General features: G+C 41.8%; 5 protein-coding genes and 1 long non-coding RNA gene across 15 annotated transcripts; 5 read left to right on the top strand and 1 right to left on the bottom strand.

Annotated features, from left to right (window-relative positions):
* Positions 1-14,027: 14,027 nt before the first annotated feature.
* On the top strand, positions 14,028-19,469 carry LOC100721110 (alpha-1-antitrypsin-like). Its single transcript, XM_003462658.2, has 4 exons — positions 14,028-14,667; positions 17,050-17,158; positions 18,280-18,427; positions 19,278-19,469. Exons 1-4 carry the CDS (start codon positions 14,028-14,030, stop codon positions 19,467-19,469), a joined length of 1,089 nt encoding a protein of 362 aa, XP_003462706.2.
* Positions 19,470-72,681: 53,212 nt separating this feature from the next.
* On the top strand, positions 72,682-85,190 carry Serpina6 (serpin family A member 6). Its single transcript, XM_013144386.3, has 5 exons — positions 72,682-72,779; positions 76,656-77,283; positions 80,187-80,457; positions 83,397-83,544; positions 84,877-85,190. The coding sequence occupies exons 2-5, from the start codon at positions 76,674-76,676 to the stop codon at positions 85,063-85,065; spliced, it is 1,218 nt and encodes a 405-aa protein (XP_012999840.3). The 5' UTR covers positions 72,682-72,779; positions 76,656-76,673; the 3' UTR covers positions 85,066-85,190.
* A 21,777-nt stretch (positions 85,191-106,967) lies between these two features.
* Positions 106,968-116,413, top strand: Serpina10 (serpin family A member 10). 2 transcript variants are annotated; one of them, XM_013144385.3, is made up of 6 exons: positions 106,968-107,058; positions 109,716-110,475; positions 111,708-111,981; positions 113,625-113,695; positions 114,147-114,297; positions 116,039-116,226. In XM_013144385.3, exons 2-5 carry the CDS (start codon positions 109,764-109,766, stop codon positions 114,275-114,277), a joined length of 1,188 nt encoding a protein of 395 aa, XP_012999839.1. In that variant the 5' UTR covers positions 106,968-107,058; positions 109,716-109,763; the 3' UTR covers positions 114,278-114,297; positions 116,039-116,226. The 2 variants fall into 2 exon arrangements, with proteins under 2 accessions (XP_012999839.1, XP_012999838.1); XM_013144384.3 differs by lacking the exon at positions 113,625-113,695 and having other exon boundaries at positions 116,039-116,413.
* Positions 116,414-119,040: 2,627 nt separating this feature from the next.
* Ppp4r4 (protein phosphatase 4 regulatory subunit 4) lies at positions 119,041-220,676 on the bottom strand. Of its 6 annotated transcripts, none has more exons than XM_063241433.1 (25): positions 220,337-220,650; positions 219,026-219,099; positions 188,229-188,331; positions 168,611-168,758; positions 168,047-168,120; positions 166,547-166,653; positions 165,708-165,815; positions 163,003-163,124; positions 156,537-156,659; positions 155,194-155,363; positions 154,761-154,880; positions 152,540-152,617; positions 151,473-151,556; positions 149,217-149,399; positions 145,842-145,947; positions 144,171-144,318; positions 137,571-137,715; positions 134,570-134,611; positions 134,402-134,476; positions 130,793-130,862; positions 130,316-130,402; positions 129,943-130,036; positions 128,146-128,210; positions 122,302-122,449; positions 119,041-120,160 (listed from the first exon to the last, which is right to left on the bottom strand). In XM_063241433.1, the coding sequence occupies exons 1-25, from the start codon at positions 220,457-220,459 to the stop codon at positions 120,136-120,138; spliced, it is 2,622 nt and encodes an 873-aa protein (XP_063097503.1). In that variant the 5' UTR covers positions 220,460-220,650; the 3' UTR covers positions 119,041-120,135. The 6 variants fall into 6 exon arrangements, with proteins under 6 accessions (XP_063097503.1, XP_063097504.1, XP_023417648.1 ...); XM_063241434.1 differs by lacking the exon at positions 188,229-188,331 and adding an exon at positions 171,894-171,997 and having other exon boundaries at positions 220,337-220,395; XM_023561880.2 differs by lacking the exons at positions 219,026-219,099; positions 220,337-220,650 and having other exon boundaries at positions 188,221-188,333.
* An 87-nt stretch (positions 220,677-220,763) lies between these two features.
* On the top strand, positions 220,764-233,902 carry LOC134474241 (uncharacterized). Of its 4 annotated transcripts, XR_010044964.1 has the most exons (7): positions 220,764-221,106; positions 221,524-221,598; positions 224,680-224,766; positions 225,482-225,525; positions 225,613-225,699; positions 228,285-228,385; positions 229,624-233,902. It is a non-coding gene; the product is annotated as an uncharacterized LOC134474241 (long non-coding RNA). The 4 variants fall into 4 exon arrangements; XR_010044965.1 differs by lacking the exon at positions 228,285-228,385; XR_010044962.1 differs by having other exon boundaries at positions 228,285-233,902.
* Positions 233,903-284,330: 50,428 nt separating this feature from the next.
* LOC100714076 (interferon alpha-inducible protein 27-like protein 2) lies at positions 284,331-285,717 on the top strand. The gene is made up of 4 exons (XM_003462638.5): positions 284,331-284,463; positions 284,549-284,575; positions 284,918-285,079; positions 285,528-285,717. Exons 1-4 carry the CDS (start codon positions 284,457-284,459, stop codon positions 285,617-285,619), a joined length of 288 nt encoding a protein of 95 aa, XP_003462686.4. The 5' UTR covers positions 284,331-284,456; the 3' UTR covers positions 285,620-285,717.
* Positions 285,718-288,358: the final 2,641 nt, after the last annotated feature.

Raw genomic sequence — 288,358 nt, 5'->3', positions numbered from 1 at the left:
AACACCTCGGGTTCTGTCACTTTCACCTGCACCAAAAACTGTGTAAAAGTCCCCGGAGCTAACCGGCCACGACATCCGTCCTTCTAGCCTCTTCTAGCCTCTTCCTCACGTTTCTTTTTATCCTGTCTAATAAAACACCCCGCTACTCCCATTATTTCCTTGCTGTCATCCCTGGGCACCACCTCAAAACCAAACCCAAAGGGAACTGGCCATCTCTGGGGGGCGCTTGCCTGCTCTGCACACTCTTTCTCCATCATCGGAGCCTAAGAAGTGGTGGCTTCTCCGCCAGGAGGGGAGCTCTCAGAGCTGCTGCGACCCTCACAGTGGAGGGTGGGTTCCTCACACCTCCTGCCCAATCCCCTCCTGAAGCCCCAGGGGGCCTTAGCCAGACCCGGAGCTGCAGTCCTGTCTGGAGACAGCTCTCTGGCTGCGGGGAGATGGTGGCAGCTGAGACAGAACTGAGAGGCCCTGGACCGGGCTACTCCCTGGCGGTACTCAAGGCTCCCCCAGTGGAAGTGAGTCCCAACACTGACCCAGTAACCCCCAGGTAAATCTCCCCTTCCCTATTGTCCCCAGCTGCACTCCTCCCTGCGGGGATGGGCAGACTCCCCGGAGCTCCAGGTATCCCGTTTCCCTGGATGGCCTGAGGTGACTGACCCTGTGCGAACCCTCTCCTAAGCCTCCATTAGGAGCTGAGCTACAGGTCGGATTTTCTCTCTGCACTGTGGCTGACCCCTTCCTCTCTTCAAGCACGTACTGATAGACTTGCGGGGGGAGCAAGCTAAGCTCCCCTTCCCCATTGTCCCAGGCGCCTGGTCAACTCCCATGAGGAGATTGTAGGTCCCCCTCCTTAGGAAAGAGGTTACCCCCTGGGTTTCTTGCACCAGAAACTTCTCACCTTTTACTTGGACCAAAAGGTTTGCTGACAGACAAGGAAAGCACCCACCCAGCATCCAGGCAGGGTTTCTCTAGCTGGGCCAACATATATTACAACGTGCGGGAGACACAAATCTTGACCAAGAATGGTTGATGTGTATCTCCTGAGCCATTTCACAGACTGGGTGCACCTGTTAATCTACACTTAAGTGGGGTTCTGTAAGGACCCCTGTTATTTTGACCTTGGTAGTTTTTCCCTAGGAAAAAGCCAGCCTAGATAATTCCACCTCTTAAAGTGGCCAGACAGGGTCACTGTCCTATATTAACTAAGACACATCTGCAGGCATTTTCCAGTTTCCACTGCTCCTGGGAAGTCCTCACAATTCATCGCCTCCAAGTCTACGTATCCACCAGGGGAGCAGGCCCTGGGTGCGCCTTCCTGGGCTCATCGGCTCCCAGCGTAACTACCGCTGAGAGTCCTGAGGAGGCTTCCCCTGCCCTGCCATCCCAGGCAAAGGGAGGCGGGGAAGAGATGCAGCAGGACGCATAGAGGAGAGAGGCCCTGGCTGCAGGAGACCAGCTTCCGATCACACCCGCACAGGCTGTAAGCAGCGCAGGCTGTGAAGAGTCCATGCCACAGCAGGCTTGCTTCAGGCAGTGAGCCTGGCTGAAGCCATGTGGCTCATGAGAGCACTGCGGATGGCAGGTAGGTTCCCATTGTCTCCTCACCAATGGCCTCAGCAGGGACCAGAGATGTGGGCTGTGAAGCTGTGGGGCTCCGATATAACATGGCAGCTGAGGACAAGTGACTCTTCCCAAAGTCCTCTCCCAGAACTGTGGCTTATTTTACTTGAAACTGAGTTATTCATTGACCAGTACCTGTTTTGGTCTCTTTCGTCCTCAGTGCTAAGATGTTTTGTTCCCTTCTTTACGGCCTTGCCTGTATCAGCATCTTATCCCCAGAACCACACATGGCCTCCTCACCCCTTTCTATACATTGTACAAAAAATAAATACCATAAATCTGGCTGTTTTGGGTCTTTGCTCAGAACTGAGTGCTGACAAGCCCAGCTCCTAATTTCATTTTTATCTTGTCTGGGTTTTTTGAGTTTTGTTGTTGTTGTTGGTGGTGGTGGTTGTTTTTTTGTTTGTTGAACACCTTGGTTCATAGCATCAAAAAGGAGAGTAGGGTCCTTACCCAGGTCCCTGATATCTGGCCAGATACTCCCTAATCACTACTCAAAGGCCCCCAAGTTCAAGCAGAGTCCTGACCTGTTTTAAGGTGGGGAACCCTGAAATTGGTAGCTTTCTAATCATCTCCTCTGCAGTCTGTATTCTAAGGAAGAGGGACTTGTTTGACCTTGTGGATTTGAAGAAAAATAATCTAACCCTCCTATGTATGATTGCATGGCCTGGCTATCCTTTGGAAGAAAACTGGCCAATAGAAGACAGCACTGATTACAATACATCCTCCAACTAAACCTATTTTGCAAAAAGTAGGGTAAATGGCCTGAAGAACACTCTGTGCAAGCTTCCTTTGCTTTGAGAGACAATACTGACCTCTGCATAGACTTGACCCTATTAACAGCCCTTACCCCTCTATCCCTTTCTTACCTCCCCTGCCTAGGAAAAGTTTCCTAAAGGACCTTCCAGCCTTCATCCTCTCCCTTGCCACTGCGACCCTCCTAAAGAGCCCTCCGTCCACCCTATCCTGGACCCTCAATCAGGAACTGGGTCAAGGACCCTCCACTTTCTTTCTTTCCATGTAATAGGGACAGAGTCAGAGGGGACCCCACATGAACACATGTCCCTTTCCCAGTGGGAGACCTTCAAAAGATCAAAGCAGACCTGGGAAAGTTCTCAGAGGATACTGACAAATATGTAGGGTGTTCAGGGAACTGTCCTGTAACTGTGAGCTTTCATGGAGATATGCAAGGCTCCTTTTAAATCACACCCTCTCCCACCCGAGAGACAGGCAGCTCTGAGAGCCGCACAGATACAAGAGGATGAACCAGGCCTGGGCTGATGAACTGAAGCTTGCATCCAGCTGATGCTCATATCAGTTCCCATGAGGAGCCCCAGTGGGACCCCTATAACGGTGAGATGAGGGTTCTGGAAACACAGAAATGTCCTGACCTGTATATTAGAGCGCCCCCAAGTCAAACCTCAACTATTCCAAACTGTCTATGGTGATGCAGGGAAATAAACGGAGTCCCTCAGCTGTCCTTGAGTGACTTGAGGAAGTCCTAACCAAACATACCTCCTGCAACCCTCACTACTTGAGGGACAGCTTATTCTGAGAGATAAGTGTATTACTCAGTCCACCCCTGACCTTTGGAGAAAGCTATAGAAGTTAGCTATGAAACCAGATTAAATGCTAGATAATCTACTGAGAATAGCTACCATGGTCCTTTTTAATCAAAATCAGTGATGGTGAAGGAACAGGACCTAAAAGATAAAAGGAAAGCCGCCTTAATAATAACTTCCCTACAGGCCCACCCAGGAGTCTTCCACGGGGAAATGTTATAAAAATGAAAAGCCAGTAGACTTCAAAAGAAAGTACAGTCAGCCTCTGCCAGGGCCCTGTCCTAAGTGCCAAGGGGACCATTAAAAGTCTCCAGGGACAAAGGTCTCTGGGACCAAACCAGTCTGACAATGGTCCAGCAGGACTGGCAGACTGCAGGGGCCCAGGCCTTCCCTTGTGGCTGTGGGGATTCAGACCATCACCCTTCAGTGGAGGAACAAGTGACAGCCTCCCTGCTCAACATTGGCTCTGTGTGCTGGGTCCTTTGCTCCAGTGCCAGCTCCCTGTCTTTGACCACAAAACCATGAAGAGACGGTCAAAGAAGTCACTCAATTTCACATTTCCCCCAAGCTGCAGCTGAGAACCCTCCTATTCACCATTTTTTCATGGTTATGCCAGAGTCATGGAGATCACTATGAGGTGGCTCTGAGCAGGTCTTAAAATTAACCAATTGGCTTTCTATGTTTACCTGTGAATCTGTCCTAGACCTAGTCCCCTTGTCTGGAGATGGGCAGCAGATTCATAGTAAGTGAACGTCTATGAGTCACTGGTCTTGGCTGAGACTTGTAGAGGTTTGTGATGCCAGAGACATCTCAGAGGTCAAAGTAAGTCCATAGCTGAGGATGCCTGGATACAACCCCGATTCAATAGATAGAGGCTGCAGCTACAGGCATCTCACTCCTGCTGTCTCACTCCAACCACAAATGTCACCATGGAGATAAGATGGTTCTTCTTGCCTCCTTGGCATAATTTACTCCTTGGAGAAATCTTTGAAGTGACTCCCAAGGTCCTGCTCAGTTGTTACACTTTTCTCAGTATCCCCTTTCTTTGATTGAAAACGTAATAAATATGGGTCACCCAGAGAAGCTCTTTGTCTCAACCCCCAGAGTCTGGAACTCTCCAAAAGGTTTTTGATCCTTCTGTAGCCCTAAAATCATACCACTTGTCTCATTATTTAAGCCTTTGCCATACACTCATTTGGGAGATTGGGCATCTTGGCCAGGGCCCTGATACCAAAGAGCCTCATCCAGCTGCTGGGATGAGATTTCCTGGCTGGGATGGGCACATCTATCCTAAAGCACCAGTACAGTCTCTCATCCTGCCCCAGGAAGAGAGTGGGGTTAACCCCAAAGTGTGGGCCTCATCTGGAAAACTTGGTTGGGCTTTAGCAGCTGAGCCAGAACAAATCCAGGCTGAAGATCTACAGTCTGTAGATGATCTCCTAGCATGTGCTCCAAGGAAGGAAGAGCTCCAAAAGGAGATTAAGGTCCTTTCACAACTTTCTAACAGAGGGGAGATACAAAGTCTAACAGAGGGGAGATATGCTGACATCTAAAAATATGACTCAGCTATGTCCATCCTCGGTACAATATATGGGCCTCACTAAATCAGAGGACTGTGGGGTTTTGAATAAAAATTGAATTGGGCCCATCTTATCCTTCCCCCTCCCCAAAACCTTAAGACAGCTAAGAGGATTCCTGAGAACCTTGGCTTCTGTAGGCTACAGATCCCAGGCTATGGGGAAATAACCCATCCATGTTACTGAATGATTAAAGATACACAGGCACAAAACCCCACATCCTGACAAGGCAGGCCTTTAAAACATCTGAAAAGGCTCCCCCCAGGGCCCCAGCCTCGAGCCTTCCACAGGAAGAGCCTTTAATTGATAGGTGGTGGGAAAACAGGGTGTAACTCTGGGATCATCAGCCTATGCTAAAGGGCCATCCCAACAGCCGGTCAGCTGCTAAACAAAAAACCTGATGTGGTCACCAAAGGCTGGCTGACCTGTCTTCTGACAGGTGTTGCTCTTGCCCTGCTGATTCCAGACACTACCAAGCTGACCTGAGGTAATAGCCTGACTGTGGGCTCCGCTCACCGTATCTCAGGGCTGCTGTCCTCCAGGAAGCCTGTGGCTCTCAGACAGCTGACTTTGAGAGACTGGTCTATGCTATGGGAGGGACCTGACATCCAAATGAAAGCCTGTCCTCGCCTGAAGCCTGCCACCCTTTCCTTTCCCTTTCCCCTAACCAAGAGTGCCTCACAGTTTGATCCAGCCCCTCTGCCCATTCTTACTCCTATTTTGAGTCAGGTCATGTTCCTTCTGAGCCAGGGATATGGTCTGTTTCTGGACAAATGCACAGACTGAGGTCCGAGCTCGGACAGGGATGACAGAGTAATATTTCCATCCCTTGGCATTTGTGATGGGAAAGATTGGGTCACCTAAGAACTGCCCAACCTGGTAGGAGCACCATCTGAGCCCCGTGTGTGAAGTGAGGACAAGAGCTAGGGCCTGGGGGAACAGTGATGGAAACTGAGGCAGAAGTGGTTACACACTAGACTCCCCTCCCCAGGAACCCACTTGGTATGGTCAAGAGACAAACTGCAACACATATGGCCATAGATTGGCTTGGGTTCGCTTTGCAATGTGTGTGAATCAGAGCAACCTCTACCCACAAAGCAGAGCAAGAGCTCCCACTCGGCAAAGGCAAGATAGAGGGTTTTACACACCAGGAACAAGGAGATGGAAGAGTGAGGAGAAACCAGATTGGTTAATCTCAGTAAGACTTACAGGAGATAAAGTTCCTTTATTACGTCAGATCAGGTAGACTGGGATCTTCTAATCTCAAGAAAAGACTATTCTGCTTTGGGTTCTTCTGTCCCCAGGCTGGCAGTGGCCCCTGACTGTCCCACATGGGCCCATGGAGGGAGCTGGAAATCAGCCTTGGTTGCATTAAGCCTTGAGGCTTGGGGTTTTGTGGTTGCAGCCCGTCCTGAGGGGTGCAGCAGAGCCCCTGAAAGCCACTCAAAGACGTCCTCCTTCGGTCAGGCTCTAGGAAGCACAGGGAGGGCAAGAGGGAGCCACAGAGGGAACCCGGAGAAAGCTGTGCTAGGAGGAGCTCAGCGAGCTGCCTGGGAAGTCAGCGCAGGGGCGAGCAGGGCTGGGAATTCGGGGACAGGGGTGTGGAGTCCACTGCAGAGGATGGGAGCAGGGCAGGGCCGCGTGGGGCAGCTGCATCCATGTGTCCTGGACCAGTAGCTGCCACGGGCCCTCTCTGCCTTGGGAGTCAGAGCCGCATTTCCAAAAACAAAGCTCTTATCATAAGGGAAGCTGATGTGATGAGATAATCTCCTTTCTAATGTTTTAAATTCCATCGCACCACTGTAACAGAGAGCACAGGGAACAGTAAGAAATGTGTGAAGTCACATCAGTCTGAACCGCAGTGCACTCAAAATAAGTGTAAAGACTTATTAATGTGCTTCCCTTTATTCCTAGGGCAACTGTCAGCGTGAAATTTTTAGATGAAAATGCAACGAGCAGCACAGCAAAGTGGCAAGAAAGAGGTCAGAAGTCCTCTTTCTTAGATACTGGCTGCCTCAACATCCTAAATTCAAAACATTCCGCTTTTATGGTCATTTTGACTTTGGGCAAGAGCTGGAATTCACAAAGGCACTCAGTCCAGTGAATAAGTTGCATGACGACACAGTGTTAAGTTTTACAGACCGCCTTTCTGTTGGATGACACTGGACATGTTCTTTGTATTAGGATCCACCTTGTAAAGACCCTCATGAAAGAGGACTTCCAGAGCTGCTCCAGAGAGTGGCAGGAACAATGGGGAAAACGTGTTTGAAGATGAGGACTATTCTGAATGGGATTAATGGCAATGTGTCTTTTACTATAATACATTTTAAAATGTGACCTGTCATCATGTATACTGATCACCCCTAGGCTGGGTCTCTATAACTACATATATACATGTGTATTTGTATAGCTGTGAATCTATGCCTGTGTGCCTGTATGTGTGTATGTACACTTGTGTGTGCATGTGTCTGAGAAGTGTGAAAATGGCTAGAATCATGAAGAGTCCCTTGTGTCAAACCCAACAAAATGGATTGAGGAGGCCGAGTGGGGAGGTCTCTTGGGCGCTCTGCCTGGTGACAGGAAATATCACAAGAAACGGTCAGCAGCTCCTTACATGAGCTGGCACACACACCTGACACCCTGGCCATCAGGGACCAACATCGCCCTACCCAGTGAGGTTCAGGGGATGCTGATGCACATGCCTCCTTTCCAGCCCTCAGCCTCCCTGGACTGACCCCTAGACAGTGCTCGAAGCTGCAGGGAACACAGGCTCCCCGTGGCAAAGCCCCACTCATTCCCACATAAACTCATTTTTCCTGCGAGCCTCTGAGTAGGCAGTGTAGGCTGACCAAAAGGACCGGTGTGGTCAGTGATGAGGATGGGGCTCAGGGCTCTGCTCGTGTTTCAGGAAAGCTCCTCCTCGTGGGACTGTGGATTACTGATCCTTCCCAAGCAGAGCAAGGACCTGGTAGGTGACACCGGTGCTTGGCTTTCATCTCCCTTCCATATCAGTGCAAACTGGCTCCAGAGACTGAGTGCCATCCCCTGCAGCTCCTGGCAGGAGACTTCCCAGGGCAGATCCGTGGCAGAAACTTGTCCCTGATGCAGGCAGGTGACAATTCTTATTGGCCACTGTGGAGCAGGGACAGCGCTGGGCTCCTCATTGCCTTCTCTCAGCAGCTCTCTGGGGTGGCCCAGGGCTCCCTCTCACCCACTCTCCAGGTGGCCCAACACCAACCATCCACAGGCGGCCTGTCCGCACAGCTGCGTCACGGCTGAAGAGCAAGAGCCTCGGCCAGAGTGGGGAGGCATCGCACAGACTCCACCCAGGGCTGGGAGGTGCCCCAGGCTCCCTCCCAGCACAGATGGTCCCTGATCACACAGGAACTGAGTGTCCCTGTGACCCTCATGTCCTGTGAGTCCCGAAGGGGAGAAAGTGTGGAAGGGGCAGTTGGCACTCTGTGGACAGCCAAGCCTCCCTGCAGCCTCCACGCCCTGGCCGGTAAGTCCTGCTCCACAAGCCTCCTGCTGGCCTTCCAGGATGGGCACTGTGTCCCCTCCCATCTGGCTCAGTGTCCCTCTCCCCACAGGGAAACTGAGGCAAATTGTCCCTTGTTGGCAGAGTCAGGATCTGAATCCAGGAAGCCATCCTTCTGGGCAGAGCCAGAGGGACGAACAGCCTGACTGCCTCTCACAGCACACAGTGGGCCCTCAGGGTGAGCACTGGGTAGGGCTGCGTGGTGCTTCTTCCTCTCGGGTCAGGACAGCTCCAGAGCCACTGATGCCCCCTGGCCTCAACCTGCAGAGGGGCCAGCTGGGCAGTGCCAGCCTCGCCCCAGCACATTCTCTGCCTCTGTCTTTGCACCCTGCTCATCCTGTGGAACCCAGCCTGAGCCAGGATCCAGACCTTGGCTGGGGGGGTTCCCCTCCCCAATTTCCTTAGAGCAGAAAGGGAGCCTGTTATCTCCAGTGCATCAGAGCTTGTTTCCCAGGATTCCAGAGGACAGTCCCAGGGCCCCCAGCACCCACCCTGCACTCCCACCCCAGGGAGCCTGTGTCTCCGGTCTCTTGTTGGGAAGTGCTGGCTCCAGAGATGCGTAGGTCCATTAGCTCCTCAGATAACCTCTGTCCCCTCTCTCCCTGCCCTCTCTCACCTGACTCAAGGCCCTGGTTTCCATCTGTGTGCCCTCCTCTGGCTTGAAGGCTGGAGTTTGCCAAACCCACCACTCTCAGTCCCTCAGGTCTTGGCTGGGTCTAAGTTCTGAGGACTGCATACATTTCACTTAGACCCCCTCCGTCCTGCCTTAAAGATGAGGTCAGAGAAGTTCCACTGTTGGGTGTGGGTACACAGCTGCTATGGTCAGAGTATAGAGCCCAGGTCCGTTCCTGCCTTCCTGCCACAAACACTGCTTCTTGAAGGACCTGACACATCTGTATTGCCATCAGCACTGGGACAGTGGCAACCCGAGCCTTGTTCCATGTGTGTGCAGGGATTGAGCGGCTGGGTGCGGCCAGCAGAGGGTCTGGGGCTGGAGCCTGGGGTGGCTCAAAATCCACAGCTCTGACAGCAGCATGAGAAGAGGTTGGCTGTGGGCTCCTGAGGACCGGGCACAGCTGGCCACAAGGGGACCCTGGGGAAGAACAGAAACAGGGGTCCAGGAAACACTTTGGTTCCTCAGTGACGAAGTCAGTCCATGTCATTTGACACAACCCATTCTGCAAGGAGAGAAGCTTCTGTTTGAGCAGGACAGAAGGCAAACCAGCCAGGGTGGCCCGAGCCCCTGCAGGACTGCTCCGCGAGGGAGACAGGCAGTTCCAGAGGCAGTTTTCCGGTCACCCTAGTGGCCACGGGCAGCCAGTGCTCCTGAGAAGCTGCTGAGCACCCCGCTAGTTCAGAGCCCCCAGCCAAGCATCCCCTGGCCCCAGGCATCTATACTGGACAAGGACACTGCTATCCTCTGACCCCAGCCCTGAGCAGCAGCCAGGTCTCACCCTCAGAGCGGGCCACACACGCCTGACCAGAGCTGGAGGCCTGACTGCGTCCAGCTCAGCTTGCCCTGCTGCATGGGCCTGAGCCCCGCTTTTCCCAGCCTGTAAGACAGGGGACAGGACACACTCTGGGACCAAAGGCAGAGTCTGTGAAGTCCTCAGACACAAAGACTGTCTCATGACCTTCACCAGCAGCAGCCCAGGTCCAGATGTCGTGGGATGCAAGCAGTCACTAAACTCCTGCTCCAAGGTTCGAAGTCAGGAGGAGAGATGCAGAGTGGGTGGGGAGCTGGGCAGGAGTCAGCCAGCCTGGGGTCATCACCCTGCTCTGCATTCTGGCTATGTGTCCTTGTCACAAGCCCCTGCCCTCTCTGGGCGGCAGCCTCTCTGTGTGTTAAGTAATGGTGATCAACAGAAACCACCCAAGAACTTTCTTCTCTTCTTTACCCCTCCTACTAAGTGGATACTGTACTTATTTTTTATTGGTTTATGATTGTGATATGTAATAATTACACCGATTTGGGGGTGATCATAACAGAGTGTAAATGTTTACATTTTTTCAAAGACATTACAGTAAAAAGCACATTGTCACCAGCCCCCTCAGGATACACCCCCCCACACACTTTAAACCCTCCTCTGGCCACTTTCTGAAGCAGCTCTGGAGTCCTCTTTCCGCCGCGTCTCTAGGAGTTGTGTCAAAGCCCGGTGTGTGCTGCTGCCCGTCCTGTCCAGCGGAAAGGCAGGCTGGCAAACACACTGCCGGGCGTCCTCACCCCTCATTCACGCATCTGTGACCCTGGCTCCTCCCCAAAGCCAAAATGATCAGTAAAGGGACATGTTCGGAGCAGTTCCATCAAGGCAACTGCAAGAGCACAGCTAAGGGCAGGACAGAGGACTCCAGCACTGCTTCGGGAATGGTGGGGACGACGGGATGAGCGCGTGCAGAGCCAGGGAAGTACTCTGAGAGAGATTAATGCCCTTGTGTCTTTTGCTGTAGTACATTTGAAAAATTTAAACACATGTCCCAAACGCACCTCAGATATCCCGTATGAATTCCTCCATCCCTTCCCTGCCCTCTCACCACCACCTCCCTCCTCCTGGCCCCCTTCCATGTTTCCTTCCACCTCATCTTGATTTTATGCCTCAATTTATTTGCGTATTTTATGTTTCTTATGTAAAAGAAACCATACAATATTTAACTCCGTGAATCTGGCTTCTTAGAATGAATTGTCTCAAGATCCACCCATTTTTTTTTTGCAAATGACATCATTTCATTCTTTTTATGGCTGAATAATATTTTACTGCTTATATGCAGCACTTTTAAAAAATCTTGGTTGCTTTTGTTTTTTCTAGAGCCTTCAGATGCAGTGGTTGGTCATTGATTTGGGGTTACTCTGTGTTCCTAATGTAGGCAGTTACAGCTACAAATCCCTTAGAACAGCTTTCTTTGTGCACTATGAAGTCTGATATGTTGTATTTCTGTGGTCATTTTATTTTGGGAATTCTTAAATTTATTCTGTGACTCACTGGTCATTTACAAGTATATTCTTCAATCTCTATGCATTTGTGTGGTTTCTACGGTTTCTTTTTGCTGTTGATTCCTAGTTTCATTTCATTAGAATCTGACAGAGTTTAACAAATTATTTCAATTCTTTTGTATTCACTGAGACATTTTATGGTTTAAAATGTAGTATCTTTTGGAGAAAGTTCTGTGTTTTACTGAGAAAAATGTGCATTCTGTTGTTAGGTGAAACACTGTAAATATGTGTTAAATCCATCATCCTATGGTGTAGTATAACTCTGATATTTCTTTGTTGATTATTTGTCCAGTTCAGCTATTTGTGACAATGGTGTACTGTGACTGTGTTATTGCCTATCTGTTCTTTTATGTTCTGTAGGTTTTATGTTATGGATTTGGGTGTACTAGTATTGAATGCATGTGTATTTACAATTATTGTATCTTGTTGCTTAATTGGTCTCCTTGTCAATATGTGGTGACCGTCTTGATCTTCTTTATCTCTTCTGACCAGACTGAAGTCAACTTTACCAGACATCAGCAGAGCTACCCCTGCTCACATTCATGCTGTAGCTGCTGTAGCTGACCTTGCATCTTCCATTGTGTATTCTATGGGTGAGGCGCATTTCTTGTAGGCAGCATATATTGAGTTTTGTTTTTTGAACTGATCTGTTAGTTTGTGCTTTTGATCAGAGAGTTAAGACCATTTGCATTGAATGTTGTTATTGAAAGCTATGAATGGATTCTTGCTACTATATTTATTTTCTAGTACTTGATGCCTTTTTTATTTTCCTTTTTGTTTAATTTCTCTCCCTGTGAGACTAATTCTTTCAGACTCTTGGTGCTATTAACTTTGTTTCTGTTAGGATACCTTAGCCTATGTCCTGCAGTGCTCTTTCTGTGGTCATGAATTTAGCTTATCCTTATCACGAAAGGCTTTTATTTTTCTATTAATTTTGTTCCTCAATTTACTTTTTTAATTTACTTACTTTTTGGTACTGGGGAATTGAACTAATCCCCTCACACTTGTCAGGTAGGTGCTTGTGCCACTGAGCTAAATCCCTAACCTTATTTTTCTATTAATTTTGAATGATAATTTTTGTAGAATATAGTTACCTGGATTGGCAAATTTTTTAGAGCCTGAAAAATCTCACTCCAAGCTTTCCTGCTCTTTACAGATTGTGTTATTCTGAAATTTGCTGTTATTCCAATGTGTTTGCCCTTATATAATTTGGCTTCTTTCATTAATAGCTTTGAGTATTCTTTCCTCTTTATGGATATCTAGAATTTTTACTATGATATGTCAAGAAAAGCTTCTTTTTCTGGTCACACCCATTTGGGGTTCCAGGTGCCTCATTTACCTGGTGTCCATCTCTTTCTCTAGCTTTGGAAGATCTCCTATCATAACTTCAGTGAATAATTTTGTTTTACCCTCAGTCTCTGCCTCGACCCTTTCTTCAAAAGCAACCGTTCTTAAGTTTGTTCTTTTAAAGTCATCTAGAAGTTTTGCATGTTTTACTGTCTCCTGGTGATTTTTCAGTGTCACTGAGTAAATGTTACTTCCTCAAGATTGTTCTCAGGTCCTGACAGTCTGTCTTCTGGCTGACCTTGACTATGGCCAAAACACTGGATTTGGCCAAAATCCTGGATTTTCATTCCAGGATTTCTGCTGATCTCTTATCAAAGCTTCTAATTCTTTACTGAAGTGCTCTTTTATATCCTGCATTGTCTCCCTTAACTCATTCGATTGCTTATTAGTACCTTCTTTAAGATCTTGATGATCACAGAGATCTATACTATTTACATCTTTAAATTATTGATCATCTTAGTAATTGAGCCTTCAGCTATGGATTTATCCTTCTTTGAGCTCATCAGTCACTTTATTCATCTCTCAAGTTCTTTGTCTGGCCATTTATCCTCTTCAGTGCCTGTGAGATCTGCTTTGGCAGAGTTAGAAATTTTTGGAGTGTCATGTTGCATTGTTTTCTCATGATTGCTGTGATTTTATGTTGAATATTGCAGACCATTTATTCCAGATTCTCTAATTTATTGGAATATAAATTTTCAAAATAATTTCTTATAATCCTCTCAGGTGTGGCTCTACCCTGCTGCTCCAGAGACTCTCTGCCCTTGATTTCTCCCCACCTTTAAGAGGGACCTGGGTTCCTTAGCACCTCAGATAACCTCCTGCCCCAGGTGTTCCCTCCACCTTCTCTCATTCAGGGTTCACGATCTTCAGTCTCATCTGTCTTTGCCTCACTGGTCTTGATGCCCAGGAGGTGGCAATAGCCACCACTGTTTTCCCCCAGAAGAGTCATCCAAGGCCGTGTCTGGGTTGGGTTTTGGAAGCTACATTTGTTCTATTAGTTTCTCCAACCTTCCTAGATTGTTGTATTTTGTTATTTTGTTTGTCTGGGTGCCGAGAATGGAATCAGAATGTTGCAAGATTAAGCATGTGCTGCTCCACTGTGTTACACCTACAGCCACACGACACCCACAAATGTCCCACCTATAAACACCGTCAGATTAGCTTTCTGCTGTCCTAATACTGCACACTGGGGAGTGAACTCCAGCGAGTTTTAGAGAGAATGCGCCATATTTATCAGGAAAGAGGACAGTGTGGACAGTGCAATGTGCAGGCTGGGCACATTGTGATGGTTAAGGAACTGAGGATGCTTTTACGTGACATCAGGCATCAGGCATTTGACATGGTCATGGGTCCTGTCTCAGAGTTTGGCTTTCCCTTCTCTGTCTTGCAGGACAATGTCATCTTCCATCTCGAGGGCCCTCCTCTTATTGGCTGGCTTATGCTCCCTTGTTCCTGGCTCCTGGGCTGAAGATCTTAACCACAAGGATGGAGCATTTCATGACCATGATCATCATGAATTTGTGATCTGCTACAATGTCTTCTACAATGTTTTCGACTTGGCCTTTGCCTTTTACCGGGAACCGGCCAGTTGGTCGAAAACCACCAATACCTTACTGTCTCCAATCAGTATTGTGACTGCTTTTGCCATGCTTTCTCTGGGGGCCCGAGGGAGTACTCTCATACAGATCCTGGAGGGCCTAAATTTCAACCTGGGAGTGGTTTCTGAGGCTCACATTCACCAGTGCTTCCAGGTTCTCCTCCACATCTTCCAGCATCCGGACCACCAGCTCCAGATGACCATAGGCAGCAGCCTCTTTGTCAGTGACGATCTGGTGCTCATGGATCAGTTTGTGCAGAATGTCAAGGAGCTATACCATACAAGAGTCATCTCTATCAACTTTAAGAACACAAAACATGCCAAGAAACAGATCAACAATCATGTGGAGAAGGAATCCCATGGAGAAATAGTGAATTTAGTCAAAAATCTGGAGAAAGACACAGCTCTGGCCCTGGTGAATTATATTTCCTTCCTTGGTAAGGAGGGAGCTGCAGCCTTAGGTGGTTTCTGTGAAATAATCCAACATGTGCTTAAATGCCCACTGTTTATACGTCCTTGACAGCTCAGTGTGGAACAGGGCAAGGCATCCCAACTTGGGCTCTTTACTGTTCAATTCAGAAACAATTTCCACACACCAAGAAGACTGGAGAAAAATGAATTAACACCAGTCACATCTGCATCTTCTTTGTAGGATCTGTGAGCATCTTTATGATCCTAATATTCAATGGAAATGCCAGTAAAGACAGAGGCATTGGAAATGCAGTGTTTCCCTAACTAGAAAACCAGAGATACAAATTGGAACAGGTGATGGAGAGAATAGTATTTCATGGAATGTAATTTAGACAACTTTAGAGCCATAGGAGAGTGTCAGCTTTGGAGTGTGCCTTAGTTACTTTTCTTATTGCTGAGACAAAAAAAAAACTTACACCCCAAGGTAAGGGAGGAAAGGTTTATGTGGCCCACAGTTCATAGAGGTTTCAGCCCATAGCTGGCATGGCAGAGGGTTGTTGCAGAGGAGAAACAGTTCATGGCATGCAGAGGGAAGCAAAGTAGCGCGGTAGGAAGGAGTAAGCAACCACAGCAGCCCTCTTTCTGTCTCTTATATTTTATCCAGGTTACACGCCCTTAGGGTGGGCAGATCTCATGTCCACACAGGATCTTCCTTTATGCACTCCCAGAACTATGCCAATCAGTGGACTAATGTACTCTTGTTCCCAATGTCACACACTTAATCCCAGCATCACAAACTCGAGGTCCAGTCATCTCTGAAAAGCCTAGTCTACAACCTTATGAGGCTTTGGGGGGTTATCTACACACAAGCCATAACAGAGGTTAAAAGACTGGTGTTCAAATCCTTCCTTGACCACTCATTAGTCATATTGAACAAATCATTTTTTGGGCAGAAAAACTAATATTAACCTTAATGAAAGACTCTTTCTTTGCATGGAGGAATCTAAAGGCAACTTTACTGATTTCATGCCAGCAGCATGGGGGACTGTAACAGAGCCCAAATCACCAGCAAAGAGCCAGCGGTGAGCCCAATTTAAATATAGTTTACAAACAGGAAGTACAAGGCAGGTGACAGGTTTGGTTACATGACTGGTTACGTGAATTAAGTATTGTCATATTGTCAGGCAAGTTAATGAAATAGGTTTACTTAAAAGAAATTGTTTAGCATAATATCCTGGGGATGAGGGAAAGGAGTTCAAGCAGAACAAGCAAAGTTCTTAACTGGGTCACTTCACCCCAGTCAAAGACCTTGAAGCAAATTGGAACAGTCAAATTGGCCCATCGCGTTATCAGAAAAAAAGCAAAAATGGACCATCAAGGCTGACTAGATCCAGCAGGGTGTTGACATAACAGGCAGCAGGAGCGCGGGCAGAGGTCACTATTTGATTTTTAACTTACTATAACACATCTATTAGTTTGCTATTCTGTAACTGTGCCTGTACCATTTATACAATTGTGTCCTTGCATACATATAATGATGCCTTACGATGTTAATTCTTGGAGGCAGCACTTCCTTATCATGGACTAAGAGAGAGAGAGAGAGAATATTGTTTTCAGTTTTTAAAAGTTACATAATACATGGGTTTGGGTGCAAATCTGTTCCCTTGTTATCAAGTGTTGGAAGGATTAATCCAGTTTTATAGTATGCAGGGGCACACAGAACTGGGCAATGAGCCTTGATGCTCAGCCTGCCTTCCTGGAAGCCAGGACGCACTAGTACAGCAAAGGGGAGACAGCCCGGGCCGGCCCGCTTCACACGCTGTCCAGGAGAAGGCCTCGGGGTGGAACCCAGAGTGTCTGCCCTCAGAGTGACTGAACCACCCATCTGTCAGGAACAGGAAGCCTCCAGGAAAGAGTGCCCAGGTGTGACTTAGAGACCTCTGTTCATGCCCGATAATTTCATTAGCATCCTTGGTCCTGTAGGAAACACATAGAAAATGTAAATAAAGATACTTCTTCTTTGGAGCCAGCTTGTCACAAATCAGCCTGAGTATATCCAAATTCCAGGTCCCCCTCCTGCTTCAGGGTATTCCGTGAAAGCCCATCAGCAAGTGCTTGTCTTTATCCCATTTGACAGATGACCAGGGTGAGTCTCAGGGGGCAGTGTCTCAGGAGGGACTTAGGGTTGCCTTCCTCTGACCCAGGTCCTAAACCTCAGTCCCTCCCCTGCCTGACTCTCTCTCCAGGAAAATGGACCGTTCAGCTTCAGGCTGAATACACTGTGGAAGAAGACTTCTATGTAGACGAGGACACAATTGTCAGAGTGACCATGTTCGATCGCCTGGGTGTATTTTTACTGAGCCGGAATGAGGAGCTGTCCAGCTGGGTGCTGGTCCAGCACGCTGTAGGTGACGTCATGGCCTTCTTCATCCTGCCCGACCCAGAGAAGATGCAGCAGCTGGAAGAAGGCCTGACGCAGGAACACTTTAATAAAATCCTCGGAACCATTGACCAAAAGTGAGTCCCCACTGCCAGAAACCTCCCAGGAGCTCTGAGCCATGTCTAGACAGAGGCCCTTTAGGACTGGCAGGGGCCTGGGGAGGGTGGACCCCACCCTTGGGTCACAGCTGCTGGGAACGACCTTGTGCTTCCATCCAGACCCAGTGTCAACTCCACTGCACTGGCCAGGCTCAGTGTAAGGGTCAGTAACCAGAGTACCACAGATCCTGGCCTTGGGACATCTCCTCCCACCATGGATAATGCCTCTTCGCACCCCACAGTTATGTCAGGATAAAGAACAGGGCGGGGGGCTTCCAGGCAGAGGTGGCTGCTGAGTGTGGTATGCACTGCCCCTGGGTGGAGAGCATGAGATCCCACATGGAAAGACCCAGAACAGGAATCAGTGAGCACTGGCAGGTCCAGGGCAGCTTCTTGAGGGTGCTAATGGGTCCCAGAAGCCAATAGTCCTCAAGCCGGCACCACAGTGCAGTCACACCTGGCATCAGAAATGAACCTGTGCCCAGAGGCACTATTTAATTATGTATCTTATGGAGCAAATGTAAAAGTGCACACAGGTTTGAAGTTGAACAGTGGCTAGAAGTGTCGCAGTGTTTTCCCCCAGGCTGCCTGCGGCCTGAGAAGAGAACAAAGGTCAGGCTGGGACCTGCTACCTCAGCACAGGCCACTCAGCTCACCTGTACCCCAGGGAAACCAGAGCAGGAGTCTTTCGCCTAGGGAGAGGGGTGCTCTTGTCTCCTAACTAATGGTTTCCACTCAGCCCCTGCTGTACTCAGCCACACCCCCCTAAGAGTTTGGGGACTCCTGGGAGAGAGGGGACCACACACTACAGGACAGGATGACATCACTTCCAAGAGGGCACCTTGCTTCTGCCCAAGGGCTCCTTCAAGGAGGTGGTATTTCCGGGGCTGTTGGGACAAGAAGGTCCCTGTGAGGTTGACATTCTCCACGCCTCGTACAGAGGGAGATGAAGCTCTGAGCAAGCAGCAGGGCAGCTTCTCATCCTGCTGTGGAGGGGACAGGGCACTGATACGAGACACAACCAGGAAGGACACAGGCTGGATCCCAGCAGAACTCGAGAAACACTGTAAATCTGCTGCCTTTTCCCTCATGCCTGCCAGGTCTGCCAGGATACACTTTCCCCGACTGACCATTTCTGCCACCTACGACCTGAGGAGCATTCTGAGCACACTGGGCATCACCAAGATCTTCAGCGATGAAGCTGACCTCTCAGGGGTCACGGAGGTGGCATCCATCAAACTCTCTGCGGTGAGGTCACCTCCTGACAGCATTGCCCTCAGTGTCTGAGGAGCAGAATGAGTGTTGGGAAGAGCTCGGGTGTGTGGGTGGGCAAGGAATCACGGGCAGCAGACAAGGTCCGGGCTGAGCTCATTCCCAGGACACATGGAATTAACTGGGACGGGAGGGCCCGGAGGAGGAGACAAAGGAAGCGGCTTCCTGTGCTGCTGGCACTGCAGGGATCTCCCTTGAAAGTCTCACTAAGCCTTGGTCTCATCTTTTTTTAGGACAGTTGGGTTTTTAGGCTTCAGTTGACCCACACTTACACAGAGAAGCTTAGACTCAGTGATTTCACAGAATATTCTGGAATCTTCCATCTATAAGATTTAGAGCTTTGGTGAAACACTAGGTGTGAATTAAGTGAGTTCAGCCACAGAGGTCAATGGCTCAGAGAAATTAAAGGGGACTATGATCAGATGCAGACCAGTGAGGGCTGTGCCCTTGGGGGGACTGGGCACTGAGAAGGTCACCAGCAGAGTCCTCATCCCAGGAGCACATCACTGATGCATAGGAAAGCAGAGGCTTGTGAGAGGACGTGGCCTCCACGTAGCTGTCCCTTCTCGATATAAAAGGTGTAGCCAGGGTGGGAGGATGGAGGTCAGGAAGGAAACAGAGGACACAGGAGGAGGCCAGGCAAAGGCTGAGATTGAGGGAAAGTCCTGGTGTGACCACGCGGGGCAGAGACCATGGACAGGGCAGGGCCACCAGGAGGAGAAAAGCCCTGTGAGGCTGCCCAGAAGAGGCTCCACTAGGGCCTTGCTTTGGCCAGTGGTGGGAACGGCCCATCCTCAGAGCCTGCCTCTGCCTCGCTCCCCTCCAGGCCGTGCATAAGGCAGTGCTGACCATCAGTGATGAACGGACAGAGACCCGATGGGCCACTGATTTGGATGACAGTGCCTGGGAAAACGTCCCTACTATCAAGTTCAACAGGCCCTTCCTCCTCTTCATCCGGGAGGAAAACACCAACATTCCGCTCTTTGTGGGGAAAGTGCTGAATCCCGAGCAGCACTGACCGCTTCAGCGCTTCCCTGACCAGGTCTCCTTCCCGGGTGACATTAAAGAGATGCTGATCTGGCCACTGCCTGCGTGTGACCCACCCCTTCTTCCTCCTGTGTCCGAGTCTCCCTGTGCATCCCCAGGTTACACACGGAGGTCGCAGTACCTCTCAGTGTCACTGCACCATTGTGTGTGGGGTCCCTGCTGTGTAGTCTGTGCTGGGAAGGACAACTGTGGCTGTGTCCTCATCCTACAGCCCTGGGCCCCTCTGCTCCTGAAATCTCCAGTCCTGCCTGGGTGACCTGAGGGGCCTGTGTGGCTCAGACACCAGCTCAAGGCCCCAGGATCCAAAAGCACCCTCTGTCCCACAGTGAGTCTACTCCCCCACACACGGACCCCACTGCACACACTGTGTCCCCCTGCAGGGCTGGCCATGGGCCCAGCCTGCTGCTCCCCGAGCTGCCAAGCTCTCCACTTGACTGGGAGCTGCCACCTCTCCAGCCACATATCTCTGACCCTTTCTATCTCACTTTGCCCCTCACCAGCACTGGCTTCTATGTCCACATGGATCTTCCTGAAAGCAGTAGAGCCGGTGGTCAGTGGGCCCCTTTCTGTGAGGAGCTGGACAGGACAGTGACCTCGGTTCTTGTCCCTCCATCACTTTCCCAGGACCCTTGCACGTCTCCTATTAGGAGCAACCCCTTCTCCCCAGTGCACAAGGGGTTCAGGGTGGAGCCTTTTGTCTCCTCTCAGACTCACCAGGACCACCAGGCACTTACTCTGTGTCCCCTTCTGCTCCCTGGACATGTCACCTGCAGGGGGAGGAAGGACAGTACCTGTCACTCCCGAGGCCTCTGCCTGCCTGCTGCTGGCCGGGTTCTTCCCCGGGCCATGTGGGCCTTGCTCCCCCTCCAAGGACTCAATTCCGCCTCAGACACCACCTCCCACCGGTTTGCACCCTGAGGCATCAAGGACACCTGAGACTTGGTTCCACCATGTGCACTGAGGTCTAAACTGACTTGTGTGAGGTCACCCCAGAGCCTGAGCCGCCCTTTTGGCCATGGCCCAGCATGCACCGGAGCAGCAACACTGTCTCTCTGCGTCAGAGCTGTCCCCGAGTCTCACAGAGGCCTCCAAGCAGCACTGGACACTGTGCCCGTGCCTGTTATGGTCTCAAGCCACCACGCTCAGATAAGGAAACTGAGGCACCGGGAAGTTGCTGTCTTGCTCAAGGTCACATAGGGGGTCACTGGTAAGGGACCCCAGTGTTCAGGGGCTCTTCCTGGTCCTTCAAAGCTCACCCTTCACTCCATGATGCCTCCCTGAGGGCTGTGCTGGGCCACGGCCTGCAGAGGGAGCCAGAAATCAGCCTTGTCTGGATTAAGCCTTGAGGTTTGGGTTTTAGGGGTGGCAACAAACCCTGCCTGCCCTGAGGGGTGCAGCCAGAGCCCCTGTAAACCATTCACAGATGTCCTCACCCGGTCAGGCTCTGGGGAGCACAGAGAGGGCGGGAGGGAGCCACAAAGGGAACCCGGAGGAAGCTGTGCTAGGAGGAGCTCAGTGAGCTGCCTGGTAAGTCAGCGCAAGGGTGAGCAGAGCTGGGGAATTCAGGGACAGGGGTGTGGAGTCCACTGCAGCGGACAGGATGCCAGGGGCCCAGGCCCTGAGGAATCCAAACTCTAGTGCTTGCCACTTGGGATTGTCTACAAACAAAGAGAAGACGGTATAATAAGAAACCAAGTGGGTGCATCTGCAGTCCTGGGGTCCACCCAGAACCGCGTGCCTCCTAGTGACCCCTCTACATGGAGCTACATGTCCAGCCCTCATCACAGTCTTTTAAATTATTTTCACACAGACACGATGAACAAGTCACATTAGAAATACATACTAAATTAAAATTTTTTTTCTTTAGTTAATAATTAGTAAGAGCCTCAAAGTATGTTCTGAGGTGCATCACTGTCATTGTCTTTTACTTCCAAGGTGACTTTCGGCATTCAGGCATTAGGATTAAAATGCTAAGGGAAGCATAACAAATCAGAATACAAGAATCCTTTTGCCCTCTACTTAAACAGGCCATGCAGTGTCTCTGATCTCATTTTCCCTAACTGCAAAATGGGACACTGTGCCTAATTCACATGTCTCCTTGGAGGAAAAAGATACCACTGTGTGCAAAGCCTCTCTGCGTGCTGGTACTTAGCGGATTTAATAAAGATTCTGGGTAACACAGATTTAGAGGCACAGGCTTCCTCTGTCTCCTCATAAACTCATGCAACAGTAAGTAAGAGGGGACAACTTTACTGACTTGTGCTTTTTGCAGCTGAGGACCACGGCATGCAGATGATCCATCAGAGCTGACTCCACTGATGAAGCCAGGCCAGGGAAGGTCACGCAGGCCTCAGCTGCCAGTAGCTGAAGTCCTGGAAGTGCCCAGCTCACATCCTGCACAGAGGGTGGCTGGTCCCACACCCCTCACACAGTCTATAAGTCCCCCAGGCTTGAGAGCACATGAGGGACAGGCGATACTGTGTCCTGCCTCAGCCTCCTGCAGCCTCAGCACCCTGGTCAGTAAGTCTCGCTCCAGCGGCCTCCTCCTGAGTGGCCAGGGTGGGTGCTATGAGCCTCCCTGCAGAGTTCTATGTCCCCGTTCCATACAGGGAAACTGAGGTACACTCAGTGCAGCCCCTGGATAGGACCTGAGTCCAGGCAGCTGTGCCTCTGTGTGCTCCACCAGGTGCTGCAGATCCCGCCTGAGCCAGGACCAGGACTGGTCTCTAACGTCCTTAGAGGGGAAGGGGCCCTTCCGGCTCTAGCCTGTCAGTGTTTCCCAGGACTCCCAAGGACAGTGGCGGGGGCCTCTACCTCTGCTCTCTGAACCCCTGCCCAGGGTCCCTCTGGGCTCAGTCTCCTGAGTCCCAGCCAACAAGGAAGCAGTGTGTTCATTAACTCCTCAGATAACCCAGCTGCCCCTTCGCCCCCTCCTCCTTTGTTCTTATCTGAGTTCATGGCCTCTTGCTTTATCTGTGGCGCCTTACTGATTCCCTGATCAGGCCCCACCTCTGTAGCTCACCTGATACGAAGTTGTTCGGATACGGAGAGCCAGCAGTGTGTACAGAGGGACTGCTCTAGAGGGGGTCTGGGACCTAACTCAGTGTTAGCGACCTGGGGGAGACAGACAGTCAGAAAGGACACTGGCAAGGTGAGGAAAAGCCCAGTGACCCAAACACGGGTGTCTGGAGAGTCCACACCTCACAGGGACCCACACAAAGTCACAGCACGATGCAAATGCTCAGACTTCTGGAAAACTAGAAAATCACAAATGTTCAAGAAATTGCGTGATTTCAAGTAGATAAAGCCTTTAAAAAGAAGACCAAAAAACAACCAGCAGTCACAAAAGAAAGCACTAATATAATTTACTTTACCAAATTTGAACAATGTTAGCAAAAAAGGAAAAGAAACAGAGGAACAAGCTTAACAGTACAATCTTTTTTTAACGGAAAAATAAAATTTTATAACAGTATAAGAATAACAATAGTTAATACATTGCATATTATTATGTTTAAAGTAGTTAATCAGAGAACAAGATATGGACCTAAAAATTCTCCAGTAGGGGAAAGGGAAAGGAAGAAAAGGAAAAGTTCAAAGACAGGTTTATATCAGACCCAACCTGAGAGGGACCACATATATATTAAAATTACCATATATGTATATATAGCATCAAACACTGGACCTCCTAAATATATAGAGTAAACATATGCTAAACAGAAAGGACTAATAGCAATGCAATAACACTAAGAGAAATCAATAACTAGCACAACCTTCAATAATTAACACAACAGTCAGACAGAAGATCAATAAGGAAGCTGAGACCTAAAGAACACCGTAGATCAATGGACCCTAAAAACATACCCAGAACACTCTACCAACTACAGCACAACACGCCTTTTCGCAAATACACAAGAACCCTTCTCAAGGACAGGTCACATACTAGACTATAAAATAAGTCTGAAAATTTAAAAAATGGAAGTAAAAAAAGACATCTCCTGGTCATGGTAGAATTAAAAAAGTTTAGCAGAAGAGAAACTAGAAAATCAACAAATGCATAGAAATTAAACAACAGTCTATTAAACAACCAACAGAGCAAAGAAAATACCACAAGGAAAATGTAAAAAGTTTTAGGACAAATTAACATGAAAATATAACAAACCAAGATTTATTGGATGTAACCAAAGCAGGATTCAAAAGAAAATTTGTACTGTGTCTTTAGATATTCTCAAATAAAAATCTAATGTTTACAGTTTTAGGAACTAGGAGAAAAGACAAGTGAACTTAAATATTAGAGCAGGGATCTACAAAATTATTTTTTTAGTAGGTAACAGGAATAATAGAGGATAAAACAAGAGAGTAATAGAGAAAAATCAATAAAACTACAAGTTGTACTTTAAAAAAAAATTGATAGATCCCCACCTGGAAACCAGCGCCATGTGCAGACCACTGCCAGAGTGGGGACAGCCAGACCCACACATCTCTCGCTGAGTCAGCACCATTTGTGAACTGTGGAGGTGAGGCTGGGGGGAGTGTTACCAGGTTTCCTGCCTGAAAACCGTATCATTTTCATTGTCTTGTTGGGTTGGGTTTTATTCTCTTTTGTTTTGTTTGATTACGTTAAATCTAATGGCATGAGCAGCTATTTAAAAGATAGCGAGATATATTATGGTAGCCATTTTGGATTTCTCTTGGCTTCTCTTGAAGTCTGTTATTGCATTCATTGTTTTGGTTTTATTGCTTCTATTCTATTCTGTTCTGTTTGATTTTTATTATGTCCAAAGGTATCTGCAGCTATTTTGAAGACCACAAAAGGCATTATGGTGACTTCTGGGAGAACATGGCGGACAGACAGCAGCAGCTACTGAGGCTCTCTGAAAGACCCAGCTTAGGATCCAGGATTGGTGCAGAGTAAGGAATCATAAGCAAGAGAGGAGATATGCCCTGCTGACCCAAGAACAAACTGGGCTGAGAGAAACCAACTGGGAATGCAATCCTGGTGCTATAACAGGAACAGATAAAGCCTCAGTGTGGAAGATGGAGCCCGCACCATTGGAAGCTGTGATTTGGGTTTCCTGCCACCACTGCTGCATCTGAATTGGCTTGGCAGGGAGAGAGATGTGCAAAAGCTCTGAGAGCAGGAATCGGTGAACAGAGTTGAGAGCGGGATGGGCGGGGAGCCATGCATCGACCTGCGGTGAGTGAGAGAAACTGGGACTCTTCCACGGTCTAGGAGGCGCCAACAGAGGACATTCTGGGACTGGGAAGACTTGCCAGAACAGGGAGCTGTAGTGACTTCAGTCACATATCCCCCTCTCAAGCAGGATTGGTGAGCAGTCCCTAGCCTACATGACGCTGCTGGCTGAGACCCAGTAGGCTAGCACAACCCAGGTCCCAGCGCTTGAAGGTGACTGGGAGGGGCAGGCCCCGCATAGGCTGCCTGGTCCCTAACTCCCTGGTGCGCTGCAGTGGGTGGGAACACCTAGCTGGCGCAATTCAGTCAGACTGTGGCCAACAGGGAAGGAAGCTGGGCCTCCTATATACGCTTGCATATATAAGGAACAAAGAATATGGGAAGAGGGAGCAACAAGAAAGGCCCCTCAACCCCCAATCCTGAGAAACAGGCAATAGCAGACACAGCACCAATAGACATAAAGTGCTATCTCCAGAGCCTCATAGACAAGTTCAGGAATGAAGTTATTAATAACCTGAAGCTAGACATAAGCAGAATAGTTAGAGAAATACTAAGCACCACCCAAGAAAAAACAGATGGTGGAATGGAAGAACAGAAAAAGAGGGGAGAATTGTTTGATGGAGAAAATAGAGAAAGCATAGAATATGTGAAGCAGGTTCAAAGAGATTACCAGGAAACTAAAAACTCTATCAAAAGCTGGCATAACAGCTTGAAAGAAACTAAGGATAGATTATCTGAACTGGAGGACAGATTTGTAATATGGGAGCATGAAATGAAAAACTTCTGAAAAATAACAAATAAACAAACAGCAATAATACAAAGACTAAAAGATGATAAGAGAATCTATAACTTAAGAATTAACATAAAAGAAGAGGTAGGGACACAAACAAATGAACTACAAAAGCTACTCACAGAAATAATCCAGGAGAATTTTCCTAATTTGGCAAAAGGTAAAGATACTCAGATGTATGAAGCATACAGGACCCCAGTCACCTACAACCCAAACAGAGCTACACCCAGGCATATAATAATCAAAATACCAGAAATCCAATATAAGAACAGAATATTAAAAGTCTTCAGAGACAAGAAACAGATCACTTACAAGGGAACACCCATCAGAATTACAGCAGACTTCTCAACACAAACTATCAAATCACGAAGAGTGTGGGGGGAAATAATTCAAGCTTTGAAAGATAATAACCTCCAGCCAAGATTGGTATATCCTGCACAACTATCCTTGGAAATTGATGGAAAAACAAGGTACTTCCAGGATAAAGAGGAACTAGGGGAATATGCAACCACCAATCCAACTCTACAGAGAATACTGCAGGATATTCTAAAAAAGAAAAATACGAAGAATCCAGAAATAGTGGCAGAGAGGCCACAATGAATGGAGCAGAAAACAAAATGAAGAAGATAAACTGACAACTAATGACAGAAAAAGAGCTCAACAGAAATGAGGCAGAGAAGATTGGATGATAAGAACAGCTATTTTGGAGACAACTACGTCATAATAGGTAATGCTGATTTAGTATCATCTTGTTTTGAAGTCTCAACAAGCTTTTGCTCTCTGTCTCCACGGGTCTTAGCATGTTGTATCTTATTGGATTTTATTACATGTGATAGTATAAACAAAAACTTTTATAGACAAGTAGATTATACAGAAACCACTGTTCATTTTCTGTTAGTTGATCCTAAATACCCTGTAATACTGTCATTCTCTTGAATGGTTTTACATTGTTTTGATATATTTGATGCTACAGTACATGAAGTTATACTCAAAGATTTCAAGGAAAGAAACAATATGGTAACTACTTTTATGTCGGGATTATCTTGTGGTGAAACATTATTTTGCTTAAATGGTTATGTTTTGATCTGCGCTGTTTTGTTTTTATGCCCTCTTTTATCTCAATCTCCATTTTATTATTTACTTTTTATTTTTATCCTTTTAATTAAGGGAAAAATAAATAAATAAATAATAGGATATATTATAGTAACCCACTTTGATTTACTATTAACTTGATTTGAAGCCCTGTATTGCTCTCACCATCTTGTTTTGACTGATGTTCCTCTATTCTGTTTTGCTTGATAGTACCAGGTTCAAAAGTATAGGCAACAGCTGTGAAGATAGTGGGATTCATTATGACGCCCATTCTGGTTAACTATTATCTACTTTTGAAGACCTGTAATGTCTCCAATGTTTTGGTTTTGTTGGTTTCGTTCTTTACTGTTTTGTTCAATTTTATTATAACTGATGATATAGGAAATTCTATTAGAGATAGCGGGAGGCATTATGGTAACCATTGTTGATCACCTTGTTTTATGTTTTTACATTATCTATTATGTCCACCCTTTTGATTTGACCGACTCTGTTCTGTTATGTCACATTTGGTTTTACTCTCTTCCAAAAAAATAATAAGAACTGTGGGAGCAATAAAACCCAAAGTGTGTAATAGTCATTGTACAAAAGAGAGGAAAAGAAAATGCTCTAAATGATATAACTGCGTGTATATTTAAGTGTATAAGATAGACAATGATATTACTGAGTTTTGTTGGGTCATTGAACAGAACTGTTTGGTCTCACTATTTGAATGTCCACTATATAAGCTTTAATTTTGTAACTTGAACAAATATTTCTAAGATGACAATATGTAATCCATTAACTAGTGATTTCCTACTGTTTATTTTTTTTCTGAAATTCTGTGTAACTTGTACCCTTTTTCTGCTTTTTTTTCTTTTTCTCCTTAAATAAAAATTTTTTTTAAAAAGGCATTATGGTAACTATTGTTGATTTCATAAGGTTTGAAGGCCTGTATCACTTATACTGGTTTATTTTGATTGGTTTCATTTTATTTTATTTTCCTTGGTTTTATCCTCTTTAAAATAAAAATAAAATAAAATTTTCTATGCACTATTTATAAGATACTATTTATAAAATATTAAGATACTATTTATAAAAAATCTTTTAATTAACAAGCCAATGTATTATGATACCAGTATCTTCTTGTTTTTAAAAAAAGTAAAACCAACAATGTTTCTGACACAATAAAATCATAAAATTCATTTAGGGGTTTCCATTCATGTAGAATGTTTTCATTAAAACATATCCCACATCATTTTTTGATATGTGAGAATACTGTTAATATCTCTGATTTTCGGCCAGCATTTTCATGTAGTGTATGTATGTGTTATTGCTGAATAAAGGAAAAGGTGATTATGTAAAAAAAAGACAGATTTTTGTTCAATCAAATAAGTAAACAAAAATTTATGTCAATTTTCTTCCTATTCTGAAGAGGAGGAAACACTTTCTAACAGTTTATGAAGCCATAATTATCCTGATAGCACAGCCAAACAGACACAATAAAAGAAAACTAGAAACTGATGTCCATCTGAGCTTTGATGCAAAAATCCTCAACAAAGAATTTGCAAATAGATTTCAGTTTAAAAACACCATGAGGAAGTGATATTTATCCCTAGAATGCAATCTTGGATTAATGTATAAAAATCAATCAGTATAAGATGCCATATTAACAGAATAAAGAAGAAAACACACCTGATTATCTCAATTGATGCCTCCCAAAATTTGACAAAATCCAATGCCATACCATGATTTTAAAAACACTCAACAAAATAGGAATAAAACCTGTCAGAATATTAAAAAGCCATAGATGAGAAGCCCACTGCAAATATTTACTCAGTCAGTGATGAAAGACCGAAAGCTTTTCTCCACGACAGGTGAATAAATAAACAAAATGTAGCATGTACAGTGCAGTATGACTCCACCTCACGGAAAGTAAACTCCAGCCCACGTTACAACACGGATGAGTCCTGTGGGCGTCACACTGAGTGAAGCAAGCCGGGCCCAAGGTGCACACTGCGCGGGTTCACGTCTGTGAGGTCCCTAAAGAGTCTAATCTGCAGAAACAAGAAGTACAACGGTGCCTGAGGTGGGGAGGGGCGGCACAGCAGGTCGGGAGTTGCTGAATGGGCAGAGAGTGCGAGTTCTGAAAGATGGAAACAGTTCTAGAGGTTGGTTGCACAATTACATGAAAGTACTTAACACCACCGAACCACATGCTTAAAAATGGCCAAGATTGTAAATTCCATGCTACATGTACTTTACCACAGCTAAAAACATAAAACTACGAATCACCTTTCAGTGGAATAACAATGATTAGATGACAAACATTTTCTAAATAAACTAATAAAGTCTCTGACATATTAAACTACTACACAGTCCTGAAGTGTGCATGTTATTTTTACATCAGTTCATTTAAAAACACACGTTCAACTGCGTAGTTGAATAGAGACAATAAAAAACATGGCCAATGGGAACGTTCAAGGATGTGAAAGGGGGAGGAGCTAAAGATGGCGAATCGGTAAGCAGCAAAATAGGGAGCATCCCTGAAATAGCTCAGATGCTGAAATAAGACATCCTGGAGAAGACTAGATGGAGGGAGAGCCTCTAGACCCACGAAGAAAGTAAAGGGAAAGGAGCCCATCAGACTTGGTCATGGCACTCCATCAGAGCCAGTCAAACTCGCAGACATGGCACTCTCGCTGGGGCCACTCAGACTTGCAGTTGCAGTGCTCTCTCCTTGGGAGCCGCAGTCATGCTGAAGTTGGGGACTGGCAAGCCCAACAGAGAACAGAGCCACCGTGGAGACCTGCACTAACCCACTTGCAGTGAGTGCTCTGAATTTGACCCTCCCGCAGGAAAGGAGTGACCAACAGGACAACATATTGGTATTAGGCAGGACAGGCCTGAACAAGGTATGGCAGTGACTTCAGTTGGTTGCTCCCTGCCCAGAGAAGATTGGTGGGATCTGCTTGGGCTGGGTCCTGCCCTTGGCTGGGACCCAATAGCCAGGGCAAAATTGTCCTCAAAGTTGCCCTGAACCTGTACTGTCTATGCGGCACACACCAACATGGTGAAGGCCCCAGCTGTTTGACTGGCTCAAAGGAGAGAGACCAGCCTACACCACCCCTGCTTACACCTCAATGACCAACAGCAAGCTGGAGAGGGCAGAAATCCCTAGCCAGCATGCTTCAGAAGAACCATAACCAACAAGAAAAGGGGCTGTGACCTCTACCATACACTTGTATGAAAGAAACAAGAAACATGACAACAGAAAGAAATAAGAAAAAGCCACCAGCCCCCATCCCAGAGAATATCCGTCCAGGAGAGGTAAATACAGAGAAATTGAGGGCAGCAAACATGAAATATCAGGCACGGCATCAGCTGACATAAAGAAATATCTTTGTGATATTATAGATGATCTCAAAACTGAAATATTAATACAAGTAAAGTGAGATATGAGAATAAATAAAAGAAGTGCTAAGCACCTCTCAAGAAGACAGAAATGGGAGAATGGAGGAACACACAAAAAAAGGAAAGAAATGTTCGATGAAGAATATAAAAAAAACCCTAGAATACATGAAACAGATTCAAAGAGATTACCAGGAAATTAAAAACTCCATTAAAAATGGCAAAATTGCCTGAATGAAATAATAGATTAACAAAACTTGAAGATAGGTTTGCATTTGTGATCTTGAAAGGAAAGATCTCTTAAAAATAACAAGGAAACAGGCAGCAACAATAAAAAAGCTAGAAGTCAACAAGAGGATCTATAACATAAGAATAAAAAATGTGAGTGAAGAAGCAGGGGTAAACACAAAAGAAATACAAAGGCTATTCACAGAAATAATTAAGGAAAACTTCCCGAGCATAGGAAAAGGAAATGATATTCAGATGTGTGAGGCATACAGAACTCCAGCCACCTACAACCAAAACAGAGCTACACCCAGACATATAATAATCAGGATCCCAGAAATTCATCACAAGAACAGAATATTAAAAGCTGTCAGAGAAAAGAAACAGATCACCTATAAAGGAAAACCCATCAAAATCATGAAAGATTCTCTACACAAACCATCAAATCAAGAAGAGCTTGGAGCAAAGTATTCCAAGCCCTGAAAGAAAATAACCTCCAACCCAGATTGATATACCCTGAAAAATTGTCTCTCAAAATTAATGGAGAAACAAGATGCTTTCATGACAAAGAAGAACTGCAGGAGTTCGTGACCACAAATCCAGTCCTACAAAAATACTGAAGGACATTCTAGAGAGAGAAAAAAACCACCAGGATTTCAGGAACGGTGGAAGAGAGGCCTCAATGAACAGGGTAGACAGTGGAATGAAGGAGAAAAGTACACATCCAATGGCAGAAAAATAGCATAGCAGAAATGAGGCAGAGAAGGTTGGCTATAATCTCTAACATAGACGGCTTGATACACTAACAAAAAGAAACACAGGCAGAGTAGATCAGGAGATAGAGTCCAACGAGATGTTCTGTGTAGGAAATATAATTAACCTGAAAGAGGGTTTATGGACTGAAAGTCAAATAGGAGAAAACAATGCTCTGTGTGACAGGGAACCAGAGAGAAATAGGGGCAACTCATCCAGCACCTACAGATAGGTTGGAAAGACATGATACTTTTGTGCAGTAGAGAACTACTCAGCTATAATGAGGAAAACTTGGAGGCTTTTGCAGGTAAAGGAATACAACTTGAGATCAAGCCCAGGAGTGAGAAGGTTTGGAACCAGTTAGGTAAATGGCAGGTTGCTCCCTCAATCTAAAAACTAAAGGAATTAGTGGGATCCAAAATGTACAATTCACCCTGTGAAAGTGAAAGGGGAAGAATTGTCTAAAAAAGGAAGGCAGAGGATATTGTTAATAGTGTATCAGGATTTAAAATCCAAATTATTGTCACTGCTCTGTTTAGTTTGATTATATTCTGTTCCAGTTTGTCTACTTGTGCTAGATTTGAGGACACAGACAGCTTTCCAAAAATAGCAGGATATATTATGGTAACCATCCTTAATTCCCTATTAACTTAATCTGAAGCCTTGTATCACTTACAGTCTTATTATGACTGATCTTATTTGAATCTGATTTGTCAGATTGCTGTTTTGTATTGACTGATTTTATTCAAATCTGTTATGATTGATAATATCAAGTCTGAGAGTATAGGCAACTACTCTGAAGATGACAAGACTTACTAGGATACCCACACTGGTTTGACTATTACCTGCTTTGGAAGTATCATAATGTCTCCAATGTTTTGCTTTTATTAATATTTTATTAATATTGTTATACACTACTATGTTCAATTATACTGATGATATAAACAATTCTATTGAAAGTAATAAAAGACATCATAGTAACCTTGTATTGTGGTTTTATATGAGTTTTTGTTTCATGTTTTCCTAGGAATTTGTTTTGTCTTGCTTTGTTTTGTTTTTACCTCTAATACAGAAAGGATAGATATACAGGTAGAGACTCATGCATGCATAGAACTTCTAAACAATTTATGAGAACTGATTATATAATGCATGATGAAATGAACAACTACTTTGAAGAAAAAGAGACCCCTCAGTACCCAGTGCTAATTCTGTAGCAATATGATGTGAAATCCAACAATACTATTATTCTTTGTTCAGAATGATTTTAGTCTTGTTCTGTTTTGTTTAATTTCAACAAATGTGGAAGTATGGACAGCTATTTTGAAGAGAATGAGAGACACTATGACAGCCATTGTTGACTCCCCTATTGTCTGATCTTGAAGACCAAAATGCCTTCTTCATCCTGTGCAGATCAGTTTTATACTATGTTGTTTTTTATGAATTCACTGTATGTGAAAACATGGACAACTATTTAGAAGAAAAGAAGAGACAATATGACAGTGAAGATCTCCGGTAGTCTAGCTTTGAAATTTGTGTCTCTTACATTGCTTTCTTATGGTCTGTTTTGTTGTGTTTAATTTTGCCCTCTTTAAAATAAAATAAATTTAAAAAGAATGCAAAACCTCAGCCATGGCTTGAAGTTGTAGTTACTCGGTGAACAGAGCACATTTCCAATCCTATTGGCACAGACAGCCACGGTAACACGGTTATGAGCACGTGAGAAAACAGATACTGTCATATACTTATCATATGAAGACGTGTAAACCCCATCAGAAGACAATTTGGTAACATTTATTAATTAAAGTTAAAAGAAAAGTGACTCTACTTTTCACTCAGGAAGCCCACTGCTAGGAATTTACCCCATGGAAATATTCACAAATGCTCTTTTTCACTGCGGCTCTGTTTGAAGAGGAAGATAAATGTACCTTGTAGGAGTCGTTTTTATGAATGTAAGTACATCTCTGCAGTAGGACATCATGCAGTCTGTAGACCGCGAGAGGCTGAGAGGAAAACAGCGGCAAAAGCAAAAATTTTATGCAGTAAAAAGCAAAATACAGAATATAATGAAGCATATGATTGCTGCTGTGAACATTTTCCCAACCAGTTTACTGAGCATGTACTATGGGGCAGGAACTGATGCACAGCTGTGAACAAAACAGACAAGACACCTGCGACGGGAACCCAGGAGGAGATGCAGCAATAAAGCAGGAAAGTCAACATGGGGCACAGAGAATGGTGATGCATCCTGCAGGGAACCATAATGTAAGGACAGGGTGAGCAGCGCTGGGGTGGGGGCACATGCAGATAGAGGGGGCCAGAGAGACCGCTTCTCTGCGCTCGCCTTACCCACCAAGAAGGTGGCACCTGAGCCCAAGGCAGGCAAGAAAATGAGCCAAGTGGGAAAAGAGCAGCCGGGGGAAGCGGGTAAGTGTGTGCAAAGGCCCTGGTAAACAGATGCGCCTGCAAGTTCAAGAGAAGCAAGAAGGCCGTGTGACTGGAGCAGTGGAGGTTATGAGAGACCAAGAGGAGCAGGAAGAGACCAGGGAGGTGACAGAAGTGTCCCGCAGGGGTGGGGCTCCTACAGCGCTCACCTGTAACGACTGTGACGTTTGCCTTGAGTGACCTGGACCCCCATAAAGGGCATTCAGCAGTGCCCTTTAGGAACAAAGTGACCTAGTTTTTGACAGAATCAGACAGACATAGGCGTTGTTTTTAAAGAACAAATGGAGGCTTTTGAGGTAGTGGAGTCATAGCCCATTTTATTTACATCTGCATGGTTTTATGTTTTTGAAAAGTGCTAAATACTGACTTAAAAATTAAATGGAGGGGTGCAGGAAGATGACAAGGGGCAGATGGCTCAGCAGACAGTTGCTCAGGAAAGCCATTCTTCCTGATAAGGGGCCTGGTCTGCAGGACAGTTTCCTCCAGGAAATGTTGCCAGGGGCTGGTTTCTGTTAATGGGAAGTCCTACAGCAGGACTTTTCTAACCCTTTATGCCCACCCCAGTGAGTGAAAGAGGATGCAGTGTTCCCCAAACTGATTTGACCACAGAGTCTTTGTGTTCCCAAAGCACCCCGATGTTCCACCAAATCCACTTTGCAAAACACTGCAGGACATTGCTGTGGAATCCAGGCCCCCGGCTGGATTTCCTAGGTCTTTCATGTTACAAACAGATTTCCTGCACTTTCTTGAATTTAACTCTGGGTGACCACCATAAAGTAATACTACACATTCTGTGTCCTGTATGCAGTTGTTCTTGCAACCCCTGACTACAACAAAGCTCTTCGAAGGGGACTGACAAGGGCTGATGTGCACAGAAGTGGCAGTGGCAAGGCCAATCTGCTGGAGACAACATCAGGGTAAAGAGACCCCAGACCTTACTTTCCCATCCTGCACACTGCATACCTGACACTCGCTTGTACTGACACCCAGTGGTGCAGATGGCTTCAGATGCCCCTTGACCTCCTGAAACTCAGTGGCACCCACTGAGAAGACACAGAAAGGCAGAGTTGAGTTGACATTCTTGGCTCAAAATGACTTCACCACGGCAGGTATTAGGATTCTGCTTCCCAGACTCCCAGCCCGCCTTCCTTCTTTCTGGGCATTACCTAGAGGGTACCTGAAGGCCAGGGGATGGGGTGAGTGATCACAGCTGTCTGCTGAGACTGGGCGGCCAGCCCCACGATTGCACAAGCCCACATCACCTTGGGCCTGTTAATATTAACTCAGGCTCCAGCTGGGAAAGCATGGCAAGCCTTGAAGTCACTGCTCTGATAAAAATTGTTTTGCTCATCCTTGTCAAAGCTTGTCACTTGGCTTCAGTGGCAACAAATACACAGCTTTAATCTCTGTGACTACATGTTGGGCAGGCCCCTCGCAGGTGCAGGGCAGAAACTAGTTTAAATCAAAGTGAGAGCAGAAATTCAGTAGAAACAACATGAAGCGTGGGCCAAAAGAATTATAGATAATAACCACCTTGGGTCATTTTAATAATTATGCCATCCTCTAAGAATATACGGCTCCAGGTAACCATTCCCTGTCAGTGTCGGTCAGTGTCTCGACATTTTTTAATCACTAGTCATTGTTCACCTAAACTAGGCTGATGACACCACTCCTTCACTCACTCAATCATCTTGTACTAGGTACCAGTTCTTGGCTATAGATTGTGTTATGTATGGGGTTTGAGCAATATAGTGAATAGCTTTAAATCCCAAACTTCTTTGTAAAATAAGCAAGAGCCTTGTAGATACTCAATTGCTCTGGTGCTGGTTTATTTTTTTTTTATTTTTATTTAAGGAGAAAAGAAGAGAAAGAAAAAAAACAGTGAAGGGGTACAAGTTATACAGATTTACAGAAGAAAAAAATGAACAGTAGGAAATCACTAGTTAATGGATTACATATTGCCATCTTAGAAATAATTGTTCAAGTCACAAAATTAAAGCTTGTAGAGTGGACATTCCAACAATGATACTGCAAACAGTTCTGTTCAATGATCCAATAAAACTCTGTGATATCATTTTCTATCTTATACATTTAAATATACATACGGTTATATAGTTTAGAGCACTTTCTTTTCCTCTCTTTTGTACCGTGACTATTACACATTTTGGGTTTCATTGCTCCCACGGTTCTTATTGCTTTTTTGGAAGAGAGTAAAACCAAATGTGACATAACAGAACAGAATCGGTCAAGTCAAAAGGGTGGACACAATAGATAATATAAAAACATAATACAAGGTGATCAACAATGGTTACCATAATGCCTCCCGCTATTTCTAATAGAATTGCCTATATCATTAGTTGTAATACAATTGAACAAAACCATAAAGAATAAAACCGACAAAACCAAAACATTAGAGATATTGTAGGTCTTCAAAAGTAGATAAAAGTCAACGAGAATGGGCGTTATAATGAATCTCATTATCTTCTCAGCTGATGCCTAAACTTTCGAACCTGATACTATCCAGCAAAACAGAAAAGAGGAACCTCAGTCAAAAACAAGATGGTGAGAGTAATACAGGGCTTCAAATTGAGATAATAGAAAGTCAAAGTGGGTTACTATATTATATCCTGCCATATTTTTCCCTTTAATTAAAAGGATAAAAATAAAAAAGTAAATAATGGAGTGGAGATTGAGAAAAAAGAGGGCATAACAGCGAAACAGGGCAGATCAAGACATAACCATTTAAGCAGGATAGTGTTTCACCACCAGATAATCCTGACCCCAAAATAGTTACCATATTGACTCCCTCCCTGAAGTCCTTGAGTACAACTTCATATACTGTAGCATTAAGTATATCAAAACAATGTAAAACCATTTAAGAGAATGACAGCATTATAGAGTATTTAGAATCGACTAACAGAAAATGAACAATGGTCTCTGTATAATCTCCTTGTCTTTAAAAGGTTTTTGCTTATACTATCGTACATAACAAAATCCAATAAGATACAACCTGTTTAGACCATTGGAGACAGAAGAACAAAAGCTAGATGAGACTTCAAAATAAGATGGTACTAAATCAGCATTACCTATTAAGATGTCATTTTCTCCAAAAAAAGCTGTTCCTATCATCCAGTCTTCTCTGTCTCATTTCTGTTGAGCTCTTTATCTGTCAGTAGCTGTCAGTTTGTCTTCTTCATTTTGTTCTCTGCTCCATTCGTTGTGGCCTCCCCACCACTATTTCTGGGTTCTTTGTATTTTTCTTTTTTTAGAATATCCTGCAATACTTTCTGTAGGGTTGAATTGGTGGTTGCAAATTTCCCCAGTTCCTCTTTATCCTGGAAGCACCTCGTTTTTCCATCAATTTACAGGGACAGTTGTGCAGGATATCTCAATCTTGGCTGGAGATTATTATCTTTCAAAGCTTGAATTATTTCTCCCCATGCTCTTTGTGATTTGATGGTTTGTGAAGAGAAATCTGCTGTAATTCTGATGGGTATTCCCTTGTAAGTGATCTGTTTCTTGTCTCTTACAGCTTTTAATATTCTGTTCTTGTATTGAATTTCTGGAATTTTTATTATTATATGCCTGGGTGTTTCTCTGTTAGGGTTGTAGGTAGCTGGGGTCCTGTATGCCTCATACATCTGAGTATCTTTACCTTTTGCTAAATTAGGAAAATTCTCCTGGATTATTTCTGTGAGTAGCTTTTGTAGTTCACTTGTTTGTGTCCCTACTTCTTCTTTTATGTTCTTAATCCTTAAGTTATGGCTCCTCTTATCATCTTCTTGTCTTTGTATTATTGCTGTGTGTTTCTTTGTTATTTTTAAGAAGTTTTTCATTTCATTCTCCCATGTTTCAAGTCTGCCCTCCAATTCAGATAGTCTGTCCTTAGTTTCTTTCAAGCTGTTATGCCAGTCTTGGATAGACTTCTTAATTTCTTGATAGTCCCTTTGAACCTGCTTCACATACTCAATGTTTTCTCTGTTTTCTCCATCAAGCAATTCTCCCCTCTTTTCCTGTTCTTCCAGTCCACCATCTGTTTTTTCCTGGGTGGTGCTTAGCATTTCTCTAACTATTCTGCATACTTCTAGCTTCAGGTCGTTGATAACTTCATTCCTGAATTGGTCTATGAGGCTCTCTAGATGGCGCTTAATGTATATTGGTGCGGTGTCCACTATTGCCTGTTTCTCAGGATTGGGGGCCGAGGAGCCTTTTTTGTTGCTTCCCTTCCCCATATTTTCTGTTCCGTATAAAATGCAAGCTTACATGGGAGGCCCGGCTTCCCTGCCTGTCAGCCACAGCCTGATCAAATTGCGCTGGCTAGTTGTTCCCGCCCACCGCTGCGCACCAGGGAGTCGCGGAGGAGGCAGCCTACGCGGGAGTCAGTTGCTCCTCCGGGCCACCGTCAGGCTCTGGGATCTGGGTTAGGCCAGCCTAGGGAGTCCGCCAGCAGCGTCACTCAGGCCAGGCACCTTTCACCAATCCCGTCCGAGAGGGGAATGTGTGGCTGGAGTTGCCACCGAGCCCAGAAAAACCTCCGCTGGAGTCAAACTGTGTTAGGGGGGCAGTTTCTCGCTCACCTCGCCACCAGTCAGTTTTCCTCCTTGTCCGTCCTGGTTCCGACTCCGTTCGCAGACTCCAGTTCCCAGAGCTTCTGCGCGTCTCTCCTTGCCGAGCCGCTGTGAAGGCAGCCAGCCGCGCAGACTCCCGTTCCCAGAGCTTCTGCGCGTCTCTCCTTGCCGAGCCGCTGTGGAGGCAGCCAGCCGCCGGGTGGCGGGAAACCCAAATCGCGGTTTCCAATGGCGCGCGGTCGAGCCTCCACACCGAGACTTCTCTGTTCCTATTTTAGCGCCAGGACCGCATTCTAAGTTGGATTCTCTCAGCCCAGTTCGTTCCTGAGTCAGCAGAGCACATCTCTACTGGTTCGTATCTCCTTAGTCCGCATCATTCCTGGCCTCTGAGCCGATCCTTTCAGAGAGCCTTCAGTAGCTGCTGCTGTCTGTCCGCCATGTTCTCCTCGTCCTCTGGTGCTGGTTTAGAGGATTGTCTTCAGGGTTGATGTGGACAGTGGTACAGACTGTATATTGCAGTCAGGTGGCTAGCAGAGAAAGTGTGACCTTGAAATCCAACCCATCCATTGAGTGGTGCTTTGTTCCATGGCAATATCCATACAGTAAAAAAATAAAGCATGTTTTTCTTGTGCCACCTCTTCAGAGTATACAATAAAACAGGCAGTGAAATGTGAACAGGTGATACACTTATGGTATCCACTGTAAAAGTCTTCCAACTGTTCTCTGTGTTTGAAATTTCTCATAATAAAATGTTGGAGTAGCCAACATTCCTTGCCATGTTATGCACAGATGCTCCTGTGGGTTGAACTACACTTTTCCCAAATTTATATATCAAAGTTCTAAGCCCTAGTAACTAGACTATGACTACATTTTGGATACAGGGTCTTTAGAGATTATTAAGTTAAAATGAGATTATTAGGGTGGACCTTAATAGAGTGTGACTGGTGTCCTCATACAAAGGGGGACTTGAACAGGAGCCAGGAGCACAGAGACAACACCATGTAAACATGAAGATGTGCATCAGGAAGCCAAGGAGAGAGGCCTGGACCAGACCCTTCAATGACTCCCAGAAGGAACCAACTCTAGCATCAGAACTTCTCGCCTCTAGATCTGTGAGATGCTAAATTTTAGTTGTTTATGCCATCCAGTTTGTGGCACTGGCAAACTAACAGAGCTGTTTTGCTTCTGCTCTAGGAAGTACCTTGGGTGCCAATCATGGTCTGATCACATCCTTGAAGCAGAACCAAAGTATAATGTCAAGAAGACTTTTGGCAAAAATTTAGTAGATTTCATGCCTGCTGTGGAGTTTGTGAACCTGGAAACTGAGTACAGGCTAATGTTTACTTTGGAAAGATGTGAATGAATATGGAGAAGTCATTGTCCAATGTGATCTAAAGGCCAGATAATGTCCAATAATGGGCTATAAGCAGAGTTTTTGTCACTGTTGACTTTTGACACCCAAGGCTGTTGCACAAATAAAGGTAGCAGATAAGGTTGTTTTAAAATCCACAAGAACCCATGCAATCTAGCATGGGTTGGAATATCACTCCATTCCTGGGACCGACCACTGTGCTACTCCAGCTTGGGCAAGCCACTCAAACTCCACTTGCTCAGTCACAAAGATGTGGGTGATCACAACTTCCTTCGAGGGTTAGAAGGAATTTTCTATCTAATCCTACAAGTTTCTATCGAATCTATCTAATCCTGGAAGGATTAAATTAAGTGTTATATTTAAAGCTCCAAGTACACAGTAGATGCTCAACAAATGGGAGCAAAACTTCTGAAACCAGATTGAGATAAGTCTCATGAAGATTAATAAACAGGATCAAAGGCTTATTTGCTTAATAAACAAATGGTTACAGTATAGCCAGTGGGAAGGTGAAGGTCACAATCAATATCAGCTGAAGTCAAGCGTTCAGTCCCTTTTGATGCTGTTAAATCGGTTACCATTTCCTCTGGTCTTGAGAGACTGCATGGATGAGTAGAAGAAATACTTGTTCCTGATGAGCAGGAGTCAGGGTTCTAATTCTCACTTTATCCCCACTTATGTAGTTTTGCTGTGCCTCTGTCACTTCTCCCAAACTTTACTTCCTCATCTATAGAAAGAACGTTGTTCTCTACTAAAAATTGCAAATCCGTGGCCTGTGTACTTTTCCGTTTGTTCTCACACCCATGACAGACATCACTAACCAGTCACAGTTCTATTTCCATCTTTGTTTATTCCTGGCTTCAGAATCCTGCTCAAGATAACACTCCAGGAACCAGTTGAGCCAATCCAAGATGGCAGCCTAGATGGAAACCATTTACCATCCGGTCCTATGTGAGCTCTGAAATGTCTCTCAGGTCCTAAGTGTTATGAGTCTGATATTTCTCTTGGCTAGAAACTAACTGCATTTTGCATCTTCCTAGGTTTTCATGTGGTAAATACTTGGGATCTTTTACTGTAAAGTGCTCCTATATCATGAGTTGTCCTGCTCTTCTGTATCCCTCTCCCCCATGCGGGACATCCATCATCCTTACTTCTGGTAGGACCAGGGTCCCGGACTTTACAAATGTCATTATTTTAAATAGCCTGGTTCTCACAATCTGCTCTTTGTTACTTTTTTGGATCTCCTAGATGTATGAAATGCTTTACATATGGTTTGTCTCTCAACACTCATGCAGGAGTTTAATTCCCAAATCAAATGTCAAAGGCATTAAGGGAGTGGAAACTAAATTCAATTCTGGTGTTTAGAGGTGGAGCCTTTGGGAAGTGACCAGGTTCAATAAAGTCATTAAGGTAGGGCCCCGTGAACGAATCCTGGTGGCTTTGTGAGAAGGAGAAAGACCAGACATACAGACATAGACGCATGAACTCCATGTCTTGCTATGTGATGCCATGGGTCACCTTAGGACTCTGCCAGCAAGCAGGGCATCATCAGAACTGAGTCAGCGCAGCAGCACCCTCTTAAGCCCCCAAAACTGTGTCTAAATAAGCCTTCTTTCCTCAGTCAGTGTGCCTGAGATATTTCACTGTGTGACGGAAAGCCAACTAAGGCAGCATCCCAGAACAGGATTAATTCAGACCACTTGTGAATCATTTCACCACTTGCTGGTGCCCTCCCAGGACAGTCACAGTTAACAGACTAAGGCACTGGCCCACAAGGAGATGGAGTCTCAAATGCCTCCTCAATCCCATCTCCAAGGCAGCCCCTACAATCAGATAAAAACTACTGGCTACCCCATCCCAAGAAAGTGTATCCAAAGAAACTGCACAGAAAAATATTAAGCCAAGAAAAATAACCAGATATGTGTTTGTGTGCATGCGTGTGAGCATGTGTATGCATATGTGTAGGTTTATGCACCTCAGCTTGAAACGGGTCCTGGATGAGTGACTCAGGACCTGAGAGTCTCACCATGTCTCACCCTCCTGGTCCTTTTCTCACCTCTGCAGCAACCTCCAAACGCATCACCAGTCATAGCAGGGTGGAGAGCTGTGTGTCGCACTGTTCAACATGCCAAGCCTGCCACCATCTCTACAAGCGGTTTCTTTGTTTGTTTTATGACACCGGAGACTGATGGGTAGTAAACCCAGGGAGTACTGAGCTACATCCCCAGGCCCCCACCTTTGCTTTCTGAGACAGAGTCTTTCTGTGTTGTTCAGGCAGGCCTTGAAGTTGCAGTTTGCCTTAGCCTCCCAAGTAGCTGTGTTACACACTACTTGTAGCTCACCCAGGTTTGGACCCACAAGAGGGTCACACTACTACAAGGGTCACACACTACAAGTAGCTCACCCAGGTTTGGACCCACAGGAGGTACTTCTGAAGTGCACAGATGGAGGGGTGGATGGAGTGGATGGGGGGGATAGGTATATCGATCACTTTTCCTGTTGCTGGAAAAAAATACCTGACACCCAAAACAATGGAGAAAAGGCTGAATTTGGCTCATCGATTCAGAGGTTTTAGTCCATGATCAGCTGGTTCCAAGGCAGAGAGATCACGGTGGAAGGGCACAGTGGAGCAAAGCTGCTTACTTGATGGCAGCCAGGAGCAGAGCCAGGACAGGCCAGGGACCATATAGAGTCCCCAAGGTCATGCCCTTGTGATCCTCTCAGAAATACCAGAAGTGTGCTTTACTCCTGAGATGTCAACCTAACCAAACTGACAGCCAGGCTTTACCATCAGGGGTGGGAGCGGAGGGGAGGGAGAGCCCTTTCCTGGCAAGGAGCGACATCCGTCCTTCCTCCTCAGCCTGACCTTGTGTGTTGCCTCCCACATCCAGGCCAGTTCAGCAGCTTCCGTCCCTTCAGCTCCCATGCACCAGTGACCACTGCGCACTGTAGCTGGAACATTCACCTGAGGAAGGTACAAGCTGACCTTCCTGTGTGACTATAACTGCCAGGATGAGCAGGTGACATGTGCCACCCTCAGCCCAGAACAGCTGCCCCGGAGGGCAGATTCCAGGGTGATGTGATACCTCAGTGTCCTTGGCTTGGCCCATAGGAAGCACTGCTCCCTCCCCAGGCTTCCGGCCTGGTCCCCAGGCTGTGCTGTGTGGGTCCCTGGGCAGACAGCTCTCTCTGTGTGGCCATGGACAACACAGAGGCAGCACTAAGACACTCAGCCTTGCAGAGGCCCTGAGGCTTGCTCAGGAGGACCCTCTGTGGAGGGGCCCCTCATTCTGAAATGGGGAGCCAGTGCAGCATTGCATAGAGCCCCAGTTTTGGAGGCAGCAGACCTGGCCAGGAATCCTGGCTCCCACACTGACTGGCTGTTGACCTAGAGGACGCTGCTTGGCCTCCCTGAGGCTGACGTCTGCAAGGCTGTGAGATTAAGCGGAGTAGTTAACAGAGCATCCACCATGGCTCAGAGAAGAGATTTTGGTAAAGTGACTGCATGGCGCAGGGTGGGAGGGTGAAAAGAAGAGCCCAGGAAGCAGCGGAGCTGGGCAAAAGCAGGGGCTGCCCCGAGCTGAAGGAGCACAGAGCCAGGGAGAGGGCGCTCGGAGGTGCTGCTGCTGCTGCTGCTGCTGCCAGAGGGGAGCTGGGGCAGCAAGGGAGGGAGTGGGAATAAATCTGGCCTCCCTCTCCTGCCAGGACACCACCACCAAACCCCAGGGGAAGCAGGGTGCAGGCGGCCCAGAGAGCCTCACAGCACACAGAGCAGGCACAGGAAGGGTCTCGGTAGGGTGGCAAATAGAGTTCAGGCAAGTAGAGCGGAACTTTTGCTTTCTATTACACGAATATCAGGACACACTACAAATGGTTTATTGTGGGTTTGGGGGAGTCTTTTTTTGTGGCACCAGCGATTTAACTCTGAGCTTTCACTCTAAGCAACATTCCCTAGCTCCTTTTTAAATTTTGACATAGGGTCTCACTGAATTGCCCGCACTTGGCTGGAACGTGCTGACCTCCTGCCTCAGCCTCCCTGAGTGCAGGTAGTGGTATTGTAACTGAATCTAAAGAAGCCCTCGGGTGCAGCGGGGGCTCCTTAAGTCTCTCCAGCAGTCTGTGCTGGCCTGCCAAGCCTTGCCCAGCGCCTATGGCGCCTCTCCCAGTTCTGCTTACCTCTAGGACTAGGCGGAAGGTGCTTGAGGTCGCTGAGAGGAGATATGCAGCCTCCAAAGCTCAGGCTGCACCCTGCCTCACCGTCCCTGTGAGCCCCCATGAAACTGACCTCCGGGCTCTGTGGAGGGGCAAGCGGTAGGGTAGGAAGCTGCTGGTGGCCAACCAGGGTGGCGGCTGTGTTTCTTTGTCTAGGGCGGTGCACCCGGTGCTTGCCCTCTGTCTGCTGGGGCCTAGCTAAGCTTCGTGCCGGTGGCCAAGGAGCAGCTGACCAGGAAAATCCCACACCAGCAGTGAGCCCGCCAGCCTCCTTGGGCTTCAACAACATTCCCACCCCACTTCAGCCCGTGCAAACCTCGGCCCGCCTCAGCCCAGGCAGGAACGCGCCCTTTCGGGCTGTGTGAGCTTCTCTGCTCCTGCTCCCGCTACTGGCACTGAGGGCCAGGCCGGAAGCTCTGTGTCCAGCTCCTCCAAGGCCTGAGTGGGGCCTCTGCAGGTCCTGCAGCCAGGGGCGCCAGCACCACAGCCAGCTCCCATGGGCACTCCCTTCTGCCCCCGGGTGCCACAGGACCTGCTCTTCCTGGGCCACATTGGAAAGCGGTGCAGAGGTTTGTCGATACAGCCCGGGGGTCCACCACACCGAAGTCCCCTGGTCACCTTCAGCAAAGCCAGGGATGAGCCCAACTGTGCCACGAAAGAGCAAACCCACGGCAGAGCCGCACGCCTTCTGCAGAGACAGTTTCAAGGCGATCCTGGCCAGTTGCATTTTCTTTAAAGGTTATGTCGTCCTCTAATGACTGTTAGGCTTACTGAAGCTAAGCCATCTGTTGTCTGAGATAAATAGTCCTCTGCCTCTGCAAGGCATCTTTCTAGAGGTTACTCCTTTCTCCCACACCTTCACCCTCCTCCTTCTGGAGCCTTCTCTGGGACCTCCATCACCTGTCTTCTCCTTGTCACTACCAAAGTTTTAGGAAGGATCGCCCCCACACAGGACTAGCCGTGCAGCCTGCAGAGCCCCAGTGGCAAATTCAAAGTGGCCCTTTGTACCCAAGTCATGTTTCAGGAGGTGTTAGCAGAGCATCAGGCCCTCAGGGCCCCGGTGACTGCCCAGGCCAGCCCTGCCCAGTGAGTTTTGCTGATGTGCTGCCCCTTCCAGCCGAAGGCCCAGCTTGGCCTCAGTGCACCGCCGTCTGCGTGGGGTCCAGTCCCATGCTGACACCCCACAGCACTCGCTCTTCCTCCATCATCTTCTTCTTTGGTTCCACAGCATCTCCCTGGCCCCTCCAGCAGCCCCAAGTGCCCTGTGCATCAAAGCTTCCAACTCCCCGTGTCCAGCTGTGTCCCGTTGGCCATCTGGTCCTCTCCTTCTGAGTGCAGCACCTCAGCTCAGCAAGTTCCAAACCCAAAACATTTCCTCCTGCCATCTCCTCAGCCCCGAAAGTCCCCCATTCCTGCCGCTGTCCTTTGGGTCCCACTAAATGACCTAACTGCAGCCCAAGCCTCAACCTTGAGGATCCCCCTCCACAGCTGCACAGGTCCTGGGTGTCTCTCTCCTCCCCCCAAGGGATTCCCTAAAGGAAACCACACACGGTGAACTTTATCTCCCTGATTTCTCTGCAGTCTGAACATTGGCTTTCCCCATAGCCACTAGGCTTGTCTAAGTCTCGCGATCTCTCACTAAAACCGTTGCCACTGCTTCTTAACTGGCCTTCCTGGCAACTTGCCGCCCTACCTGGCCCATGCCATAACCCACTCTTCACGTTGCAGATGAGATGTTTTGTTTTGTCTTTTCAGTTCTGGGGATTGACACCAGCGGCTCACGTGTGTAACTTTCCACCTCTGCATCTGAGAAGCACGCAGGGCACAGATCTCATTACCTGCAGAATCTATAACTTGGTTTCTCATAGAAGCAACGTGTAGAGGGTGGGGTCAGGGGCTGGGAGGAAGGGGAAACAGGGAGATGTTGTTCAAAGGGTGGGGCGAAGGTTCAGCCTGCAGGATGAGTATTAACACCATGTGGGCTACTTGAAATTTGCTGAAAGGACACAACATGGCCCTGTGTAAGGTGAGAGAGAGATTGTGGTATTTTACAGCGCGTATCCACTGAGTGCCAGCTGTGCCCATGCCATGGTCCCAGAGCTCAAGGGCACAGAGATGGAGGAGACGGTCCTTTCCTCGAGAGCCCACCACACAGGTGACACACTGCCATCCTCCAGCCACATAGCCTCCCTGGTCTTCCCAGCAGGGATGTGGGCTTCAGCTTTGAACTCAGGGGTCCCCAGCCCAGTGTCCCCAGAGTCTGGTTGTGGGGAGAGGGCGAGGGCACAGCCACTGCTCCTGCTGGCGCCACAGCAGCTGTGAGTGATGGGAGCTTTGGCTCCTCCCAGTCACTTACAGACACTGTCAGTGCCACAGCCAGACTCTCACTATCTCTGGTGTCCTCTCTCCAGCTGGGGGACAGGGAACTCGATAGCAGAGCCCTTGCTTAGCATGTATCGAATGCCACCTTTCTTTCAAGCTCATTTCCTTTGCACCTATGGGATTATCCAGTAGGCCGCAAAAGGGTTAAAGCCCTCAGCAGATGTGCGCCCAGCACTGTTAAGCAGTCAGAAGATGATGCACTAACACTGAGCCAAAACAGGTCCAGAAGATGAAGAGTTTTTCTCCCAGAGGAAAAGGACCCTCTGTAAGGTCGAAGTAAATGACCTCATCAGTTGACAACATTGATACATAACTTTAGCTACAATGAGTGCAGGCTTTCAGGGAGATAAACAGGGAACAAGGGGCCCAGGAAAATGCATTTCTTTAATCTCTGCATTTCCTGACTCAGACCTTTTTCCTCCTCTCCAGCTCCTTATAAAACCTCCAACCTCTCATTGGCAGTGCACCTGTTGTCCCTCTTGACTGTGTATTGAAATCAACTCTTGTCTTGATGTTTACTCTGACCCTGGTAAACTTTTTACCACCCCCCCAGAAGCCTTCTCGCACAGCTCAGTCCGACTCCACCAACCCTCCAGCACTATTGTGATGCATGGCCCAGCTGGAGCCCTTCGGTTCTCTTCCCCTCTTCTTTACGCAGCTCCTCCCTTCCTCCTTGACTGTCTTAGATGCCATAATCCTCCCACCTGCAGCTCCTTTGCTCATCTCTGTCTGTATCAGTTTCTAACCAGTCCTCAAAGTCTTATTTTAAGAGCAACTTGAGTTGCACTTTGCAGCTGCCTCCATGTTGTGAGCTGATTCCAAACATTTCCGTCTCACAGTCACTTTGACTTTGGAGAAGGCCAGAAGTCACAAGGTCCCTGGCCTGGTGAGTCCGGTAGATGAGCTCCCCCTCTAGTGTTTTTATCAGCCTGCCGTTCTGACAGGTGGCAGCAGCATTCACAGTATTTCCATGGCAAGCACTGCAGGTATTTCATAAAGATACCTACAAAAGAACACTTCCAGAACCGCTTTAGAAGGTGGCGAGAACAATGGGATAAGTGTATTTGAAGTGAGGGAGAGCATTTGGAGGGCGGTTAATCACACTGCATATTTTACTGTGATAGTTTTCTTTTATTTGAACACCCTATCATTTGGTTCCCCTTGTATTTATGACATGAAAACCACGAACAATAAATGCTCAAAAGCTGATAAACTGGACTTCACTAAAGTAAAATGTTTATACTTTAAGAGATACTATTCAGAAAATGACAGGAAGCAGGAGGTTGGGGCACACTCCTGTAATCCCAGCGCTTGGGAGGCAAAGGCAGGACGATCCTTTGCACGTTGGAGACCAGCAGGGCTGCAAAGTGAGCTCATATTCATAGTAATCTATTCATGATCCCTAAATACTGAAGACAGTGAAGATACCCTTTAATAAGATAAATGGATGTACAAATTGTGGTCTGTGCTTGCAATGAAACATTAGAAATAAAACATCAATTATTGAAATGACCACTCAAATCATAAAAAAACAAAACAAAACAGAGTAGCCTAAAACAAATACTGCTAAGTTACATAAGCTAGTTGAAACAGCTGCATACTATGTGATACCAATTATGTGACATTCCGGAAAAAGCAAAACCATAGCAACAGTGAAAATATCACTGGTTTCCAGGAGCTCTAGGATTAGATGGAATAGTTAAAACATAAGGTGGCAAAACAATTTGGTAGGATGCAGTAATAGTGGATTCATAATACAGTGCATTTGTCAAAACTCATAAAACTTTCCAGTGCAAATTATGAATGTGAAAAGTAAACTGATTTAAAAAAAAAAAATCACTTGGAAGATAGGGAATTTCAAGAGGGAAAGTAAACATATCACTTTTGAGATCGTATTACAAATGTATGAGGCAATTTCTCTGAAGGGATTGAGGGAAAGTCCCCTGCCCTAAGTAATTTTGAAAATGAGTAGAAGGTATAAGTCAACGGCAAAATAAATTATACATAAGCATTATATTCTGGTAACTAAAATTGTTTCCAGTGCGGTACAGCTTGACAATTCAGATAGCTCTGGAATCTGTATCCTGGAATTAAACCATTAGCCCAACAAAGCGCTTGGAGGGGAGGTGGTGGGAGCCAGGTTGGTGGTGGATGTTACACAGCAGCACAAGGAAACTAAAATGATCCATGTCAGAGACATCAATACAAACCCATGTTTACCTTAATACTGAGACACATAGCTACATATGTAAATGCTTCTAAATACGCATCTACTCACAGGTGTGTGTATATGCATGTATTTGCTGATTCTGTCAGCTGAGAGGGTCTAGAAGCAGCAATATCTCAGTAACAATGAGTCCACCTAGTACCAGTACTTTGTTTCTAGTACCACTCTCCAATAAAAGTAACCAGAACTCCTTGGAAAAATGGCTGATTCTAGAAAGAGGCCAGAAAATATACATGATCCTGGGGTTACTTATATTGCCAGAAAGTAAGGTAGTAATTTTAAAACCCCTAAAGTTCTGGGGGAGTATGACAATGGAATTCAAGAGTCCATGGAAAGAGCTCCCAATGGCCTAAGTTGGATCAATGGGAACCAAAATGATTAAAATAATATAGATTGTATTAGTGCATGCACACACACACAAAGGACTTCATAATCAAAAGTATTAAGTTAATATCTATGAGTCCATACTGATATAAATAAATCATTGCCTAGGCTGGAAAGAGGAGACAAGTGTTCTGTGTAGAATTCCAGAAAACCATGTAAATACTCAAATACCAATGGGATGGAGATTGACTGCCCATTCTTTACTATGGGCTACACATAGTGACCACCTCCAAAGAATACAGTATGGAAGAGAGGCAAAAGAAGGACTTTCAGGGGAGCAACTGGATAATCACCAGCTCAGCCGGGTGGTCAAGGTCAGCATCAAAGCGAAAGTCATGCTGCCAGTGAACCTTTGACAAGTGTAATGAGAATGGAACTTTGCCTCTATGAATGTCTTCTTAAAACCCCACAGTATTAGTTTAATCATGAAATAAACAGTCAAATTCCACAAGAGGGACATTTGGCAAGATCATTAAAATCAAGGCCAGTAATAACCTGTCACAGTCAAGAGAAACTGAAGGAGACATGCTAAGTATAATATGGAAATGGGTGAGATGCTGGGACAGAAAAAAGAACTTCAGGTTAAAAAGTCTTATATTTATAAAAGTCTTTATATTGAAATTTAAGTGTAGACTTTAGTTAATAATGCATTGATAATGCTACAAGGAATGTGACAAATGTGTCACACAAATATAAAGTATTAAGAATGTAAGTACCTCAGTGTGGGGTATATGGGACCTCTCAAATGTCTTTGAAGTTTTCCTTGCCAATTAAAAATTCTAAAATAGGGCCTGGGGATTTAGCTCAGCAGCGTAAGTGCCTGCCTGGCAAGCACAAGGCCATGAGTTCAAACCCCAGTACCAAAAAATAAATAAATAAATAAAATTCTAAAATAAAATAAAAAAATATGTTTTAAACAGTATGATAGAGAGAGAAAGGATAAAATATTTGTAATCATATATTTGGTCCAGAGTGTACAAAGAGTTCACATAACACTAATACAAATGACTTAATCTAATTTTAAAATGACCAAAACTTTGTATACATGGATTACTAATAAATGTGTGAAAATGTACTACAAATAGTTAAATGTTGTTAGAGAAATGCAAAGTAAAGCCACAATGAATTACAATTGCACACCCACTAGGATGACTCTAATAAAAAAGCAAGCAATACCCAGTGTTGGTGAAAATGTGAAACCTGAAGCTCTTAACATTGCTGGAGAGATTATGGTACTGCCAGTTTATGAAAAAGTTAGCACTTTCATAAAAAGTTGAGCATAAATTTACTATATAACTTAGCAATTCTACTCTGAGGAGTATACCAAAGAGAAATGAAAACAGAAGATCACGGAAAAACAGATATGCAAATAAGTGTAAGTTTATGCAAATTCACAATTAATATATATTAATGCAAGAGTATGCAAATAATATAAATCTATATATAGATAATAGCCTCAAAGTGGACACAGTCCAAGTATATATTAACTGGTAAACACAAGGAAATCCTATACAATGAAGTACTATTTAGCCATACAAAAGAATGATCTACTGCTAAATTTAACATGGATACACCTTGAAAACATTGTGCTACATGGTGAAAAAGCTGGACACACGCAAAATAACTACATGTTATATGAATTATCCAGAAACAGTAGATATGTAGAGCCAGCAGACAAATCAGCTGAGCTGGGGCAGTGCAGAGGAGTGTAACTGACTGCAAAAGGTCATGGGGAGCTTGGTAATAATAGCCATGTGGCTATAGTCATTGATTGACTGTGTCAACTTGAGACACTTAGAAGCTTAACTAAATTAACTTAGCAACTCTACACCCTAGGGTGTAGAAGACCCCCTAGGGTGGCTCTTCACCTGGAGGTATAAAAGGGAAAGAGGAAAGACGAATGTATTCCATTCTTGTGGAAAGCTCCAGTCTTCACCTTTGGTTTGGACGTCGTCTCCTGGCTTCCAATGTAGACTCTTCAGTTTTCCAGCATAAATTCTTCAGGCTTCTATCGTAGAGCCTTTGGCCTTCTGTGGCAGACCCATCAGCCTGCTAGTGTGGACTTGCATGACACACTAGGGTGAACTCCAGACTTTGGATTGAATCCTTCGGCCTCCAGCATGTAGACGCCCTCTGCATGCTTCCTCAATGGACTCTCTGGCTGACCACCATCAGCCAATCTTGTCATTTCTTATACATTTCTGTATCTCATGTTATATCTGTTTTCTCTAGTAAAATGCTAACACAGTGGCACAATTCTTTTTTATTACTTTAAAGAGAAAAAATAGAAATAAAAATAAAACAAGGTTTTTCAAGACAGGCTATTAGAAGAGCAAGAATAATTAGTACATTGCGTATTATCATCGTCATAGAAGTCACTCAGAGTACAAGATAGAGGTACAATTCTATAACTAAAAATTGCACTGTGAACTTTATGGTGAAGAAAATATTTATTAAAATGTAGAGTCACATCTAACACCATAGTTATAGAGGAATTTTACTTTTTCTAATGCATATATTAACACATAAAGTTGTTAAATCGATGGTATAATCATCATCTCAGGAGTTTAGAATGAGAAGCCCAAATCAAAGAGAAAAATGGAGAAGGAAAGAAATAATAAGCAGAAAAGGAATTAATAAATTGGAAAGTGTTAGCGTATTCTGGCACAATAGAGAAGCAAAAGTACACAATGAACAGATTTATTGGGTTGAGGACATGGAAAGGAGCACATAACCCATGGCAGCTGGGCTGTCTCCTTCAACCCGATTCAGAGAGAAGGAGGGGTATATGACCTCTGATTGACGTGGCTCATGGGGTGGATACTGATAATGTGTGATGTTGTAGTCAGGGAGTGTGAGGAGAACAATTAGAATCAGGACATAGAGTTTATAATATTGTTTTATGAGGGTCACCCAGAGTTAACACAAGATAGTGCAGGAAATATATCCACAACACTAAAGACATAGAATATTTAGCCAAGGGCCTGAATCCCACAGTAATGTCCCCACATGAGTCCAGATGAAGACCCAGAGCTTATGACAATGCCTCCTATGAATCCAACTGGAGGTCCAGAGCCCACAAGAAGGGCTAACGCCAGTCTCTTTTATAAATCCATGCCAGGAAGGCCCAAATGTCAGCAGTGGAAGCCAGGAAGCTATACCAGCAGGGTGATGGAGCTGTGCTGGTAGGTTGAGGGTTCTATGCTGGAGCTGAGAAGGCACACTCACAGCAAAGACCAGGGTTCTCCTGAAAGGCACCACAGCCATCCTCAGTGACACAGAGGCCCCGAGCTCCTCCAATGACAAGCACAGATGATCAAGTGCCAGGAAGCCAGCATGACGAGTTCATCCTGGAGACCAAGCAGCACACATCTTTCCCTCCAGAGCCAGAAAGCAACGCTCGATGTGAGGACCAGAGCTCCTCCAGGAGAACCAAAGGCTCAAATAGCAACTCGTAGGAGAACCCACAGTGCCTCAACGCCTCAACGCCTCAATGTTGAGTCAACTTTCCTCAGGTGGAGCATCTACACTCAGCACCATGATGACTTAATTCCACTGGTGTTAAGTTGACCACTAGTTTCCAATCCATAACATGTGAGGAACCGATGGGAATTCTCTGTGCATGCAAACAGGAAGGGAAGTTGCAATTAGGGCAGAAGAAGAAGCAGGAAGTGGTAAGTCTGCCACCATAACTGTACAGTGATTTATACTAGGACAAGAACCTTTCAGAAAGGAAGTATAAAATAAGACAGATTAAGAAACCCCAAAATAAATTATTTTAATAGACCTTTAAATACTCTTTAGTTGAATATAACTTTAATGAGATTCATCAGACAGAAAAAAGTAGGGCCTGGCATTTAGCTAAGCAGCATAAGCTCCTTCCTGGCAAGTACAAGGTCGTGAGTTGGATCCCCAGTACCAAAAAAAGAAAAAAGTACAAATAATACAGGTCAAAAATGAATAATGGACTATGTGCCTGGAACATGCCAAAGAGGTTCTAAAAGGATATCATGAACACTTTGTATAAGTAAACTTTCCAAATTAAATGAGAAAATTTCTTTTTAAAAAGTTATTACCCAAAAAGACATAGAATTAGAATAGTACTCTAACCATGAAAAAATAAATTCATAAAAGTTTCTCCCAGAAAAACTAAACCAAACAATTTCTCTAGCAAAATCTACCAAAATAGACAAACCCTTACTCCAATTTACCAAAGGGAGAAAAGACCCATATCTATGCAGTTAGTGATGGAAAAACTAAAAACCCCATGGAATTCAGACAAGTATGTGTAACTACCTTGAAAAATTATATTCCAAGGAATTGGAAAATCTAGAAAAAAATGAATAGGTTCCCAGACACATGTGAATTATCAAAACTGAATGAAAATGATAGCTAATTGTGGCATCAATTTGAATGGATTAAGAAACACATAGAGGATTAGTGAATGCTGTTCTGAGTCTATCTGAATAGCTTTTTTATAAGCTGTAGAATGAGGGAAGAAGACCCACCCTGGGCGCAGGTGGCACCAACCAATAGGCTTCTAGCCTGAAGGAAGTAAAAAGGGAAAGGAGGAAATCTGCCCTTTTGCTTCTACAGAGAAGCTCCAGTCTTCACCATCACCTTTGGATGTTCATTCATCTCCAGATAAACATTCCATGATCTCACTTATAGATAATATCAAAAATAGTTTGATTCATAGAATCACAGAGTCAAATGTTGATTGCTAGAGGCTTGAAATGGGATGAAAAATAGGAAGACACTGATAAAAGAGGCAAAATTTCAATTAGACAATATCTACTGTACTATATTGTATGACACAGTGACTATAGTTGATAATAAACCATCATACATTTTTAAATTGCTAAGAGAGTAAGTTTCAAGTATTTTCAAGTAAAAAAAATGATGTGTGAGGTGATAAACATGTTACCAAGCCCTATTGATGTACCCCATAATTTATACACATAGCATGACTTCACGTTGTATTGCCGCTAATATATACAATATAATCGACAAATTAAAAATAAAAATTAAATTTTGAAAAGCTGAGTGCTGTGGTGTGGATGTGGTTTGTTGCCCAAGATTTCTGGAAGAAAAGACTTGGGTCTGGTGTGGTTTTGAGAAAGTTGGACCTTTCAGAGCTGAGGCCTGGCCAGGGCCCTTAGGTAACTGGGGATGGGCCCTCAGAAGGAATGACCAGCTCTTCTGGGACCTCAGTTTTAGTCCTCAGTTGCCCTTTGGCTTTCTGTCTTGCCATGTGATCTGTCACTTCTAGACGTGCTCTCGCCACTGTGCTGCCATCCACCGTATGGTTCTCACCAGAGCTCTGTCAATGCCAGTGATATGCCCTTAGTTCTCCAGAACCATGAGCTAAGTACACCTCTTTTCTTTATTAAATTATCCACTCTCAAGTACTTCATTATAGTAAAGGAAAACAGATTAAGTACCCTGAGCCTCAGAGAAGTATTGCTCCATGACCTGGAGCAATAAGCATAGCCAGGACTCCGCTTGGCTTCTTCTATGGGAGATGGGCCCTGGAGACCTGGACTGGCCTGGGACATTTTCCAGGTTTCTGAAGACTTGTGAACACATGTGAACCAATGTTGAACAGGCATTCACACCACCACACCACACCCCAAGTCAGCACCTTGAGCTAGACCTACATCCTCACGATCAAGCCTGGGATGCCATAACTTTTGCCTGGATGTGGGACTACCCAGGGACTGAATGAACAAAGATGGAGACCGTGGAACTCTGGAAGATGTGATCTTTCATTTGGGTACCTGGATTCAAAGTCTGACCCTTGTATTTAATAAGGAGACCTAAAAAATTTCCTAAGCTCTCACTGTCAGTTTCCCAATCTGCCAAATGGAAACAAGAATCCTTAGCATTCATTGTAAGAGTACAGTGTGTCAGGCACTGTCACAGGTTCTTTGCATACATTATCTCATCTAATCTTCACAAGAGTCCCAAGGGACACTAGCTACCACAGTGGTTCAAGCACATGCCTCAGGGCATACAGCAGACAAAGAAATCTGGATATAAACCCGGAGCTCCTGCTCTCAGCTGCTGTGCTACCTGGATGGCCACAAACCTATCCTACAGGGCTCTTGTGAAGGACACACAGGTCAGTACACACCCTGCATCAGATTTGGCACCTCCAGTGTCAGTTAGCTTTCCATTAGGTTATAGGAATGATGCTCAGTGCTTACACACTGTTGTAGGACTGTGCAGAGAAATCGCCTAAGATAGAGATGGGAAATAGAAGAGATACAGAAGGGAAATAAAGGGGCATTCCAGCCAACAAAGACTCCTTGTCAGGAAATCCATGGAAGTTAAGTCCAAATTAATGGCACCTCTGGGTTATGCTCCTACCTGTTAAAGGGACGGAGAGGGCCTGGGATCTTGCTTGATTTTAGGAGCTGCTCAACACTTGAGCCTGAAGGAAGGACAGATGGCTCCAGAGGCAATGATCAGCAGCTATGAGATCCAGATATTTCCCTTGACCCAAAAGAACCCAAATGCAGTGCCCAGAACCAGTGCCAGCCCACCCAAATGCAGCCTCCATGTGCCAAGATTCAATAGACCTTAGAAGCCACGTGGAGCACGCCCAGCCTATGCACACCACCCACATGCAACCAGTACTGGTCAGCATCCTTCATTGCCAGCACAGCTCATGATTCTTGAGCAAACAGTCATTCAGGGCATAGAAGGCCAGCCAAGATCCAGCCTTGGAAATTCTGACTGTAGTCTCTGGTTTGGCATAACCCGTCCAACCCCAGGTAAGGTTAGGGTCCTGTTTTTCTGGATTTAAAGCCCCCAAAGAGCAAGCTTCATCCATACAGCTAGAGAAGTTCAGAGGCCCTGAGCAGTCTTTTGGTCCAGATTTTGTGACCAGCAAAATTTGGACAGTGAAATTCTGAGCAACATGTAAATAACAAGCTAAGAAGAGCCAGGGTCCTTCGTGGAGGGCTTTGTCTATACATGTCTTTTGGGATTAGAGTAACCCCTGAGAGATGAGAAAATCATTCTCAAAAGAAACCCAGAGGCAGCATCATCTGTTCCGGCATCTAAGATGGCTAAGGCCGGTGCATCCCTGCCTCCAACGGGATAACTGGGCAGGTCTCATTCATAGGAAGGCCACTAGCCAGGGCCTAATGAGAACAGATTGATGATTCAAGGAACATGTGTTAGATGGCTGTAAGGTGCTTGTGAAGCATGTCCTTTATATGACTTTTATTTTTAAGGGGCTAAGTGGTTGACGATTTAAAAGAAAGAAAAAAGACCTTATCTATCGCTGTCCATACAGAAGCTAGTGTTTGGTGGGTACAAGTTACCAAAAAGGATAAAAATAACCATTTTAACATTGGTTTTCTTGACGGGTGCCCTAAAATGTACTGACTACAGGGCCAGGCTCATGGTGCCACCTGGACTTCACAGCAATCCTGTGGTCAGGGTGAATTGTAATTCTGAGAGAAGTTTGTGGACACTCAAAGAGAAGGGAAATGACAAGACCTGAAGCGGGCAGTAGCAGAACAAGGAACCAGTATTTTTCAAAACTCCAATTTGGAAGTAATTCCTAAACCTCAGAAAAGTTGCAAGAATAAGGAATAAAAATGGTATAAAGAATTAAAATGGGATAAAGAATACCCATACACTTTCTTCTCTCCGTATATAGACACATGCACGCATGCATATGTATGTGTGTATCTTTCTCAGAATATTTTGAATAAATTTTATACATCATTCCCTTTACCTATAAGTACCAGTGCATAGTTCCTGTGACTGAGAAACTATTTTTCATTGAAGCTACCAGCTTCGGGAAATGTATCATATATAAAATATTTCATCAAATGTGCTGTCCATATTCTGATATTGTCAGCTGTCTCGATATTGACTTCCATAGCACATATCTCCTTGAATAACTCAGGCTGTGCATTTACAAGCTACTGGGGATGACTTCTTGGGCTTTCATGGGGTCACCCCAAATTCTAATAGATGCTTCTGTCTATAGGCCTCCAAGAGACAGATCGGATGGAACTGTGCCCTCTGAGGATTAGAAAGAGTCACATGTTGGCCCCTGATCAACTCCATGTCCATGAATGCTGCACCTGGCTACAACCACCTGGCAAGTCCAAGCTGGCTCTGCATTTTGTTTTCCTCTGTCATGGGGCAGGAAAGCTATTGACCAATCTATCAATCTGATTGTGGAAAAGACCAGCACCTAGAAAAATAAGGTAAGCCTAGAGAGTCAGCAGATAAGAAAAAAATTAGAGACTGGGCCAGCAGCACTATCTCTAAGAAAAGTCCACAGCTAATGTAAACTATAAAACAGGATGGGATTTTACCCTGAAATTGATTCATTCACAGCAAACTTGGAGGAATAAAAACCAGCACAGTACTTACCATGTTGCCAAAGAGAGTTTAATCAGCTGCCATTTTGGGAAGGGGTTGATTGTTTAAGATTGAACCACAGAATATTTACAGAAAAACTCCTCTTCAGGGTTTCCAATGTTACCCTCCCACAGTGACTGGGTGAGAGATAGCCATACAAGACAGTCATAGAGAGAGGCTACCCATAGACCTCCAAGAAGTTTAAACTCAGGTTTAAAAGGACATGGGCTCCACTTTCTATCATTAGAAATAAAGCCTAGTGAGTGTGTCTTTTGGAGATGGCTGGATCCAAAAGTGTTGGCATTAATCACTGCCCTACTGCCTATATCCAATAGAGACTAGTGCTCTTATTGGTCTCCCTATCTAACAATGTGAGCAAGGACATGCCTCAGCTTGGACAGTTGCCACAGTCTGGGATGTACAGAGGGTCTTCTGGAACAGTGGGGGATATGTCATAAACTCACAGGCTACAAAGCCAGGGGGGCAAGATCGTGACTTGTTAGGTTCCAAGACTGCAGATACTGAAAAGAAACCATTCATTAAAAAATAAAAATACAGAGCATTTTGCGGAGAAAGGGCTCAACTTTTTTCTTTTCCCTTCTTTGGCTTTAGGGGGACTGGGTTTTTTTTTTTTTCTTCACCTTTATTTGTTGCATTCCTCCTTTTTTTAAACTTTTATTTAAAGAGAAAGAAAAACAAAACAGAACAAGGGTACAAGTAATACAGAATTTCAAAAAATAAACAGTAAGAAATCACTAGTTAATAGATTACATATTGTCATCTTAGAAATAGTTGTTCAAGTTACAAAATTAAAGCACACAAAGTGGACACTCAAACAGTGAGACTGCAAACAGTTCTATTCAATGATCCAACAAAAACTTAGTAATATGGTTATCCATCTTACACACTTAAGTATATATGCAGTTAAATCCTTTAGAGCACTTTCTTTTCCTCTCTTTTTTACAATAACAATTACACATTTTGGGTTTTATTACTCCCACAGTTTTTATTAATTTTTTTGGAAGAGAATAAAACCAAAAGTGACAAAACAAAACAGAGTCAGTCAAAACAAAGCAAGGACATAGTATATGATGTAAAAACAGAATACAAGTGATCAAAAATGGTTACCATAATGCCTCTTTCTACCTTAAAAAGAATTGCCTGTATTGTCAGATAAAATAATAAGGTTGAACAAAACAGTACAGAGCAAAACCAATAAAATCAAAACATTGGAGACATTACAGGGCTTCAAAAAAAGGTAATAGTCAAACCAGAATGGGCATCATAGTGAATCTTCTTGCCTTCAAAGTAGTTGCCTAAAACTTGATACTATCAAACAAAACAGAATAGAGTAAAATCAGTCAAAACAAGATGGTGAGAGCAATACAGGGTTTCAAATCAAGTTAATAGGAAATCAAAAGAGTTACTATAATATATCCTGCTTTAAATTTATTTTTCCCTTAATTAAAAAATAATAAAAAATAAATAAAATTTTTAAAAAAGGAGATTGAGATAAAAGAGAACATAACAACATAACAACACAGGTCAGAACAGAACAATTTAAGCAACATAGTTTTTCACCACAAGATAACCCAACATAATAGTAGTTACCATAGTGTCTCTTTCCTTGAAATATTTGAGTATAACTTCGTGTACTATAGCATCAAATATATTAAGACAGTGTGAAACCATTCAAGAGAATGAAAGTATTACAGGATATTTAGAACCAGCTAACAGAAAACGAACAATGGTTTCTATATTATTTCTTTGCCTATAAAAATTTTGTTTATACTATTACATATAATAAAACCCAATAAGATACAACATGATAAAACCAATTGAGACAGAAGAACAACAGTTTGATGGGACTTCAAAACAAGATGATATTAAATCAGCACTACCTATTAGGATGTCTTGTTTTCTTCAAAATAGCTGTTCATACCATCACAGACAATAAAATCAAACACCCCAGAATAAAACTATTCCAATTAATCAGTGAAAACAATATAAGGCTTCAAAGCAATATAATGGGGAATCATGATTACCGCATACTTTTATGTATACTTATCATTTCTTACACTAGGGAAACTATTCAGTATTCATACATGTGAGTTTGATTTATTTCACTTATGAGTATGGTCTCAAGCTGCACCCATTTATTTATAAATACCTCAATGTGATCCTTCTTTATAACTGAGTAGTACTACATTGTATAAAAATACCACAACTTTTTATCCATTCCTCAGTTGATGGACACTTAGGTTGTTTCAAAGATCTGGCTATTACAAATTGTGCTGCTATAAACACGGGTGCACATATATCACTGTGGTGTGATGCTTTCAGTTCTTCTGGGAATATGCCTAGAAGTGGAATAGCTGGAACAAATGGGACTTCCAATCCCAGCTTTTTGAGAAATCTCCAGATTGACCTCCACAATGGTTGCACTAGTCTACACTCCCACCAACAGTGCAGGAGAGTTCCTTTTTCCCCAAAGCCTCTCCAGCATTTGTTATTGGTGGTTTTCTTGATCCTGGCCATTCTTTCTGGAATGAGATAGAATCCTAGTGTGGTTTTAATTTGCATTTCTCTAATGACTAATGATGATGAACATTTTTTCATGTATTTATTTGCCATTTGTATTTCTTCATCTGAGAATTGCATATTCATCTCAGATGCCCATTTTTGGACTGGGTCTTTGAATTTTGGGGGTCTGATTTTTAAAAATTCTTTATATGTTTTAGACAGAAGTCCTGTGTCTGAGAGACAGTTCACCAAGATTTTTTCCCAGTTTGTTGGTTTTCTTTTCACTATGCTGGAGATTTCTTTTAATGTTCAGAAACTTTTTAATAAGAGGTGATCCCAGGTATTGATTCTGAGAAGTAGTTCCCGTGCAGTTTGATTACTGTTCATGAATTCTCTACCTACCCCTATGTCTTCAAGGCTTTTACCCAATTTGTCTTCTGATAGATTTAGTGTTTCTGTTTTAATAGTCAGATATTTGATTCATTTAGATTTTATGTTAGTACTTGGTGATAGGCATGAGTCTAGTTTTAGTTTTTGGCAAATGGAGAGCCAGTTTTTCCAACACCATTTATTAAAGAGACTGTCGTTATTCCAGTGAACTTGTTTGGCCCTTTATCAAAGATAAGGTGGTTGAGTGTGTCTGTAGGTGTGGTTGCATCTTCTAATCTATTCCACTGATCTTCGGCTCTGTTTTGATTTCAGTGCCATGTTGATTTTACTACGGTTGCTTTGTAGTCTAACTTCAAGTCAGGGATTGTGATGCCTCCTGTCTTGCCTTTGCTGCTTAGAACTCTTTGCTATTCTAGGTCTTTTCTCACTCCAGATGAATTTTAGGAGTGATTTCTCGAGCCCTATGAGATATGTTGATGGTATTTTTATTTGGATTAAATTGAATCTGAATAACAGTTTTGGGAGAATGGCCATTTTCACAATATTTATTCTTCCTATCCATGAGCAAGGGATGTCTTTGCTTTCTGAGATCGTCAGCAATTTCTTTTTTCAGTGTATTATAATTTTCCCTGTATAGGTCTTTCACTTCTTTCGTGAGAGTAATTCCTAAATTTTTTTTTTTTGGTTGCTAAAATGAAGGGTGTGGCTTCTCTTATTTCTCTGTCAGTAATTTTGTTGTAAGTGTATAGGAATGCTATTGATTTTTGAGTATAGATTTTGTATTCAGCTACATTACTGAATTTATTTATTATATCTAAGAGTCTTTCACTGGAGTTTTGGGCGTCTTCTATGTAGAGTATCATGTCATCTGCAAATAATGATAATTTAACTTCTTCTTTTCCTATCTTTACCCTTTTTATTTCTCTCTCTTGTCTAGTTGCTCTAGCTAGTATTTCCAGTACTATATTAAGTAGGAGCAGTGATAAGGGACATCCTTGTCTTGTGCCTCATTTTAAAGTAAAGGCCTTCAATTTTTGGCCATTTAGTATGATACTGGCTGTTGGTTTGTCATAGATGGCCTTTATTATATTGAGGTAAAGACCATCTATTCCAATTCTCTGTAAGGTTCTTATCATGAATGAATGTTGGACCTTATCAAAAGCTTTTCCCTGCATCTATTGAAATGATCATGTGATGCTTACTTTTGGATTTATTTATATTGTGGATTACATTTATTGATTTATGTATGTTGAACCATCCCTGCATGCCTGGGATGAATCCCACTTGGTCATGGTGTATAATTTTCTTGATGATTTGCTGCATTCTATTTGCCAATATTTTATTGAGGATTTTTGCATCTGTGTTCATTAGTGACATTGGCCTGTAGTTCTCTTTTTCAGTTGGGTCTTTCTCAGGTTTTGGCACTAGAGTAATATTTGCTTCCAGGAATTACTTAGGAAAGATCGCTTCCCTTTCAATTTCATTGAAGAGTTTGAGGAGTGTTGGCAGTAAGTCTTGTTTTGTATTTCTTGTAGAACTCTGCAGTGAGTCCGTCTGGGCCTGGGCTCTTCTATGTAGGTAAGGACTTAATTACATTTTCAATTTCATTAGTAGAAATTGGGTTATTCAGCAGTTTTACATCTTCTTGACCTAGCTTTCATACTTCATATGTTTCAGGAATCTGTCTATTTCTTTTGTCATCAAACCTATGAGAGTAGAGGTTTTTGAAATAGGTGTTGATGATCTTCTGTATTTCCACAGAGTCTGTAGTGATTTAGCCTTTTTCATTCCTTATTACATGAATTTGAGCTTTTTCTTCCCCCTTTTAAATAAGGTTGGCTAGGGGCTTGTCAATTTTATATATTCTTTCAAAGAACCAACTCTTTGATTCACTGACTCTTTGGATTGTTTTCTTAGTCTCTATTGCTTTGATTTCTGCTCTGATTTTTATAATTTCCTCTCTTTTTTTGGCTTTGGGCTTAACTTGCTCTTCTTTTTCTAGATGTTTGAGGTGTAACATCAGGTTATTTATTTGTATTCATTCTGTTTTCCTCATGTGGGAACTCAGTGCAATAAATTTTCCTCTGAGGACAGCTTTCATTGCATCCACAGATTCCAGTAAATTGTATTTTCATTTGCTTGTGGGTGTTGATTAATTTCTTCTTTAATTTCCCCTGTGACTCACTGATTACTCAAGAGTGTGTTATTCAGTTTTCATGTGTTTGTGAGATTTTTGCAGTATCTTTTATCATTAATTTCTAATTCATGGCACTATGATCTGATAACATTCAAGGGATAATTTCAACTCTTTTGCCTTTATTTAAATATGTTCTGTGAGCTAATATATGGTCTGTTTTAGAGAATGACCCATGTACTGCTGAGAAGACTGTGTATTATGATGTTGTTGGATGGAACACTCTGTACATGTCTATTGTTCTCAGGTGTGATTCAGTTCTGTTATTTCTTTGCTGATTTTCTGTTTGGTTTCTATCCCTTAATGTCAATGGTGTGTTAAGGTCTCCTGTTATAATTGTGTTACTGCTAATTTGGTTTTTCATTTTTGTTAATACTTGTTTTATATAACTGCGTGCCCTGGAATTTGGTGCATATATATTTAAGATAGTTATCTCTTCCTCTTGAAGATTTTCCCTAACCAGTATGCAGTGACTTTCTGTATCTCTTCTGATCATTATTGGTTTAAAGTTCACATTATCTGTAAACAGAATAACTACCCCCACTTTTGCGGGGTTCCTGTTGCATAAAGTATTGTTTCCATCCTTTGACTTTCAGTCTGTGAGTATCCTTTTGGGTTAGATGGGTTTCTTGTAGAAAGCACATGGTTGGATTTTGTTTCTTGTTCCATTCTGCCAGTCTGTTTCTTTTAATTGATGCATTGAGACCATTTACATTAATGGTTATAACTGTTATATGTTGGTTTATTGTTGACATGTTATCTTTGTACTATTGCATCTTTATCTTTCTGTTCTGTTTAATTGTCTGCTTTGCTTAGTGGTTTTTTCCAAAGTGTATCTAAGCTGTCTTTCAGTATTCATTGCAAGGTTGGCTTGGTGATCACAAAATTCTTCAGCTGTTCTTTGTCATGGAAGTATCTTATTTCTCTATTGATTCTGAAGGACACTTTTGAAGTGTACATCAGTCTAGGTTAGAAATCATTTTCCTTTAGGATCTTTAATACTTCACTCCATGCTCTTCTTGACTTTATTGTTTGTGCTGAGAAGTCTGCTGTGATTCTGATAGGTTTTGCTTTATAAGTGATCTGTCTTTTCTCTCTAACAGCTTTTAATATTCTATTCTTATGTTAGATTTCTGGGATGGTGATTATTATATGTCTGGATATAGTTTTATTTTGATTTTGACTATTTGAAGTACTATACGCTTCACTGATCCTGATGTCGGTTTCCAAACTCATGTTTGGGAAATTTTCAGCTATTACTTCTCTAAATATCCTCTTGACATTCTTTATGTTGTCCCCTTCTTTTTCATTTATCCCTATCAATCTTATGTTGTTTTTCTTTGCATCATCTTGCAGTTGTTGACTTGTTATTTCCTGATTCCTTGTTATTTTTAAAAAATATTTCTTTTCCTGTTCACTAGCTGCAATCTTGTCTTCACGGTCTGAAATTCTATCTTCACTTTCATTGAGGCAGTTTTTACAACTTTCAATGGAATTTTTGATTTCCTGTATATCTCTTTGCATCTGCTTTATGTATTCTGTTTGTTTCTTATGTTGTTCATCCAGGGATTCTATCTTTTTGTTTAGTTCCTCCGATTTTTTAACTGTGTCTTCTTTACATATGTTCAGCATCTCCTTCATTTCTTTTATCATTTCTTCTTTTACTTGGGATATTATTTCTAGTTTGAATTCCTTTAAAGCTTCACGGAGTTGCTTCTTTATTTCAGTTACTATTATGTCCAATATTTCAGGTATATGGCATATATTTTCTTCTACATACATAGCTCCTAAGGTTTCTTGGGATGGGCTGGAGTTTTGAGATTGTAATTTGGTCTTTCATTTTGTCATTTTCCTATATTTCTGTGTTTCAAGTGTTATTCCAAAACTTCCCCAGGGTCTGTTGGAAATCCTCTTCTATGCCCTCAGCTCCTGGGACTCTGGCTGCCCAGTTCCCCAGATTGAGAGAGGGTCACTGTGGGTGGGGCAGGCTGGATCAAGACCCACTGCACTGATCCAGTGTAACAAGAAGCCATGAAGTTCCCTGTCCAGGGCCCAGCGAGGATCCTAAACTGGCTGGGCTTGGGGGATGGTACGGGACACTCACCCCAAGCCACCCAGCCTCTGGAATAGATGGAGGCCACTTGCTCAGAACTCCAGAGTCTGCCAAACATGGCAGGGAGCAGTGAGGCCAGTGCAGGTCTGCTCAGGACCTGCTGCGCTGGTCCAATGCGACAGGAAGCCAAGAAGTTCCCTGTCTGTGGCTGAGCGAAGGTCCCAAGATGGCTGGGCTCAGGAGATGGTGCAGAGGACACTCACCCCAGGCTGCCCAGCCTCTGAAATAGATGGCACCCACTCTTTCAGAACTCCAGAGTCCGCCAAGCATGGCAGGGAGCAGCGAGGCGAATGCAGGCCCACTCAGGACCCGCCACACTGGTCCAGTACAACTGGAAGCCATTGCATTTCTCCTTTTGACTTTTTTCCTTGCTTTTCTTTTTTCTTTATTGTTCTGTTTTTTCTTTTTTCTTCATTTTCTTTATTCTTTTCTATTACTTGTATTTAATACAATTAATTTCCTTTTAATCCTCAATAAGATCTTTTATCTTACTTTTTCCTCTTTGCATTTTTCATTAATGATTTTTCAGTTTTACTTTTTTCACTTTCTGGTTCCCTATCCCCTCTGTCTTTACTAATATAATAGCTAAGCTTTATGAATTTTGCAATAGTTTGTTAACTCTATATTCTTACTGTTAAATATTGTCCTATTGTTCATAGGGACAAAATTATCCTATTTAGTAGATACTTACTATATATTTGATTTGTATTAGTGTTTATAGTGTAATTTTGGACTCTTTTGTATGGTAATGTTAAAATATTATTGTTCTTAAGATAGTGTCCAGTTTATCTTTGATACTATTATTGCTGATTTTTATTGCAGCTGCCAAGGTGGCATGGTTGTTGCTATTAATTGGACTTATGCCTGTGTGGGGGTGTGGGGGTGTGAATATGTGAACTATCTTTCTACTGTTAACAATATTGTTACTCATTCATGGAGAACTGGATACTCCATACCACATAATTACAGAAGAAAACCCCAATACTCCACTGTCACAAATAGACAGATCAATTAGAAAAAAAAATCAACAAAGGAATATCAGAGTTACCAAAGATTTGAACAAATAGACTTCATAGATATCTACAGAGTATTCTACACAACAACAAGAGAATACAAATTATTCTCAGCAGGAACTTTCTCCAAAATAGACCACATACTAGCCTATAAGTCATTCTTAAGTAAATGCAAAAGAATTGAAATTGTCCCGTGCACAGTATCAGATTGTAGTACAATCAAACTAGAAATCAATGGCAAAAGTAAAAACAGAAAATATACAAACACAGGGAAATTAAACAATACATTCTTGAATAATCAATGAGTCACAGAAGAAATCAAGACAGAAATTAGACAATTCCTAGAGTCAAATAATAATGCCAGTGCAATATAACAGAATGTATGGAACATAATGAAAGCAGTCCTAAAAGGGAAGTTTACAACCATTAATGCCCAAATCATGAAAACAGAACAAGCCAAATAAATAACCTAATAATGCACCCAAAGTTATAGAAAAACAAGGATAATCCAAACCAAAAGCTGGTGGAGAAAGATAGTTATAAAGATCAGAACAGAAATTAATAAAATTGACAATAAAAAACAATACAAAGAACAATGAATTAAAGAGCAGATTCTTCAAAAGAATAAACAAAATAGACAAATCTTCAGTCAGTCTAACCAGAGAGAGAGAGAGAGAGAGAGAAAGAAAGACCCAAACCAATGCAACTAGAAATGAAAAAGGTGAAATCACAGTTCACATTGCTGAAATACAGATTGTTAGCAATTACATTGGAAACAAGTACTCTAGTAAATTGAAAAGTTCAAAACTGGATAGGTTCCTAGATACATGATACATCACTGCTGAATTCTATAAGAAATTCAGGGGAAATCTAGCATCAATTTTCCTCAGACTCTTTCATGAAATTGAGAGGAAAGAAGTACTAATGTCATTCCTGGAAGCTAGCATTACCCTGACTCAAAAATCAGACAAGGATTCAACCAAATAAGAAAAGTACAGGCCAATACCAAAGTGGAAAAGTCATCTACAAGGCAATGGCAACAAATCATCAGAAAATCATACATCACAACCAAATAGACTTCATAACAGGAAGGCAGGGATCATTCGGCATACACAAATCAACAAATATAATACATTACATAAACACAAGCAAGGACCAAAATATCACAAGACCATCTCAATAGATCAGAAAGTCCTTGACAAAATCCAGCATCCATTCATAATAAAATCCCTGAAGAAAGTAAGTGTAGAAGGATTTTACCTCAATCTTTTAAAAATACCATTTATGGCATACCAATGGTCAACATCATATTAAATTGAGAAAAGATGAAAACCTTCTCTTTAAAGTCAGGAATGAAACACCATTCCTGTTCAATATAGTCCTCAAAGCACTAGCCAGAGCAATCAGGCAAGAGAAAAAAAGAAAAAGGAATATGTATAGGAAAGGAAGTCAAATTATCATTATTTGCAGACAATATGACCCTCTAGAAGACCTGAAAAATTCCACCAAAACATTCCTAGAACTAATAGCCAAATTCAGCAGTGTATCAGGTTACCAAATCAACACACAAAAATCAATAGCATTCCTGTGACCTATAATGAACTCAATGAGAAAGAAAATAGAAAAACACTAACATTTATAATAGCATCAAAAATAAAAAATAAATACTTGAGAATTAACCCAAATAAGGAGCTAAAAAATCTCTACAACAAAAATTACACTACTCTGAAAAAGGAAATCAAGGAAGCCATCAGAAAATGGAAAAGTATCTCCTATTCCTTGGTGGCCAGAACCAATATTGTCAAATGGTTATAATTATAAAACTGATGCACAGATTTAACACAATCCTCATCAAAATATTGAGAGCATTGTTCACAAAACTAGAAGAAACAAGCCTAAAATACATATGGGACCAGAAATGACCCAGACAAGGACTGTGCAAGAGAAAAAAACACCCTAACAAAGCTATCCTGGAAGAGTTTACCATACTTATGAGTTTACCTTACTGCAGCCTGGGTGGAGATGGCCCAGCCTCAGAATTTGTCTCCACCTCTCTCCCCTCTTGGCCTTGCATAATGTGATGCTGACCATGGCCTAGGAAGGACAGAAGCCACTAGAGTCACATTTGGAAGACAGCTCCTCAACTCCATCAGTTTCAACAGGGAGGAACACATCAACTTCCCCATCTTGACAAGCAACAATAAATTCCACATAGCAGTAACAGTCCTCAGGCTTCAGTTCCCCTCCTAGTCCAGGGCTCCTTCTTGAGTGACAGTAAGTGCAGGCTGGACTGGTCACCACCTGCATGTGACCTGCCAATTCCTTGCCCTGTGTCTCAGTCTCCCTTTGCACCCTGAGGTTATGAGAGGACCAGGTCACAGTGTGTCTCAGTGTGCTGTACCCACAGGGGTGAGGTCCTGTGCAGGGAAGGGCGACTGTGGCTGAGGCCTCATTCATGGTCCCTGGGTCTCTCTGTGCCTGAAACTTCCAGCTCTGCTGGGGACAGGAAAGGCAATGGGACACAGGTCCCAACTGGGGCCCCAGGATCCGCTAAGCATCCCCATGTGAGAAAAGTTACTATGAAAATTTTGTGGGACATAGAAAAATCAGTATTATACTTAGAGGAAAACTTTCAACTTCAAAATACATTTATTCAGAGAATGGAAATGTTAAATATAAGGAAATTAAATCTTTATCTCAAGAAAATAGAAAACAGAAAAATAGATCAACAAAAAAATAGAAAACAGAAAAAAATAGATCAACACACAAAGAATTTTTAAAGATGGTTTAACAAATTAAAAACAGAAGTTGATAACATATTTTTTAAAACTAAGAACAAACTAAAAGTTAAATCTTTGAAAAAATCAATTAGCTACACAAATTTCTCAAGACTTTTTGGGGGGGTGTTTGTTTGTTTGTTTGTATCAGGAATCAAACTCAGGATCTTGTGCTTGCCAAGCAGGCATTAGTACCACTGAGCTACATCCTCAGCCCTCAGATAAGACTGTCTAAGGGGATAAAAGATGCAAAATATGTAGATAAAAAGTAGAACCAAAAGAAAAGAATTACTGGCTATTTACAGACTGCAGAGAGAGAGAACCAGGCCTCACCTGATTCCTACCTGGAAACCGTATCATTTTCATTGTTTTGTTGGGGTGGGTGTTATTCTTTTTTGTTTTGTTTGATTGTATCAAATCTGATGGCATGAGTAGCTATTTAAAAGATAGCAAGACATAGTATGGTAGCCATTTTGGGTTTACTATTGGCTTCTTATGAAGTCCTTCATTACATTCATTGTTTTGCTTTTATTGTTTCTGTTCCATTCTGTTCTGTTGGATTTGTACTGTGTCCAGAGGTATCTGCAGTTATTTTGAAGACAATAAAAGGCATTATGGTAACTATTGTTGATGTCATAAGGGTTTGAAGTCCTGTATCACTTATACTAGTTTATTTTGATTGGTTTTATTCTGTTTTATTTTCCTTGGTTTTACTCTCTTTAAAAATTTTTTTAAAAAAGAATACTGACATAAAATAATTTAAAAATAATAATGGGTGTTTATGGATGATAGACATTTATGAATACATATTCAGTATTTAATCCAAAAATCTAGAAGACATAATTCTTAGATATAAATTGAAAATCTGACTTATGGAAGCTCCTTCCTGTGGGCAGCCAGTGCAGGCAGAGAGAGCCAGCAGCTCTGCCTCCATTTGCTGGCGCTGCCACCAGAAGGCTCCTTCCTGCAGGCAGACAGCAGGAACAGGGACATGCAGCCAGATAAGCCCGATGCACCCATAGGCCACCATTGGAAGCCCTTGTTCTTTCAGCCAGCCATCACCCACTGGAAGAATCAAACAAACACATCCATGTGTCTGCCATCATCATGGTAGTCTCAGTGTAGACACACAGGCTGAGAGAAGCAGCCCCACCTCCACACACACCTGACCAATGGGGAAGCCCCAGGGTAGCTGCACAGGTCTGGAAAAAGCCATTCCACACTCTGCTGTCTCTGTGTAAATCTGGGGTCAAAGAAAACAAGGTGCCTGTCCCATTCTCCTACACCATGGAGGGGCAGCCAAAGAGGGAAGTGTCTGGGGTACCACAACCAGCTTGTTGGAAAGAACCCAGGAGAATGTCTAGACAAAGAAGTAAAAGGCAATCTCAGATCTCCAGCTCACACAGAACAAGTTTGAGAGATATAGTCATGAAAGAAAATGGAAATCACACACCTGAAATCTCTGAAAGGATAGCAATTCAAGTAAAACAACTTCATGAGATTTTAAAGTGCAATCAAATCAGAAATAATATCTCAGGTAAAAGAAGAAATCAAAAACATAATGAAAGAATTGTTCAACAGGTCTAAAGAAGACATGCATAAAAAGAGGAGCATAGGAAAATGATAGAAACCTTGAATGAACAACATAGAAAGGAATTACAATGCATGAAACAGATTCAAAGAGATATCCAAGAAATTAGAAAGTCAATCAAAAGCTGACAAAACCACTAAAAGAAAATGAAGATAGACTTTCAAACCTTGAAGATAAAATTGCAGCTAGCAATCGTGAAAGGAAAGATCTCTTAAAAATTAACAAGGAATAAGGAAATAACAATTCAGCGGCTGCAAGATGATGAAAAGAAGCATAATCTAAGAGTGATAGGTGTAGGTGAAGAAGCAGGGATCAATGCAAATGAAATTAAAAGGCCATTTATAGAAGTAATGGCAGAAAACTTCCTAAACATGGAAAAAGAACCTGTCAAACAGATAAGTGAGGCATATAAAACTCCAATTAGCCATAACCAAAGTAAATCTATACCCAGACATATAGTAATCAAGATCCCAGAGATTCAGCACAAATACAGAACATTAAAAGCTATTAGAGTAAAGAAACAGATTACTTATAAAAGAAAACCAATCAGAATCATGGAAGACTTCTCAACACAAATCATTAAGTCAGGAAGAGTTTGGAATGAAGTGTTTCAAATCCTGAAAGAAAACAGCTTCCAATCCAGATTGATATATCCTGAAAAACTATCTTTCAAAATTGATGGAACAATAAGATACTTTCATGTTGAAGAACAACTAAAGGAATTCATGACCACCAAACCAACCCTACAGAGAGTGCTAAAGGATATTCTAGAAAGAGAGAAAGATGACCATGATTCCAAGAACAGCAGCAGAGGAGGATCACCAAACAACACAGGCAATTGAATGAAGGGGAAAAGTAGAGGGTCAACAGCAGGATGATAGCATGGCAGAGACAAACCAATGCATGCTGGTTGTAACCATTAAGATACATGGCCTCAATTCAGCAATAAAAACAAACACAGGGAGAGTGGATTAAGAAAAATGATCCGGGAGCTGGGGGTTTAACTCAGCAGCATAAGCGCCTGCCTTGCAAGCACACAGTCATGAGTTCAATCCCTGGTACCGATTTAAAAAAAAAACATGATCCATTGATACACTGTACACAAGAAACACATTTAAGTGGACAGGAAATTCATAGACTGAAAATCAAAGGAGAGAAAACAATTGTTCCACGTGACAGGAAACCAGAAAAAAAGCAAAAGTAACTTGCCCATCAACTGCACAATGGATAAGAAAGATACGGTATTTTCATACAATGGAAAGCTACCCAGCTATAAAGTAGAATAATCTTGAGGCTCTTGTACGTAAATGGATGCAAGTGGAGATCATGTTCATGTGCAAAACTGTTTGAACTCAAACCCTAGCATAAATAAACAGAAATAATTAATGGGATCCAAAAAGCACAATAGATATTGTAAAAGTGTTAGAGGAGGAAACACCTAGGAGGGGAAGGTGGAAGCCACTGTTAATGTCTATTTTCTTGTCTTGAACTCTTGTATTGTTTTCACAATTTTGTTAGGATTGGTTCTGTTCCATCTTGTTTAGTTAGATTTACTGTGGCTGATGGTATGGGCAGCTATTTTGATTATAATGGGATGTATTATGGTAATCATGGTTGGTTTCCTATTATCTTGTTTTGAAGTCTTATAATGCTTTCATTCCTTTAATTGGTTTTATTCTGTTTTGATTAATTTTATTATGTGAGATGATATGAACACCTATTTTGAAGAAAATGAGACATTATGGTAGCTATTGCTGATTCACTATCATCTTGTTTTGAAGTCCTATCATGCTTTTATCTGTTTTGATTGGTTCTATTCTGCCATGTTTTATTTAATTTTATTATGTGTGATAGTCTGGACAATTTTTTGAAGAAAATGATATATTATAATAACCATTGTTCATTTCCTGCTATCTGGTTTTGAAGTCCTGTAATGCTTTCATCCTTTTAATTGGTTTTATACTAATTTGCTATGTTTGATACTATTGTGTGTGAAGGTCAACTATCTCAAAGAAAACAAGAACCATTATGGTAGCCACTATTGATACCCTGTTGTCTTGTGTTGAAGTCCTATGTTGCTTGCGTTGTTCTGTCTGATTTGCTTTGTTCTGTTTTGTTTTATTCACTTTAAAATTTAAAATTTTTAAAATTTGACTTATGGAATAGAAAATTTGAAAGGATCTAATTAATAGAATAGGGGTGCTTAGAAATAGCAGGTTTGGCTGTGGGACCCACTTTCCTCTTTTCCCATAGAAATAGCTTTCCTGACCACAAGTAATGTGCTATCACTCCAAAGACTTCAGGACTCTGGCTCACAACACCCCATCCTTCTGGACACTGTGATCAGTCCAAGGATGGCCAGTCACACCCAGTGTCCTTTGGAAGATGGCTATGAACACAAGAGAAAATTTCTCTCTTGCTATTAAAGTTAGAACCAAATAACCCAGAACCGCAGCAATCACTTTTGTTCCCAGTATAGACTAGTAAAGCAGAAAATAGAGGACAGCAGAGCAAAGAAAGGAGGAGATCAAATGCTGGGTTCCAGAGCCCTGAATCCACTCATGCCTGAAACTCTTCCTACCTTCTAGAATTCTTATTCAACAGAAAACCAATAAATACTTTTTTTAAAGTTTGAAATAGAGGTTGGCGTCTGTCTCCTGCAATCCCAGGAGAAATGGTCAACAGAACACTGTGGAGGAAGTGTTGGGTTTTAGAGTTCAAAGGTCTTGGATTTGAACCCAAGGGCAGCTTACTCACTCCTTGTGCCTCGGTTTCCTTATCTGAAGTGTGATAGTAATAAAGATCACCCATCGGATCATTGTGAAGAGTACATGAGATGACTTGCAAGAAGCACTTGGCTGGTAAAGACCTCAGCTGTCCCTCCCAGCTGACAGAGGCCTGACTCATCTCCACTGGAGCCCCGCAAGGGGCTTTCATAGACATCTGTGTCTGGCACTGGTGAGCTCTCTGCCCACTTCCACAGGGAAACCACAAACACTGGTGCAATTTCAGCCTCCTTTTTATATCAAATAATAAGGCCACAAAGTTAATTTGTGGCATTGCCATATTTACTCAAATTTCCTGGAAAAACTCTGATTGGCCAGTGGTTGGGGGTGGGAACCACTGCCTGATGAAGGCCACTGCCCCTCTCTAACTATTAACCAGCAGGGCAGCTGGCTAGCAAGATTTAGCGGGCAGTGTCTCCATTGGCTTACTGTACACGTACACAGCAGCAAGCCAGCTGAGCAACTCGAGCCCACGCTGACAGTGAGTGACTCCCTGCAAAACCTGGGGCTCACCTGCCTCTGCCTCTGCCTCTGCCTCTGCCTCTGCCTCTGCCTCTGCCTCTGCCTCTGCCTCTGCCTCTGCCTCTGCCCCTGCCCCTGCCCCTGCCCCTGCCCCTACCCCTGCTTCTGCACCTGCCCCTATGCCTGCCCCTGTGTCCTCCAGAACAAAACAATGGCTGCAGCTTTCCTGTTTGTTTGGATCCATTAGGGGAGCCAGCAGTGATACCAGGCCACTCTGGAGCACTTCCCAGGTCCCAGCATCTGGGAGTCACCCTGGGGTCTTGATTTCTCCTTGCAGAGGCTGAGGCTGAGGGCTGTAGCTAAGCTCCATTTCCATCCACTCCCAGCCTAGCAGCAGGCACAGCTGCAGAGAGAGGAAACAAGTGGCATCCCAGTGAAGGATTCCAGCCTGGGAGGGTGTGCAGAGCTGGCCCAGCACAAGGGACATCTTCCAACATCTCACACATGCATCTGCCACAACTCTCACCGAGTGACCTGGGGCAAGGACAGTGTAGATGGAGCTAACCCTCTCATTTTTTCTATGGCTGGGTACCTATGTGGGTTGTTTTGCAGTTCAATAGCTCTGAGGGAGGATCCAGGCTCAGAAGTCAGACTTCTGCTGGCCTTGGGGTCCCAGCCCTGTCCAGGCTGTTCGGCATCCTCGGCTCCCCCTTCTCAACTGTAAAATGGGCCCAGTGCCACACAACAGGAAGTCACCTAAGGCAATCGCGCATGTCAGCTGTGACTGGTATTCACAGATGTCTTATGAGGTGGGAGAGATCTGATCTCCTCAGGGACAGCAGGAAGGGAAGGGAGGTCAAGCCTGTTCCCGGTCTCATGCTGCCCAGGGTCCTTACCCAGGAGGAGATCACAGCCATAGACTGGGGTGGAAGTGACCAGCACCGAAGCAGATTTCTCTGCATGTGACATAGGAGAAGGGACAGAGAATAAGAAGAGGAAGGGTCCTCAGATATGGTGACCTAGCACATGAGTCTCAAAGGCCATGAAGGGGTGAGCCAGGCTAGGCGTAGAGGGGATGGGGCAGGGCCAGGACAGGGGCTCAGTCCTGCAAGGCTCAGCAAATATCAGGGGACCTATATGACCTGCACAGCATGACAGTGTGCTGTGTGCCAGGAGAAGCCTGCAGCTTGAACTTCCAGGGGCCAGATCAAGACTAGGGGCAGGACTGTCATCAGGGCCGGGCTCATGAAGGCCCCCAGGCCAACTCACAGTGGGGATCAGTTGCATCAGTCTCTGGGCAACAGCGAGCCAATGAAAGCTTTTCAGTGGAAATTTTAGAAAGAAGCAGCTGGCAGCAGAGGAGAGAGGGGTTGGAGGAAGCTGAGCGGAAGGTGAAGCCCAACCAGAGACCAGACAGAAGCAACTGCTGAGTCCAGCAAGGGGCACCGCACCCCAAACTTAGGCTGTGCCCCGGGACTGGAGGAAAGGAGACAACACCACAAAGCAGGCCAGCAGGCATGGGGACTGTTGTTGCCACTGTTTTACATGGAGAAACTGAGGCAGAGCTTAAACAACCTTTCCTGTGTTACTTAGTGATTAAACAGCAGTGCTCTAAATCCAGCCTGCCATGCCACAAAACCCAGGAAAAGGGAAGAATTGCACTTGAAACTTAGGAATCAAGGTCAGAATTCAGATCTGGGGGTGAAGACCCAGTAAAATCTGGAGTGGGGAGCAGGCCCCAACCATTATCTGTCATCAAGTAGAAAAGTGGGGGATTTCACTCTGCAGAGCTAAGGAGAGTCAGGCAGGGAGCTCTGAGAGAGGGACCAGGGACTTAGGGGTGCCTGCACCTGTTCTTTTGAGGTTTGGGTTTTGGAACATCCCAGGTAAGAAACCCCTGAGGGGTCCAGGGAGATGGGTGGTCTTGGAGCTTCCTTATTTAAACACTGGTTTAATAAGGGTGGGTAGGGAGAGATTTGTGAGAACAGGGCTATGTGGTTATAGAGGGAGGGAACCAGGGTGAGAACCAGGTGTAACCCCCAGACTCAACACAAGGCCTGAGAATAGAATGGGGCCTCTGGCAGGAGTCTGAGTCCAAAGCCTCAAAACCCACGAGCTCCAAGGTGCCCGGACAGAGCGTGATGTCTCAGCTCACAGACAAAGAGAATTTTCCCTCGCTCCACCCTTTGATTCTCTCTGCATCCTCAGTGGGAGGGCACCTGCTCCTGTTGCTGAGGTTGGCTCTCCTTTACACAGTTCACAGACACACCCTGAAACAACGTTCCACCAGATGCCATGGTATGAATGTCTGCAAATATTTACAAAGCCCATGTATTGAAATCTCCACTGTGGCAGTATCATGATGTGAAGTCCTGGGGAGGTGACTATTAGGAGCCGTGAGAGCTCGACCACTCCCTGCACTAAGTAAGGGGACAGTGAAAGAGTGCCTCCTATAAAGCTAAAAAGCTCTCTCCAAGCATCAGGTCTGCTGGTGCCTTGATTTTGGACTTCTCAGCCTCTAGGACTGCTCTAAAGAGCATCCTATAGTATTTTTCTCATAGCAACCTGAATGGACTAAGACGCCAGCAACCTGGGCTTCCCTGAACCCAGTCAAGTGAACCATGACGTCCCTTCTGCCAATCTCAGTCCTCTGTAGAATTTAACCCATTTATAGTAAAAGTACTGATAAGGAAGGGCTTACTTCCAACATTTTGCTATTTGTTTACTATGCATCATCTGGCTTTTTATTTTTTTTATTTATTTATTTTTGTGTCTTTTTGAGACAGGGTCTCCCTATGTGGCTCAGTCTGGCCTTTGTAGCCCAGGCTGGTGTCGAACTTGTAATGATCCACCTGCCTCAACCTCCCAAGTGCTGGATTCCAGAAGTGCACCACCACACCCAGCTCTCATCTGGTTTTTTAATTCCTCATTTCCTATATTATTATACTCTTTTTTATTTAGTTTACTTTTGAAGTGAAATGCTTTGGCTCTCACCCTCTTTTACACGCATACTTTAGCTATTTTTTGTAGTTGCCATAGCGATTATGGTTAACCCTGTGAAGTACCATACTCTAAATTTATGACATGTTAACCTAAATAACACATAAAACTGCTTCTCTGTAGCTTGATCCTTACTCTTGTTCAGTTATTGATGTCACAAATCATATCTTCATGCGTATGTCCCTCCAAAGTATACATTAATAATTGCTTTTACATATTATATTTAACAACATATAAAAAAGTTATATAAACTAAAATTACAACCATACTAACTTTGAAAACTTCCCAAGTACTTAACTTTACCAGAAATTTTTATTTGTTTAATCTAACTTTCAGGAAATATCCAGTGTCTCTTCTTTTCAACCTGAAAAGAGATGGATCTTTTAATTCTTTCTGGGCAGATTTTGAGCTCTCTCTGCTTTATCTAGGAAAGTCTTAATTTCTTCCTTGTGTTTTTAAAAAGATGATCTCACCAGCTATAAGATTCCTGATGGAAAACTTTATTGTTTTTCCTCCAGCATTTTAAGTGTATCAAAATAGATATGCAATATTCTGGGTGTCTAACCTCACTGAGTATCTTCTTGTGGGTGTCTAAACTCGGGTTAATAATATTTACTTTATGTTTTGGTGATAAATAGATGAGCAAAATTAAGCAAAATACCTAGATCAGTCTTGAGTGGCCAGAAGGCACTCCATCAGTCACAGTGCACAGAAGTCACCTCTTCAGCTAGGGAAGCTGAAGCCCAGAGCCCTGCCATGCCTTTCCTCAGGTCACACAGCCTGTGTGGAGGGAGGGACTGGGGACAGAACGGGGTCTTCACCTATCTCCTGTGGCATGGAGCTCCACTGACCAGGCCACCACCACAGCCTCTCATGAGCATTCTTGACTTGGCAGGGCCCAGCCATCCTGACCATGCTGCAGATCCTGTTCACCTGTCTCCTCTGCCTGTGCACCTGCGGCCTCTGGACCGCCCAGGCTGAGGACCCCGGTGCCATTTCCAGCACAGAGAGCCCTCACCGGGGCCTGGCACCCACCAACGTAGACTTTGCCTTCAGCCTGTATCAGCGTCTGGCGGCCTCGGCTACAAACAGTAACATCTTCATCTCCCCTGTAAGTATCTCCACGGCCTTGGCCATGCTGGCACTGGGTTCCTCTGGACACACTCGGACTCAGCTTCTCCAGGGCCTGGGCTTCAACCTCAGCACGACATCAGATACCGAGATCCACCAGAACTTCAGAGAGCTGCACCAGCTGCTCAGGGAGTCAAACATGGGCTTGGAAATGGCCACGGGCAACGGCTTATTCCTTGACCACAAGCTGCATCCACGGGAGTCCTTCTTAGCAGACATCAGACACTACTATGGGTCAGAGGCCCTCACAGCAGATCTTCAGGACTGGAGCAGGGCCAGCAAACAGATCAATGAGTACATCAACAATAAGACACAGGGCAAACTCGTGGATACCTTCTCAGAACTGGATGGTCCAGCCAGCCTTATCCTGGTCAACTACAACTTCTTCAGAGGTACCCACTCCCCACCCCATGCTGACAGGGCCCCGACACCACTGCTGGGAATAGCTACAGCTGTCAGAATCTAGGGCAAGCTTTGGGTATTTGATTTCACAAAACATTTAACCACAGCGTTGCTGGGAAAAGGGACTGTATCACTTTACCAAATGATACCTAGCAGGATAGAGCTACTCGACCAGGTTCCGAGTTTGGTTTGAGGCCCACGCATGTTACCACGGACAGACTGGCTGCTTCGTGGTCTACAAAGACTGACTGAATACTGACGTGAGACAGGCTGTGGATCAGGGACCACACATCTAGCTTTGAGCCAGACAGTGCCTGGCTCATGGTCTCCCTGACAGACACCCCCACAGCTGCCCTGTACCTACCACTGCAAAGGCCATGACCAGCTCCGACCAGGCCCACTTCCCTCAAATGCCAGCTCCCATCGGTTTGGAGGTAGTGCTGTTTCCAAAGTGCCGTTCATAAAACCCTCCAGGAGACTTGTTAATATTACAGACTCCAGAGCCCAGGCCAGATCTACTAAAGTAGAACCTCGGTCGGAAAGGCCTGTGGTGCGTGGTTTTATCAAGCGCTCCCTGTCTACCACCCTTAGGTCATTTATATGATCAGGCAAATTGGACACAAAACAAAACAAAACTGAATTCCTTTCTGTAGTGCCATGGTTCTTCAGACTCCTGCCCCAAGGACATTAGGCAAGGCCTGGGGGTGTTTTGGTTGTAACAACTGGAATAAGGTGAAGTGTGCTACTGACATTGGGTTAAGTAGAAGCCAGGGTGGCTTTGAAACATCCTCCTCACAGTGCACAGGATGCCACTCCCGAATGTCCAAGATGACGAGGTTAAGAAGCCCTGGGCTAGGGTCCTTTGGCTCTTCTGTATTCTCCAGCTTATCTCCACATTCTCTCTCTCTCTTTCTCTCTCTCTCACACACACATGCACACACACACACGCACATGCACATGCTCATTTTAGTCACACCAAATTCTTCTCCCATCTTGAACTACACCTGTCCCCCGGGAAGCCTGAGTGAACCTCCTAATGTGGTTGTAATGGGTCACTGCTGATTTCATGACTTAAAATAGCACACACTGTTATCTGGCCATGTTGGAGGGCAAAAGTCCAAAATGAACTACACTGGACTAAAATCAACATTTGACCCTGGCTGGTTCCTCCTGAGGTCTGGGAGAGAAGACATTTCCAAATCTTTTCTAGCTTCTGCAAGCTGTGTGTGATTCTTAACTGAGTCTCTTCTGCCTGCAAAGCCAGCTGCTCCCAACACCACATCTGCTGTGACCCTGGCTCTCCGCCCTTTTCTTCTGCTCGTAAGGACCCAGGGGTTTACACGGAGACACGTGGATCATCCAGGACACACTCCCACCTCAAGGCCAGCTGACTAGCAACCCTAATGCCATCTGCATCTTTATTCCCCCTTGACATGTAACCCAGAGTACTCAGAGGTTCTGCTAATTAGGATGGGGCAGTCATTATTCCTCCTGACTCAAATGCCACCCCCTTTTGTCTCACGGACACCTCTCAATTTATCCGACTCCCTAAACCATCTTCTATCCTTCAGGTCTTAGCTCAAAAGCTGCTTCCTCTGGGAAACTTTTGCTCTTCGTATGCAGTTGCCCAGACCTCATTATAGCAATAATGTTTCTCTGCTCTGTCACTGGGGCCCACAGGACTCAGCTTTAGTGCTGCAGTCGTATTCAAAGACATGCAGGAGAAACAGCTGAATCAGGAAGCACCATAGAGAAGCTCTGCTTCAGTTTCACACACAACAGACTTCCTTCCACTGCTGTGGGAGGACCCTCAACTTACCTTACTTCCTGTGATACTGAGTTAGTGTTTGCAGTGCTGGAACTTGGAGAGGTCACTTGGGATGGACCTGGCAGAGCTCCTGGCTCCCTAGGCTGTGTCATAGCTTGCTACCCTGCATCCTCCAGCCTTTCCCCATTGTCTCCACCAAGAACCAACAGCTGTGACCATATAATCCATGGGTCTGCAGGCACTGAAATAGAGAAGGGACTGCTTGGAGCTGTGTTCTGGCCACCTTGAAGCAAGGACATAGTGCTCCTGTGACACTGCAGCACTTGGGGTCAAGGGCCACCTGGGACCCACTGGAGTCCTCAGCCCTCTCCTGACACCCTGACATGGGAAACTTTAAGCTAGAAAAGAGACCCTGGTGAGATCCAGCCAGTGTCTTTAAACATTCTGCCACATCAGAGCCCAATTTGGGAGCAATATTCTACCCATCAGAGCTGACCAGTACTGCAAGGTAATGAGTTCCCCATCCTGAAGCACACAGGGTAGACAATGACATCATGGTATATGTGGTCCAGCCAGAAGTAAGAGGGGAGAGTCCATGACCCCGAAGGAGCCTTTCCACCCTAACTCTGCATTCAGGAAATGTGGTCTGGCATGAGGGGCCAGGTTGCAGGTCCAGGCTGCCAGGGCAGATGGAATGGATGGTTGGTTCATCACAAAGCCAAGGGCCCTTCCAGGGACACTGAATTTGCAGCTTGAGGTCTAGCATCACTTCCAGAACTCTAAGCCAGGGGGTCAAGACCAAGTCCAGTTTGGGTGAACCCTACCCCTAAACCCAAGGCCCAGCATCCTTGTGGTCTTCCTACCCTTTGCTGTGTTTAGGAGCCAGCCTTAGAAATGGACTTAACCCTCCATCCATTCCAAGAGGTAGGGGCTGGACAGGCTTTAAATATCTGGGAGGAGCAGCATCTTATTGGAAGTCTCTGGCAGTTATTGTAGGAACATTCTGCAGCAGGCTGCTGGGTAGCCTGGTCATGGGGACAGCTGGGCCTCCCAGGAGGCCACTCAGAGGGCATGTCCCACCCTTTAGGGCCTGACTGCTGCTTGCTCTCTGCTCCCTTTGCCCAGGCATATTGAAACACCCCTTCGACCCAGAAAACACCAGGAAGAAGGACTTCCATGTGAACGAGACGACAACGGTGACAGTGCCCATGATGTTCCGGTCAGGCACTATGAAATACCTGCTCGACCCAGTGCTCCCCTGCCGGCTGGTGCAGCTGGACTGCACGGGCAACGCGACCATCTTTCTCATCCTTCCGGACCAAGGGCAGATGGACGCAGTCATCAAGGGGCTGAGCCGGAAGACAATCCGCCGGTGGGAGATTTCCCTGACCAGTGGGTAAGCCCTCCGCCAGCCCTGCCAGTCGGTTTCTGTGGTGCGTCGCCATGGTGCATCTTCGTCTCCTTCCGCAACTGTGGGCGATGCTCACATTGCCTTCTCTGCTGGGGCCTCATAGCCTCTGAGGTTCCCCTATCTGGAGGTCATGCTTACTTCCTTGTGCATGGATCACAAGGAAGTGCATGTGAGGTCCCCCTGTCCTGTGAGTTTCATAGCCTCCCTCTCTGTGGTCACATTTTTGCTTCAGTTTCCTAAAGTGGCCTCGCCAGCCAAGCAGTTCCGTGCTATTCCATTTTGCTTACTGAAACCAACACTTGCTATAGCGTCCTGGGGGACTCTGTGAAGCACAGTGCAAATGATCATTGGATCTTAAGTCACCAGAGGCTTTGGGAGACCCCACCTCCCTCCTGCAAGCAAACATCTTCGGAGGGACAGAGTCCCTAGAGCCGTGGGGGGAGAGACAGTGTATGTGCTACAAGCGCCCAGCGGAGAAGGGTTGAGCCTGTGGCTGGCAACGTTAAGCATGTTTGTTTGTTTATTAAACACAGAGTCTAAGTCGCTAAACTGCCCAGTCGCTAAACTGCTAAACTGGGCGCGAATTTGTGATCCTCCTGACTCAGCCTCCCAGAGTGCTGGGATTACAGATTAGCGCCATCCCTCTGGGTTGCTTAAATCTTTGTTCCCAGTTTGCACCCCGTTCGCCCCCTCCCCTCCTGCAAAAGCAATCTGTAATCTAGGTATACTGTCACCAGGGGACGATAATGAACTATGATTCAAACAAATTCTGTACTTTACCAAAAGTTAAGGCGAGGGATAATCCGCCACCCTCAAAAAAAGAAATATACTCCAGGGTGGAGGACATCAGTCAGCAACTCACACCCTGCAGCCCCATGCCTCGCCTTCGGAGAGCGGCTCAGCGCGCAGGAAGGTGGGAGGGCCTGTCTTCCCGCCCACGGGGACCTTTGGGGGGGATCCCCATCCCGAGTTTCAGCCTCTCAATCTGGAAAACCAAGGCAGTGGTTCCGAAGGTGTGCTGAGGGCGCCCCCTGCTGGAGAGCATGGAGCCTCGGCCTGGGGCTCGCGGACACCTTCCTGTGACCGGCAGGGGAGGGAAGGGCAGGAGCAGCCAGGGCCTCCCTCCCTTCACACCCGCGCCAGCAAGTTCGTGCGAAGCTGCAGCGCTCCGGCACCCGGCCGCCGGCTCGGGCTTACCCACTAGCACGCAGCGGGCAGGGCGTAGATCCAGCCACACTGCATCGGAGGCATGGTTGGGGCCCCGAACCCCGGAGGTCCCTCCCAGCCTCTGTTTCAAGCTCGGGCTTTCTGGGAATGAGAAAGACTTTTGTTTTCCTTTATGACCCTGGGAGGTGAACCAAGACCTTCTCTTTGAACACCATACATCTACCATCACGCCCCTCTTTAAAAATTTCTGACGAGATGCTACAGTATACGAAGTTAGACTCAAATATTTCAAGGAAAGAGACACTATGGTAACTACTATTAATGTCAGGCTACCTGGTGGTGAACACAATGATGCTTAAATTGTTCGGTTCTGACCTGTGCTGTACTATTGATATGCTCTTTTTTTATTTCAATCTCCCCCCCCCCCCGCTTTTTTTCCTTTTTTAAAAATTAATTTATTTCTTAGTATCTTTTAATTAAGGGAAAACTAAAAATAGCGTGATATATTATAGTAACTTTTTTGTTTTCCTACTAACCTGATTTGAACCCTTGTATTATTCTCCACATCTTGTTCTGACTGATTTTATTATATTCTGTTTTGTTTAATAGTATCAAATTTGAGGGTATAGGTAACCACTTTGAAGGCAACCAGAAACTCTATGATGCCCATTATGGTTTAACTATTATCTTCTTTGGAACTCCTGGAAGGTCTCCAATCTGGGTTTTATTGGTCTCTTTCTGTACTGTTTTGTTCAATTCTCTTATACCAGCTGATATAGGCACCTCTTTATAGGATAAGAAGAGGCATAATGGTAACCATTGTTGATCACCTAGTAATCTCTTTTAGCACTATATACTATGTCCATGCTCCTGTTCCAACTGACTCTGTTTTGCTTTGTCACATTGGGGGTTTTTTTTGTTGTTGTTCTGTTTTGTTTTGTCCTGTTTCTTGTTTTATATATATATTTTTCTTTTCCTCTTTAAAGAAAAAGTTATAAGAACTGTGGGAGTAATGGAACCCAAAATGTGTGATTGTTAGCGTAAAATAGGGGGGAAAGAAAGTGATCTAAAGGATACAACTGCAAGAGTATTTAACAGTGTAGGATAGAAAACCATATTACTGAGTTTTTGTTGGATCATTGAACAAAACTGTCTGCAATCTCACTGTATTAATATCCACTTTGTATGCTTTAATTTTGTAACCTGGACAGCTGTTTCTGAGATGACAATATGTAATCTATTTACTAGTGAATTCTTACTGTATATTTTTTTCTCTTGAAACTCTGTATTACTTGTAGCCTTTTACTGTCTTGCTTTGTCTTGTTTTGTTTTTCTCTTTAAAGAAAAAAATTATGATGAGGTCTGGCTACATCACTAACTTGCCTAAACTGGCCTCAAACTTGGGCTTTCTCGGGCCTCAGCCTCCCAGAGTATTGGGATTAGAGGGGTGTCACTATGGTCAGAAGGTCTTCAGGGACCACTGTCTTCGATGCCCAGTGGTTGAGCTGTATCACAGGTGAAATCAGCTCAAAGGAACCACCCAGCAGGAAAGAGGGCAGCTCAGAGGCCTTAGAGGGCTCTGCCTCCCGGAGCAGGGCAGCAGGCCCTGCTCTCCTGCTTTCTCCCTGTCCCCAGTGAGCAGGTCAGACTGGGAAGCAGGAGCAGGAAGAAGTGGAGTCCGGCTGGGGAGGACAGCAGCGCCCACCCACCGGCAGGCCCAGCCCAGGCTTCTAACCTTGCCTGCTTGTCCCGAGCAGCCTGGTGAACCTGTACCTGCCGAAGTTCTCGATCTCCAGCACCAACGACCTCAGCGCCCTGCTGGCAGACCTGGACTTTGCAGCCCTGTTCTCTAACCAGGCCAACTTCTCAGCCATCACCCAGGAGTCTCCGCTGGAGCTAATAAAGGTAAGAAGCATCTTGGGGAACCCATCCTTTTATATTTTTCTTCCTCCAAAATCCACAATAAAAATAATAATGATTACCACTCATTCCCAGCCTTAGAACCCAAGTCTGGGTTCAATCCCCTCCACCTACAATGAGGTAAACTGAGGCTTGTGTAGAACACATGACATCCTCAAGACCAAACAGGGAGCTGGTAACAAGGATGGGCCATGTCCAAGGACCTAGACACCCCACTAGGCCACCCAGGGGGTGCTGTGCAGCGTGAAGCTATTGTGGTGGCTCTGTGAGCAGCCCGTGGCACAGAGGAACAGGAAATGGGGCCAACATCAGATGGAGACTACACTGCACTTGTACCCAGTCACACTCAGTGTTCTTCAGCCTAATCTTCTGCTGTCCTCTATGTGTTTAGAAAACTTTGAATTGAACCCCTACTGTATGCCCCAACTGTGCTAGGCTCTTGGCGGCGTACCTCGTCACTCTGATGTGGCCCCCATACTTTAAACACAAGGGCTTCGCAGGCACGATGGTTGCCACTTGGTGAATGCATGTTGTACAAGCAGACAAGTAGACTCAGACACATCAGCCATGCCTTTTAAGGTGGGGAGCACCCCGGTTTCTCAGAGGAGGAAGTCCTGACCTCAGGGAGGGTAAAGAGCTTGTTGTTGGTCACACAGCTCGTAAGAAAGTCTGGCCTCGGGCCTGCTGACTCAAACCTCATTTTCTCAAGACCTAGTGTGGGGCTTTTGGTCTTGGCCCCACCTAATCCAGCCACAGTGCCTGTCACAGCCACCCGGAACCTGGGAGCCTGGCTGTAAAGGCTTATCCCACAAGTGTTAGGAGCACACCAAATGTCACCTGTTGATTAGCCAGACCATGATCTGCCACAGGCTTTCCCTGCAAGGTAGCCCATCTTTCTCACTGCAGAATTCCTTCCCAAGGAACACAGCCACAGAGATTTGCATGTTTAGCTTCTGCCTGAGCTTCCCTGTCCAGAGTAGGTGTAGGCACTTTTCTTGAATTGAATGCGGTATTCCTCCAGCAGAATGGGCAGAAAGCAAGGTCTCCCTCGTCCCGGGCTGGACATGGGGAGGGGCACCCTGGGTGGCACCAAAGCCTGGTTCAGGATGTTACAGGTCCAAGGGGAAAGCACAGCTTGGACAGTGGCTAGAAGTAGAGGGTGCTGGATTCTTGTCCTGGGGCTGCTGCTCAGGCAAGAAGCCAACAAGTGACCAAGGCTCTGCCTCAGCTCCATGAAGTGGTGACCACACAACAAGGCATGGATAGTGCTGGGCGTATGTCAGGGACTCACCTCCTGCCCTCCATGACTGACCACAGGTGGTCCACACAGCCTTGCTGAGGATGGACGAGAGCAATGCAATGAAACCAGCAGACCCTGCGGTCATCATAAAGCAGGAGTATGAGGCAGCGGTCACGTTCGAATTCAACCATCCCTTCTTTGTCATGATCTTCGATCACCTCACATGGAGCAGCTTGCTCCTGGGCCAGATTATGCACCTGAGCTGACAGCACAGCCTCCTGGGAGCCGCTGCACCACCTGGCCTTGGGGGACAGCCCTCTTCTGTCTCCTCCACCAGGCCAGAGCCGTCCCTACCTTTACGCATCTTGTAATAAAAAACAATTGTTGCAGACCTCGGTGTAAGCATGTTTGAAAAGGGAGGCATCAGGATACAGAAGCGACACAGCCCTAAACCCCAGACTTGGGTATTTTCATTCATCAGGTTGCTATAACAAAGCACCACAGGCTGGGTGGCTTACAAACCACAGCAATTTGTTTTGCATAGCTCTAGATGTGGAAAGTCTGGGGTCAGGTGAAGTCAGCTATGAGGTCAGTTGTGAAGTCCAGCTCAGTGGGATCTTGCCACAACCCATGTGGCTCTCGAGGTTCTTGGAGTGAAGGACATGAGAGTGTGAAAAAAATAAAGAAGAGACAAAAGCTGGAGCCCTTATGCTCCTGATGGGAGAGAAGGAACTGCTCAATCACTGTAGCATCTTTATTTATATACCCCATGCACTGGGAGGAAGAATATCAATTTCAACCCCATTGCCTAGCAACTTGTTTGCCTGGCTGGCCTGGGGCTCTTGCCTTCTTGGTGCTGGAACAGCTGTTTTTGTGGCTTGTTTTGGGCTCTCTGTGTTTTCAGGACTGGCTTTGCTTTAGCCACCCCTCCCTCCCTCGTGTGATCAATCTCCAGCTTCAATGACTCCCTATAGGATCTCTTGCATAAGGGCTCTAATCCCATTCATGAGAATCCTACCTTCATGACCAAACACCTCCCCAAGGCCACATCTCCTCTGGGCCAATCACTTTCTTCTTTTTTTATTTTATTTAAGGAGAAAAAGAAAAAAAAAAACAGAAAAAGGGTACAAGGTATACAGAATTTCAGAAAGAATAAACAGTAGGAAATCGTTAGTTAATAGATTACATATTGTTATCTTAGAAATAGTTGTTCAAGTTACAAAATTAAAGTATATAAAGTGGACTTTCAAACAGTGAGACTGCAAACAGTTTTGTTCAGTGATCCAACAAAACTCAGTAATATGGTTATCTATCTTACACACTTAAATATATATGCGTTATATCCTTTAGAACACTTTCTTTTTTTTTCCTTTTGTACAATAACAATTACACATTTTGAGTTTTATTACTCCCACAGTTCTTATTACTTTTTTTTAAAGAGAGTAAAACCAAATGTGACATAACAGAACAGAGTCAGTCAAATCAAAACGATGGACATAATAGATAATGTAAAAACAAAATATAAGGTGATCAACAATGGTTACCATACTCTTGCTATCTTAAAAAGAATTGCTTATATCATCAGTTATAATAAAATTGAGCAAAACAATAAAGAATAAAACCAAAACATTGGAGACATTACAGGACTTTAAAAGAAGATAATAGTCAACCAGAATGGGCGTCATAATGAATCTTATTGTCTTCACAGTTGTTGCCTATACTTTTGAACTTGGTACTATCAAGCAAAGCAGAATAGGAGAAAATCAGTCAAAACAAGACGGTGAGGGCTATACAGGGTTTCAAATCAAGTTAATAGGAAATCTACGTGGGTTACTATAAAGTATCCTATTTTATTTTTCTCTTAATTAAAAATAAAAATAAAAAAGTAAATAATTTTAAAAAAGGAGATTGAGATAAAAGAGGGCATAACAACAAAACAGCTCAGGTCAAAGCATAACCATTTAAGCAAAATAGTGTTTCACCACAAGATATCCTGACAAAAAGTAGTTACCATAGTGTCTCTTTCCTTGAAATCTTTGAGTATAACTTCGTATACTGTAGCACCAAACGTATCAAGACAATGTAAAACCATTCAAGAGAATGACATTATTACAGGGTATTTAGAACCAACTATCAGAAAATGAACAATGGTTTCTGTATAATCTCCTTGTCTACAAAAGTTTTTGCTTATATTATCACATATAATAAAATCCAATAAGATACAACCTGTTAAGACTGATGGAGACAGAAGAATAAAAGTTTGATGGGACTTCAAAACAAGATGATACTAAGTCAGCACTAGCTATTATAATGTCTTGTTTTCTCCAAAATAGCTGTTCCTACCATCCAATCTTCTCTGCCTCATTTCTGTTGAGCTCTTTTTCTGTTGTTTGTTGTCAGTTTGTCTTCTTCATTTCACTTTCTGCTCCATTCATTGTGTCCTCTCTGCCACTGTTTCTGGAATCTTGCTATTTTCCTTTTTTAGAATATCCTGCAGTATTCTCTGTAGCCCTGAATTGGTGGTTGCAAATTCCCCTGTTTCCTCTTTATCTGGAAGCACCTTGTTTTTCCATCAATTTCTAGGGACAGTTGTGCATGATATATCAATCTTGGCTGGGGGTTATTATCTTTCAAATCAGATTTGAATTATTTCTCCCCACGCTCTTCGTGATTTGATGGTTTGTGCGGAGAAGTCTGCTGTAATTCTGATGGGTGTTCCCTTGTAAGCGATCTGTTTCTTGTCTCTGAAGACTTTTAATATTCTGTTCTTATATTGGATTTCTGGAATTTTGATTATTATATGCCTGGGTGTAGCTCTGTTTGGGTTGTAGGTGGCTGGGGTCTTGTATGCTTCATACATCTGAGTATCTTTACCTTTTGCTAAATTAGGGGAATTCTCCTGGATTATTTCTGTGAATAGCTTTTGTAATTCATTTGTTTGTGTCCCTACTTCTTCTTTTATGTTCTTAGTTCTTAAGTTATAGATCCTCTTATCATCTTCAAGCCTTTGTATTATTGCTATTTGTTTTCTGCTTTAAAGAAATTTTTCATTTCATGCTCCCACATTACAAATCTGTCCTCCAGTTCAGATAATCTATCCTTAGTTTCTTTCAAGCTGTTATGCCAGCTTTCAATAGAGTTTTTAGTTTCCTGGTAATCTCTTTGAACCTGCTTCACATATTCTATGTTTTTTTTTTATTTTCTCCATCAAATAATTCTCCCCTTTTTTCTGTTCTTCCACTCCACCATCTGTTTTTTCTTGGGTGGTGCTTAGCATTTCTCCAACTATTCTACTTATATCTTGCTTTATTTCATTAAATACTTCTCTTTTGAACTCGTCTATGAGGTCCCAGAGATATCGCTTTATGTCTATTGGTGCTGTGTCTGATACTGCATGTTTTCTGTCCTCATTCTCCTTTGCATTCATCTTTCCTGGATCAGTGTTCTCAGGATTGGGGACTGAGGACCCTTTCTTGTTGCTTCCTCTTCCCTACTTTTTGTTCCTTCCATACAAGTGTATATAGGAGGCCCAGTTTTTTTCTCTTTGTCTGTTACAGTTTGTTTGAATTGCACCGGCTAGGTGTTTCTGCCCACTGCAGTGCACTAGGGAGACACACAGCTGGGCAGCCTCTGCTGAGCCCACCCCTCCAGGTCAACCTACCAAAGGCTTCACTGCTAGGGTGCACCTCCAGGTGCTGGGACCTGGTTTGGGCTAGCCTACTGGGTCTTAGTCAGCAGCGTCACCTGGGCCAGGCACTCCCCACCAATCCCGCTTGAGAGGGGAATATGCGATTAAAGTTACTGCGGCGTCGCCTGGCCATCGGTGTGCGGAGGAGGAGCTGCGCGGATCCGGAGCGCCTGCAGAGGCCCCTTCCTTTGTCTGGAGGAGGAGGGGTCCCGGGTTCCTGAGGCACCTCGGCCTGTGCCCAGCCGCGCCTGGCCATCGGTGTGCAGAGGAGGAGCTGCGCGGATCCGGAGCACCTGCAGAAGCCCCTTCCTTTGTCTGGAGGAGGAGGGGTCCCGGGTTCCTGAGGCACCTCGGCCTGTGCCCAGCCGCGCCTGGCCATTGGTGTGCGGAGGAGGAGCTGCGCGGATCCGGAGCGCCTGCAGAGGCCCCTTCCTTTGTCTGGAGGAGGAGGGGTCCCGGGTTCCTGAGGCAACTCGGCCTGTGCCCAGCTGTGCATAGCCATCTGTGTGCAGAGGAGGAGCTGGGTAGATCTGGAGTGCCCGCAGGAGGCCCTTCCTTTGTCTGGAGGTCTGTGGATATCTCTGCAAGCAGGGGGGGATCACAGGCTCCTGAGGCACTGTGGTCTGTGGTGAGTACCCTAACCCGGCTGCGATCCAAGAGCTGTGGATCTACCAAGGGGCAGGTGGGCGCACAGTGTCCCTGAGGCCCAGCTTGTCTGGAACCGCGGAGTTCTGAACAAGCAGAGAAGGGCCATTGGTTCTGCAGGCCCAATGGCCTGGGGTACAGTGGTGCCAGAGTCTCAGTAGCTGCAAACATAGAAGGGGATTTTCAACAGATCCTGAGGAGGCATTCAAATAACACCTGAAACACAGAAATATAGGAAAATGACAAAACGAAAGACCAAACTACAACCTCAAACCTCCAGCCCATCTCAGGAAACCCTAGGAGAAGTGTATTTAGAAGAAAATATATCCCATCCTCCTCATATAACAGACACAATAGCTACTGAAGTTGACAAGCAACTCCAGGAAGCTTTAAAGAAATTCAAACTTGAAATAATATCCCAGATAAAAGAAGAAATGATAAAAGAAATGAAAGAGATTCTAAATATATCTAAAGAAAACACAGATAAAAAATTGGAGGAACTAAACAAAAAGATAGAATCCCTAGAAGAGCAATATAAGAAACAAACAGAATACATAATGCAGATGCACAGAGATATACAGGAAATAAAAAACTCCACTGAAAGCTGTAAAAACCGCCTTAATGAAAGTGAAGATAGAATTTCAGACCTTGAAGACAGGATTGCAGCTAGTGAACAGGAAAGGAAAGATCTTTTAAAAACAACAAGGAATCAGGAAACAACAATTCAACAACTGCAAGATGATGCAAAGAAGAATAACATAAGAATGATAGGGATTAATGAAAAAGAAGGAGACAACATAAAGGATATCAAGAGGATATTTAGAGAAGCAATAGCTGAAAACTTCCCAAGCATGAGATCAGAAACTGACATCAGGATCAGTGAAGCATATAGAACTCCAAATAGTCATAACCAAAATAAAACTACACCCAGACATATAATAATCACCATCCCAGAAATCCAACACAAGAATAGATTATTAAAAGCTGTCAGAGAGAAAAGACAGATCACTTATAAAGGAAAACCTATCAGAATCACAGCAGACTTCTCATCACAAACAATAAAGTCAAGAAGAGCATGGAGTGAAGTATTCCAGATCCTAAAGCAAAATGATTTCCAACCTAGACTGATATATCCTTCAAAACTATCATTTAAAATAGATGGTGAAATACGATACTTCCATGACAAAGAACAGCTGAAGAACTTCATGAACACCAAACCAACCCTGCAAAAAATATTGAAAGACAGTTTAGATACACAAAGGAAAAAACCACTAAGCAAAGCAAATAATTAAACAGAACCGAAAGATAAAGATGCAACAGCAGAGAGATAAGAATCCTACAATTAAACAACATTTAACAGTAATAACCATTAATGTAAATGGTCTCAATGCACCAATCAAAAGAAACAGACTAGCAGAATGGATCAAGAAACAAAATCCAACCATATGCTGTTTACAGGAAACCCATCTAACCCAGAAGGATACTCACAGACTGAAAGTCAAAGGATGGAAAACAATTCTTCATGCAGCAGGAATCCAAAAAAAGGCAGGAGTAGCCATTCTGTTTGCAGACAACGTGAACTTTAAACCAACAATGACCATAAAGGATAAAGAAGGTCACTACATACTCGTAAGGGGAAAACTCCAAGAGGAAGAGATAACTATCTTAAATATATACGCACCAAACTCCAGAGCGCCCAGTTATATAAAACAATTATTAACAGAAATGAAAACTCAAATTATCAGTAACACAATTGTAACGGGAGACCTTAATACGCCATTGACACCAAGGGACAGATCGACCAGACAGAAAATGAGTAAAGAAATAACAGAACTGAATCATACCTGTGAACAAATGGGTTTGATAGACATATACAGAATGTTCCACCCAACAACATCAGAATACACATTCTTCTCAGCAGTACATGGATCATTTTCTAAAATAGACCATATATTAGATCATAGAACATATTTAACCAAGTGCAAAAGAGCTGAAATCATCCCTTGCATGTTATCGGATCACAGCGCTCTGAAATTAGAAATTAATGATAAAAGATACCGCAAAAATCCCGCAAACACATGGAAACTGAATAACACACTCTTGAGTAATCAGTGGGTCACAGAAGAAATTAAAGAAGAAATCAAACAATACCTAAAAGAAAATGAAAATGCAGATACAACTTACCGGAATCTGTGGGATGCAATGAAAGCCGCCCTGAGAGGAAAATTTATTGCACTGAGTTCCCACATCAGGAAAACAGAACGAATACAAATGAATAACTTGATGCTACACCTCAAACAGCTAGAAAAAGAAGAGCAAGTCAAGCCCAAAGCCAAAAGAAGAGAGGAAATTATAAAAATCAGAGCAGAAATCAATGCAATAGAGACTAAGAAAACAATCCAAAGGATCAACAAATCAAAGAGTTGGTTCTTTGAAAGAATAAATAAAATCGATAAGCCCCTAGCCAACCTTATTAAAAAAAGGGAAGAAAAAGCTCAAATTCATGCAATAAGAAATGAAAAAGGAGAAGTCACTACAGACCCAATAGAAATACAGAAGATCATCAACACCTATTTTGAAAACCTCTACTCTCAAAAGTTTGATAACACAGAAGAAATAGACAGTTTCTTAGAAGCATATGAAGTGCCAAAGCTATATCAAGAGGATATAAAACTGTTGAATAACCCAATCTCGGTTACTGAAATTGAAAATGTAATTAAGTCCTTACCCACCAAGAAGAGCCCAGGCCCAGATGGATTCACTGCAGAATTCTACAAGAAATACAAAGAAGACCTAATGCCGACACTCCTCAAACTATTCAATGAAATTGAAAGGGAAGCAATCCTTCCTAAGTCATTCCTGGAAGCAAATATCACTCTAGTACCAAAACCTGAGAAAGACCCAACTAAAAAAGAGAACTATAGACCGATCTCCCTAATGAACACAGATGCAAAAATCCTCAATAAAATATTGGCAAATAGGATCCAGCAAATCATCAAGAAGATTATACACCACGACCAAGTGGGATTCATCCCAGGAATGCAAGGATGGTTCAACATACGCAAATCAATAAATGTAATCCACCATATCAATAAAGCCAAAAATAAGAATCACATGATCATTTCTATAGATGCAGAAAAAGCCTTCGATAAGGTCCAACATTTATTCATGATAAAAACTCTACAGAAAATTGGAATAGATGGTCTTTACCTCAATATAATAAAGGCCATTTATGACAAACCAACAGCCAGCATCATACTAAATGGCCAAAAATTGAAAGCCTTTACTTTAAAATCAGGCACAAGACAAGGATGTCCTTTATCACCACTCCTATTTAATATAGTACTGGAAGTACTAGCCAGAGCAATTAGGCAAGAAAGAGAAATAAAAGGGGTAAAGATAGGAAAAGAAGAAGTTAAGTTGTCATTGTTTGCAGATGACATGATACTCTACATAGAAGACCCCCTAAGCTCCATTGAAAGACTCTTAGATACAATAAATAAATTCAGTAATGTGGCTGGATACAAAATCAATACTCAGAAATCAATAGCATTCCTATACACAAACAACAAAACCACAGAGAGGGAAATAAGGGAAACTGGACTATTCACATTAGCAAGCAAAAAAATGAAATATTTAGGAATTACTCTTACGAAAGAAGTGAAAGACTTATACAGTGAAAACTATATTACTCTGAAAAAGGAAATTGAAGATGATCTCAGAAAATGGAAAGACATCCCTTGCTCATGGATAGGAAGAACAAACATTGTGAAGATGGCCATTCTCCCAAAACTCTTATACAGATTCAATGCAATCCCAATAGAAATACCATCAACATACCTTATAGATCTAGAGAAATCACTCCTAAATTTCATCTGGAACCAGAAGAGACCTAGAATCGCAAAAGCAATTCTAAGCAGCAAAGACAAAGCAGGAGGCATCACAATCCCAGACTTGAAATTATACTACAAAGCAACAGTAGTAAAATCAACATGGTATTGGAATCAAAACAGAGCTGAAGATCAATGGAATAGATTAGAAGATACAACCACAACTACAAACACACTCAACCACCTTATCTTTGATAAAGGAGCCAAGCAGGTTCACTGGAAGAACGACAGTCTCTTTAATAAATGGTGCTGGAAAAACTGGCTCTCCATTTGCCGAAAACTAAAGCTAGACCCATGTCTATCACCATGTACTAAATTAAAATCTAAATGGGTCAAAGATCTGAATATTAAAACAGAAACGCTAAATCTATTGGAAGACAAATTGGGTAGAAACCTTGGAGACATAGGAGTAGGTAGAGAATTCATGAATAGGACTCAAACTGCATGGGAAATACTTCCCAGAATCAGTAACTGGGACCACTTCTTATTAAAAAGTTTTTGCATGTCAAAAGAAATCTCCAGCATAGTGAAAAGAAAACCCACAAACTGGGAAAAGATTTTAGTGAACTCTCTCTCAGACAAGGGACTCTTGTCTAAAACATATAAAGAATTAAAAAAACTCAGACTCCAAAATTCAAAGATCCAATCCAAAAATGGGCATCTGAGATGAATACGCAATTCTCAGATGAAGAAATGCAAATGGCAAATAAATACATGAAAAAATGCTCATCATCATTGGTCATTAGAGAAATGCAAATTAAAACCACACTGAGATACCATCTCACTCCTGAAAGAATGGCCAGGATCAAGAAAACCAACAACAACAAATGCTGGAGAGGCTGTGGGGAAAAAGGAACTCTCCTGCACTGTTGGTGGGAGTGTAGACTGGTACAGCCTTTGTGGAGGTCTGTCTGGAGGTTTCTCAAAAAGTTGGGATTGGAAATCCCATTCATTCCAGCTATTCCACTTCTAGGCATATTCCCAAAAGAACTGAAAGCATCATACCTCAGGAATATATGTGCACCTATGTTTATAGCAGCACAATTTGTAATCGCCAGATCTTGGAAACAACCCAAGTGTCCATCAACTGAGGAATGGATAAAAAAGTTGTGGTATTTCTATACAATGGAGTATTATTCAGCTATAAAGAAGGATCGCATTGAGATATTTATCAATAAATGGGCGCAGCTTGAGACCATACTCATAAGTGAAATAAATCAATCTCGCATGTATGAATACCGAATAGTTTCCCTAATGTAAGTAATGATTCAAATATATAAAAATATGTGATAATCATGATTCCCCATTATGTGGCCTTGAAGCCTTATAAAATTTTCACTTATTAATTAGAAAGGCTTTACTCTGGGCTTTTTGATATGGAAATATTTGAAGCTATAGTATATGAAGTTTTATCCAAATATTTTAAGGAAAAAGACAGACACTATGGTAACTACTATTCTTTAAAAAAATTATTTAGCTATTTCTTATGTTTATTTTAATTAAGGGAAAAACTTAAAAAATTAGGATATATAGTAGTAACTCTTTTTGATCTCCTATTAACTTGTTTTGAAGTCCTGTAATACTCCCAAGATCTTGTTTTGACTGATTAGTCTCTGTTCCATTCTGTGCGATAGTAGCAAGTTTGAAGGTATCGGCAACTAATTTGAAGGCAATAAGATTCACAAAGATGCCCATTCTGGTTTGACTATTGTCTCCTTTGGAAGTCCTGTAATGTTCACAATGCCTAAGTTTTATTGGTCTTGTTCTCCACTGTTTTGTCCGGCTTTATAATATCTAATGAGATGGACAATTCCTTTTAAGGAAACAAGAGACAACGTTGATAACCATTGTTGATAACCTTGTACTCTGTTCTACATCATGTGCTATGTCTATCCTTGGTTTTGACTTACAGCTTTGTTTTGCCATATTTGACTTTATTCTCTCCCCCCAAAAAAAGTAATAAGAACTAAGGAGTAATAAAATATAAAATGTGTAAATTTTGTTATAAAAAAGAGAGGGAGGGGAAAAAAAAGAGCTCTAACGGATATAACAGCAAGTGTGTTTAGGGATGTTAAATAGCTGACTATATTAATGTTTTTGGATCATTGAACACAGCTGTTTGCAGTCTCTCCGTTTGAATGTCTACTTTGTATTCTTTGATACTGTGATTTGAGCAACTATTTCCAAGATGATAATATGTAATCTATTAACAGGTGATTTCTTACTGTTATGTTTTTTTTTGTAGTTCTGTATTATGTGTAACCTTACACTGCTTTGTTTTGTTTTGTGTTTTTCTCTTTTTCCTCTTAAATTAAAAAAAAAAAAAAAAAAAAGTTACTGCGGCGTCCTGTTCCGGCAAGTCTGCCCGGTCCCAGTATGTCCTTTGCTGAACCCTCCTACTCTATGGACAGGTCCCCGTTCTACCCACTCACTCACTGCAGGTCGATGCAGGGCTCCCTGCCAGTCCCGTTCTCAACTCCATTCGCAGATTCCCACACTCAGAGTTTTTGCGCGTCTCTCTCCCTGCTGTGCCAATTTGGACGTGGCAGCAGCAGCAGGAAATTCAAATTGAGGCTTCCAATGGTGTGGGATCCAGCTTCCATGCTGAGATTTTGTCTGTTCCTGTTATAGCACCAGGATTGCATTTCCAGTTGGTTTCTCTTAGCTTAGTTCGTTCCTGGGTCGGCAGGGTATATCTCCCCTTGCTTAGGACTCCTTGCACAGCCCCATTCCTGGATTCTAAGCAGGGTATCTCAGAGAACCTCCATAGCTGCTGCTATCTATCCACCATGTTCTCCCGGAAGTCCCTGGGCCAATTACTTTTGACATTGACTTTCGAGGAATTTGTGGGGACACAGAGACATTCATCCCTAACACCCAGTGCCACCACAGGAGGTATGACTCCTCCCAGCCAACAAATCTGCCCTCTTCCCTGATGTGTGCAGATGGAGCATAGCCTCTTGGACCTGTTGGGCATCCAAGAGTCAGTGCAATGGGGAGAACAAGGCTTCAGGGTGAGGCTGGCCTGAGGCAGAACCCTAGGCAGGTCACTGAGAAGTCAGAAGAAAAAGTTCAGTGTCTTTCTTTGCAAGGATGTCTAGGAGCGTTGGCAGGACTCCCACCAGAGGGGCCGGCCTTGGACCTGAAGCCTGTTGTGGGCGGAGCACTTGGCAGATGTGTGGAACCAAGTTCCCTGGTTAGCTTTTCTTAATACAAAGGCAGAACAGCTGCAGCCCCAGCCCAGGGGAGAGCCCTGGCTGCCACTGCAGGCCATTATCCTGCCCCAACCCAGCAGTACCCACCCCTCAGAGCATCACTGTTTCTGTCTGGCTGTGATTTGGGCTGCTTTGTCTAGGGTGGGGAGTTTTACTATGGTCTTGTATAGCTCATTTCTATAAGATGAACAACTCAGAGTTTGTAGATTTCCCTTCCCCTAACCCCACCTCACTGAATACATTATAGAGGGGGTAATTACCATTTCAGAGCCTATTTTTATTTATTAATGGAAACTTGAAATAAATCAAAAGTATCATTTCCAAAAAAATGGAGAAAACAAACTGTAATAAAACATTTATTCAGGATGATTGGAGCAACCTTATAACCAACTTAAAAGAAGAGCTGACATCACTTACATCTTTAAATTAGTACCCACTCCAAGTGGATCAAAGATTTAAATATAAAAAATTAAATCAGAAAATAAAAAGTAGATGTGTATGCATTTCAGAAATAATCTCATGAAAAAGACTTATCTGAGAATGCTCAAAACTTAAAAACCATTACAGAAAAAGATACAGACAACCAACTTCATAGAAAATTTAAACTATGAGGCAAATGACAAACTGACAAAAATATGGAAAGAGCTAATTTTCCTGGAAGTCAATAGTCATTTTAAAAGACCAGAATAAAGTACTGGGTGGCCCTAGGGTGACCGCAGCTGAGGAATGTGAATCCCTTAGGCATCCTCCAACCATGCTGCAAAATCAACAATAGTGAAAAAAAAAAAAAAAACCCACATTTGAACCAAGCCTGCAAGGCTGCATTATTATCTAAAATCAGAGTCTAGGGAAGGGGTAGGTGTTGGAGTCAGAAAAAGATGCTGAAGAAATAATGGCTAAATATTTTCCAAATGAATGAAAGCTATTAATACACAGGTAGAAGAATTTCAGCAAATCCAAAGCAAGAAGAACACGAAGAGGCAGCAAAGGAACAGCATAGTCAAACTGCTTGAAACCAAGGATCAAGAGGTCAGTCTTAATAGGATCCAGAAAAAAAGACTAGGCCCAGGGCTCAGAGATAAAGATGAGGCTCAGTTTCTCATCAGAAGCTGACAGCTGCTGTGACACTCAGCACAGGGAAGGACACTTGGCTTCCTGCCATTTCTACCTAAAATGCAAAAATACCTACAGGTGCTAGGAGAAAACCCCAGGCTGATGTCCTGCAGAGCATCCATCAGCCAGCGCTCTTGGAAGAGCTAAGTCAAGAAAATGCAGTCCTGTCCCAGGGTGAGTGAGCAGAGGGGCCATGACAACCCATGCGACCTGGTCCTGGGCTGGATGCTGGGCCCAAAATAGGGACACTGGCAGAATAACTGAAAAATGTGTGATCTTTGCATAGCTTCCTTGTAATTCCCTGGTTTTGACCATTGTTGTTCTGAAATGTATCCGTATTTGTAAAAGCTGGGTGAGGGTATAAGAGGGTACCATTGGTTGTGAGTTTTTTAAATAAAAAGCTAAATAAGGAATCATGCCAGCCACAACACACTGAAAAGATATCTTTGAAGTCTGGAGGACAGCATATGTAATATCCTTCAAAGGAAAAGAAAAAAGAAAAGATAAAAACCATCCTCCAAAAATGAAGACAAAGTAAATTTTTCCAGAGAAGTAAAAGATGATAAACGATATCATTGTCATCAAATAAGTTTTCAAAGTAGCTCTTTACTCAGTAAGCAAAAAGAATGATTCCCGTTCATTCAAACACGGAAGAATGAAGAGCACCAGAAGGGAACGATGTGGGCACGAATAGAAAATACATCACAATAGATTTTAAATAGAGATAACTGTCCGAAGCAAAATGAAAACACATTGTCTGTGCTCATAACAGCTTATTGCTTCTCAGATCCAAATCCTCCCTTCACTGCTGCTCTGTAAAATCAGTCTGTAAAATACCGTTTCAGTATTTTTGCTCTGAGAGTCAGGCATGATAACAAATTCTGTCAGTAGAGGGAGCTAACGGGCGCTAACGAAACACTGCGAGAGGAACAGGCTTTGCCTTCCTGGTTCCTGTCCCCAGCATTAAAATGAGACCCCATAGGAGAGAGCAGAGAAGAGGGAGGGGGAAGAGGGAAAGGGAGAAGGCAGGGGAAGGGGAGGGGAGGGGGTGGGGGAGGGGAGGGGGAGGGGAGGGGGAGGGGGGAAGGAACAAGGACAGGAAGAAGAGGAAGAAAAAGAAAGAAGAGGATGGGGGAGGGAAGGAGAGAGGGAAGGAGAGGGCCAAGGAGGTGAGGGAGAGCAGCCCATGGAAGCAAGCTGGGCCCCAGAGAGATGCAACAGGCAGGAGGAAACTTAACAAGAAATGTGCAGCATATCTACTGTTAAAATTATAAAACATTCCTAAAAACTAGGTTTAAGCAAATGGAAAGATATTCCTTCTGGAATAAGGTGCTTCAACATTACCTACACATTGGCTTTCCCAAGCTAATTTATCAATTTATTGAGATTTCAATAAAAATATCAATACTTGTTCACCTCCGGATAGGCAAGATGATACCAAAATCCATATAGAAAAAATGAGCACACAAGAACATCCAGGGAAACACTGAAAAGAAAAGGCTGTGGGGTGGGGAAGGGGGAAAGAACAGCGCAGGATTGCCACAGTACTCAAGCACGTGACACAGATTTCGTAACTGAACCTGTGGTCCTGGCACACGAATAGGCAGACTGATAAAATAGGTTAGAAAGTCTGGAAATAGACCCACGCACAAGTGGGAATTTATTATTTGGCACAGAAAGACTTTAAAATAAATGATACTGATACTGGAACAATTGGACAGCTCTTTGGAAAAAAATAAAAAGGTAAAATTAGAGGCATTCCTCACATCACAGACAGCAATAAACTAAGGGTCAGAGCTCTCAATGTAAATCAAAATGAAGCTATAGAAGTATCATGGAGAAATAGTAAATTTAAGCACAAATCAATGATTGTGTACTCTACAAAGATAAAGGACTCCACAATATATGTGGATTCCGCCTGTCATGGCTGATGTCATCTTGACTGGTCGCTGCCATGACCATACCAAAGTAACCCTGAAGTTTTTAGTACCCTATAAAGAGATCAAACCATTCGAGTAGTATGTGGAGTTTTACAACAAGACCTGGCACCAGGAATGCGCCTCACTTTTTGACCTAAGTTCAAAATAAACCAGGTACATTTGGGCTTGGATGAAGTCACTCCTGTCCTAGCCAATAGATACTCCCCTCTTTATGGCTAACTTGCAGGGATGTGCTTGGTCTCGCTTCCATCCACAATCAGGCTTCTGCAAGTCTCCTCCGATACCTCGCAGCTCTGCATCTGTCTGCTGCCTTTGCTTCAGCATCCAGGGGCCAGTTTGCATATGCTGGGAACAGACCATTGCAGAGCAGTTTTTCAGCTCCTCACATTGGTTGTTTTCAGCTCAATATCCCAGGAAATAGAGAGCGCTCTGTGGTCAAAGCAGGAAGTTCCCGAAAACACTTGCTCCATCTCAGAACACTGGCATTTGGGATTTTTGTGATTCTCCAAATAGTTGTAATAGTATTCTTCAGATGATGACTTAAGTAGGAGAAAACAGAAATAAAAATGCTCTACTTCCCCAAAGACAGGATTTGGGGAATTGTTCTACAAGCTATGGCTAAAGCTTGGATTTAACATAATAGCTAGTTCTGTTTGCATTTATTCTTTGTTTCAGAGAAACATCCTTAAAATTGAATGAGAAATCAGACTCTTCTTTACTTAGGAGAGTGATTTCTGTTTGCACTTTGATTTTGAAATGAGTCAGACAAGAACATGAAGCACATATCTTATGGATAGGTGCTGCTGGTCTTGACAAAGCCATATGTTGGCTTCCACAGTGACACAACCAGAAAACGGCAGAGTAAAGTCACAGCAATGACTCCACTTCTCTGGTAACAAATTCTGCCTTATCTTTTCTCTCATTGCTGAGACAAAATACCTGACACCCAAAGTTAAAGGAGGAAAAGTTTACTTAGCTCACGGTTTGTGGAGGTTTCAATCTATACTCAGCAGGCTCTAAGACAGGATGAGGAACAGCCATTCATGGTGACAGAAGACAGCAAAAGGGGGGAAACCAGCCTATTTCCCTCCTTGTATTGTATGCTGGCTACCTGCCTAGGGTGGGTGTAGCACTCACAACCCCAGTCCCAGCACTAGACAATGAATCAGTCACAAACTCTAGAGTCAGTTGTTCCTGAAAAGCCCACACCTCCATGACCACATGAGGCTTTGAGTAGACATTCAGACACAAACCATAATGGCTGCCTATGAGATCCCATGTCTGCTCTTCTGCTACATGACCTCTGACAAAATTCCTCACCAACCAAGTGACCGTCCACTCCATCATTATCACCCTCATGCCCTAGAAAAAGCACTTAAATTCCTGGCAGACCAGCCCTCTGCTTCAGGCAGGAATACAAACAATGCTGACAGCAGCTCCTACCCTCCACACCTGACCCTGAGTGGAGTGTGCATCATTGATTCCTTTCCTCTTGCAACAACCTGCCCACGAAAGGGACACCATTATTATCTCTATCTTACATGTCACTGTTTGGGGACACAGAGACGTTACGGGACATGCCCAAGAGTACACAGATAAAAAGAGCTCTGTTTGGCTCCAAAGTTTTGCTTTTCCTGAGCAGGTGGAAAGGGTGCCCTTTGTCTAAGCTGGGCTCTGGGATGGGGCTTGGCCAGGGCTGGGGTCCACCCTTGAGCAGCAAGAGCAATAGCAGGAAGGAATGTGCCTGCAGGTGCACCAGGAGGTGGATGTCCAGGTGGCAGGTGTCACTCACAAAGTGGGAAAAGGTTTCCCTCCCACTGCACCTCCTGAAGCAGCACCAACTTGAGGACTCCTGAAAGCCATCTCTGCAGTGTCCCCTTGGAACAAACAAAGGGCCTTGTAGAAGGATGGTGAGCTAGCAGGGACCACATGGCAGAAGTCACAGCCATTCATGGTCCCACTTGGCACATCCCTGGGAGAGGCCTTGCCAGGCTTGTTACTGCCGCTGAGCAGCTGGAGGCTGTGCTGGGGACTTGCTGGGTCCCCACTGCCCAGAGCTGTTGAAGGCTCTAGGCAAAGACCTCTTCAGCCCTAGCCTGCTACCTCTTCTATCGCCAACTATGTCCTGATTTCCAGACGAGAAGCTTTTTTAATTTTCGTCTATTACCTAAAACCTGTTTTGGCTTGGAGAAGAAATAATGGGGTTTCCAGTTCCAGATGCCTGCATTTCCCTCTCATTTGCATCTCCCTTGTCCCAAACTCACTCCCACCGCCCTCTGCCCTCCAGATTATTAACCCATGAGGGAAAGTATCCTTCCTCTCTGTGTTTCTGCATCCTTGCTCCTGCCCTTCTATGATCCATGCAACATCATCTCAGCAGCGTGACTCCTCCCAGGTTAGAAAAGTGCCTTTTTTGATAAGGATCTATTGTTACAGTAAAGAGTTGTGTTTAGGAGATATAGTACTACCTTTGAAAACTGGAGTTTGGGTTCAAATTCAGGGCTCCTTATCCTTAAGCAAGTCACCTAACCTCCCTGAACGTCATTTCCCTCCTCAAGTGTCTTTTGATTCCACCAAAGGAAAAAAATCGCAGTTCAAGGAGGGCACTGGCATTTTGCTTCGGGGTGGAAGCAGGGTACAGGTGCCAACCGGGAGGAATCCCGGTCGCCCAGATGTTTTCCCACTCACAGAGTGGGGTCTGTGAATGGTCTCAACTCTGGTGGAATGTGATTTGTTGCCCAAACTCATGCATGAGTTTCATCTCCATTGCCTTATATTAATAATACAAAGTGGATGTAACCTGAATATGGAGGTGACAGGTGGAACCATAGTGAAGTGATTAATTTAGAGTGGGCCACTGGAGTGGAGCTTCTTCAGTTGGCTCTTAGGGAAATTATAAGCAAAAGAGAAACTCTACTGATATAGACAAGTGTACTTCCACCATGACATCGTGCAGCCCAGAGAGCTGTCACCAGAAGCACACCATGTTGTTGAGTGACTCTGAGATCTCATGATATGTGATACTCTGCTGATGACTTGATTGTTGAGAAAATGAGTGTATTGCACAGGGCCTGGCAAGGCACCAGCAAGCTTGTCGCCAAAAATTCATCAATAATGGACTTTACCTCTTGCCTAACTTCTTTCTTAAGTTAAACTGTCTTCTGTAAAGGTGTAGAATAGGGTGCTTCAGCTGAATGACTGTCAGAATGGTCTTTACAGTCCTCCCTGGGGTGTTCCCATGCCATGTTCAGGGATCAGCTCCCTGCAAGGAAATTAGCCCCACTGTGTCAGGCTGGCTGGGTCTCTGTCAACCAGGACACAGCTTGCCAGATATCTGAGTGACAAAGTAGACCTAAGCAGAATGGGTATTACTCTTCCAATTACTGATACGAGACATACAGTATCACCACAAAGGCAGATTGCAAAAGGACACTTCCAGCGAGCAGTTCAGAGGGGGGGTAAAGAAACCGACAGCTAACTCCGTCACGGCCCATGCCAACTGTGGAATGGAATAAAAGCTCACCCCGGTAAGAAGCTAGAGTTGAGTTAGATGGGGACATCACAGAGCCTACCCGCTACATCTAGGATGTCCATGTGCAGGGGCCACACAGACCTCTTCAGTCACCATCATTTGTCTGAGCATATTTCCCTGGCCACCAGGATAGTGGATGACCTCATCTCTCTCTGGGAACAAGGACAGTCCCTCCCCTAAGGCCACTGTGTTCTGACAGATCTGACAAGGGTTGGGTGACTTGAGAGAGCGCACCCTTGCCCAGTGCCCAGTTGCTTGTCCTTGAAGCACTCTGAGTTGCTTTTGCCGCTCTTTGGGTTGCCTCTGTTTCCCCTCATAGCTGCAGACTTTATAGGGCGAGCACGGTTTAGGCCAGCCTTCCTTTTCTTACTCAGTGTTTTGTTTGTTTGTTTTTCATTTCATTACGATTATTAAAGACTGAAGAAGCCACATGGACCAACTGACTTACCCTGTGTGTGGGCCCTATTGAAATCTCTGGGCCTTTCTCTTTATATCTGGAAATGGTTGCCTAATGAAAGACTGTCCTGAGAAAATCTGGCCTTTTCTAGATGCCTGGTATAAGTTAGTATACTTTTGTAGCATTTTTTTAAGCCAGAGTTGAGAAGAAGCTGGATTTTATCAGAGCTTTGACTGATAGACCTAAGCTTATTCTACTGCTGTGCAGCAAGAAACCGGAATGAATTGGATATATTGCCAGGTAAGGTCAAGACCATTGGTAGGTATGGAAACCATCAGCAAATTTTTAAAATCTTTGGAAAATTTGCAGAGCTTGTTTTGTTTTGTTTTTGTATTGTTGAATATCCAGATAGGTTTTGTGGGCAACAGGAGTTGTGGGAAACCTAACAGGCCTATCTATGGGGTTAATCCCTGTCCTGTTCAAAAGGGTTGTTCCTTTTCAAGGCCCTTTCTGGGAGTTAGTCTCAGGGATATGACCTAGTAGGGCTGAATTCCCGATCCAACTCAAAACATACTCTTGTGTGTTACTTTTTTCTCATTGATGAGACAATATGCCTGATGCCCAAAATTAAGGAAGAAAATAATTACTTAGCTCATAGTTTATAGCGGTCTAATCAGCTGGGTGGCGGGGCAAAGAGGCAGCAGTTCATGGAGGTGAAAACAGCAAAAACAAAAAGAGTTTAAAAAGGGAGGAGCAAGCCTCTTTTCCTTCTTCATATTATATGCAAACTACCTGCCCTAGGGATGGTGGAGCACTCACACCATCTCCATGTCCTCCTCCTGCGCGGGCTCAGGATGTTTGCGAAGGCCTTTCCTCCACTGTCTGGTCATCTTCAAACATTGATCAGATTAGCTGCTCACTCCAGGAATCTTTCCATGCACTCAACTTAGGAGAAGACAGAGAAGAATCTCCCCAAGCAGAGAGTTACCTCCCTGTTTAGCTGGGCTTCTTGGCTACTAATGGCTAATGTTGTCTGTTATCTCTTGGCTGGCTCACCAAATGGTATCATGGGATGGATCCAATGGATAGATTCAAGGCTCTTGTATACAAAGAACAAAATACTGCATAATACTGTACATACAATGGCAAATGAAAAGCAAATATATTTATTGAAGATTATGGGGAAATGTGCTCAGGAAGGTCTGTTCTAACAAAAATATGCACTATGCAAGTAAAAAGTGCTGGATACAGATTAATCAGGCTTTTTGATTTTAAATTATAGGCACTCCAGCCTGGGTGGCTTCCCTTGAATCTCTAGGTAACATTTACAGGAATCATTGACAGGATGCTGAGTCATCTCAAGGGCTTCTTAGTTCTCAGAACTTTCCCAGAGTTCATTCTGTGTAAGTTACAAGATGCAGTCCATATTTACAAATGTTTAGATAATTAGAGTGAGGGAAAAGTTACTAAAGGCCAGGTCAGGAGACCTACATATGCATTTGCTCTTGCCTTGAGCTTCAGAGATTTCCTGGTTTTTTATTATTTTATTTTCTACCTCTAGAACGGTGGAAGGAGGACTGGCCCTGGAGTGGCTTGAACTCAAGTGGAGGGAGGAGGTAGTTTTCCCAGCCCCTGTTGTGCTACCTGTACTAGCCCCACCCAACATGAGGACTTCTGTGACACTGCTGAAGCCCAGGTGAGCCCAGCTGCAGGGCAGGCACACTCCATGTTCCCACCCCGATGCTTGGCACAGCAGCTAGTCCTCGACTGCAGAAGCAGTCCATGAACCACCAGGGAGCTAAGAAGCCCTAAGCTGCAGTACTCAAATTGGGCAGGGGAGGCCAGCGCTGAGCCCCGCAAGCTCATCAGCATCCCTATCTGACTTCTCCAGTATGCTGCTGAGGGGGGAACAGACACTGACCAAAAAGAACACTTTGAAAACTCAGTGTGGTACGGTTGATTTTTCACAAAGGTTTGAGCAAGTGTTGGCTTCTGGTGATTGAGAGTCAGTAATGCCAGACAAACCAAACATGCTTCATAATTCCCACCCCCACAGTGTGAAAATCACCCCCAATTCCACATGACTCAAGTGTCCCATCTCACATTCATGAATGAAAAATCCATTTAAAAACTCTCTGAGTTTTGACCATAACAGTCCCAGAGCTGTTTTATTTCATATTTTTAAAACTAGTTTTCAGTTGTGCTACGCATTCAATTTTCCATGAAGATGCATTGTCTTAGGTACTTTTCTCATTGCTGAGACAAAATATCCAGCATCAAAGTTATAAGAGGAAAGGTTTATTTAGCTCACAGTTTGTAGAAGTTTCAGTCCATGGTTGGCCGGCTCCAAAGCAAAATAACACAGCAGAGGAAGATCAAGGAGGAGCAAGGCAGGCAGAAAGCAAGCAGCAAGCAATCACGACAGCTGCAGAGCAGCCTGCCTCTCCCTCTGATATCTTCTAGGCTACCCCTCGCCTTTTGAGTGGTGCCACCCTCACCCAGGGTGGGCTTCCTTAATTCCAGTGTCACAAGACCTAGATCTAGCCACCTCCAAAAGTCCCCACTTATGACCACATGAGGCTTTGGGGGCACATGAAGATACAGCCCACAACACACACGTCTTGTTTTGTCTGGAACTTGATCAAGCTTAACTCTTCATTTCCGAAAGTCATGTTACTGGTATGACACCAGTTGTGAGATTAAATGGTCAATACAAAGGGAGTGCCAGCACATAGAGACACTCCTCTAGTGGCATCAGCACCAGTCCCTAACCCCAACAGGCCCGACTCCATATTTACCTTTGCTTATCCTCCTCTTTCTTATCTGGGACATTCCTCCACTCACCCAGCCTGACCATTGTGTAATATGTCAGGAACTGCACATGGGCAAACTAATCACTGCCTGTGCAAAGGTTCCCCCCTCCCTGTCTGTGATCGCTGATGTTCTGTATAAACCACTTCTGAGTCAGTTTCCTGGCAACACAGTCCTTTAGCACAATAGTCCTTCAGCGGTCATCTGATCAGCTAGCTCCCAGCTTAACAAAGCTCTTTGCCATAGCCTTGCTTCCGTCCTGCGAGCACACTGATCCCTGGCATGGTCATGGCGTCACCTCGGCTGGGGCAGTGAGGCCAGAGCATCACTATATTGAATGATAGTCTTGTCTTATAATTTCCTTTGATTTTGATTTTCTGTTATAGAGCATTGTTATCTTTTTCATTTGCAGGTAGGAGCCATATAAAGTATGCATTGTTACACAGAGAGTGTGGCAGGTTGTAAGAAGATGGGCCTTAAAGGGTCCCCATTAGCCTTGACATCGAATACTTGATTTTTCAGTCTCAACATTTGCCTTGAGCGAGGCTCTGTACTATAAGTAGTGATGTACCCATCTGTCCCCCTAAGAGCAGGTCTTGAACATCTTTGTGCCTACCCCACATTTTACTTGGTGCCCAGCACTGGTAGAAGGCTGAGCAGCAGCAATGAAGGCCACTATTGCTTTCTCTCTCATCACGTTCAGCATGCAGAGCTAGGCAGAGCCATGCAGAGGGTTTAAAACCCTCTCACCCCATCCCAGAAGGAGCTGAGCAGAAAGCAGAAGCCTGCAGTGTAGCCCCATCCTGTCGGGAATGGTAGAGGAGCTGGGGGATGTGGGAAGCCTCCCTCTCGGGGTCTTTGGTTTCCCGAAATCTTCACCACCTCAGAGCAGGATGTTAATCAGTAACAGTCCCACAGGGGCATCACACTTTGGAATTGCAAATATTTGCAGAAGGCTTTGGGCTACAGAGAAAAAGCTTTCATCTTTTCTCTGAATGATCTCCTCAGGCACCTGAGGCCCCTTGAAGGTAAGAGGTAGAGGATGCCAGGGAGCCCTTGGAGGGTCTAAAGGAGAAGACTGGGGAGATGAGATACTCCTGTTGTCTCTAGGGATTGTGACATGAGGCACGGGTGGGTAGGCAGCGCAGAGTCCTCAGGCCTAGACTTGATGGAAATTAAACGCCAGCTGGGGCCAGAGAGGGTGAGAGGCATGTCATAGATACACGGGTTTCTCAGCCGAAAGCGGGCCAGGCAAAAGGTCTCAGAAGCCTTGATGTTTCATCCACCACAGCTCGCGTGGGCAGAGGGAGGACACACTAGGCTCAGGGGCACATGGTTTTTTTATAGCTCAGGTCTATGTAGGAAGGCATGATGGCCGAGCTTGCTGCTGCCCTAGGCCAAGAAACAGCCCTACATTGGGATTCTGCACTGCTCCACGCGTGAACAAAGCCAGAGGAACAGGCCACACTGCTCAGGCCGGACAGGGACAGAATGGGGGGCTTCAGAAACAGTGAGGCGAGACTTTGCATCTAGCTGTTGTGCCAGCGTAATTTCCCGAGGACAGACAAAAGTAATTCTTAATTCAGGAGTATTCTGCCAAGGGTTTAATTTACAAGTTAAAGAGGTAAGTACTATAACATAAATGTCTTAGTTCATGCTGCCTTAACAAAAATCTCCCAGACTATAAGGCTGGAACAACTGATGCATTTCTTGAGGTCCCGGAGGCCAGCAGTCTGGGGCCTGCAGGGCTGGGCTATGGTGAGGGCTGGCATCCTAGTTTATAGATGGCTGCTGTCTTCCTATGTCCTTTGTGGAAAAAGAGAAGGCTCATTTCAACTTTATCTACATCTAATTACTTCACAAAGGCCCCACCTCCTACCACCACCCCCTTGGGGGATGGGGCTTTGTTGGGGTTCAGATCTGGGTTGTCTCCCCAAGAGCCTCATGCCCTCACAGGTGGGGTTTCATAGAGGGGAGGATGTTAGTGGGAAGACATGTTGATAGGGGTGGGGGTGTCACCTAGAAGGGTATTTCTCCCTTCCTGTCTTCTCTGTCTCTCTGTCTGGCGCTCTCTCTCTTTCTCTCTCTCTCTCTCTCTCTCTCTCTCTCTCTCGCTCTCGCTCTCGCTCTCGCTCTCGCTCTTGCTCTCTCTGTCTGTCTGTCTCTCTCTGTCTCTCCTCTCTCTCTCCCTCTTCCTGGCTACCATAATGTGAGCAGCTTCCCTCTGCCCAAGCCCTCCCACCATTCCTGGCTTGGCCAACAATGGACGAAAAACACGAGCCAAAATTAACTTCTCCCTTAAATTGCAGATGTCGGGTATTTTGTCATAGTAGTATAGAAAGTGACTCCGTCTATTAAAGAACAGAGACATTTATTCCATAGGAGCAGTAGAAGGTGGAAGTGCTTACCCAACAGTGGCAGTGGCCTACAAGACAGAGGACTGCCGTTCAGGGTTAGGAGATATTTCCTAACCCGAATCTGTGGGGAAATGCAGCAGAAGCGCTCTACAGAGTACGGGAGGCGCATTCAGTCTGCAAGGACAGAGCCTTAAGTTCGGTGGCACCACTGGCAAAGCAAGGAGCAACACACCGAGCAGGAGCTGGGTGTGATTTTGTTCCAGACCCACAAGAGAACTCAGCCCTCTGCATCAAGAAGCACAGGAGCATCTCCTTGTCACCACCCTTTGCAGAGTGAAGTCTCTGTGGTGGGAGCAGCCAGGAGGCCTGTGGCATCCCCTACACCCATTTTCCTGGGTATCATCCCAGTCCCAGGCCCTCCTGGGTCCAGAAGAGAGTGAGCACGGGGGGAGAGTGGCCATACTGGTGGCTTGCCAGCCAGCCTCTGGGACGCAGAGGTGTGGTTAGAACTGGTGTGAACATAGCAGATGGCACAGTACAGAAGCCAGGCTGGTGCCTGAGGCTGTGGAGACAGCTGGGAGAGGTGGCAGTGTCGGGGACAACTAGAGGTGAGGATGTGGGCTTGGAGTCACTGCCAGGTGGGAAGCTTGAGCAGCGAAGCCAGCAGCTCCTAGGTGATGGAGGAAGGAGGGAGGAGAGAGGAAAAGAAGGAAGGAAGGAGGGAAAAAGGATGGGAAGGAAGGAAGGAAGGAAGGAAGGAAGGAAGGAAGGAAGGAAGGAAGGAAGGAAGGCAGGCAGGCAGGCCAGCCTGGAGGAACAGGCAGCAGAGGTGAGGGGAGGAGGATTCTCATCAGGAAACTGGGGTGGAGGAAGCTTTCCTCTTCCATTGCCTAATTATCTCTGGCCTCATATGTCACACACCAAGGTTCTGTGGCCCAGCACAGAGGGGCTCCCTGAAGCAGATCAGCTAAAGGGTGGGAGCTGCCCCATCCCCCAGCGCTGCTCCGATGTCCACACCTGCCCGTGTTCTTCAATGCCTGTTGTCCTCAGAGGGGGCTCTGACCTGACTGAATAGGAAAGGAGTCAGAGATCATGAGCTGCCTGAGGGCCCGGCAGGGGTAGGAATGGAGGAAGCTTGGTGTGAAGGGTTGTCCTTTCCCGGGGTGAGTGAATGTGCCCTCTTGGCCCCAGGGCTTCCTGGTCAAGGCTGAAATCACAAGCCAAGACCACCAAGAGAGAGGTAAGACTCTGGAGGGTGACATTTGCCACTGCATGGAGGAGACACTTTATGAGGTACTAAGACAATCTCTGTCCTCTCTCCTGCACAGGAAATCTTGCTGCTGAGAGGAGGGTCCTTGGCCTTCGCTGCTGGTCTCATGAGGGTGACACTGGGTCTCCTGCTCTCAGCCCTCCTGGTGGAGTTGCTGGTGCCCAGCTGGGCCCTCGGTCCCCTTTCACCAGAGCATCAGACAGGACTGGAGACTCTGGAGTCCAAGGATCTTCAGAACCAAACTTGGGGGGATATGCAGGGTCCCCCTGAAAAAGAAGAGGAAAAGCAGGAGAAGGCATGGCCGAGGACCTGCCTGCAGCAGCTCTCCAATGAGACTTCAAACTTTGGGTTCAGGCTGCTGCGGAAGATCTCCACAAGGCACGACGGCAACGTGTTCTTCTCCCCCCTCGGAATGACCTTGGCCATGGGGGCCTTGATGCTGGGGGCCAAAGGACAGACCAGAGCCCAGGTGGAGCAGGGACTCGGCCTGCAAGCACTAAGCAGGACACAGCCCCTGCTCCTGCCCGCACTCTTCCAGCAGCTCAGAGAGACTCTCTCCAGCCAGCCTGAGCTGGGCCTTGCCCAGGGCAGCTTTGCCTTCATCCACAAGGATTTCGAAGTCAACGAGACCTTCCGCAATTTATCCAAGAGCTATTTCGATACAGTATGTGTGCCTACAAATTTCCACAATGCCTCGCAGGCCCAAAGGCTTATGAATTATTACATTAACAAAGAGACTAGGGGGAAAATTCCCCAGCTTTTTGATGGCATTAACCCTGAAACCAAATTAATTCTTGTGGGTTACATCTTGTTCAAAGGTACTTGGATCATGTTCTGTTCTCCCAAAGCCGAAGGGCCCTGTCACACTGCCATTCTTGTCCCTCTGGTCAGCTTGTGGTTGTGCCAAAGGACTTCCTGTGAACAGGTTCTCAAATTTCACAGATGCTCTGAGTGGTGCCTGAGAGTTATTCGAGGCCCCTGCCCTCCTAAGCCCACTGCCTGTGCTCCTTACAGGTGTCACAACATCTCTGCCCACGTCCCTTCTGTCCTTGGGAAGGAGCAGAGTAGGATAATTCCCAAAAGGTTGCATCTTTGTTCCTTCCTGCTTTGCTTTTGTGGCCTGGGCAAATGACAGGATCAGTCCTTGTATTCTTTACCCAGGAAATAGGGGTCCTCCCACCTGCTACAGCTCGGAGGCTATGTGGGATAATGAGTGTAAAGTGCACAGTTGTGCTTGGCACGTCCAAGCCTGTGCACGCACACACACCCTTTGGCCTTCCCAACTGCCAATGCAGCAGGTAGATCAGGGACCAATGTCTGCTTCTTAAAGGAGATGAATGTGGAAGTGGAAGAGGTTAACTTGATAGGCAATCAAGTGAACAATCAATGGCAGAGGCCAGACACAAACAGGGTTCCCTGGCACCCTGATGCCAGGTACAGGACGTGGTGTTGATGTCACTGAGGTAGAGAGCAGGCACCAGGAAACCCACCAAGACCCAGGACAGGAAGCAACCTTGAAGTCACCAGGCCACATTCAGGGACAGGTCCTGAAGGAGGGACACGCTGCATGTCCCCTGCTGTCAGAGCCCCACAAGGCAGTGGGTGGGCCAGAGACGCTGTTTTTTGGGGTGACACATGTGCTTACGTGTGGGTGTGCACTGGACAGGGTGGCAGCAAGAGGCTGCCCAAGCAGACAGGGCCAGGCAGAGGCCTGAAGTGTTCTCCAGACTGGAGCCTCCACCAGGGAGAATGAGGGGGAGTTTGGTTCAGGTCTGAACAAGGAGGGGAGCGGGGGCTGGGGCTGGCCTCTTCTTGCTTTCTGTGTGATTCCATAGGGCTGGTGGGTGGAACCTGGATTTCGCCCTGAGAACAGCTGATCTTTGGGGAATGTGTTCCGCCTGCCTGAGCTGTAGTCCAGGCTAACTCAATGAGGGAACACCTTCCTGGTTGGAGTGAGCGGGGTTCGAACCCTGTCCATTGTGTGACTGGAGCAGGAGCCGTGCTTTCCAAGGGGATGGCTTCTGCATGGGATCTTCTTTTCCTTGTTCAGGGAAGTGGCTGACCCCCTTTGACCCTGTTCTCACGGAAGCTGACACTTTCCACTTGGACAAGTACAGGACAGTGAAGGTGCCTATGATGTACAGACAGGGAAAGTTTGCCTCCACCTTTGATAGCAATTTTCATTGTCACGTTCTTCAACTGCCCTACCGAGGAAATGCCACCATGCTGGTGGTACTCACGGAGAAAATGGGAGACCACCTCGACCTGGAAGACTACCTGACCGTAGACCTGGTGGAAATGTGGCTCAGGAACATGAAAACCAGGTACGACTTCCCTACACTGCATCCATGTTTGCAAAAGCTCCCCCCACCTCACCCATCGCATTGTGGCTCGTCCCCATCCGCCCCAGAGGCACTCAGCTCCCCGAAGGCAGAGCCAGTGTGAGCTGTTCCCTGCTTCCCTGGCATCTGCCACAGGCCTGGCTCATTCTTGCATTCACTCAGTGAGTATTCAGATGCTTCTCCTGCCACAATACATCTATGACGCTGGGAGCAGCGTCATGCCAGGTCCCTGTCCTCCTGGAATTTACAAAGTAATAAAGGCAGACCAAGAGTAACCCAGACAGAGACAGTGTGTCAGCAGGGTGCAGGCAAGTCAGCCTCACTAACAAGGTGACAGTAAGCAAATGTCTGATCTGTGTGGCTATCTCTGGGGACAGGAGTGCTATAGGCAGAAGAGGGAATGTTCTGGGATAGAGAGTGCCTGGGAGTGAGGGACATCACAGTGGCCAGGGTGGCTGTAGTGTGTGGACAAGTCAGAAAGGAGCAGGGGCCCAGGCACCCAGGACCTCCCCTCTCAAGCCTGGGAAAAGGCCTGAGCTTTGCCCAGGTGAGATGAGAAGCCATGGAAGGGCTCTGCGTGCAGGTGAAACACAATCAGGCTAAAGGATCATACAAGTTACTGGCTGAGAAAAAGACAGAGGCGGCCACGGCTGCAAGAGTCGTGTAGAAGGCCACCATGATGATCCAGATGGTGTGCTGCAGCTGAGACTATGACGGCGGGATTCTGAGTGACTGGGAAGAATTTTAATGGGTGGGGGAGACAGAGGGAGGCAGAGAAATAGAGCAGGGAGAGGGAGAGAGAAAGAGGGCAAGATGCACACACACAGACAGTGATAGAGACAAAGCCATTGTCAGAGGCGGTGGCACACCTTTTGTCCTGAGCATTTAGAAGAGTAGTTATATCATTTTCTAGAATGGGGAAGAATGTGGAATAGGTTGGGGGAAATTCAAGGGTTCAGTCCAAACATTTGGATCAGAATAGCTGTAAGATACCCAAATGGAGATGGCAAGAAGGCCACTGGATCTGGAGACCAGGGCAAGCCCAGGCTGGGGACAGAGATCTGAGGTGGCATCGCCGATCGCCTGGGGAGGGGCTCTGCTTAGAGGAGTGGGAAACACAGAGCAGGCAGTCTCGGAAGACAGCTGCAGCCAGAACCCATGGCTGTGCGTCCCGAGTACCATCAGCCCAGAACTTAGCACAGAGTTCGGTTTGGCTAAGGGGCCTTGTTGTTAGTTTTATCTTCTTTATTCTTTTTTCATTTTTCTCAAAATCTTTAGCACCTAGCAAAGCAGTCTGAACATAAAAAGTTCCCAATAGATGTTAGCTATATGAATTTATAAATTAATCTTCAGGACACAGGATGTTCTCCATTATATTCCACACTGACAGACTGGCCCAATGATGTGACAGGCAGACAATGGACAGTGATGCTAGGATGAAGCAGGAATTTATCTTCATTAAGGCCCTGGACACACTGGAGACAGTTCTGGGTGCTCAGTGTATATTGTTCTTCTGAATCACCTTGTGGAATCAGTATTGGTATCTGTGGCCACACTTGATAGAATAAGAAATTAGGATTTCTTTAAAATTTAGCATCAATCTCTTTTCATGGTTTTATTTTCAGGCCACCAGAATCATCTTTCCAATCATGTTGTTTTCAAAGGAGAACTCCGATATGGGTGATCATTACTCTGGGTAGGAGAGCAGGTCGAACATTCCCTACCACCTGTCCATTTCCAGACTCCTAGGCTTCTCCCGGGACATGAGACCTTGGGGTTGGGAACAGCCACCCTGCCAGAGTCTACAGGATGCAGGAAGCAGCTACTGGAGTGGTCTGTATTGTTTTTAAAAAATAGAGAAATGAACACCAAGTATGGCATGGATGACTAAACAGAATGTGACGCATTAACTGAGAAATAGGACTGGTTCACAGGAGCTGGCGATAACACTTGATAAGCTGCAAGTATTTCCTCTGAGATAGACCATTATAAAAGAAAAGTGTGAGGGAGGCACAGTCCACTGAGGGAGACTTGTTAAAATAGCGTTGGAAATAACCTTGGAAGAAGGAAAAAAGGGGAAAAAGGGAAAAGTGTTCACAAGCAGTGGCTCTGTCCGTGTTGCATCATTATCTGTGTCTGCACCACAGGAAAATGGAGGTTTTCTTTCCCAAGTTCAAGCTGGACCAGAAGTATGAGATGCACAAACTGCTCAAGCAGATGGGAGTCACCAAGATCTTCTCACCCTTGGCCGACCTCAGTGGACTGTCAGCTACTCTAAGAAATCTGCAGGTGTCCAAGGCAAGTCGGGTCTTCACCAGGGCCCAATCCTAAGCAGGAAGTGCCACCATTTAATTTTAATCACACGCCTAGAGAAATAATTTAAATTTCAAAGACATGCAACAGCATCCAAGTTGGGCATCTTAAATATTGCAAAGCACATTATTAAAATACCTTTTTTCAACTGATTACTCTTCAGTAGAGCTTTTACCCAATGCTCAAGAAGAAATCTATCCTAGAACTGGAGTGTCAATAGCCTCCTCCTCATCCATATTATCTTGCAAAAACTCATGAAAGAAATCCCCAGAAACCATGTGGCCTGACCTCCTATCTCTTGGGGATACCTCCTCTTCAGCTACCCCTGGCAACTGGCCCTCTGGTTTGTCTGCCCCACCCTTCCATATTTAAGTGACAGGGACTTCTTCCTTTCTTTGAGAAGCAGTCTCATCCATAACTGTCTTAATTTAAATAAAAAATCTTGACCTGGAACTTCTCCCTAACTCATGCTTTCTGGTCCTTTATGGTCTAGCTCAAAAGCCACTAAGAAAAAGTTGAGTCAGCTGCCCCCACCCCATTTCCCCAGCTAATCCATGCTTCTCAAAGAAAGTGCTCTTGGATCAGGAGGCAGCATCCGGATGCTCCACAGTTCCTTGGGCCTGCAGGAACTGCTTTGGCTCTTCGGGCCTCTGTTCACCTCTCTGCCCTCCCTGTGCAAGCCAATGCTCTGCCACACCGCCACATGGCAACCACAGCTCACTCCATCCTCCTGTGGCCACGAGATGTGGTGTCTATTTTCTCATGTGGCTGGAATTCTCAATTCTAAGAGCGATTTGAAGTGATTGATGTTTACTTGAGCAAGATCCAGAAGGTGAATCAGGGCCTGCCACCAGGCCTTCCCATCACAGGGAAGGTGAGATAAACACAGCGGTCCTGCAGACCAGTTCTGAGTCTCTGCTGTGAAGATGAGGAAAACATAAGAAATATACTATGGTTAAAGCATCACCATGAGCACGAGTTTATAAACCATTAAATATTCTGCCTCTATTTGCTCTCAGGGATTTTTAATCCCAGGAAATTAAAATATTTCCAGGTGTTATTATGGTGATGTCTTCATGGTCTTTTTTTTTTTTTTTTTTTTTTGGTACTGGGGCTTGAACTCATGACCTTGTGCTTGCCAGGCAGGCACTTATGCTGCTGAGCTAAATCCCCGACCCATGGTCTCCTCTTATAATCATTATAAAGGCACATCATTCATATGACATTTGGCTCCTGGACACAAGGGTCCCCAAGCAGGCTGGTGGCCTGAGTATTGGCAACTAGGATTGAGGAAGACCTTTGTCTTGCTCTAGCCAGTGCCTCATAGCACCAGATGCCAGGGCGCTGCCCACAAAGCTACCATGCCCTGCCCCCACCCTGCCTGCCAAAATAAAGCTCAAAGGACTCAGGGAACCTAGAAAGCTCAAAACACCAGCTCAGCTTAAAAATCAGTAGCACAATGTACATGTTCAATAAATACTAGATGCCTGTATGCATAAATGTCCCTGCCAGAGAGTTCCTGTCAGCCAAGCCTAGAATTTACTGCACACATTCTACATTTCACTGAGCTCCCTAAGGTGCTTCTCAGAGCAACTGTAACTTCACACAAATGGCCCTGCACCCCCAAGTCTCTGGGGCAAGGCCAGATGTGTAGCTTTCGAGGGCTCCATTAATGTCTCAATCCCTACTGCTCCTCAAATGGTCTTCCAATTATTCCCTTTCCTAGGTTCTACAACAATCAGTGATCGAAGTCGATGAAAAAGGCACAGAGGCAGCGGCAGGAACGATATCACAAATTACTGCTTACACCATTCCCCCCACTGTCAAAGTGGACCGGCCGTTTCACTTCCTGATCTATGAGGAAACCTCCAGGACGCTCCTGTTTCTGGGCAGGGTGGTGGACCCTACTCTGCCCTGACTCACGACACACATGATGCTCAGCATAACAGCAGGCCCTGAAGCGGAGGCATCTGCACTCACACAGGATGTCCCCTGGGTGACCAAGGAAAGGCCCCACCTCCTGTCCTCAGCTGCTGTGGGCTGTTATCAAGTCGAGACACATATTAGACACACGTTTATTAAAGGAGATGTTTGTGCAATCTGTCTGGCATTTAAACCCAGTCCTAACAGCCTTAGTTAACAGCTGCAAGGCTAGCTGGGCGGAGGTATCACACCTCTGGATGCAGCTCCCATATCTGCACTTGACAGACAACAGACCGAACCCAGTTCCAGAGTGAAACCCCTGAGGGGAGGACCTGTGGTCTCCGAGTCATGCTCCTCCGATGTACAGTAAGCATCTCATTGTCATCTGTTACAGAACATTTCTTGCTGACTCAAATTAGGGGAAAACTGCCATAGTCAGTCTTGACCAGTGCCTGCTCCATGATGCCTGACTCTGAACCAAAGATCATCCAGCCAGTTCAATACCTTCATTTTACAAAGAGTGAGGGACCCAGAAACTGAACCGCACTGTGACTTTGGAAAGCACTAGATGCACACACATGCATGCACACACACACAGTTTTATATATATACACACACACATACATATATATAATTTTTAGTATATATACTTCATTTATACTACTTACATATAATTTCACTGATGTCAGAGTGAACATATTCTGGACAAGTCATCTTTCTACCAATGCAAAGTATATGTCTTGCTTTCTGCCAGAGATAAAACATCTTCATGGGCCCTTAAAAGCATGGTGACCTTAGGCTAGTGACAGCGAAACTATGGCATGTGTGCTGCAATGGACACACAATGCCCTCTTCATGCTCATGTAAGCCAATTCACCCCCAGCAGCCGAGCATCAAATAACAGTTTGCTTTCTAAACTAAAACCTCAGTATTCAGGTTAAAGTGCAGTATTGGGATTCTGCGATCAGGAAGTGGATTTCGGGTTGCACCTGGGCACTCAGCCTCTAAAAGGTTTGCCACCACTGCCTCAGGCACTGTGCACACTTTACCTGACAGGTAAGTGTAACCTGTCCCTCAGTGGAAGCAAGGCCAAGGACACGCAGTGTGCCCATGGCGCACCAGAGGTCCACCCTCTGTTCTAACCCCCAAGTCCTGCGCACTCCTTCCTCTCTCCCCAGAACACTGGTAGGATCCTGCTACACAAAGCGCGCACTTCAGTTACCCACCATCATTAAACAGAACGTAAGCATGGACTCTCCCCCACGGGGAAAAGAATAGCAGACACCCTGGGGGCTTTCTTAGTCATTTTCTGACACAGAAGCAAGACACAACTTTAGGATGGTCAAGTCAGAGAATCCTGAATAGAGCTAACAAATCAGCCGTGTTAACAGAATGCATAATAGATTTGTGTCTGTTGCTAGCTAATGCTTAAACATACCTAAAACCCACTTAGTGTCTACTTTGCTGACACCACAGTAATGAGAACAGGCGGTAACAGTAAGAGGCAGTTTGAGGCCGACTTCGCCACCCCCACACCTGGGCATTCACTGATGCCTGTGGTCCATTCAAGAGTGCTGACACGTTTTTAACAGGCTGGAAATTCTAAGGCCCAGAAAGAGAAACAAAGGAAGAGGAGCTACCTTAAACTGGCCTTCCCATCTGACGTACGTCCAGTTAATCAGGCTTGAGAAAAATAAAAGAGGCTTCAGGCAGTGTTCTCATTTTAATAGATACGATCTAGAAAGGAAACCCTACAAGAAAACCTTCCTTACCTCCTAAGTCCCTGTGCCTGTGGTTACCCAGAAAAGGCTGTCTGTGTCACTGAAAGCTCTAGAAGGTTTCCCACCACTGACCTACCAGCACACAATGCTGTGAAGTGAACACAACCAAACTCAGCCACGGAAAGGTCAGGCCTTGGCAGCCGCGGACAAAAGAAGAGCCTGCCCTGTCTGCACCTAGCGAGAGAACTACACGGGCTTGTTAGCCAGAACTCTCCGAAGGGTATCAGTCTTGTTCCTGGTGTCAGTGAGGGTGGTCTTAATTGTCACCATTTTTAGTTCTGTTTACATCTGTGCTTGGAAGTATCATTTTAACAGGATTTCAAAACACCGAGAGGCTATCATATTTATGGAAAAAAATCTAAAAGTAATCTGACTAACTATTGAACTGAGAATTTGATGCCTACTGTAAGAGCACGACTGACTTCCCTTCATTTCTTAACTTTACTAGTGGTGTTTTTCCTCTCACACAGCCCTTTTTCAGATACATGACGGGAAAGCAAAAGCTTTTCACTTGGCAAATATTTAACAGTTAAGTTGAAATTTTTTGTTTCATTTAAAGTACGAGTCCGTGTTGACCATGGAAGAGTGGATGGGTTCTGCTCTCTAGCCACACGCCACAAATCCGCCAGGTCACAGTGCAGTCAGTTCTGTATGACGGAGGCTGGTAGAAGATAACAGCAACAAAATGGCTAAATGAAATTCACAGAAACTCTGCTGAATCTCTTTACCACCACTGTTCAGTTCCTCACACTACTGCATTTTTAGCTACTAGTAGAATAAGTAGTTGAGTAATTCTGTCACGGACTCATTAAGGATATTACAAATCACTACACATCCACCGCCAAAGGAGCAGCCAGGTGGAAAGAAGAGGGGGCAAGTCTTACTCTGACTAATCATTCTGAGTAATTTACAGCTGAGATCACTGTGCTGCTCTTATTCACTACTTAAGAATGAACTCTCTTACTCTTTAAAGGATTAAAATTTCAGGAAAGTATTTCAAACTTTTTTTTCACAAACACAGGCATCTCATTAACCTATGTTTTATTTTGAGTAAATTCGTTATCCATTTCACATTATAAAAAGTAACCACACACGCATATGCATTCACAAATTAGATCATCTTTATCATACATCAATATATTTTAAAAAGCAAATATTTTCTAATACCAATATAGTTATATGTTGATTGCATTTTGAAATAGAGAAGCTGACAATAGCTTCATACAGTATATCTTAAGAACTGACATTTGAAAATTAAGAACTGTATATGTTCACAGGCAAATTTTGATGGAAACAGTAGCATTAGTACAAATAAATGCTGTTGACACAGCTGAAGCATGATAGCTTGGAATAACAGCTGATTCAAACTAGATTCATCATTTTAAATTAAATATAGACTAATACATTTAAATGTAAACAAAGTATTTATAAAAGAAAGTCTTCTAGGAAATAAACAAAATCATCGATCTGTTGTTTTTTAAAGTATCTGCAGCTCAAAATTATCAGAAACCTTTGCAAGATTTTAGTTACCAAATCTAAATTTCGGGATATCCATGTAGGACATACTGTTCCTTCACAGGACTTATGAAACTGCAGACAGGGGTTTGGTTTGACTTTTCAGCTGGCTGTGGAGAGCTAGGTGGTCTCGTTATCTCCCAAGTCCCTGTTCCCGTGGTTACCCAGCAAAGGCAATTTCAGCCATTCCAGACTGTCATAAAATCACTGAACACAAAAACTCTAGAACAATGAAACTGCTAGCTTCCTGTACAAATAAAGGCGGGCTTGTCTGCTTTGCAGCCATAGTTAAAGCACATATCTGAAGCTGGATTTCATTACAATGCACTGTAACTCTGGAATTTGGTAGCCACATTATTATGTAAGAAATATATACTATACCTCTTAGGGAATTTAATTTTAAATATGGTTAAGTTTAACATAAGCTGTCCTTATGCCTTTGTCCATTCAGTAAAACAAACAAACTAAAAAAAAAAAAAAAAAAAAAAAAAAAAAGAAAGAAAGAAAAGAAAAAGGAAAAAGCCCCAGCCACTGCTTTAGCGTTTGTCCATCCATCATATTTGTCCCGATGTCTCTGCTTTGGTCTCCTTCAACAGCAGTTGATTTAAGGGTTGGATTTTCTGGGTTTTCTAAAGGAAAGGGCGTGGGGTAGAGAGGGAAAGAAGACATGAGCAATTTTATCCATACAATGCTCACAAAGTAAACACAGACATAATAAACTACTCTGAATAAACCTAATAGGAGAATTCTAAGAGAAAAAAATACATATTAAAGATTACTCAGAGTTGCCTTTAACTATAAAAATAATCACGTGTGCACCTAACATAGCACATAATTTAATTCATATTTGCCTACACTGTAAACGCTGTAAAACCATAATGGAAATTATGGAGGCCTAAATATATCAAGTGCATGGCCTTAAAAGATGTCAGATACAGAGTACATCTGCTCTTCCTGTAAGAAACAGCTTTTTCTATACCAGAATTGCAGACAATACTTCACATAAAAACAAAGCAAAACAAAAAACCCAATTCAGGTATCAGTCAACATCCAGCTTGGCTGCACTTGGAGCTCCCGGCGGCGGGACCCCAGAGGGAGCAGGCCCTGCCCACCCCATGTGGGAGGAAAGCGCTGTGGATGTCGCTTTTTGTAACTAGCACTTATGTGAGAGAAAATTCAGTCTATACAAGGGAAGAACATGCTCAGCAAGGGAAGAAGGAATGAAGAAATCTGAATAAAGAAGAGCTTGCCTGAGTATATCAGGCTTAGGTGGTTTTTAAAAACTGCCTGTAACATGTATAGGAGTGATGAGAATTCGTGTGCTATGTCTGCACGGCTCCTCCACAGGACTGGTCAGGGCAGCCTTCTGAGTGCTGGCGGCCCTGGGTCCACAGGAGGGGTCTCAGGACGCATGACCAGAAGACCCCTTCAAAGACCATGAGTCAGCCCTGCATTTCAAAGACCAGGCAGGGAGGTCAAGCAGGCTGAGACACACGGCCCCTGTGGGGCAGGCATGCAGCTCCCCTGGGCTCTGCAGAATGTCAGCCCGCCTCGCTGCTCTGCTCACGGCTTTGGATGGAACCTCCCATGTAATCACTAGGGCATTAACTACTTGGGGAACCGGCATAGTCTGTAGTAAAGGGATCCTGTATTAACGCTACTTGTCTATAATACCAACCTGACTTTTTCCTATATTACTTCTGCTCTTTCCTTGAGTTCCATTCAATACATTTATTTTTAATTCTGAAGGAAGTTAGGGATGTACATCTATACTTGTGTATACTAGTGGACAGTTAGAATGAGTTAAAACATATAGTTCCATTCCTAATAGGGTCTCCAGCATGAAGTTTCTGCAAAGAAGATGCAGTTGAAAAACTTTACTGGTAAATGTTTCTGTGAGACATGGTCTCACCATGCAGTTCACGCTGACCTTGGGCTCACTTTGTAGCCCAGGCTGGTCTCAAACTTGCAACCATCCTCCTGCCTACGCCTCCAAGTGCTAGGATTACTGGCGTGAGCCACCACACCCAGCTTGGTAAATGTTTCTGAATTTAATGAAATGTGATTAGAAGGAAATCTGAATTTTGCTTAAATTCTGTTCTCATTAGAAGGCTCAGATGTTCTGTGTGAAAGAACAAACCTATAACTGCAGTTTGAGCCTCCTGGCCGAATTGTTTACTTGGTACATTCTCTTCACTGGTTTTCACGAAACTACTCTCTCAAAGGTTTTAACTAAAAGAAACAAAGACTTCAATGATTAAAATAAGATCCAAACTGTATATAAAAACGAACCAGGGGGGAAAAGAAGACAGCACTTCAGCTTCAAGGCCTGTACAGTCTATGTGTTCTGTTTACTGAGCCCATGAATCTGCATTCCATGCTGCAGTAATCTTTCTCAGGGAGCATCTGCTGTATCCCTGTTTCTGAGCATGCAGCAATGAGATACTATTGCTAGGTGTTCACGGGATGGAACTACCCCAGCATCTTTCAAGAGATAAAGCAGTGCAAACATTCCACAGGAAAATAAAACCAAGGTATTAGCTAAAGGCATTTAAATGCTTTTGCTGATTCCCTAAGGTTACAGTAATTTGCCAAAGATCTGTGAATCACTCTACATATACTATCTAGCCTCATAAAATCTCATGTGATAAAAATCCCCTTGGGCTCACTGGAGACATATTTCATTCCTTGGAAAGTATCTACATGGGACGGAAAGCCCACTTAGGAAAGAACAGAACAAATACTGTACGGTTGCCGCTCAGAGACTCACAAGGTGGCCTTCCGGGGTTGTGCGTCTTTATTTCCACTGTTCTTTGGATCAGCTGTGTTCACTGTCCCACGGGAGGCACTGGGCAAAGGGGGATTGGGAGAAAAGGAGGCTGGAGTGCTATTGGTACTTCGAGTCCGGAATGAATCATCTAAAAGGAAGACATACAGAGCACACTGGGCAAGATGCTAAGGAGAAAATGTTAATGTAGCTGACTTGCATTTTCTAAATAAATTTTATGAAGGCATAATTACACACCATAATGGCACAAGCTAAGGTTCAGGCACACATATGCCCCCAAGAAACTGTCGCCAAAAAGATGTGAACACCCCTATCAGTACCTTGTGTCACTTGTGTCCACTGCAGCCCTTCCCTCTCCTCCCACTTCTGCCTCTCAAAACAACTGGTTTGCCCCAATCCCTGCACATTAGCTTGCACTTCCTACGATGTTAGATGAAAGCCTGGAATACTAACTTTTTTGTCTGGCTTCTCTCATGTGATCAGTATAATTCCTTTAAGATTCATCCATATTTGACATATCTGTACTTTATTTCTTTTTATGATTGATATTGTTCATTCATAATGTTCACTTGTACTTTTTCCAGGTTTTTACTATCATAAAGAATACACAAGTCCATGTGGGAATATGTTTTCATTCTCTTTGGTAAAGGCCTAGGTAGATCTGCTGGATCTAAGATTAAGTCTGTACTTCAGATGATACTGCCAAAGCGTCCTTCCTTCCTTCCTCCCTCCCTGCCTTTCGTTTTTTTGTTTGCATTTCCAGCAGCACTGTGGAGAGTGCGTCTTATCACATGCCTGGCGCTGGGGGCCTCTTTGGTCTTAGGCATTCACGCTGCTGTTCAGCAGTATCTCTTTGTGCGTTTTCTTCTCACTGCTCTCAATTTATATTTCTCTAATGCGTACTGATGTAAAGAATTTTCAGTTATAAACTGTACTTAACATGTATATCTTCTTTTGTGCTCATATTCAGAGCTTTTGCCCCTTTTAAAATTAGTTGCCTAATTAGTTTTTAACAACTCTGTGTATTCTAGATACAAGTCTCTTGTCAGGTATATGTATTATGAGTATTTTCTCCAAATCCATGCCATGACTTTTAGTTTTTATTCATTTCAAATTTTAAATTTTGATGAAGTCTGCTATCTTTATATTTTCCTGTTATAGTGAGGAGAAATCTTTGCTATTCCAAAGTTACAAAGACTTTCTACATGTTCTTTACAAATTTTAGTTTTAGTTTTTAATGCTTAGGTTTACATTTTGAGTTAATTTTGTATATAACAATTGAGGTTCAGTTTTGGGGCTTTGTGTTTTCAATATTGTTACCTAGTACCATATTAAACTAATTAGTGCTTCCGGCACTGTTTCAGACTTTTGTTTAAAGCAGCTATATGTTCATTCACAGCAGAACTGAGAGGAAGGTACAAGAAGTACCTCTATACACCCCTTCTCACTCATCCGGAGCCTCTTCATAATCAACATCCCCCCAAAGTGCGTACATTTATTGCAATTAGTGAGCCCATATTAACACATCATAATCACCCCCAAAGTGCACAGTTGATGTTAGGTTCACTCTTGGTGTGTTACATTTTCAGTTGAAACAAATATGACTTGTGCCCCTTATTATGTACTAATATAAAAGGTTATTTCACTGTCCCCAACCTACTCTCTCTTCAATCCCTGATTCTGTTACTGTCTCCAGGATTTTCCCTTTTCAAGAATGTTTTATAACTGGATAACACACATGGGCTTTTCAGATTGACATCTTATATTTTTTAACAGAGATTTAAGGTTCCTCTATGTCTTTTCATGGCCTGCTGGCTCATTTCTTTTTAGCACAGAATTCAGTCTGGATGTACTATAGTTTATCCATTCAATATCTGAAGGACATCTTGTCAGCTTCCAAGTTTGGGCAGTTACAAATGACGTTATTGTAAAATCCCATGTGCCAATTTTTATGTAGATGTAAGTTTTCATCTACTGTGGGTAAACACCAAAGAACAGAATCAGTGGATCCTGCAGTAAACAATATGTTTAGATTCTTAACAGTCTACAGTGTATCTTTCAAAGTAGCTGCCCGTCAGCACTGAGAAGCCTTCCAGTTGCTCCACATCCTCATCAGCATTGTTGTCAGTGTTTTGGGTTTTGGTCATTCTAAAAGGTAGGCAGTGGCATCTCAATTGTTTTAACTTGCAATTATGCCATGTCATATAAGACGCTAAACATCTTTCTGTATGTTCGCTTGTCATCCATGTATGTCATCCATGTTCTTTGATGAGGTTATCTGTTCAGGTCTTTGCCCATTTTATATTTTCTTCCAGTATGTGGCTTCCCTTCTCATTCTCTTGACAGTACCTTTGACAGGCAGTTTTCATGTTAAGGAAATATATTTACCAATTTTTTCATGGATTGTGCCTTTGATGTTGTATCAAAAAAATTATGGCTATATTTGAGGCCACCTAGATTTTTTCCTATGTTACATTGTAGGAATTCTGTATTTGCACTTTATCTTTAGGTTTGTGATTCCTTTCGTTATATATATACCAATTGTTTTAGCATCATTTGTTGAAAAGACTCTCCTTCCTCCACTGCAGCGGTTTGGTTCCTTTATCAAACTACTATACTGATACAGGTCTATTTCTAGGTTTCCTGTTCTGTTCCTCTGATGTATTTGTCGAGTCCACTTTTCTTGATTGCTATAGTTTTATAGGAAATCTTGAAGTCAGGTAGTGTGAAATGTCTGTCTTTGTTCTTATTCAGTATCATGTGAGCAAGTCTGAATTCTCTTTTTCTCCATATAAAGTTTGGAATCTATTTATTGATATTAACAAAACAATTTTTTTTTTTTTTGGTACTGGGGATTGAACTCACAATCTCATGCTTGCCAGAACACAAAACAATTTGTTGCGAATTTCATTGGGATTACATTGAATCTATAGATCAATTTAAGACAAAGCAATGCCTTGACAGTAAGTTTTCCTAACCATGAACATGGAATACCTATTTAGTCCTTCCTTGACTTCCCTCATCAATTTTGTCATTTTCTTCAAATAGATCTTTATATATTTTGTTGGGTTCATGTGTATTTCACTTTTGCTGCTGATACAGAATTGTTTTAATTTCAAATTTCACTTGTTCATTGCTATAATACAGGAAAGCAACTTAATTTTTTTCTATATGACACTTGTTCACTGCAATCCTGTCATAATCACTTATTAATTCATGGAGTATTTTGACCAATTCTTTCAATATTCTACATAGACACTCCTGACATTTGTGAACAAAGTAATTTTATTGCTTCTTTCCAAATTATTATACCTTGTATTTCCACTTTCCGTTTCCTCTGCAATTAACATTGTACATTAATTAGTTCCTATCTATATTACATATAGCTTTTATTTTACCTACTGCCTTTCTCATCTGAAGATTGCACCCAAGATAACACATCTCATTTACTTGTCTGGTCTCCTTAAATTCTCACTGGTTGCCACTGACTCTCCTAGTTTGTGATGACCTTTATGGTTTTAAGGGGTACTGGCCTAATATATTTAAGGGGTACTGTAAGATGTTCTTTTATTGGGTTTCGCCTAATGTTTTTCATAAGATTGTAATGGGCTCTGGATTGGTAAAAAATGTCAGGTAAAGTGCCCATTTTAAGCACATCCTATCAAGGGCACATGTGATGATATGTCTGATCATGTTTTATGTACCTAATTTTATTTAGATCATTAGAAATGTGATTTTTTTTACTCAAAGTGTACTTTTAAAGCTAAGATTCCTGATAACCTTTATCAAATTGCTTTCCAAAAGAGTTCTACTGACTTTGACACCCACTAACAATGCATGCTGCTTTTGTTTCCTTAAGCCCTGACTATGTTCCCCAGTCTGCTGTGCCTATAGCTTTCAATGGGAAGCTGCAATTCATAACGGCAAAAGCCTGCACCTAGTGAACAGTGTGTTCATGGGAACCGCACAGTATCCAGCCCAACTTTCTGAGCTACGACTTTGGCTTTCTTTCTAGTTTTACCTAACATTCCTCCCTTAAATACGCTGCCCACTCTAGCCACACTGGTCATCTGTCACTCTCTGAAGATACCAACGCTCAGCTTGTGTTTGTGACTGGATCTCCAAACTAATGCTGTTCATAACCACCTCTGCCTGTCGGGATCCTAGTACACCTGACGGGTTTACTCCGATGACATCTTCATCCTGAAATCCAGACGAAACAAAGCCTCTTTTTTATATAAACACCTAATGGGTTTGTTCAAAGACTTTTGCTTCCATTTTCTATTTATTAGTAGGATATATAATTATACAGTAACTTTTTCTTCAGTTTCTATTTCATTAAGTAATACATAAAAAACACACCTTTCTAATCTAGATCCTTAGGAGATATTTCACTAACTTATAGGTATCCTTAAAAGAAAACATGCAGCTCTTACGATATTTTTAAATATTTTAATAAAAGATTAATGTTTATGTACATTTATTTAAGACAGTTCATGTAAGTCTTAGGTTTTTAGACCATATTTCCCTCTTTATTCTCAAGGGCACTTAAGAACTAGTTAAATAAAAACTAAAGAAATTAATGTACGTAATTATATAAAAACAGTTCTGCAACAATACATCTAATGATTTAGGTAGGAAACTTTCTCAACAGGAATTGTTACAGGCTCATGAATAAATATGCTCAATTACAGCAGGGTCACGGAATCCTCCGCAGGACAGGTGGGGACCTTTCTGGTTTGAAGAGTTCTTTATGGATGGTACAATCATTTGCACCATTAACTCTATGCTGAGATAATGTATATGCAACTCCATATCCATTTATAATTTTAAAGGTACTCCATATGTAAATAAAATTCCCAAACCCTACTACTTAGTGCTCCCTCAAGAATTCATTACTTTGTTGTGATAAAAGTAACCAACAGTTTTATTATTTATAATCCCAACATCACATATGGGGTAACTCAGTTCAACAACTCTATCATTATCTGAGCATGCTGATAATGGTCTACTTTATAGAACTACAAGGTATGGATGGCAGTGCTTGCATTTCAGGAAAATTTTCTGTGCTAGCAAATGAAAATACTGTTCACAAAACAATGAGACTAAAAAGAGCACAGTGAGAGGTAGGATGAATACAGAATACTCAAAATGTAACCTAAAAAAGGAAACAAAGTAAAACTTTATAGAATTTCAAACCTTTGGGGAGAATCAATATTATTTACATTTAAAGATTACATTAGATCAGTATTACATTGTTCAACCAATATTAACAAAGCAGAAAAAACCAGAGATTAGCCTCTGCCTGCTGCCTATGCAACACGGCTCTCCCGGAGCACACCCATGTTTATTCATCATATGACACCTGCAGGTGTTTTTATACTACAAGACTTGAGACACCGATGAAGGCCAAGCTGTCAACAAAGCCTGAGACATTTACAGTCTATGCCTTCCAGAAGTGTGCTGACCCCTGGGAACAAACTTTCCAGTGCCTACTATGCTGAGTATTTAGCTGCAGATTATTCACTGTGAATTTCTATATTGTTAAAAATTATTGGAAAAACTTTTTGACCAGCTTGAACAAGTCCTATTATGTTATAGTTTTTCCTTTTTTAAAAGTATGAAGCTCTGAAGTTTGGTACAATAAAAACAAAGGGTATGGTGTAGTATTTTCTCCACTGCTAGGGAAAGGTTTAATTTCTTTGGGATTTGATAAAGATACAAATTTAGAAAAAACACAGTTCTAGAAATAAAGTAATGCCACTTAAAGAAAATAGCATCTTATTAATTTTAGCAAGTTTCTGAGGAATTTAGAATGCTACTTACCAGTTAGTGAAAGCACAGAATTCTTCGTTAGCCCTGAGAGAGGTGTATATCCTGTTGTAGTTTTACTGGAAAAGAACATGATTTCCATTTCAAATACAACACACTTGTTTCAGTCTCAGTTATCCAGCAGTTGAGTTCTTAAAATACCTTTTTAATCTTCTTAAAATACCTTTTTTTTCTCTGCTTTAATTTTCACCTATTTACATTCCATGCCTCAAAATACTTACTTGGTTTATAAATTCCAAGCATTTTTTTAAACTTTTGTTTTATCAGAACTATAATTTGTTTGTTTATTTCAATGCTCAGCCAATACAGGAAAGATGGGTAAAACTTTCCTGGAAATAGTAATAATACCTTTTATCCACTCTGAAACTGTCTAGAACCCCTAGGTAATGCCACAAAATACAGCTGAAAAAAATCTGAAATAAATTTGCTATACAAACAGTTTTCCTGTAATATGTTTTTTGTCTTTTTGAGACAGGGTCTCGCTCTGTAGTCTAGGCTGGCCTTGTGCTCACTTTGTAGCCCAGGCTGGTCTTGAACTCACAATGATCCTCCCGCTTCAGCCTACTGAGGGCTGGGATTATAAGCGTGCATCACCACGCCGGGCTCCTATAACATATTTCTTGGGAGACAAATGAATGCTTGCAAAGACATTTATTTTTTTTGCTTGTCAGCTGATACACAGCTGGTAAGTTCACATGTATACCACATATGAAAAGTTATGGTCATTTAATTGATGTTGCTTCTCTTCTAATCCAACCATTTTTAATTTTGTCTCCTGAACTAAAAAAAGGAAACCAGACCTTCATCTACTGTCAGCACTCTGTCATGAATACCTTTCTGTATGAATATTTCAGTTGACTCTTTTTAATTTTATGAAAAGATTGTCATAACAAAATGAGAGCAACAGTTAATACACTGTCATAGTCTTCAAAGCAGTTACTCAGAATACAAAATATAGACAAAAAGGACTCTTAACAAAGAAGAAACCAACAGGTAAAAGTACAAAATTTCCTTGTCAATAAACTAAGAAACTAGTAGTATCAATGAACCAAATTAGCATATATATTAAAATACTTTTGAAACCACAGAATAGGTAATTTGTGAATTATTTGAACCTCATCCTACTTTCTATTTATCTGTCATCTCTTTTGTTCTTCGTGCGCAGTGTGTGTGTGTGTGTGTGTGTGTGTGTGTGAGAGAGAGAGAGAGAGAGAGAGAGAGAGAGAGAGAGAGAGACGGAGAGAGCGAGAGTTTCTCCTGTGGTCTATTTACAGGCAGAAATGATATTAAAAGCAGGGGAATGCCGTGCCAGCCAACAGATGGGACCTTCCCGTATATGCTTACAAGTTCAGTAGTACGCAGCAGAGCGCCACCTACCCCTAAATGGAACGGGGATTCCGCAGTACTCTTACATGGCATCATGGCAATATTCTTCCTCCAATGCCCTGATACTTACTTGTTAAAATTTATTTTTTCTGATACTTATTTTTATGTGAACTGATGAACTTTACTATTTTTGAAAAATATAATAATCTTTATATAAAAGCAGACAGATTATTGGCCTATTAAAATGCAAGGTTGGGGGCTGGGGATTTAGCTCAGCAGCATAAGCACCTGCTTTGCAAGCAGGCGGTCATGAGTTCGATCCCCGGTACCGGTAAAAAGAAAAAAAAAAGTGTAAAAAAAAATGCGAGGTTAATTCTTATTTCTACAAAAATATAACTATTTCACCTAAATAAATATGTGTCACTATAAAATTTACAAAGTTAAAAAGTAGCCAGCAAATCATACCTAGTACATTTTTCTAAGTTGCCATATTTTGCATGAAAAGCTTGATTATTAAAAGATTGGCTTCGAATCAATTTGGACTTCTTGATTTCTTTGCCTAAACAGAAAAAAGGAAAATGCAATTTTTCATTTTCTCTTCAGTTACCCCAATACCCAATATTTTCAGAAAAAAACACAGGTGATTAAGACCCTTCTGCTAGTTTGAGCTCACAGAAACACATTCTATGCATACCACCCATTAAGAACTATTGAAACTACTGACAGTAAAAGGCTTGAGATGCATTAGAGTAACATAGCAGCATGCATTTTCCTGCAATTAATTTTTTAAAAGAAAAACATCATTGTGAAAGAGACATTAAAAAAAGGTATTTCTTACTGGTTGATGGGTTGCTAGAAGCAGGTCCAGGAACAGAGATGGGGACGCTCTTGGGCAGACTTTGCGTTGGTGTCTTTATGTCTCTACCTAAAATAAACTCTGTTTTAAGTTGTATAATTTCTCTAAGTCTTTACTAATCAGAAAGCACAAAAAATGTGAATCTATAGCCCTGGTTAAGCTGCATCTTTTCCAAATATTCTTTCTGCATAGTTTCATATGTCAGTCATCGCCATTCAGTGATCAGTTTCGCAGTCCTACAGCGGTTATAAGCATCTGAACCTCCACACTGATTCCTGACCCTCACATATTCCCAACATCTGTACCACAGTAAGCAGCCAATTTTCAAAAGCAACTTCTGATAAATAAAAGAAACTAAAGCAATTTTCCCTGCCAAATTAAAACTTACCATGTCTATCAAAATGTCAGAATGCAGCAGTACCTCGGGAACTGAGGAGTAAAGACAGGGAAACCACTTACGTTTCTTCTCAAAGACTTTGTCACTCGAGGACCTCCCATCATTCTGTTGTTTCTCCTTCTCTAATTGCTCCTGTAATGAAAGCCACAACTTTGTGTTAATGGTACAGCGCGTAAGTCCACTTAGGAAGCTGTTTTGGTGAAAACTTTAAGCTAGTGCAATTCATATATAGTTCAAAAACTCTTAAAAGTGTTTTTCCCCATATTTGTGTCTAATGAACTCAAAGTTAGGTCGAATTTGCGCTTTTAATATCTAAAAAACTTTGTCCTTGGGGTTTTTTCCAACTAAGTAAGTCTGGCATCACTGTGATAAATATGTTTTCTAAAAGGTATTTACTGGTTCTCATCAGCAAAATATTTGTTGCTACTGGTTATTTCAATTTCTAATTGGTCAACGGCAAAGTCATGTTTTTCTTTAAAAAAAGTTCTATGGGCTATGTTTAAATACTTGATTAAATTATAATATACATAAAGTATACAAGTTATAAGGTAATTCCATCAAACAAAGGGAGAAATAAAACTAATTTTATACAAACTTTGCCAAAAGGGACTGGGAGCATCTAACAAGAAGCCAACCAGCCAACCTTTGTGGTAGGCATGTAAGCCTCGTGGCTTCCAGGAAAAAAAAAGTCAGCGCTCCCATGAGCCTACCAGAGCTTGGACTGAGAACTGCAGCACATGCCCCTACCCCACTTTTGGAGCAAAGGCTGAGTTGATAGCAACTAAATGCTTGTATTGCCTGGTTGATTTTGCAGGCCTGGGGCCAGTGGTCTGAGCATTTCTTGGATGACAGTATGCAATATAGCAAATATGGGGGATTTCCTTCTAGCTTGTCTTTGAAAGCCAATATTGTTCTCACTGTTTTGAGAACAAATTCTGATTGTTTTGCTTTATTCAATATTCTGTTTTGATTGGCTTTATTCTGTTTTGGTTTTGGTTTGATTTTGCTCTACCTGATGGAATGGACAACTATTGTGAAGACAACAAGATATACTATAATAGTTATTGTTGTTTTCCTAGTATCTTGCTTTGAAGTTCTGAATCAGTTTTGCTGCTTTATTTTGATTGGCTTTGTTCTGTTTTGTTTTGTTGGATTTTGTTATCTTTAAAAGAAAATATAACTTTGCCAAAAAAATAGAGGAGGTGGAATGTATCTATCTAATAAAAAACTGACCCTTCAAAAATGAACAAAGAAAATTATAAACCAATTTCGCTACAAATCTATGAATACAGATTAAAAATTCCTTAACAAAAACATTAACCAATAATTCAGTAATAAAGAAAAGGAATAATATGTGATCTCAAGTTGATCTATAACCCAAATACAGCATTGGTTTACTGCTTGAAAAGGTCAGTGTAATTCACTATATTAATAGAATAAAAGAGAAAGCCAAATTTTCATTTCTAATAAAATTTCAACAGCCATACATAAAAAACCTCTGAAACCAAGAGTGGGAGGAAACTTCCTCAATCTGATAAGAGACCTCTATACAAAACTATGGCTACCTTCATATCTAATGACAAAAGTTTACACTACTTCCCACTTATAATACTATGAAAAAGAGAGGGGTGCCCACTTACACCACTTCTATTCAGTGAAAGGTCTTTAACTGTACTAAAGATGCTAGATCTTAAAATCAGAGAACCAAAGGAGGGAGGGAAGGAAAGAGGGAGGGAGGGAAAGAGGGAGCAGCACGGGGAGGGACAAGGGGAAGGCAGCAGCTGCCCCCTGCCTTCTGCCTTCCACCCTGCCACACCACGGACTGCTTCTGCTCCGCAGTGCCCTTCCGCCTCAGAGCCAGCCCACCGGAGAGGGAGGGAGACCAGGAAGGAAGGAAGGAAGGCAGGAAATATTCAATAGGGAGAAGTAATCTTGCTATATTTAAAAAAGATATATCGTAAATCTAATGAATCTAAAAACATGAAACAGCAAATTTATGATAACAGATTAATACATAAAATCTATACTAGTGTTCTTATAACCAAGTAGCAAAAATTGAAGAAAGTCTTAAAATATTCAGAAGAACTTTTATATCTCAATAATAAATCATGTACTTTAAATTCTGAAAACAGACTTCATAAAAAAAGACAGGTCAATAAACAAGTGAAAAGATGATCAGTTATCTTTAGGCTCCAGGGATAAACAATGTAAAACCATACCGAGACGCCACTGCACAGTACTATTATGCCTACAATTTAAAAACAAAAGGACCACATCAAGTCTTACACAGCATAAAGAGGGTAACTAAAGCTCCCCACAACAGCCATGAAAATGTAAAATGATACAGCCATGCTGGAAAAAGGTTTTGTTTATTTTCAAGATAGACATATTCTATCATGTGTCTAGTCATTCTATCTCTGGTATTTACCCAACAGAAATGAAAGCATACATCCACCTAAAGACTTCTTTACTAATGTTCAAAGTGGTTTCATTTTTAGTATTTCAAAATTTCAAGTAACTCAAATGTTCATTAAGACATGAAAAGATAAGCAAATTGTGCTACATACATAATACAAAATGTTACTCCAACATAAAGAGCAATCACCTATTGATTCAATCAATAGTACGATTGAATCTCAAAATTATTGTACTGATGGAAAAAAGCATGACCCAAATAGCATAATTCATAACAGCTAAATCTTAGGAGCAGCCTGTAAGTCCACCAATAGATGAATGGACAAAGAAAATGTGGTGTTTGCACAAAATGGGAGTACTACTCTGGCATAAAGAAAAACTCGATTCATTTGGAGGAAAATGGATGGACCCTGAGACCATAATGTTAAGTGAAATAAATCAGACACACAAATTTAAGTATCATATGGTTCCTTTTACATAATAAACATAACATAAATGAAGAGCAAAATGAAAGATAATAGGAGTTGGTCGAAAGATATTTCTCAAATGGGAAGGGGACTGAGAGATGGAGGGGGGGAGGGAAAGGGGATACAGAAAGAAGTTAAGATGAATTACATGCATATACCAATTCCATATAAGGAATGTGAACATTATGTACTGCCACCATGGACTAATAAAAAAAATACTAAAAATTGTAAGACTACCTAACAATTCAATTTACATACTTTGTAGAAAATGTAACCAATCTATAGTGATATAAATAGTTCAGATGGTGGGGGTTGACACAGAAGAAGATATGGATTACCATGGGGAACAGGAAACCTTTGGGACCATGGACATATTTTGTATGTTGATTATATCACCTATATATTTTGGTTGGTCCGGTTTGGTTTGAGACAAGGTTTCACTATGTAGCCCAGGCTGGCCTCAAACTCACAGCCATCCTCCTGCCTCTGCTTCCCAGTGCTGGGGAAGCATGCGCCACCACACCTGGCCACACCTATACACTGAAGTACATGCAGTTAACTGGATTGCAGTTTTACTTCAATAGCTTTTAAAAAGAGGTTCTCAGATATAATTTTTCTTCTAGTTCATAAAACAATAGATTCCAGAAAATCACGACTCTTCTTTAGTTACTTAAGAACAAAAAAAGTAACCTGAAATTGAAAGAAATTATGTTTTAAATTGAGTAACAAAGTACAATTAAAACTGACCAGAAGAGTGTGTGTGTGTGTGTGCATATAAAAACTGCATACCATTTCCAGAAGAAGCAGTTCTTCTCTTTCTTTCTCTTGATCCAACAAATCCTTTTCATAAAACTTTTTCTGAAACTGAAGTTTGAAACAACATTGTAAAACATGAGGGATGACTGGCCACTGATCTTTTAAATACTCCTTCTAGTAGAAGGTACAGCAGGTACTTACAGCGTCCAGGGACATTTCCATTCTGTCCAGTTCCAACACAGTCTAAAAAGAAAGTTTGTAGAATTATTCAACAGCAATTCAATTCAGGCAACCATTTCTTATATTCCCTTTTCCAGAGATGTTCAAAGAGAAGATTTCTGTACTGTGTGAACATTAAGTTAGGAAACTTCAAAAGTTCCCCCCATTTGCATACTGTATTTATAACAAACTTCTGGGGCTGGGGATTTAGCTCAGCGGCATAAGTGCCTGCCCTGCAAGCAGGCAGTCGTGAGTTTGATCCTTGGTACCGATAAAAAAGGAAAAAGACAAAAAAAATTTATAACAAACTTCTATATATTAATGTCAGGATCCATTTTAACTTTTAGGTAGAAGAGCAAGTCTATAGGCCTATTTTAAATATCAAATTCATACAATTTAATTAATTTTTAGTAAATCCCAGAGTTAATCTTTTCTGAATACTCAGAAATATCACCTTTGGTTTTGTTTTGATTTTTTTTTTGAGACAGGGTTTTGCTAAGTACTTCAGGCTAGCTTTAAACTGACTATGTAGCCCAGACTAGCCTTAAACTCACAGTGATTTTCTTGCCCTCAGCCTCCCCAGTGCTAGGATTATAGATGTACATCACCATGCCTGGCTCAGTTTTGTATTTTTAAAAGTCTTTAACCATGTATAAAGGGAACTATCAGTTGCCTTCAAATTGTTACTTTCTTCTACAGAAATTGTTTAACATGATGACACTATAGCCAATATAAAAGGGTTTGCCCTGAAAGCATTCCAGCAATTTGGTTTTATCTTTCTGAATACACTGGTCTGAAATAAGTTGTCCCACCCAAACAACAGTCAGTTCAATCAAGGATTCTGCTTCTGACAGGACCATGCTTCTAACGCTCATCCCAAAAGAGTTACCTCTAATGCCCACAGGAAGGGCATCTGCATATTCACACACCCAAACCTGTGCACTACACACAAAATTTATGTGGCTTTTTATACAGAAATTTACAAAAAATTTATAATTCCTCCAATAAATGAATTTACTAACTACTCCCTTTTTAAATAAAATTACTTCCTATATGAAAAGACTGGCTGGAGTAAGTTATTCCATTTTTACCCCAAAGCTTTGCAAAGCTTCTATAGAGGCTCCCATCCCAGAGCGGTAACTCAAAGGAACCCATTGCAGATTAATAATTCATTGCTTTAACTATTGTTCTGTATATGGAGGTAGTTTGTAATATCTCTTGAATTAATAACTTCTTTTGGAAAATTAAATAACTTTGATGTTTATTATTCTGACACTGAAAAGCTTTTGCTCAGCAAGAGAAACCACCAACAGAGTGAAAAGATAACCCAAAATGTGGGAAAAAATGTTAGCCAGCTGTACCTCAGACAAAGGATTACTATTGAGAACATATAAAGAACTCAAAAAATAAAAATCAGTTCTTTCAGATTTAAAGATCCAATCCAAAAATAGGCAACTGAGATGAATACATACTTCTCAGATGAAGAAATACAAACAGCAAATAAATGTGAAAAATGTTCAACATTATTGGTCATTCGAGAAATGCAAATTAAAACAACACTGAGATTCCACCCCACATTGGAAAGAAAGGTTATTATGAAGAAATCAACCAATAACAAATGCTAAAGGGGCTGTGGGGAAAAAAGAATCTTCCATTGTTGGTGGGAATTCAGACTGATGCAACCATCATGTAAATCAGTGTGGAGATTCCTCAAAAAACGAGGACTAGAAGTCCTATTCGATCCAGCTATTCCCCTTCTGGGTATCTTTCCAAAAGAAGTAAAACATCATACCACAGTGATATACGTTCAACCATGTTTATAGAAGCACAGTTTGTGATAGCTAGATCTTGGAAAAAACCTAAATGCCCATCGACTGAGGAATAGACAAAAAAGATATAGTGTTTTTGTACAATGGAGTACAACTTAGCCATAAAGAAGTATAAAGTTGAGACTTTTACAGGTAAATAGATGTAACTTGAGACCATACTTGTAAGAGAAATAAATAAGACACACATGTGTAAACATCATATTGTCTCACTAGTGTAAGAAACTGAAAGAAACAACATTGGTATATGTATATACACACATATGATGCTTAGATAGTTATGCTACTGATTTCTCTAAGTTCACTGAAGAGGAAGATCTGTGCTGGTGTCTGGACAACTGAATGTGGATGTCTTGTGCTCTGGGTGAAGGACTAGGGGTATAGTACACAGTATTATGTATCATTGTTGTGCTGATCGATATGTTTTGAAATTTTGTGGGGGGTTTTTGTTTTCTTTTTTTCTCTTTGAAATAAAAAACATATACATGAGCTCTCAGTAAAAATTGAAAAGTGACATTCTTACAATATTAGGGACATACTCAGTATAGGACCTTTTTGGGAACTGCAAAATAGTTTGAGTACACTAACTCAAATTTTTACTGCCTTAGTCTTCCAATATCCCACAATAATCCATATATCTTGCTAAAACAAAACCAAAAATTATAAAACAATGTTACATTATTTACAAAGAAATGTCCTCGAAGTAGGTGTGAGGTTTCTGTTCTAGTCCTTGAGCAAAGAGCATTTTTAGGTCCTGCACTTTTATCAAGCCACATGGGGCACTGAATTAACTCCTGAGTGCTCTTCCGAGGCTGTCTGCACAAAGCCTAAGGTTCCTCCTGCCACCCACAGAGTTTTACTGCACTGTAATTACTTTTAAGAAAAACCTGGTGAATGAAGCATTCATTATTCATCTAGCCGTGTTCACTGATCCTTTAGCACATGCTAAGCTCTCCCTTGGGAAGCTCCTAGTAATAAAAGCTTGATATCCCAGGTCCCTTTGGGAGGTGCTTTCCTAGCCACTTGCAGCTGACATCGATCAAATCATTCACTAAAACTACTCTGACAAAGATATAAACATCTTAACACACTGCTTATTAAGCTAAAGTGCTAGAGGTACTATTGCAATAAACAATGCAGGCAGAAGGGATACTTACTCTTTTTACAATAGCCAGAACATCTTTATCTTTTTCTTGACACAAGAGTTTTCTCACACACATTTCTAACTGCTGAAGCAGATGTTTATCTCCAGGAATCTTCAGAGTTGATTTCACTTTGGGCAACAGACAGCAAAGTTTCATTCTGTAATAAGTTAGTATTAGAGTGAATCTAATAACAAAGAATAATAGTGATTTAAAACTGAAAGAAAATTCTAGTTTTAGATAGCTCGGGGGCTCCTCTACCTGCGTAGCAAGTATCTGTGAAATGCCTATCATGTGACCAGCAGTCCTTGGTCTGGATACTGACATACAAAAGTGGGCAAAGCCAATAAAACTCTCTGCTCTTTGGGATGTTTATTCTAGTATAAAGGTAGAAAAGAGAGATTAAATAAACAGACAAAATGGCAAGTACTGTAGAGAAAAAACAGAGAAGACAGGTGGGGCATGGTCAGATACCTAGGGAACATTAATCGCAGTTGAGGGGAGCCACCTCCTTGTTGCCCCAGCATTGGTCTGCATTATTAGTAACACACTTTGGTGGCAGAACAGAGTGAAACTGAGCCTAGCAAGCCTCAGAGTGGTGACCAGAGGCCACTGCAGGGTGACGGGCTTCTATTTTGGAGCAGTGAGGAGCACTGGAAGGTTTGGGGTAGGGGGGAGTGATCTAATGTTTAAAAGTATCCATGCACTGCTGTTTTGAGATTAGACTGGTGATGGAGAGAAGAGCAACAAAGAAGAGATCCTTGCAACAAGTCAAGCAAAAGCTGGTGGTGGGTGAAGCCAGAGTAATAGAAGTGATAACAAGAGGTGGATTCTGCAAGCAATACGGTATGTTGAGAAATGAATAGGAAAAGTTAGGGTTTTGACCAAAGCAAGCAGGAAGGTCAAGTGGCTATTTACTGAGATGGGGAAACTGCGGAAGGAGCATGGCAGATAAGGAAGATCAGGATAGAATTCTGCAAGGATTAAGTCTACAGCACCAGTCATCTAGTCAAGGCCAGTGCTCGGCAGCAGCTGTCTCGGCGAGTGTGGCCCAGGAAGATGTCCTTGTAGGAGATAAAAGTCATACAGATGACATTAAGACATCAGAGTGGACAGAGTCCACTAAGATAACAAGTGAAGTAAGGGAGGAGACAAAAACACCTTAGTCCAGATTAGGTTGATGAAGAAACCAGGAGGTAGATGAATGAGGAGGGAAGAGGAGACCAGGAGAGTAAAAGAAGTGTTTGTGGGAGCAGTGGCTCAAAGGAAACATCTTTTTGATACCTCTGACTCTCCTTGGCTGGGGCTAGTTTTAGTCAGGGATGCTCAGTGGCTGTCGTGCTTACAGCTGCTGTGTTAATTCATTCATCTGAATGCTCTCCAGATTGGATTTCCTCCCGTTTCAAGATTGCTTTCTCAGCAGAACCTTCAGTTCCAAATTGCTCACATACAGCAAAATTTGCTTTTTATGCATCTAAAAGGGTGAAGCTGCTCCTCCTCTAGAATCTTCAGCACTGTGCAGAGCCTCTGGGTAATGGTGACACCTTAACAAGGCTGTCTTGGTTACTTTTTTCTCTTCTTGCTGTGACAAAATGCTTGACACCCAAAATTAAGGAAGGAAAAGTGGAAACCTTCTTAACCTCGTAACTCTTGCATTCTGCATGCACTTAAAACCAGCCACATGAATGATGCTAAGGTCTGCTGCCAGCTGGAACAGTGGCCAGAGTTTCTTTGCTTTTGGCTATAGAGATTTAAGTGCCTGGATCACTGAGTACTCTAAACCTGATTCTGAGGAACAAATTCTAGGCCACCACCATTCTGGAACCTGATGTGTCTGCTGCCATTTTGGAACCTGGTATGATCACTGTTGCCATTCTAGAATAAAGTGTGGCTGCCACCATTATGATCCGTGGCACTTTGTGGTTTTCTCTTCAAAACGAAGTCTTTTGCTTTTTCAGTTTTGAGGTTACAAAGGGAAGAAATTTGCTGCTGCTTGTGATGCCCTCGGGCAATCTTTTCTATTCTGTTCCTTCTTAGCAACTGAGATCTCTTCAGCTGTATCTTTGCAGTCCACAGCTTTACTGGAGCTTCCTTTTTGGCCAAAATCATATTTTAAATCATTCCATTGGCTTCTCTGCTCTTGATTCTCAACATAGATCTGGCTAAAAGCCCCCTGCAATAGCCATGCCACTGCCTCAACATTAGACTACCTTGAAATTTCTTCTTCCAGATCCATCACATTTAACCTCAGTCTCAGAAAAAGTATCTGAACATGAGAACAAAGCAGACAAAGTTTCTGCCAAGCCATAACACACATCATCTGGAGTCCAACAGGTAATGCAGTCCTTCTTCTCAGCCAAAACCTACCAAGCCTGGTTTTTTCAAGGCAGGATTTCTATCAGCCTTCTGGTATTCTGAGCTTTGACCAGAATCTCCCATGGGAAAGAGCTTAAGATGTTCTGGTGCTACTCTTTCAGGTGACATCTCAGAACCTTTCCAAACTCTTCCCATAAGCCATTTCCAAAAGCTCCTGAATCACATGGTCAGGTATAATCACAGTAACAACCTCACTTCTCTGGTACCAAATTCTGTCTTGGTTACTTTCCTTTAATTGCCCAGACAAAATACCCAACACTCAAAGTTAAGGAAAGAAAGGTTTATTTATCTCACAGCCCATACTCAGCTGACCCTGAGTCAGGGAGGCATGACAGTTCATAGTACCCAGAAGGCAGAAAAAGCAGCAAGAGCAAAAAGGGGTGGGGGGAGGAGGATCAGGAGAGAAGACTCTTTCTGTCCCAAAATAGTATGTAAACTACCCACCCTAGGGTGGGTGTAGCCACTCACACCTATAATTCCAGCCATAGATGAATCAGACTCTAGAAAACTGTCCCTGTGATTGCATGAAGCTTCACATTCTGAAGGGGGGCATTCTGACACGGGCCATAATAGAGGCCCAGTTCTACCAGAAGGAAACTACTTCATTTCTTACAGTTGAAAAGGCTTCTCTTGTAGAAGACCACCTGGATGGTTCTCCAACACAGAGCAATTACCTCCACCTTGGCTAAACTTGGCCCTATCTGCATGTACTGATCTGTACAGACCTGGCTAAGCTATTTCCTTTTCACTTCAATTGGCTCTAAGCAATGTAAATAGGGCCAGCTGAGGTACTGATGTGTTACCTTTGAAGCCAGCTGACAGCCCACTGTTTCCCCGTCTCACTGTCTCTTTATATGGTTGAGTCCAGCTGGATGGCAGAACCAAGGCTCCAGGACTGTTATCTGGGCTCAGGCCTCAAGACAAGAGGCTCTGACTCCCCCGGGCACAAAAGTTTTCACATCATAAACTGAAGCAATAGCCTCGTAAGCATTAAATGCTACCTCAGCCGCGTGGCAGGGCTGGTCTTTCCGCATATCCTTCTCTCCACATACTGCAGAGGTGCCTTCTGCCCTCCTTGCTAGCTCATGGAATTCCTGCCACTCTCACAGTCACTCATTCTTAGCCACTCCATTCTTCATGAATTAATAAAGTTCAGGTTAGTCCTGCGTTGTGGCCTTTGTTCCATGAACCCTCATCTGAACTGGACTCAGGATCCCTTGGCTGCCTTTAACTATAAATACGTTTTGGTGTCTTTTTTCTCACCGTGGGTTGCACTGGAGGTGGTAGATTGGAATTAATTCATCAGGATTCCAATAATGTTTCCATGAGATTACAAATATAAACTTCCCAGACCACAACAAGGATAGGAAAAGGGCCTCTATATTCTCTGAATACCAAAAGGATTTGTCTAATCTTTATACTGTCTAAACTTAATTTAAATTTTAAATGTTCACTTATGGAAGTATAAAAACACTTAACAGTCGACTCATACTTCATTCTTGGGCACAGCTACATATAGAAAATTATACTTAGCAGAGCCATGGTAAAATCATACTTACAAAAGCATGATTAAAAAAAAGTCTTGGTAGTGATTTATCTTTCTGAGATTCGTGAGCCATAAAATTATCAAACTCTTGACATTAGGGACTATAATTGCTGGTAAATTAAATTAAATTCTAATGTGTATGTATTTCGCAAAACACCCTAATAAGGTACTAAGAAAATCAGTGCACAGAGAGGTTTTGTAACTTGTCCAAAGACACACAGCTAGTAGAGGGATGGAATTTCAGTTCCAGAAATGTGGGTACAAAAACTATCCTAACCCGTGCATCCTACCATCCTTTCTTGTAATGGCTTTCACTCTACCTGCGCATCCCTACCACACTGAGTAAAGGCTTTGGTACCAAAAGCCAGGTGCATTATGGTGCTGCTGGGTTCACCTATTTCCCTGGAAACTCTCCGTGCAGGAGAGTGGTAATCAAGACAGACTGCTGTGCAATGAACTCAGCATCCCAAGTCTCCAAAATTCATGAAGTGATACTCAATTAATCTTCATTTGGTTCTTGAATTGGCAGACTGCTTTCTCTGAGAGTCTGAACTGTTATTTGTCAGTGACCAGAGTAGAGATCATTTCATTTCTTTTTTGTCAACTGCTTGATAAGTGATAATGAATCGCCTTGAAAGTTGTTCTTCTAGATTCACAACTTCAATTTACAAAATATTAATAATATGGTCGGACTCCCCAGTGGATTAAAAACAGCTTAATTTTAAGAACTGCCAATGGTTCTTTGTCTCTACACTAGATGTCAGAAATACCCTGCCACTCATTTACACAGTGCAAGTAAAATGCACACACTGTGACAATTGATGCAGTTCATGCTTTCTGTATTTTCTTACATTAAAACCACAAAGCCACTCTCTCTATTGGTTCCCATGCAGTAGTATCCGAAAGCTCTTTTTCATCAAATGTATTTACTTGTATTGGTACATGTTTTCAGTACATAATATTTGGGGAAGTGAGGACATGGACACAACACACCATAAGCCCTTTTTTCATGTCTTTTCCTCACCCATCTCTCCCCTTCTCTCCAATGTTAAGTGAAACAAATCAGACACACAAGCTTAAATATCATATGGTTTCTCTTATATGAGAAATTCAAATTACATAATAAAGAACAAAGAAAAATGTAGATAATAGGAAATAGGGAGATAGATCTTTCTAAAAATTCTTACGATGAGGTTTTAAATACCTTTTGACAAGCCTTCTTGTTATAGACTCTACAGTAAGACTACCAATCTAGGTCAGCAAATGGCCCTGACCACTTTTCCTATTAAAAAATTATCATCTTTTGCATATTGCTACATTCCAGGGGTGTGTTTAAAAAGAATGCAAATCTGTCACCGTAAAACTACGCGTGGCTCACTTGTGAGAACTCATCAGGGAGTGGTACAACCCTTCAGGAAAGCCTTTGGCCAACTGCCCTGGTGTCAAGTTTAGAACAAAAACAGTCTAAACACAGGAATCTGATAGCTGAGAGTTTTAAATTCTTTTTGTTTCATTAACAAGTGCACCACTGTCTCTTAAATAACATCCATTACCTAATGCTACCAAACCATATTTTTTAAATGGTAAATTTTATGTCATATGTATGTTACCACTGCAAAAGGAATAATGCACCTATGTGAAAGAGAAAAAAGGCAAAATACATCTATTCTTTTATCCAGGAAATCATTTTTAGGCATGCTCCAAATCAAATTGAATTAAAATTCAAAAGTGTGAGACAAGGCTTCCGAGCAGCCCCAGCTCCCTAAATAAACGGCTGCAGAATGGACAGACGCTCCAGTCAACTTAGCGACGAGGCTGCTGCTCATTGTTTCTGCAATCCTACTGACAGATAAATTATAAGAGCTACGTAGCCTTCCCCCATGCCAATGTATGTAGCCAGGCCCTGCCAAGCTGGCTTTGCCTTTTTGCTCTCTCGAAAGCTGAAGGATCTGAGACAGTGTCAGAAAAGCACATTTCCAAGTCCTTCTGTCTCATCAGCTAAGACTACCGAGATCTTACTGCAGCAGCTAAGACACAGGACCGGCTGAGGTGTCCTCCACAGATGAACAAACAATAAAGAAAATGTGGCACTTACACACAATGGGCTATTTTTCAACTAAAAGGAAATTCTATCGCTTTCAGCAGCATGGATGGACTGGAAGTCAGGATGGAAAGGGAATAAGCAGCAACAGAAAGACACATTCTACACCACCTCACCATTACACGAGGAGGTTAGAAACACTGATGTCTACACAGTAGAACACTGCTGCCAGGAGAGAGAAGAGTTGGGGGGCGTGGAGACGAGGAGGTAACGGGCACCGTAATACAGTTAGGAGGAACAGGTTCTGGTCTTCTACAATACCAGGGTAACTGTAGGTTACACTAACTTATACACAGAGCTAAAAGAGAGGAGCTCCAGGGCTCCCAACACAAAATGATAAATATTTAATCACATGAAAATGTTAGTTATCCTTATTGTTTTCATTACACATTGTATAGATGTATCAAACTATCACAGTATATCCCATAAACATGCCCAACTATTATTTTTTGGAAAAAATACTACAAATTTGAAAACAAGTGTAAATAGTTTACTTGATTTTTCAATTGACTAAGGAAAAGATTTTGCAAGTATCTGACAGATATATGAGAAACACAAAGTTTTCAAATATTTTCTTGGAGTGGCAACGTACCTCACATTTGCTACTGGATCATGTGATAGTTCAATCATAGGTAAAAAGAAATATTTACAGAAAAATGATTTGGAAAAGATCTCTATGATAAATTCACAGGTGTCCAAAAATCGAAGTCTATTCCAGTAACTTTTTCCTTGGCCCAGTTCTAGAAACAACAACAACAAATAAATAATCTACTGATTTTTTCCACATGAAATTATCCTGGACAAAATTAAACCCACAAAATCCATGACACGTTTCTTCATACATGCACCTTGTTTAACAAAGACAAAAGAGGCAAAATTCTTATTATATATCCCAGGTTTATGGAATCCAAAATCACTGACAAGTTGAAAACCAACAAAAAGTTATACTAACATTGTACTGAATTTGATAAATGTTACTTAATTATTGAAGATGAGATACACCATTTTTGATCACTCACTATATGCTAAATATTTTACATATGATATTTCATTTTATCCTTGAAAGCAATCCAATAGGGTATACATGTACATTCTAAAAGGCGACTCAGAAAGGCTCGATTCAGCTAGAACTCAAATGCAGGGCTTTCCAACTTCAAAATCTTTTAATAATCAAGTCAACTGTTTTCTTCTTTCTGTTTCCTTAAAAATATTTTGATGTGGATAAAGTCATATTAAACAGTATTTTATTCAGGTCAATATTTATAGGATAATTTCTCCTCATATAAATATTCAAAAATAAAAATTTTTAACATTCAAAACTAAACAGAATCTTCTTTCAAAATAAAACTTATTCTAAATGCCAGTTCCTACCAATGGAAAATGAAAGCTGAATTACAGCAGATGACAAAAAGAAAGATTAAAGTATACTGAGCTAACTTTTCTTAAATGGACTTTTATAAGGTACTCTAAGTTTTTAAAAAAAAGTGATGATCCATGCTTATCTGCGTATGTTGGATAATATTTTAATGAAACATTAAAATGTAATCATCAAAGCAAGGGTTAACTCACTAAACATGTATAGGTATGAGTTACTGTTTTTAAGTAACAGTTCACTAAAGATTTTTACTTTGTATTTAGTGTTTTAAAAATTCAAATATATTTATATTTGGTAATTTTGTTTGCATAGGTGTTTTTGTTCTCTTTTAAACAGTGTTAGGGATCAACCCAGGGCCTAGCTCAAGTCAGGCAGGGCCACACCTCCACCCCAACATAGCTTCCTAAGGCATCGAAACCGCCCAGGCCAACAGATCCACATTCATAGGTACTGTTGATTCTATTCGAAGAAAAATTTAAAAACACATGCTATGAACTATATTAATGTTGAAAATGGAATTTAAAGCAGACAGTAAAATCATAAACAAGTATTCTATTAATACTTTAGTTCCAAACGCTACCGCATCAAGGTAGAAATCAGTCTTTCAACAGAGGTTTACACATTCTAATTTCTCCGAGTGTTCAAATTCACAAAACAAAGCTCAGAGTAATTACTACTTTCATTCATTGCAGATATGATCTTGCCATAAAGATTTCCAAAACAAATACAAATTGAGCTAATGAGATGCAAGTTAATGAACACACTAGATACACATCAACATCAGTCTAACTACTCTGGGACAAAGCAATACACAATGCAAATCAGATCTAATTAAGGTCAACTGGTTTTGCTAGGTTCTCTTTTTCAAAATAAAAGATGATTACTTACGTTCAATTAATTTCTGAATGACCTCATGTCTCTGTTCTTGTTTACGATTGTATCGTAGAAAAATGCATAGAGTTCGTGAAGCTGCCTTTTGGACAGGTAAGACATTCTTAAAGAAATAAACAAAAAATACCATTACACTACCCTAATATACTCTTAATAATTCATTCCCATCACCAAATTAGTGTTATTAGCTAAAAAAACAAAAAAAAGCGTATTCACCGCCTTTCAGGTCGATGCTCTTACAGCCTGCTGGGGGTCTTTGTAACACAATGATAGCATATTGCAAAATTAATTTAATTTGGCAGTTACTTCCAAATCACCCAGATGTGGCTTTCGTTTCCTTGCTACATCTTCTAAGATGAAGCGATCCTCGAATATGCAGCAGCTGCTCATTCTTTTAGTCATTCCCTGAATTCTTACAATGATTCATCCAACAAACAAAACACTCTATGTGTCAGTTAGGCCACCTACAACACGCCGCTTCTATGTATAAATGAGAGATCCCAAGAAGGGATATACTCTTCTGTCTTTAGGATTCAACTTGGATATTACTCTCTGAGACTTCTGGCCCACGATACAGGTAAAGCTTAGAGTTCAAAGGACACGTGTCAATCGCTCTTCCCACCACTGCAGCCCCTCTGCACTTGAATCCCTGCTGCACCGTCCAGCAGAACCTGCATTCTAAAGGCAGTCCACACGCACCCTCCTTGGATTTGGACTCAAACCATGTTTTTGAGAAACGTCTCTCAGGCAGGCATCCTGTGTCCATTATAAGCTCATGCTGCCCATCCTGACTTACACAGAGACACTGTGAGTGACTGAGGATTCGGACTTTTACATCAGAGGCCTTGAGCTTTGGGAGAGTAAAGTGAGACCCTGCGGAGACACGGCCCGCGGCGTCCTCACTTGTCTTACCCAGGCTTGTTCCACTGCGTGTACTATTCCTCAGAGTATTTTAACTGTCAAATGTAAAAAGGCATCTGCTACGGTTTAGAACCAAAAATTTAAGATACAAATAATCAAAAACACAATGAGGCTAAAAATGAATTTTAGGCAAACAGTGAACAAAAAAAAAGGACACTACTCTTATCTTTCATTTTGTGTATCATTACACACTTCAAAAGCATAAGTACAAGTACATCATAATGATATGCACTACCCTGGGCCTCATACGGAGTAGACCTTCCCGTACAAGGTGATCGCTTTTGGGACTAGAAATCAAAACAAATATAATAGCTACAACTAACAAAAACATTATTTAATATTTTAAATGAGTCTAAAAGAGCAAAAACTCCCCCAAATTCATTTATCCTTATTATAAGTGGCTACTGCACCAACTCTAGCTCCAAAAACTGACAGACGGAAAAAGTCAAGGTTTCAATGCGTCTTCTCACTGGCGCTCACAAGGTAAGCAAATAACCTACATGGATGGAGGAAAGCACTTCTTTGCGGAAGAACACCATAACAATGCTTAAGAAATCACAGAATTTTAAAAATCAATCCTTTACAAGTTCTACTTCATTTGCTGATTCGAATCAGGAATATCAATGGGTGCCAGAACTCCTGGGTAAAAGGCTGGTGAGAAACTGGGTATCAGAGTGGGAAAAACAGCTGCAGGCTGCAGTGCCACTCGGGGAAATGGAAGTCTGCGGTGAATAAACAGAACCATTGCCACCTGCAGTAACTACTTTAGCGCACACAGTGGAACAGTCCAGGTACAATGTGCCATAAAATACGCAGCAGACCTCTGAAGTATTCTAGCCAGAAATGCTTAACCCAAACCACAGCACGCTCTTGGATCTTTACAGTTTCCAAGAAACTTGGAGAATCAATGAGCGAATTAATGCCACACAGAGGCAAACCTGATGAGTGACGAATCAGAATATTCTGCATGGATGACCACTGCCCAATCTCTTCCCCAGCTCAGTGTTCTGGAAAAATGGGGACTGCTCACTCTTATAGATTAAAAGAGAACTGAGATGCAACACCGTGAAAAGACAGACACAGGTCTTACCCAGGGTCTATGCAGCATAAAACAGTTGTACAGCACTTTTGGGAGCTGACTGGTAAATCTTTAGTATGGACTGGTTATTAAATAATATTAAGGAATAATTCCTTTGCCATGTCCCCAAAAGAATGTAAATTCTATAAGGTCCTTTGTCTTTTGTTTACTACTGTACTCCTGGCATCTGAAATAGTACTAGATACATAGTAAGTACCCAATAATGTATCCAATAAAATATTTTTTGGAATTTTCACTTTTAAAAAATTTTATTGGAAAAAAGTTTTATTGGGAGGCTGAGGCAGGAGGATTGCCTGGCCAGCCTGGGCTACATAGTAAGTACAAGCCCAGTGTGAACTAAATAGCAAGACCTTGTCTCCAAAAGACAAAAAATGTGTTTATTAGTACATGTCTGCCATACACAATAATCACACTCATCTGCAGAATCTGTACTTGTACATAATGTACCTTATTTTTCCCATTCCCCTCCCTTCCCTTCAACCCTCCTTTTTCTCACCACTTACAAAAGCTTTAGTTCCATTTTCCCCTTTCATTCTCTTTTTATAAACCCTCCTTCCCTTGCTGCTCTTTCCCTTCTTGCCTCCCTTGCTCCCTTTTCCCATTTAAACAAGTTCCTCCTCCTTCCCAATATCTATCTTCCATCTAATCAACTGATAAATTTTGTTGAATGAGCAAATATTCTGACAATTAGGTATAGGACTAAAATATAAATATTTAAATAGTCTCTCGGAGGACAGAAAACTTGCTATAGTTTAGAGTGTAAAATTAGGGCCTTATTAAAGAAAATAGTAGAGCTGGAGATTTAGCTCAGCGGCATAAGCACCTGCCTCACAAGCGTGCAGTCATGAGTTCAGTCCCTGGTACCAAAAAGGAAACAGTAAAGCAAATCTCTCAAGTTAAAGATATTCATATATATATTCTATATCATAAACCATTTCTCTTTCCCGATAAGAGAAGCTAAGAATACAGAATAATTAGATACTCTCAGTTTTCTAAACACAAACACGCCTTATTATCATAGGACCTTGGGAAAATGGCCTCGGTGGGGTGAGACGATGAGGCTGGGGTACATCACAGGGGCGCCTCAGAGGAGAAGAGTCCTTGTGACCAGGGCCTTTTGGAGAGCCCCTTTCCCCAGCAGCACACAATGAAGCAGAAGTGCAGGCCACACCAGCCTCTAGCAGGTGGAGGAAGGTGGAGAGGAGAAGGCGAGGGAGGAAACCAGGTTCCTGCACCCTCCGGACCAATGGCGCACACTGCCTCTGTCGCCCTACTTTGAGAATGTGAAGAACCTAGTAATGCCAAAATCAACCACGAGTTCAAAAAAAGCAGACAAACGGCACAAGACTCACATTTGTCATCATAATTGTGAACATTCTTTGTAAGAAACGGTAATAAATCTGATCACTTGATATGACGTGGGGCAGACAGGCGTATTTCTGCAGCAGCTTCTCGTGGGTTCTCCACTTCAGAGAGGCCGCGGCCCGTTGCTCAGCAGCCGTGAGTGCTGGGATCAAGTCAGGCAGAGAGGACAGCTGAATGGAGAAAGGCTGAATGAGTCAGTGAAGACTGAGTCAGTCCCTGGGTGGCAGCGTGCATGTCAGAATACACTGGGGAGGGTTGCAGAGTCTAGGAGGCAGCTCAGTGGTCACAGGAAAATGGTGGTCTGGGGAGAGGAAACACTTTTTTAAAAAAATTCCTAGGAAAAACTTATGGTTCAGCTATTTAACACCCATTGAACACAGCTGTTTGCAGTCTCTCTGTTTGAATGTCTACTTTGTATTCTTTGATACTGTGATTTGAGCAACTATTTCCAAGATGATAATATGTAATCTATTAACAGGTGATTTCTTACTGTTATGTTTTTTTTTGTAGTTCTGTATTATGTGTAACCTTACACTGCTTTGTTTTGTTTTGTGTTTTTCTCTTTTTCCTCTTAAATAAAAAAAAAAAAAAAAAAAAAAAAAAAACTTATGGTTCACAGAATCAGATTTCAAAATAGAGACCAGACTCATCATGTTTCCCGTCAGGTGGATTAGGACAGCAATTTGAACTAACGTAAAACTTGGTATCTAGGGGGCTGGGGATTTAGCTCAGTGGCATAAGCACTTGCCTTGGAAGGAGGCAGTCGTGAGTTTGATCCCCAGTACCGATAAAAAGCCAGAAATAAAAAAAAAAAAAACTTGGTATCTATTCCCACTGGCAAGCTCTGACTTGAATTTCTACCTTTTGTCCTCACTTTTTATTATTCTTGAGATAATCATTAATGCAGAAAATCTGAATACAAGCTTCAAACATAGTAAATAAGGATCATACTAGTATAAGAATAGTCAATATGTCTTTTTTGTTTCTTGTTTTTCTAGGAATCTGTTTTGTTTTGTTTTTCCCTCTAATTCAGAAAGGATAGGTATACATATAGAGGCTTATACATGCCTAGAACGTCTCCTAAACAGTTTATGAGAATCTATTTTATTATGCGTGATGAAATGAACAGCTACTTTGTCTGGTTTTGAAGGCCTGTAATGCCTTCATTACTCTGTTCTGACCAGTTTTATACTAGCTTGTTTTATATGAATTCATTGTGTGTGAAGATATAGACAACTATTTTGAAGAGCATAAGAGACATTATGGTAGCACTGTAGATTTCCTGTTGTCTTGCTTTGAAATTTGTGTCACTTACATTGTTTCCTTGTGATCTGTTTTGCTATGTTTTATTTTACCCTCTTTAAAATAAAAATACAATAATAAAAATAATTTTTAAAAGTTAATGTAAGAATTAGAGAGGAAATTTAAGCTCCAATAGCCTGCAGACTTTTATAAGCACTTATGTGGTAAGCATTATTTATTTACTATAAAAATAGTTTATATTGTATTTGATTTTTATTTGGAGATAGAGAAGATCAGGGAAATAGAATAGTGGTGGGAAGGAGGGGACTGAAAATGATCAAAATATGATATATTTTATATATGTACCAATACTGCAAAACAAATGTAAATACTGCAAACAGATACCAGTAAGAACTACTATATTTGATAAGTACCTTCCTTCTGGATTTTCAAATAATGTACACACTTCATTTTATTCACCTGCAGAAATACTGCAAATGAACAGAGAAGAGTGCTTGGCTTTTTGTGTGTTTAGTACCACAATACAGCCAGTGCAACCAACGTCTCATCAGGTGGCCTCTGAGGACCAGAGGAGCCACTGACTCAGAAGAGGGCACTGCCCACATCACTGCCTCCCAGAGAAACTGGGATGGGTGCCTATGGCTTCTTCACCATCTAATTCCTCAGAAGCAAGACAAGAATTTAGTGAAAAAGCTTAAGTTCTTCCAAGTGACTGTCAGCATTCCACGTGACTCTCCCAAACAAGGCTCAGAAGTAGGGCTCCTTCTACATTCTAAGGCCTTGTGCAACTCTGCAGGTCACTTGAGGATCCATTACCTCCCATTCCTGGTTCCTGCACAGCAGACTGGAGATTCACCATCCAAAGGAGAAGGACTATTTTGCACGCTTTCCACACATTCTTTCACTGATTCCTCACAGCTATCCAGAAGGGTGAGACAATACTTACAAATGCAATGCCTGTTTTGACACATGGGGTTTACCTTATTCTCTTGAATACTGCTGTCCCCACCAGTAGACATAAGCTCCAAGATTTCTGGAAGATGATCTATAAGAGCATCTAGTACCTTTTAATAGAGATATTGATTACTCTTAGAGAGATGACTATATCTTTCTACATGAGTTAATGCTACATGTCAATTTCTACTCAGAGATAGTATTATTTACCAAATGACATTTTAAGGTTTCTGCTTTTTAATCTGCCATCTTCTTGCTTGGAAAATACTAAACTTTTGCCTTGACCAATTTACTTTATAAAAGCAACTAGTGACTGTTGATATTGTTCAGCCTAAAATGCAGACAGCTGCTTCCACATGGCTAATATGCTCAAAAACTGCCTTCAACTTCAGAAAGAGGAAGGAGGTTAAACTAGATACTAAGTTCAGTGATATCAAAATATGGACAAGTTGAGCTTCTTTTTCTTTTCTTTTTTTTCGTTTGGTGCTGGGAATCGAGCTCAGGACCTCGCACTTGCCAGGCAGGCGCCCATTCCAGAGCTGTATTCCCAGCCCGGACAAGCTGAGCTTTAGCAAACTAGTAAATGTTTATGTGAATCGAATGACTGTACTAAATATAACATCAAAATTAAATATTTCAAAATCTTCACAAGTTTATACTATAAGGGAAAAGATTCCACCGATGATCCATGAGAAAAATGCAAATGTGATATATGATTACAATTATGTTTTAAAAAACCTTCAGAGAGGAAAATACAGTAATACTTACATAGAAAAAATATAAATACTAAGAAATAGTGATTGGAATTAAAGGTACTCTTTTGCCTACTTCTTGGCAATCCTAAATCTTTCCTAAATCTTTCTTAAATAACAAATCTACATTTCCATTTAAAAACTGAATATATTTTAAGTCCTAATATTTTTAAAGCTCTAATTCCAGTGTGTGATACAGTGGTATACTGATTCAAAGTTTTGGGGTCAGTTAGCTGAAAAAGTCCATGTAGTCAATTCTCAAGAAGCAGGACAAATAAAGATATTGATATATTTGGACTTAACATGAATTAGTTAAAAGATAAAGAATAAGAAGATGTTACCTCCAGTGATTCATCTTGCAATAATGTTATCAGTTCTTTATGTATTAAATATACTCCAGAATTCAGAAGTTTGGACACCTAAAATACAGGAATGAAGTCTTTCAGATTTTAGACATCTAAAAGTTAAAAATAATTTTTAAATACATCTTTTTTAGATACTTCTTCTAAAATAAAACTAGGTTATAATATGAATATAAAATTCAATTTCTAGAAAACTTCATGAGTTTTTGGTCTGCTGCATAATCTAGGGTGTGTGGACAGAGGAAGCGGGACAGGTACATGCAGGGTAGGGAAGGTCAGAGAATGCTATTAGTCATAACTTTCACATCAAAAGCACAAATAAGCCCATGGGTACTATGGTTCAGATTTTAAGTGTTAGAAAGGGTCTCAGAGGCTATCCCTGGCATACGAGAATTTATTCTAGTTCAGGGGCTTGATGACGTAGGGTGACACTGGCGGAGTAATGACTTCTAAATAGGAAAAACAATTCTACTGTCCCTTATCACAAACTTCAATGGGCATGAAGGACTATGGAGAATACAAAATAATCCAGTTCCCCTTCTAAGTAGCACTTTTCTTCTCCAGACAAGTCCAGAGCCTACAATTCACCAATTTCTATTTAACCTCAAAAAGGAAGGGATAGGGCCTCTGTTAAGTTTTATTTGGTGGGGGAGGAACTTTCTCCTGGATACTTCATGTGTTTTAAATCCTTTGTTATGAATTATTTTTAACGTGCTGAAAATATTTTCAAAGTAATGTTTTGCTGAAAAATCAGAATAAAGTTACAATTATAGCAAAGTAATTATCAGAATCTAGCCTTAACAGTGGACTAGAAACATTTAAATTCACCAGTGGATTTTCATTATTTAAAAGGATAAACTAAAACTGGCCATTAATTTTAAGCAGTTGAACATCATTCTTAGCCTACCTATGTGGTATGGCTGTGAGAACATGGATTCTAGTCATACAGCAAAAAGTTAGATCAAGATCTCCAAATTCACACTTCCTCATGAAATACCTCTGTATATACACATATGTATCAATCTGTTTGTTCATCTGGTTCTATATTATATTCAATATAAAATATAAATAAAATGAAAGATTAAAGAAATGAGCTAGAAAGCCATAGAAACAGAAAGTCAAGAATTGCATCACAACTGGACTCTCAAACATCAGTCTCCTGTGATATTCCCTTAAGATAGTGGGTTGAAAAGTGCACGTTATCTGTGACTTCCAGCCTGTTCCACTCCTTATCCTGGAGGCTCAGCTCAGATCTCTGCTCTCTTCCCTCTTACAAAAATAGATGTCTATAGGTGCACTTACAAAGATGATACAACTCTGCCACACTGGAATAATTTTAGATAATTGTACCATTTAAGGGGAAAATTTTCTCAGTTATACAATTAGCATATATTTTACCCATATCAGAAAATGTTAAGGAAGTAAAGAATATTATTCAATCAAAAGAATCTTAATTAGCTGCACAAGTGCAAAGAGGATGAACTACTATCACTGAAAATAAGATATATTTTACCAAGATATATTTTAAAAAGAGAAGAACTATTTTACCACACTACTCACAAAGAGATTTTTATGTGACGGTTCTGAAATGGACAAGTTATCACTCATCTGTGTTTACTGCAACTACAGCACAGCTGTGCTCACTGCTGACCAAGAGAACAAGCCCCCAAATTCAACTTTGGTGGTTAAAAACCTAAGTACATTCTTCATAAGTTTAAATCTCCTTTTGTTCAAACTTTTGGAAAGTTGTGATAGTTGAATCTAAAAGCTATATTCTTGAAACAATTCATTTGCAGTAAAAAAAAAATAAACATAAATAATCTGTCTTAATTTTCCATGTGTTCCACATGTTTAAGTGTAGGTGTAAAATTAAATATAAACACTATAAAACATATAAAAACTGGTTTTACTCCCATATAACAATTGATGCCTAGCTTAAAGGAAGCACTTGATTTAGATACGCTGAACAAATAGTTTACTAAATGGATAAATGAATATAATGCATTCATGTAAATGGATTCTGTAGACATACTAAAAGAGAAGATCGTGGGAATTTTTAAAAAGATTTAAGACTAGGAAGGATATGGAGTCTATGTCTTACAACAAATCTGTAAACAGAAACGTACAAAATATCACAAAAGCACCTGGCACATACAGAATTAATAGCAAATGTATAGCAGTACTGAGTCTTCAGACTTACTTCATAAAAGCAAATAGCAATAGTGTATCTGACTGGTACTTCAGGGTCATGACAAAGGCAGAAGAATGTAGAATAGAGTTCCAGGTGGAAGTTTTTAGGATCAACAAAAACAATCATGGCCTGGTGGAAGTGGAAGGGAGATGAATGGGAAGGAGAAAAAATGCATCAATATCTAATATTATAATCACTTTACTTAAACTGAAATCATATCCTCTGAATCATGATTTAATTAGAAATCACAACTGGACAATCCAAAAGCATGCACATAATTCTATATATGCACAGAGATATAAATTATAGATACTTGTATTAACTGGTATCTCCTATATACAACAGATATGATGCAAGCAGCAAGTGTCAAATGTGGAGATTTTTCATGTTATCTATGCATATGCTGAAAAACTTCAATGAACGTGAACACAGGACTTATTACCGGGAGGTTATAGGCACAGTTCTTTCGTACTGAAGCATACTTCTTCTCTTGCTCCAAGACTTGGGGAGGAATCTGGTTATCATTGTGTCCATTTTCTTGTTGCAAACCCAGTGTACAAAGTTTCTTATAAAACTCCAAAAACCTCAAGTGCTGATCTGGAGTAAAAATTCCTAAAACAAACACAAAGCCTGTGCTCAACATTTCAATTGAAGATAAAAATTTTTAAAAAACACTTGAGCACAATAAAAACATGTTTAGAACCACATATTTAAATAAATATAGATAAAAACTATAAGTAGATAGAAAACACCATAGATTATATTTTTAGATGATATCTAGAATTTTAAACATAGATAACATTTTATAAATAAAACCATAAATAAAATAAGCTCACAAATAAAAACAATGAAGAAATAATATTACAAAGAAACGTAACAGGTCACATAAGTTCATCTTCTATTTATGTTTGCAACTGGGGGGGGGGGCGGGTAACAGGAATTGAACTCAGGACCTCGTGCTTGCCAGGCAAGTACTGTGCCAGTGAGTTCTACCCCTGGCCTATTTTAATTTTAATTTTAAAAGTACAAACTATGTAATGTAAACATTATCCCTAGATTGATTTCTGCAGCTTATATAAAACTAGTAAGTTACTGTGTATTGTGCCTATTTATACATACCGTCATTTAAGGTAAATAGTCTAAAATTGCCTGGAGAAAAGATGTTATGTCAGCAGAAAATAAGCTTAAATATTGACTCTAAAAGATGGAAAACTGAATTCAAAATATTTTTGATTAATGAGTGCCTCAAGACTCACTAAATATTTCAAGAGGCAGGAATTCATTATACACTGGAGTATGTCTCTCATCCATATACTAAATGTCTGCAGAAAATCTTCTACTATGTTAGAAGAGTATAACTTAATTCTCAAATGATTATGGTAAGCTAGAAATTAAGTAATATGTTCAAAATGCTAAGATTTATTGTACATTTTAAATTGAATTATATGATACATTTATTATTCAATGAATAGTTAAGAAAGGCATACTTATTCTGTACCGTAGTTAATAAACCTGAGCTTCTATACCAACCAACAGACATCAAATATTCTTAAGTTTAAAAGGCAATCTATACTTTGGCACTGTTCTTTCAAATAGGCTCTAACAAGAAAAAAGTCACTTCTAAATGTTCTTGAAACTACATTAACAAAATTTCTGATATCATCAAATTTTACACATTTAAAGGATATGTCTGACAATTTAAGGCCTTATATGTAGTGGCTAAGATAGAAGAAAAAAGAACAGAAAAATAATCCACAATCGGGAAATTCTTAAAATATATCCTACCATATAATCCATGGCATAGTTTTCCTAAATGGAAAGATAAGGAAATAAGAATTGATTCATCTGCTTTAAAAGATTTTTCACAAAATGATTTCACTACGGGAAGTATTGTTTGATTTCTGTCATCTGGAAAACAAAACAAAACAATAGAGATATTAGATTCATTGCCTGTGGTACACACATAGAAACTAATACACAGACACAAATTCCAGAAAGAAAAATTTCTATTAATCCCAAAATCACAGCAAACACCTGAGGGACAATGATAATGAAAGTGTATAGTGAAGAAGAGATAAAGGGTGAAATTCTCAAAAACTTTTAATGTCAGACTGAGAGTGGAGTTCTGCAGATCGTGGAGTAAATATAGAGAGATTATAATTAAAGAGCTAAGATGATAAGAGGATTTGAGTCTCAATAACTGAAAGAATTCTAATACCCTCTATATGAATGGATGAGAAGCAGGTACAAGGAGCTTTTAAAATTCTCTTTCACATTCACCTCTTACCAGGTGCAGGAAGCCTAGTTTACCATTCCATTTTTTACTGAAGTTCTGTTAGCTTAAAATATAATCTGTGTATTATTTTTATCACTTTTACTTTAGGTGGCTCTTCAAAAGTTAATTCTTTGAGTATATCTGTGTAGGTCATAAGCTTCTGGTATATTACCAATACTCAAGTCTCTTTTCTAAATACTCCCCAGACCTCTCACAGCTTGCTTAAAACTGTTAGAAATGATTCCTTAATTGCCTAATATTAAATAAAATGCTTTAACAGGCTATGGATATTATTGTTATTTCTGTTACTATTATCATCATATTATAAACCGTATCTATTGTTTTTATTAAATGACATTCATCCAGGATTTACTGGTTTTCTTACAGAATAAGCATTATACTAACCAGAAACAAAAAGATAAGTAAGAAATACTCCCTAAAAAACTCCAAGAAGAAGAGATAACAATCACAAATATTTATTCACCAAGCACAAGTCCACTCAACCACATAAAACAAATACTAACAGACATGAGAAATGAAATAAGCACTAATACAATTGTAGTAGGGAACCTTAATACCCCACTCTCACAAATTTTTCTGTGTTGAAAAACCAACACAGAAATATTAGAATTAAACCAAGCTTGTGAACAAATGGATTTGATGTTTACAGTGTTCCACCCAAAAAACATCAGAGTACACATTCTTCTCAATTGCACATGGAACATTCTCCAAAACAGACATACATTAGCTGACAAAACATGTTTAACAAAGTATAAAGGAACTAAAATCACCCCATGCATACTATCTGACCATAGCACAATGAAACTGGGAATCAATGACAAAGGAAATCGCAAAACCATATGGATATTAACACCCTTCTGAACAACCAATGGGTCACAGAGGACATTAAAGACAAAATTAAATAGTATATACAATTAAACAATAATGCCGATACAACATACTGAAACTTATAAGACACAATGAAAGTGGTCCTATGAGGAAAATTTATGATGAACTCACATCATTTGGAAAACTGAACAAACGCAAATAAATAATCTAATGTTGAAACTCAAATTTGTGGAAAAAGAAGAACAAATCCAAAGCTCATACAAGGAAAGAAATTATTAAGAGTAGAAATTAACGCAATAAAGACTAACAAAGTAATAAAAAGAATAAATGAATGAAAAAGTTGGTTCTTTGAAAGAATAAATAAAATTGATAAACCATTTTCCAACCTCATCAAAAAGAGGAAAGGAAAAACACAAATTCAAGCAATTAAGAATAAAAAGGGGGAAATCACAATGGGCCCCATGAAATTGAGACTGTTAGGTTACCCCGTCTGAGAGACAGCATAATCATCATGGCAACAGTTCAAAGCTATGCCTGGTAATGCATACCTCCTTCTTCCCTGAAGCCCCTCTGGCTTCTCCCCCCGAAAAGTCTGTCAAAGCTCAGGCATGTACAGGTTTACCCAATGCCCTGCAAAATAAACCAACTCACATCAGTCCCCAGAGCCTTACCCCCATCAGAGGCTATGTCAGGCAGAATCTGCCCTTTGTCTGCAAGAGAACTGCCACAGCTTTCTCTGTGCTGACTGCCTCTATTCCCAGCCCTTTTCTTATCTAGTTGTTTCCTCTCTTTTAATATTCCGTGCTGCTCTAGACTGAGTACAAATCATTCAATCAGAGATCATCACAACTTACTATGAGAACCTGTACTCTAATAAGATAGAAAACACAAAAGAAAAGCACAGATGCCTACACACAATCAAACTGCCAAAACTAAATAAAGAAGATATAAGAATTCTAAGTAACCTGATATCACCCAATAAAATTAAAAATGTAATTAAAAACTTACCAACAAAGAAAAGCCCAGGCCCTGATGGATTCAAGGGTGAATTCTATAAGAAATTTAGGGAAGAATTAATGCCACTAATTATTTTTTTTTCTTCTTTCTTTCTTTTTTTCCAGTACCGGGGATTAAACTCACCACCGCCTGCTTGCAAGGCAGGTGCTTATGCTGCTGAGCTAAATCCCCAGCCCTAATGCCACTAATTCTGAAACTCTAAAGAAATTCAAAGGGAAGCAGGACTTCCAAAATCATTCCTGAAGCAAGTATTATCCTGATTCTAAAACCACAGAACTCAATCAAAACAGAAAACTACAGGAAAATCTAATTATCACACATGCAAAAACTTTTAATAAGATACTAGCAAAAGAATGCAGCAAATCATCAAAAAGGTTATACATCAGGACCAAGTAGGATTCATCCCAGGAATGCAGGGATGGTTCAACATACACAATCAATAAGTGCAATACTCGATATTAATAGAACCAAAGACAAAAATCACATGACCCATCTCAATAGGTGCAGAAAAGGCCTTTGACAAAGTCCAACACCTATTCATGATTAAAACCCTACAGGAATTGGAATAGATGGTCTTTACCTCAATCTTATAAAAGCCATCTATGACAAACCAACAGCTAACACCATATTAAATGGTCAAAAACTGAAAGCTTCTGCTCTAAAATCAGGAATAAGGCAAGGACATCCATTATCATCACTCCTATTCAATATAGTTCTGGAAACATTAGCCAGAGAAATTAGACAAGACAAAAACTTAAAGAAATATAGAAAAGAAAGAAGTTAAATTATCATTATTTGTAGATGACAAGACACTCTACATAGAAGATCTAAAAACTCCACCAAAAAACTTGTTAATTTAACTAACTAAATTCAGTAGTACTGCAGGATACAAAGTCAATCCTCAAAAATCAACAGCATTCTTGTATACAAGCAACAAACTCAGAGAGAAAAATTAGGGTAAGCACACCCTTCACAATAGCATTTTTAAAAAATGAAATACTTAGGAATCAATCTAATAAAGGATGGAAAAGGTCTGTACAGTAAATATTACAGTACCCTAAAAAAGGAGATCAAAAAGATTATCAAGACTAGAAAGTTATCCTTTGCTCTTGGATAGGAAAAATGAATACAGACAAAATGGCCATACTCCTAAAACTGCTATACAGATTTAATGCAATCCCAATCAAAATAATGTGAGCACACCTCACAGATCTAGAGAAAACATTCCTAAAATTCTTTTGGAACCAGAAGAGACAGAATAACAATAGCAATTCTGGACAACAAAGGCAAGGTAGGGGGCATCACAATCCCAGACCTAAAATTATACTACAAAGCTACTGTGATAAAATTAGCATTGTATTGGCAAAAAAAAAAAGAAAGAAAACAGGCCTGAGGATCAGTTCAACAGAACAGAAGATATAAATGGAACCCCAAACACACTACACCAATCTTATTTTTGACAAAGGAGCAAATACGTTCACTGGAGGAAATATATTCTCTAATAAATGGTGCTGGAAAATCTGGCTCTCTACATGCCAAAGACTAAAACTAGACCACATCTATCACGGTGCACTAAACTGAAGTTAAAATGGATCGAGGATCTAAATATTAAAACAGAAACACTAAATTTACTAGAAGAGAAAATAGGTAGAAATCTCAAAGGTATAGGTATAGGCAGAAACTTCAGGAACAAAACCCAGACTGCAAGGAAAATGCTTCAAAGAACCAACATATGGGATCTTACCTTATTAAAAAGCTTTTGCATGACAAAAGAAACCACCAACAGAGTGAAAAAGACATCGACAGAGTGTGAAAAAATTATAGCCAGTTGTCTCTCAAAGGTCATCTATCCAGAACATATAAGGAATTGAAAAAAATCAGACCCCCCAAATTCAACCCCCAACCCAGAAATGTGCATCTGAAATGAATACACACTTCTCAAATGAAGAAATGCAAATAGCAAATAAAAATATGAAAAAGTGTTCAACATCACTGGTCATTCGAGAGATGCAAATTAAAACGACACTGAGGTTCCATCTCACCCCAGAAAGAATGGCTGTCATCAAGAAATCAATCAGTAACAAATGCTAGAGAGGCTGTAAGGAAAAAAAGAACTCTTTTCCACCGTTGCTGGGAGTGTAGACTGGTGCAACCACTGTGGAAATCAGTGCGGAGACTCCTCAAAAAACTAGGTTGAGGTCCCATTCCACTCAGCTATTCCTCTTCTGGACATCTTCCCAAAAGAATTAAAAACATCATACCACAGCAATAAATGAACTCCTGTGTTTATAGCAGCACAATTTGTAATAGCCAAATCTTAGAAACAATCCAAATGCCCATCAACATGGATTAAAAATGTGTGGTATTTTTATATAATAGAGTACTACTCATCCATAAAAAAGGATAAACTTGAGATTTTCATAGGTAAATGGATGCAACTTAAGACCAAACTCATAAGTGAAACAAATCACACCATATTTGTAAATATATTGTTGCACTAGTGTGAGAAACTGAATACACACACAGAGAGATAGTTAAGATAGTTATACAGATAGTTCCTCTTAGTTCATTGAAAAGAAAGGTTTGTGCTAATATTGTTTGGACAAAATATCATGCCTATATATTATACTCTGAATAATTACTACAAATATAACAATACACAATGTATTATTATAACACTCCTATGTTTTGAAACTTTTTTTTCTTTTTCTTTAAAATAAAAAAATAATAAACGCTCCCTAAACCTGAAAAACTCAAGCCAGCAAAAATGATAACACACACACACACACACACACACACACACACACACACACACACACACACAATGTGTGCACAGTTTTAATAGACACTATAAAGAAAGTATAAGCTTTTTTCTGGTAAATGTTCCAGGCTTTGTGTGCTATCTAGTCCAACCCTCTCAACTTTGTCACCATTAAACAATACAGGCAACATGTCAGTAAATGACCAAGGCCATGTTCCAGTAACCTTTGTCTACCGACGACAGGTCAGACTAGGCCTTCGAGTTGTAATGTGCCAATTGTGGTATAAAGAATTTGGAAAATGTCAGAGAAGAAAATGAATCTGAACTGAGAACTACAGGAAAAGGAGAGGTTGGCTAGAAGAAAACAGAGGGAGAGGGGTACCAGGGGGAGCAGAGCATGAGGCATTCGGAGGTGTGATGCAGTCTACTAACTAGGACTAGGGGCTGGGGATTTAGCTCAGTGGCATAAGCACCTGTCTTGCAAGTGCACAGTCTCGAGTTTGACCCCTGGTACTGATAAAAAAAAAAAAAAAGAGGGACAGGACTGTCAGTACCAAAAGAGTAGAAATACAACAGGAATCTAGTGACAGGCTGGCTGGAACAGCAAGGGGAAACAGAGCAAGGACAATGCCAACGTTTCTAGTTTGGATCCTGGGGATGCCCATGATTAAAAAAGCTTATTCGGTCATGGATCATGTATTGGTTTAACTGAATATATAATCACTGGCCATGTGGCAGTGATCTTTAAGAGGCTCTCGTAGTTCAGATGAAACAGTGGCAACCCCAGCAAAAATCATCCTAGAATAACACAACCAAGTTTCACACCTCAGTCTGGACAGTTACTCCTCCAAGTTTTACCAAAATGGTTAATGTCTACTAATAAACTCAAGCATTAGTCTAGCTCTACACTCAGCAGGTCAGCTAGTTATTTTTTAACTTGATTTTGCACAATACTAAAGAACACAAACCTAAACAGTCCCACTGATGCCCCCCTCCATATTTCTCTCTTCATGGCTACATTTCCGGCATTGAAATGTTATCAAGAGAAAACTCTCCAAAGAGATTGTTACGGACAAATTTCACTTAGCTCAAAAATTAAAAGCTATTTCCCAAGTCAAATTCTTAACCTTTGACATAAGTCAGGTCATTTTGAAGAAATAAATGAGAGAAGCATGGAAAACGTAGCAGGACCAGATGCCAAGAGGATAAAGTGGAAGTAGAGAAGACAATCAAAAGACAAGAAGAATCACAAAAAGATAGCAGGATGGGAGTATGTTAACATGACACTCAGCATGAGTCCACTTTCCGTCCTTGTTCCGAAGCAAAGATGCATTCCCGCGAAGAGTTACCTGTGTCGAAGATGTCAAGAAGATTAACCAGAGTTTCAAAAGCTGCGAGGCGCACGCTGCTGCCTTCGTCCCTAGAGAGCTCTATTAACTCAGGGAGCACCACGCTCTTTGTCAGTTCTGCCCTACATGATAGCAAGACAGGGAGAGAAATAAAATCAAGAAACTTGTAGCAAGAATTATCAAAATCAAGTGACTGTGAGGTGCTGCAGAAAATGAGATGTACAAAAATGCTCTTCCCCAGAAGCCTGCAGTCCAACTGCGAGGGCAGACAGGAAAAAGAAACTAACAGTAATTTCATAATGATTGAATCAGTCCTGCTTTCCCCAGCATAACAGGGTTACCTACAGAGATTTTAATGACTAATTCTTATTAAACTTTGTAATACAATTTTCCATTTTATGTAACTTCAGGAAACATTCTGGACTCATTAGAAAAATGTCAACAGTAACCGCAGTGTCCCAAATAAAATCTTATCAAGACTTCAGGGAATAAATTATCTTTTCATTCACTTAAACCATGACATTAGAATAACTAATTTCTAGCTAAAAAATGTTACATGGCACTTGATGATCCACCTAAAAGGATGAAATTTTATATAAATGCCCCTGGAGAATATACAATATTTATAATGCAATCACAAATATTTCTTATTTAACATTTTGTTTCTGCTTATGCCGCATAAGGATAGCATTATCACTGATACACATTTTGATTTTTTTGTACTGGGAATTGAACTCACAACCTTGTTCTTGCCAGGCAGGTGCTTATGCCACTGAGCTACACATCCTCAGCCTTGCTATATAGTTTAATGAAGAGGAGACTTAAGATATGGCCAGCTTTCTTGGGTAAAAGACTGGAAGATGGCATGACTTACAACTGACGTAAAATGTTGACAGAGACCAAGAAATTGAATAAGAAATTATTCCTTCTATCTTTACACTGAGGTCTTGTAGGACGTTTTCCTCTATGTTGTCTGAAATTATTGCATCTACCTATGATGTAGTCGCTTAATCATGACATTTGCTGTTCACATGGAACACTGTTCTTGTCTTTACTGGGTGTCTAGTTGCTTGTCTCTAAATTTTATACATGTATCTTCTGTTTCTGAATTCTGCGAAGGCTAATTCATCTTGTAAGTTACTGACTGACTATAAATTTTAACCAGTGCTTAGCTGTTTACAATGCTTCTTTGAATTTTTCAATTCTACTTTTAAGTTTTTAAAAACTATTTCTTAATTTTAACTAGATTTAAAATTTTCTTTTTCCTGGCAGCTTTTTCATCTCAATACATCCCATCATCAAATTCTCAATCCTGTTTTAGGGAAGAGAGATTTTTAAAGAACTTTTTGACAAAGAGTTGATGACCCTTTGTTAATTTTCCCTTCTTTCATTACAGTGAAGTGTTCACTTCTGTTATTTTGATTATTATTCAGAAATAGTAATGAATTTAAGAGTGTGGCCTAGTGGGAGGTCTTCAGGTCATCAGAGAGCCTAAAAGGAGATGGCGGGGTCTTAGCCCCTCCCTCCTCCTCCTTTGATTCCAGACCCTGGGAAGAAAACTGGCCCACAGCAACAGGGTCAATGGACTAAGAACTAAAACCTTCCTACCATAACCAGATAAACCTTTCTCTTCCTAAGTAGATATTTCAAGAGCTTGATACAACAATGGAACACAAACACAAGTAGGAATCAAGTGTTAGTCATTTTCAGCTATCATAACATGAAAGCTCTATTATGCTCTTAGGAAAAAAGAACTTGCACAAATGTGCCTATGATTGAGCAACTTAGATTCTTAGGTAGATTCTAACTTTAACAAGCTAGGTAGCTTTTTCTAATTTTACTTTTATAAATTAATCCTTAAATAGTCCTACATTAATTTTCCAAAGACTAATTTGGACACACTTGACTCTTCTATTCTTGACAGTGACAAAGTATCAGGTGACAAAAACTACACAAAGGCATATTCTAAATCTTGATAAAGTGATTAAGGCAAGGTATGCTCTCCTGACTGCTAAGTACAGATCTGGGCAAGGCTGAATTAATTATGCTCCAGAATGATCCAAATAGGGTCACTTAGAGACTTATTAAAAGTTGTTTTCTGAGAACAAAACAAAGGAATTAATTTTGAACCATCAAGCTTTACAACTTAAATCCTACTTAGCAAGAACAGACAGGACAGTCCTATGCCTAGAGTCTGTGTGACATCTTAAAGCTTCCCCAAAGCCTTAATAGCAGCTTATGTGTTTAATACATAGACAATGGTACAAAGCACCATCACCTGACTGTCCTTGTTTGTGAAACAAAGAACTAGATGAAATCAGTGCGGCTTCTACTAAAAAAAGCTGTCAATTTAGAGTCATTTTTTTTAAAAATTTCCCCCCAAAAACACAGTTTTTGTCTAAGATTCCCTTTAATATCGCACTTCCAGCTTTGCGTGGCTCAGGTTTCAGAGAGCCGACTGGCTGCCCCAGGCCTTCCCCTCCTGAGCCCCACACACCCCAGGGCAAGGAGAGCAGCAAACCAGCGGGTAGAGGCCTGATGCTGCACAGAGACACAGAAAGCCACCCATGAGAATAGTCTCATCAGAGAGCAGCCAGTCACAGAGCACTGTGACCCTTCAGTAACAGGCTTTCCTGAAACACAGGGACAGGACATGCTTGTCTGCAAACGCAGAAACAAGCATGCGGAGTTGAAAGTACACTTACCCAATGCCCTGAGCTATATTTTCTAACTGCCGACACATACAAGATCGTACTTCATATTCTACATCTTGACAGAGTGATTTTACCAGAGGAAGTATTTCTCTTTTAATGCTGGGGGAAGGGACGAGAGAAACATGTAAAATTTCCAAAAAAATTAGTATTTTCAAATACATAAATTACCTTAATAATAACAGTATATTTTAAGGCTTTATAGTTTACAATATATTTCCATGCTATTAAATTTGGATGTAATCAGTTACTTGCAAATTACATACATAATTCATTAAAAACCATGGTTAATTTTGGATTGGCCTAGCTGACACAGTAGGCTATGGCAAGGAAACAGCGGATTCTAGCAACTATCAACCACAATATTCTTCAACTTTGTTTTAATCTCCTCTCACAACCCTATAACATTCCATTCTTGCCTTTGGTATTTATCTTCTGAGCAGAGCAGCATATGAATTATAAATGTGGTTCATAAAACTTCAAAATAACAAAATTCACAGCAATACTGTATGAGAGAATACTAATTTTATGTCATGTTTATCAATGTTGAAAGTCCTAAAATAATGCTATTTTATCCTCAAAAATATACTAGGAATGAGACAGAGAAGACTAAGGTGGGAAGCAGAAGCTAAATCAACCTGAGTGATCTTTTCAGGAGAATGAGAAGTGCTTCTGAATAAGGAGGTTTCTATCGGGAATTCAACAAAGCTGGTAAAAAGCTGAACTTGTGTGTGGGATGGCATGTTACAAATCTAACAGAATCAACTGTACAGCCACTGCATACTAAATCAACTTAATTTAATAGGTGAGATGAAAATACATACAATACTCACGTATGGGCATCAAATTTGTTGGTCAATTTTCCTAAAATTTTACAACTAATTAAACGAGACTGGACCGTTTGGGACAGCTGTGCCTTGGAAACAAGAGGATTCAAAATCTAAAGGGAAAAGATTCAGAGAACAAATTCACGAAGTTGTATACATCCAAGAAAGGCCAGCTACTTTCTCCAGAGACCATTGTAGAGTTCTAAATGTTATAAAATGGCCTTATTTGCAGCACATGGTTATTCTAATCTGGATCACTTCATTTGTCTTCTGGGTTAAAGATAATAACAAATTACGCAGTTGAAAACAAGAACAAAAAATTGAAACTCATGGTAAATTCTTCAATGACCTAAACACACATAAAGCATATTTTTGAAATACACATTTTCACACTCTGACATGAAAGCTGAGAAAGGAGGAAGTTCAAGTATTAAAAAATCCTTAAAATTGGATAAATCTTCCCACTTTCAAGCACGTATTTTGGCACTGTGATACAAATAAAAGTGCATGAGGACAGTGAGAGGACAAAGACACTTAACGACATCAGCACAGGATGTTTCCTTGATGGGGGACCGGTTTTTCTTTTTTTAAACATGGCATATTTGAAAAGAAATATAGAAATATTGTTCAAACAATGTAAAATCATTTCATTCAAGAATATATTTCCTTTCTATTTTTCCTATTCTGTCATTTTAATTTACTTAAAAACCTGTCAAGCAGAATTACTGAACAATGTTGACAAGAGACAAAAAACAAACTGGGAATATTTATAGTAATATATTTCTAGTGTAACAAAAATTAGCAACCTTAATAGACAAATGGCATACATAAATAGTGATCAAAAGGTAAGATCAGACAATACCAAAAGAATAAACAGAACTGACACTAATATATAAAGTGGCCAACAGCATAATTTAAAATTTTAATTAGGATGTAATTCTGTTTTTAAACCAACAAGTTACATAGGAATATCACTGCTGACAAAAATCCAGAGAAATAGCATTTTCACATTTTGTTGGTCGAGCTTAATATTAATGCCTCTCTGACTCAGTAACTCCACTTTCCTATAGCTAAAGAAATTACTTTATTGCAGTACAATCCCCTAATGCTTTACTTTGATAATAAATTTTTAAGGCTAAAAGCCCTGAATTTTTAGTAAGCAAATTGTTTTGCAGCTACTATCAAATGAGTTCAAAATAACAGAAAAATAATACTAAACAGAAAATGATAATATAGATTCAACATGATTACTAACATGGCAAGGAGCAACCACGGACAGGGAAAAGAGAAACATCAAAATCTTAAGTGTCCAAGTATAAAACCATGAATTCTCTTTCTTACATTACCTGTATTGATCAAATGATCTACAATGAGCATTTGTTGCTTTCAGAATGGAAAATAATTTTATTCATTTAAAAACAATTTTAACAAAAGAAAAAACTTAGACTTACTAATATTTACCAACCGCCCCCCCACAAAAAAAGCACCCATAAATCACAGTGTTACCTCATGTCTCAGGGTTTCTTTTGGCAAAACATCTATCACAGCCAGAAGCGTCTCCAGCCACGCACTGCTGACGCCTGATGGATGCAAACATTAACAGGTTAACTGTCTCACAAATGCAGTTTCAACTCAGACTTTAAAAGGTACAATAGCATTTAATGATAAAATAGGAATTTACATAATTATTTTATTACTATTCTAAAAAGTTCTATTTTTTGTCTTAGCCAACATTCAGAAAATTTTCATAAATTTAACAGTAATGTGGGGAGTTATCCTTAACTGAAAATGTGCCTTTTTGCTGTTTGATAATACTGTAAGCACAAAGTAAAATAAAAGACACTTAAAAGGAAAGTATAAATCAAATCTCAAGGTGAACCAATGAGCTCTTCACCTTGCAAGGATACTTAATTCCAGTGCTTTTGTAAAAAAGACAGTAATGGCTGTTTTAAATCAACCTGCTGCTTCGATCTCTCAGTTGTCCTCCATAGGCCCGCAGAACTCAAACAGCAGCATGGCCACTTAAAGAAACAATCAACAAACATATAATTTGGCATGCTGGGTGCTGACCTGCGTCCCTGTGCTCCAGGTACAGGAGAATGACTTGGAGAAAGGAGTGGGCGTACGTGTGGATGGACACTGACTCTTCCTGCAGAATGGTCAGAAATGACACTGCGGCTGTTAACTGCATTTCCACTCCCGCAGCATGCAAGGCTTCCTGTGTGATCAAAAAGACTTTGCTATTTACAGAGACAAGAGGTCAAAAGCCATAGTTTTTTAAACTCCAAGGACACAGAAACTATACACAATCATATTCCATAAATTACTATATATGACTTTTAAGAGTATGTAACTCATATTACTACTTTAAGAGAAGTATATTAATCTCTTCCTAATAATTTAACTAAATAGACCACAGATACCTTAAATGTCTTAAGAATTTATAGGATAAATAATATCCCATGTTTGTAAACAGTACATAAAACTTTAAACAAGATAGGCATTTGCAGTGGACTAAAATTTCCATTTTGCCAATGGTATACAGATGCCGTCCTACTTAGAAATAATAACATCAAAGCTCACTTAATCACATGTGTCTTCATTACCTATATTTCTGCCTTAGAAATAGAATTACGTATTCCACTATAAAAAGGAACACACTTAGAAGTGTGCAAGGGCTGGGGATTCCACTCAGCAGCATAAGCACCTGCCTGGCAAGTGCAAGGTTGTAAGTTTGATCCCTGGTACTAGAAAAAAGTGTGCAAATATTTTTCCAAGCAACTGGTAAGAACACAAATTACCATGTTGATTTTTAAAAATCACCTATAATACAATTTCATCACATTTAAAACTTTTAAGTGCATATTCAAATTTAAAACCTACATTAGAATATAAGCTTTCAACATATCAAATAAAAAACTAAAACTCATCAAAGACATTACTTAAATACTTCTTAAAGATTCTGTGGTTTGTGTAAATCTGTGTGCATAATGTAAAGGCAGCTAAAAACATTTTCATTCAATTAGCTACGGAGATTCCTTTGCAAGTCTATTTTGTAACTAAGTTACCAAAACATATGAACATCATGGAACTCATAGTCAAAAACTTTTATTTCAGTGATCTTAGGAAACCCAATCTTTCTGTATTATCTTCTTGTAAAAAATGTGAATTACAGCACCATCTTCATAGCAATTTAAGTCACTTAAAAAGTTTTTGTGACTTACCAACTTCTGTGCGAATGAACACTTAAGTAATGGCCACTGAATATCCAATTAGCGCTGTCTACACTCTCCTGGATATCGAGTAGGAATCTCACTTGCCCACGTTAACTGATCTCCGCTCCACACCTGCCCTCCCAGCAGTTTTCTTCATCTCAGCACAGTAAATGAGACCTCTGCCCTTTCAGCTGCTCAGTCCAAAATTTCAGGGCCATCTTTAATTTTTCTTATTCTCTCACTCCAAAAGACTAGTTAAATCCTGAAGGACCTACCTTCAAAACAGACCAAAAAGTTGACACTTGTCACTTCTAACACTATCGCCCTATCCAGGCCCCCATCACCTCCAGCCTGAGTTATTCTATCCAGGCTGTGATTTCACTGCTCCCGGCTACACTACACAGTCCCTACATAACAGCTCAGAGATTCTTTTTAAGAAGTGGGTCACATTGCATCACTTTTCTGCTCAATTTTTTTAATGCTTGCTTTCTTACTCAAAGTCTTCTCAGTCTGTCCTCAATCTCCCTTTTGGCCAGATTGCCACACAACTGACCTCTTTCAAACCTCCACTCAACTATCATCTTTGTATGAGCTCTTCCCTGATTACCCTATTTTAAACTGAAATCTACCCCAACCCAGCACTCATCACCCCCTTTACAGGCTGATTCATACCCACTGTCCAACCCAACAGCATACTCATTCAGTTATGGTCCATGTTCTCCAACTAGAACCTAAGTACCATGACTGCAGGAACTTTTGTGTGTCCACTACTAGACTCCCAAGTCCTGTGACAGAGCAGGCATCCTGCTAAATAACTGCTGGATGGCTAAATAACTCATGCCCTTTCGCTTAAATTTTCTGCTTCAGATGGTCTCTCCATTCACACACTTTTTTCCACATTCTTAAAAAGTAGCTTCAAGAGATTTTAAAGTGAGCCCTCAAGATTGGGAATTGGTAGACTGAGAAGGTAAAACCAAACTGTTCACATAGTTATGCATTCTCAATCCTCCACCATGCCCATAGAGCTGCTTCTGCCATTTGCTGGCCCGCTAACTCTATAACCATGATTAACAGCCTATGCCCAGATTCTTTGATGTGGACAGTGGGACTGACCACCCCCACTCATCACGTGGACAGTAACAGACACATGCTACAGCAGAGGAAACAGCAGTGAAGTATTTTGTGGAGAACCAGTGAGCTAGTAACTGGCAACTCTACTGCTTGCCCTCTTGCCTACCAGAAGCCAAAGCACTCTGAAGCAGGGATTCTTCCTTATTGATCCGGCCTGGCCATTCATTATTGGTTAAGGGGTGGATTGAACCAGTCCTAAGCCTTTGTGCAGTAGTGCAGGAGACCTGGCAGTGGCGTTAGCTGTGGCCAATGCTTCCGTCCTATAGTCCATTCCCAGGAAACCTATCACATATGTAGGTGGCTGTTTTGTTGTGATTTGTTCTGAGCTTTCACATCACATACACAAATGTTACTGTACAAGTTTTTTCAACTAAGTTTTTGGTTGAGAGGAAAAGAGAAGGACTATTAAGGTATAAAACATATGCAATAACTGGTTCCCTCTCTTTTGTTTCACTGTCTCTAACGTAAATAGTTGTTCCACACTAACAACTCTGAATTTAGAAAACACTTCAGAAGATCTGACGTGGCCAGTATGCATCACTTACAGGTTTCAGGAGGCACAGCTTTTATTTAGAAACAGAAAGGACTTTGCAAAGAAGTATTAAAATAATTTTGAGGGCCACAGTGTACATTCCAGTTCACATGAGTCTGCTGTCTTAAGTTCCAAGGGCTGAATTCTGCCCTTCTAAAGTCATTAAGTCCTGGGTTTGCACACATGCAAACTGTGCGCACAGAAGAACAGGAGGAGCTCTCGGCTTCATTCTTCTCACTGCACGACTTAGTCTTGACTCCCGCAGCAACATTTGCCCCAACTAGTTTGAATTTAATTTTCGAAAAATCCTCAAGTCTTATCAGGATTTGGGTTTTTCTCTTGTTATGCTGACTTCAACATCTGGAACTGTCCACTGTTGAGAAACCAGCACAGACTAAGAGATTTTATCACTGCTAAAATCAACTAACTTCTAAATATATTTTTCTGGAACTTAACATAAGAGCTTCATACTTACCTTTAAGTGTTCTCTTCCACAGAGTCACACCCTCGGGACAAACGCATGTGAGATCCATACGCTCGGGGTAAATAAGTGTGCATCCTCATGGGCCTTGGGAGACACTGAAAAGTAAATGCCTCTATTGCTTAAGTGCATGCCTTTAAGGGCACAACACTGCTCTCACATGCTACTGCACAGCTGCTGTCCCAACTCCAATGCCTCAAAACTGCAGCGCAACATTTGATAAATGAGATAATAGACATTTTCAAATTTAAAAAACTACTCCCATTCAAGGAAGAAAAACACGATAGACACTTTTGTGTTTGAAATGCATCATTTTGTGCAAGGACATACTTTGTTTAAAAAAAAAAAAAGTAATACCTTGCAGAGAGAAAGAGTCTGTCTCCAAAACATCTGCATTGTGTCCATCAAAAGGTATTTCTTTTTATAATTCACAATACTGAGAAGCATTACATATGTTACTAGCTTATTGCAAGAGTGCATTTCTACTTTGGATTCACATATTCTCAAACTAATCTTTATTCAATAAAACTAAAAAACATACTTCCAGTGAATGTGCTAATAAAAGGTAAAAGATCTCCAAAATGACAAAGTATCTTTTTGCATTTTTAGAGATAACACCACTCTTATTTTTAATGAAATAACAGCGAGTTAAGCATTAAAATATTAAGAGGCTAGTACTTGTCAAATATCTGCAGTACTATGTATAATAAATGATGGAATTTTCAGTAAATAACAGGTTTTTTCATTATAAAATAACAATGTTTATAAAAGACTTTAAAACTCAGCTAAATAAGAATTACAGGAGCCCTAGATGCCTGTAACAACTAACTGCACTACTTCATTCTTTTCCCTATCCCTGACAGCCAAATTTCACACCAAAAAGGGTAAAGGAACCAGCAGGGAGCACAATAAATCAGTTAGGCAGGGAAACCATAATGTAGACAATAAAAACCAGTAACAAAGCAATATATATAAAACCAGTAACAAAGCAAAATAAATAAATTCTTTAAATCTGTATTTCAGTGATTAAATACAAAGTTCAAAAAGAGGTACAAATTTCAATACCCCAAAATCCCATTCGATTACAGAAACTGTTGTATGACTATAGCATATGTGTGAAGAAACAAAGACCAACAACCTGAAGACCAACAAAATAAATAAATTTCAAGACTCTGGTTTTGAAATTGAGCTTCCAGTTGGATTATCCTGATAAGTCATTTTATATACAATAAATTAAAATCATAGGTAATTGTATAATTTAGGATTAACATGTAAAGCAGCAGATTAAAACTGTGCAAAGAAAGCATATGATTATTAAATACCTATTCACTGGAAGTGATAGCTAAGGAGAACATATTTATTCTATATATGCATAGAACCTATTTATTTTCAAATGGTCCATTATAGCACTATTTAGTTAAACATTTTTTTAAAAACTTCATGGGAAAAAAGTAGCAGTGGAAAATCTAGCGACTTCTATAAGCAAATAGAAACCGATATACTTTTATTACTTTCTATTCTAAACTCTTTCCAGTCCAACAGAAATCTAATTCTAAAACCAGTGCCATTTTAATTTCATTCGCAGTAGTTTATTAAATACTAGTATCATGCTAAGGATTCTGGGAAGCTGGCAAAAGTCAAAGATATGATTCTCTATCTCCCAGTAACTCCTGCTGGTTACATACAGTCAAACACTCAGGAAACACTCATTCACATTGAAGGTCCTGTGCCAGGTGTGGAAGACTTACAAAGTAATTTACCTTACATTTTTATAGCACAGCTATACTTCAGATCATGAAAACAGCTAAGGATGAGGACAACATAAGAGCACTAACAGGTGACCTCTGAGGGGTCAGTGTAGCTTTCCTGAGAAGTGACAAATGACTTGTGCAAAGAGAAGACAATAAGGAGGCAAAGAGTGGAAGAGGAGAGAGAGAAAAGCAAGATGAGTGGGAATGGAAAGAGCTCCCAGCACTGAGATGTTAGGCACAGCTTGCAGACTCAAAGAACTGAAAGAAAATCAATCAGTGTGCCTGGAGCACACAAGAGTTTTGCTGAGGCAGTGAAACAGACTGCCCCAATTAAGAGAAAATGCAAATTACAGTTTTAAATATTTTGAAGTACATGCTGACTTTGAAGGCGAAAATGAATCAAGAGAGAAGTAAATGGGAGGAGGCAAAGGATGAGGATCATCCAGAAAGCTATTAAACTTATCTGAGAAAACTCTCTTAATAGCTTGGATTGGGGTGGAGGTAGTGTGACTGGGAGAGAGGAACAGATTCAAGAAATACTTAAGACACAAAATAAGCAGGATTACATAAGGGAGTAGTGAAAAGACCAATGTTATCTCTGATGACTCACCAAATCCAGCTTGTAAGCCAGGAAGGGAACATTATTAGTACACAGTAGGACAGAGGATCTTGGAGGAAGCTCAGGTGAGCGCATGAGCTCAGTTTTGCACCTGTTAACTGTGAGATGCCTTTAGGATATGCAAATAGAGATTATGATAAATAGACATCTACTACTCTGAAAATACCTGCTACAAATAAATATATTTACATAGATGACATATAAAGACGTAGATGTGGAAGAGATTTCCTGCAGAGAAAATACAGACAAAAACGATGAACTGCCACTGTAAACATAATTTACCTCAGCAAAATAAGGGCACTTAAGAATGTTGATAGAGTATAAGGAATTCATCACGAGTGTTTTGGCAGATTTTTTAGCATTAGGTTCCAGGTTGTTCCTAACCAATCATTAGAAAATAATCAACTGATCTATGTAAAAATGGGGTAGCTACAGAGTATAGCAAAGGGATACGTGTGTTTATAAAGCATATGGTGGAGACCCGCCCTCTTGGTAAGCGCTGCAGCCAGGGCCAGAAGAATTCCCGAGATCCAGCCATGGTTTGATGCAGGCAGCTTATTCACCCGCCCTCTTGTTAAGCTCCTGCAGCGTGGAGGAGAGCCATTACCTGTGAGCCAACTGCCATGCAGAGTGAAAATCAAGCACCCTTCACCCACCTGCCTCCTCCCCACATAGCTACTGAGGATAGATGTCTCAGCATCTCTTGGGAGGATGACCATATGCAGTAGAGCAAATATGGGGGATTTCTTTCAATCTTCTGTTTGAAGGCAAAGGTTGTTTTCACTGTTTTGTTATGTTTCTTTTGCTCTATTCAGTATTCTCAACTGGTTTCATAATGTTCTATTTTTGGTTTGATTTTGCTATACCTAATTGCCTGGACAACTATTGTGAAGTTAAAGCGATATACCATAGTACCTATTACTACTATCCCAGTATCCTACTGTGAAGTCCTGTACCAGTTTCATTGCATTGTCTCGATTAGCTTTGTTCTGTCTTGTGCTGTTGCATTACTTTCAAAATAAAATTAAAAAAAAAAAAGTAAAGCATATGGCAAATTTAAACAGACACATAGAGATAATACTGTTCTGAAAGTAAACCAAGGAGAAAAATAAAAGGGAGCTTCCTCTTTCAGTAGCATAAACTGCAATTTTTAATGGAAAAAAGCGTAACAAAATTTCGTAACAAAATAATAGAAGCATAGCGATAGTGAATACATTATATGTTGTTATCTTAAAGTACATGCTCAGGGTACAAGATATGGACATAAAAATTTCTCCAGTTGATATTAGCACAAACCTCCCTTTTTAATGCTCTAAGAGACATTAGTAATATAACTGACTTGCATTTTTCCTACTTTCCATTCCCCTTTTACCCATCCTAGCCCCTTTATCCTTTATCCCATCTCACAGTATCTACTGTACATTTTATATTCTATTTAATCTTTTGATTTCTTACACAAGGGAGATAATATGATGCTTACACATATGAGTCTAATTTATTTTACTTATGAGTATGGTCTCAAGTTGCATCTGTTTACCTATGAAAGTCTCAAGTTTATCCTTCTTTATGGATGAGTTAGTACTCCATTGTGTAAAATACCACATCTTTTAATCCATTCCTCAGCTGATGGCATTTAGGCTGTTTCCAAGATTTAGCTATTACAAATTACACAGCTGTAAACATGGGTGCACCATATATTGCTGTGGTATGATGTTTTTAATTCTTTTGGGAAGATGCTCAGAAGAGAAATAGCTGGGTGGAATGGGACCTCTAATCCTAGTTTTTTGAGGAGTCTCCACAGTGATTTCCACAGTTGTTGCATCAGTCTACATTCCCACCAACAGTGAAGACTTATAGCCCCTCTAGCATTTGTTACTGATTTCTTGATGACAGCCATTCTTTCTGTGGTGAGATGGAATCTCATTGTTGTTTTAATTTGCATTACTCAAATGACCAGTGATGTTGAATATTTTTTCATATATTTATTTGCCATTTGTATTTCTTCATCTGAAATATATTCATCTCAGATGCCCATTTTTGGATTGGGTCATTTTTGAGAGGTCTGATTTTTTTCAAGTCTTTCTATGTTCTAGATAGAAGTCTTGTTTGAGAGATAATTAGCTAAAACATTTTCCTACACTATGGATTGTCTTTTCACTTTGTTGCTTAATTCTTTTGCTGCATAAAAGCTTCTTCATAAGATGAGATCCTAGTTGTTGATTTTTTAAGGTAGTTCCCATGAAGTGTGAACTTTTGTTTATGAAGTCTCTGCCTCCTGCCTAGGTCTTTGAGATTCCTACCTACTTTTCCTTCTAGTAGATTTAGTGTTTGTTTTAATATTTAGATCCATTTTGAAAGTAATTGATCCATTTTGATTTTAGTTTGTGCATGGTGATAGACATGGGTCTAGTTTTAGTCTTTGACATGTAGAGAGCCAGTTTTTGCAGTACCATTTATTAAAGAGACTATCTTTCTTCCAAGGAACATGTTTGGCCCCTTTGTCAAAGACAAGATGGCTAAATGTGTTGTACTTTTATCTACATTTTCTAATGGGGGGGGGGATAAACCGGGAATTGAACTCAGAACCTTGTGCTTGCCAGGCAGATGCTTACGCCACTGAGCTATATCCCTGGCCCCCATCTTCTCATCTTAAACTGATCAACTCTAGTCAGTTCTCTTGGCAAGGGTACATGTAAAAGTTGGACAGGATATATAAATCATCTTCACAAAGGCATAAAGCTTGAGAAAAATAACATATCAAAAGGGTAAAAAACACTGAAAATCAAGAAAACTGAGCACGTGGTTATAGAGCTGCTTGTTTCCCTTGGGGTATCTGCTGATTCTGGAGGAGCGTACAGAGAGCCTGAGAGCTCTCACACATCTGTGACAGCAGTGCTGAGAAGCACCTCTGCTACAGAAGTAAGGCTCTTCCTGCAGTAAGCTAGGCTTCAGAGAGAACAGCCCAGCACCAAACCAGCCCATCTTTGAAATGGGATTAACAGAGACTTTATGGCTAGTGCAGCGTAGTACTGACCTGAGGAAACCATACTCCTCTCTGAAGAAAGACATTTCCCTAGGCCTCAAACCACTTGACAAATTATTCGTCAATTATAAGATCAAACATACAATCAGCACTATTCAGGCACATGAGGAGAAGAGATAATATAAATGAAAACTAGAAAACAGAAACATACAAAAAGAGCTCTAGGTACAGTTATATGATACGTACCTGGTTTGAAGGGGTAAAACACAATTCAGAATTTCAATACAGAATTCTAATACATTAAGAAAGTTTGTGGCAGATTTATTAACGAGTTAAGTATAAATTCTACAGCAGAAACATACAGTAACAAAAATCTAAGTCAGGTGATGCAAAGATGAAGTAGTAAACTGAAAGATGGGCCAGGATAAAACTCTCAAAATTGTATCACAAAGAGAAAAATGTGTCTGGAAAAGAAGGGCAAAGATATAGAAGTTATTATGAAAATGTTTAATACATGAAACTGGAGTCCTAGAAGAAGAGAAAAATTAGGTAGAGTCACACTTGAAAAAATGATAGCTAAGAATTTTCCAAATATGATAAAGAAAACAAGCCACAGACCATACAAATGCCTAAGAAGAACGCATACATATAACCCTATGCTAATGGTCCGCTGTTTAAAGTAGTGCAAAACACACTTCAGGCCAGTAGACACTGACAGACACTAGCAGACTTACATTGAAGAAATTAAAGTGTTCTCAGGAAAAAGAGCACTAATTCTAAATACAATAAATATCTGGGTAAACCTAAGTAAATATTGACTATATCAAGCAGTAACAACATCTGTAGGCTTGAGATATATAACTTTAAAAGCTGGCAGCAACAATACATGAATTAGAAGAGGATGAAAAGGAGCTATAGTTACGGGGCTTGTGTATAATTAGGAGGAAGGTGACCCTTAGCCAATTACCATCACACTTTAATAACATCTTTAACGTCTGACATCTGCTTAAACAAAAGCAAAGTAAAAGAAGTCATAACTTACAAGCTGACAGAGAAGGAAGAAACAGAAAAATGAAACTACCTAATGCAAACAAAAGAGAAATAAATGAGAGAAAAAGTAAGCCAGAGAGGTTGGCAAAAAGAAAAGGCAAAGACATTCAATTAGTTAAAGTAAACAAACTGTTCCAATTAAAAGTATCAGACTGGATTAAAAATAAACCTCAGGCATGTTGTTTACAAAATAAAATCTAAGATACATGGATAAATCAGAGTAGTAGACATTTCAACACATAACTCACAAAGGGCTTGTATCCAAAGTACATAGGAAGCATTATTCCTGTTAGTGGCTGCGCCACAGTTGATCTGTCTGCCATCTGTGGAGAGACTTTTAGGTAGATTTCAGCTTTAACAGAACTGCAATGAACATTCAGTTACAAGTCAGTACCCTCAACCCAGTCCTGAAGGTTGAACCCAGGGTCCTTACACTGAGCTACAGCACTGGCCCCAGCCTTTTTTCCATTTTGACAGTTTTGCTAAATTGATAAATCACTTACAACTCTTCTGCCTTGGCTTCCCAGAGTGCGAGGATTGCATAAGTGTGACACCACACCCATCTCCACAAACAAGTCTTTATGTAAACATGTTTTAATTTTTCTTAATCCTCAGGAGTTAAGTTGCTGAGTGGTACAGTAAATGAGTGCTTAAATTTTTTGAGAAACTGTCAAATTGTGTTACCAAGTGGCTTCAGGTTTTACATTCCCACTGGCAGTACACGAGTTCCAAGATGTTCCACATTCTTGCCAATATTTGGAATTCTCAGGGTTTTTTTTAATAGGTGTACAGTAGATTTACTTGGATTTCTCTAGTGACTAATGATGTTCAACTCTTTTTCTTATACTATTGGTCATCCACAATCTGCTTTGGTGAATAGCTTTCAAATTTTCACTCATTCTTTTAAATCAAATTGTTTTAAGTTGTGAGTCATTTTATATATCCTGAACACGTCCTTTATCAAAGTGATTTACCAATATAACTCCCATTCTGACTTGTCTTTTCGTTCTCTCCCAGTGTCTTCTAAGGAGTATACAGATCTAAATTTTTCAATTTTTTCCCCTATGAATCCAGCTTTCAGCATCACATAAAGAAATCTCTGTCAAACCCATCCAGGTTACAAAAAATATTTTATGTCTTCTGGAAGTTGTTACAGTTTTAGTTAACATGTATATCTATGTTCTATTTTGAGTTAGTGTTTTATATGGTACAGTGTTAAGAACATGTTCTCCAATTGTTCCAGAATCATTTGTTGCAAAAGATGCTCTCTCCACACTGGAATGCCTTTATACCTGTGCTGAAAACCAACTGACAAACAAGAAGCCAACCAGCCACCCTTTCTGGTAAGCCATGCAAGCCACGTGACTATTTTATGGGCTGAGAATCAAATTCCCCCACCCCATAAGCAACCCACTGGTTCACAGGATAGGCGAGTTGATAGCAATTATAGTACAAAAAGCAACTAAAGGGCTGGGGATTTAACTCAGCAGCATAAGTGTTTGCCTTGCAAGGTGCAGTCATGAGTTCAATCTCCAGTACCAAAAAAAAAAAAAAAAAAAAAAAAGCAACTAAATGCTTTTATTGTTTGGTTGATTTTGCAGGCGTGGGGCCAGCAGTCTGAGCATTTCTTGGGAGGATGACAGTATGCAATATAGCAAATACGGGGGATTTCTATCTTGTCTTTGAAGTCCAAAATTGTTCTCATTGTTTTGCTTTGTTCTGATTGTTTTTGCTTTATTCAACATTGTTTTGATTGGTTTTATTCTGTTTTTGGTTTGATTTTGCTCTACCTGATGGAATGGACAACTATTGTGAAGATAACAAGATATACTGTGGTAGCTATTGTTGTTTTCCTAGTATCCTGAAGTTCTGTACCAATTTTGCTGCTTTGTTTTGATTGGCTTTGTTCTGTCTTGTTTTGTTGGATTTTACTATCTTTAAAAGAAAAAAAGAAAACCAGCTGAGAAGTCTGAAAGACGGAGACAGAGATTTAATTCTATGTACCATTTTTGCATTTTCACCCTTCCCACAGTCTTAACCCTGTAGCTGCATATTACACCTTCACACCAGGTAGTGTGAGTCCTCAAACTTTGTTTCTTCTTTTTGAAGTTGTTTTTGCTACTCTAGGTCCCTCACATATTTGTATAGCTTTTTAAATTACCTTATCATCTCTCATCACTGCTCACTAACCTGAAAAAAATATAATCTGCTAGAAGTTTGATTATTTTAAATTAAATATACAGACTGATGGGAGGCAAACTGGCATGTTAAAATTATTGAATCTTCTGATTGATAACCATGTTCTTTCTTATGATTTGCTTAATTCTCATTTCTTTTCAGCAGTGTTCCGTAGTTGTCAGTGTATGTCTCAAATATCATTAATCAGATTCAATTTAAAGCTATTTTAATAGTTTAAGAAAAATTATAATTTCAAACTGTTGCTGCTGGTATGTATAAATACAACTGATTTTTTTTCTATATTGATCTTGTATCTTGCAACCTTTCTATTCTGAGTGGTTCTGGTACTTTTGTTTTGTAGATTCCTACACAGATAACATTTTCTGAGAAGAAAAACAGTTTTACTTCTCTGCAATGTAGAAGTCTTTCACTTTTTTGTTGCCCTGATGTATTGGCTAGAATACCTAGTACAACATGAAAAGTGGTACGTGGTGGAGATGTGACCCGGTGGCAAAGTGCTTGACTGGCATGCACAAAGCCCGAGTTTGAGCCCAACATTGCCAGTATATACATACATACATACATACATACATACATACATAAGTGGTAAGAGCAAGCAGTTTTGATTTTTGCCTGATCTTTGCAGGAAGTATTCGGTCTTTTGCCTGTAAGTTTGAAGGGTGTTACCATAGGTTTTTTTTTTTCTCAGAGAAAATTTGTCTATTTGGTCTATTTCTAATCCAATACCCCTTCCCTAGGAATTCCTGTTAGACTTTTGGAAATGCTTTTCCTAAAACTATGGAGAGGATTAGAGTGGTGTTTCCTTTTTAGTTTGCAGATATGATGATTTATAACTATTATGTTTTTTGTTTTCCTTGCATCTTTCTGTATTCTAAAGTGCAAGCAGAACTGATTGTTTCTGAGTCCTGGAACTGTGCAATACCCTCTTACAAGCTTAACTGCACACTTAAAAGAGTTACAGAAATTCCAGTTACTTCTTATTGCAGGCAGGGTAAAAACAGCTAATGACTTAGTGATTAAGAAGCACATGTGAGAATACTTTTCTCCACCAAATTTTTTAAAAGGCAAATTCTAGTTCTATTATAAATATTAGTCTATGTAACTACATTACCTAGAAAAACGACATATTCAGTAAACATTTTTATGTAACTTCAACTAATGCTATCATTAGAAATATCAGTCTAACTGTCCTAAATGTATGTAAATAGCATAAAGATAAAAATGCAAAACATAACATGGAGGGTATCCTCAAAATGCACTAGAGTCCATGCACTTTTACTTCTGAACTATCAGTCACAGGAGAGAGTTCAGCATGTATCATCGGTTCACACTCAACAATGCTTCTGAGGAATGCTGCCTCTCTTTTCTCTATTAGCAAACCAGAAGAATAAGTTATATAATACTCTGCCTCCTGAAACATAAAACTCCCTAGCAAGATCAACTCTGATCCTGATGGCCATCTTTCCCCAGCCCTACATTATAGGAAAGCACTTCGCTTTCTTCTCTACTTTCTTTCATATCAAAGTGTCCCTAAATGTTTGTCAATAGAATACTACACTGTGAGCTTTTCATGACTGGTAGGTGATCTAGGACATCGTGTTCTGTGTATGATGTACAATAGTGTTGTCCTCACAAAATCCTTTGCTTTTCTCAAAATTTAACTTTTCTTTATCTCAGGAAACATCATCTAACATGAAGAACATTTTTTTAAGCTGCAAACCACATAAGAAAGCAATTTGTATCATTTGTTTATACTCTTTAAATCTTCTAGTTAAAACTAGTCCTTTTGGGGGTAGAACTATCAAAACAAACTTTGTTATTTCAAGCTTCTAGAAACAACCCAACCAAATTTTCATGCTCAAGCACTGAATTTTTAGCTCTCTGTCTCTCTCTCTCTATTATATAGACATATATATATGTGTATATATATACACATATATATATATACACACACAAAAGGAACATAAGTAAATCATGTGGCGTTATGAGGATTTTTAAAGGACAAGTCTCAAGCATCAAGGACAGTCCCTGGCTCACAGTGACTGGCCACACATGACTATTTGCCCACTTAACTATGTTACTTGAAATAAGACTTTCAAAATGGAATAATTTTTATTCACAAGTATCTTTATTTACAAATCAAATGCTTTTTATATAATTTCAATATAAGCAGCAATTAAAATCTTATGTCTACCTACATTCAGCGGATACAAGATACTAAAATAAATATTCACCCTAGGAGAAATTGATAGTATTTTTATTTTTTCACTTATGAAAATAAATTCATGCAACACGAATAAAAGTAGAATCAATGAATCTTTTCAGAATCAGAATATTGCTACATCTAATCAATTTTACATAACCAAATTTTATATTCATTTTCATCTCTTTTATCCTTTCTCTACTATATATCTCCATTTTCTTTCTCATCCTCAGTAAAGGTTTCTCTAGGAACCAAAATCAGCACTACACCACTCTTCTTCTACTTTGTTTTTACTCCTCACCCAGGAAAGCCAGCAGTGAATGGGCACACACATTACCTGTTACCCAACAATAGTGAGTCCAATGAACAGTTGCTTTATGATTATTTTTGAGTGCCTATTATTTGCCAGGCACTATTCCAAGTTCTGGGGAACCAATGATAGGTAGGACTGACAATGACTCTGCTCTTGTGGAATGAAGAGAAAAGTCTGGAAGGTACCAAGGTCAGAAAGAACATGGTAAGATTTATTCTATCTGAAATGGGAAGTGTACTAAGCAGCTTTCTCATTGCTGGGACATAGTACCTCACACCCACAACTTAAAGGAAGAGAGGTATAACTTGGTCATGATTTCAGAGCATTCAATCCATGGTCAGCTGCTCTCAGGCAAAAAGGGCATGGCAACAGGGCAAAATAGAGCCAGGACACTAACTCTAATTCCCCAGGTATCTCGTCTTAAGCAGGGGACCCAAGGACTCTCTTGTCAAGTGAAAGGTTTACACTTTTGCAACCTTGAGTCTTGAGCCTGTTATAGGTGGTCTTACTGATTTCTGAGGTGCCCTTAAGGCATGTTTCTTCTTCTCACAGTACAAAGTGCTTAGTTTCTTTATAATGGTATTAATCTCTTCAGCAACTACAACTCCTTTGGCCCCAAATTTACATATACATGGTTCCTTTTTGAGCCAAATTTAAGCTTTTCAAAATGTTCTGCTTTCCTTTTTGTCCACTAATTCTCACTGTAGATCTGGATAAAAATAGCCAACAGTATCCGAGACACAGTCTGAACTTTGAGCTGCCTTGAAATTTCCTCTACCAGAATAATTAGTCCATGGCCTTTAAACTGAACATGCTGCAAAGTCTCAGAACATACAAGGTTCTTTGTTTCTGTTGTTTTGTTTTGCTAGCATGTGACATGTACATCATCTAGTCCATTTTGCAACAGAGTCCCTATCTGAAGCCTTATGAGCCTGGCTTTTACTATCTACACTCTTATTAGATCTAATTTGAGCTGTGACCAAAATCACCCATCAATATCTGCTTGTGACATTTTAGGTCTTCTCTATCCAAATTCCTCCTGTACACCAGTTCTAAAGGCATCTGATTTACATGGTCAGGCCTAGTCAATAACAATGATCCTGCTTCTCGGGTGCCAGTTTTCTGTATTAATCAGCATCCCTGCAACATAGTACAACACCTAAAACCTACAAAGAAGTTTTAATTTGACTCATGGTTTCAGGGATCTAATTCCATGGTTAGCTGGCTTCAAGGCAGAAATAGAGCAGAAGGGCATGGTAGAGAAAAGATGCTTAATTCATGGCAGCCAGGAAGCAAAGAATGGAAACAGTGCCAGAGAGGAAGGGGCCAGGGACACAGGTGTCTCCTGACCCACCCAAACACACAGAAGCACACTTTATTAACCCATGGGCAGCTCTCAAGCCAATCAAGATGACAATTAAATTTAAATGCCACAGAAAGTTACTTTTAATAGTTTACCTACTGCTGCTGTAACATATTAACACAAACTGAGTGGGGCTTAAAACAACAAAAACTTAATCTCTCACAGTTCTGGAAGGGAGCAGTTTAAATCAGTATGACTCAGCCAAAATCAAAGTATTAGCAAGATCATGTTTCCTCTAAAGGCTCCAAGATAAAACTGTTCCCTTGTCCCTTCTAGCTTCTAGTAGTTGCTGTTGTTCCTTGGTTTCTGTTCACATCACTCCAGTGTCCAGCACTGCCTTCTTTGTGTATGTGTGAAATCTTCTTCTCCTTTCTCCTTAAGGACAAATGTCGTGGCATTTAGGCCCCACCCACATATTCTAGGCTATCACTATCTCAAAATCTTTAATTTAACTGTAGTTAAAAGTGACTCTTTCTTCCAGATAAAGTAATATAATTTGTATGGATTAGAGCTTAACATCACTTCAGTAATTTTCATACAAAACCTAAGATAATATTGATGCTTTTAAAAGATCTCTTGAATGAGTGGGATCTAACAGGCTAAGTAGAAGCAGCAGGTCCAGTGGAAGGCTGTTACAGTAACCAGATGAGAAATGACTTAAGATCTGAGAAGTGAAATTATACTTTAGGGATCTGTTATAGTCAAAATCAGCTAGTGAGGGCTGAATACTAGTTAAGAGGGAGTACTTAAGAGTCAGGCTTCCTGACTATTATACCTAATTATACCACATGCCTGCTTTGTGACTTTGGGGAAATAATATTTAAGTCATTTCTTCCTCTATCAAATATCCATTATAGAGTAGCTATTGGGATTCAGAGACAAAAATGTATAAAATATTTGACAAGATCTGCTAGTTATTTTATATATGCCTATTTGGTTTGCGTATAGATGTTCCCCTAAAGCCTCATGCAGTCATGGGAGTGGACTTTTAGAGCCTGTGACTGATTCATGGTCCAATGCTGGGATTATGGGTATAACTGCTACACCCACCCTAGTGCGGGGAGTCTACATACAATGTAAGGGGCAGAAAGAGTCCTCTTGCACACTTTTCCCTTTTTGCTTTTGTTGCTTTTGCTGTTTCCCGCCACTACGAATTGTTGCCCTCTGCTACTCTGCGTTGGAGTCAGCTGAGTATGTAGTGAAACCTCCACAAACTGTGAGCTAAATAAACTTTTTCTTCCTTAATTTTTGAGCATCAGGAACTTTGTCTCAGCAATGAGAGCAAAGCAACTGGCTGAGGCAGCAGGGTTTTTTGTGAGTTCAGGGTCAGCCTGTACTACATAGCAAGACTCTCTCTCTCTCTCTCAAGAAAAGAAAAAAGCAAAACAAGCAAAAAACCAAAGAAGCTTTTCTTGGTCTCCCCGTCACACCAGTTCTCCCTGTTATTTTCCTGTTTTATCCCTGAGTCTCTTAGAATCTTTATCATAATAACAGCTACACCCTTTTCATTTTATTTTTTATTTTTGGTTTACTTCTTTGTTTTGCCCTCTGAACTGCCACCTCCTGAGGTCAAGTTTCTTGTCTGTTTTGTTTATTTCTGTTTCTCCAGTGGTTAAAACAGTACTACTGGAGAAGTAATGAAGTAGCATGCCATTCTTACTATATGCTCATTTTGGGATACAAGTTTGCTTTCCCATACAATTAACTAAGAAATTTGGTCATGAAAAGATGAACAAGGAGAGATGAGATTTTGCCTTGGCTTTAGCAATGGACATAAGCAAGACAGATGTGAAGAGCATCAAGACAATCTCTGAATGCAGTTATTTTTTAAATTATTTTAACATGATAAATGTAGGCTGACCAAACACCTGACTATCCACATAAACATTAAATTTTGTATAAAAGCATTATTGTTAGTTGCCCCAGAAAGCCCTTCTCATTTTCTTTATTCTTCAGCATTTTTCATAGGCCCTCTTGACATAGAACTTAATCTGATACTCTTCCACATTTTGAGTAACTCTTTCAAACTTAGTGCAGGACAAGATAAATAACAGTTCTAATTAAATGGTGGCTTATTGAAATAAAGGAAAGTTTAGCAATAAATAAATGTTTTCTGAGTACAGATTGATTAGAATATACTTTGCTTGTTCCCATCTAGTCAGTCTTCTGTTTTATAGATCAACTTTAATTATCTTTTTATTGTTTTGGTTCCAGGGATTGACTCTCAACCTCACATTTACCAGGCAAGCGCTTGAGCCACTGAGCTAAATCCCCAGCTTCAATTTTAGTTACTTTAAAAGCTTATTAAAATCGTATCTTCTACAACACAAATATACCTATAGTTTCAAAACATGCATTTAATACTGTGTATAAATACGTTGTATATGTGAGGATACATTTTTTTCCTTGCTTTCTTTGGTGTTGTGAATTGAAACCAGGCCCTCCTAAATGTATGCAAGTTCACATATCCTTTATACATTCTCATACAATTAAGATTTCTAGACAGATGTTAGTTAACTACCCTTATTATGAATTCATTAGCACAAAAATTTTTGGCAAAATAACTTAGAGACTTCTAAAGATTACTGCTTTCCACTTTTCATCTTTTATTCCTGCTTTATGCAACTCTAGACATTTACTATGCTTTCTCCAGATCAGAATTAGGCAATTCAACACCATGCAGAATGTTCAATATTTTGGACTTTAAATCTTACTCATTTAGTGACATTAACTCTGTAGCCAAGAGACCTGAAACACCTGTTCCTTTCTCCTATTATTTAACTGGCACTTCTAAGTGTCATATTAGTAAATTTAGATCAGCTAACAGTACTGAAACTGAATGTGAAAATAAACCTGGTCAGTGTAGCTTGATTTCTTTGAAATTATTGCATAATTCTGGGAAAAATAGACATGAAAAAGCTTATTTTACTTGTAGGTCACATATAATGCCAAAATCAGCATCATCTCAATTCACATTGCAACCATTAAAAAATGTCTTACTGCCTGCATAGAAATGTAGGCATCCTGCAAAAACAATGTAATCCTGACCTAAATGGCAATAACGAGAAATATGCTATATATGCCTAAAATAAAACTCAAGGACATACAGATAGCTACAGTGTTTTAAGCATATATACATTAATAAAAATTTAAGAAAATGGTGATAAGCTAACATGAAGTATAGAAAACCCATTACAGTAAACTTTATATCCATTAGTATGTGCATCATCTGACCCCATTAGTAGGTAAGCTCCTGGGGGACACAGACTACTGTTGGTTTTGCTTATTCAAATTCTTATGAAGAAGCGACTTTCATATAGGTGCCAATAAGTAATAAACATGAGTGATTAATTCATGACAATGTTAATAATATTAACCAGTCAAAAGAAGTAACAGACAAAACACCTATGTTCATAGCAGGAAAACTAATTCTGAAGGAACTAAGAACAAATAAAACAAATATAAAAACAAAGTTATAACAGCTGTAGTATAATCTTTATGTCAAAATTCTTTGCAAGTCAACAAAGGACCTTTATTAGGAATATCTGTTAAATTGTATTGTCAATGTTGTAGAAAAATACATTAGCATATTAATTTATATTTTATTCATCAAGATAGCTGTGATTTTATAATAATTAAGATTTTGAGTTATTAAAGAACTAAGTTTAAAACGTTTCTACTGAAAAACTTACTGAAGCAATCTTTACAGTATACAGTAGTATTTTCCCCACTCAAACATTGGACACAACATCAGCTTTGGCATCAAAACTCCAAAATTTTCTTTTAAGAATTAAAACATGCTACTGGGCAAAAATGAAAAATTTAAATCTTATTTCATACCAACTTACTCTGACTTTTGGCAAAACTCTCCGAAGTGTCTCAGTAGGATTCTGTCGCATCAAAAATGGAAGATTTGCAATCACACTTGTTCCTTGGATATCTTGACCAGCACTTACAAAGAAAACACAAATTTTAAATTTGCATTTACAAGCTCAGTTGCTTGCTTACAATCATAAAAAGAATGGATTGAGTTAGAATTTTAAACACATCAACAAATCATTGACATATAAAAACAAAACCTGGAAGAAAACTTCATCAAGTATATCACAACAGATACATGAAAATACAACAGTTGTGCTAAAATAAGATTCTCTCTAAACATGTTTTGAAGTGTTAAAACTATTATTAGGTACTTATCTCAATGCTACATCATTTTTCTGTGACTTGTCAATCTGTTGTTCTTTATAAAATATATATATGGTAAAAAATTATGCTAACATAATCATAGCAACAACAGGGATAGTAATACAGCAAAGCACACAACTTTCTTTGAGCACAGTGAATTACTAGTTTTAATAAACTGGCTCCTTGAGTTGCCAGAAACATCTTAAAAGACACATACACACCATACTCAAAAGTTAGCTTATGCAATACCTTTTTGACACAACATTCTTTAAGGTTTTACCATAACAATCTCTGACACTCCAGTACACTAAGTACCCTGAAAAGTATTTCAATTTTTCTGAAGCTCATTTCCATGAACTACAAAAGAAACTTTTGCGTTTTCAAAATTCAGCACTGGGGATAGAATCCAAGGCTTTCAAGTCTGCTGTGAAGCACTCCATCAGCCACACAATCTACCACTGAGCCACATTCCCAGCCTAATACTTTGCTTTTAAAGTATTTAAGTGATAGATGCTCTACAAGTACTTGAAATGTATAAAAATATGCTAGTAAATGACCTCAAGGGAAATTCATCTACTCTTAATGCATAGCAACTTAAATATTAATGGCTAATGCCATAACATTTGTTTATTTAATTGAATTCTTCTTACTTCTCTTCAAATGGAACTTTTAGTTACACATATTTTAGACTTTAATACATTTTTAAGCTTTTAAAGTAACTTGTTTTTACTTCAGCATTTTATCAGTTCTGTTCATAAAAAGCATAATGTGATTCTAAAGGAAGCTATTCTGCTATAAAAATCCTTTTATCCTGATGTAGTAAGATAGGCTGTAAAATAAATGACACTATGATTTTTAACTGTTTTCTCTATTTTCTAAGTGACTCCTTTGACAGACAAAGGATATTTCTTAGTAAATCCTTTAATACACAAAGTTGAGAAGGAAAAGACAAAAATGTCAAACATCAAATAGAAAATATCAAGATGGGGAGAGAATCAAAAAATGGAAATCAAAAGTGCATTTAAAAATACTATGCATATTGGATCAAATGAGGGTTCCCTAAAAACTATGTCTAAACTCTAATCCTTGAATCTGTGAGGATTTTCTTAATTTTACAAAGGGTCATAAGAGGGAGAAATCACCCTGACTTATCTGAGTCTGCACTAAATCCACAACTCACATCGAAAATACAGAACAGAGAAGGAAGTTGGATTAGAACCACCAGATGGTGGGGTGCAGCCAGGTCTGGGGGTGCTAATGCTCTCCAGGAGGGAGAACTGCAAATGTTGAGAAGTACATTATGTTGTTTCAGGCCACCCAATTGTGATCATTTGTCACAATAGCCACAGAAAGCAAACTAGTAAAAAAATAAAGGGAGAGGACTGGAAAAACTAATGTTTAATATGACAGTGTTCAGTAAGTATCTCTTGAAAGCATGGATGAACAGCTGGATAAACATGTTAGAAACAGCTAATACTGAATATTCAGTGCATTCCATTCACTAACTTACGATGAGGAAAAACGGATTATTAGCTCTAATACCTCACAGATCTGAAGGCAAAATATTTCCAAGGAAGGCAAGAAGACAACAGAAACAAAACAAAGAAGATAAATAGGAAATACAAAATAAAATGGCAGATGTTAGTTGCAAAATGTCAACAATTATATTCAATACAAATGGACTAAACACATCAATTAGAAGGCAAGGTTTTTCAAATTGGATTAAAAACCATAACAACTAAATGCAGCTTATACAGAGCTCATTTCAAATGGAACAAAATCACATAGTTGAAAGGAAAGAAAGGAAAATGATATATCTTGGAAATGTGAACCACAAGAAAGCAGAAGTGGCTATATTAGTAGCAGATTAAGTAAATCTTTGAAGAAAAAATGGCCAGAAATAGACATAGATGCTATATAATTAATAATAGTAATAATAGAGAAAATAAATGAAACAAAGACTTGGTTATTTTTAAAGATCAATAAAACTAACTTCTATCAATAAAATTGTAGGGCACAAACTACAGTACCAGTATCTGAACTGAAACAAAACAACAGTACAGACACAGTAGACATCAAGAGAATAATAAGTAAATGCTAAAAATAATTCTACACACATTTGATGATTTAGATATAACAAGCCAGTTCTCAAAAAAACACAAACTGCCGCATCTCACTCAGTACAAAATAAGTAATCCGAACAGTCGTACAATTATTAGGAAAATTAAAATCACATTTTTTTATTTCATAAAGAAATTACTAGGTCCAGATGGCTTCCCTGGAAAATTTAATCAAATATTAAATGAACAATTAACACTATCCCACACAATCCCTTCAGCAAATACAAGTAGACAGACTACCCCTCAATCGTTTGATGAGGCAAATACATCATATTACCCCAAAACCAAAACAAAGCAAAACATCAACAAAAATACAGAGCAACATTCGTGAGTATAAATAGAAAAATCCTTAACAAAATATTATCAAATAAAATACAGTAAGATATAAAAGGAACAATTAGAAAAACGCACCATCATATCAATGGCGAAAAACATTTTAATAGAATTCAATATAGGTAACAGGAATTACAAAGTCAACTACCACTTATAATCAATCAGAAAATACACCAACAAAATGTGTACTTGTGTACTGAAAATTACAAGAGAAAGTCAAGAGCTATCTAAACACAGAGACATGCTCTACTTGTGGATTGGGAAATTCAGAATAATAAATATGCCAATTCTCCTCAAAGCAATATACGGGTTTAACACAATTCTTATCAAAATCTAACAAGATTTTGGGGAAACATGGATAATATTTTTTCTAAAATTTATACGCAAAGGCAAAAGAAGAATAATTAAAACAATTTTGAAAAAGAAAAATGAAATAAGAGGAATCTGTTCACCTAACTTAAGACATTACATTCGGCTATGGCTACCATGACTGCAGCACTGGTGGAGGAACAGAGAAATAAACCAACGGACAGCAGTTCAGTGGTGGGAAGACAGCTTCCACAGGTGGTGCTGGAGCAACTAGAGATCCACAGACGGAAAAGAAAGAAAAAACAGAGAAGAAAAGGGTAAACCTTGACCTAAGCTTTATACTAACTCAATGAATTATAATGGACAACATAAACATAAGAAAGTCTGAATGCAAAGCATAATAAAACTTTTAAAAGAAACACAGGAGAAAAATCATCTAGGACTAAGTCAAGAGTTTTACGCTTTCACAATGATTTATAAAGGAGAAATTGATAAATTTATCAAAATTTAAAACCTTTTCACCTGACAAATGCTGTGTAAAGATGATAAGACAAGCCACTGACCAGAAGAAAACATCATACTGGACAGATGATTAGAATCTATACTACATACAAAGAACACTAAAACATCAGCAGTAAAAAACATGATCAATTAGAAATGGGAAAAAAGATATAAGAAACTATTTTACTGAAGATGATATACTAACTACAAATAAGCACAGTAAAAAAAAAAAAAAAAAAGTTCAGTACAACTAACCATTGTGGAAAAAGTAAGACTACAATGAACCACACTGCACAGTCACCAGAATGACTAAAATAAAAAGGACAATGCCACCAAAAAAAAAAAAAAAAGAAACCAGATCACTCATTTCACTGCTGGTAAGATTTAACGTGCTTCAGCCACTATGGAAAACAGTTGGGCAGTTTCTTAAATAACTAAACATGCAATACCACATAACCCAGCAACTGCACTCTTGGATATTTGACCCAAAGAAATGAAAACTATTGGGCCAGGGATTTAGCTCAGTGGCATAAGTGCCTACTTGGCAAGTCTGAGGTTATGAGTTTGATCCCTGGTACCAAAAAAGAAAAAAAAAAGAAATGAACACTATGTTCATATAAAAATCTGTGAATCAGTACTTACAGCATCTTTATTCAAATAAAACAACAACAAAAAACCAACCATATGTTCTTAAATGAATAAATCAGTAAACAAACTGTAGTATATCTATATGATGGACCACTATTAGGTAACAAAAACCATAGATATATAGACATATATGCATTGAAATATATACATATATATGTAATATTTTAATGTATCACAAAAAATTATACTGAGTAAAAAAGTCAATGACAAAAGATTACATATTGGCTACATAAAGGGTGATCTCTTTTACAATGCTCTTGGAAAAATCATACAAATATAGAATAAATTACTGGTTTCAAGAGGTTAAGAAGGGTTATACGTCAGGAAGGAAATAGGTATGACTCTAAAAATGTAACATCAGAGATCCTGTGGTGATAAAAATCTTATAAAGTTGGCTGTATCAAAGTCAGAATCCTGGCTGTGATTGTTATACTGTTTTTTGAGATGTTACTGTAGGGGGAAATTAGCTAAAGGATGTATCAATATCTCTGTATTATTTCTTACAGCTATACGTAATACATAATTATTTCAAAATGAATAGTTTTTTAAAAGTCATCCAAAGTTGATTTCAAAACACAGTTTTCAAAGATGTGATTATGACTAAATATGTAAGTCTGATAAATTCAATATTTACTTATAATTTAAAACAGCAAACAAGAAACAGAAATAGAGCAAACACCTATAATAGATAAAGATTGTTACTATTTAAACCTAAAATGTCTCCCAGGGTCTCCTTCCTGTGCTCTCTGCTTCCTGCTTCCTGACTACTAAGAGGTGAACAGCTTCCTTCTCCTAGACCCATCTGTCATGCTCTTCCTACCTTGGAGCTAAATTACCAAGAACTGAAAATGTTAGTCAAAATAAATCTCTCTTCCTTTAAATTGTGGGTTCTGGGAATTGTGTTTCAGAGATAAGGAAAGTAACCAAGACAAAGGGCATCTATTAAAAATCTACAGCTAACATCCAACTCAGTAGTAAAAGAATGTATGCACCGCCCCCCATAAGAAAGGATATTCACCTCCCCCACTTCTATTCTATATTATGTTCAAGGTCTGAGCCAATGCAGTAAGACAAGGAAAAGAAATAAAGACCCACATACTAGAAGGGAAGAAGTTAAACTTTTTTTATTCACAATAATATGGTTGTCTACAGCAAAAATCTTCAGTAATCTACAAAATAGCTAATAAGACTTGTGACTCTAGCAGTATGGCAGAATAAAAAAACCAATATAAAAAAGTCAATTATATTTCTTATAATAGGAAAATCATGATTATAATTTAGAAAGTAATCCAATTTATATTGACAATATGAAATACACTGGGAAAAATTGGAAAGCTATGCATGATCTATAGGCAAAAAATTACAGAGCACTCTGAAACCGAAAACTCCTAAATATATGGAAAGCTTTTAGGAACTCAAGGATTAAAGACTCAATACTGTTAAGATCCAAATTTCCAGGGGTTGGAGGTTTAGCTCAGCGGCATAAGTGCGTGCCTTGCAAGCATGCAGGCGTGAGCTCGATTCCTGGTATCAAAAAAAAAAAAAAAAACCAAATTTCCAAACTGAAGGATAGCTTCAACGTAAGACCAGTCTAAATCTCACCAGAATCTTTATAAAAACAAGCAAACATTTTTAATTGTTAAGAGGTTCGACTGGTCAATATTTTTCTTTTACACCTCAAGCTTTTTGTATCTTATTTAGGAAGTCTATCTAGATCTCAAAGTCATTAAGATTTCTTGCTGAGTATTCCTTTAGAAGTTTTATAGTTTGGCTCTTATATTCAAGCCTGTAATTCACTTTTACTTAATTTTTGTATATTTTTCAGGTTAGTGAGGATTCTATTTATGACTGTGTAGTTCTACTACCACTTGTGAGAAGACTATCATTTTCTCATTGAATTGTCTTTTTAATATTGTCAAAATACAAATGTTCATTTACATTTGTTTCTGTAATATTTGCTTTACAAAGACAATGTTACAAAAATGAAAAAGCAAATCAGAGACTGGAATAAAATGTTCACAAAATATATGTCAAACAAACATTTTGCATCTAGAATTATAAGGAACTGTTTAATTCAATAATAAGAATATCTAATACAAAGTGGCCTGGGTATGGTGGTACACACCCTTAATCTTAGCTACTCAAGATGCTGAGTTTGAGGATTGCAAGTTCAAGGCTGTCCTGGGCACCTCATTGAAGACACTGTCTCTAAATAAAAGTACGAGTATGGAATGTATCTCAGTGCTTCATAAGTTTAATTCTCAGTACTACACACACACACACGCATAAAAATGACAAATAGGTAAAAAATGCTCAACAAAATAAATCATTAGATACATGCAAATTACTGTCAAAATGACATACCATTGTATGTCAGCTTGAATGACTAAAAATTATAAAGGATGAGCATACCAAATGTGACAGGGATAAGGAGGAACTGAAATTCTTACAAATTACTGATGGAATAAAATAATGTAATCAATTCAAAAGTTTCATAATTTCTTAAAAGGTTACACATATACCTATAAAACAATCCAGACAGGTAGGGTATTATTAGACATTTACCCAAAGGAAATAGAACTATATCACCACACAGCAGCTTTATTTGTAATAGACAAAAACTAGAAACAACTTAAATGTTTATTACCAAATGTATAGTTAATCCAATTGTGATATAGCCATACAATGAAATACTACTAGCAATGAAAAGGGATGATGCACATAAAAACGTGGATAAATTTCAAAATAATTATCCTGAATATTAAATGCATACTAAAAAGAATACATAGTACTGTATGCTTTATATAAAAGTACAGAAATGCAAGCTAAGTTGTGTAGAGATAAGGAAAAGAGAATGAAAGCTGGGTTATTAAAGGGAATGAGTGGTAAGAGGTAAGTTTATTATCCTGATCATGGTAAGGGCTTTATGAGTAAATATGCATACCAAAATTTAACATATTGTATGTTTTAAGTACAGGTAATTTGGGGCTGGGGATTTAGCTCAGCGGCATAAGTGCCTGCCTTGCAAGCAGGCAGTCGTGAGTTCGATCCCCGGTACCGATAAAAAGGAAAAAGACAAAAAAAAAAAAAAAAAGAAAAGTACAGGTAATTCATTGTACTTTGTAATACCTCCATAAATTTGAGCAAAATGAAGAATATAAATATAAAAAAAAACTAGTGGAAAGGCACCTAGATGGACAGTAATAGTGAACAGAGGTTTTGAAATTTCCTAAATTCTCCATTACTATAAAGCAAAGAGAATAGTAAAATTAAAAACTATGTTTTTGGTTTTTTTGAAACAGGGTTTTGCTATGCAGTCCAGGCTGACCTTGAACTCGCCATGTAGCCCAGGCTGGTCTGAATTCATGGCACTCTTCCTGCCTTCACCTCCTGAGTGCTGGAATTACACGCATGCACCACCACACCAAGCAGTAAAATAAAAATTTAACAAAAAACTCTCATATACAAAATGTGCACCACAACTGAAGGATGATATTTCCCACACAAACTAAAAATATACATGCATGTATGGACAGCAGCCAAAACTGTGAATGATTTTGCGTCCTCCAGTAGTTGGTAAATTCAACAAGTCCATGGTAGTAATCGAAGGGGCTGCAGTAATCTCATTCTTGTGAACTCTCAAAACTCCTAGGACAAAGGCCTACGTGGAAAAAAAGCTCTAGGAAAGAGAATCCAAACTGAGCAGCACAGGAACAACAGATCACAAAAAAAATAGCATGTCCAACAAGACAAGACAAGAAAAAAAAAGAGCCAGGTAAGATATTCCAAAGGTAAGATATTCTATTTTGAATATTACAAAAACAAACATGGAACTCTAGAACCCTGAAATTAGAAAGCTATTCTGAGCCATACCGCCTTCTAACTTTAAGGATCATGCTCCAAATGTACATATACTTATTTCCAGAAAGAGAGAGAGAAAGGAGCGTGCTAATACTCCTAATGACAATGAAAGGCAGATATGCCCAAAGAACAGAAAGCAATAACCTACTACTTCTCCACAAGAAAAAAAAAATTAAGAAAATGTGCAAGATATGAAAAAACCATGAGTCATGCTTTTGAAAATGTAGAAATTAGGTCATAAAAAACTGGAAAATAACTAAAACAGAAAGGATACAGAATAAGTAACAGATAATGCCTCAAGAGAAGCAAAGGTTAAAAGGAACATTTTAACATTAAAAAAATTAAAAATTAAAGTAAAAACAATTTGTGAAAGTAATATATATAATCAGCAAAGAAAACACAACACATATAAAACAGAAGTCAAAAGAAAAAAAGCAAAGAAAGGAGGTTTTGTTTGTTTGTTTTAATCAGTACCAGGGATCGAACTCACGACCACATCTTGCAAGGCAGGCGCTTATGCCACTGAACTAAATCCCCAGGCCTGGAAGGAAGTTTTTGAAAGGTAAAAAAACAAAACTTTGGTGAAATAAAAATATATTTCAACAAAAACATTAGCATATACCTGAGAAAGTCCAGTATAGCCAACACTGAGATACGCTGTTGAACTTTTAAGTAAAAGAGAAAATTCTTTAGGTGTCCAAGTAAAATAAGCAAGGTACTTAGTAATAAAAAGAAAAACGAAATTTTACTAGACTCTGGTAATAATAATACATTAGCAAAACAAATAATCCATAGGCTGATAGTGTTTACTACAAACAAGCCAGAGAGAGACAGAAAAGAAAGTTGGCTAACTGGCTAAAATTTTTTCCAATTCTGTGGGTTACCTTTTCACTCTACTGGCAATTTCTTTTGCTATGCAAACGCTTTTTATAGGGTGAGATCCTGCTTGTCGATTCTTTGTAGTATTTCCCATGCAATCAGGGTTTTATTCACGAAATCTCTGCTTATACCTATGTCGGCAAGAGTTCTATTCACTCTTCCAGCAGATTTAGTGTTTCTATTTTAATATTTAGATCTTTGATCCATTTTGATTTTTAATTTTATGCACAGCGATGACACAGGTCTAGTTTTAGTCTTTGGCATGTAGAAAGCAGTTTTTCCAGCACCATTTATTAAATAGGCTTTCTTCCAGTGAATGTGCTTTGTCCCTTTGTGTGTTTGTATCTGCATCTTTTGTTTTGCTGCACTGATCCTCAGGCCTGGTTTTTTGTTGTTGTTGTTGTTGTTACCGATACCATGCTGATTTTAATCACAGTAGCTTTGTAGTATAATTTTAGATCTAGGATTGTGATGCTCCTCCCTTGCCTTTGTTGCCCAGAATTGCTTTTGCTATTCTCAATATCTTCTGGTACTCAATGAATTTTATAAATGTGTTCTCTAGATCTGTGAGGTGTGCTAATGGTGTTTTGATTGACATTGTACTAAATCTGCATAGCAGTTTTGGGAGTGTAGCCATTTTCACTACATTGGTTTTTCCTACCCAAGAGAAAGGAGTATCTTTCCATTTTCTGATATCCTCTTTGATTTCCTTTTTTAGGTACTGTAATTTTCACTGTACAGATGTTTTCCACTCTTCATTAGATTGACTCCTAAGTGTTTCATTTCTTCAGGTGCTATTGTGAAGGATGTGCTTTCCCTAACTTCTCTCTCTCTCTGTGACTTGTTGTTTTGTACAGGAATGCGTTGACCTTTGGGTGATGACTTTGCATTCTGCAATACCACTGAATTGGGTTCCTAAGTATTCCCTACCTTTATGCTATTGTGAAAGCATGTTCTCTTCATTTCCCTGTCAGTGTGATAATTATTTAAGTATAGGAATGCTATTGATTTTTTAGTGCTAACTTCCCACTATCCAACTATGTTACTGAATTCAGTTATGAAATCTGCAAGTCTTCTGGTGGAGTTTTGGGGATCTTCTATTTAAATAATGTCATCTGCATACAACAATAATTTAATTTCTTCCTTTCCTGTCCTTATTATTTTTATTTCTTTTTCTTGGCCAATTACTTTGGCTAATGGTTCTAGAACTATATTAAATGGGAGTGATGATAATGGACATCTTTGTCTTGTTCCTGATTTTGGAGTGGAAGTTTTCAGTTTTTGATTGTTTAGTACGATGTTGGCTGTTGGTCTGTCATAGACAGCATTTATCAGATTGAGATAAAGACCATCTATTCCAATTTTCTGTAGGGGTTTTATCATGAATCAGCATTGGACTTTGACAATGCTTTTTCTGCATCTGTTGAGATGATGTGATTTTTGTCTTTGGCTCTGTAGATATGGTATGTTACATTTATTGATTTGAATATGCTGAGCCATCCCTATTAATCATAAAGAAGGATAAACCTGAACTATATCTAGGTAAATTAATGCATCTTAAAACCATACTTTTAAATGAAATAAATCAGACATACACGTGTAAATATTGCATGATTTCTCTGGCATGAGAAACTCAAAGTGTAACTAGGAACCAAAGTGTATAATAGGTATTGTGAAATAGAAATTGATAAGAATGGAGGTAACTAGGGAGGAAGAGAGGGAAAGGAAAAAATAAAAAATAAAAAATAAATACATTTATAAAATGCATACATTTCTGGCTAATGATTTAGTTAGGTTATAAGTTTTGTGAAAGAGAAATATAAAGTTCATAATGATGGTGGTTACCAAAAAAAAAAAAAAAGTGAACCTGTACTGTAACCACCAGCCCAGGCAGAGTGACTCACGCCTATAATCCCAGTACTCAGGAGTACTAAGGCAAGAGGATCACTGAGTTTGAGGCCAGCCTGCATTACATAAGCAAGTTCAAGGCCAGCCTGAACCACCTTGTCCAAAAAAAACCAAAACACTTAAAAACATTGCAATCACTCTAATCACTATGAAACATAAAAACTAAATATATAACTTCTATGATCAAATCATGTCTGGCCCTTCTCCCACCCAGAAAGAAACAGTATATAGTAAATACATGTTGTGGATAATGAGATGAGCATTATTAGTTAGAAGAGAAAGGAACTAGGTGAGCTAGTGGTTCTTAAACAACGGTGACCGCCTTCCTCTTAGCAACCCCTTTTATTGCACACATGACAGTGGTTAGAAGACATCTTCAATCATCACAACTTGAGATATGTTATCTAGTAACCAGAAGTCAGGGGTGCTGCTAAGCAACCTACAATGCACAGGAGAGCTCCCACAACAAAGTATCAGTGTGTCATCAAAAAATGTGTTAAACGGCAGACTTCTCAACACAAACCATCAAGTCAAGAAGAGCCTGAAGTGAAATATTCCAAGCCCTGAAAGAAAATAACCTTCATCGCAGATTGGTATACCCTGCTAAACTGTCTCTAGAAATTAATGGAGAAACAAGATGCTTCCAAGACAAAGAGGAACTTAGGAAATTCACAACCACCAATCCAACTTACAGAGAACACTGCAGGGCATTCTAGAGAGAGAGAAAAGTACTAGGATTCCAGGAACAGTGGCAGAGAGGCCTCAATGAATGGAACAGAAAACAGAATGAAGAAACAGACAACTGATGGCAAAAAAAGAGCATAACAGAAATGAAGCAGAGAAAGATTTTATTCAAAACTGATATGATTGATAGTATCAAGTCTAAGAGTATAGGCAACTACACTGAAGATGACAAGACTCTACAATACACATTCTGGTTTGATAACTGCCAGTTTTTGAAGTTCTATACTATATACAAAGTTGTGTCTTTATTAATACTGTTATGTACTGATATATTCAATTATACTATGTCGGATGATACAGCCAATTCTATTGGAGATAACAAGAGACAACACAGGAACCATGGTAAAACTCTTTGTACAATGGTCTTATATGTTTTTTTCATTTCATGTGTTTATAGGAATATGTTTTGTTTTGTCTTGCTTTGTTTTGTTTCTCCCTCTAATATAGAAAGAATAGAAATACATGTTACGACTCATGAATGTGTAGAACCTATAAACAGTTTATGAGAACTGATCTTATGACACATGATGAACAGATACTTTGAAGAAAAAGAGACACTAAAATACCCAGTGCTGATCCTGGAGTGTCATAAGGTGAAACCCAGCCAATAGTATTATTCTTTGTTCAGAGTGATATTAGCCTGCTTGGGTTTATTCAATCTCAACATAATTGAAGATATGGATAACTGCATGTATGTTTAAGTGTATAGGATTGATAACCATATTTCTAAGTTTTTGTTGGATAGTTGAACAGAACTGGTTGCAATCTCACTGTTTGAATCCCCACTTTATATGTTCCACTTTAGTATCTTGAACAACTATTTGTAAGAAGACAATCTGTAATCATCAACTAGTGATTTCTTACTGTTTATTTTTTTTCTTCGAAATTATGTATTTCTACCCATTTTCTGTTTTGTTTAGTCTTTAAGTTGTTTTTAAAAAAAAAAAAAGACACTACAACACCCAGTGCTGATCATGGAGTATCATGATGTGAAATCAAGTAATACTATTATTCTTTGTTCAGAATGATTTTAACCTGCTTTAGTTAGCTTAATCTAAACATAAATGAAGATATGGATAACTGCATGTATGTTTAAGTGTACAGGATTGACAACCACGTTACTAAGTTTTTGTTGGATAGTTGAACAGAACTGTTTGCGGTCTCGTTGTTTGAATTCCCGCTTTACATGTTCCATTTTTGTATCTTGAACAACTATTTGTAAAACGACAATATGTTAAAAATCCTGGTTTGGACAGCAACTACTAGTTGAACTATATGAAATCGCAACCTTAGACAATTATTGACCTTTGACAGTGACAATTTCATATTTCCTGCATTGAGCTTACAAAAATACACAGTTTATGACTTCCAGAAAGTGCACAAAAGTTGCTAACTACAACATGCAAGCACAGTGGTTTTCAAATGCTATAGAAGGTATCCGAATCACTCTGAAGCACTCATTAAAAGCTAGCTCCGCTCCCAAACACTGACCCCCGAGAGTCTTGCTTTGATGGGGCCCGAAAACTTGAGTTCTCACAGCATCCAGGTGCTACCAATGTTCCTGATCTTGAAAGTATGTATCAAATTCACCATGGTAGGAGGATAGTCAAGAAAAGGAGAGTAAAAGGAGCCTGCAGAATCATCTCATTTTTCTAAGACCACATAAGTAGAATTAGCCTAGTGCATGGCAGCAGTCTGGACAGATGCATTCACTATTTCTGTTAGTCCTACCAAGATGGCTCTTCTTCACAAAAATGATTTTCAAAGTAATATGTCAAAAATAGTAATGTAGCCCACTTAAATACTTATTAGAGGAAAGCATAATACCAAGTCCAAAAAGGGTATGGATCAGACAAAAGGAAGAAAGAAAGACAAAAGAAAAAAAAACAAGAAAGACAACAGATGTGGCTGTCCACTACATTGGTGATCTGAACTTGCACACCTGGGCTTCTTCAGGGTGTGAGCATATCATTCATTACCTCCTGCTGACTTCATTCACAGGCGGCATACACAAACCATGCACATGTGGTTAATATGATACTATCATCGACTGAGTGGGAACCAAAAACAAAGAACAGAGGAGTCAAAAATTAACCTTTTTAGGGGCTGGGGATTTAGCTCAGCAGCATAAGCACCTGCCTTGCAAGCAGGAAGTCGTGAATTTGATCTCCGGTACCGATGAGAAAGAGAAAAAGAAAAAAAAAATTAACTTTTTTGGTACTTGACATGATATATGCAATTTTTAAAGAAATATTAAATCAGTGTTATAATTTGTTAACAAAATAAGCCTATAAGACTTCAAATCCTACAACTTTCACCTGAAAAGCCAGGCACAAGAAACAACCATGTGGCTACCACTCATGAGCTCCTTTTGTCCCAAGCTGCTCTTCGGGTCATGGTCCCTTTTTAGGATACTCACTCAGAATCAGCAAACCATGCCTCTAAAACTAAAAAGAACTGGGTTAATCATCTAAGCTGTACACTAATGGCTAAAAAGGGAAAAGGAGAAAAAAGTAAGACTAGTTAAATAAATGAATTTAGGACAGCTATCTTTTAAATTCTAAATTAGTGTTACTAATTATTCAACTCCCATTGGGAGATGCACCGATTTTTAAGGAGCCATTTATAGGAATATATTAAACTGAAGAAAAACAAGTCAATGTACTCAAACACTCTTAAAACATTTAGTCGTCTTTGTTGTTGCAGTATCTTCCGCTGTCAGGGTAAAAACACCATTCGGGTGAGTGATCAGAAGTCAGTTTCTGACCTCCTTTAAACTAAGGATGTTTTGTCCAAATTTTGCATTCCCCCACCTGGTACAGTAACAGACAGTAAGAGTTTCATAAACATTGACTGAGGCTGATTTGTATCCACTTCCCACCAGCAACCCATTTTGTTAAAACTTAAGATCCTATTAACTGGAAACTTTGCACGGAGCGCATGAACTCTAATCTCACGTTTAGCCATGAACTCTTTACCTAGTTTTCTATTGCTAAGCCCACTTTTCACCCTCATTTCTAGTCCCCTCAATTCCTTGTCCTTCTTCAGTTTCTAGTACTCCTCCTAGTTTGTTTCTTCTATCAACATTAACCTCAATATTACTTCAGTTAAGACTCTCAACAAGAACATAAGGTTAAAACCAAGATAGGGACTAGAAATTCTTAAACTCTTTCAACATATTTCCTACAGCACTTTCAGGAACAGTATCTTGAATCTCAAAATGAAGCTCTGTGCTACTTCATGAAACCTGCACCCTTCTCCACAAAGAATAAGCTGCAAGTCAGAATACATTTATAGAGGACTGGAAATATAGCTCCGTTGTACAGCACTTACCTAACATGCCCGAGGCCAGGAACTGGCTCTGACTTCTCCAACACAATGATAATGCTTCGTGCATAGCACAGAGTTTGTCAGACAGTAAACACTGACAGGGTACTCAGAGTACCGAGAGTGATAAAAGGAAGAGGATAAAATTGCTCTTAAGTTTCCCTCCAGAACAATAGGAAAGAATGGCCAACTTTCAGTAACAAGTGGAGGCACATTGAGATAAAAAGGGATGAATTCAGTTTGGGGCACGCCGAGTTTGAAATGGCAACAGGACATGGTGATGGAGATCCCTGGTGCAGGTTCCCACTAGGGTGCCAACAAGCTGTCCCAATCCAAAGCTCAGGAGAAAGCACCACAGCCACAGTCACTGAGTGGGAAACAGGACCATGGAGGAGATGACGAAAGTCTCGGGAGTGGATACGCTGACCCAGAAAGAGAGTCCCAAATAATATCTAATGGTTCCTGTCTGCTTCTTTGACTCATATTACTGTAAATGAGAAAGTGAATCAGAAAAAATGCAATGCAAAAAAATCAATTATATTTAAAAACTCACCAGACATGCAAAAATCTGTAAATGCTGTGTGAAATAATGATTTAATGCTAAGGACAAAATAAGACTAGATGTAATGGAATATTGACATGCAAGAGGGCTTTAGAAATACAACTACCCTCCTTCACACTGTGACAGTGAGGTCTACAGATTAAGAAACTTGTCCACCATCAACAGGCTAGTTATTGTCAAGGTCAAAATATCCTCCCACCAAAAAAACAACAAAAAAAAGTCATCCCACAAAATAAGAATGTGATATAAAAAAAAAAAAAACAACTACTAGCCTTAAAGGTCTTTCATAGGTCCCTAAATAACTTTATTTAAATTAATTTCATACATTTATGCTTTAAGATAAATATATTATCTCTTTGATTCCCTTTATAATAAAAGAAATATTTTCAACAAGCCATCATTTATTTTAGCCATATATGAATTATTCATTCTCTAGTAACCCAGAAGGAAAATTTTTAAGCTTTACCGAAGTATGATTGATTAAAAATTGAGTATACACAGGGTGAACAATATGGGTTTTTATACTTTTTTGTTGTAAGTTGTAAATTTATAAAATTACATTTTTATATGTATTTATGGAGTACAAAGTTATGAGGCTTTGACAAATATATATTGGAATTTTACTAAAAACCAGGCTAATGAACATACCTCATTGCCTATATAAGTACCTTTTTGTAGTGAGACTACAGTAGCATGCTGCATAAAGACGTCTCCCTAAACAAAGATGGCACTCCCATAAGATTACAGCAGCTCTTGTGGTACAAGTCTGCATTCGTGTAAGCTCATTCTATGACGAGCACACAATGATAGAATACCCTAATGCTGCATTTCTCCAAATATGTGCCTGTCATTAAGTGGTGTGCATTAAGATCTATTCTCAGAGGAAGTATGAAATATGTAAACATCTAAGGAAATATAATTGTCAATTATAACATACAATTCAATACATGAAGAAATCAGGTAATATATCTATAGATATAGATCTCTATCTATTTATACATACATATTTTAAGTCAGATACATATTGCCCCAAATGTCAATATATTAATATATAGTTCACAAAACTAGGTCCACATGCTATGTATATAGCAATCAAGAAGAAACTAGAGAGTACAACAGGACTTCTTAAAAATCACAACGACTTTTATTGTATATATGCTTGATGTAATAAGTTATCCCACTCTTATATCTATATACCATTTACCGAAGCAAAGCAAAGATTTACGGCAGCATATTAAAATAGCAAAAAAATTAAACTACTTATTTTTTAAATTCCAGTCAAAAGAATAAGGGATGACTGGCATATATAGAGAGATTTTATAAAACTAGAGATAGTAAATATTTTTAAAGAAGTAGAGAAATGGATGTACAACCACATGAGATAAGTCTGTAACCTGGGTGAGTAGTGGGTTTAGATAACAGACTCACAGCAGACAAAAAATCTTAACAGCTGGGGTAGGAAATTTCCCTCACTTTATAGATAGAATGCAGAAAAGCTAAATGATGCCCCTAAGGTCACACAGATGGTTAGTGGCTATGTTCCCTGTTTCATAGCAACAAAAAATGAAAGAAAAAAAGTTATTTGTCTCTTACTACCTAATAAAAAGAAACAAAACAGTTCAGAGACCAACTTATACACACACACACACACACACACTATATATATATATATATATATATATACACACACACACACACACATATATACACACATACATACACACACACACATAATAAAGGGATAAACTAATATGTGCGATTTTGGAACATTAGAGAATATTTCCCTGGGGGGAAAAAAACAATGACAAATTTATTTGCCTACCAGTACACCAAAAGAAGAAATAAATGTTTTCCAGAGTAAAAACACTGAGCTGAGAGGGTAGCCCAGCTCTTCCCTAACATGCATAAGGGCCCTGGGTTCGAGCCACAGCACTGTTAAAAACAAACAAAATTAAAAACAGTAGATGTTTGAACATCTGAACCTCAAGTAGATTTTTGTTAATGAAGTACTTTGAAACTTTGACTAAACAATGTTTATTTTTAGTATGGATATCAAAAAACTAGAGAAATATTGTGAATGTTCCTATGTTTTAAAAGGCAGATTTAATTGCTTAAAGATTGGGGAGGAGAATGGGAAAACGATCAGATACCTCCAGGTTTTTAACCTTGACATTAAGTAGATGATGGTACCACTACCTGAGAGAAATAAGCAAACCACACTGGAGTAAAGATCTAAGGGAAATGAGGGAGCCAGCAATGCAAGTATCTGAGATAAAATTCAAAGCAGAGAAACCAGCAAGCAAGCACTCAAGACTTAAAGTATGTGTACACGTGGGGTGTATAAGGGCCAGCAGGCACAGCTAGAATCCTCGCAGAGAGAAAAGGGAATAGCAGGAAACAAAGTCAGAGCTCTGGTGCATAAGGAGCTCAAAAAAAAAAATTCACACAAAGCGCATTCTCAGATCATTACTGAACTAAACCAGAAATTCATAACAAAAAGATACATATTTAGAAATTAAATACATCCCTAAATAGCCCATGAGTCAAAGAAGAACTCAAGAGAAATATGTGCATACTTTTTCAAGTAAATGAAAATGAAGATACATATTAAAATACGTGGAATGTAGCTAAAGCAGCCTAGAGGGAATTTGTAGAAAATGAAGATAATATTAAAATATGTGGGATGCAGCTACAGTAGTCCCTAGAGGGAATTTGTAGCATTCAGTGCACAGTTCTGAAGATCTAAAATGAACAACATAAGCTTCTGCTTTAAGAAACTACAAGGAAAAATGAAATGTAAAGCAGGGCAAAGGAAGAAAATAATAAGGATTAGGACAAAAGTCAATGAAAGCGAAATCAGGAAAGCATTTGAGAATGTTAATAAATTCAAAAGCTGATTCTTTCAAAACATCAATGAAACTGAAAAACTTCTAGCTATGCTAACCAAGAATAAAAACAAGAACACACAAATTATCAATATCAAAAACCAAATTTGAGTTTGATGTATTTCACTTATGACTATGGTCGCAAGTTGCATCTGTTTACCTATAAAAGTCTCAACTCTATCCTTCTTTATAGCTGAGTAGTATTCTATTGCATAAAAATACATCTTTTTTAGCCATTCTGCAACTGATAGGCATCTTGGTTGTTTCCAAATTTAGCTATTACAAATTGTGCTGCTATAAACATGGGTGTAAATATATCGTGGTGGTATGATGTTTTCCATTCTGTTGGAAAGATACCCAGAGAGGAATAGCTGGGTCGAATGGAACCTCCAATCCTAGTTTTTTTGAGGACCACCACACTGATTTCCATCCACAGTGGTTGCAGCAGCCTACACTCTCACCAACAGTGGAGCAGTGTTCCTTTTCCCCCACAGCTGCACCAGTTTTGTTATTGGTTGATTTCTTGATGGCAGCCATTCTTTCTAGAGTGAAATGGAATCTCAGTGTTGTTTTAATTTGCATTTCTTAAATGACGAGTGATGCTAAACATTTCTTCATACATTTATTTGCCATTTGTATTTCTTCATCTGAGAGGTGGGTATTCATCTTAGATGCCCATTTTTGGACTAGGTCTTTGAATTTGAGGGGCCTGACATTTTTTGATTCTTTATATGTTCTAGATATAATTCCTAATATCATGCTTTATACCTAGTGTAAAAAAAAAACCTGAAAGAGTAATAAGATCCAAATGTACAATAAATACTGTGAAAATGAAAGAAAAAGAAAGTGCTCAAAAGGAAAGAACAATTAAGAGAAAGGAGAAAAGGAAGAAGGAAAAAGATTGTATGTATACAGGTATATATGTGTGTTTGTGTGTGTGTATATATATATACAGATAACTATACTATTAATCTCTGTAAGCTCATCAAAAAGAACAGTCTGTGCTTTGTTTTTCATGCCTAAATTTTGTAATCTGAATGACTACTTCTGAGATAACAATATACAATATATTAACCACTGCTAATTCCCACTATTTTTTTGAAATTCTGCATCATTTGTATCCTCTTGCTTTGTTTTGTTTTTAAAATAAATAAAACCTAAACAAAAACAAAACCAGAATCACATTATCAATATAGTATGACCAGATGTGCATAACTTACTTCATCTCAGATTACTTAGAAGAGGTAAAGTGTTTGACAGACACAAACTACCAACATGCATTCATGAAGAAGCCAACACCCCAAATAGCCCTATATTTATAAATTGAATATTTTGATTAAAACCTTTGAAAAAAGAAAATTCCAGACCCTGATGGGTTAACTGAAGAATCTACCTTAACAATTAAGGCAGTTACAGCCCCAGTTATACATAATCTCTTTCAGAAAATAAGAAACCACTTTTCACAGCATGAGTGTTAATGCTGAAACCAAAACTAAGGAAAGATATTCTTTTAAAAAAAAAACAACACTACAGACCAATACTCTCATTATGCATATTAAAAATATATAGTCAGAAAAATTATTAAGTAGAGTCTAGCAACATATAAGAGGACTAGCCAGGAATGGTTGTACATGCCTATAATCTCAGCACTTGGGAGGCTGAGGCAGGATGATCGCCACAAATTCTAAGCATAGTCAGTTCAAGGCCAGCCTGGGCTACAGACTGAGTTCAAAGCTACATAGCAAGACTCTGTCTCAAAAAAAAAAAAAAAAAAGGAAGAAAGAGAAAAAGAAAACATATAAGACTAATACATCATGATCAAATAAGGTCATTCATTCACATATGAAAATCCTTCCCTTCCCATCATCAATGACATATGAAAAAGTTCCATCTCCCCCGACATGCGTAGGCTGCCCTTTCCATGAATCTGTTCACTTTTCAAGTAAATATAATCCATAGCTGTACTTCCAAGCAAACACAGTTCATAAGCATTATCAAAAACCTATAACTTCATTATCAAGCAAATTCAGGTAATAAATACCACTAAGACAATTTCTACAATAATTCTGACTCCATCAGATTTCTTGGTCTTATTTTATACTTAAACATATAAATATTTTTACACTGCCATACAACTCATTTTATGTCAAATATTGTACTATAAGCACCAGCCATTCCACTCCCAGATGTTGAAGAGAGAAAGGAAAGCACATGTCACACAAAGGTTTGAACATGAATGTTTATAGCTACTTAGTTTTTAATAACTAAAAGCTGGAAATCGCCCAAATGTACATCAAATGCACAAATGAACAAAATGTGCTTTATATATACCCATTAAATGAATTATCAATAATTAAAAAAAAAAAAAAGGGGCTGGAGATTTAGCTCAGCGGCATAAGCGCCTGCCTTGTAAGCAGGTAGTCGTGAGTTCGATCCCTGGTACCGATAAAAACGAAAAAGACCAAAAAAAAAAATTAAAAAAAAAAAAAAATAATAATAATAAAAAACTATTGATACATGCAACATTATGGATGAACTCCAAAATAATTATGTTGCATGAAAGAAGCCAGATAAACAATAGAAACTGTACTATTCATATCTATAAAATTCTGAAAAAATATTTCAACCAGGCGTGGTGGCACACACCTATAACCCTAGCTCGTGGGAGGCTGAGGCAAGGGGGTCATTGTGAGTTTGAGTCCAGCCTGGGACACACAGAGAGTTCAAGACAAGTGAGTTCTGAACTACATAACGAAATCCTGTCTCAAAAAAAAAAAAATTGCAAAGTAACCTTCTGGATGATGAATATGTTCATTATCTGATTAGAATGGTTTCACATGTTGATAAATACAAAAATACTCATCAAATTACATGATAAACACACACACATATATATACACACAGTTCATTGCATATAGTCTAAGATACTTATCTAAGAGACATGAAAACAAGGCCAAATTCTAAAACAGGCAAAATTCATCAACAGTGATAAAAGCACATCAGTGGTTGCCAACGGCCAGGGAACAATGTTAACTACAAAAGAACACCAGTGGCTGGGGAGGGGTGGGAATGTTCTATATTTCCGCTACAACGTGGTCATACAAAAGCATCCATTTCTCAAATCTCATCAAGCTGTGTACTTCTTTTATTTAAATTATGCCTCAATATAGTTATTTTCAAAATACTGAGGAGGCAGAGTTGGATGCCACAACCTAGAAAATCAATCAACTGAAGGGAAAAACCTTATAATTACATGGGGTTTTGACATGAGAATTTTCCTCCATGTCTAAGGTAACCATCTGTTCTGAACTGCAAAGGAGATGATTTCAAAGAGCAGAAATGATTATCTTTTACGGAGCACACAACTCTGCATTCAGCCTTATGCCCTCTACAAACACTTTCTCTATTCTCCTCAACAATCAACGTACAGTTTTTACTTCCAGGTTAGACTCTGAGTCATGGGATTCAAGAAACAAGCAATTTACCCAACGTCTGTCAAAATGAACAAGCAAGGCTGAATATACAAGAATAATTCTAGGTATGTTTTAATATAAACGATTTCTAACTCTTCTATACTACTCTCACCTGAACTATGGTAATTAGAGATAACTTCCATGCACTGACATTTATGGACAATGTATTTGCTTCTTTAAACAAGTATGGCCCTGAATACCTGTTGGCATGATACTACTTATCCTCTGCTAGATGCCTAGACATACTAATCAACAAATGCTTGGCATGTTTCAACACAAATTCCTAACATTTATTATAGAAAAACTACAAAATACATTACAAACCTTTTCCATTGTTAACATCTCTGAAGAAAGTTAAAATTATATGATAATGTACATAATACACAAGGATAGACTAGATTTTACGATTATTTTTGACATGGTTACATATACCAGTATCATTAAGGCTGTGCTAAAAATGGTGACTATGAAGAACTAGGCCTAGACGCTTTCTCCAGGAGTCGATGGCCAACATGGCCCATAAAAGACACAAACTTTTGAAGGATCCAACCAAGAGCAAAGGCGTACAGATTTCAAAGAGTGCTAGACCTTACTCAGTAGTTTGATTTTTTTCAGGTAACTCTAAATCTAGAACAGCTATGACGTTTACAACTTGGTACAGTTAACACTTTATTTCTTAATGGGAATACTATGAAACCACTGTATAATTCAACTCAAGGGGTAGTCAAGCTCTGAAATTCTAGTATTTTACTGGGAGTTAACTATCATTTAAGATAAAACTCAGTCTTTCTGTACCTCACTTAATTACTTTCCAAAGTGTGCAGCTATAAATTAACCATTTATGAAAATATGTGAATACACATTTATAATATACACAAGTATGTGTCATAATACAGTATATTGAATTACATACTTAACCTACATTTTATTCAAATCTATATAAGCTGTAATTGTCATTTTATTATAGAATTTTATAAATACTTTAATCAAACAGCTATATTGGTAAGAGAAAACCTTTGATCAGCTCTTTTATAATTGCATCATGACATTGAGCTCTAGGTGTCTTCAATGCCATTATAGGGGTCACTTTTATGTTGATGAAAATAATCTACTTTTTACTTTTAAGCTTTTTCTGTAGCTCCCATGAGATCATCCTGCTTTCTACTGAGTCACAAAGAGAGCCTTCTGAAGCTTCAGTAAGGAGGAAAAAAGAAGCAGATGCCTCCCGTGGTTGTCCTCAGAACAAAAGCCAAGGAAAAGGAGATGGGAAATAAATCTCCAAATCCCGAATATTCAGAGACCTAGTATTTTTCCAAAACAAGGAAAACTTAGTGTGCTAAAAACTTAAGAAATTAGGCCTCAGCAATACTGGAAGACATACAGCTGAAATCCATTATAGACTCCTCTTAACATGTGGAACAGTGATCGTTTTATCTAAAAAGAAAATGAAAATACCTGCAATTTCTATGTCGAAACGCAAGTCATCTGTACATCCTCTTCACAGAGGACGACAATCTGGGCAATGTTTTTAAAAACCAGGACCTCTTAGAATCACTAAAAGTAGAAGGACTGAAAGTGGTACTCGGGGAACATGTCAAGGACTTCAACATTTATTTTCCCTTTCTCAAAGAAATATTACTGCATAAAATGTCTTGTCCTAAAAGGCTACTTTATAACCAACAGTCTTCTCACTAACCATCTAGCAGTATAAACACTAATTTTAAAAACAGAGACTCTTTTTCTTGTGGAGAAAGAAAAGCAGATGATATAAGCCAATCATGTGCAAAGAACAAAAATTCCTAAAAGCTATTCAATAGGGAGTTCATCATTGATATGAAATTTTATACTATCTTTGGAGTTTAACATATGAATATGCTATACCCAATAATTCTACCTCTAGAAAGATAACTAAAAGACATGCATATATTCACTGATAGACTTGCATATACATGTTTATAACAACATTCTTCATAAGCCAAAAACTAAACACAAGCCAAAAGCCAAGAACAGTAAAAATGAACTATGATATAGTCATGCAATGGAATATCACACAGCAAGAACAATGAACAATGCATGGGCCACACAACAATGTAGGTAAATCTCTTTTAAAATGTTGAACAAAAGAATCCAGATATAAGAGAATACAGACTATAGTTTGCAGTACATAAAAGTTGAAATCAGGAGAAATAACTACTCCTTAAAAAGAGCTGGAGATATTACAATAGGATACTAAGAAGGCTGTTAGGTGGATCCCAAAGTTAATGTCCTATTTCTTAGTTTGGATGCTGGATCACTGATTTTTCACTTGTAAAAATTCAACAAGCTGTATATTTACAACTTCTGCATCTATTCAAAGTCTGCTTTTAAAAACAGGATATATATGCTTATAGGGGTAGCTTTTGGTTGAGGCTTCAAATTCATAAATTTCTTTTAGGTATATAACAGGAAAGAAAGAACATACCAGACTACGAAACCAAGTTCAATGGAGAGACAAGAAAGGGATACCAAGGACAAAGCAAGGTCACCATACAGCATGTTTTAATGTCTCTTTCAACTTGGGAATGGAAGTGTTAAAAGACGCCTTTGTAAGAATAGGCTCACGCTGATACTGTAAGCACAGAATTAAATGTGAAATATAGGAATCCAAAACGTTATAGTTATGAAAACTAAGTTGAAAGTTTTCAAAAATCTCAACAAAGCAATCAAAGAAGATTGCTACTGAAGGAGGGAAGAATAAAGCAAGTGGGGCTGGGGATTTAGCTCAGCGGCATAAGTGCCTGCCTTGCAAGCAGGAAGTCGTGAGTTCGGTCCCTGGTACCGATAAAAAGGCAAAAAAAAAAAAAAAAAAAAAAAGAATAAAGCAAGTAAAAGACAAGTTGAAAAATTGTGAAAACCTAGAACTGTGCTTTCAGGTCACTTCAAAGCATCTTTAAATTCTCGCTCAACTTTAGAGAACCTCAACTGGATACTGCAAATGCATTTGAGGGGTGATTTATGTACAAAAGCAGATTCAGAACTATAATCAGCAGAAAGAAAGAAAAGGTCATGGCTCTGCACCAAAAGATTGGAAAAAGAATAAGAACTCAAGGTTTACATTAAAATGAAATGTGCAAGGTATGTATCATTTTTATGATTCCCCACTTTAACCATTTTCTAACTAACCAGCTATCTGTCTCAACTGTGAGGAATTAAAGGATCTCTTTCGTGCATCACTAAAGGAAACTGGGCAGGCAATATTGAACATTCAAGACCCCCCACACACACCCCACCCATACACAGCTTGCTGATTCTGCATACTTAGCTTGCTCACTTTCTCTACCCCTTCTCTCCCCCTCCTCTTCCCTCCCCATCACGTCACTGAACAGTACCAAAAGGTAGAAGGCATCAAAAATAGAAATCAAAGCAATAATAGCAAAAATGTAAGAAAACAGAAGTTCTTAAAATATGGGCACACAAAGGAGTTTTTCACACAAATTTTTAATGTTGGAGAGCAATAGGGGTAGGCATTTTGAAAGATAATCAAAAACTATACCAGTATAAAGCTGCCCACTGGAGTTCTTCCTGTCACCCAGTTCAGGTCTTGACCATAAGACAGAAAGCCAGCAAAGCTCTCAGACTGATTAGCCATGACCACAGACTACAGCACTGCGTTTATAACCACTGATTTGGCAGCAGCAATCTCCTTCTGGTCTATCACTAGGGGGAGCACTGCTTCTTTCAAAACAAATAAATAAATAAATAAATACATAGGCTGAGAAAGAAAAGGGGAAACCAGTCCCCACTGCAGATGCACTTTATGTGACCTCCTCGGGAGATGAAACGCAAAATGTTTTGAAAATCACAGTGAACAAGATGCAAGATAGCGGATTAGGTATGTTAACCAACACATTTAATGAATAATACAAAAAGCAAATACTGCTTAAACAAGTCATTTGTGAAAATATAAATCTGTAAAGCTCACTGCCACACTGTCGCTCTATTGAAAATGCTTCATTACAACATACAAAGACTCTGATTTCTGGTAAATATTATTAGCAAAGGAAGTTAGTGGAAATCTATCGCAAACTTCAGTTGATATACTTTGTTACTTTATTAAATTATTAGAAAGAATAATACTATTATCCTCTCGAGCACTTAAATCGTCAGGAAGCAAGAAAGAGCGTAATGTTTATCAGGCACCCGCTTTGGGCCAGCTTTGGGCAACCACTCTGGGAAGCCAAGATCATCACTGCCACTTCACAGATGAGAAAACCAAGGCTCCAAAATTCCTTTCCCAGTCACAAAGGTAATGAATAACAGACTAGGATATACCCAAACCCGCCCAAGTCTACTGCCTATGATACAAAAAAGAAAATCCAAAGTGGCTTATTTCATCTAGCATTTCGGTCATCTTTATCCCACTAAAAGATAATATGTTTATATCACAGCAAAGAGCAAACAGAATTCCAAAACAATATAAAATAGGGCTTGTCCTCTAAAAGAAAATGTACAAGGCACACAAGTAAAAGACAGCAAAGCAATGATTAACTGCCAGGGGAGGGAGCAGCCATGTATCCCTGCGGTTTCAGCAGTCAGGAAACAGCCATCGCAGAGGCAAGAGTGTGGCTGCCCCAAGGAGTCATAAATGATGAGTAGGTACCACGAAAGGGAGCCAGGGGACAAGGAAAGGCAGGGTGACAGTGAGGAGGCCACAGTAGCTGCTTCAAAAAGTGTAGGCCTGAGGGGAAACAAACTAACGTCCCACCGGTGATGGGTAAGTACACTGCACCATGGTAGTCCTACTGTACTGCAGCTCTTACCTTCTGAGGTTTCAATTATCTACAGTCAACCATGGTCGAGAAATTCCATAAATAAACAATGCATGAGTTCCAAATAGTGCACCATTTCAACTAATAAGAAATCTTTCATCATCTGTGCCATCTGGCAGAATTGAAATTCTTGCATTCAGGTAACCTTTATTTTATTTAAAAAATGGCCCCATCTCACAAAAATTCAGACTTACCAAAGGGAACTCACGCAATGCTTCTTTTGTACAAAAATGTGCATGTGCTCAACATAATAAAGGAAAATATCAGGCACTGAAGTTAAGGTCTACAGTAAGAAGACCTCTAAGAAATTGTAAAGAAAGAAAAAGGAAACTGTGCTAATTTTGCTGTCACATTTCAAGATTTAAAAAAAAGTCTTAGCCACAGTATATAGGAAATAAGATAGAAAAAGCATTAAATTATAGGGCTTGGCTAAGCATGGTGGCACACATCTATAATTCTAGCACTCTGGGAGGCTGAGGCAGGAAAATCAAAACTTTGAGCCCAACTGAAGCAACCCTGGGAGACCATGTCCCAAAATTAAAAAAATTTTAAAGGTGACGCTATAGCTCACTGCAAAGGCTCCAGGTTCAATCCAGAGTAAAACACACACATGCATGCACATGCATGCTCACACACACATGCACGCACACACAAATTATAGTTCAATAAAACTGTTTAAAACTGAGGGACTCCAGGATAGAGTTGCTTATTGAGTATTCTGAATGTCTGCCCTAAGGGTCTGCCAGGCATTTAGAGATATACGCAAAGACTGACTTAATGAAAGCACAGTTGGGGCTGGGGATTTAGCTCAGCGGCATAAGCGTCTTCCTTGCAAGTGTGCAGTCCTGAGTTCGATCCCTGGTACCGATAAAAATGAAAAAGACAAAAAAGAAAGAAAAAAAAAAAAAGAAAGCACAGTAAAATACTTAGAACTCTTCTCAACATTATTCAAATACTCTGAGTACATTCCTATGATATATGCCAAAATCACACAGGAAAAAATATGCTGTGATATGATTTTGACTAAGACACAAGCTGTGACTATTAGGAAAATTGTTTTGCTTCAGTGCTAAGTGCCACAGATGGGTATATCAGCATCATGTTTATGCAAAACCACAAATTCATCTGTGTCAAATCTTCAAATACCGCACTGTTCTAAAGAATTGTGAAAGTGGCATTAATAAGTGACCTGCCATATTTTAGAGTAAGATAATAAACGATGTAATTTGTTTTTCATTGGATGACAGTACTCTGAACATTTTTTAAATACTGGATTCAATTTAAGTGCTACGAGAATCTCCACTAACGTAAAGCTTTCCTACTGATGCTTACACATTTGAATCTTAACTCTAATTTAACATTATATTCCAAATGTTTTAATATGCAAAATAAGAGAAGAAACAGATTTGACACACAAAAGCAGAGACTATCTATCTATAGACACACATATATATGAATATTAAATGACCTATTAGGAAAAGCCACAGCACTCAAAAACAAACCAAAAATCCCCAACAGAGGAAAAAAACAGGAGTCAGTGTTAGATCCTATAGCATTAGAAGAAGAAATTCTTAAGAAGAAATAAATTGCATTCAAAAGAGGGGCTCAACACAGGAGAGCAGATGAGGAGGCCCCAACAGAGGGAATTTGGAACATAGCTAAGACACAACCCAGCCCCTCTCCCCCGAATCCAGGAAAGAAAAGAACCTTTCAGGTAGTCTTGGCATGATCCCTGCAGACACTGGCCTGAAGGCAAAACCCCACTTTCCCCCAGGAGCTGGTGAGATGGTAGGAAGACAAAGGCAGAACTCAGCAGGAGAACCCAAACACAACCAATCTAGTGTTCCCCTTCCTGGGCACCTTACAAACCTCCTTAAAGGTAGATGAGCCACAGGAAACTAAAGGAGACACTGGATCTCTTTTAAAACTCTTCTGTAACAATGACAGGGCCCATCTGACTCTGTAAGGGCTTTGTAAGTTCCAGAACTAAGTCAAACTTATGTTCTATGTCTGAAAAAATACAGAAAACTTAGACGGCCTGGTTCTCTAACCAACAATAAAAGCAAAGTAGAAAACAAATTAGCTTTCCTAAAAAAAGAAGCCTTATCACTGATATCTAGAATAAGGTGTCTGCTATCACAAGTAAGTGGAGCAAGACTCTCCATTTCCCAATAGTAAAAGCCAGTGCTTGTACTAAAGAATTGAGGAGAAATGAGTAGGGGCTTACTTCAAATCATTAACTGCTGTCTGCTAAATTTATCCAAATTTTCATGAATTGCCTCCCTCTTTCTAGTAGAAGAACTGGAAAAAAGGTAAGTGTTGACAACTACTGATCACTGCTTTAAATATTATTAAATTCTTTAAATTATTAAGGAATAAAATACTGCAAATGCAACCCAATAAAATATCAGAATCAGCTAAAGATTGGAAGAGACTATATGTAAAAACCAAAGACACTGTTAATTGATAAATAAATAACAGTTTTAAATTAAAAGCTAGAAATGACGAGAGCATGCTATCATAAGCAGGGGAAAGGAGTGGTAGGTATCAAGATAAAGCCAGAGGTCCAGAAGCCAAGTTAAATGACAGAATTGTTGGAAGGCACGAGCTCAATGGTAGGCATGCAGATACTCTGGTTAAAGTTAAGAGCCGAAACTCAAGATGCTGCTAATTGGCTAAAGAATAATTAAGAAAATGGAAGTCCTGAGAAAGAATTTTCTTTTTATATAGAATCATTCAGTGGGTAACATGGGACTGGAAACATGATTGATGAACAAGAACAGAGAACAAGAAACTGGAGACGAGGGCTGGGGATTTAGCTCAGCGGCATAAGCGCCTGCCTTGCAAGCAGGCAGTCGTGAGTTCATTCCCTGGTACTGATAAAAATGAAAAAGACAAAAAAAAAAAAAAAAAAAAGAAACTGGAGACAAGAAACTGGCCAGAACCTTGACACTGGCAAAGTAGACCTACGCTAAGGAAACAAGAATGATGAATATCTAGGAGGTAAATAATACACTTTCCACATCTGACTCTGAAAAACAAAAACAAATTTACCACAACAGGGGAAATACGTGCACCTTAACAGAATTTTAATGTAACAAATTTTTAAATTAGCAAACTTTTAAAGACAAGATGCCCTACGGGGAAAAAAAGTGTTGTTTTTTTTTAAATGGGACTTGAACTCAGGATTTTGTGCTTGCCAGGCAGATGCTTGTGCCACTGAGCTATATCCCGGCCCACAAAAATGTCCATTTCTGAAAATTTTTCACTGATATGCTCACTAATGTTCACTGTGTAAGTTTTAAAGAAGCTAAATCTGTAACACAATTTTAAATAATTCATGAAAATCTTATAAATGTTTGAAATACCATTTGCCTAAAAGCAATTCTGCAGGGACTGTGAGATAGTTAAATGAGAGTAGGCTCAATTAAGTTTAAAAACAACTCTCAGGGGGCTGGAGATTTAGCTCAGTGGCATAAGCACCTGCCTTGCAAGCAGGTGGTCGTGAGTTCAATCCCCGAAGAAAAGGAGAAAAAAAAAAAAAACTCTCAGGCAAAATTATAAAGCTCACATAACAAAAGTACTACAAACAGGATATCCTGGGCAGCTTATTCAAATTTGTTGATTTTTTTGCTATAGTAAATAGTAGGTTTACACTACGCAATTAATTTAAAAATTAATCACTGGATACTCTCAAGTCTCATTTAAACTTACTGAATCTTAAGCGAGCAAAACTGAACTAGAAAAGAACAAAGGGATAAAAGTTAATTGTGGTACCTCTCCTCCTCCAAATATGCTATAAATTAGGTATCTTCTTTGATCGGAATTCTGAAATTCTTAAATCCACACCTAATCTAATTCAAAACATAATTAACAGGGTTTTTTGTTGTTACTTTGGTTTGTTTCATTTTACTTTTTGGTACCGGGAATCGAACTCAGGACCTTGTGCTTGCTAGGCACACTTAACTGTTTGGCATGCACAAATTCTCTGTTCAAATGAGTAAGTAAATCCTAACACAAGGGAAATATGACATTTCAGAAAGTATTCATCTATGCTACCACAGGGAAAAAACAGCAATTTCACAGAAAGACTAAGAAATACCTGAGCAGATAAACAGCCCTCTCAACATCACTGAGGTCTTCATCAACCGTTAATCTCTCTATTTCTTCTGGTGTCTGTCAAGTGTAAAATACAAATTAGGCACAAACACTGGTCAGGCCTGCCACCCTCGCCACCGTTAAGACTAATGAAAAGTTCTCCAACTAAGCAGTAACAATGAAAACTAAGGATCTGATTCTAGGGACACAGAAGTTTTTCTCTGGGTGATCTTGTGCGGGGTGAGAGGCTGGGGGTGATTTGTTCTGTTTTCACTCTTCTAGCTCCTAGACTGCAGCTTGAAAAATCACATTGTGGTTTCTGAACCTTGCTATAATCGATTTCATATACAATACCTATGCATTATACATGTGTACGCATTGACACTTTTACCCCTAATACTCCAAGACTTACCCACCCCAAGAAATGCTAAAAAGGGGGTGGTCAAAGGCTGCAACCAAGTGGGAATGAGGAGGACTGGAGCTGGAGTGGGGGAGGGAAGGGAATAAACTCTGAGGTTGGAAAGAAATCAAGGGTCGAAGACATTGCGGCAGGTGGGAGTGAGACGCGCTATAAGGAGCCTGGCCAGGAGGAAGGGGGCTCCCTAAACTAAACATTTGCCAGCGGTGGGGGTGGAACCGCCGCGAGGCTGGGAAGATGACTCTGCGGGGTGGGAGAACAAGCGCAACGCTGACTCCTCGAGGGGGCCGGGCGCAGGGTCCGAGGGTGCCAGGGTCCTGGAGGGGCAAGGAGGGAAGGTGGAGGGCGACTCTGGATGGAAGCAAAAGGTTGAGAGGGCTTTGAAGACGGGGACCAGGACTCCGGGTGCCGGGCGGGAGCAAAGGAGGCCGGACGGCCCAGGGAACGGGGGACCCGAGCTCCACCTGATCCGCAGCGGAGCGGGAAGGGCACGGGAGTACTGGGGTCGGGTGTCGGGGGTGAGGGTGTCGGGGCTGTGTAGACTGAAGGGTGGACGGGGTGGAAGGGACCGCGGCCGAGCAGATCCCGCGGGAAGGGGGAGGGGCGGCCCGAAGGGGAGGACGCTGGGCTGCCGGGGCTGCGCTCGGCCGCGGGGACGGCGACGTCTGTGGAGGGTCGGAGTCGCGGTCACGGGGTGGGCGCGGATTAGGGGCAGGGACGCGGCTGTCCCTCAGGGTCCATACTCAGAGCCGGGCCGCGCCGAGGGGGACCCGGGGCACCCGGCGGCGAGTAACACGGCGCCGGCGCCGGAGGAGGACGAGCCGGTCGACGGCGAGAGGGGCCGGTGGCGGGTCGGCGGGCCACGCCCCGAGAGCACTTCCCCTCGGCGGGGCGCACCTTGAGGCTCCGGCGCACCGGCCTCTCGATGATGGTGAGCTCCTGCAGGTCCTCCATGTAGCCGAAAAGGCTGTTCTGACCGAAATCCATCGCGACACCGGCGGCGGGCGGCGGCGGGGGCATGGACTGCCGGGCGCCCTCGCCGCCCGGGCCGGAGCGGCCCCGGGATGCTGGACGCGCGCAGCCCCACGCCGCCCACCAGCAGGACTTTCTCCCGCTCTCGGCCGCAGGAGCCGAGCAAGCGGCGGGCGGCGGGCGGCGGGAGCCAGAGCGCGGCCCGCCGAGGAGGCGGGGCGGGGAGGGGCGGACCGGGCGGGGGCGGGGCCGAGGCGAGGCGCGCGGGCGGGGGCGGGGTCGAGGCGGGAGGGCAGCCCCAACCCCGCCCCTCCCCTGCAGCGCGCGCCTGCGTCCGAGTCGAGACGCAACGGCCACCCAGAACCACGCGCCCCACACAGGCTTCTCTTTGCCCTCCAAGGTCCTCGCCCCGCCCCCGGGGGGGCTTGCCCCGCCCAGTGGCGCGTGCGCAGAGCCTCCTACTTCCCTCCCGCCTGGCAGAGGCGGGCTGGGGGCGGGTGCTGGGCGGAGGAGGCTGATCCAATCAGAGAGAAGTAGGAAAGAAAGCGGTGGGCTCGGGTCCAGCTTCACCTGCTATAACTCTCCAGGTGTTCCAGAGTCAAGAAGCTCAGCTGACCGGCCGCGGATGCTGGGGCCTCCTGGGCTCAACTCTAACTCTAGCTTGAAAGAAGGATGTCTACCAAGTTAAGACCCGGGTGAGGGAGAGGTATATGACCTTTGGGAAGGGTAGCATCCCTAATAGGCCTTCTGGAAGAGAGACACCTAACGTTCAATAAAGAGTAACTGTGGAGAAATAAGAGCCAGCGCTCTGGGGGAAGGTGGGTGTGCTTGGGTCGTAAGAAGTGGGCAGAATGGAGGGTGGGGAGCTGGAACCTAAGGTTTGGAAGAAAGAGCCGGTTGGCTGTGTGGATAAGGACCTTGCTGGGGCAGGCAACCTGAGTCACTGGCACTTGCTTGTGTTAGGAAAAGGATGCGATGAAGGGAGGCTGGAGTAGTTTGTTTCGGACTCCGAGAATGAGGGTTAAATATTCTTCAGCTCATTAAAAGTCGGCGAGAAACATCTCTTATTTTCCACTCATGCCTTCTCACACCCCTCCCTCTCCCCCTCCCAGTGTAGGCACACACCAGTGTATTTAAAATGCATCCCAGGGCCAGGGATGTAGCTCAGCAACGGAAGCGCTTGCCTGGTAAGCATGAGGTCGTGAGTTTGGTACCAAAATAAAATAAATCCCAGTACAATACGTATGTCTAAAGATACTATTATTTTTAGGTTTATGTTTATATTTTAAATATATAAATGAATGGTTTTGTGGTAAGAACTCATCCTATTCCTTGTTTTTCTTCAACATATATAAGAAAGATTGTATTAGCTTTCTGTTGCTGGGACCAAACACCTGAAAGAATTTAAAGGAAGAAAGATTTATTTCATCTCATTGTTACAGAGGCCCTGTGAGAACACAGTACATTTTAGTATCGGGAGACTGTCAGTCTCATGGCTTTGGAGCAAGGGGCCCAGGTCCCAATACCCACTACAAGGGCACTTTCCAATGACCCCATTTCCCTGCACTAGGCCCCACCTTGCTGGTGTTCCACCATTTCTCAATAACGCCATAGCCTAGGGACCAAGCCTTCCACGCATGGTCTTCAGAGGAGTTGCAAACCATAACAAATTTGGCTGGCCATGTGCTCATTAATTCTTCCACTTGTAGAATTCGACGTGTGTATCTAACATATTGTACTTAGTAATTCCCCCAAAACGGACAACTAGGTTGCTAGCCGTTCACTGCTATTACAGCCTGCGCTGGAATGGGCCTTAGCTGTGTCCCATACATACAAGAAGCAGGAAATGGAATGGATGGGCCGTGGAATCCGCAGGACTTAGTTTCACTCTGCTTGGTCTCACATTGCCTGTCAGGATCATTTTGCCAAGTCACATTCCAAACGGTGGCACATGAAGGTAGGAAGATTCCCATTTCCCCACTACCTGTGCTAATATCTGGTATTACCTAATGTCCTAACTTGTATTAATCTAATAGTAAGATAGTATCATATTGTAATTTTCATTTCTATATTTTGGACAACTTTCCACATATTTAATCACCCAGATGTTTTTCTTTCTGTAGATTAGCCATTTACATCCTTGGCCTAATTTTCTGCAGGATTTCCAGCTAATTTTTTTCTGAATAAATTGAAGAGGTTTCTTACATGTTCTAAATATTATTCCCTTCTCAGCTTTGGACATTATAAATATTTTCTCAATCCTTTATGTATCCTGGTAGGTTACTCTTTGCTTTCCTTCGGTGAATGAAAATTCATACATAATTTTGATATAGTCAAATACATCAAATTTTAGTCTTGCAGAGTATATTTTTGGGATCTTATTTAACAATTTTCATCTATGAGTTTCATCTATGAATTTCATTTTCAACATTGTTAAGGTTGTGTTTAGATGTCCCCTGAAACTCCCATGTGCTCATAGATGGAGCTTTTTCAGAGGTGGCTGGATCTAGAGTGTGTGGTGCTGGGATCAAGGGTGTGTGATTACTAAATTGGTCCACTGATTGGTTTGGCATAGTTATGGCATCGTTATGGCCATCCTGCCAGGCAATGTGAAACCAAGCAGAGTGAAACTAAGCCCTGCAGACTCCATAACCCATCACCTCTACTTCTCCTTTCCCCTCTGTGAGGCAATGCTGTGCTCACCCTAAGGTGGGTAGCCTGAATAAAATATAAGGGACAGAAAGAGAACTAATGTGTTCTCACCTGCCTGCTTGGCATGGATCATTTCTCTTCTGCCATGCCACTCTCCCGTGTCACCCTGCTGTGAAGCCAGCTGGTTATGGGCTTGAACCTCCACACACTGTGAGCTGAAATAAACTTTTCCTCCCTTAATTTCAGGTGTTAGATATTTTGTCTCAGCCTCCAGAAAAGTAACTAAAGCAATCTTTTTTTTTTTTTTTTTTTGTCTATCTTTTTCCTTTTTTTTTTTTTTTTTTTTGGTATGGGGGATCGAACTCACAACCACACACTTGCAAGGCAGGCACTTATGCTGCTGAGCTAAATCCCCAGCCCTACTAAAGCAATCTTAAAACAATTTCCTACACTTTCTTCTATCTGACCTCCATATTTTTACTGATCACAGTTAAATCCTAATCCATCTGGATTTCATCTCTTGTAGCTAATGGGGATATGATGCTATTTTTTCTGTGTGGTGAGCCAGTTTTTTCCCCCAACCAATGTGTGATGGTATCTTTACCCATTAGCCTCACGTGTATATTTCTGGGCCCTCGTTGCTGTCCTATTGTTCTAGGTCTGCTCTTTGCCAGCACTGTGCTGACTCTGTTACTCCTCCTTATTATTCCTCTGTTACTCTCCTTTATTCTATAGTGGTGCCCACTTATCTGCAATTTTGCCTCTTATGGTCTCAATGACTCATATCCAACTGTAGTTTAGAAGAATATTAAGTGTAAAATTCTAGAAATAAGTAATTCCTAAGTTTTAAATTGTGCTCTCATTCCAGTTAGTAATAATATTTTATGGCATCCTGTTTCATCCCACCCAGGACTGGATGTGAATCATCCCTTTTCTCAGTGTATCCATGCTGTATACTCTACTAACTCATTACTCACTTAGTAGCTGCATTGATCATCTGATTGACTGGCATGAATGATATCATAGTGCTTGTGTGATTAATATAGTGATTGTCTTATTTTATTTTTGGTTCTTGTTAACCTCTTACTGTGCCTAGTTTACAAGTTAAACTTCATCAAAGCTACATATATATAGGTACCAAGTATAGCATATAGAGAGCTGGATACTGCCCAAGGTATCAGGCATGCATTGGGTTTCTTGAAATAGATCCCAGGTAGATAGGAGAGGCCAATGTGTGTCTTAATATCTGATAGAGCAAATCTCCCTTCTCTTTACTGTTTTTTTTTTTTTACTATTATCTTTGAAGTTCAAAGCAAAATGGTGAGTGATGTGCCCCAAAGCTTAAATTCTGCTTTTCTGATCCTTAGTCAACTAAAGAGAAGTGCAGGCCAATAGAAAGGGGCGACGTTCGTGATAGAATGAGAGTGGAGAGAAGGCAGAGGTTGCAGAAAGGGCAAAGTCGTGGGGGAGGTGGTTTTCCTAAGCAAATACCTGTGCTTCCTTTTCTCTCAATTTCTGAAATTCTTTCCTTCCCTTTTGATCAATAACTGATACATTTGTAAATTTTACCTTGATCTAGCGAGGAAGTACTATCTCCTGATTGAATTTTATAACAGGATCATCTGGAACTTGGTGACATCCTTAATGTCCATTGAACCACAAAGACAAGACGTAGCTTTGGTGTTGGCTGCTCCCAGCAGGAGGTTGGTGAAGGGAAAACACTCAATTTGATGATTGAAATCTGTAACTGCTCCAATTACTACTGTGCAATAGAAGGAGTCTGCCTCAGCCTGGCTGCCAGGAAATCTGATCACCAGTCCTATTTCTGCCAGTGACATGTGGGAAAAGGACTCTTAGAGTCCTATTTTTCCATCATCTCACTATGCCCTCGCAGCAGCCCTGTGAAGTACAGAAGATGCTTCACAATTGCAGTTTGACCAGTAATGAAATGAAAGCTCAGAGAAGTCACAAGACCTAAGCATGAACACAGAACTAAGGAAAGCTAGATGTGTCCACCGAATTTGTTCACCTAACAGTTGCATGGTGCTAAGCTTTATGGACCTCAAAACACAGCTGCCTAGGTTTAAATGCAGACTCTGCTACTTTCTACCTTCCTGCCTAACCCCTCTGCCCCTCACTTTACTCACTTCTAAGACAGCAGTAATAGTAGTATTCAGCACCAAGAGTTGTTGAGGAAATTAAATAAGTTATGCTGCACATAATGCTTAGAAGAATTCCTGACATGAGTGTTTGTCATTACTATTATTCTTGCCACCAAACCAATGTGCTTCTGGACTCAGGTTCAGAAAACATTTAACAAGTTATGCTGAATTAATTGGCTATTGTGAGAGGCAAAGTAATGCTTCTCCAAAGATGTCCCTGTCCTAACCTTCTGAACCAGTGAATGTTACCTTGCAGGGCAAAGGAACTTCCATGTGACTAAGATGTAAGGTGATCTCAAGGTAAGTAGGTAACCCTGGATTGTGGTCCTGGGCTTTAATCACTAGGGACCTTAGACATGAAAAAGGGAGCTGATGTGTCATTGTCAGCATGACTGGACGCCAGAAGAACTTGGCTGGCCTTTACCGACTGTCATAATGGAATGGGCCATCAGCCGGCAGCCTGCAGAATTTGGGGTAAGGAAGTGTCTTATTTTTTCATTGCTGAGACAAAATACCCAAAAGGAATCCTAACCTTAACCCCATCATCTCCTCCAGGGTTTTACTCAGATGCCACCTTCTTGATGAGGTCATTTCAGATGCCTTTTAACAAATTAAGATCCCTCCGTACTAGTTAGCCAGAGGCAGACACAGCACATGAAGTACATGTGCTGGCTGTAAACCACAGAAGCCCAAGGACAAGGCAGGCCAGGTCTGTTTCTCTGCAGCCCTGACTGCTTGTCTACAGATGCCCACTTTCCCCCCAGGATCTCCCATCGCTCTGCTCTTCATGTGGGTATCCCTGGCAATGTGTCTACGTGTTCCTTTCTTACACAGTCACTAGCTGGCCTGAATGAGGGCCCATTTAACCTAACTGCTTCCTTAAGGACTCTCCAAATATAATCACATTCATTGGAACTGAGGATTAAGGCTTCAACCTATGAATTCAAGGAATGGGAGGTGACACAGTTTAACCTGTGATATCCACCATCCCCAGGACCAGAAATTATCAGTCTGATCTTCTGCATATTTTGCTTATTCATGTTGATTATGGCCTTTTTCTCTTCCATCTTCCACTACAATGTTGTTCTCCATGAAGGCAGGGATTTTTACCCATTTTATTCACCACTGTACTTGCAATACCCAGAATAATGCCTGGCACATATTAAGTGCTTGTTAATCATCTGTTACAGTAATGAACAAGCAGAGCTTCCCCACTAACTAGCTGTAAGTGCAGGAAAATCACTTCCCTTGTCTGTCCAGTGAGAGTTAGGCTGGGTAACAGAGGACGAGCGTTCTGTTCTGTTTGTCTGTGTACTGTTCTGTTTGTACTGCTTTAGCCTGGGTTTCCTAGAAAATAGTCAGAGGCAAAGCTCAGGTGTGGAGGCTTTCTTGGGAGGAGGTACGATTGCACAGCAGCCAGAGTGAGGGAGAGGGTGAGGCAGTGCCAGCTGAGAAATGATCGGGGTACAGTGCAGACAGCTGCTGCATTCCCAGTCCGGTGCTCAGCCACACAGGGTGCCTCCAGACCGGCCATAGAGAACCCCAGGCCTGGGGACCGTCCACGGAAGGAGGAGGGTAAGGGCCCCCAACCCGTCACAACTGACTCCTGGAAATTAAAGGCCTCACACTTAGGCTCTCAACTGCTCTGGTTTGGTTTTTGTTCTGGCTTTGGTTTTGTATTCTGAAGCAGGGTTTTGCTCTATACCCCACATTATCCTCAAACTCAAAATCCTCCTGCCTCAGCCTTCCACGTGCTGGGATTACAGATTTCCAGTTCTCAAAACTAAGTTTCATTCCAGTCAGAAGACCTTTAGGGCTGGCCTAGGCCTGGCCTCGGGCTTCAAGGAACTGAGAAAGAAGGGGAATGCAGACCTAATCCCTGGGGTGAAGCTGTGTGCCCATGACCTCAGCCACTCTGAAGGCTAAGGCAAGAGGATCCAAAAGTTTAAGGCCAGCCTGCACAATTTTGTGAGATCTTATCTCAAAATAAAACAAAGAGATCTGGGGACATAGCTCAGTATGGAGACCTGGGTTCAATTTCCAGGCCTGAAAAAATAAATAACCCCAGTCTCTGATCCCTGGGGTTAATGAGAGCCAAAGAATATGAGGTGGCCTAGGGTGTATCCAAAATAGGTGTATGTTGGGGCGAGCTGGGTGCGGGAGGCAGCTGGGGCATCTGGAACAGCAGTCAGGACACAAATGGGCCGGAGGCATCACTGGGTTCCACCGGTTAAGGAAGGGGCTCAGATGAGTGCAGCAGAGCAAGTGAGCTCCGGGGTGGGCTCCCTGGGCCCGAGGTGGTCCTCACAAGTCCTGGTGCAGAATCTGGTCCCTAGAGGCCTGCCTTGGAGAGGGCACATTTCATTTTCTGCTAAGCTGATGCCTGGGATCTGTGGCCATAGAAGGGGCTCTGATCTCCTCTGCAGGGAGCCCAAGGGCTCTGCAAGCCACTGGGAGCTGCTTCATTAGCAACAGGGAGTGGGTGCCCAGCTCCCACAGCCCCCTTCCTAGTGGCAGCCCAGCCTCCCCTCTGATAGTCACTTTGCAAACTCTTCCTCCACTCCAGCCGCCCCCTCAGCTGTCTCTGCAAGGGAAGAGGGCGTTGACTGCCACCACTCCCCTTCCCAGGAGGGGGTGTTTTCTCATAGGTAGGCTGTGTGTGTTGGGCTCTGCTCCTCTCAGGGCAGATCCCTGCCTCCAGAGGTGATAATCCACATTTGCATGGTACCACAGATTGCAAGTTTGTCTCGGGGAGGCAGTGGGCGAGGGAAGCAGATCAGTGTGTGAGCTTGAGAAGGGGGTGTCTGCAGAGCTGGGGTAGGATGATGAGCCTCTGGCTGTCGTGGCTGGCTTGCCTGCAGAGGCAGAGGGAGGCTGATTATAGGGCTGAGTCCTGAGGCCCTTGGATGTGGGTGCAAGAAGCTGTATATGCACTTGGCTGTCAAGGTGGGGGTGATCACTGTTGCCCTGGTGACCGGGCTGGAAAGTGGGTTGGCCTTGCAGGCAGAAATGCTAGAAAGAACATGTAATAAGCTTTCTTCTTTTCTTTTTGATTGAAGCACCAGTTCTAGGGAGTGATCATATACAAGAAAACAACTTTTCAGTAGTTGAATCCAGCATATCCATGTTCTGATTCTCTGCAAGAACCACTCTCCTCCCTGTAAGTCCACAGAGCTGCACCTGGGACAGAAACCACTAGCCCGGTCCTGTCCAAGGGAAGGAGACTTGTGAGGCCTCTCCACTGATCCCAGTTGTCCTAAGTTAATGACATTGTAGGTAAGGTCTCAGTTGGCTTGTTTTGTTTTGCTTCATGTTGGACAAGTCATTTCTCCTTTCTGAGCCTCACTTGGACCAGCTACTCTCCAAAATCCTTTCAAGTAGGTCTGGAGCTGGGCTGGGTCTCAGTATCTCATCTCTGAACTCACAGATCCACTGCACCTATGTTTTAGAACCGCAGCCATCTGGCACTGAGAGCTCGGGCTCTGCAATCAGACAGGACAATATCTGCAGCCCACATGAGCCTCAGTTTCCTTGCTTAATAGGGACAAGAACAGCCAATTACAGAGTTACCACAAGATCAAACAGGATGAGACCACAAGTGCAGCACATCAGGAAGGTCCAATAAATCCACATTTCTTAGCTTACGTTTGTGATCTTGTAGTGGCTCTGCTGTCTCCTTTTCCCATCTGCCTGCTCTTCCCCAGCCAAATTCCACATGCAGAGAAATGGTTTCCGCTTCAAACTGAGCAAATCAGGCTGGCACTCAGAGGAGGAGGAGGCAGCTCACAGCTGGAGCACACACCCCGTTCCAGCTCTGGTTTATCCGTTACCATGGAGATCATAGATAGTTACAACAACCTCTGTAGGGTAAAATGACTTCCTCTGACATCACAGTCTCTGGATATAAACAGTCATTTCACAGGGTCCAGGAGACCCTGTCCATCCCCTCAGCTTTCATTTCAGGACAAACTGGAAACTTCCGAGGTCACTTACTGGATTTTGCTGCAGAGTCCCAGCATCCAGCAGTGCCTGGCATACATTAGGCATTTGATAGAGCTGATAAATCTAATGCAACTCTAATTCTCTTGAATCTCTTAAGTAACAATAAGCTTCATTTAGGAAAAAGATAAAATGGAATTAGGCCTGTAGGCACCTGTCACAGGATTTTTTCCTCCTTGGGAAAACTGCGTTTCAGCTCCTCTAAATGGCATTTAGTCACCTTGCCATTATTACAGGCCCTCCCTAGGAAAGCTTGGGGCTTACAGCTAACAGTGAGCCCCCTTAAACTTTTAAAGCAGTTTTGCCTCAGTAAATCTGTTCATGTGAACTCTTCAGAACCAAAGTGGTTATTAATACATCAAACCCTATCTGCCGTAAGAATCCATCTTTCTCTTGCAGGAACCTGCCTCCCCCAACCATGAATTTTTCATGCCTCACCCGTCTCCATCCCCTTCTCTCCCGGGGACTGCCTAACCAAAAATGGGACTGATAGCATTCAAGCCTGTGCAGCACTGCAGCCGATTAATCAATCTCATGGAAGAAAAGCAAATTAAAAGTCTTCACTGTAAAACTTATCCAAGGGATTAATATCTTGATTCTGTCTACCCTTAATAGAAAACTGAATTTTGGTTAATGAGCCCCATGCTTACGAATTAACCTTTGTTCATTAATTAATTAATCAAATAAATTGGCTGAATAATGGCTCTGCACAGGGACAGAGCAGAGGCAGGAGCAGTTCCACCATGGGGTCCCCAACCCCAAAGTGCCCACAGCTGGGCTTTCTGCTGCGGTTCTCTTGAGACTCCACAGCAGTAAGGTGGGTCTTAGGTTTGCAAGTGCAGTCTGGTGAGACAGTGGGGTGTGGCTGTGAACACAGAACCTAGAGCTCTGTGTGCCCTTCTTGTCACCCCATTTGCATAGTGCTTTTACCAGGCTCCCGTGTTGACCACAGAGCTCTGGTCAACAAAGGACACAAGGGTGTCCAGAGAGGCCCAAAACAAGGCCAAGGTGAGCCACTCACACAGGCTGCCCTGCCTCCCGCACAGTGGGTGTCACACGCTGAAAGCCAAACACCCCATCCTGCTGCTGGACTGCACACTCACTGGCAGAGGCAGCTTTGCCTCCCGACCCTCTCTCTTCCTCCCTCCCCTCCCTCGCCCTCTCCTGTCCCTTCCCCCTCCCTTCTGCTCCTTCTCTGCAGAAGCAAAGAGAGCATGAGGATTTGGTCTGGAAGGGAAAGAAGCCCAGGGCGCTTGGTAAGAAAGAAACAAACATGCAAGAACCAGCCATGAAATAGGAATTGTGTGGCTACAGTGAGTCTACACACAAATTAAATGAGCTGATGTTTGCATCTAAAACTAGCATCGCACATCATAAAAATAAATGCTAAAATTTTAATAACTTAAAATTTTAACTTCCCTTTGTTTTGAGTAACATTAAATAACAAATAAAAAATATATATGTTGAAAGATCACAGAAGAAAAGACCAACTATTCGAATTATTTTTTTTCTTTTTGTGGTACTCAGAATTGAACCCACATGCTTGGTGCCATGCCCTGCCACTGAGCTGCATCCCTAAGCCCTTTTTAAACAATTTATTTGGACGCAACGTCTCACTACATTGCCCACGCTGGCCTCAAATTTGTAATCTTCCTGCCTCAGTCTCCCAGAGTGCTGAGGTTACAGACATGCAGCTGCAAATTACACATCCCACACTGGGGCCCACAGCTGTGCTAGACCCTGGCGTTGTGAGATAGAGAAAGCAGCAACTCTCTCCAAGGAGTTTATTTATCCTTTATCTCATTCCTTTGGAAAACTTCATGGTCCGAAGACAGCAAGTGACTCAGCCATTAAAAAGGAAACAAGAAGAAATCAGGACTGACTGACTCTGGAACTGTTAAAGATTAAGTGCGTTAGTGTTGAAGACACTTCCTGGAACACAGAGTTATTCTAAGAGTTTGCTATCATTATTATTATTATTACATATTGAGCATTCTTAATTCAAAAATTTTAAATTCTAAATACTAACAATCCAAAGCTTTCTGACCACAACGCAAGTGAAAGATTCTGTACCATGAAACTTGCATAAAATAATTGAAAATATACAAGATTACCTTAAAACTACATGTGTAGGTGTACATGAAACATAAATGAATTTTGTATTAGACTTTCCCCTATCCTAAAAGTAGCTCATGGTATATATGCATGTATTCCAAAAATTTAAAACATCCAAAATTCAAAACATTTCTGGTTCAAACAAACCGATTTGTCATTGTCTACGTTTTTTCTATCCTGATCTATTCAGCAAGCTCTTCAACAAGCAGAGTTGAAAGGTTGCTGTCAGTTCCTGTCCTGCATCTCAGCTCTGTCAAGTAAAGGAAACAACTCACGCGTTCAAATCCGATGCAAAGACCTTGTCCATCCAGCAAAAATATTTATAAAGCTTTACTCACCTGGCATCATGCCTGGAGCTAGGAGAGAACAAAAAGGGGCAAATAAGAGGCAGCCCCTGCCTGGCTCAGTTTAGGAGCTAAGAGGAGAAACAAGACACACACTTGTTAACAAGTGCACCTTTTATCATGAGCATTAAAGCCCAAATCAATTGAGGTTACTCAAATTATTTGCAAGGGCAGGACTGGGCCGTCAGGGGTGAGTAAATGTGTCCTGCCACTTCCTGTGGACAGATAGATGGGGTAGGAAGAAAGAGTGAGGTGGGTGTCCCCCCATTCTGGGAGATGGCTCCCTGAGTCTTTGGCCACCAGGTGCTCACTGGGAGGCTGGGATACAGGTCTCCCCTTTCAAGGCAAAGGAGAGAGAAGACATCCAAGACACGAGGTATAGTAGTATAAAGATTTTTGAAGACAGGCGTGTCTGACATTCAGTCTGAGGTTGTTGGCAGCGCTAAGTTGCGAAAGCTCCTCTTTTGCTAGTACATCTTTAATAAAAGCTGCTGCAGGAAAAAAAAAAAGGCACTGTGTCCTGTGAGGGGGGCTTCGTCACCATGAAGAATGAGTCAATCATTTTTACATCTCCCAGCGTGTCTGGGACTTGGCAAGAAATTATTCGGTGTTTATTAAGAGAAGGAGAAAAAGAAAGAGGGAGTACAGGGGGAGAGAGAAACAGAAAAGATATTTAAGGAATAGACACAGATAAGAGAGTGAGTGATGGTCCCCACAGGAAGACCAGGTACAGCTCAGGGGGACAGGATGGGGAGGTGAGGCCCAGCTTTGCTCATCTGCAGGTAGGGCTGGAGCTCATGGACAGACGCTGAATCCCCAGCCACAGAAAGCAGCGTAGAAGTCGAGTTGCATTACAACATCTTGCATTCAGCATGGAACAACTGAGCTGAGATCTGAATGCTTGTACACTCTTTCCCAGCAAAGCCACGCCACGATCCTGAAACCTATGTGTTGTCATGACGTGTTCTTGGCAACCAGAGACTCAGTGCCCACTGTCACACATCCTTGACTCACCGTGGCTCACTGGTTCAGAAGAGGGGGCAGCTCCGTTCCTCTCCCTGTGTCACCACAGTAATTACTGAAACAATAATTTGAACAATGAGAACTTATAATTCTCTAGCAACAGGCAAAAGTAGTGTCATTTACAGAAAAATAAACTCCAGAGTATCGGGTAACGGAAACCATTATATCCTTCTCAGCTGGCAAAGCCCAAGACTCAGCTATGCACGACATGAGGGTTGTTCATTCTTTCATTCTGAACACAGTGGTAGGGCACCAAGAGAGGCGGCAGGCAGTATAGACAGTGCACAATCTGACTCTACTTCCTCCCACACCTGGGTCCAGCAGGAAAATAGCCATTGGATGCTGGGCTTTAGAAGTGAAGAGATACATATCATCAACATCCTTGGTTTCCATCTTTGAGAATTTGCTCTACCAGTGTCCAAGCTTCAACCAGAAACCTCCTATGAGCCCCAAGGACATTACAGGTTGGGCTGATCGGGAGCCAGTGAGGGGTTGAGGAAGAATGGAAATGCTGGAGGAGAGAAAAGAAAACCAGGACTCTTCACCTGACAATCCATAGAGGCCTAAAAATGACCACAGCTGAGCCAGGAAGCAGTTCGTGGTCCTTTGCCCTTCCTCCCTCTCAAATGCTGTGCTGTCCACATGACCCTAGATATGAGTCTTCATCTCTCTGAACCTCTCCTACAGGAAGCAAAACAGAAAAAACATGTTTCCTAGGATCACTCCAACAGCAGAATATAGAAAGGGATGATGGAGTTAGAAACTAAGGCAGGGTCTGGCCACGGTGGGACTTAGGCAGCTTATTCACCCGCCCTCTTGGTAAGCGCCCCTGGCATGGGCCAGGAGGAGAACCCATGAGCCTACTGGTGGCGTGTGGGCTGAGAATCAAACACACCCCACCCCACCCCCGTAGCAACTGGGGACAGATGTTTCAGATTCTTTTGGAAGATGACCATATGCAATATAGCAAATATCGGGGATTTCCTTCTATCTTCTGTTTGAAGGCAAAGGTGGTTTTGTTTTGTTATGTTTGTTTTGCTCTATTCAATACTCTCTTTCAATTGGTTTTATAATGTTCTATTTTTGGCTTGATTTTACTATTCCTGATTGGCCGGACAGCTATTGTGAAGATAACAAGATATACCATAGTACCTATTACTACCATCCCAGTATCCTGCTCTGAAGCTCTGTACCAATTTCACTGCATTGTCTCGAATGGCTTTGTTCTGTTGTATTTTTACTACCTTCAAAATAAAGTTAAAAAAAAAAAAAAACTAAGGCGGATCTTCAGAATAGCTCTTCTGGGCTACATTGTTGTAAGCACAGCACATCATAATGGCAGGCATGTGCAGATAAGATCAGTGGCCTTTAAAATTAGCTCCAGACTCACAGAACAATTTCAGAAACACTACCACCTTCCAGACTCTTTGTTAGACAACTACATTGCAGTCAGTTCTGGAGAAGAGCTGGTTGCCTGCCCAAAACATCCATCTACATGCAATGGTGGCTCCAGACCTGCACACACCTGGACACAAATGTGACCTACTTAGCACAGTTTCTAGTTTGTTGCTTAGTAATCACTGCAGCCTGGTATGAGTGTGTGCCCACTGTTGCTTGTGTCAACTCATTATACCAATGGAACAGAGCAATGTAACTGGATAATGGAATTTATCATTCGTCATCTCCTGTAGAGTTTGTTATTGTCCAGATGCCTAAGGAATATGTTACAGGGTGAGGCGGAAGAACAGAAGAGTCAAGGAAGTATGGGAATCACGTAGCAGGGGGGTGGCAAACAGGATTCTTCGTGTGACCACTACAGAGGTCAAGTAGCTACCTACTTGAACCAAGCAGCAGTGGGTCATCTTTTGTCCTTTCTCCCATTCAAATGCCACATCATCCCACTGGTCAAGTGTAAGCACCCAGAACTTGATGCCGCAACACCCATGGGTAACTGACCCTTCTCATCGTAACAACTGTTTCCACCTTCCTCCTGCTTCCCTCCCAGAACCATAGGAGAAGTTCATTATGTGTGCTTAAGCTTGACTGGACAATTTTGTAAAAAACAAAAATCAAAGCCAGTCTCCAGGCCTTCGCCACATCTTGGTGGAAGAGACCACCCAGGATAGGTCTACACAGAGCCTGGCACCTGGGTGCATTCTAGACACCCCATCCTACAGGTCCTCAGACCCAGCCCTCCTCCTGGGCACCTGTGGAGGGTTCAGGCTAGGCAGGAACTATATCATCAACATTGCCCAACCATGCTGTGTGAACACACCACACACTCACAGATTTTGTTTATAGGCCTCAGTTTTTCCAGATAAGTGATACAAATATCAGTTAAACCCAGAAAGAGGGAAACTCACCTTTTACTGATAGAACTGTGGGGGACTGGCGGCGGCTGAAAAGAAGTATGACATATAAATGACCGTTATTTTGAGAATGCAGGGAGAGGCATCTCCCCCAGGGTCGGCGATCTCTCCATGGAATGCGTAGAGTGGGGGCATACACGTAGCTTAGGTTGGGGGTGGTGCCTGAGGGGCATTAGGGATACACAGGTAGCCCATTGGTACTCTTTTGGCCCCAGAGGTAAATTCCTAGGGGTGGGGAAGATAGAGCTCCTTGGTTCCGCCTGAGGCTTTACCGGCTCCAGTGTCCTGTCTGGGCCAAAACTCTTTCATTTACCTACTCAGTTTATGTGGCAGCTAGTTCTTTGTATTAATATACAAGGACCCCTCAGCTGTCAAATTCAATTCACTCCAAATTGGTTTTCAGACACTGAAAAGTTCGAGAAGTGAATGTACTTTCCCCATATGAAATAATGGAAATCAAATCATTGGTTCTGGGGCCCAAAAATTATACTTACAAATTCATTTTTTCAGGACTTTAACAAATCTCATTATGATTTCTTTCATTTTCTGTATCGAGGTTCTCAGTTTTCCTCTTAGCTTTACTGCTGGCATCACTGCCTTCCTTATAGCCACAATTACGATTTGTTACACAAATAAAGAGCAATAAAAAGCTCAGTGACAAATGTTTTAACGCCCTGACACATTGTACACCGTCTGTGAGAGACACTTAGACTGAGCGTCACCCCTCTGGTTCTGCAGTGAGACCCAACACCTGACTCACTCTGCGCCCCACACAGGTTTCCTCAGGTTGGATTCTCAGCGGACTCTCTAGCAAAGCTGCAAACACACAGCAGAGGTTTTGCAAGCTTTGCTGTTTGAGCAGCGGAAAGTTCGCTATGCTAAGGGAATCATTTGGGCAGTGATGGAGTTTATGTGGCCGCGCGCTGTTTAGCATGGATTTGGTCGGCTGTGTCCTGTGCATCCCCATGCCCTGTCCACTGTGGGAAATCATGCGCTTTGGATTTTAATCTTTTTGAATCATTGTTTTCACTCTGTCACCGTTTGGTTCAGGAACTTGTGCCCATGTGAATGACCTACTGAAGCCGGTCCAAAGCCTCAGCCCGTACCTTTCCTGGCAAAGTCCCTCCCCAGCCCTTTCAATATCGTTTTCCCGCTGTGGGCTCCGTACTGTTCTTATCCCTGCTCCCATCATTTCTTTTGTGTTTCCCCTTGCCATGAACGCTCTTGCCCTTCCCTCTGCTGGTAGTAATGCACCCTGCCCGCTGAAGTGCCAGGTGCACCTGCCTTCCTGCTAGAGCTATCTTAGGTATTCTCACCACCGCTCTTCTCAGCCTGCTGCCACAATTACTGGTGATGCACGTGGTCTGTTCCAGTCTTCTACACTGTCTCGTCCCTACCTATGAACTGAGTGACCTTGAGAAAATTACTCTGGGCCTCAATTTCCTCATCTATAAAAAACAGACAAGAATCTACCTTGTTAAAGGCAATGGACATAAATCTGCCTGCCACAAGGGCAGGGAGTTTAATGGTGGTGGTCACCTTGGTGTTCCTGGGCCCTGAGGGCTCTTTCTTTGGGTGTTCTCAAGGTAGTGATTAAAGGTGGCTAGCTGGCTGCAGCAGGCACGGAGAGGCAGGGACTTCTCCTGTCCCAGTCCTGCCTGAACATGCTCACCCCTCCTACCTTTTACTTTGCCTCCCTCCGGCTCACAGCTCCGCCTGCCATTGTTGGTTCCTGAGATAAATTGTTCCCTTGAGTCCAGAGTGTTGTTTGCTTCTCCTACTGCATGGGCCTAGACATTTTATGTGATTGTATCCTGTTCAAGCCACGCCATCCTGCAGAGCCAGCCTTGAAGCCCACCCTGACCCAACCCTGGAAGCCCTCCCACCTCCTGTCCTGTCCTGTCCTGTCTTGTCAGTCAGGAGTCACCTGGAAGGCCTCTCACACCTCACCTCCATTCACATACCCTTTGCCCTCAGCCCTTTGAAAATGAAATCAGGCCACCCAGAAGAAGCCCTTAGAGTGGTCCCTGATGCCAAGTGAGTACTATGGAAGTGCCAGGCCTGTGACATTTGTTGGCCCTCTAGGGACCCTAGGTGTCTCCAAGGACCATGTCTGGAGGCTTTTTTGCCTCAAGCTTCCTGGTGGCTTCAGCTAACAGGAAAAAAGGACAAAGGTCCTCCTCCAGTCAGATTACCTGAGACTCTTCTTGGTTTTTTAAAAGGCCACTTTAAATGTAGATATATTTTTAAGGCTACTATTAGTATGAATTATAAAAATATTTATCAAATCTAACTCAAGCTTCCATTACCCAAATATTTAGCCCCAAGACTCGCTGAGGTTATATCAGGGAGCCCTGGGACATGGAGGGAGAATCAGGCCAGAGAGCCACACAGTGCACTGGAGCAAAGGGCCCTGGGCAAGGGGGCGGGGTAGGCACTGCCAAAGCTGTGGTGACTTTCATGGTAGAGACACAAGTCCCTGTGGCCAAGCCCTGGGTGGGGAGATATGTTCTGTGCCCTCCTCAAGCCACAGTGACCCTCAGGAAATGAAGAAGTGGCCCTTGTCCCTGAGGGAGGAATACCAGGCCCACGTTGCCCTACACAGCAGTGGTATGTGTGTGGGAGGGACAGTCACAGTATGAGTGACAATCAGCCTGGCCCAGACCTCAGACCCACAGAGGGAGGCAAGATCCTAAGGAGAGAAGGCAACGAGGCCTTTGTGCAGAGCAGAGCTGTTGGGAATAAACTCCTATAGGTCTCAGTTAAGCTACTGCCATGTGAGGTCCCTGATAGAGACCACCAAGAGGCAAATTCTACTTATCAGCAATATGAAGTTCAATTATCTACAACAGAAAATCTCAAAATTAAGAATGAAACCCTCCTGAAACAATAAAGAAGTTTAGCAAAAAAGAATAAATGTTCCAATTTCAAAAGTGGTGAATGCCAAGACACAGGACCTTACTTATAGAGAGGAAATGTCAAATCAAGTTCCTTGGGGGAGAAAATGAAAACCTGAGGAGAAAATGTCATACACACAGTTTATCCTCTCATTCAGCCAGCAAACATTTGCTGAGGGCCAAATAAACAATGAACACTAGTAGAAGACAGATGGAAATGCCAGCTGAATAGTGGCCAGAAAGGCCTGCCCTGCACAGGGACCAAAAGATGTGACCCCTTGTTGAAATGTATCTTTCTCTCGCACCAGGGATTGTCTTTTTTCACATGTATCCCCTTTTGTTAATCAGCTTTCCACTACTATAAGAAAATGCTTAGTCAATTGAAAAAGAAGAAGGATTTATTTGGGTTCAGGGTTTCAGAAGTCTTGATCCATGATTGCTTGGGCCCGTGGCTTTGGGCCTGGGTGTCACAGTATGTTGTGGTACATGGTGGGGAAGTACCTGTTGCCTGTTCATCTTAAGGCAGTGAGAGGATGCAAGGCCACTGGGGACTCTGAGAAGGTGTGAGGAGGGGAAGTGAGGTCACCAGTAGCCCAATGAGAGGAAGTGACGTCAATGGAGGTGTGCCCTGGAAGGGGACATTGGGACACTAGCCCCTCCTAACTTTTATTCTTTGCTTCCTGACCTCCATGAGGTGAGCAGCTTTGCCCAACCTTATGCTCTCTGCCATGATATTCCTCCTCCTTACCACAGGCTTAAAGCAACATGGCCATGTGACTATGGATGGACATTGCAAGCCAAGATAAACTTTTCCTCCTTTAAATTGTTGATCTCAGATATTTTGTTACAGCAACAGAAAGCTGACAACACAAAGCCTCACCTACAATAGGTCCACTGTCTCCTAAAGCAGCAGGCTAGGGCCTGTAACACATGCGCCTTTGGAGAACAATCAACTCCACACTGGGACACCCCTGAGTGAATCCTCCTCTCCAAAGCTCATGCTTTGTTACCCCACCTGTCATAAACCCAGATCCCATTTATCTTGCTTGAGAAAACTCAGACAAGATCTGGCCCTTGAGAAGGCACAGAGGGGAAACAAGATGAGGAATTTGAGATTACAATTCAGGGGCCCAACCCCGACCCTCATCTGCCCACAGTAAGCCTGGGGCAAGTGTCCCATCCCCGGGTCTCTGTTTCTCAGCAAATGAACTGGGCTCTCGGGCTCACCCCCATTCCTGCCACCTAGATACTCTCAGGAAACTCTCTCATTGATTGGTCTGCTTTTTATTCTTTTATTTTTCGGCCCAAGATCTGAAACCCTGAGCATGTTGGTCTTTTGTCAAAGGCCAGCAAGTTTTGCCCACAGTTAAGAGTACATCCTGGCTGGTTGGAAATCTAGAAATGAAACACCCAACCCCGATGTCCCCTCCATTCCTGAGTTCTCTAGGTGTCCTTGGCACGGCACACAGTTCTCCTACAGTGTTGTCATCTGTACCTCTGCAAAGCTTCTGGCAGATTGCAGCGGCCTCTATTATTTCAATGTATAATTTACACGGCCCATTTTCTCTGCCAAGGACAGCGCATGAAGCACACTTGATCCTACCCAAGACAACAGCAAGCTTTGCCCAGCGGGGGTGTGGCAGAGTGCTTCCACCTCTGACCACACATGACTTTGACTTTTCCAAAGTCCTCTGTCTTTCTGGGGTGCCTTAGTAGGCCAGGAACAATGGGACCTCGGGATAATGGGACAATCCATGATTTCAAGGCTGCTCTCAGGCGGGGGTGTGAGAGACAGTAAACACACAAGAGAGTCTGCAGCTGCTGTGGAGAATTCAGGGCTATCACATATCTTTGTTGTGAGCAGGGTGCCAGACCAGACCCAGGGACCTGAATCAGAAGCCTGAGTCCCTTCCCTGGCTGCTACCTGCTACCCAAGGTGGTGGCAGGCAAGGCATGATATCTCTCTGGACTTCCGGCAACTCACCTGTGAAGAGCAACTGTGTTCTCTCCCGCCTGCCAGCCTCACTAGATTGCAGCAAGGATCAAGATGAATTTTAGATATGTATACTTTCTCATGTAAAACACTGTATCCTTGCTACACAGTTTGCTCCATGGAAAGGTGTGTCTGCCGAGATCCAGCCATGTGGGAACTCAGGGTGCTGAGCAAGAAAGCAACGAGCCCTCCTTCCTGGTAAGCAGCAGCAGCACAAGTGAGCAGCGGGCGCACCAGGAGAGAACAAGTCAGTGTCTCCCGTGAGCCTAGAATCAAATATCCATGCCCCCCCTCAAGGTTAGCAGCTGGATGGTGTCAAGGGCAGCTGGAGTTGACAGCAAGCAAGGCACATAAAGCAACTAAATGCTTGTATTGTTGGGTTGATTGTGCTGACCCAGGGCCAGAGGTCTGAGCATCTCTTGGGAGGAAGACTGTATGCAATATAGCAAATATGGGGATTTCTTTCTATCTTCTCTTTGAAGGCAAATATTGTTTTCATTGTTTTGTTTTGTTCTGATTGTTTTCTCTATCAATATTCTGTTTTGATAGGTCTTCTAATGTTCTGTTTTTGGTTTGATTTTGCTGTACCTAATTCATGGACAACTATTGTGAAGATAACGAAATGTACTTGGTATCTATTAATGTTATCCCAGTATCCTGCTGTGAAGTTCTGCAAAATTTCACTGAATTGTCTCGATTGGCTTTGCTCTTTCTTATTTTATTGTATTTTACCATCTTCAAAATTAAAAAAAAAAATGGAAATGCAGAATCCATGACCCTGCCAGACCAACTAGTCAGAAGCTGCATTTTAATGAGACCCCCAAGTGATCTGTGTGAGGGGCAGTAAGGTAAGGTGTGGGAACAAGAAAGTGTGATTGGGAGCCCAGAGAGCTGGGGTCCACATTCAGCTTGGCCACAGATGGTCTTAGTGGTCTTGAGGGGCTGCTGGGGTCTCCTTGTCCTCAACTGGAAAACAGAGGCAGGGCCTGGGAATGTGAACTGGAGTGGACAGGCATGGAGAAGGTGGAAATAAAATGGAAAGGAGCAGGAGGGTCATGGACTCGAGAGCTAGCTGCTGGCCAAAGCCGGCCAAAGAGTGGACAGCAAGCACATGGCTGTCCAGTATCCATGGCAACTCCAGGATGGCTGGCGCATTTTCAGCCTTCCTTGGGCCACACATCACCTGTGTGTGATTGCTGGACCCCAAACTGGGCTCAGTGAGAGAACGGGGGAAACATGACTCCAGGCACAGAGCCAACGCTTGGGCTGTCTCGAGGCATTGTCTGCACATTTCACGGGTGATGTGTTCATCCTGCTGGTTTTTCTATTAAGCAAGCTTCTTGCTCAAACCTGGAGATAGGGGCTTTGCTCTGCATTTCCAAATTCTCCAGCAATGGTGGGAAATGGCACTGTAGGATTGCATTTGAGTAACCACCCAGGGAGGTACTATAGTTGTGCTGTACAGGTGCTCTATGCTGGGTGCTGAAAAATACCAACTCTATAGGGCTGCAGTGAGCATTAAATGGTAACATGTGGCCAGCTACCTCACTGCGCAAGTTGGTCCTATCTCTGTCCCACGGTTTACCCTTCCAAATGGGCTGAAAGCTTTGCGGAGGTCCAGAGCCTCCTTCTTAAGCCTTACCCTGCCACTTCTGCAGCCTAAATGGCTCTGCTAATGGATGTCCCACATCCACAGCAAGACAGCCAATGTCTTGAAAGCCCGACTCCTGGTTGGTGGCTTCTCAGAAAAGCCTTCCTTTCCTTTTAAATGCTCTAGATAGGTTCGTTATCTGCCCTCTATAACTAGCCCTGATACCCGGAGCAGACCAAGTGAAAGGAATTCCCTCTGCAGTTTTAAGTGCCCCCTGGAGAAAATTTTAAACCTTTAAACACTGGAGAAACTTTTACCTGGAGAAAATACCAGTCGATGCATGGGACAATCTGGATGGGGACACGCAAGTACCTGTCAGGCTATTGATGGACTTCATCCTCCCTGTATTTACAACCTGAAGTGGCTGCATTTTGTCACCAAGCCAAGCAGTTCTGTTACCAGGAGTGGTAAAGGAGGTTCCTCTAGAGATGGAATGAAAACCACAACTTGTCCCAGAGAGATCGTTTTTTTAAATTTTATTTTGAAAGTAGTAAAAATACAGAACAAGACAGAATAAAGCCAACTAAGATCGTACAGTGAAATTGGTACAGAACTCCACAGCAGGTTACTTCGGGATAAGAGTAATAGATATCACAGTATATTTCGTTATCTTTACAATAGTTGTTCTTTCAATCATGTATATCAAAATAAAATGAAATACAGAACATTATAGAACTTATCAAAACAATATTGAATAGAGTAATATCATTAATCAGAATAAAGCAAAACAGTAATAAAAATATTTGTCTTCAAAGAGATGATAGAAACAAATCCCCCTTATTTGCTATGGTCAACCTCCCAGGAGATGCTCAGATTTCTGGTTCCCATTTGCTAACGGGGGGAGGACAAGGGAAGAGGGGTAGGGGAAGTGGGATGTTTGACTCTAGGCCGTGCACCAGTAGGTTCACTATTGCTTAGCAGGGAGGCAAGCTGGTTGCTTGGTTTCCCAGCTTCATAAGTTCCAACATGGTGCGAATCTCAGATGACACTGGTGGGTCTCCCCCTGGAGGGGCCATAGTCTGCCACACCACAGCCACTTACCAGGGAGGGTGTTGGGAGCCGCCGACACCGGTCGCCTTACTTGGCGGACGTAGGGCCTGTGGGTGGGAGCGGAGCCTGAGCTAGATTGCCCCTCCCATCGAGTGAGTCAAGTTGGCGCCTGCTTCCTGCCCCCTGATTGCGCTGGCGACTTAAACAACCCGCTCTGTAAGATAGTCTGCCTAGCAACAACTGATGTTAGCCAATCAGCCCGCATCGCGCGCTTTGAACTGATTGGCCACTGTTACCCTATAAAAGTAAATGCCTCTCCCGCCACAAGAGAGAAGCACAGAGGAAGCACAGAGAGAGATAGAAAAAGTCCACCGGCGAGAAAGGGCTGGTGGCAGAGTGGAGGCCTCGCGGGGCCCACGCGGAGATAAATAAAGGCAAGGTTGCACACCGCCAGACTTTGTCGTGTGTCTTTCCTGCCGGCCGGGAGCGACCCCGACAGGAGGGGAGCTGCTTGCTTGGCTTCCCAGTGTCCTAAGTTCCAACATGACACTGATCTCAGGAGACACTGGTGGTTCTCCCCCTGGAAGGGCCACAGTCTGCCACACCGCTGCTGCTTGCCAGGGAGGCGAGCTGCTTGCTTGGTTTCCTGCATCCTAAGTTCCATCATGGTGCAGATCTCAGGAGCTGCTGGTAGTTCTCCCCCTGGAAGGGCCACAGTCTCCCCAGAGAGATTCTTGATGCTCATCTCAGAAACAAATTTTCAGGATGCAGATGTGAAAGACCCATCAGGTTTATTAGACAGAATCCAAGACATGCACATGCAGGCAGAGAGAACTTTGGTACCCACCGGCGGCGCACACAGTGATCTGCAAGTGAGGGCTTTATGTGGTCTTGGGGTGTCATCAGGATGGATGAGCCAGGATGCTTATCTTTTGAGTTATTCCTCATTCCTTGAGCATCTGTTTCCTTAAGGTCAGATGGCCTCTTAGTGGGCTCATGAAAAACTACTTTATCAACTAAGTTGTCAGGAGTTTGAAGATACAGTACCCAGTGGATGAGGCTGTTTCTTCGAGAGTAGACATCTTCAGAATTTATGGGTTTATAGTATTGGATGAAAAACATGGGACAAATTTATGGACTGATAACATCTTTAAGAACCTTAGGGATTTAGGGATGAGGAAGCTGGAATGAAAAATTATAAAAAGAAAAAAAAACAACCTTGGGGTAAAAAAGACATTGTAACCTTGGGTAGCTTTATGTCTCGAAGCTTGTTTTCTCAAAGCGTATCTCTCCTACCCTCCCTCCCCTCCACACCTCTCAATTTGGGGTTTGTCTTGCTTCGACCAGTGAGAAGTGGCCCTGTGAACTGTGAGCAATTTAAGACCACAAATGCTTCTGCCATCAGCATAGAAAGCACTTGCCTGAGTAAGTGCTGCCACCATGCTGGTCTCTAGAAAGCACAGGCATGGGGACAAGGAGCAGGGCCACCTCTCTGACCCATGGGCCATCCAAGCACATGGAATCTGCTGCAGCCCCAGCAGCCCAGCCCCTGTCATTAGAACTGTTATCCAGTCCTGCTCAGGCTGGGTACCAGACCACTCCTACAAGGCCCTGCATTTGGGGATACCTTACTGCATATCATACTGCAACTGCGGCAGACTCCAAAATTCAGGTGTTGATGGCATAAGAGGTAGGACCCTTGGGAGGTGATTAGGACACTGGGGGCTCTTCCTGGAGACTGGGTTAGGTACCTGTAAGTGAAGGCTTGATGGAGGGATCTGGTCTTTCGTGCCTTTGCCCTGTCCCTTGGGAGGATGCAGCAATTCTCCCACCACAGATCAATGCTAAGGATTTGACTTCTCAGCCTCTGGAAGCATGAGCAATAACTTTCTGTTCACTAGGAATTACCTGGGCTCAGGTACTTTCTTACAGCAGCACACAGGCCTCGAATGCTCTCCCATGGAGCAGCCCCCACTCCAATCCTTCACTGCCCCTCTTCCTCCACTTGACCAAACCTGAGCACCAGCCAACCCATCGTGTCACTGTCCACTGGGTTCAGGTCATCTCCCCCGCACAGGAGCTGAAATTTCCCTTTGGCCCCTGTTCTTCCCCCTGGTTCTGCAGCAGATTTGACAGCTGAAAACCCCCAGGAGAATCTGCACCTGAAGAAATGAAAGCGAATGAATAATACTAGCAGAAGCCACCATGAAGGGACTTGAGAGGAGGACCCAGGGTAGCCCGAGACAGACACGGTGTGAATAACGGAACTGAGGAGCCACTCAGACCCCAAAGCTGGATGCGAACAGTGAGAACGCAGGAAGGATTCTCACTGTCACTTCCCCAGCTTCTCTCTGGTTCTCTTTCTCTTTCTCTTTCTCTTTCTCTTTCTCTTTCTCTTTCTCTTTCTCTTTCTCTTTCTCTTTCTCTTTCTCTTTCTCTTTCTCGGTCTTACTGTGTACACAGTAAAGACATCTGTCCTGAGAATCAGTCTCCTATTTATATTCTAGACCCAGCAGTCTGTGTGGCACCTCTGCATCTCTCTCTCCCTGAATTCCCAGCGAAAGAAACCTGCTTGGCTTTGATTTACCAAATGCTCATCTCTGGTCCTACGAGTGTGGCAGAGAAGTGATGTCACATTCTCTAATGTGATTTCCAGGTGTCCACTAGAAGTGGGAACGGAGCAGCAGTTGGGGCATGGGTGAGGACGGGGGAGGCATCTTAAAGGACTGCAGACTGCTCCAAGTAGAGATCTGTGTTCTCCCAATACAAAAGCCTGCCCTTGTGCCCCTTCAATTTGAAGCCCAGGACAAGCCGGCTCCAGGCCTCAAATCCTGTCTCCACTTGTGTCCCATCTTGCTGCGATATTATTGCCCAGCTTGTAGTTTGACATAGTGCCACAAGATGGCACTCCAAGGCAAGCAGTATTTCCCCAGTTCAGTCCTAAAACTCACAATGCAAAGGCTTCCGGGTCCAACTAGTCCTGTGTGGTCTGCAAAGTCATGGAGTTCCTGGGCTACTACCTGGAACTGCCTCATCTCTGGAAAGATGAAGCGTCCTGGGCAAATGCAGGTCAAAAGCAAAATGAAAGGCGGGAAAACACAGTAGTGAGGTGGGGAGATGGAGGATGGCTAAAAACATTAACATTAACATAACAGAAACATTAACATAGTGGCAGGAAACCGGAGGTCTCTGACTTGTGTCTCTTTGCATATCTTTCTTTTCTAAATGCCCTGAGGAACAGGGCAGCTTGTGTAGCTCCCTTGGCAACGTAAACTTTGGGTCACTGTCAGGGTTACAGCTAATGAAGCTGGTTTGCACAGTGTGCATAAGTGTTAAGTATGTAAAGTTTTCATCACTCTTGAGTAAAAACCTAGGAGTGGAAACTTGAAACAGCCAACCAAATGTGGTAATCCAGTTTATGCGTTTGTTTGTTGCTGTGTTGGAAATTGAAAACCCAAGACCTTCACATTGAGCTGCATCCCCGAATCTTTTTTTGTTTGCTTGTTTGTTTGGTGACAGGGTCTGGCTAAGTCAGTAAGTATTCCAGACTAGGTGGGACCTGCAATTCTCCTGCCTCAGCCTGCCAGAGTGCTGGAATTACAGCCTACACTCTGCTCCAGATCCTTGTCACCACGTGGTCTGCTGCCCCTTTATTACAGACATCCTATGCACGCAAAGTGACCCTCCATTGTTGCATATTCCTAAGGAGTAAAAATGCTGAGAATCTTTGTATGTCCTTACTGACTGTCTTACTAACTTTTATTGTTGCAGAGAAAAAATAACTGACATTTAAATATGCTTATAGAATGAAAGATTCACCACCAACATTTCCTTTCATGTGGCAACAGATAAGTTTCCCCTCAAAAATATTCCTCCAGCTTTGAAAGTGGTCTGAAACGTTGGATATACCAGAATAGCAGGGAAAATTTTATAAAATAAAGATTCAGGCTCTGTTTTTAATTTTCTTTCACAGTGCTTTGACTCACTACAAAGTTTGACAGACCCAGTTCTATAACACAGTTTAAAAATTATTTCACTAGACTTGATATCACAGTTTCACAGATTTCATGGTTTAATTTTTATTTATTTGTTTTTAAAATTTTATTTAAGGAGAAAAAGAAAAAAAACAGAAAAGGGGTACAAATTGTATAGAATTTCAGAAAAAATAAACAGTAGGAAATCACTAGTGAATAGATTATATATTGTCATCTTAGAAATAGTTGTTCAAGTTACAAAATTAAAGCATATAAAGTGGACACTCAAACAGTGAGATTGAAAACAGTTCTGTTCTATGATCCAACAAAACTCAGTAATATGGTTATCTATCTTATACACTTAAATATACATGCAGTTAAATCCTTTAGAGCACTTTCTTTTCCTCTATTTTGTACAATGACAATTACACATTTTGGGTTTTATTACTCCCACAGTTCTTATTACTTTTTTTGAAAAGAATAAAACCAAATGTGACATAACAGAACAGAGTCAGTCAAATCAAAAGGATGGACATAATACATACTGTAAAAACAAAAAACAAGGTGATCAACAATGGTTACCATAATGCCTCTTGTTATCTTAAAAAGAACTGCCTATATCATCAGTTATAATAAAATTGAACAAAACAGTAAAGAATAAAACCAAAACATTGGAGACATTACAGGACTTTAAAAGAAGATAGTAGTCAACCAGAATGGGCGTCATAATGAATCTTATTGTCTTCACAGTTGTTGCCTATACTTTTGAACTTGGTACTATCAACCTAAGCAGAATAGGGGAAAATCAGTCAAAACAAGATGGTGAGAGCAATACAGGGTTTCAAATCAAGTTAATAGGAAATCAAAGTGGGTTACTATAATATATCCTGATATTTTTATTTATTTTTCCCTTAATTAAAAAGATAAAAATAAAAAAGTAAATAATAAAAAAAGGAGATTGAGATAAAAGAGGACATAACCACAAAACAGCACAGGTCAAAACATAACCATTTAAGCAAAATAGTGTTTCACCACAAGATATCCCAACATAAAAGTGGCTACCATAGTGTCTCTTTCCTTGAAATCTTTGAGTATAACTTCATATACTGTAGCATCAAACACATCAAGACAATGTAAAACCATTCAAGAGAATGACAGTATTTCAGGGTATTTAGAACCAACTAACAGAAAATGAACAATGGTTTCTGTATAATCTCCTTGTCTATAAAAGTTTTTGTTTATATTATCACATATAATAAAATCCAATAAGATACAACATATTAAGACTGATGGAGACAGAGGAACAAAAGTTTGATGGGACTTCAAAACAAGAAGATACTAAATCAGTACTAGCTATTAGAATGTCTTGTTTTCTCCAAAATAGCTGTTCCTATATCCAACCTTCTCTGCCTCCTTTCTGTTGAGTTCTTTTTCTGTCATTAGTTGTCAGTTTGTCTCCTTCATTTTGAGCTCTGCTCCATTCATTGTAGCCTCTCTTCCACTGTTTCTGGAATCTTGGTATTTTCCTTTTTTAGAATATCCTGCAGTATTCTCTGTAGAGTTGAATTGGTGGTTGCAAATTCCCCTATTTCCTCTTTGTCTGGAAGCACCTTGTTTTTCCATCAATTTCTAGGGACAGTTGTGCAGGATATATCAATCTTGGCTGGAAGTTATTATCTTTCAAAGCTTGAATTATTTCCCCCCACACTCTTTGTGATTTGATGGTTTGTGCCTAGAAGTCTGCTGTAATTCTGGTGGGTGTTCCCTTGTAAGTGATCTGTTTCTTGTCTCTGACGGCTTTTAATATTCTGTTCTTATATTGGATTTCTGGAATTTTGATTAGTATATGCCTGGGTGTTGTTCTGTTTGGGTTGTAGTTGGCTGGGGTTCTGTAAGCCTCATACATCTGAGTATCTTTACCTTTTGCTAAATTAGGGAAATTCTCCTGGATTATTTCTGTGAATAGCCTTTGTAGTTCCTTTGTTTGTGTCCCTAGTTCTTCTTTTACATTCTTAATAAGTTATAGATCCTCTTATCATCTTCATGCCTTTGTATTATTGCTGGGGTTTTTGTTGTTGTTGTTGTTGTTATTTTAAAGAAGTTTTTCATTTCATGCTCCCACCTTACAAAATCTGTCCTCCAGTTCAGATAATCTATCCTTAGTTTCTTTCTTTCTTTTTTTTTTTTTTTTTTTTTTGTCTTTTTCCTTTTTATCGGTACCAGGGATCGAACTCACGACTGCCTGCTTGCAAGGCAGGCGCTTATGCCGCTGAGCTAAATCCCCAGCCCCCCTTAGTTTCTTTCAAGCTGTTATGCCAGCTTTGGATAGAGTTTTTAGTTTCCTGGTAATCTCTTTGAACCTGCTTCACATTTTCTATGTTTTTTCTATTTTCTCCATCAAACAATTCTCCCCTTTTTTTCTGTTCTTCCATTCCACGATCTGTTTTTTCTTGGGTGGTGCTTAGCATTTCTCTAACTATTCTACTTATATGTTGCTTTAGGTCATTAAATACTTCACTTTTGAACTCGTCTATGAGGCTCCAGAGATATCGCTTTATGTCTATTGGTGCCGTGTCTGATATTGCATGTTTTCTGTCCTCATTCTCCTTTGCATTTACCTTTCCTGGATCAGTGTTCTCAGGATTGGGGGCCGAGGACCCTTTCTTGTTGCTCCCTCTTCCCATACTTTTTGTTCCTTCCATACAAGCATAAATAGGAGGCTCAGTTTCTTTCTTTGTCGGTTACAGTTTGTTTGAATCCACCGGCTAGGTGTTCCTGCCCACTGCAGTGCACTAGGGAGACACAGACCTGGGCAGTCTATGCCGGGCCTGTCCCTCCAGGTCAACCTACCTAAGGCTTCACTGCTAGGGTGCACCGCCAGACACTGGGACCTGATTTGGGCTAGCCTACTGGGTCTTAGTCCGCAGCATCACGCAAGTCAGGGCTCCCTACCAATCCTGCTTGAGAGGGAAATATGTGATTAAAGTCACTGCAGTGTCCTGTTCCGGGTAGTCTGCCCAGTCCCAGAATGTCCTCTGTTAGAGCCTCCTAGTCTATGGAAGGGTCCCCATTCCTCTCACTCACCGCAGGTCCATGTAGGACTCCCCACCAGTTCCACTCTCAACTCCGTTTGCCAATTCCTGCTCTCAGAGATTTCACCTCTCTGTCCCTGCTGTGCTGATTCAGACACAGCAGTAGCGGCAGGAAATTCAAATCGCTGCGCAGGTTCCAGCTTCCACTGAGATTTTATCTGTTCCAGTTATAGCACCAGGATTGCATTTCCAGTTGGTTTCTCTTAGCTTAGTTCATTCCTGGGTCGGCAGGGTATATCTCTCCTTGCTTAGGACTCCTCACAATGCACCATTCCTAGATTTTAAGCTGGGTATCCCAGAGAGCCTCTGTAGCTGCTGTTGTCTATCCACCATGTTCTCCCAGAAGTGATCAGTTTAATTTTTATGAATCATCAAACAGATTCCAAATGTAAATGGTTTCTGGTTAATTTTTTTTTTTTTTTTTTTTTTTGCCTTCTCAATAGTTTTAAAATACTGCTTTGTTCTCTAGCAAGCTTTAACTTTTCCTGTTGCTCATTGCATTAGACCAAACTCCTTCAGGGAAATCGTCTGCTTTGCACAAAGAAACAGTCTGACTGAACCTCATGAACATGTGGTGGATCATGTTCCTCCCGTAAGTCAGGGAGGAACTAGCACTGTTCTGTTTCTTCTTTGATTCTTCATCAGTTTATAAAAAAGGACAAGTTAATGTGTTCTCATGGGAAAAATAATTGTTATAGAAGAGCTCCATGAAGAGCAGGCATGAAGGTGAGCTTTGTTTCAGTAGCTGGCACCAGGAATAGTGCAGACTCTATTTCTAGAGCTTATGCTGGCCGGCCAACTCCACTGAGGGGAGCAGAGCTGATGGCGGCTCCTGGAAGATTAGGGTTAGGGTGGAGTTGCAAGGAGGCTGTGTGGCATTATGGCTTATTCACTGTCTTTGCTGAACAATGTCCTATTGTAGCAATGTGTTGTAACTTTCTTGTCCATTGAAGTGTTGGTGGCTGTGTGAATCTGTTTTCCTCACTTTGTGGCTCTTCAGAGTAGGGTAGCTATGAGCAATTTTGTTACTGTCTTCTAGTAAAGCACTGCCATGAGGTAGCAGAGAAAAGACGCTTGTGTTCTCATTTAAGGAAACATGCTGAAAACCAGTATACAGGAATAATCATCACTGCCTTAGAGCTTCCTTCTCCATCTTATGTTTGCAAACTATAGCCAACTGTGTGGCCGTGCTGTGACTTGTGAACCCAGTGAAGTGTCTCTTTTGTGGGTGAATTCTGTCTCCTTGAAGGTTTTTAAAAGGAAACATGGACCACCGATCTGGAGAAACACAGGCTGAGATGATAGCTATTGAGGTAAAATACAACTTAATACTTGTAGCATTTAGTGATTCACTGACTTTGCAGGTCTAAAGCCAGTAGTCTGAACATCAATTCAGAGGATAACAACATGCAATGTAGCATCCAGGGGGATCTCCTTCTGAAGGTGGTGGCCATTGTTAATTCCCTATTATCTTGTTTTAAAGTCCTGTATCATTTTCATTCTTTTGTTTGGTTGGGTTTTATTTTGTTTTGCCTTGTTTGATTTTTTTATATCTGATGGCATTGACAGTTATTTTCTTTCTTTTTTTTTTCAATACCAGGGATCAAACTCACAACTTCACGCTTGTCAAGCAGGCTCTTATGCTACTGAGCTAAATCCCTGGTGACCTTTTTTTCCTTTTCTTTTTTTCCCCTGGGTGGGCAGCTACTTTAAAGATGGAAAGATATATTATGGTAGCCATTGTTAACTTATTATCTTGTTTTGAAGTCCTTTATTGCATTCATTGTTTTGTTTTTTATTTGTTCTATTCTGTTCTGTTTTGTTCAACTCTTACTGTGTCTGAAGCTATTGGCAGCTTTTTGAAGATGGGAGGGAATATTGTGGTGATCATTGTTGATTTCCTATTATCTTGTTTAGAAGTCCCATGTCACTTACATTGTTTTGTATTGATTGGCTTTATTCTGTTTTGTTTTACTTGGTTTTATTCTCTTTAAATAAACATTACCAAAAAAAAAAAAAAAGAAGAAGAAGAAGAAGAAAAAAGAAAGAAACATGGATCCCTGGTTTTTATCCTTAGTAAAGTGTCACCTCTGGGAAGGTAGAGGCAGGTACAGCCTCTAGTATGTCTGCAACTTCAAAAGAACAAAGGTTTTAATAATCTATTGTTACAGGAAATAGACCAAACAAGGGAAGAAACAGAGGTTAAGGAGGCTCAATTTGGGATTTCTCCCCTTCCTTATGCAAAGAAAGAAATATTCTATTAACAGATTTGTGCTGAACACAGACATGTCCACGTAATCTTGATAGGCATCCTTGGCATTTAAAATTTTAAATTCTCGGTAAAATGGCTGCAGTGTGGCAGAATGCGGCCCTTCCAGGGGGAGAACCACCAGTGTCTCCTGAGATCCACGCCACGTTGGAACTTAGGGGATCCTGGAAAACCAAGCAACAAGCCTGCCTCCCTGTTAAGCAATAGTGAGCCTACTGGTGCATGGCCTAAAGTCAAACATCCCATTTCCCCTACCCCTCTTTCCCTGTCCCTCCATTAGCAAATGGAAACCCGAAATCTGAGCGTCTCCTGGGAGGCTGACCATAGCAAATAAGGGGAACTTCCTTCTACCGTCTCTTTGAAGGCAAATATTTTTATTACTATTTTGCTTTATTCTGATTAATGGTGCTGCTCTATTCAATATTTTGTTTTGATAAGTTCTATAATGCTCTGTATTTCATTTTATTTTGATATATGTGCTTGAAAGAACACATTGTTCTGTTGTATTTTACTACTTTGAAAATAAAAATAAAACAAAAAAAACCTTTTAAATTCTCTTTCACTATTACTAAAAAAATGTATTTAACAGATTCAAATGGAAATGAGAACTGAGCAGTACGAGACAGGAAGGAACTGCAGGAGGCCAGGACTGTAGAAGTCCAGGGGTCCCCTGGGGGTGTCAGGTGAGGACTACCCAGTGCTTGCGTGCAGAACAAGCTGATGAGGTGGATGGAGCCACCCAAACAAATCAGAGGGAGCAATTTCCGGAGCTCACAAAGACCTGGGAACAGTGCTGTTCAACCAGAGTGGAGCCCCTCCCTAATCACGGGGAATTGAGTAGATCATTAAGAGCACACAGACATGGAGAAAAGAGTCCTAAACAAATTGCTGCTGTAGCGTCACCAAACAAATTTAAAAAAAAAGACCTAAATGGGCTAGAATGTTTTCTGACTTCACTGAATCCCAGAACAAAGCCAAAGAACGTGAAAATATCCAATATCCAGAACAACTGGTTACTCTCTCTGACTGGTGGGTTCTTCTCTCAACCCAGAAGGAATTACAAGGCAAGCGAGTAAAGAGAAAAATAAGGAAAAACATTTACTGGAGAGCAAAAGCAGAAAGTTTCCGGTACTAGGAGGAGACCTGAGTAGGTTGTTGCAGGGTTTTTGCACACAAAAATAGTTATATCTCAGACCACCCTGGGCCAAGATGAGGTCCATCGCTGGTACTACAAGCAGGAAAGTTTGACTACGAGTGGATCTAGAGGAATCTGGTATATTTTAGCAAGCAGACTTTTGCAAGCACCATCAATCATAACTTTTGTAAAATTATCAGCCCAAGCAGAACAAAGGCACCCTTCAGAGGGGTATGAATTGAGGCTTGGTGGTACTGGTTATCTATCAACTTGTTTTTATCACATTCCTGGACAGGAGGATCCCAGAAGTCAACACGAGACCCTTGTTCATCCAGCCACTGGAGCCCTGGCCTTGACCACTGTGTTCTCATCGTGGGCCCTGGCTTTCTGTTAGCCCAGATTTCATCTTATCTTGCCCTTCAGTGGGTCATTCTGACTCCCTCTGGCTTGGTTTTTTCCCTGGCTGCCTGTCCTGCTTGCTGGACTCACCCTGCCTAGAACACTCCCCTCCCTTCTTGGCTACTGTCACTGTGGAAAGCCCCCCTCCACCTTCCCACAGGGACCTGACTGTCCTCTGCGTTTCTAATACACACCATGTTTCACTGGACCTGGCTGCTCACACTACGGTTGTGTGCCTCTTTTCACAGAAAAACACGTAATCCTTAAGTAAACGAAACCTAAGCCCAACCATGCATGTGCAGACGGCTCTCGGTTCTGCTCTCTCAGGAAATCTGCCATTTTGCTGTTTCACATATTAAAAAAAAAAAAAAAGCCTAAACGCACACCAGAAGCATTACACAAAACTGAAGTCACAATAAACTATAACACGAAATGTGAAATGGCAAGCACTAAAATGACTACATGAGGGGCTGGGGATTTAGCTCAGCGGCATAAGCGCCTGCCTTGCAAGCAGGCAGTCGTGAGTTCGATCCCTGGTACCGATAAAAAGGAAAAAGACAAAAAAAATGTCATAAAATATCTACAGGAAAACAGTAACTTAGGTACAGCACCAAAAGCATTGTATCTCAGTGAAATGAGTTAATACTTTATTAATTAAAACCTTTTTTTGTATTGGAGACAATGTCAGAGGATGAAAAGATGAGTTACAATGACGTCTCTCCAAATTACACAAATAACCCTTACAATTCAACTGTGATTTAATTAACAGCTCCACTCAAAAGATACACAAAGATCTGAGCAGATGCTTCACCATAAAGATAAGCAGGTGTAAATAAACACGTGGAAATACCTGAGGGCATCGGTCACTAGGGCACTATACAATGAAACAACATGTATCAAAATTACTAAAACTTTAAAATCGGACACTATCCAATCACTGGCAATGATCTAGAGCAACAGAGACTCTCACTTGTTGCTGGTGAGAATGCAAAAATGATACAGCCATTGAAACATCAGTTTGGCAATGCTTGTAAAGGCTAAGAAGTCTCAATATGGACAGTCTAGCAAATATATACCTATGTATTCACCCAACTGATTTCAAAAGTTCAGTCCACACAAAAGACTACATATGAATGTTGATACCAGCTTTATTTATAACCATTAAGAAATAATTTTTTATATTTCCGTGGACATCCATATGACGTAGGGACCCTCAGGGTAGGGCAGTGTTGGAACAGAAGGCTGGGATGACAAAATAAACCCTTGGGATCTGTAAGTATTACCCTTCTCAGCAAGTCATATGTCAACAGACCTGTCATGAAAACCTGATAAAACTACAGAAACAAAATGTTTGCATGCAAAGGAAAACTATTATTGCTATGGCTTGTGTCTAGATGTCCTCCCAGAGCCTCATGCAGTCATAGCTGGTCCTTTGTCATGAAGAGACCAAGAAAGCTCGTTCTATCTGCTGCTTCCCCTCCCCTTCCCCTTCAAATCCAACTAGGTTAAGTTTTAACTTCCTAAAGGCCATTTACAAGAAGAAGGGGGAGATGAAAGGGTTAACTCCCTAACTCCCCAGAGCTATCAGAGCAGAGCAGAAAGGAATGCCTAACTCCCCAGAGCTATCAGAACCTAGCAAAAAAAAGAATGCACCTGCAAGGTTGTTCTGTCTCAACGAGATAAGTAAGACAAGTAACTGTTCTGTTCTGGGCACATAGTGACTGGGCTAGGACCCCCAGTCTCCATGGTTACTCAACCCCAAACCCCTCCAATCAACTTCTGCCAAGTCCTATCCTGCTCAAAATTAACCAATGCAATCTGCTTCTGTAAACTCGCTTGCCTCCCGTTTGCGCCCTTAAAAACCCTGCACAATTCCCCCTCGGGGCCCTCCGCACTTGTTTGCCTGGGGGACCCCATGCGCATGGAAATAAACTTTTTACTCCTCACTACGAGCTGAGTCCTTGGGGTCTTCTCCCCTGCGCCGGTTCTTACAGTCAGAGGAAGATGGATCTGGAGTGTGTGGTGTTGGAATGGTTTCGTGGCACTAGGATCAAGGGCACTAGGATTAAGGATGTGAGTGCTATTCACCTAAATAGCCTTGGGTAAGATACAAGGGATAGAAAGAGTTGTGGTCGTGCCATGTTGGTTTGCCACTTTCTTCCTGCCACCGGTTGTTCCTCCTCTGTGATGCCTGTCTGCTGTGCCACTCTGCCTTGGAGCCAGTCAATTATGGACTGAAACCTCTACAAGTCATGAGCTAAATAAACCCTTCCCCGTTTAACTGTGAGGTGGCAGGCAGTTTGTCTCAGCAATGAAAAAAGTAACTAAGACTGTTACCAATAAAATCCTAAATAGCCCTGTAGTTTCACTCATGCCTAGTCAACTTGAAAACCACTAATTTTTCAGGTCACACAGCTGGGCAATACATTATTCGTTTTCTGACCAGCTTTGCTATAGATAATATAACACTTGCCTGGGTTACTTCCCAGGGACCTGAAGGCCACTTGCTGAACATGCCACATTTCCTTGAGCCTACAGAAACCTGATAGGTGATTAAAACTGATAAAGTAGGGGCCGAGGATTTAGCTCAGCAGCATAAAGTGCCTGCCTTGCAAGCACGAGGTCATGAGTTCCTTCCCCTGTACCAAAAAAAAAAAAGTATGGCATCTCTGTCTCCATATTGTGTCTGTCTTCTGATGTCTGAACTCTTGGGTCTGGTCCTCCTCAGCTCTGCACATACACATGTTGCTCATTTAAAAATGTTTAGTCCAAGAATATAATTAAGAATTAACTTGACCAATTGCCCATTGGGGCTGCTATCTGTTTTCTTTTTCTTTCTCTTTCCTCTGTTTTCTGCCCACATCCTTGTGCTTTTATAGAAGTTACAAAAACTCAAGAACCTGAAGTCTTGACCCTAACCTAGTATTGTTGGGGTTGTAACTGTCTGAGGTTCTTGGTACCCCAAATAAAGAACTGAGCTGGACACACAGATGTAGAAGGTGAAAGCATAGATTTATTAATAGAGATCAAAGATCAGTACTGTCCACAGGGTGGGAGTGGGCAGTGAGAGGAGCTCATGGTCCCAGAGAAGCCAGTTTCCAGTCTATATGTGGTTTTCATGGGGAGAAAGCAGCTCTTTGAACTGAACTGGTGAGTCACTTCACTCAAGGGTAAGTTCTCCTTTCTGCTGGAAGGAGGAGTTTTTTCCTTATGTGGACTTTTGGGGAACCATCAAGGTGTCCAAAGCCCATAGGAGGAGTCAAAACCACAATGCTCATAAGATTATAATGAATTATGGTTAAGTTACTGTCACTTGCGGATGTTTAAGATATTCTAGAGCGCATGGGTCCCAAGGCATAACTTAGTCATTACAGGCAGGTAATTTTCAAAGAGCTTATCTTGCCCCCCACCACCACCCAGAAGCCTGTGATGCATCTGCCCTCTTGTCTTTGATGACTGTGGTCTAGCAGTAGCACCAGGAGCTCTCTGCCATTTTTAGAGAGTTAGCTATTTCTTTTACCTTCTGTCCTTCACCTGCACCTCCTCCTCTAGGGACCTCTTTTCTCTACACCCTCACTCAGGAGGGCACACACCCCTAATGCCACAATGTTTTGCTCATGATGATGGCACCAGCTAGGCAAAATTTCATAGCCTTGAGGACTAGTTGACTGTGAACATCTGGAACACCTTCTGGACAGTTTCCCTGGCCAATGGGAATGATTGGAATTTAGCAAAAAATTGAAAACTGCTTCTTCTTTGTCTCCTGAACAGCAGCTTGCTCACAGTCTTGACCAATTACAAACTACCTTTAGCCAAAGCCACAATGCATCTGAAACCTCTTCCTGCCCCAATAAAACTTTGCCTGTGCAGGAGGTGTGTGCTTGCAGTATCTGTCCCAGACTTGTTTCCACTATTTTTGAGTCAAAGTCCCTATCATTCAGTGTCACATACAACAGAATTTTATTCTACAATAAGAATAAATGGGCTGTCAGAGCAAGAAAACATCGAGAAATCTTCACTGCATATTTGTAGGGAAAGACAAACTATAGTGATGCTAGACAAATCCAAGACTGCATAGTATGTGGAGAACAGAATGTTGGGGAGGAAAGCACAGGGACTTTAGAGCAGTGAAGTTATGTGCATGTACACACGGACATGTGACATGATAAGCTTGTTATACTTAAAGTCTGCAAAATAAAGACAGATAGTATAAGTTATCAGGGGCTCAGAATCAGAATAGATTGCAACAGGGAATAGAATGTGATAAAGGAGTCTCACTGTACTACAAATGTATGAAAGCATCTCCCTGAAGGAGGTGGGGGGATGGTGCTGATCCATACAACTGTGAGAGTGAACAGAATGTGTCCAACTTGAGCAAAAGAACTGTGTGTTAGCACTATTCTCCCATGGATCACTTCTGTGGGGGTGCAGGACAGCTGTTCCGGTGGAAAAATATACCATGTGCTGAAGCAGATCAAGAGAGTACATGGATATCTGATGGTGAAACACTATTCTGCTTAAATGGTTATGTTTTGATCTGCGCTGTTTCGCTGTTATGCCCTCTTTTTTCTCAATCTCCACTCCATTATTTACTTTTTTATTTTTATCCATTTAATTAAAGGGAAAAAATAGCAGGATATAATATAGTAACCCACTTTGACTTTCTATTATCTCGATTTGAAGCCCTGTATTACTCTCACCATCTTGTTTTTGACTGATGTTCCCCTATTCTGTTTTGCTGGATAGTATCAGGTTCGAAAGTTTAGGCATCAGCTGTGAAGATAATGAGATTCATTATAACGCCCATTCTCATTGACTTTTATCTACTTTTGAAGACCTACAATGTCTCCAATGTTTTGGTTTTGTCGGTTTTGTTCTTTACTGTTTTGTTCAATTGTATTATAACTAATGATATAGGCAATTCTATTAGAGATAGCGGGAGGCATTATGGTAACCATTGTTGATCACCTTGTATTATGTTTTATAATATCTATTATGTCCACCCTTTTGACTTGACCGATTCTGTTCTGTTATGTCACATTTGGTTTTACTCTCTTCCAAAAAAGCAATAAGAACCGTGGGAGCAATGAAACCCAAAATGTGTAATAGTCATTGTACAAAAGAGAGGAAAAGAAAGTGCTCTAAACTATATAACTGCATGTATATTTAAGTGTATAAGATAGAAAATGATATCACAGAGTTTTATTGGATCATTGAACAGAACTGTTTGCAGTATCATTGTTGGAATGTCCACTCTACAAACTTTAATTTTGTGACTTGAACAATTATTTCTAAGATGGCAATATGTAATCCATTAACTAGTGATTTCCTACTGTTCATTTTTTTCTTCTGTAAATCTGTATAACTTGTACCCTTTCACTGTTTTTTTTTTCTTTTCTCCTTAAATAAAATAAAATAAAATAAAGAGAGTACATGGATGGCAGCGGTAGGAGACAGGCCATTTTACTGTTGGTTCACAGGTAAGCAAGGGAAGGACCAGAAAGCCCCCTAAAGGGGTGGATGAGAGTTGCAGACATCAGTGTGAACTCGTGGTCAGCTTAATAAAGATGCAGGAAGTCATATGTAGAAATATTTATAGATGTGTACATAAATTCAGGCTAGTAGTATACACATGCTTAGTCTCTTGCTATGCCAGTTGAGAGGGCCTAGAAGCAAAAGAAAGCCAGTAGCCAGGAGCACACCTAACTGGGTTCTCCTGGGGACCTCCAGAGGTCATCGTATCCCTGTGTAGCAGCTCAGGTGGGAGCCAAAGTGCTCAGGACTAACAAGACTCTTCTACTGCTCAGAAAAATGCCAGGGATTTGGAGCCTCCTTCCCAGGCACCAGAGACAAAGGCTAGTATTCTTTATTTCTAACAGATGCAGGGGACAGAATTAATAAAGAGACACAGATGGCTCTTAGGACTGAGTTACAAATGTTTGGTGGAGATGTGAACACAGAATACATGGAGAAAGACCCAGCACCAACTTCTAGAGATAAAAACTGTAATGTCAGAGATGAGTAATGTGCCGAAAGAAAGCTGGGCAGGTTCGGTGTTTCAGAAGAAAAGATGAGTGAACTTGAAGAAACTGCAATAAGCATTATGGTAAATGAAACTAAAGAGAAAAATGATGGAAGACAGTGGGCAGGGCGTCAGTGAAGTGTACAGTGATAGCAAGAGGCCAGTTGTCTGTACAAAGAGAGTGAGTGTGTAAAAGTGTGGACATATATGGAAGTTGATGAAACGCGTGAATCCTCTTGACACTAGAAGCTCACTGAACCTCAAGCACAAAAAACAAAAGTCTGTACAAGATGTGAAAAACCAGATATAAAACTATTTTAATAGCAGTCACAGAAAAAAAAGACACATTTATATAGAGGATCAAATATAAAAGAATACAAGTTGTATCAAAGCAAAGGAAATTGTCAATTCACTAGAAAACAATTCCTGAAAAGGGAAAGCATTATTTCATGGGGGAAAAAACAGAAAAAATAAATCTGTTTGCAAACCAGGAATAAATAACCCTTGGTATAAAGTGAAAGTTCTCTCTGAAAAAGTTCAGCAAAATAGCAAGATACAAAATCAACAGTAAAACATCAATAGCTTTTCTATAATGAACTAGCTGAGAAAGAAATCAGAAAAACAATTCCATTCACAATAGCTTTAAGAAAAAAACCTAGGAATCATCCTAACCAAGGGGGTAAAAACCTTTACAATGAAAATTACAGGATACTTGTGCTGGATTTATTAATGGTCACCTTGTAATACCCAGCTGAACTGAATCAGTGTGGTGCTGGGTGTGGGAGCCCCGCCTGGGGATTGCTGCCAACAGCATTAAAGGAGAACTGGAGCGGAGGATGCTGCGCTGTTGACTCTCCTGGAGAAGCTCGTCACGCTGCCTTCCTGATACGAACTCAGCTATTCCATCATTGGAGAAGCTTGAGTCCTCACTGTCGCTGAGGATGGCTGTGGTTCTGTTCCAAGAAGCTCTGGTCCTTACCTTGAGTGTCACTTCCTGGCTCCAGTGCTGACCATCAGCCTCTGGCACAGATCCTTCATCCAGCTGGCACAGACTTTCTAGCTTCTGCCACTGATCCTGGACTTCCAGCACAGATCCTTGATATAGACATTGTCGTGGGCTCTAGGCCTCCACCTGGACTCATGCAGAACATTACTATGGATGCAGACCCTCAGCTGGATTCTCTGGGTCTCTAATGTGTGGGCAGATCTCCTGCACTTCTTTACATTTGACTTTTTGGGTGAATATTATAAAATAATTCTATAAGTTCTGTGTCCTGAATTAAATCTTTTCCCTTGTAAACTCTTGCTACAAAAGCCACATTGATCAGCCCGCCCTCTTGGTAAGCATCCCTGGCATGAGCCAGGAAGAGAACCAGTCAGTGACTCCCATTAGCCTACCAGCACATGGGCTGGGCATCAGATATTCCATCCCTGCTCTCCCCGCCACTCCCCATTAGCAACTGGACACAGAGGTCTGAGCATCTCTTGGGAGGATGACCATATGCAATATAGCAGATATGGGGGCTTTCCTTCTATCTTCTGTTTGAAGGCAAATGTTTTCACTGTTTTGTTTTGATTAATTGTTCTGCTGTATTCAATATTCTCTTTTGATTGGTTTTATAATGTTCTGTTTTTAGTTTGATTTCACTATACCTAATTGACTGGACAACTATTGTGAAGATAACGAGATATACTATGGTACCTATTACTGTTATCCCAGGATCCTGCTGTGAAGTTCTGAACCAATTTCACTGCACAGTCTCGACTGGCTTTGTCCTGTCTTGTTCTTTTGTATTTTTACTACCTTCAAAATAATTTTTTTTTTTTGTCTTTTTCCTTTTTATCGGTACCGGGGATCGAACTCATGACTGTCTGCTTACAAGGCAGGCACTCATGCCGCAGAGCTAAATCCCCGGGCCCAAAATAAAAATTTTTAAAAAGCCACATTACTCAAACGCTGCAGACTAACTCCAGGGGCTCCTAAACTTTCAGAAGGGTGTTTCCCTAGGGTCGCCTTCAGGAGGGAAGGGAGGGCAGACCAAGGCAGCCAAGTGCTGTGTCCTTTGAGTTTAGCTTACAGTCCTGCCTTGAGTCCCCAATGCCAGTTACAAAGTCTGTGCTGAATGTGTTTTTGTGTCTAGGATGTCCCCATTTGCAGTACTATCAGTGTGTCCGATTGCCCCACCAAACACCTGCAGGCTCACATGAAGAGTCAGTGTCTCCCATAAAGTGGTCTTGAGGCCCCTAAAAAGTGACCCAGAGGACCATTATCATCATATTCCACACTAGATCAGTGGCACTACCCACAGCAAAGCTGCGTCATTTCCCAAGTCATGAGTTTTAAGTCAGTGATGAGCAAGTAAACCTGGGGGCCTATTAGGTTTTCCTCAGTAACAGCTGCAGAGGGACTTGACCTCCACCCAGAATTCCAGTGGTGGTCCTGACTGTCACCCAACACACCTGCCTCTCGCTGTGGTGTGGATGCCGTGGTATGGATGTCTGTGTCCTTCCCAAACTCAGGGCTTTGGGGAAGAGATAAAATCGCTGTCACCAGGTGCCACCCTCCTGATGAATGTGTGCTTTTACAAGAGAGGAAGAGGGCCTTTTCCAGTAGGAAGACCTGGCATTCACTCCTTCTGTCACGCAGAGACACGAGGAGAACAGACCATGGCGAGGGCAGAGTGCTGCCCTGCAGACAGCGCAGGTCTGACCTCCAGCATTGCGAGCAGTTGCTGCTCTGCATGCAGAACCCAGGCCCCAGCTTTTAATAGCAGCAAGTAAGGACAAAGAGATAGGAGCTTACTTCCGTGACAGCCTACATCCAGGTGACACTCCTGCACCTGCTGTCCCTCTGACCTCTGGGCTGTGCCTCCATGCTAAGATAGGACAATTTCTATACTCAGAGAAGCTTCAGGAGCTGCCTCTGGGCACAGAGAAGGCAGCTCTGCCCTCTGTCCCGCTTCCAGGCATGGCTCCCCCAGCTGGGCCTGTGCCTATCAGGTGACTTGTGGAGGGCAGGAGGGGAAGATATGACAAGAGGGACTCTGGTCTTGCCCTAGCTCTGCGGCCTAGGCTATGTACCCTGGGATCCTAGGCACACCTGGAACTGCCTGCATGCAGATGGGAAGACTGGTGTCCTCCAAGCACCCTGTCTTGGGGAAGCAGGTGGCTGACAGAACTCAGGCCTGTGGTGGTGACAGCACCCTGTGTGCACCTGGTACAGGGCCTGGTTACAGCCTCCTCCAACACCCCTAGAGCTTCTGGGGTGCCAGCTTTCCGGAAGTTCCCTAGAGCAGAGGAGAAGGAAAAGGAAGAGGAGGCCTGGAGCAGGGCTGCTGTTGCCAGGTGATTCTGCTCCCTACTGCCCAGAGCGTGACCAGGAGGGCAGTGCCGACAGGAGCCTCCCGGGAGAGGCAGGGGCCCTCACCTTCTGCGGTCTGCTCTGGAAGTCTGAAGTTTCTGCATCACTGCACGTAGGAACTGCTCTAGTTGGGCCTTGGCCTGTCAGGAGCCCTAGGAAGTGCTTAGGCCTTCATACCAACCCCACACATGGGACCTAGGGTCTTGGGTAGGGGGCAGGCAGGGAACATCTTCCTCACCATGAACTTCCTGAGCTCGGGGAAATGCATCATTTAGGATTTGGCCGTGTTGGCTTTGCACTGTCTGCTGCTCCAGAAATCCCGCTTTGTAGAATACTGAGAAGTTATCAGCCCCACCTCATACAAATCAGAGCCTTCTCTCAGGAAGCAGAGTCCTTGGGCACATGGCATTGGGGCATCCTGAGCAATGAGGGGGTGGGAAGGCTCTGTCGAGGGAGTCCGGAGTAGGTCTGAACTCCCTAGGGTGGGAGAGGAACAAAAGGAAGGTGGGGTGCAGATGGGGGATTGTGTGGCATAGAGTCAAGGCTGGGCCACCACTGGCTTCTTGGGGGAACCAGCTGGGTTTGGGGAGGATGATGGCCCCTGGGGCTCAGGCATGAGGCAGGAGGACCAAGGATGAGGGATGTGGACATCTGGGCTTTTTCTTCCTTGGACTCTGTAGTCAGTGGAGCAGGTCGACAAATCTGAGGCAGATGGGCCAGTAGGGGCAAAAACAGGGACACAGGTGCCTGCTGAACAAGCACAGGGCCCCAGGGCAGTGCCCTTCACTGGTGGGGGGGACATGAGGATCTGAATGACTCAGCCAGAGCTGTGGGTTTTCCTCGAGAGGGACTATGCCGGATATTATAGAACCAACAAAGGACAGGAAATGTGGAAACCTGGCCAATGTGGCCATTCCCTGGCCTGGACCCACATGGTCCTGCCGTGGTCATCACCTATCATGGAGGACTTGCCTTTCGCGGGTTGTCAGCTGCACTTGGAACCAGAAAGAAGCTGGAAAGCTGTTCTGCCAGGATGTTGAGGCAATGTGACATGTGGCTTGTGCCCTAGCTGTAGCCAGACCTAGCTGCAGAGACTGGTAACATCACAGCCACACACTCTGAGGACCGAGATAGGAGGCCACGTGGGCCCAGGCTGGCACAGAAAGGGTTGATGCATCATCATAGAACACGAGGAGGGACACAGTGGGGTCTTGAGGCAGCTGTCCTAGAAGAAGCTGTCATCACCTGCTCAGCAGGCTCGTCGGGGACCCTCTTCACAGCCTCGTTTTTTCTGACAGGACTACGGCCATCCTGGGCCATGGGGTCCTGTCACACGCGCTCTGGCTATTGTCTCTTCATAGGTTTAACTTATTAATGTCATTAGAGGGTCTTGGTGACAGCCATCCGTCAGGAAGCTGCCCCAGAGCATGGCCCGCAGAGACTTCAGAGGATTCTGGCACCCTGTGTCCTGCCCCAGGAGCCTGTGACCACTCCTGCAGCTTGTGGTTTGAAAAAGCAGTCCCAAGACTTCACCATTTTCTGAGACTTGAAAGAGATGTTTCTCTCAGGAATTTATGTGGTGAGAACAAATTCAGACACCTGGCACTGGGGGCAGGTGCTGTGTTTTAGGGGTCACTGCCTCCTGGCTAGGCAGGGGACAGATGGGGAGCACACAGATGCTTCTAGTGCAGGCAGCATGCGTGGTTTATAAGACCATCCTCACACCCACCATTCTCAACAGTTATATAGGTGTATTAGTTTTCAATTCCTAATACTGTTCTTCATTTATGATACTCGGAGATCGAAAGTTATACTAACATTAATAAAGCCCTTCCAAGACCTTTATATTCTCTCGGCCGTTGTTTTTGCCCTTAGACTATATTCTAGACACACAGCCAGGACAAACTCCAGTATATACTGGTAAACAGAATCACAGAGCGGGTAGTCAGAGAAGCAACTTCTCAGTACCATTATTTAACCTGGTATTGGAAGAGCCTCGCTAAGATGATTAAGGGTAGAAAGGGCAAAAAATGATGGTTTTTCCTTGTTTTTGTGGGACAAGGAACTCTCTTGGGGGGCGACATGGCTGCCTGCAGTCACAGGGACAGGCTGTGCCTTTGAAGCCAGGGGACAAGAAAAAGAAAAATCACACAGACATTAAAACAATGCCCACCACCTTCAGATGAACCAGGGGAAAGAGCATCAAGAAGCCACATTATGCCTTCCCCTGAGGCAGCCTGTGTGCAGGCTGGGAGACAAGAAGAGCAAATCCCGCACTCCTACCACCCAGTAAGCAACTGGCTGATTCGGAGGAACTCAGGCTGAGATGTTAGCAACTGTAGTAAAAAAATATAATAATAACAGTGTCTGTATTGGGTTTTTTTGTTTTGTTTTGTTTTGTCTTTTTCATTTTTATCGGTACCAGGGATCGAAATCACAACTGCCTGCTTGCAAGGCAGGCGCTTATGCCGCTGAGCTAAATCCCCAGCCCCTGTCTGTATTGTTTGATTGACATTGCAGGCCGATAGCTGGTCATCTGAGCATCTATTTGGGGGATAACAACATGCATTATAGCAACTGTGAGGGGTTTCCTTCTGACTTGATTTTGAAACTCAATGCTTTGTTCCATTTTACTGTTTTGTTTTATTCCTGTATCTGGTAACCTGAGCAACTAATTTGAAGATAATATGCAATGGAACAATCATTGTTACATTCCTATCATCTTGTTCAAAAAACTTACATCGCTATTGTTGTTTTTTGTTGTGGTTGTTGTAATTATTTTGTTGTTTTTGTTTGTTTAGTTGGTTTGCTTCTCGATTTTTCTGTTTTTTCTTCTCTTTAAAATAAAAAAGGAAAAATAAAACAAAACAAAACATCCACCAGAGAACCCTTTAGAAGAAACGAGTTTGCTGTACCCTGGGTGGTCGTGTCCCCCAGAACTCACGTCCACAGGACAGGGACATTTTCCCGATAAGTGTCTCGGGCTGGGGATTTAGCTCAGCGGCATAAGCGCCTGCCTTGCAAGCAGGCAGTCGTGAGTTCGATCCCCGGTACCGATAAAAAGGAAAAAGATAAGTGTCTCAGGATCAGGATGCTTTCCCGAGCCACATGAGGCAGGGGCTGAGGCAGAGTCACTAAGGAGACAGACACGAGGATCTGGGCTATGCTCATGGAAGGGGACACAGGCTGCACAGTGAGGTCCATTTCAGGCAGCACGATGCCCCTCAAGTGACACCGGAGCCAGATGAGCTCAGTCTGTTATCAAGCCCATGTGTGTTTACTCACAGCTCACAAAGGTCCAATAATTCAAGGACAAGATGTTGAAGCAAAGACAATGATTTATTTGTAAAGCCAGCAAACTAAGAAGCGGGCAGGCAATTACCACTGAAGGCCATATGACCTCAGCCTAAGTGTCCAGCTCCTCCTGTCCTTAGGGAAGCATGCAGGGGACTTAGGTGGAGAAAGGACCCCTGGGGACTCTGCAGTGCTGCTCCAATCATCCGCAACTCTGCGGTGGACGCTGGAGGCCCCGTGCATGCAAGTGAAGGGTCAGGACGTCCCATGGCTCTGGAAAATATTAGTTATCTTCATCTCGTTTCCGCCTGAGGGAAAAAGAGACTGGGGAGAGCCTGTAAAGGGCCAGAGAATCAGAGGGTCTGGTGCCTCAGGTCCCTGCTTGGCAGGAACAGTTTAGCAGAAACTGGTCAGACAGGAAAAGCCAGGTGGGAAACTGGATCCCTTTCTAGGGGGGAAGGTAACTGCAGGGGAGGAACTCTCCCGGGGGGCGACATGGCTGCCTGCAGTCACAGGGACAGGCTGTGCCTTTGAAGCCAGGGGCACTCAGAGCTGCAGGGACAAAGCTTGAATGCCAGGGAGGATGCCCAGAAAGTAGGGGTGGGCACAGATCAGCAAGAGAGAAGAGTAAGAAACCAGGAGGGAAGGAGTCTGTAAAGGGATCCCTGGACAGTTTAAGCCAGAGGGAAGCACCTTAGGAGGCCTTCCTGGAGGAGGTGGCCATCACACAGGGAGCAGAAGGGGCTGAGAGGACAAAGTCAGGCAGGGCACACTCAGGAGTCTGAGGCAGGAAGATCATTGTGAGTTTGAAGCCAGCCTGGGCTACAAAGTGAGCTCAAGTCCAGCCTGAACTGCATAGTGAGACCCTGTCTCAAAAAGGCAAAAAAAAAAAAAAGGCAGGGCTCAGGATAGGAGATCAGAGGAAACAAGTCATAGACAGGTCCAGGTACCAGTGAAGTCCAGCCACCCATGGTGCAGGACCCCCTCCGTCCACGCCTGGGATCAGGACAGTAGTAGACAGGGAAACAGCAAGACCCAGATGAAGACAGAAGGTGAAAAGAGAGAGAGGTGGGGGAAAGCAGTGTCCACAGGCAACAGTGACCAGGGGCCTGGCCCAGGTTAAGACCTCTCAATTCCAGAGTCAGGCAGGCCTCAGGTCGAGTCAGCTGCCCAAGGCTCAGACTTAAACTAGGCCTGGTGCAGCAACCTCCCAGCCTCAATCCAAAGGGCCGGGATGAAGCTCAGTGTGAAGGTCCAGAGTTCAATCCTCAATACTGCCTTCCCCCAAAATCCACCTGGGGGGGACAGGGCAGTCACAGTCCTGCAGTCAGCCAGCTCCGGTGCCCAGCACTGCCACACTGGACACAGCAGTACTAAATGCAGAGGGGAAGATGGAGAAGGCAGAAGACAAGGGAGGAAATGGGGGTTAAGTGAGGGTGAGGGTGGAGGAAAGATAAAGGCCCCAGGATGTGACTGGGCAAGATATCAGTGTGCTTCTCTAGTTGAGGAGGCCATGAAGTCCTTGGGTCAAACCTAACCCAGCCTCCTGGTGCTCAAGCCTTATGTCAGGGTGCACCTATTCCCAAGGGGGTTGGACACACACTGGCCCACACCCTCCCTGACCTCACCACAGCCCCTTCCTGCTCTCATCTGCCCATGGCAGCACAGCCCAGGACCCTGTGGTTACCCCAGCCTCCACCTGAGTGCTTCAGGACCCCCACTCTATCCCTGCCTGATGACCAGCCCAAGCTAGGCTGAGGAGGAGCCTCAGCCCTCACTGAGAATTCTGGATGGGGGACTCAGCCTCCAGCAGAGGAGGTGCCACGAGCTGCCCCCCTCTCACCACCTGCCACACTCAGGTGATGTGAGACAGGGATCCAGGGCCAGGTGGAGGCCCTGAGGTTACCTCCTTTGTCCGGATTCACTGGCAGACATCCAGAGCCTCAGAGGAGCCAGGTGTCCGCAGCAAGGGAGAAAAAGGGCCAAAAAAAAAAAAAAAAAAAAAAAAAAAAAGGCCAAACGCAAGTACTCAACATTCTAGGAAGGAGGGCTAGGATGGGGCCCCAGGGATTGGGGGGGGGGGGTCTCTACAGGGAGCAGAGCTAAGGGGAGACCACTCAGGACCAGGACCCCTGGGGTACAACGTACACACTACTGTCACCCCAAGTTGCAGTGCTGACCATTAAACCCGAGGCAGATATCTTCGTTACTTTTCTCTCATTGTTGGGACAAAATACTTGACAACCAAAATGAAGGGAGGAAAGATTTATTTAGCTCACAGATTGTGGAAGTTTTAATCTGTAGTCAGATAGCTCCAAAGCAGGGTGCCATGACTTAGGTAACACTTCAATGCAGCAGCCAGCAAAAGCAACAGGTGCAAAAAGCAGCGGAGAAGCAACCTCTTTTCCTGGCTTGTATTTTAAGCAGGCTGCCACCCTACAGGGCTGGTGTAGCAATCACAATATCTATGTGCCCTCCTCTTGCAAAGGGTGAAGATGTTTACAGTCATAACTCTGGTTCCCTGCTGAGTCTCTTGGTTAAATTTCTAAACTTCTCAAGTTGACACAATGTATCAACCATAACAGCAGTTCTGAGGGAAATAGGTGGGGCATGAGGCTGGGGAAGCAAGCAGGGCAGGGAACACACAGGTCTCCAGGCCTCAGGGCTGACCCTAACCTTAATAGATTCCACTGAGGTGAGCAGTCGGCATTTCTGAGAAGGAAGCTGAACAGAGCTGGATGCCGGGGGCCCATGAGGTTTGGGTAGGTCAGGGGTTCAGGGTTCCTCTTTGAGGGCTCTCTGGAGACCTCATCTCTGCAAGAAGAGCCGACCCCAGCCCTGTGGGCCACAAGGCATCATGGATATCCCTGGGCAAAAGAGGGTGGCAGAGCTCTGGGCACCAGTAGGTCAGGTCCAGGTCCTGCCCAGAAGGGGATCCTGAAGCCAGCCCCAGGAGTAAAGCCCCTCTACCCAGTCCACCTGTCACTTCAGATGGAGAAACTGAGGCTCAGAGAAGATATTTTGCTCCAGGTCACAGTCATTCAGAGCAAGTGGATGCCACAGAAGAAAGGAAAGAGGTGGAGGACTCAGGCTTCAGCCACCCCCAAGAACCCAGCTGCCGTGCAGACAGAGCAGAGACTTACCCCACCTCCTGGGAACCACAGGGCTGAGTACTGGCCGCAGGAAGTCACTGTCCTTAGGGTGGAGGATCAAAAAGAGGGTTGGACAGTCCCTTAGAGCCCCCTGAGGCCTCTGGCCATTCTAAGCTACAGTCACAGCCATGGCCAGAACCGTTGGTGGGGGGAAGGCAGGGATGAGGAGAGGTTGCCCAGTGGGTACTGGGTTGTCCTTGGATAGGACCAAGAAGCACCAGTGTGTTAACGATAGCAATTATGTGCTGTGCCTTTCAGAGAGCTAGGAGAAAGGACTCTGAGTATTTTCCCCATAGAGAAGCGATAGTTTGAGGAGACAGATGTGCTTTACTGATTTAAGCATTATGCAACATATCTGTGTGTTGAAATATCACAGGGTACCTATTAATATGTACGATTTTTATGTTTTTATGTATCAATTGAATAAAGAATAAAAAATAAAATTAAAATATGAACAAATGTGCAGTCAGCCCATGTCTGAGAAAATGGCCCCCACTGCCAGGTCTCTTTCCTAGATTTGTTCCCAGTGAGCTGTGTCATCTCAGATAACTCATTTGGTCCCTTTTGTCTGCTTGGCCATTTGTGAATAGGGGCCTTAATGGTTCCTTCTTCATAGAGTCATGGCTTGAGGATTAATGTAAAATGCTCAGAACAATTTCCAGCATTGGGTAATTACTCTAACCAGCCATTATTATTACTATTACTATTATTATTATCATTATTATTATTATTACAGTATGCAAATTCTTACTGTTTCTCTGTGCATTAACTGATTGGTTTTATGGCCCAACAAAATTTATAATGTATTGATAGAAAAGAACAGAGATCTTCAAAGAACATGTTTCTCTTATGCAGCCACAAAAATATTTTGCAAAAGTAGGCATGCCCTGACACATTTAAGGTTAGCGCCTAAATTTCATTAGAAGCTTAAATAGTGTCAAATGATCCATTTGCCAGAGAACTGGGAGTATGGACTTCTACAAAGTATGACTGGAACATATGGAGAATGTTTAAATGAAACTAAATTTATTACCATGACACATTGCCATGAAACCCCCTCAAAAGTCCTCCCCCTCACTTTGAACACACTGATCTGTCATTCTTGTCACTTTCTGAAAGGTTCTGAAGTCCTCTTTCATGAGTGACAGTCTTCAGTTGTGGTGTTGTGGCTGCTTCAATATCCTGAATCAATTCAACACATTTTTTTCATGGTTATTTTCAGTTTAGGGAAGAGCCAGAAGTCACACAGTGCCAGCTCTGGTGAGTAGGGTGGGTGAGGACACACCATAATGCCTTTACGAGTCCACCTTTCCACTGGATGTTACTCAGAAGCAGCATCCACTCTATTTAAATGTTGCGATTGGGTTTTTCTTAAGTCATTAAAATTATTAAGATAATTAAACAAAATCCCTTAGGGTAGAGAGGGATTATTGAATAGGACCTCAATTGATGAATTAGACAGCAGCCTCCTGGTAACATTTAACCAGTCCTTGTTCATTGATTGGAGGCTCCAATGATCTGCATAGCTGTATGGGAGACACCCCAACTAAAGTTATAGAAATATATTACTGTAATATGCTCATATTAGTCATCATCAAAAGAAATAATACAATAAGATTTTTGATTTAAAGATGCTCTGATACAGAAGTTTCATATGGCTATAACAGATTGCTATTAACCTCATGGTGTATTAATGTATTCATGCTTCCAGATGTATGGGTCTTCCAAAAATATAAAACACTGTTTGACAAAATTTGGCTTCAGATTCTGACTTCTGCCTGTAACAAAAACTTATGAGATGTACATCCAACTAAAGATAAACAAGTTAGGTAAAGGCTTCCTATATATTAGATAAGGATGATTGACTAAAAGAAGTATTTCATTTCAAAATGCAAATTCAAATTGTTATGAAATGTCACAATTGTCATAGCACAATATTATGTATGGTTTTTATTTCAAATTTTCTGTGAAAAATATGTAACTTAACATTATACAGGGATTCCAATACTAGAATATCCATGGTTGATAGAAATAACAGTTCTATTTTATGTCCTAAAATGCTTGTTATTCAGATAAGGTAATAATGTTGAGCTCACTGCCTTATTATACTGTAATGTTACCAATATTTTCTTCTGGTTTTTCAACAACTGAGATTTGAACACCAAAAACTAAAAAGATAAATGGGCTAGGAGGACAACCAATATTTAGGTTCCAGCCCTGTGAGATCAATGAGTATCCAAGATACAAAAAAAGAACCTCTTCAATGACGTCCCATAACTCTGAGTCCCTGTTCTTCTGATCAAGGAGATTATGGGACCACAAAAAAAATTATGATCCTCCAAGTTAATACAGAACCTCCATAGTAATTGATCCTTATAACATCAAAACAGACAAATCTCAAATATTTCAAAAGAATGATTACAAAAATAAAGAGCATACAAGCAAACATACTAAGGCCATTGCATGATATGAAACAATTTGATAAAAAATTCTTATGGGGGAAAAAACTAGAAATTTTATAAATAAAAAGCCAAATAAGCCAAATAAATTCAGTGGGAGATCTCAGTAGCAAGTTTAATCAAACAGAAGACAGACTCTGAAGAGCTTGAATGTAAGTTTGACAAATTATGTTTATACAGGGAAAAAATCAAAGAAACATAAAACTTCTGGGATACAATTTTAAAAGTCAGATTAAAGAGTCTATAATTCAAGAGGAGCTCAACATACAGGTGAAAGTGACAGAAAATCTATCCAATGAAATAGTAGCAGAAAATTTCCCAAATCTTAAAGATATGGACATCCAGATACAAGAGGCATTTAGAACTCCAAACAGACATGACCAAAGAAACAGTCCATACCGTATAATTAAAAAGTCAAGAGTACAGAGCTGCAGGAAATGATATTGAGGGTTTCAAGAGAAAAACAAAATCAGTCACAGAGAGAACCCATGAGAGTGATAGCAAATTTTCAGCAGAAACTCTAAAGGCCAGGAAAACATGAAATAATGTAATTGAAGCTCTGAAAGAAAAAAACTAGAACTTAGATAATTATGTCTAGTGACGTTCTCCTTCAGAATTTAAAGCAACATTAAAACCTCCCATGATAAGAAGAAGCTAAAGGAACTGATGACTTCTACTTAAATGTACTTAAAGGAATCCTATAGACAGACAGATAGACTAACAAGTGAGAATTACAGAATTATACATTACAAAAAAATATGACCTACAATATATGGTGTGCCTAAGGAGAGTCACCAGGAGAAAAACAATCAATCACCCAAATTTTCACAGAAAGTAACTTGGTCAAACAATGGCCATGACTCATCCTGATGGCTGACACTATCAAGAACCGAGAGACTCTATACATGGTTTCAAGACAAATCCTGGGATTTGTCTGATTTAACTGACCTTGCTAGATAGCAAAAGCTTAATTTTAGTTAATACAGGTCTCAGTTTAACTTGGTCTTAAACATCCAACAGAAAAGTCAAACCAAAAGATATATTAAAATGTCACAAGATACCTCTCACAAAGATGTTTTTCTATCTGGTCTTCCCTAGGAGGCTAGGCCTCCTATCTTCTCCCCCTGGCAGGACCCCTTACGCTACTTGTTACTTTTTTTGTTTGTAGCTCCTTGTCTATTTAATTTTTTTCAAGATTTATTCAATCTGGGACACAGGTCTTCATTACCAGAGAACTTATCATCCCGGCTGACACTCCAGGTACCAGCTTCTACATGAGCGATACCCATCATCCTATCAACTACATCAGTCTTCATCATGATGCTCCTGTTCAGCAGAAAGCAGTCTAAGAGAGTCGTCACCCCCAACAACCAAAAGATGGGCATGATGGGTTGCACCCATTTGAAACTCTCCAGGCTCAGCACGTGCCTGCCCAACACGGTGCTGGACTCTAAAGATGACAGCATGTCTCTTCAACACAGACTTCAGCATTCTTCTTCCAAGCCAAAATTTAACTTCTCACCTTTCACATGCATGCCAACATTCCCCCACTCAGCCTGTGTCAATACATCATTCTGCCCACCCCTTCAAAATCCATCCCCTGTCAAACCTAATAAAAGTTCACTGCTTCTTTCTCTGCCTCAGGGGAATCTTGCACTCTTCTGAAGCCCTCCTGAACCTGTAATAAAGCCTTTTCTTTTTCTTCTTTCTGTTTTTGCATTTCTACTGTACCAAGGAAAAACTTAACATAAGACCATACAGCTGGCAAACCAGGCCTAACTCAGACATTCTGCATGTGCTAATACGTTGGTTGCATTTGCCAAAGCAGTGCCCGTGGGTGACCTCATCCTGTTGTATAACAGAGGCAGAAATTTATTGCAGGAGGCTGAGGAGAGATGGGTAGAGAAGAGGAAGAAACAGCGATTTTAAACCTGGCCCAGGGAAGCATGGCTTTGAAGGGAAGGTGAGCGGCCAGGTAGCTGATCAAAAGAATAGTTTGGTTTCTTACTTCTCCTTTCATTTGTTTATTGTTTTACCAGAAGTGGGACCTTTGTCCCAAAGTCCCCTTCAAGGGAAGCACGTCCCCAGTGAGCTCACCTTTCGACCTCCTATAAGTTCTATCACCTCCCCAAATCACCGTGAGGACATTGGGAGGACATTTGTATGAGCCCTGATGGTCAGAGAATGCCGGGTGACAGGTTTGGGGCTTCGGTGACCTTGTGGCACAGGTGGTATGAGCTAGTTTGGTTGCCTAATGAATGGTTGTTCAATAAAGGTCTGTAAATAGGTTTGCAGTTGGTCTAAGAATGGCTGCAATGATCACTTCTGGCAGCAAGGTTGGATAGGGGTAGCCAACCTATTTCTCCTCAGAGATTTTGGTGGCACCGTGGTCTACTTCAGAGAACCTAAGTGTTGTTAATGACCAAATTGGCTCAAATCATGGCCACAGGAAAAAACAAACAAAGTGAGAGCTCATAGGGGTCAGCTTAATTAAGAAAATGGAGAGTCCAGAAGTGGGGTGCTCAGATGTTGTAACATCTGCAAATGAATCACCATCTCTTTAGCAGTGACAGCCAAACAGTACTCAGTGGCTGAAATGCAATCCATAGACTGGACTAAAAATACCCACAAGAACTGCCCTGCATTGTGGCGGGGACTAAGCAATGTAGCAAGCAACTGAACGCTGGTGAGCAGTGCCCACTGCCCTGTCCATCCATTGTAACCATTGTTCACATGGAGGCTAATGAAGTCTCCTCCTAGGGAGGGCTTAGAAAATGAAGCTGATTGGGGGAAGGTCTGCTTACATCATCTTTCAGATCCTCTGGGTACAAGGCAGTTGTCTACGAATGAGAAACAAAAATTGTCTCCATGTTTGAGCACAAACAATGGATACTTGAAACCTTCATTGAGAAGCTGTCAACCTTCCACAAGGAGTTTCAAACCGCATTTTGAGTCAACTCCCCAACCTCTACCATGGAGCTGAGAAGCAAGTCAAATAAATGCCATGGGGAATGTTTTGGATCAAAGACCAATAGACCAATTGTAACTGGATGCAGCTTCACGTCTGAGAAAGACCTTCAGAGCACAATATAGGGTGACATCCTGGGCAGCAGTAATTTTAAAACAATTCTTCCCTTTTGTGAAGCTAATTAGAGGTATTTGGTGGCAATAAAAGGAAGTAGGCCCTTTTTCTAATTGAAAGGGTACAACTGGAAGGGGAAGGCCCATGAAAGGAAGGAACTACTGATCTCCTTTACTAGAGGCGAGAACTGGTGGGTGTCCTGAATCCAGGAGAGGATGAGCAAGTGATGTGGGAAGGGATGTGGGGGATGAGGAGTCACTTTGAAGGCCCTGGCCCCCTCGGGACCTGCAGTAAACAATAGCCCCCGGTATGGAGACAGAGGAGGGACAGGAATGCCTGTTCTCAGTGGGGATGTTCCCCCCCTCTGAACCCATGCTGTGTGACTTGGCTTTATTTACAGAGTCATGAGGAAGTGGCCGACCACCATAGTGACACTAGAAACAAACATAATTAACAACATTCTTGGGCTAATGAAGTTCCTCCTGGGTTAGAGGGGCTAGAAGAACTGATTTTGCTTGTTTGCTTAACTTAGAGATAAGTTTAGATAAACACTGTAGTCTGTCACATTGTAGCTTGCCACAAGGAATGCTTTTTCACTAGTTAATTGTCCGTGCTCTGTGAATTGATCTGGTTTACTATATAAGAATCCTGGAATAAAGACTTGGCGTGCAGTGCAGTGCGTGTGGTACAGTTGCAATTGCCGTGTCTCTCTGTTTCTTTTCCTCGCGCTGCACCCCCCGTGTCCCGATCTGGTGTGTGTGTGCCTCTTCCCGGGGTTCAGAGTGCTCTAGACACTCCCGACAAAGGGAGGACACTGAGGGGAAGAAGCCACAAGGACCAGGCATGTGTGCACACAACGGGTCGAGTGCAGGTGGAGTGCAAGGCTGAGGACACTGACTTTGGGCAGCAGCCTCCTTGCACCGTCCTAAGGCAAGAGAGGTAAGAATAACAGAGCAAAACCCTGGGAATCTTAGAATCTCTGGACGAGAGCCCATGCACATTGGATCTCTTGGCCTGGCCTTTACCCTTTGCAAGCCTTATTAAGGGTTCACCAATACACACTATGTCTCATACATGTAATTAAGATCAGAGTGGGACAGGCAGGTGAGTTGAAAGCCCCTTCGGTGACTCAGCACCCTGTCAGTCATTCCTGTCAATCACACCTAGAAATCCAGGGGGTCCTTTAAATTCTGAAAGGCTGATTTATCTGTGTTCAGTGCCCTTTACTCTTCCGTTGTCCTGGCACCACTTTTCTGTTCATGGAGTATTTTTGATGCCACCAACTTGCCCCAGCACACTCTGCCATGATTTTCAATAAATGTAGCTGCTTTTTGCTGACTACTGACTGTGCATTTGCAGTTCTTTGCTTGTCATACGCAAGAGCCTGGAATCGGTCTCTAGGTCCATCTTAAAGCAACGGGACCACACATGTAGAAATGTGTCTAGATCCATTAAAAAAACACTTGTCACACTACTCGGGATCTCATAGTCAGAGGTGACCCCAAAAGCAATAGGTTTCCTAGCATCTGATCATGGGAGAAAGGGAGGACTCTGGACTACTTTCATCTAGACTTTTATCTACATCCACGCACCTGGGGCCATTCTTTTCATCAATTCAGATCAAGTCTGATGGCTGTGCATCTCACAAGACTGGAGTGTGCCTTGTTCATGTTTCTGCCTCTAATGGAAGCACCTAGAAGGTGCCAGATGCACAGTAAGTGTTTGCCAGATGAATGTGAGGCAGGAGATTAGGGTGAGGCAAACTGGCTGAGCACGTGGCCTGACCTGGATCATGGAGATCTTGGAGATCCAGGACACACTGTAAAATGCAGTTCCCAAACCTGCACCTGGGACCAATTAGAAACTGTTATCTTCATCTCCTCATCTGCATCTGGTGTGAAACCAAGTAGGCTTTTGATAGGGCAGCCTACATCTGATGACAGCCCAACAAACAGGAGATATAAAAGACCCTCACCATTAACCTCGTGGTCACTGTGAACTTCTCAGTGGCCTCTTCCCTGCAGAGCATACTTTTCCCATCTTTACTAAATATAGATCCTCATTACCTGTTGTGGTTTGTTTAAATGTCCCCCCAAAGCCTCATTCAGTCATGAAGGAGGATGAGTTTAGCATTTGTGATTGGTTCATTGTCCAGCGCTGGGATTGGTGGTGTGAGTGCTGCACCTGCCCAGGGATGCATAGCTGGCATACAATATCAAGGAGGGAAGGAGATGTGCTTCCTCCCTTTTTTTTGCCTTTTCTTTCTTGTCACTTGCTGCTGCCATGAACAGCTATCCCTCAGCCATGCCAACCTGCCTTGGAGCCAGCTGAGTGTGGGCTGAAGCCTCCACAAGCTGTAAGCTAAGTAAACCTTTCCTTCCCTAATTTTGGGCATCGAGTATTTTGTCTCAGCAATGAGATAAAAGTAACCAAGACACTACCTTTTGTAATGTAGCTAATCCAGTTCTTCATCAGGATACCAAGAACCTGGGAGAATCTTCAGGATCCAAATTCCAGTACCAAGTGGATGATGGGACAGCACACAGATGCCTGAAGTAGCTGCTATAAAACTCCAGCAGGCAAGCTAGCCATTCTTGCTTAGACCTTCTTTAATAAATACTTAACAACACACGTCAGTGTCTCATTTTAAGAGCAATTACTAGAAAAGGCAGGGAAGATGGGTGGTTCAATGACAGCTGAAAAAGAAAATTTGACCAGGATGTGCTGAGGTGTAGATATCTTTGTACCTACCCCTTCAGAGTTCATTGAGCTGTCTGAATCATTAGTTGTGTTTTGGCTTTTTCCGCAAGTTTCAGAAATTTGTCTAATACTTTTTCAAATGTTATTTTCTCCCCATTCTCTTTCTTTGTACCCATCACATACATGATTGGTCACCTGATGTTGTTTCAGGATTACTGAGGCTGAGATCTTTCTGTGCTTCACTGTGGATTATTTTCATTGATCTGTCTTCAAATTCACTGTCTTCTGGTGTGTCACTTGTTAATCCCACTGAGTGAATTCTATTATCTCATATTTTTGGTTTCATTATTTCCTTGTACTTTCTTTTTATAGCTGCAACTCTTCCGAAGTTTCTAATTTTGCCAATCATTAGTTGTGCTTCCTTTTAGATTCTTTAATATGCTTAGAATAATTATTTGTGAGTTTATTTTCATGACTAGAGGTTATATTCTCCTTTATATGTCTTGTAATTTTTTAAATTGGATTCTGGACATCATATCTAGGAAGGGATTATCCTTTTAGAGTTTAATTATTCTAGATTTCTTTGTCCAAAGTTCTTTGGTGGCTTTAAAACAGGATTTGGAAAATTATGACCCAAAGCCCAAATCTGGCATGCAGTCTATTTTTACACAACTCACGCAATAATGTGTTTTGTTTTGTTCACATTTTTGAAGAATTGTTTTTTATAAAATGAACAATATGCATTAGAGACTATATGGGCCCAGCAAATCTAAAATATTTACCCTCTGTCCATTACAGAGTATTAGTCAATAGCTGCTTTATATGTGTATTAGTTTTCTGGTGATTTCTTGTTTTTCAACAGTAGCAAAGGTCTTTATTGACATTCCACATTTTAACCAGAAACAGAACTCCCTGGACTGTGGTTATAATTTATATTTCCCTGACTTATCGTAAGATTATATAACTTTTCATGTACTTATTTGAGTTTTTTTGTATTAGTTATTTGAATTGCTTTCTTTTGTAGTTTCTTTTAAAGCTCTTACATATCTTTGTACTGGATTGTTTGGATTTTATAGATTTGCAAAGGTAATTACATGTCTGAATTACAGTCCTTTGTTGATTATATGTATGGCAAAGGTTTCTCCCTCTCTGTCTTGACTTTTTTTTAACTGTTTGTACCAGGAATCAAACTCATGACCTCAAATACGCCTGGTCTGTCTTGACTTTTCATTCTTTTTATGTTGTCTTTTAAAGGCTTCTAATTTTATTGTATTCAAATAATATTTTCTCTTATGATTAACTGCTTTTTTGAGTTTGGTTTAAGCTTATGATCTTAATTTATACATCACAAGAAACCAAAGAATGCCCAGTTGTCATTTCTCAGGTAAGCCTAAGGAAGTAGCCAGTACAGATTTGCATTTTGGGTTACTCTGAAAAACAGCTTTTACAAACATTGAAAGTTATTTGTGGTTACTTGGGTTTTAAATTAATATTCAATTTATTGAAATAACAAAGTAAAAGTCTAGCGATTCTTGAATTTTGATTTGAAATTAAAATATTAATATTCTATAAATCTAATAGAACTTTTGCACTTTAATCAAACATCCCAAGTATTTTATGCATAAATGTAAACACTGTATTTACATCTAACAAAAAGACAGGTGGAGGGGCTGGATATAGCTCAGTAACACAGCACTTGCCTGGCAAGCCCAAGGTCCTGAGTTTGATTCCCAGTATCAAAAAAAAAAAAAAAAAAAACGGGCTGGGGATTTAGCTCAGCAGCATAAGCGCCTGCCTTGCAAGCAGGCAGTCGTGAGTTCAATGCCCAGTACCGATAAAAAGGAAAAAGACCAAAAAAAAAAAAAAAAAGGACAAGTGAATTTTATAACTCTAATAAAATGAAATCACTTTGGAATTTTAAGTTTTCTTAAACAATATTTGTTTACAAAATTATTTTTAAAATACAACACTTTTCCAGTTTATACACAAAAGGAAAACTCTTAACTGAAGTATACTTTTAAAATTGGAATCATAGGGGCTGGGGATTTAGCTCAGTGGCATAAGTGCCTGCCTTGCAAGTGCGTGCATGGTCATGAGTTCGATCCCTGATACTGGTTTAAAAAAAAAATCAGAATCATAACTCTATAATTTGTCACATATAATGAGTTCCTATGAACAAGTTACTCAGTACACATAAATTTTTAAAATAATTGCCAAGTATGTTAATACCATTACTTTTGTTTATTTTTTTCTAAAGTAATTATAAACAGTTCTAGCTTTTTAAAAAAAAGTATCTGTTAAAGTAATAGTCTCTAATGAGGGTAGTACTGCCCTCTGAGGGGCACTTGGGGACTTTGATGGTGCGTTTTTTGCATATGGTTTCAGTCCATGGTCTACTGGCTGCAAGACAGGACAGCACAGTAGAAGGGCATGGCAGAGGAGAAACTGCTCAGGTCATGGTGGCTTGAGAAGCAACAGAGTCAAGGAGGATCTGGGAAGGGAGATAAACCCTTCCAGGTGGAGCCCCTAGTGACCACCTTCCCAACTAGGCCCTACCTCCTAAGACCAAGTCAGCTAGAGGCCCCCATAATCCAATCAACTGCAAAAGTGATGGCATGAGGCTTTGGGAGGACATCTAGATCTAAACCATAACAATACAGCTTTAACACAGATTGAGTTTTGCAGGAATGTAGTCATATCGCAAATCAGTGAAAGACTGTACTTTACTTTGTCCTGAAGTTTATTAAGTTATTCACTGTTTCAGAAAAGCATGTCTCCAGCAGCAGTGTCACTCCTGGAACTAACTTCAGTAAGACAATATTTTCAATTTCACATTTATGATGATTGGACAGAGATACATGAAAATATAGGTATATTCCTTTCAGCTCTTGTTTCTATAAAGAGGCATGAAGAGCAGCTCCGAGGGGTTAGCTCAGCAGCATAAGTGCCTGCTTGGCAAACACAAAGTCATGAGTTCAATTACCAGTACAAAAAAAAAAAAAAAGGAAGAAGAATTTTCCATTGGGGGCTGGGGATTTAGCTCCGCAGAGTAAGCACTTGCCTGGCAAACGCGAGGTGATGAGTTCCATCCCTGGTACCAAAAAAAAAAAAAAAGAATTTTCTATTGAATAGTCTGTTTTCTTAAATCCAAATCCATATGGAGAGAAGCATACAACTGATTTGCTTTATCATCTGATATAATAGTACACACACATACCATATTTAAATAGACACAATATATAACATATATCAAACAGATACTATATTATTAAAAATAATTTCCAGGCCTGGGGTTTAGCTCCGCAGCATAAGTGCCTGCCTGGCAAGTGCGAGGTCATAAATTCAATCCCCAAACCAAAATAATAATAATAATATTAATAATTTCCTAGCTTATATTGTGTGTAACTCAAATACATAATCTACGAATATCATTTTGGAATAGTAAGAGGGGCTAAAAAGTATTTTAAATTTCACACAAAACAGCGTAGCCTTGAATTAGCAATCACATCGCTAATTACAGTCAGAATTTTAAATCAAATAATAAATTTGTAAACATTAAAATATAGCAATATTGTTACTGAAAGATTCTGGGGGCCACAAGTTCACGGTGGCTAGTTTTACATACTTCCTTTGGGATTTTTGGTATCCCCTTTTGAGATTTCCATTACCCCATTAGGGGTGGACCTTCTTCTCCCACATTCAAAGACCAAGACCAAGACTAAGACCACTAAGACTAAAACTAAAACTACTAAGACTAAAGACGCTCCAGGGCTAGGTCCTGATTTGTTTAGGATCACCATGGCCTCTGAGTCATCTGATAATCCCCTCTCAATCACAAGTGCTGAGGTTCAGGCTGCCCTGTGGCCTCTTGCTCCTGATGAACACCTGGATCCTGGCTGCACCAGATTTTTCCTCTTACTCTTTCTGTTTTTCCCTTGAGGCAGGAGATTGGAGCTCACTGCAGGGGTCTCCGATAAGAAGAGATAGCTCTTTGGAACATAAAAATTCCAAAACCGATATATACTATACACACACATAGATATATACTAGCATGCATTCACACACATACACACAAACACACACACACACACACACACACACACACACCCCTAGCATGAGTTTTGAATATAAAAATGTAATGTCAAATCAAAGATGAAACAACAGGTAATTAAAAAGAGAGTGTTAGAACAACTGGCTTAGACATGATAAATAGTAATATTTAGCAAACTAAGTTCCAGGTGGATTAGAAAAATTGAAACCCCAGAATAATCCAAAAGAAATATAAGTGATATCTGATAGATAGTAAAAACAAAAAAAATTTTTTTTTTGAGACAAGTTCTCACTAAGTAATTCAGGCTGGCCAGTACTCACTATGTAGCCCAGGCTGGACTTGAATTAGTGGTGACCTCCTGCCTCAGCCTCCTATGTGCACGGATTATAGGCATGTACCACCACACCTAGCAGAACACTTTTAGGCACACAAAAACAAAAATGAGGATCAGGGATGTACAGCTCAGTGGCACAGCTCCTGCTTGGCAAGTGCAAGATCCTGAGTTCAATCCCCAATACCAAAAAAAAAGTAGCGGGGTGTGGCTCATGCCTGAAATCCCAGCAGTCCAGAGGCTGAGGCAGGAGGATCCTTGCAAGTTCAAAACCAACCTGGGCTACAAAGTGAGCTCAAAGACAGCCTGAACTGCATAGAGAGACCCTGTCTCAAAAAGACAAAAAATAAATAAATAAATAAAAGTAAAATATTGATAAATTTGTATAAATACTAAAAATTTTTCTCAATTATAAAAAATCACCAAAACAAAACGACAAAGAAAAAAATAGACAATGATGAAATGGAAACAAAAATTTTCAACATACATAAGAATGGATCAAGATAGATGTACACTAAATAATGTCTATCATTTAATTCCTGAATATATAGGAAAAAAATATTCCAAGAAAAAAGGCCCAAGAATATGAGAAGATAACACACAAAATAAGGACTGCATGTGCCTAATAAATAATAGTTTAGCTTCACTAGTGGTGTAATGAAATGTAAATTAAAATAAGTCACAATTTTTCACCTATTCAAGCAACAAAATGGTTTTTGGGGGGGTTGTTTATATGTTTGTTTTGGGGAACTAGGGATGCAAGCTAAGGCCTCCTCCATGCTACATAAGATGCTGCCACCAAGCTACACCTTGAGCCACTAAACCTTTTTTTTTTAAATGATTAAATTGGTCAGAAATAGAAATAGGCCCTCCCACTCACCACCTTGTGCTTGCCACGCAAGGGCCCAGGCCCCTCCCACATACTTCTTCTAAGAGAGTATACATTGATACACTATTTTTGAAGAACAAGGTAATAGCTAGGGGTGGGCAGAAAATTGCACATTACCAGGCCTGGAGACAGGCATTTGGGAGCTACCCGAAAAGCAGAGGAGGCATGGTTTTCCTCCCTTTTCATTCATTTTCTAAATCATTAACTATAGAGAAAATCCAACTGCTTATGGTTTCAAACTTCAGCCCCAAAGTATGTAACCTTTGAGCAGTCTGATAAACTTCAGGGTCCGCACACATTCCAGACCCAGGATAAGGGTTTGGGGAAAACTTCAGGATCCCAGAACTAAATAGAAGCCCTGGGAGCAGGCAAGGAAATTTGTCTCTGAAGTTGGTCAGGGCGGCCCATTTTCCTCGCAAAAGAGCAATGACCTCAGAGGAAGAAACCAGATTCTTTACAGATTCTGTTTATCACACAGAGGGAGCCTGAGTCTTCTTTTGGTGTCTCTGCCGTGACGCTGGAAGGTGGATCCTCGAGAGCTCTGAAAACCTGATCATTTTGCGATAAACTCTGTCTATGCTCTCTCTGTACAGCCAGTGCGGAAGCTCAGTCTCTGACCCAGCAATTCCACCTCCAGGGATGCATGATTAGGAAACACGACGTCAGCGTTTCACGCCAAGAGAATTTATAACAACAAAATTTAGGAAGCAAAATTTAGACCCTTGGAAAAGGAGGCCAAGCTAAACCGCACAGCCCCTGCCTAGCAAGCATGAAGTCCTGAGTGCGATTCCTAATACAAAAAGGAAAAAAACAAAGAAAGAAAGGGAAAAGGAGGCCGATACATTGCACTGAAGCACGTTCACAGGAGAGAATACGTGATGATAAACAAATTAAAGTTCTGGAGAGGCAGATGTGCAGGAGCTGCAAAGAGATTAGTGGTGGCCATGGAGGAGGGGCAACTGCAAGGAGGCCTGTGAATTTCAGGGAGGCGAGGTAGGGAGGCATTCTGTATCTCTGTGCCTGCAAAAGTTCATCCAGAGTCATAGAACTGTGCGCTAAAAGGCTAACTTAGTTTTGGGTCTACTTTAAATTAGACCTCAATACATTTGACTCTGACAATCTTGTTGAAGCCAGGAGTGATGGTGCATGCCTATAATGCCAGCACTTTGGGAGGCCGAGGCCGGAGGATCCCAAGTGCCAGCCCAGCGTGCAGCGTGCACGATGGAGAGATTCAGTCTCAAAAATAATAATAATAATAATAATAATAATAATAATAATAATAATAATAAGGAAAGGCCTTGTGCTCAATCCACACTACTAAGAAAAAGGCTGGGGTAAGGGGTGAAAAGCCCTCAAACCATCTGAGAATGAGAGGAGCCATTATTTTCGTGGTTCTCCAGAATCTGTCACAAAGATTCTTGATGATAAATAGCAGACACGAAAAGAGAAGAAAAAATGCTTTGCTTTCCTCAACCGAGGCTTTGGAGGGGTGGGGGTGGGCAGGGCGAGGCCCCTCCCCGCCCTCTGCGCGGGAGCGCGAGGCGCCGCTCAGCGAAGAGCGGTGCAGTTCGCCTGGCTGGGTTGCTCCGCACAGAGCTGCAGACCTCAGACCCGAGCCGCTCGCCGCCGGAGACTTCGCCATGACCAGTGAGTTCCCCTCCCGGGCCGGGCGGGCCTCGCGCGCCCCGCAGCCCCGCTCACCAGCGCCCCTCTCCCGCTCTTCTCTCCGCAGCGCTGCTCGCCACTGCTGTCGGAGCAGGTTCGTCTCTGGACCCGGCTGGCCAGGACTCCGCGGAGACGCCCAGCCTCGCCCCGGAGCTGCTGGGGGATGCGCGGATCAGGCCCCGGGGGTGGGGGCGGGGGATTCTCCAAACGGGTTCACCCTGAGTAATTGCACCGCAGCACCCCGAGACCAGGGAAGGCTAGGGGCACACCAGCCCTTATCCGCGCCTGGTCGTCCTGGGACTTCTTGGTCCCCACTGGCTCCATGTCCACTTTCTTCTTTAGCTTGCACCCCCCTCCCCAAGCTCAGACCGCAGTACCCAGAAACTGTTAGGGAAGTCCTCTCCGCCCGCACCGACCGCCCCTCCCTCTCCTGCAGTTGTGGCCCTGGGCGCTGCGCCCTTGGTCCTGACCTCCGTGGGCTTCACCGCGACCGGGATCGCAGCTTCCTCCATCGCCGCCAAGATGATGTCCGCGGCCGCCATCGCCAACGGGGGCGGGGTGGCGGCAGGCGGCGTGGTGGCCACCCTGCAGTCCATCGGTAAGTGACCCGATCCGGGGAGCCCAGCCTGAACCTGGAGCAGGCGCCTTCCTGTTCTGCATCCAAAGTTCCTGGGTCATGGATGCCAGGTTCTTCGTCTCTCCGTCGCCTTTCCTACAGTCTGGCTCCTTCTGAGTGAGGTTTGGAGTGACTTAAAAGGCTGACGAAGTGCTAGGTAGGGTGAAGAAGGGAGGAGACCGTGTTGGGGTACAGGTTGCCTGGGCTCTGGGCTCAGCCCTGGCTGAACCTGGAGCCTGGAGCCTCCGCAGCATTCCCTGTGGAAAGGTGGTGCCCTGAAGCTCTGGGTTCCCGGGAACTCAGTCAGTCCCTTTGCTCTCTGCAGCCTTCTCTGTCCAAAGCAGAGCCCTGGGCGATTACACAAAGGAATGGGCGGGAGAAGGGGGACCCTCCACCTGTTAGCCATGTACTCACCCGGTCTCTTTCCCAGGGGCAGCTGGACTCTCCGCATCTTCCAACGTGGTCCTGGGCTCTGTCGGGGCCGCTGTGGGGGCCTTGTTGGGGAATTCCACTGGATTCTAAGCTTGAAGAGGTCCATCCAGGAGAAAAACGCATCCTGAGTTGAACAAAACCCTTACTCAGATCAGAGAAAAATGAGGAATAAAGGCCTTGAGCCCATATGCCTCCTGTCTCCTTGTGTTTCTCTTAGGGGAGTGTGCTCCTGGGGGTGAGACTTCCTGGTACTCCAGGCCAGCCCTGTCCTGGAGGGCACCAAGGGTGAGTTGGTGGATCCAGCACAACCAGTGCGCAGGAAGTAATGGGTTATGTGGTCTGGGGCTGTCTGACCCAGAGCTGCCCTTGGGCATTCTGTGGGCCTCAGTTTACCCCCTTTTTCAATGCTGGCTTGATGCAGGTTCCTGCTGGAATGCAGAGATGCGGGACACACAGTGAACCACTGACCTTAGCATCCTCAGTAATGGCCCTATGTGCCCGGGATAGATGCCATATTGTCCTCTCCTTGCCCGCAGTCCTGTTGGGTGGCCAAGGAGCCATCTGCAATACAGTGTGCCCAGCTTTAGGGTGGGGCTCTGGGCACCTTGGGAAAGAGACTGGATCTAGAGTGTCCTCTACACTGCCTGGGAAGTGGAAAGAGGTTAAAATTCACACTTTCCCCCAAAGCCTGCAGTCCATGTCTATGCAACAGTTACTGCAGTGCAAGGAGGGGCCCACCCTGATCCCAAGGAGTCTAGAATGTCAGGAAGAATGGGTGTGGCACTAGACACCATGCTCCAGGCTGCAGCAGCAGGGAGTGCAGAAGACGGGCAGGGCTGGAGGGGTTTGGAGGAGGGCGCCAGGTGGCTGGGGCATCCAGGAGCTCAAGAAGCCTGGCCCTGGAGGCTGGAGGCAAAGGGAAAAGGAGGATAAATAGGTCCCAGGGGCTCAGCAGGAAAGTTGGAAAGAGAAACAGAAACTTTAGATGTTTCCATGGCAATGAGGGTAGAAGGCAAATACCTACAAGTCCACCAGGGGAAGAGATGGTGGACCGCAGCAGGATGTGGCTCCATGATCTGTGCAGAGTGACCCACCTGCTCAGGACCCCCTGAGGCAATGTCATGCATGTGCCAAAGCACAGAGGCCCTGGAATAGATCACTCCAAGCACTGATGTATGGATCTTGAATCTTTGCAATTTCTCAAGAGAAGCCCCAATTTCAACTTTAAAATGTTCCTGCCCTGGTTACCTGTTACCTTTTCCACTAGTAAATCCTGTTACGAAAGATACTCTGCACCCATTTTTGGCCATATCTTTTCATCAACTCTAAATTGTGTTTCCGAGAGCAATGGTAGCATTGAACCCAAAGGACACTTAGGATCCTTTCTTAAAACTTTGTGAGCAACATTCACAAGAGGCTGCTGGCCTGGTGGTTCTTGGAACACTGGGAGTTTATGTGCTGAGCTGGGAGCAGCCTTTTGATCACGGAATTTACTTTTCAAATGTCATTTGTTCATTCATCCTCTTGTTCCATTACCTTCAAGAGTGCTCTGTGGCTATTTGGGGTGTCCCATATGCGGCTCAGAAGCTGTTATGGAGACTTAGGAACAGGGCAAGGCTCTGAGGACACAGAAGCACTTTCCTTCTTTTGCCAGTCAGGTGACTGAGGAAGTCATGTCACCTCCATTCACATCCTTCAGCTTAGCGCCCCTCTAAGGCAGGAGGTGGAGAGCAGCGCTGGGTTGCGGAATCTGAGAGGGAGAGTTCCTGCAGTGGTGAGCAGCTTGCAGTACCTTCGAGAAGATTCCACAGCAGGGTCTCTGGAGACAGCAATGAACTCCAGAGGAGAATCCAGCTTCCAGCCACCTCCCTCTGCAGGGGAGAGGCTTGGGTGGAGGAGATAACCCAGGTAACCCAAAACTGGGAGCCTGGAACAATAGGCCAGATCCCTCCTGACCTCTTCCCCTCCACAGGAGGAGATACCCCCCACACACACACCCAGGAAACTGGAGGGCTTGTCCCTTTTTTTCTTCTCTAGCAAGCCCCAGCTGGACATTTGCTCAAGGATTACATTTGCTCAAGATCACTGCCCTGCCCTTTGGTATGGCTGTCACCAGCATGATTTGGTAACCCATGGACAAGTTTATCATTCCTGCCCTGAAGTCCACGGTGCCCAGCATGGTGTCCACTGGAGGAAGGGCAAACAAGGGTGGGCTCAGGATAAGGGACTCATGCACTGGGTCAAGCCTGGGGTCCTCACAGTACAGAGGAGGAGGTGGGCTCCGAGTTCACAGAAAACCATCAGTATGGTCAGCATTGACCAACCAGGAAGCGGGCCAGGCAGGAAAAGCAGAAGGAAGTTGTGGGGGAGGAGGGAGAGTCCCCTAACTGCTCCCTAACCCAAGCTCAGATTGCCAGCAGCAGCTTCTTTGGGGGAAGTCACTTGTTGGGACCTCAGCATCTGCCTTGGTGCAATGCTGGGACAGAGATGGTTCCTGAACTTTGATTTCAAAGAAACAAGTCTGATCTGAGACAGGGTGAGCAAGGAACAGTTCAGAGCTGCGGGAAGCTACAGATCCAGGATCCTGGAGTCTCCACAGAGCGCGAGGGTGCCCCCGACCCAGGATAGCAGAGCCCCCAGCACCACTGCAAAGTAGCCTGACTGCTTTTTGGATCCCGGAGGCAGAGAGGGGGGGGGGAGGGGCTGATTCCATCTGGCTGTTGAAGAAGCTTAGCTCAGGCTGAAGCAGGCGGGGACAAGCCGGCCAGTGAGGTAGGTTTCATTTTCTCAGGAAACAGAAACCAACTCCAGCCTCTTTCTGGCTGATGA

The sequence above is a fragment of the Cavia porcellus genome, unplaced genomic scaffold (genome assembly GCF_034190915.1).
Source record: "Cavia porcellus strain 051 isolate PalLab524CR breed Dunkin Hartley unplaced genomic scaffold, mCavPor4.1 scaffold_31, whole genome shotgun sequence".
NCBI classification, from domain to species: domain Eukaryota; kingdom Metazoa; phylum Chordata; class Mammalia; order Rodentia; family Caviidae; genus Cavia; species Cavia porcellus.
The sequence above is the reverse complement of the archived record's forward strand: the minus strand, read 5'-3'. Positions and strand labels throughout refer to the sequence as shown.

Coding starts and splice junctions, on each gene's coding strand:
- LOC100721110 (XM_003462658.2), top strand. CDS start 14,028: ATGTCATCTTCCATCTCGAGGGCCCTCCTCTTATTGGCTGGCTTATGC. Junction 17,159..18,279: donor CTCGGAACCATTGACCAAAA/GTGAGTCCCCAC, acceptor CATGCCTGCCAG/GTCTGCCAGGATACACTTTC. Junction 18,428..19,277: donor CATCCATCAAACTCTCTGCG/GTGAGGTCACCT, acceptor GCTCCCCTCCAG/GCCGTGCATAAGGCAGTGCT.
- Serpina6 (XM_013144386.3), top strand. CDS start 76,674: ATGCTGCAGATCCTGTTCACCTGTCTCCTCTGCCTGTGCACCTGCGGC. Junction 77,284..80,186: donor CAACTACAACTTCTTCAGAG/GTACCCACTCCC, acceptor CCCTTTGCCCAG/GCATATTGAAACACCCCTTC. Junction 80,458..83,396: donor GAGATTTCCCTGACCAGTGG/GTAAGCCCTCCG, acceptor TGTCCCGAGCAG/CCTGGTGAACCTGTACCTGC.
- Serpina10 (XM_013144384.3), top strand. CDS start 109,764: ATGAGGGTGACACTGGGTCTCCTGCTCTCAGCCCTCCTGGTGGAGTTG. Junction 111,982..114,146: donor CTCAGGAACATGAAAACCAG/GTACGACTTCCC, acceptor TCTGCACCACAG/GAAAATGGAGGTTTTCTTTC. Junction 114,298..116,038: donor GAAATCTGCAGGTGTCCAAG/GCAAGTCGGGTC, acceptor TCCCTTTCCTAG/GTTCTACAACAATCAGTGAT.
- Ppp4r4 (XM_063241433.1), bottom strand. CDS start 220,459: ATGCCCCCGCCGCCGCCCGCCGCCGGTGTCGCGATGGATTTCGGTCAG. Junction 156,660..163,002: donor TCTTGACATCTTCGACACAG/GTAACTCTTCGC, acceptor TTTGTTTTCCAG/ATGACAGAAATCAAACAATA. Junction 145,948..149,216: donor TCACAATTATGATGACAAAT/GTGAGTCTTGTG, acceptor TATTTCTTTAAG/AATGTCTTACCTGTCCAAAA.
- LOC100714076 (XM_003462638.5), top strand. Junction 284,576..284,917: donor CGCCACTGCTGTCGGAGCAG/GTTCGTCTCTGG, acceptor CCTCTCCTGCAG/TTGTGGCCCTGGGCGCTGCG. Junction 285,080..285,527: donor GGCCACCCTGCAGTCCATCG/GTAAGTGACCCG, acceptor TCTCTTTCCCAG/GGGCAGCTGGACTCTCCGCA.